Source organism: Gavia stellata, chromosome 18, assembly GCF_030936135.1.
Source record: "Gavia stellata isolate bGavSte3 chromosome 18, bGavSte3.hap2, whole genome shotgun sequence".
In the NCBI taxonomy this organism is placed as follows: domain Eukaryota; kingdom Metazoa; phylum Chordata; class Aves; order Gaviiformes; family Gaviidae; genus Gavia; species Gavia stellata.
In genome coordinates, this window is record NC_082611.1 from 17,053,889 (window position 1) to 17,342,246 (window position 288,358).

Below are 288,358 nucleotides of genomic sequence, written 5' to 3' on the forward strand. Positions count from 1 at the left end.
TAAAAGAGACAGGCAGCAGCTAATAAGGTCCCAGTAAAAATCAAACCCGATAGATCAATTTTCTGCACAAAGACGGGTTCAGCATTGCTTACAGCCAGGAAACCAAATAAGCTCCATGAGATTCTTCCAGGTTGGAGATCCCTAATTCCATCCCATGGGGAAATAGGGACATCTGGTAGAGCAAATGCAGAAGTAAAGAACACAACTAGCCCATGCCGAGCACTTCACAGCACCATTCTCACATGTTGCGCACTCTTGGAACTCTTGGTTCACCTCAATATGCTAGAAAAATCAGGGGGCACTACTCTTGCTGCAGGAAGAGCACAAGCTGGATGGAAACTGCTTAGTGATACACTGCGTTTAAGGATGAGTAATTTAGTACCTGAGTGGAGAGGACAGGAGCTGGAAGAGCATGGGAGCTGGAAAAGCACAACCGCAGCTTCACCACTACAAACAGCACTGAAGTTCTGATGCAAGATCCATGCAAGCCTTCTCTGCTTGCACAGCATGTTTTGAGGTTGTGCAGAAAGTGATAAAGCAGGCTCTAACTCGCTTCCCATGCCTCCCTTTTACCGTCACATTTGAAACAACTCATCCTTTACACTGCTCATTTACCGAAGAGCCTCTGTTGCATTCCATGTGGAGGCCCTTTCAGACACAAAGTCATCTACAGACTAGCTTTCAAGCGACTTGCCTGTATTCCTATCGGCACTTCAGTTTGTGTTCAACATGATGCCATACATCCCCCTTTTCCACTAGGATCTGTTCTGTTAGCCATGCATAAAATCTTCATACACCAGCACTCTCTGCAGGTCTTCACAAAATAAAAGGGAAAGCTGAGTCTGAGAGGTGAGGACCCGGAGAGGCTGCTGGTGCATTCAATGATGAAGCTTAGACAAAGCATCAGACAAAGCAGCATGATGAAGTATGTGAGATTTGGGTCAAAGCACCCTCCTGATCCTGCTGCTACTGCTCCTTGCTGCATACGGGCTCCTGGGACTACCATCGCCTCTCACCGTGTTTGATGGGTAGAGTGACAAAAGGCAGGTTTGCACCCCAGTAACAGAAATCTTATTTGATCTTTTAGTCACAAATCTCTCATGACAAAAAATTAGCACCTTGAGGGTTGCTGGGATTCCCAGAGGATTCCCAGGACTGGTGAGGTTAAAAGACGTGTCAGACAGTTCATGACCCTCTCAGAGTAAGCATGCTCCATTTCTCACGGCATCAGATTTTACAAACTAGCATCCAGCTTCAGTTCAGGCATTATATCAACAGATGCTATTTTTAGCCAGCGACCACCAGGTGACCAGCCTGCAGGCTAATGTGCTCACCTGCTGCATTCTTAGCATCGGAAAATCACCAAAGGTTTTAATTTCTTCAGTCTGTGCTCATGGAACACCCTGCATTGTGAAGTGGCCACATTGTCTTGCTCCTTTCAAGTGTCCTACAAGGCTCTGTACATCCATGTACAGCAGCTACTAATTTTTCCTGCGTATTTACGTCAATTTTGATGGCAAAGGATCTTACACCTACTTGGAAGACAGGAATGCTGCTCAGCCTCCAAATTGTATAGCTGAACTCCACGTATGTTGTCTACTTCCAGCAGCAAAACCTTACGCATGTTTACCTGTGCCAGCTTAGCTGCCGGCTTACTCTTCTAATCTTTGAGGATGGACAATTGAAGGGTATTTTGTTATTGCACAATCAAGGAATCCCAGCATAAAAGACGCCACCTTTATCTTATCAGGAGTTGGATCAAGACCTGTGGCTTCTAGCTGAGCTACACAGCTACCCTAGAATCACAGAATCATTTAGGTTGGAAAAGACCTTTAAGATCATCAAATCTAACTGTTAACCTAGCACCGCCAAGTCCATCACTAAACCATGTCCCTAAGCACCACATCTACAAGTCTTTTAAATACCTCCAGGGATGGTGACTCCACTTCACAGAATCACTACAGTTGGAAAAGACCTGTAAGATCATCAAGTCCAACCTGGGAAAAAAAAAAAAAACACCACAAAAAAAAAACCCCACCACACAACAACAACAAGCCACAACCCACCCAACACCACACAGCACCATGTCCATCAAGCCACATCCCACAATGCCACATCCACACACTCCTTGAATACCTCCAGGGAGGGTGACTCTACCACCTCCCTGGGCAGCCTATTCCAATGTTTCACCACTCTCTCCGTAAAGACATTTTTCCTAATATCCAGCCTGAACCTCCCCTGGCGCAACTTGAGGCCATTTCCTCTTGTCCTGTCACTCCTCACTTGGGAGAAGAGACCAACACCCACCTCCCCACAACCCCCTTTCAGGCAGTTGTAGAGAGCGATGAGGTCTCCCCTCAGCCTCCTCTTCTCCAGACTGAACAACCCCAGCTCCCTCAGCCGCTCCTCATCAGACTTGTGCTCCAGACCCCTCACCAGCTTCGTCGCCCTTCTCTGGACACACTCCAGCACCTCAAGGTCCTTCTTGTAGGGAGGGGCCCAACACTGAACACAGGATTCGAGGTGCGGCCTCACCAGCGCCGAGTACAGGGGCACAATCACTGCCCTAGTCCTGCTGGCCACACTACTCTTGACACAACGTATCAGAAGGGGTGTACGATGTAGAAGGTGGCTCCTTGTTCTTTTCAACACCCTCTAAACTGTCATGTTAGTTCCTCTTCTGCATCTGAATAAAAATGAAATTTTAGGTGATGTTAATAAAACTTCTAAAATGGTACCCCATCCTGCAGACCCTTTTCATTCCTCTTTCACTGCCAGGCTTCCTTTAGCTTAAAGAGCTGGAGGTTGTCCTGGCCTGCAGAACATCCAGTTACCCAAATCCAGTTCCAGAATCTTAATCTGGCAATTTAAAGATAAGCTAAACAAATATCACGGCTGCCTCAGAGCGCCCACTGAGCAGGAGAAAGAATTCTTGTAAATCAGTTTGCATGGTGTGAATCAGACGCAGAGAGGGAAATGTAGTGTGGCATTTTCTGTTACAAAAGCCTCTTCTGTTGAACAGCCATTGCTCCTTAGAAAGGATTCAAAGGGCTAAACTCCAGTTCAAAGACAAGGCTTACAGGGTTCATAGCTACAGACTCTCCCGTCTTCCCTCCACACGCTCTGCTACTACCTACTGTTGTTTTCACAGCCCTCTCTTCCCACCACTGTCCAGTGCTTGATGTCCTGAAGAACCAAGCAGCATCTGAAGAGAGAAGAACCAACGAATCACCAGCTGGAAGACACAAAGACCAACAAAGTAAGGAGAAGAGAGAAGAGTGGAGCGGTCTGGAAAAAGAAGAGGAGTTTATTTATCATAAATACAGATCAGCTAGACATGCAGTTTATCCCACAGAAGAGGCAAAAACCCTGGAGACTCTCCAAAAAGCCACACGCTGGAAAGCTGTTTCCCAGGTACTTCCCTTTCTCCACAGTGAGACCAGGATGAACTCAATTATCCAGCAGCTCGGTCATCTTTTCTGCCATGGGATTGTACGGACATGTTCCACCAACATTATCTGTGTCTGCTAATGGCAGCAATCTATCTCCATGCCAGCAAACTCCTCCTGCCTGGTCAGAGGTGGAGGTTTCTTAACAAATTAATTAATTCTGTCAGTGCTTGTTTGGAGCACAATGGTGCACAAGGATTCAGTGGGTGGGGGGGTGTATTCACAGACCTAACTGGGAATCTTGCTGCCAACATCTGTTTTGGGAAAGGCCATTTCTAGAAACAGTACAAAATGAGGCTCTCTAGGCTTGTGTCAGAAATTTGGGCATGTTGTTTTAGCGGCAACATCTGGATTCTGTTCCCACTAAGAACATCGCACTTTGAACAGGTTGATGACATACGATCTAATAATTACAACTGGCTCCTCCCTGTGCAGTGAAGGTTGGAAGTCCCCTACATTTTCTCTGGCCCTCTGCCACGTGAACCCCTCGCTGCACAGTGCCTGCAAGCAGATGCTGCAATAGCTGACAGAGTGACTGCACTTGAGGAAAGAGATATCAGCACAGAGTTCATCCTTCAGTCTTCTGGGGCTCAGTTCTTCTCCAGGATTCTGGTGAGGAGTTCATTCAGCCGGCTCACCATTGGTCTGGGATCCTCATTCAGTCCTGCTGCTATCATGGCATTCTCATAAATCTGAAAAAGAGAAGAAAGCATTAAATAAACAGCAAGACCGAGCTGGATGAGAGGTGGGAAGGAAGCGAATGTCACTCTCCAGGACTTGCATGCTGAGACCAAGCACGTCTTCCAGGCCATCTGGTAGGAAAACACATGGACCACAAGTATCAGAACACCCAGAGTGGAGACCACAGAAGGATGTGATTCTTGCCCACTACAAGGGCTTCACCCTGCTCCCTGCTACAGCTGGTTCTGTGAGGATGGTGCCGCTTCTGGAGAAGACCTGGCTCTCACCTGATCAATCAACAGCTGGGCCAGATCAGGCTGACTGTCCTTCAGCTCGTTAAGCTTCTTAATCAGAGCATGCCTGTAAGAGTGAGGGAGATCAACACTGAGGCTTGGTATTTTTGGACACAATGAGAAATTTATTTCCAGAATGAGCAGCTAAGGCAAGGTGGGACAGAAAAGGTTCTATCTAAAGGCCGAAACAGCTCCAACTTCCTCAGTTCTGCTCTGGGGACTTCTCTCTCCCCTCCCATCCTGACCCTATAACCCCCATGCTCCTCAGAGGGCTGGACATAGTGTGTGCGGGTGGATCATGTCGACTGTGCCATGCAGCCTCGCAGATTAAAGCACTGTAGCACACGCTGCGCTTAATGGGGAGGGCTCTGCTAATTGGGAGCTTTACATCATCTCCTCTCTGCCTCCACCCCATAAAGACGGCAGTGCCCCCGGCCAAGCACTGCCATTTCTCCCCCTTACCCAGTGTTGATCTCCAGGGTGGGCTGTAGGAGCTGGGCACGCTCCTCTTGGGTCTTGGCCAGCTGCTGCATGCGAAGAAAGTGGCGGGCAGCCCCCATCTCGAGCACAGTGATCATGGCGGGGTGGGTGTCCAACCGTGTAGTCACCTGTGGCAAAACCAGCAATCAATGCTGAGATGGAAAACCCACATGGGTTAGAGGTGGGGGACACTCAAGGACTCAGGGTCTCCTCAGCACAGATCCACACCAAACCCCTGCACAATTCATCCTGACCCCACAGGAGCTGCCTAAACCAGCAGGAAAGCTGGGAGCTCAAATGGCCCCACTGGTCCACAGGCAAGACAGCCACCAGCCTGTTCTTCTGAAAACCTGAGCATGAACCAGTAAAATGTGCTTTGCTCATTACACATTAAGATGTGGTTCTTCCGCTGCCATGCTCACCATCCAAATGACAAATGCCAGCATTCATACCATTTACAGAAAGGAGGCACAGAGAAGCACAATTTCTCTCAGGGTCCAAAGAAAAATCTGTGGCAGCAGATCCCCAGTCAACCACCATCTTTTTTCCCTAGATCATTACCTCCACAGATCTCTTGTACTCAGTTACCCGGTCACAGAATACCCACCTTAACACCAGTGACTCGAGAGCCTAAGGCATTTCTCATCCAGGCCATCAGATCTTCAGCCTCTTTCTCTGTCAGACGTTCTGCAGCTGGCAGGGGAAAGAGGGCACATCTGAGCATGCATCTATAGTATGCCAGTGGACAGCTTTACTCCCGAGTTCAGTCCATTTCATACTTCCATTTATCTGTTCTCTTGTGGAAGTGGGAAGGCAGCGCCCCTCAGCACACACCTACGTATATGCCCTGATCCCAGACTGTGCCATATCCAGAGAGGGCAGGCTCATGCCCTCCTAATGTCTGCCTGACTCTGTCAGGGCACCAGATGTATGCATGTTGTTAAAACTCAAATCATGGAAACTCCATATATGACATTTAGTCTGTTTAAATTAGCAAACTGCTTAAACTTTGATCATGTTGGATGAAAGGGATCTGCAAGAACTGCAAGTTGCCTCAGAGCATGAGAATGGCAGAATGGAAAGGAGTGCTCTTGCTCACACGCTCAGGAGCTGCAAGAGTGCTGGAGGAGGTGTACCCTCACTGGCTGGCACAGGGCGGGAGGACTGCAGGCAGCAGGAAGGGCCAGGGGAGCCTCACGATACCTGGGCGGCTCTCCTCAAACTTCTCTTCCTTATAGTGATCAACAACGATATCTGTCTCCACTGAGATCAGCTTCTTCTTGTCAAACTCCCGAAGGTGCAAGAGTGTCAGCTCATCAAATTGCTCATAGCAGAACAGGACCTGTGCCAGAAAAGGGACAATAACACATTGTTTGGGATGTAACAGCATTTCCTCCTTCTTGAGGCAACTCCGCACCAAACAGCAAGAACATCACAAGGGAAACTAGCAGGTTCAACCCCATGGTGACTATCACTCAGGGCCCCAAATGAAAGCAAACCCTTGGATGGCTTTGTTACCATGGGTGGCAGTCTGCAGCTGAACAAGTCCTGCTGCCCCATGGAAAGTGAGAACCAGCACTGACTCCAGCCCTGACAGGGCCATCTGCCCACAGAGGACACCTGTAACACCATTACCAGCCCTACACAGCAGCCCCATGGCTCCCGCTCTGGGGTTCAGCGAAAGCATTAAACAGACGTCAGAACTAGATGTCCACACAAGTACTAACCCGCCTACACAGAGTGTGTGACAGGTCCTTCCTGGCCTCACGCCGCAGCGGCCAGTCTGAGCGGAGAGAGCGCCCGGGCAAAGACACTGCAGTGCCAGGGGTCTATCACAGGCCTCACTGCCCTGCTCAGCTCTGAGATCCAGGTGAGCCCTGACCACGGATGCAGGAGCTCAGGGTGTTCCCCTGGCCATGGTACACTGCTCACCCACCTCCATGTCCTTTTTCTTCATGGCCTCAAAGTACGGGGAGTGCTCGGCCAGGTGCCGGTTGGGTGCACACAGGTAGTAGATGTTTCTGCTCCCTGCCTTCATGCGGGAGGCATAGTCGGTGAGGCTGGTCAGCTGGCCTGCGGGCAGGGCAGATGATTCGTAACGTAGCAACTTTGCTATGTCCTCCTGGAAGAAATGGGCTCCTGTGAGCTGAGGGCAGGTGACTATAGCTCTACCTGACCACTCCCAGCTGCAAGAATTCCCTCCGTAGCATGCAGGCCTGTTTGCAGACCTGCAAAAAGGCTCAGGGGATTTTGAGTCCCTCCTTTCCTGGTCCAGATATTAAGGAGGCAAAAGAGTGACCTAGACAGGATGTAGACCAAGCTCTCCTGGAAATGGGAATCCAGGCAGAGGACAACAGTGCGGGGAAAGCCCTACTTCATTGCCTGTGTAGTTCATACTGCATCAGTGAGGGCCAACAACACAGCGTGGGTACAGTGACTCTGCAGCGTCAGAGCCAGGAACACAAGTTATGGGCGTGTAAGGTTCACAGAGAAGTAACAGCCGCCCTCATCCCAGGTAACCGTAGGAGCAAATACTCTTTCCCATCAGCTGCAGTGCTTCAGGACTCCTGGTACCTTGACATCCTGCTCTGCTATCGTGACAATCCCCTCTCTCATGAATACCCCGTAGTCCTCAAAGAATTTGGCATATTTCTCAGGGTCCTTCTTGCTCTGGTCAATGAAGAACTTGATCAACCTCTTCTGCAAAACATCTCGGAGCTTCCTGCAGCAGGAACAAGCCTTTTTAAAGATAGCTGCTAGACCAAGACAAGAGATTTTAGGTGAACATCCCTCTCCCTGTTCAGTGTTTTAGTGATGTATTTGCAAGCATGAGGACAAAGAAGAAACTCTAGGTCCACTGTCTTCTTTCCCTCATGGCTCTACATCTGTTCTTTCTATCTCAGTCAAGAGCAGCTCTTGAGCTAGAGATAGCTAGGGCTGTGCTACAAACGTACTGCTAAAGCTCAAATCTTCAGTAAATCATGACTCAGTGATGCCGCAGTACATGCCCTGTGCGCAGTTGGTTATCTGCCTCACTCCCACAGCTACCCTTAAACATGGGAAGGAAGCAGCTGTAAAAAGGTTATACTTGGAGGAACCCTTTCCGAAAGCCTGAAAATCCACTGTGAAGTGACAGGGTTAATTTGGTGACTATAGTGAGGCATTTTACCAGCTGTAGGATACAAAATTAGCCATCAAACCTAACAAGGTAACAGCAGCAATGCTAAGGAGTAAGAGCATACTCTTATCCTTCCCTCCAGTTCCAACAATGGCAGGTGTTTGAGAAGGGACTTGAAGGACAAAAAGTAAGGAAAACCCAAAGCCAGATCTAAGAGGTTCTCGGAGAAGACTGGCCTGCTGGCCATTAGCTTCACTGGGCCTCAGTACCAAACAAAAAACCTGCTGGCTGCCACTCAGATTTTGACAAATTTGTGCATGAGCACAGCAGAGCTTTGAAGGAAGTCTGGAGCCAAGAGGCACAAGGTGCTGTTTGAAGATCTACACATAAATAATGGTGACACTAAAGTAGGGCCCAGCTTCCTAGTATTGACAGCTGACTTACTGTTTGGTTGTTTTCCAAACCACTTGGTGGTGCAGACCAGACACTTCCAAATAGCAAATCCACTGTCACTGCTGTGGACCAGAGATACTGAAAGGCATCCTTAGGGCACAACGGGCACGTGGCCCAAGCAGGCGGCAGCAGATTGTATGACACAGGACACTGCTCCCACATCTCGAGTTGTGACCAGCATGGCTGAGAAACAACCCACTTTATAGACTACAGAAATTCTCAAGGATGGTAATGCTGCAGCTTACATGCCAGGTCCCTCCAAGCCCCTCTAACTATCCCACAATGTCCCCTCCTCAACCAGCAAGAAGCCGGAAGAGCCTCAGCAGTCCACAGGACCTACCTCTTGCTTACCTGATAAGGGCACTCTCCTGCAGCAGCTCCCTGCTGAGGTTCAGGGGTATATCCTCACTGTCCACAACACCTGGAACACAAAGCAACCCTTGAATAGCGAGACAAACACAAATGCCAGGCTCAGGAAGGCAGTCCCTCGCCTCACGCCCTGTGGAAGCCACGGTCCACAGCCCGCTGTTCCTGGTCCCAGCACACACCTCTAAGAAAACGCAGCCATTTAGGCAGGATGTCTGCAGCTTTGGTCTGGATAAGAATTTTGCGGCTGTAGAGGGCAACGCTGGAGCCCAGTTCCCTGCTGATATCGAACATGGATGGTTTCTGCAGGAACAAGAGAGAGAAGGGTAACACCAGCACTGTGCAGGGTGCCCAGCTGCACACTATGCTGCAGTATCTCTGTGGCTGCACCAGCTGACCAGGTCACACTGCGGTCTTCACTACTACCAGTGCTGAACCCAATGGGAGCTGAGATCTTGCCTGTCTTCCCCATGGACCTACCTGAGCCATCTCCCTGCTCCTGTCATGGCTCCATACCCCCACCATTATCCTGTGGCACCCAGCCCACTGCAGAGATGCCACACTGGATATTTCTCCTTGCTGTTCCGCAGCCTTAGCTGCCTCCTTTCCCTAAGGAGGAAACCTATTCTCTCCTCTTCAGAGCAACTGGGCAGATGTCCCGCTGTTCCCCAGACAGAATGGCACGTACTTGCTCAGGCACGTAGAAGATGCTGCGGATGTTGAGGGGAGCATCGGTCTTGTAGTGCAGGACGTAGCGGGGCTTGTCGTAAGCCTGCGCTATGAACCGGTAGAACTCCTCGTGCTGCCACTCGCCAATGTCCTTGGGGTCCAGCATCCAGAGAGCCTGTGGAGGAGCAGGGAGATGAGTTCCCATCAGCTCTCAATACCTGCGGCCTTGCAGTGCAGGGCTCTTCTTTCAGAGTTACACTTTCCCTCCAGGGCACCAGGGCAAGGAAATTCAATTTTTTGAAGAGACAGACTCCTCTGCACAGCCCGAGGGCAGCGGGACATATTATGGTTCAGGCACGTTATCACAGACTAACAAATTACTGCCCCTCAGCTGATCTCGGGTCACCTCCCATAGAGGTGCTCTTGCCCTGCACCATATATAAGGCAGCTTTGTTTAGCCCAAAACAAAAGGGATTTGGCTAACCTGCATTGCCTCACACTTGCTACTGGCCAAGAGCATCTTGGACAGTTACCACAGCTCAGCTCACTGGCAGGAGCAGTCAAGTCTCTCAAGGCCTGACCAACAAGCAAAAGAAAAGTGAAAGTTTAAGTGGGTCTGTTGCAACCGGCCTGCCTCCCTGATGGAGGTCACTATCCCACCAGAAGGTCAGCTGAGTGCTTGTGAAGCAACTCCTGGATTGCCTGTTTTCTGCTGATTTATTTTGGAGCAGTTCAGGAGATGCTTTGTGAACCACTTGACCATCCCTGCTGCAGGGTCAGAAAGTGCTTCAGCAGTACTGTTTCACACATCAACACGTGAGTTAAAGTCATGAGCTCCAGACCAGGTCCTGGTTGTGGCCACAATTTCCACCTGATGCTACTCTAAACCCACCAACGCTTTCTGGAGCATTCAGCCCCTGCTCACACCACATTTAAGTTTTCAGTACCTCAGCAAAAGACTAGCAACTAGTAAAGACGTGGGAGGTTCTGCCCATTCAACAAGCATGGGGACTCAACTAACAATCTCATGTGTCCAGCTGGGTGAAACCCACTACACTCACCGCCACTCTTTTCTACTCGAGCCCTAATGAGTGACAGGAGTGATCACTGGGGGCAATACAAACATCCAGCCCACCCTCCACCTACCAGTCCAAGGGATTCAGGGCTCTGGCAGCCCCCCCATGCTGCCACACTCCTTAAAGCCTCTTCTGCCTCAAAGCCTTGTTCCACAAGTGGCTTCATAACACTTCCAGCACAGACAAGTGTCCTGGAGGGTTTGCAGGATCGCAGGTAGGATTATGGACTCAACTGGGTACTAAGGTGCTTCACAGCAGCTGTTGTTAGGTGCTTTCCTAGAGGCTTACTTATAGCTACAGTGCTTTCCAGAGGGTTACTTATAGCTACAGTTATCACAATTAGACCGGAAAAGCCTCTAACTCCTCATTGTCAGCTACACGGCAAGCAGTCAAGAGCTTATCTAGGAAAATCCACACCAGGGAATGAACTATGGCTCTGTTTACAGTGAACTGATGTTGATGTGGGGAAAAACGCCAAAACAAGATCCTGGATAAAGAAAAGGCCTGAAATGGGAGCATAATAAGAATAAAGCTGTTGCTGTATCCCAAGGGAAAACAGACTTTCTGATAAGCAGATAAAAGTACATGACTCTATTAAGGGCATTTCACCCCTTGTCTAGTACTACTTTTCTCTAGGGAGTCTGTTCTATTGATTGTCAGGTAGAAAGAGCAAACAGCTGTCCAAATCTATTTCTGGTTTTGTAATTTAAGGGAAACAGCTAGAAAGCCTTTGGAACAGAAACACTATTATGCAGCAATCCAAATAAATATCAGGGACTAATAACACCAATTATAGAACCTTAGATAAATTAACAGGATAAAATATTTAAGTACAGCCTTGAAAGTCTGTGCATTCAGTGCCACCTTCCAGGAAACAAAAAAACCACACACACACTCTCTACCTGCTCTCTTAGGTAAGGAAGCTTTAACGAAACAGAAGAGGAGATGCTGGAGGAAAATGATTCATAGATTTTTGTTTTAAAGATAATTAATTTCACCTAGGTGATTCCTACAATTGGACCTAGAACTTCTGATTAAAATGGATCTGGCTGCAATATAATTTTAAGTGGTCAGAAAACATCAGCATCAAGCAGTGCTGAGCTAGGAGCTGTGAAGAAAACCAGGCTGTGTGCTGAGCCACTAAGAAAACCAACCATTCACTGGCACTGGCTACCCCATGCTGAAGCACAGAAAGAACTGCAGCAAGAGGTGTCAGAGCACCAGCAATGTGAGCAATCCCTACATCACTAACATGTCACCTGGCTTAAACAGTTAGAGTAAGTATTTTAAAGCATTGAAATAATAATTCTGATTAAGGGAATATCCAGAAGATAACTATAAATAAAAACTGCTTTGCTAATCTGCAAGAATTCTCTCCAACAAATGCATACAAGCAGTTCTAGGCATGACTTCTGCTGGATTGTCTCCTTTTGTTCTAATTAACTGACCACCACAGGGTCCGTGATATCCTGGACAATCCTCCCCTGATTTCCAGGGACAGCAGCAGCTTTATGCTGTTTCCTGTCTCCAGCGGAGGATTACAACGGTTCATCTCCGCGAGTGACCTGTCTGTGGCCCTCCTGCTCACCTGCAATGTGTTAATCCTTCTCCCATTGAGGTACAGTGGGAAGCTGATGAAGTTGCTGTATTTTGTCACCACCTCTGGAATGGAAAGAAGACATAGAAGAGTCACATTTGTGAGAACAACATGGGGTAAGAATTTCCTCAGTAACAGCTGGTGAAAGGTGTTGCAGGAGAGGAAAACCGCTGTAAATTCACCTCCCACTCAAGGGGCAGCGACAGACTTCACACAGTCCCTCAGCAGGTAACAGTATTTCCCTCCTCCACTCACCCTTGACTCGGTCTTCATTTGCAAACTCCTTGCAGTCTTCTTTGAGGTGGATAATAATCTTAGTCCCGGTTCTGACACCAGATGCTTCTGCAATCTCAAACATTCCTGAACTAGGATTAGAAACAGACCCCGTGTCAGCTTGTGCCTCAGTCACACCCATGATGGGACATAAAAATGTTTTATTAAACTAAGAGCACACACACCACTTTGGTGCCAAGAAGAAAAGGCAAAAAATCTTGAATGCCTGAATGCTCTCTGTGCCTCTGAGAAGCCCCACCAAAACATGTGGCTGTCTTCCCTACAGAGACTCCAGACCCAGGACACACTGCTCTGCAAAGACATCAGCAGCCTCTACTGAAAAGGAAAAACTTCAAACAAACTCCAGGTTGTGTGGGCCCAGCCTGCAACTCCTCTCCCACACTTCTTACAGCGGCCGTAACACCCAGGCTCCTGCCTTCTCCCTTGACAACTCTGACTTGTTTGTGGGCCCTCCTTCATATCTCCGCTGGAGTATGCAATAACTGGTTACAATGAAAAGCAGCCGCGCTCATTGTGGAAGCCCATTCCTTCCCTACTGCTAAGTGAATGCTGTATGGGGATCAAACGCTGGCGAGAGCACTGACCCAGGGGAGAGACAGCAGCAGCGATGACAGACAAGCAAGCCTTCAAAGCGTACGGCAACACAGACTGCGGTATGCAGCAGCTTGCCTGCAGCCCAAGACAGTCTGATGTCTCAGTGACAAGATTTTCTTTTTCAAGAATTTAAATAACTTAGTAAATGCTTTATTCGTAGGAGATTTTAAGGGAATGCAGAGCTCTTCACCGCCAGGAGCTCCAATTTCAACATGGTCCAGCAGTCCACAGCTTTGCCATCACAGATGTTTGCAACTTCAAGCAAAAAGCAAAGGATGAGCACACAGATCCATCCCACAGAAGACACGTGCCTACAGAGCCACAGCACTGCATGAACCCTGTCTACTGTGGGTGCCCTCAAGCAAAAATCCAGGGGACAACTAGTTCAAAGAGATTAAATTTGTCTCTCCAGTCTGGGGTGCTGGTAAGATGATTGCCTGCCAGCAGGGAAGGAACACGAGAGGCAGGTACTCTCTTTGTCCACAAAGCAAATTTGTCCCTGTGGTTTTCACCCTGGCACATTTGGGCACGCTTTGTTGCCATGTATAATCTCAGCAGGATCTAAATCAGTAAACCTGGTCATGAAAGACGATACAAGCCCTGTCTTGCTTTGCACAGCTTTCAGTCCATGCCTGGTCTGGACACAGCCCCGCCTCGTTTCCATCCCATTCCGCAGCCTTACCCATCTGAAGACCAGTGGTAGCCTGGGCTCCCCGGCTCTGCAGACTGTGAGAACACCTCCACTTTATCGGCCACCATGAAAGCTGAGTAGAAACCTACTCCAAACTGGCCGATGATTTTACTACTGGCTTCAGCTTGGCTCTGCAGAGCATCTAGAAAAGCCTGGAGGAACAAAGGAGATATAAACCAGTGCGCAGTGGCTTCAGGTAGCACTGGGAGGCTTCGACCCATCTGCCAGCTGGGCTCCTCCGAGCACTGATGCAGCCCTACGCCAGGTACCCTATCCCATACCTCTGTGTCAGCGCTTTGAGGAGGGTGCCCGAGGAAAAGGGTTTCTCCCACAGGGAGGGACTGCACCTCTGGAAAAGGGGAGCATTGCTTAGGGCAACGCGCACTGCCGCTAGCAGTAAAGGAAAACAAGCGAGGGCTCAGTCAATCAGGAGCACGAAACCTTAAAATGGTGACCCCAGAGATGAAAAAAAAATAATCAGGTACATTTATATAACAACTTGCCACCATGAGGACACAGCTGCTGCCCTCCCGGATGCAGGGTGAATGCCGAGTAAGCATGTGCCCCTCTGTAACGATGGCCTGGGGAGGAAGGCATTTGCTTTTGGGAGTGAGGGCAGCCAGGTGCAGCAGCATTACACACAGGGCCCATTAGCGCTTCTTGGGCACCAAGAGCCTCCCATGACACACAGCAGAGACCATCAAGAGCTAGAAGACTCCACAGGTAGGTTTCACCTTCCAAGAGGGGTGTAATTTCACAGCTGGGCTGGGGGCCAGGGGACGAAACGGAATGAGAAATTACTGGGAGAACAAAAGTGGCTGTAATTGGAGAAGACTTTTCTAAGGGGGGGGGAAAAAGGGGTGCCTCATCCCAAGTTACCTTTGAGCCTGATCGAGCAATGGTACCGAGGTTAGAAACCAGCTCCTCCTGGGTCATCCCAATACCTGTGTCCTGAAAAGAAACAGCAGTTGTAGCTGAAACATCAGCAGAGAAGCATTGCTTTAGCAACCAGCACCCGAGCAACTTCTGCTTCTGACTCCCACTCTCTCCCAGCCAGCTGAGCAGTGAGTCCAACAGCAGACATCCTGCTGTGGCTCCACCTGCACGCGGTCAGGACAGCAGACTCAAAAGGCGCACAGCTCCAAGGGGCAGCCACAGCTGCCTCGTGGCTATAAACCACCAGAAAGTTTGGAGACTCAAGCCTTTTATTGAGAGAAAACAAAACCATGCCAAATCAGGCTGGTTTCTACACCCTTCTAGAAACACACAGGATGACAGCGTTGCAAAAAGATCTCAATCCAGCCACAGCCCCACCGTGCCTGGTGCCGTGCATGTACAGAGATGGTTTTCATTCCTAAGCAAGTCCAAAGAGAAGCTGAGGAGCAGCAAGAAGCAGCTTATTTCCAATCCACAGATGGGGAACCAATGCCCTCATGCCAGGAATCAGTGGCAGAGCAGTGAATCCCTTAACTCTCAGGTAACCACATTCACTGATCTCCATCTCCTCTGTCTTTTCTCTCCTCCTCTCCCTATCACATTATGCTCCACAAGACTTGAGTATGACGCTGTCAGTGTCCGGGTCCCTGACAGCTGGGTATTGCAGTGCCTGTGAGAACAGGCTAACCCCAGCTGAAAGTACAGCGCACCAGCCACACCTCACGGTGCTCTGACCAGGCTTCGAAGGCACATGGCTTGTTGCCTTCCCCAGTTTAATCCAGATTTGCACTCCTGCATGCAGATAAACAACTCCCGGCTGCTAGCGCACACCTCTGAGGCAGCAGACCCTGCAGCAGCACCATCCAGAAAAGGCTGCAGCAAGCCTCAGGCTAGGCTGCAACTTTATTTGTTGCCACAACACATTTGCACGAGCCCAAGGCAACATGGATAACGGCAAACCCCAGCTAGAAATGGCCACCCTCTTACACAGGACCCCAACAAAAATCTTTCCCCCTGTGTAGTCCAATGTATTTTCAGTCTTGCTCCACACGCATCTTCCACAGAAGCAAAGCGCAGGTTAATGCCCTCCAGGATGCCACTTCTGAAAACCAAGCGCTATTCCCCCTCCCAAATCCCAGCAGCTTCTCTACCTGACAGAAACGTCCCAGGAAGCCACTCTTACAGGTTCTCTGAGCCACCCTGTAAGGCAGCAGCAGTGTGAAAATCAGCCAAGTGAAAGGTGATTCAAGTTCACGTGAGGAGTCCAGCTCTACTCGAGTACCTGTGAGCACAGTTATCACAGCTGACAGCACCCTGCACATCCAGAAGCGGGCTGACACACTCCCAGTATTGTTAATGCAGTGGTGGGATTTGGCATGCAGGAGTCAGCAAAACGAGCCAGAACGGAACTGGCTGCTGCTAGACGGCTTGGAGGTGAGATGCCAGAGTGAATTCCAGTACAGCACGCTTCTACCACCCATGTGGGGCATTTAGTGGGCTTATTTACTAGCAAAGTAAGTTAATGTCAGTACATATTTTTTAATCTAGTGTTTAACTCCACTGAAGGATCGAACTGTGGTCAACTTGTGAAGTTGCTGAGTGAGGTGCCATGTGGGTAAAGACATTTTTCTGCATCCCCACAAGTCACGGCACAGCAACACCTTCCCCTTGATTAAATATGGTAAGGCCAGTCAGTCATCTTGGCTGAGAAGAGGGATGATGCCCGCTAAGATCTCAACAGTGGGAGATGAAAAGCCAGGAAAAACAAACAGGGTATGGCAAAATCTCAGGAATCTGACATGGTCCCTTCCCCCAGGGAAGAAAAAGCCAGAAAGAAAAGTTTTCAGCATCTGGTTCAGGTTTTGTTCATGCCAGACCCTGAACAGAACTCTTAACTCCTCTGATCCACTCCTATTTATAGCACAGCATGTCATTCCCAAATTCCAGTATGTTAAAAAAAAAAAAAAAAATTATCCCTACCCCGTGAATTTATTTGGCTATTGAATTCCGAACTCCCTGCCAAACTTATTGCAAAATGCTTAATGACAATTCCTGGAGACTAGTTTGATGAGGGTGAATCGCAACGAACAAAGAAAGCATGGCTCAAAACGGTCTGCTCCCCCGACAGCGCCGAGCCACTAATGGGGAAAGCGGAAAGCCTCCTTTTAGGTGGCCAGCCGAAGATCCTGGCAAAGCAGACATTTCCTACTGCAGGAAAACACCTGGGCGGATTACGATGAAAACGCCATCAAGATTCAAACCGCTCTTGCAGCGTACGCCTTTCCTGCGGCTGGCCTTCGCGCTGCGCTTCTCGGCTCCCTTCACCAGATGGTGCTGCTCTGGGGAACGGGGAATAAAGCGGCAGCGGCGAGACGGGAGCTCAGCTTCTGCAGAGCAGGCCCTCTTCAGCGATGGGAAGCCAATGAATCTGCCCATGAACAGCCTGTTTCGGGCTGGGCCAGCCGACACAAGCGCTGGCAGCAGTAGGTCCATGAAATCCAAGGAAGGAGCTGGCGGGACTTCCACTGCCCTTCTCCCAGCACTCCGTACTGCAAAGGCTGCTGCTTGGCTTCTAGGAGTCTTTGCCAGGAACCACCGTGTCATCTCACAACCCTCTGCAGACAATTCCTACCCGCCATAGGACAGCCTAAATGCAAGGACTGCCGTTGCTCCACCATCAACATTACAACTTTTCTTCCCCTGCAGACAGTTTCAAGCCCTCCCTTCAGTCTGCAAGAAAAGTTTTATCAGGCTGAAAACAGCCACAGCCAAGTTATTCATAAAAGCACGAAGCAAATTGTACGTGGGGCTTCACAAATCACAAGGCGTGAGGGTATGCTCAGAGTTCAAAGTGCCAAATGCTACTCCACATCTCGGAGAAACCAACCACTGTATACCACGCAACAGAGTTCAGTGCGCTGACACTTCATTAGGTGAAGGTTAATTACAGAAACCCTTCTGTTACTCAGCAGAACAACAATCTACTCACCTGGCTGAATTTCCCTTCTGGGACTTCTTAGGATGCAGAGTAAACAGCCTCCCCCTGAACCATCCCCTCTACAGCCCTGTCCCTCTGCAAGACAACACAACAGACTACAGACCTTTACCCCATCTTCTGAGGGACTATGAAGAGCACTATGGCCACACTTGTTGAACTACACTTCTAAACTAAGTAACATTTCCCCTGAAGAGACAGCAGCTGAACATTGATTTTAGCACCTTTTGTGTGTGTGGAGACCTCCCAGATACAAAGCCTGCTGCTGAACTTTGTGCTTTCTCTGCACTTTGTTCTAACCTTCGTGGTGCGGGTGCTGGACGTTTGCAAACAGAGACTGTTCTGTGTAATGATCTGCGTAACTGCTGGGCACGTGGTACCTCAGGGTTCCCACCATGAAATCCTCGGTGTTTGCTCCGCAGCCCTGAGGACCTCCGTCTTCTTTGACAGAGGAGTAAATGAACACCTTCAGCCCCACTGTTTCATCAAGTCAGTCAGTCCGCAGCTCTTGTATTCATATCATACTTTCTGGTAAAGCAGAAACAAACTGCACATAATTAAAGCAACAAATCTAGTTCAAAAACCCAAATTGCTTAGTTTAGCTGGTAAACAAGAACCTAGGTAATGTAACATCCTTGCTCATTACCTGAGTCCAATTTAAGGTATTGCAGAGCCTCGTTACACCAACCAATCCATTAACTAACCATTAATTGCTGCCTTTCCACGACTGCATCTGAAAGAATGCTTGCAGTTAGAGGTACATGTCTGAGCTACTGTGCCTTTCATTTCGCTTTGTTGCGGAACGAACACTTGAAACACTTCAGTGCAAGATCTCAACGGGGCATTGGAAGAACACTGACTACTTTACAAAATAAGGACATGCTGCTTTCACCAACTGATAAGGTAATAAAATCCCAAAATGTCCAATTAGCAAGTGTCCCCCCTGTTATTTAAATACCTTTAAGAGACTTAAAATTAGCAAGACCAGGACAGCAGCCGCACTGGACCAGTGTTCTGGTTTAGAACCAATACAGCATCTGCAGCAGCCATGAATGGAAGAAAAGTCACAAAAAAAACGATGCATACAGATACAAGGTAATCTTGGCCGAGAACATGGAAGCCATCCAAAGCAGAGAGCCTGAGGTTTCCTTTCCTTTCCAATACCCTGTGTTAACATTATTTTCAACAATGCCCGAGCATTGCTACAGGCTCAGCCTCCACCCATCCAGGTCTAAATACCCGCTGTTCAGAAAACTACTTCCTTTTATCCACTTTGAATTTCCCATTTTTAAATGTGACATGCTCCTATTCTGGCATGAAGAGGGAGAAAAGAAAAGATTCTGCACTTCTTTCCCTAGGCCGCCCGTTATTTGAGTTGCGTTTGTATTTCTGGTTCCCTGGCTTATTTGTTAAAGATGATGCAACAACTGGAAGCTCTAACCCACCCCTGCAATCAGTGGCACGTTTCTGTAAGTTTAATCCCACCTAAGGCTTGTCCATCCAAGTACAGACAGCTTTACGCCTCCATCTCTACCTGCATTACTGTCCATCTCCTGTTCCCCTGCTTCCTCAAGCCCAAGGCAGACGGATGCTGCAATGCTGCACACAGCTACGGACGTAACCCTCTCTCTGCTGCAGCCTGGTAGCACAGGGTGGCTGCCAGGACACGACCCAGCGTGGAGGGGGACCGGCTCCCCACCTGCACCGAGCTTTGTTGGACATGTGGGTGCACCTGCATTGAACTGCTAAAGCCCAGACATCTCACTTCTAATTCGGAGCCTCAGGACAGCCCAGTCCTTGTTGCAGACTGTTTATAACTCATAAGTCAGGAGAGATCTGCTCAGCGATACAGGGAGCTGTTGCAGGGAGGGGTGGTGTTTGCAGTCATTTTAACTCCTCCCAAACACAGCAAACTTGTTTTTTTTGTGGCTTCACAGACGCTGATTTTGGATGACTGCAACAGTGAGAAGAAAGCCCAGCAAAAAGAGCAAAAAGAACTGAGCAGCCCAAGCTCTGGCAGTGATTATGCTGCTTACCCGTGTTAAAACAGCAGTCACACTCCTGCAGCCAGCAGCAGCAGCTATTAGCTCTGTAAACATTTCAAACAATTTCCTCTAAACTGCTAGCACCCTCCTAGCCCTAAATTAAGCATCAGCAATGAACACGGCTCCAGTCCCCAAGCTCCCACAAACACAGGGTTACCGCCAGACACAGACTGACTACATCACAGCCAAGCGCCTGTCACCAGCCGGCCGCGGGGAGCCTCGTGCAGGTGTCGAAGGAGAGCTCTGCGATCACAGGGCTTCGGGGTCTGTAAGGGGTTCTCCGTTCCCACCTCAAAGGGTCCAAAAACATGTCTGCAAAGCCTTAGCATGCAGAACTGCAGAGCTCTGCAGATCCGTCCTCATTGAAAACACACCCCTAACATTTTCAAGTAGATTTTCTTAAGAGATCTGACCTTGCAGGCTGTGGCTGCTACCAGATGGAGCTGTCCTAGAAACAGAACGAGGCAGTTTTCAAAGAGATGGAGGAAACCGTGGAATTTGCTAAAACATCAGGACTTTGGTGAAGGAACTGAGGTGGCGTAATCTGGTGGACTAGACAATGATCATTTCCCTTTTAGCAGATATACCACTTGGCAATGCTTAGGTAGGATATCCCTGAAGGAGGACATAGTATTAAAATTCTGAGTCTTGTTATGCTTATGACTGAAATTCAGTGCTGGGAGAGAAGTAAGCAGAACTGCAGTCACTTAACAGAGACGAACATAGTCCTTTACTGGAGCTAGATAATCCCCCCAAGGAACATGCCTGTAATGGAGGCCATCACACGTTACAGACCTGCCTTTTTTCAACTGGTGAGACACAAAGAGATGCTACAGGGCTTGGAAGGGGAGGGGAGAGATCCAGCAGATCCAGGGGCCAAGAGCAGCATGAAGATCTGAGGACAAGGACCTAGGGGTCAGAGTGAGACAACGGGACCTTTCTAGAAGAAACCAGGGTGACCATTGCTACATATCACACGAGAGACCTGCTGCTTCTGTTTTGGTGGGTCCTAGTGAGTACAGAAAACAAAATAGCGACTAAGGGGCAGGTCCGTCTCTGCCTCAATCCTTGCAGGCAAGTTCTTTTGCACTTTTGCGTTCCTGAAAAGTAGGGAAATGTTCTGAATGAGGCTTGTTCAAAGTCATCGTTATATGCAGTATGTTTCTTCAAGAGGTTATAAATAAACCCTTCGCTGGAGGCAAGGAGCTTTAGGCACTACTGAGAAGGCAAACCTATTAGAAGAGATTGGAGTAGCGCTGCTCTCTCTCCTTCTCAGAGCGCAGTATTGCTGCAGTTAAAAGCCTCCTAGTTAAGACTCATTTAGTCGCATTAGAGATGCACAGGCAGCCAGGTAGGGGGTTATAAAAAGACAAATCCCCAACACATCTAATTGGGTATGACATCAAAAGCACCCTATCCGCAAGATGGGCAAACAGGTCTCTTAACCAAACTGCCAAAGAAGGGGACAGCTTCCACAGTGACAGGGCATGAGCTGTAAGAACGTCTTGATGGAGTCAGAGGCTACGTGTCCACTATGATCTCAAAAGGGAAAGATGAGAGGAAGACAGGAATGACACCCTACTTGGGGCTAAATAAGAGCTCAGTAAAGAATTGGTGTTACACAGCAGTCAGAAAAATGCAATAGTCAGGTGTGATAGGAATAGCAAAGCTTCTGCATTACAGTTTGAGAATCTTTGGGTTGATGATTGTGTTGCCCACTGACATTCACTAACTTCCCCATGGCAACCACAGCTGCTTGTTCTGCAGAGAAACAGAAGTATGAAATAACTGAGCAGCCTCCAACAGCAAGTGCTTTTGTCCCATGTGAAAAATATCAGACTGTATGCTTTGTGCCACATCTCCCCTGGACCTGCGATGCTCAGCCTTCACTCACACACTGCTGTCTGCCTCATTCTCCGCTCTCCTGAGAAGAGTCCACAGCTACGCTCTCACGGTGGACACTGGTCCCCGAGGAAAGTTACCAGTTTGCCTTCTTTACGTTAAGAACTTTGCCAAGGGAACACCAAAACTCAGCCTCAGCCTTCCACCCTGGACATCAGCCACGAACAAGAGCAATCGAAGTAGAGAGAGAAGGACCAGCTCCACCTTCCCTCACCACACTGAGGCCCACAGGTAAGCAAGCTTACACTGATCACCCACCTCCTGCTAAGCATTTTGTCACCAGTAAGGAACAATCAAAAGAAGGGCTGCAGAAAGGAGGACCGGCAAGTGCTGTGGTACTGCCACAATTTATAGTCCCACCTGTACGTTAGGGCAGAGCCTTAGCATCAGCTGGACTTGGCCTGTCCTGCTGCAGGAGGAGATAGAGACAACCAGCGATGGGAGGTTCTCCTCACTACCCCAGCATCTCCCAGCAACTGAGGTGAGAAGGAAGGTCTGTCAGCTACCATGTAACACCTCTGACTTAAGGAGGTGACAGAATTCCTTCCCAAAGGTCAGGATGAAACCAGATTCCCAACTTTTCCACCAGTGAGAAATGCACACACAACCTGAGAAGTGCACCAGACAAGGTACTGAGAGAAAAGCTACTGGTAGGGAAGGAAGGAGCAGTGAATTTTCCTGTGGGGGCAAGTGAGGAGCAGAAAAATCGGTGGTTTCTCATCAAATCCTGAGGTTACAGCCTCATGAACTGGAGTTCAGCTGAAGACAAGACACTTCTTCAGGGAAGCTTGGGAATCCACAGGACTGTGCTGCCACTCAGCTTCCACTGATCCTTCAGAGGACAAAAGCTAGTGATGAGAGCAGCAGGAAATAACGCTCTCCTGTTACCAAAGGGAGGTACCTGGATTGTGATGGTTCCCTTTCCACTGTCCGTCTGCAGATGGATCTCCATCTCAGGCAAGGCCTTCCCTTCCGTCATCAGCCGATGACGCAGTTTCTCCAGCGCATCGCTGCCGTTGGAGATCAGCTCCCGGATAAATACCTGGGGACGAGACACAACCTGACACTGCAGCCTGGCCTCACCCACTGCACGGGATTCCCAGAGACCTGGGAACTCATTGCCTACTCACAGACTAATTCCCAGCTCACTAGAAAAAGAACTGCGTTTCCCCATTACCTGCCAGGAGAACAGTTTGTCTGAACTCAGTATTAAAGTGCAGAGGCTCTGAGGCTCGCAGAGTCACCTGGCCATACTTACAAATTGTTTCAAAAACACATTTTCAAGGTGTCTTAAGAAAACATCATTCAAGAAAGCACCCCCTGTGAACAACACAGGACTTGCTGGGAAACTGAGCAGGCATTCTCCCAGCAAAACCATTTTGGATGTACCCCTTGACAGAGATAGGGCTTTGCCCACAGAAAATCTACCAGCAAGTAGTGGGTACCTTACCTCCTTTTCCGAGTACAAGGAACGGGCAACAATGTCCAGCAGTTTCTTCGTTTCAGCCTGAAACTCATGTTTAGAGGCTGCACCTAGAATAAAATCGCAAACACACCTTTAAGGCACTTCACCAGGGTCCTCTTGGGAGGCAAGGCAGAATTGCACGTGCTTCAGCTTCCCGAGAGTGAAAACCTGAAGCAGGATGGGATACAAGTAGCTGTGGACTCCAACAAGATGACAACAAAGGTGTTGCTTACATCCCCCTATGAGGCAGCACACTTTGCCACTTGGCCTCTGCACCTCAACTCCTTGCACACAAACCTCAAGGCAGTCAAAGCCTGCAGTACCGGCATATCGACCACCACGTCTGGGCTGCAGAGCTATCACTCAACGAGAAGTGAAAGGGGGTTCCCCCTGCTCCTGATGCATGGCTCCATGCAATCCCCAACCTCTCTTCAAGTGCCTCCTGTGGTTTATAGCCTGCGTTCCATAATCTTCCTTGACTCGATTTTCAAGGGAACCATCTGCACGTGCCCTGCTCCAAGAGCTTCTACAGCCAGGCAGCATTTCTCATGCCCAAACAGTACTTGGAGCCTTAAGCAGAAAAATGCAGATACTCAAAATGTCTCTGTGGAGCAGGCAAGAAAGTGCATACGTACAGCTACCTATGCAGGTAGGTAGCTGTGCCCAGAAAGAGAATTTTCCTCAGAAAGAATAACACTACAAAACACCTCAGCTGAAAGACCACCCTTGGCCTTTTAAAAATAGCATTTCTCTTGCTAGAGGCATTAGAGAACCCTGAAGCAACATGGGGGAAGCCACGGGTCACACATCACCTCTGCCATGCCTTGCCGGCGAGGACCTACGTTCCCCAGTAACAGGGGCGAAGCCGAGGCGTGGACAGCAGCAGGAGCAGTGCATCAACCCTGCTGGGGGCTTCACAGCCTGGCAGTCTTGAAAGTACCTGCCAGAAAAGCCACGGGAGCATGGAGTTAAGATGCTATTTCTGTGCTTGAATAACTCACGTGACTTTGCTTTAAAGCACCTCTCCCTGGAGATGTGCAAAGCAATTCATTCTAACTAAAAGGTTGACAGCACTCATTAGACCTCCATGATCTACAGCAATGACCTGGGCAGGCACAGCTTGCTTCTGGGATAAAAAGTCTCTTTTTAGGCAAATTCTAGTGCCTGCAGAGTCTCTACACGTATGCATGACCATCAATTGCCTGGCTAAGCCCACAGATGATCCCGCAATCTTGATGGCCTCATTTCTCAGTAAAGGCCATTCCGATTTACACGTTCCAGTTTTGGGGAGGTGATGGTGCAATACAGATTCAAAGCGCTGTCTCCCAGCTAGGATGTGATGACCAATACCTGCACCTCCTCCAGAGGCAGAAACACTACTGCAGAGGGCTCACCCTCATAGTCAGGGCACAGCTGCACCCAGACATTGTCCTGGGTCTGCCTGCACCCCACGAGCGCTCCCAGAAGACACCTATGTTTGTGCCCACCTTTCACATTCTCTGTGTTGCTGATGATGGTGTGCAGGGGCTCTTCTTCCTTGTTCTCCGCTGTCTGTGTGCTGTACATCCGGACAGCAGAAATGTTGGTGGCAGGAACGTTGTACCGGAGGCTCCAACAACGGAGTATTTGTCTTTGGAGACATGCTGCTCCTTTTGCTAGAAGACACAATTCAAGGTATTTCAGTATAAATCACAGTATCAGCAGCAACAGGAGCACTCTTTAAAGGTCCCATTTAAGCAATCCCATGGGGAATTACACTGTCCAAGCGAGACGGAAGTTCCCTTGCAATCGACCAGCCGTCATTTCCCTCCGGCACTGCCTTCACTGCATAAGAAGGGCAAGTTGCTACTTTAGACTGTCTTTTCTGAATTAAAATTTCTAGCCAGAAGGTGACAATTAGTAGCTTTCACGACAAATGAACTGGTGAGGAAGAGGCAGTCCTCAGCTTTCATTGCTGTTACCTGGCCAAGCCAAAGACAACAGGGAACGCTTCAACTCTCACATTACTGCCACTGAAAACGTAAAACCCCGGTGCAAGCAAGGCAGCCTGTACCTCCGGGAGATGCCTCTGCCGTACACGCAGCTTCTCTGGATGCTGTATTAACAGTTACCATCAGGCAGGCCTCTAAGCACCAAAATCTATTTCCTCCTGCTCACTTTCATCCCGCCAACGGTAACCAGCTCCTTTACAACAAGTTCAGTCCCATATCCAAGAACAACTCCAGCCAGCCCTGTTTGGCCCCTATCAGCCAGCTGAGCAGTTACTTTACAGCAATCAACATTTGGCCCTTGACTGTCCGAGCACAGTTAACAGAGCACAGGGACTACATCCTCCAACAAAGCCAGCTCTGGGATAAGCAGCACATGCAGCAATAAAGCCATTAGTCAACAAAGCGATCAACGGGGAAAAGGAGAGACAAGTCAGGAAACAGCACGAGCCCTGTTAAGGACTGGGATTCCCAGTTCTCTTCATTCCATTGTGCCCAGGTAAACCGAACAGTCTTCTCTCCGCTGGGGGATGAAACAAAGCCAAACCCGGCCGCAAAAAGATCATTTACAGCAGTTCAGAGCTCTGTCCAAAGCCAGTTACTTGGTGTGATTTCTGAACTGTAGCGAGAATGGCCTGTGCCAGAGTAAGAGCCCAGAGGGTGTGGGTATGGTTGGACTCGATGATCTTAAAGGTCCTTTCTAACCTAAATGATTCTATGATCCGAACAAGCAGCTGCGCTGGGGGCAGGCAATGACTTGGCCTTCCCCAACACTACAACGAACATAAACAGACGGGGCTGTTTTGGGAGGCAGAGGAGTGACCAGGATGGCCTGGGCAGAGCGGGGAGAATCTGGGTAAGCAACAGAAGTGGTTAGAAGCAGTGACAAGCCCAGGCTTTTCTTACAACTCACTCTGTGTTTGCAAGCTGTTTCATCAAGCGAGGAAAGGAGACAAAACCTACACCCCAGGCTTGCAAGAGGCACATTTTCAAGGTGTCCTTTCTTTAGATGAATGGGTACAAAACCACCCAAAGACTGAGCTGAGAACCACTGGCATGGTGAGAGTCCCTGCAGTGCACCTGTGACCTCCCTGGAAACAGCTTCTCTGGCTGTCTACAGCCCTCCAGTCCCGCTGACATGCTGGGAGAGCTCAGCTCCCTCCTGAACCTTCCTCCACCTTGTCACAGCCCTTGAGCAAAGTTGGCATGCCAGCCCTTTCACCAACATCCCTCGTCATCCTCCAGCTCATCTTGGGAGGTCTCGGGCTCCCTTCACACGTGCTCTACAAACCTTCTGCCCACCTTAGCAGGTACTACAGCCACTATGGTCATCGAGATCAGGTTTTGCTGCTCCAGACCATGAGGCTGGGCTCTCACTTGTTCCAGATCAGGCGAACATGAACCCTTGAGCCTTAGCAGTGCTTCTGGGTCCTGGGAGCTGCTCAAGGAGGCTGTCAGTCCTCATTCTTCCTCCTCCTCCTCCTCACAGAAAGCTTTGAATCAAGATGCACTTCTCCAGCCAGAAGCTTGAATTACTCCCCACTCATTCTGCCCTTAAAGAAAAGAGCCTGCAAATAGTTCTTAATGCATCTGAGCACCTCCTACACACATTACTGCTCGCTCTCTGCATCACAAACAGTTCTGCTGCATTATCATAGGACACGTTCTTTATCTTTGATTCAGCTGCCTTTGTTGGGCTCATCTGAGAGAGCAACAAGGAAAACAGCCTGGGTGAATGAAATGGAAAGCAGCGGAGAACTCACCGTGTGGCTGCCCAGCCCGTCGAGCTTCAGAGAGGAAGAGCCTGAATCACCCCAGGGTTTATATATTTTACTTATGTATTTACACAGGGTTTACATATTTTACGCTCATTTTATGCTAGATGGTGTAGGATACTCTGAAAAATCCGCACTTGCACATATGCTCACGTACACATTTCCCAACCAGCAGAAATAAAAGAGGGAATGTTGTTCCCTTCCTCACTCCAGGATCTGAAAGAGAAGCAGACCAGCAGCAGCTCCGTGCTAACCTCAAGGCCACTTCTATCATCAGCCCATAAACACTAGCTGACTCCGGAAACTACAACTATTTCTAATATTTTGATGTATTCCTGTTTTTTTGTTTCCCTACCTCTAAAGCACAATGATAAATCACCACCCATCAATTCAGAAGTTATTTTTGGATTTGTGTAATGTTCGGTCTTATCATCCTTAATTAACAGCCGTCCTGTGCCAGGTAGAGACAAGGCTCATTAAATGCAAGCCACAGCATCTTCAGCCCATTTGCTCTTGCAGAGCCCCTTGCCCGGCCGGCTGGGTAAAGGCTCCAGGCAATTCTGGGTATAAAACCACAACTATCGGCACGCAAAAGCTATTGAGGAAGTATTCGCTGAGTTAACAGGGTAAAGTGGCGCTCAGAATGAGCCCGAGAAACAAATTCCTAAGACCAAGGGACAAGAAAGGAATGGCTCTTGCCCCGGTTGAGTGCTGTGATGTGCTGGGGCAAATCAGGTCTTTTTATATCGAGTTGTTCACCGTAAAAGGTGGCAGATACCCACATTACTCTCCAACTTCCAGTCTTCTGTGAATCCTATGTGACCCTGTACGTATGACCGCAGGGCGGCCTTGCTCACGGGGAACACGCCACAGAAAAGAGAAGGACCCTCAGTCTCAGGGGCACCTGAGTGATTCCTGAACCCAACCAACCCCCCGAGGAAACACAGCCTCTTTTGGGAAAAGGACTGCAGTGAACATTTAGCCAAGCCAAACGTCAGTTAGAAATTTAGGGTGGGAAATCGAGCGCAAAGCTGTACGTGGCTCAAAACAAAGAGGAGAATTTAGGTCAGCAGAAATTACCATAATAGCTTGATTGCTGTGCAGTCGCAAGCCTGAGGATGCTCTCGCAAAGCAAAGCACTAGCTGTAAGACGCTTCCAGCTCAGATCTCATTAGAAGAAAGGGCTCTCCAGCTGGGCACCAAATCCTGTACAAATCTAAGAGTCCCTTACTGATCCGCTCACACCAACGCATCTCCTGGAATCAAACTCCGCGCCGGCTTTAGCCTTCAGCATTGTAAGAGCCAAGAAAAAGCACTGCCAACTTTGCATGGCCAAAGGGAAGAGACGGCTGTCCCCGCAGCCAGCGATCTCCACCTGCACCCAAAGGACACCACCTCCTGCGTCTCCCTCTTCATTTCCACCCCACACAGCTTCTGCTCACTATTTTTTCCCCTGAAGGACCTGAATGACAGGTTAAGGAATAAAATTCTGGCTCTGCTGGAGTATGTTTAACCCAAGGGAGGCACATGGCTTCTTTCTCAGACACAGATGCTAACAAGCCACTGAGGATTTCCTTGGTAGAGGAACTGAATTGCCCAGAAACACCGAAGTGGCACTCGATGGCACAATAAATCTAACAGTATGACCCTGATAGCGACCCTATTTGTCACACGATTTCCTCTGTCACATTTTCTCTTCATAACCCACAGGGAAACCACAGACCGCACTTGACAACCTACCAATCTGTCGATTAGGAGCCAGACGACAGATAAGGAAATACTGAGCATAGCACGGGCTGCTCACAGAAGACATGCAGGAAGCTTCTCCCCATGCCTCGGTTAATGAGAACTCACAAGCATGTTTCCAGACCTGCGCGCTACGGCCTCGGTACGACAGCACATCCCGCAATTGAGACCTCTGAGTTTGGGTTTTCTCAGCCCTCAATCTTGCCAGGTCTCTAAGGTGAAATCTTGAGTGCACCCCTGGGAAACACAAACCCTTCGGGCTCACCTGCCAGGTCAGCCGGTACTGAAAGGGCCAGGGGACAGGAACGCGCCTTCTCCTGCTCCCTCCCCAGCACCCCGCTGACCCGAACGTGCTCCACACCCTGTAATAGCCAGCCGATGAACCTGGACATGCTATATACCCTATATGAGCCAGGAAGTGAACCTAAACATGCTGTATGCCCTATATGAGCCAGGCAATGAACCTGGACATGCCATATGCCCTATATGAGCCAGCAGATGAACATGGACATACCCTATATGAACCAGGAAGTGAACCTAAACATGCTACATGACCTGAACATGCTATGTGCCCTATATGAGCCAGCAGATGAACCTGGATGTGCTATATACCCTATAAGGGCCAGGAAGTGAACCTAAACGTGCCATATGCCCTATATGAGCCAGCAGATGAACCTGGACATGCTATATGCTCTATATGAGCCAGGAAGTGAACCTGGACATGCTATATGCCCTATATGAGTTAGCAGATGAACCTGGACATGCCATATGCCCCATATGAGCCAGGAAGTGAACCTGAACATGCTGTATGCCCTATATGGGCCAGCAGATGAACCTGAAAATGCTACACACCCTATATGAGCCAGGAAGGGAACCTAAACATGACATATGCCCTATATGAACCAGCAGATGAACCTGGACATGCTATACACCCTATATGAGCCAGGAAGGGAACCTAAACATGACATATGCCCTATATGAGCCAGGAAGTGAACCTGAACATGACATATGCCCTACAGGAGCCATCAGATGAACCTGGACATGCTATATGCTCTATATGAGCCAGGAAGTGAACCTGGACATGCTGTATACCCTATATGGCCCAGGCGATGAACCTGGCCATGCTATACACCCTATACGAGCCAGGAAGGGAACCTGAACATGCCGTATGCCCTATACGGACCAGCAGGTGAACCTGAGCGCGCCCTACGCCCCATGTGAGCCGGTACGAACCCGCCTCCCGACGGGAGGGCTGGGCGGTTACAGCTGGGGTTCCGCGGGAGAGCAGCCGCTGCGGGAGCGGCTCCCCGGGCTGACGGGAGCCCCGCGGCAGCTCGCCGCCCACCCTTCGCCGCTGAAGAGCAGAACGTGGCTGGAACCGGCCGGGAGTGAACTCAGGCTGCCGCCGGCCCCGGGGGGGGGGGTGGGCCCGACAGACGCGACAGGCGCACGGGGGCGAGAGCAGCCCCGGGGAGGCGAAGGGAGCGCGGCAGGCCCGGGCCCGGGCCGAGCCAAGGGGGGCCCGCCGCCCCCTCAGGCCGCCGGCCCCAGGGCCACCCCCCACACACCCACCCGCCGGGCCCCGCCAGGGCTCCGCGCAGGCTCCCAGCCGCCCGGTGGCGGCGGCGCGGCGGGGCCGCCCCAGCTCACCTGCGGGCGCCCGCGGCCCGGCCCCGGGGCGCAGCAGAGCCGCGAGGCACCGCCCCCGCCGCGCCGCCGCCGCCGCCGCCGCCATGCCGCGCGCCCCCGCCTCACGCCGCGCCGCTCTTCCGCCGGCGCCGGGAGATGGCGTCACGGGGCGGGGACGGGGGCGCGCGCGCCTCCCCCGCCTGCCGCCGCCACGTGACGCGCACGCACGCACGTCACGGTGTCGCAGCGCGGGGCCGCGCTGCCCGCGCCCGCGGCCCGACAGCAGCGCCCGTGGGCCCCGTCCTGACGCCGCGGGGTGCAGCCCCGGCTCCTCAGGGCACGGCGCGCACCACCGCTCCGCCTCGTCCTCCCCGTGAGGTCCCTTTTCCTCCCCTCCCCGTTTCTGGCCCTGCGGACGCCGCCGGTCACAGCCACCATTTGGTGGCAGCTCATCAGCTGCCGCAGAAGGCCCCAGGCGGGTTCCCCGCTGCAGAGGGCCCTGGACAGGCGGGATCGATGGGCTGAGGCCAACCGGATGAAGTTCAACAAGGCCAAGTGCCGGGTTCTACACTTTGGCCACAACAACCCCATGCAGCACTACAGGCTTGGGGATGAGTGGCTGGAAAGCTGCCCCGCAGAAAAGGACCTGGGGGTGTTGGTCGACAGCCGGCTGAATATGAGCCAGCAGTGTGCCCAGGTGGCCAAGAAGGCCAACGGCATCCTGGCCTGTGTCAGAAATAGTGTGGCCAGCAGGAGCAGGGAGGTGATCGTGCTCCTGTACTCGGCGCTGCTGAGGCCGCACCTCGAATACTGTGTTCAGTTTTGGGCCCCTCACTCCAAGAAGGACATTGAGGTGCTGGAGCGTGTCCAGAGAAGGGCGACGAAGCTGGTGAGGGGTCTGGAACACAAGTCTGATGAGGAGTGGCTGAGGGAGCTGGGGTTGTTCAGTCTGGAGAAGAGGAGGCTGAGGGGAGACCTCATCGCTCTCTCCAACTGCCTGAAAGGGGGTTGTGGTGAGGTGGGTGTTGGTCTCTTCTCCCAAGTGACAAGCGACAGGACAAGAGGAAATGGCCTCAAGTTGCGCCAGGGGAGGTTCAGGCTGGATATTAGGAAAAATTTCTTTCCTGAGAGAGTAGTGAAACATTGGAATAGACTGCCCAGGGGGGTGGTAGAGTCACCTTCCCTGGAGGTATTCAAGGAGCGTGTGGATGTGGCATTGTGGGATGTGGCTTGATGGACATGGTGCTGTGTGGTGTTGGGTGGGTTGGTTTTTGGTGTGTTGTGGTGGGTTTTTTTGTTTTTTTTGTTATTTTTTTTTTTTTAAGGTTGGACTTGATGATCTTACAGGTCTTTTCCAACCTTAGTGATTCTGTGATTCTGTGACAGGGACGCTCTGCCCGAGCTCCTCCAGGAAAGCCGCCTCCCTCGGCACTGGCCGGCAGCTCTGCCGCGCCAGGTCCCTCCTTGCTCGGCTCAGCTCCAGTTGTCCCACTTTAGCATCGGCAAAACAGATCCTGGCCCGTGCCAGCGGCCCTTTCGGGGCTCTCCTGCATCTTGCGACAGAGGTTGTAACTGTGGACGCCAAGTCCAGGACAGCACTTCCAAACCTCTCCTGTTGTGATGGTTAAAATCCCTTCCAAGTTTCTTCTACCCTGAGGACTTACTAGCAATGGTCACAAAACCACCGCCTCTCCCTGTACAGACAGCCGTAAGGGTACCTCACAGTTCCCGACCCAGGGTTTGCTGCAGGGAGCCCGTTTCACACAACAGGTTGTGACAGGAGCCGGCAGAGCTCGCCACACCGCGTCTTTCCCAGCTTCCCCACGGAGAAGGGGCTGAGGGCCGGGGAAAGGCTGCACCGGGCTGGGAGCGGCTCTCAGGAAGCCCCTCTGTGCCACACCTTGGCCAGGCCCCCCTGCTCGACGTTGGGCAAATGGCTTAATACCTCATTTTCCCGTTCCTCTGAAATTCCTCATCTCCCGGGGCTGCTGTGAGCGTAGATCATCGAGACCTAAAGGGCTGAGGTATTGGAGAAAGGCTTTGGACGGGGTGGGGGTGAGAGAGAGGAAATAAACCGCTCCACTGAGAGCCGAATTTGGAACGTGCGTGAGAGCGGAGCCTGGCCTCAATGAACACCACAGCTAAAAATAAAAGATCGAGCAGGTCTCATTTCAGTGAGCGCTAACCACTTCCAGACAGAGGAGATGAGAGCCTTCAGGAGGGAACCGTGACCACCTAACAGAGACGGCTTTGTAATTCCCAGGCTCGGGGGTGCTCGCTGGAAAAGCTACCCGTGCAATTCACTTGTGCTTGCAACTTCTCCTTGGGACTATGCCGATCCCCATGTCATTTTGGAGGTTTCCATCTAAGAAACACTTGCAGGCAGCAGGGTTTGTGCGGCGTTGGATGTTATGGATTAGGTGCAACAAACCCAGCGTAAGCCTTTGCATCACTCCGGCACCCTTCCGCTGGGCTGCATTCCCACCTGGAATCAACCCCAGCCCCTCCTCGAGAGTCCCTGTGCTGCAGCCAAACCCAGAACGACTCCTGAGCCCGTTTCAAACACTTCCCTCCTGCTGCTGTGTTCATTGCTACCTCCAGCTGACCCCGCAGCACTCCTGAGCCTTGCTCTGCCGCAACACTGCACCAGAGCTCTTGTACCTGCCGTGAAACACCCGCGTCCTCCTCCTACCTCACCTTGTGCCGCGTCACCCTCCTGCCTTGGGTCCGCTTTGACCATTTAGCTATGAAGTGTGTTCCCACAGGGAACGCTTGGGGACTGCAGGGGATCTAGCACAGATCCTCCCCTCTGCTCAGGCTCATTTCGATTACCCGGCAGTTGGCACCGACTGTCTTCAATCGCTGTCCCGGCAGCACACTGCGGGTGGCACAGATCACCCTGTTCCCCATTTTAAGTTCCTGGCCGTGGAGGGGAAGCGCAGGGAAGGACAGATGGCCCCCGCACAGCAACCTGCGTGTGCTGCCGTGCTCCCCTGGCTACCAGCTCCATACCAGCGGCTGCTAGATCTTCACTGCACTGAGAAAACCATGGGCTGGTATTTGCTTTGGAAGAAGCACCCGGTGCACACCCAGATCACCTTGTAAGCCATTAACTGCCTTCACTTACTGCTGTACGCTGCCACTGACTCGAAGGAACGTTACGCTGCTACAGCTGCGGACACGTACCACTTCTGGCTTCATACGGAGTGACTGACGGGGTTGCTGTCCCCAGCGGGCTTACTTTTAGTTAAGTGCTGTTCCCACGGCAGGAGGGCTCCTCTTCCTCAGCCCACTGCTGCGGTCAGACCCTCACCCCTTCGCTCTAAAGCATCCAGGTGGAAGACGAGAGCAGGGAGTGCTTACACAGGAGCTGTGGGCAGATCTCTGGCCTGGTGGGACAGCGATGAGCAACCGAGGTGAACCTCAGCTGGTGTGCCTGCAGCGAGAAGAAACGCGCTCACAGCCTGCTGTGGAAGCAGCGTTGTGAAGTCAGGATAGCCAGCGGCAGAGAGCAATGGACAGCCAAAGGAAAGAAGAGCAGAGAACCAAGTTGTTGCAGCTCAACGTTCGGATTTAAGCACCTTCTTGCCCTCCAGAATTCATTAAGAGGGAAGGGCTTAGCCACCCCCTCCGGCGATAAAGATCCTGCACCAACCTCCAGGGCGTTCTTGCCTTACGAATTCTCGTGTTTTTAGGATGCTGTTCCTTATTGCCAGTACCTCCCCTGTCAAAACGCAGGCAAAGACCTGAAAAAGCAGATGCCCATCCAGTCTTCAGCTACGCTGAATTTCCTATCAACGAAGGAGACTGGTGTGAAGCTCCCCGACTGCAGGGGCTGCATGCCAAGCCCAGCCCCTCCTCATGTTTTACTTCACCTTTGCACTTCCCTTCTCTCCCTGGTAAAATACCTGCTCTTATCTAAAACAATTGCTCCATCACGATGGGATTATCAGATCTAAATCTATCCCTTGCTCTGTGCTCTCAACATACTTCAGGTTGTACTTAAAAACATTCCGGTATTTGCTTCCCATCAGGTTTGGGTTTTTTCCCCACTCTTCCCCAGGAGTGGGAACCCAAGCGAGCTGCAGCCCGAGAGCCACTGCGCCTCTGTGCTCCAAACAGGACTCGGCTTATCCAAATCCGCAAGCAGTGCTGCCGTTTTTAAAATGGATGCTACTTAGAGGTATTAGCAAGATTGAGTGCAGTTATCTGAACCTTGGGTGTCAGGCTTCGCTGATCCTAGCGGGCACCAGCCAAGTGGAACCATCCTTCAATCCAAGCAGTTTTACCAGCTTTTATTAGAAACACCAGCACATTTTCAAGTTTCCTCTTTTTGATCACAAATATAGTATTTTTCCTCTTTTTAAGTACACAGCATGAGACACAGCATCAGGGCTTTCCATCTTTTTTTTCTTTTTTTTACAGCAATTTCTTTTGGACAAGCTTTGGGTTAGTGTTCACTGACCTCACCCCAGCCCCAAATTTTGACATCTTGAATTGCTGAAGACAATTGCGTGGGCAGATGAATCCAATGGTGGTGAAAAAGGTACAATAGTTAAAAGTTTGCAAGAGAAGTTTAAGCAGAGACCCCTCTACAGTTGAAAAGAATGAAGCGGCGCCGCAGCGCACTACTATTTTCACAGCACAGGGATAAAAGTTGAGATAAATCGTTTGCTCTTCTCCCCCCGTCCTCCCCCAACACCGTTCCAACAAAAATGTTAAGGCTGGAGGAAGCGCTAACTTAACGTGAAAAGCCAAGTGTGCCCTGTGCTCCCCGCTGGAGCGGCAGCCGCTGCCGGGTGGGATGCCTTGCTCCGTGTGCTGCGAATCCCATGCCAGTCGCACGTAATCGAGAAGCCTCGAGGTCTGAATGATGGCAGTTTAGGCTAGTCGTGGTTTTAGCTCACACCTACGCTGGGAGAGTTTCCCTGGACTTTCTAGCTCCAAGAAAGTAATTCACTGGGGGGAGGAGGGGCAAGTATCCCAGGAACATGAGGGCATGGTGACAGGATATTAAAGGGAACATGTACATGATTTGTTATTTTTTATTCCACAGAAAACCCTCAAATCTAGACTCAGAGTTAACAGCAGAAAAATAGTGTTAAAGTCAATAGGTTCATATTTTACTGTAGACTAAATAAATTAGCCTAGAATTAACTCAATACTCTCTATTTTCCTTTCATTGGTGATCCTTCTCTAAATTAATGCAGTTTTTGAAAAGCAACGGCTATTAATAATTTATTCCAGTTAACCCTTATGGATGAACACCTGCAAATATTCCATGTATGGGAACCATTCCCCTCTCCTCGCCCTCCCCGAAAAGGAAACAATCACTAAAGGGTGTTGTAAAACAGACATGCTACCTACAATACTCCACGTATCGTGTCACTCCTATCGATGCCTCTGGCTGCTCTGTGTAATGAGTGAATATTCATAGCCATGTCTTACAAAGAACATGATCCAAAAATATATAAATAAATAAAAACCTTAAACATTCTTACATGGATTTTAAAGAACAGAATACATGTTAAAAACTTCAGTAATTTATATCAATTTTAAGCAATACTTTATATACAATGGAAAAAAGACATGCATAGTCCAAATACAATGTTGAAAACAGCATTTTCATAACAAAAAACCCAAACACTAAGTGTTAATACCATGTACATGAATTCAAGAAGGACCACCCTTTTTGTCTGTTGCACACAGTTTATTTAACAATATGATATTATAAGTAAGAAATGAGTTTGTTTTTTTTCTTTACCATTCTATACAGTGATTGAATCTTCTTGGATTTTTCTTATTTATAGTAATTATAGCGCTTGCATGATTTACACTAGAATTGCTTTTCCTCATTTCAAGTTTCACACAGAAGAAAGAAAGAAAAGAATGCTTCTTCTCTATTCAAATCAGCACGGTCTAAGAGTGATCATCCCTATTTTCATCTAAAACCAGTTTTATCAGAGAAACAAAGCAACAATTTCTACATCTGCAAGACAAGGATTTTGGCATTGGCCAATGTGTGTTTTTGTGTGCAAGAGTCAATTCCTATCTTTCCAGGGGTAATACTTGAAACACCTGCAGAGTTCACTATAGAAAAAAAAAAAATCTTCCTGCAACGTGTCAAAGTTACCGGGATACATTATAATGTTGTATTATTTCAGGAAACAGTTTCTGAATATTATTTTTTTCTTCTTTTAAACGCAAATGTTTAAAGTCTTGAAAATACAAATAAAAAATATGAATATAATGAACTTGTTTTCCCCATTAAAAAAAAGGTATGAGTCAACAGCAACAAAAAAATAAAAACCAAAAAAACCCACAAAAGAGACCAGATATTTTAACCGCCTGGCTTTAACAAAAAAATATATTCTTTGTATTGTTTTTTTTTTTTTTTTTAAACAGCAATTCATTCTTCCATGTGTAGGAAGCAGCAGTTCCATCTAGGATTCAAAACAACCCAGATGTCTGAATTTTCAGTACAAAACGTCCAAGAACACGAAAGGAAAAAAAAAAAGTGATGCTCCCATAATGCTACAAACCCTCCACAAATTTTTCTAATGTGTCCCCGGTGGTGTCACCGACCAGAGACAATTCGTTAGACAACGCACTCCTGTTCGGGGTGTTTAGTTGTGGAAGCATTGCACTCTGTTCTGGGTTGCCCAAGTGTCCCTGATCCATGGAGCTAGCCATAGTAACTGCGAGTCCTGGGTGGGGGGAACCAGTCTGGGGAGAGACGTGGTGAGGTGACGGTTGGGGCTGTATCCGGGGTGACGGGCTGGAATGTGGTGGCTGGGACTGGGGACGGGGAGACTGAACGGGTGCTGGGGACCGCACCTGGTTGCTGAGGGAGGTGGCGATCTGCTGGCCAGGGAGATGAGACGCCTGCGGTTGTCCTGAGAGCATGTGCTGCTGTGGGCTCATGGGGTTAGGCTGGCCGGGGGACCCTATCTGCTGTTTCATCTGCTGCTGTTGCAGGATCCGCTGCTGCAGTGCTTGCTGGATGTTGGGAGTGCCGTCTGCGCCCATGCCGGGCTGGCCCATCTGGTTCAGCTGTCCCATCTGAGCCATCTGTCCCATGGACCCCCCCTGTATCGATATGTGCTGCTGCATCCGCTGCTGCTGCATGGCTTGAGGGTAACCTCCTGGTCCTTGAGGCTGCTGGAACTGGTTGTGTCCTGCCATCCCTCCTGCCATGCCAGCCCCTCCTTGCTGCTGCTGCTGTTGCTGCTGCTGCTGCAGTAGCTGCCGCCTCAGTATTTCTCTGTACTGCGGACTCATGTTTGCCATGCTAGGGTTGTGGCCGGGGTTCATAATGTTTATCGCTTGTCCCTGGGGATTCATAGCTCCTATCCCTTGCTGCTGGGGAGGAACGCTCGGTCTCTGCACTCCTGCTTGCATCGCGTTCATGTTCTGCAATCCTGCTTGAGCGTGCATGCCTGGCTGTTGCATGCCCGTCTGCGGCTGCTGCATCCCAGGCTGGGGTTGTATGCCCGCTTGCGGCTGCATCCCAGGCTGGTTAGCCACGTATTTGGCTGTTCTTTGCTTTATAAAAGCTGCCATAAGCTGAGGGTTGGATTTAAGGATATTAAGAACCTGCTGTTGCTGCTGCGGAGAACTTGGTGATTTCAAGGTCCTCAGTAAGTCCTGAAGTGCATTCGGGGGGATGCTCCGCGGCGGCTGCTGCACGCCCGGCATCCTTGGCCCAGCCACTGCTTGTGGCGTCGCCATTGGCATAACCGGTCTTGCCATTCCTGGCTGCATTGGTTGCTGCTGCGGCATGGGAGGTGACTGCCACTGTCCAGGCTGCATGTTGGACATCACTGGACCGCTGACAGGGTTGGGCCGGGGTACATTCATGCTGACTTGCTGCATCTGGTTCACTGAACCCACCGTCGGGTTTACTAGTCCTGGGCGACCAGGAGGCAAACCATTGTTAATGTTGTTGACCCTGTAGAGCTGCTGCTGCTGCTGGGCAGCTTCTCTCTCAATCTGCCGAGCCGCTTCCACTGCGGCCGGCGGAGGCTGAGCCGGAGGTGGAGGTGCGGAAACCGGGTTTGCGGGTTTTCCTGTTGAAACAGTAGTAGGGGGCTGAGTTCTCGACACACTGGGAAAGCCAGCCGGTGACATACTTACAGGGGAAGGCTGGGGCTGGGGAGGAGGCTGTGGTGTTTGCGGTGTACTTGGCTGCTGTGTAGGGGTACCAGGCGTTGCTGAGGTAGGAGAAGGCAAACTTTGCTGAGGCACGTTTCGGGTGTTCATGGTAGCCATCCTTCTGCGCATGAGCTGAGCCTGCTGCAGGCGATGCTGGATCTGCTGCTGTCGAAGCTTGTGTTTGATATTGAGACAGAATGGCACAGGGCATTTGTTCTCTTGGCAGTGTTTGGCATGGTAGCAGCAAAGAGCTATGAGCTGTTTGCACACCGGACAGCCACCGTTGGTCTTGCGCTTGCAGCCCTTGGTGTGCTGGACAACCCGTTTCATCTTCTGGCAGGATGGCAATGAGCAGTTTGCATTGCGGCACTGACAGGCATGGACAAGGGACTGAATGCAGCGCTGGATGCTCAGTCGTCGCGACTCCTGGGGACTCTTTGACTGCTGCTCTCCTTGGCTGTTGCTCTCATCATCCAGACCCAGGCCCCACTTAACCATCTTGTGGTCATGGCTCTTAGTGTTGTAGCAGTTAATGCAGAGGTCATAGTCCTGGAAGCAAAGAAAACCCAGAGTTCAGTTGCCTACAGAGCACTAACTAAACCAGCAGAAGAACAGAACAGTAAGAGCGGTGCTAGGTGAGCAACACGAGCCTGGTGTGGAAGCACACTTTGGGTTTCAGTGGGTACAAAACACACAGCAGAACAAAAGCAGGACAACAGCTGTGTGCTGTGAACAACTGCCCGTTTTCAATTTACGCCTGGTCCACCGAGGTCGAGAAGCGGCTGCATAGCCTATGGAGTCACCACGACAGTGGGAGTGGACCTTTGGGGCAGGGAGAGCCGGGCAGCTGAGGGCAGAATCCATGTCAGCTTCCTCAGCAAAGCGAGCCTGCAATCCCAGGTCTTGGCTATGGTGGGTAACAATGCCAACAGGGGCTGTAATTTTATCTTCATTTTATTACACGTAAAAGTCTTGCAGGATTTTTTTTTGTTTGTTTTTCCCTTTTGATGATAGGAACCGTTTACTTTTCTGTGATGTCTACCGGGGTACCTACCTACACAAGGAGGGCCAAAACCTTCAACTAGTAAGACAAACCTACTGTCATTAGCTAAAAAATAGGCTTTGGCTCTCCATTTAGCTATTTTTAGTGCAATTGCTGACTAATAATTACTACCCTGAAATATGTATTATTTAAATCTCCAAAACGACCCTCAAATGAAGTGCAAGTTTCATGCTAAGACAGACGCTGATCTGAAAACCTGCTCAAACACCTGCATTTTCACTGCCCTGTCCTTTTTTTTTTACTGGAGGAAGGCCACTCCTTTACACAGAAGTACCCAGAAGAAACCTAAAGACCATACCTCCTTCCACCGCTTAATTCCCCTAGTGTGTACAATCCATTTCCTGCAGTCTTGCCTCAAGAAACCCTGTTCAATGCTTTCCTCAGAGGGATTAATTAAGACTCTTCCACCACAAATCTGACAATAACTTGCAGTGTAAAAACTAGACTGCACTTACTAAGTATTTTTTTTTGTTTGGCTACAGCCAGAGGTCATCCCAAGCCCTGTAGAGGCTACCTTCTCCTCAAGTCCACCAGTGTAACTCCACAAATAATTGCTCTCTAAGATAGTTCAGTGGAAGCGATCTATGCTGTAAAAGGACTAGTTATTAAAAGCATTGAGCCAGGTTAGGAAGCAATTATTTGGGCTGATCTGAAGGGCAGGCAACCTCTAATGCTGGGCCCAAGGGACAAGGCTGAAGAGCTGTGGCAGCCTCCTCACCCGGCTTTGCGGCAGCCTGGACACACACCTGGCTGGACTCCTTGCAACACGAAGTACCACGTACAAAGCGGAAGGAAAGCTACCTTGCTGGAAGGTACGCTAACTTCTCTCATGGACATCCATTTAATGTGGATGTGCTAGTGCCCTGCAGATTCGGACCAGTCTGACGCAGTCACACCCTACCAGCCACTCTTAAAGTTCTTTAAAATTAAGTTAAAAACTTGTCTATGCAGAGGAGCCATAATGGAAGAAATGACGCAGCAGTAGCCATTCCAGAGTACCGGCGTTTTCCATGTCGAGAAACTAAAGACACTTATTCTAGAAGAAGAGGTACCCCACTGTAGTAGTCACCTTCCCTTAAGGCTTATCAGCCCTTTTATCAGGATAGACCTCATTTGGAGGAACTTTGGGCAATACCAAAAAACCCCAAAAAATAAAAAACAAGCTTGGCTGTAGGGCAAAAGAGAGAAGTCTCTGGTGATATACACCTACCTCACAGACAGTGCAATGCCACCTTGTTTCCACATGATGCTTGCACTCATTGCACGTATAGACAAAGCGATCCTGCCCTTGAGTATGTAGTTCTACCAGCATGCAGAGTGTGGACCACTTGGATCGGCGTAGTGAGGAGAACTCCCAGTGCTTATCTCTGGCTAAGGTGAGGAAGGCGTCTCGCCCATCCATCAAATCACAGCTAAGTAATGGATCAGGGTCCACGATGGGAGGCAGAGTGTTAATTACAGGCCCAGCATGTAAATGAATCACAAAAAAGACCTGCAGATAAATGGGGGGGAAAAAAAATATCGAAAAAAATCAATGAGGTTAGATAATCTTGCAGGAAAAAGCTCATGTTCTGTTGCAGTAATGGTGTGCTACAAGTGTTATCTAATTAAGTTAGTTTAGGCTAATCTCTTCCAATATGTTGTTAACACAACAGAAAGAAGTTCAGCGCCATCACAAGCTTTGCTCCTCCTGATTTCTCAGTTCTGACTATCATCATGCCTGGATTTACAGGAATAAAATCTTCTCTTTACACAGTGTATTTTGACAGTACCTCTTTATGCTTCTCCATAGTGGCGTACAGCTTCTGAGACAGATCATTGGACACATTTGGCATGCTGGGTTTCTTCTTGTTAGCTCGGCTGATGCTGCTCTTATTCTTGTTGGTTTTTTTGTTGTTCTTTTTCTTGGCGTTTTTGCTGTCGCCCTGGCTTCCCTGCAACAAATGCACAGGAAAGATGTTACACTTTATAGAGCTCTCTCCCATTCACTGTAGCTGAAAGTCAAACACCTCTGCTGTCAATAACAGAACTTTGTTCCAATGCCTGCAAATCAGCCATACTGTGTTAAATATATCCTATCTTCAAGGAAAAATCAAAAGCCAAACTGGTAGGCAAACAAATTCAAACGCTGTTTAAAAATAGGTTTTTAAAGTATGCATATACATTAAGTAATTCACATCTTACACTTATTTTTTTCCTTCTCAAACACTGTACTTCAGCTTCCACTGCTTGCTTTACAAGTTCTTATAGATATTTGTAACTCATTTCACCATCGAATAAAATGGACTTCAAAAAATTCCAGAAGTGCGGTATTTTGCTTTGTTGTGCATTTGGGGTTTCACATACTTGCTTGAGCTCTGATTTAATGTTTGTTTGTTTTTATTGAACAAATTTAGGGCTAGTACACAGATAAGAACACGCAGGATTTGAAACTAAGAAAATACGTTATTCTCCATCCTGAAGACTTACTGCTGCATATGCATCTCCAAAAAAAAGAAATCCCCAAAACCTTCACTTGTGTCCAAGTTACAACAACATAGACCACAGTGACCGTATACTGAATACTAGCTGTAAGTAAAGAGAGTAAAAAATAGCAGATGATGCTATTTAGATGACCTGTGGAAACAGAAATAACTTTTAGACTTCTCATGTCCTAGAAAAATAAAACCCCAAGCCCTCAGCAGGGAGCACGCCACTCAGTAAAAATCCCCTCTCTAACTGCTAGAATGTTGGTTAACATAATATTAAAAATAAGCTACTGAAGTACTCATATATATATATATATATATACACACACACATACACTAGCAAGGAAATTTCATGAACACTATGTACAAGCAAGCACAGGATTTATCCGCAAACATATTTATTCAAAGACAACAAAAATATTCCAACTGAAGAAAGCAATTCTATATACAGACTGTTGCCGTCGTCCCATTCCATTAATGAGGCTTAGATAGAAATTCCCTGTCCAATCTTGGTTTTTCTGTAACTAATTTTATTGACTTTTTGACCAAACCTGTTTGGAAATTAAAATGACACTATTTTATGGGAAACCAGACAGAGGTCTAAGTGATTTGAAGGTATTCAGAAATGAGCTATTGTATGTTCCCATCTGGACTTCTTTCCCCCAAATTTTCTACCCCCCTGATGGAATTAGGGCATGTCCTCCTTTGCCTATGTATTCTAGAGCATCAACAGAGATTTAAAAATTTAAACACCAAAAGGTAGAATAAATTGAAACGTCATGACAGTACAATTCTAAGTTTTCTTTCTACTCTACCTTTAACAAGTTTATTTTTGGTCAACTGTACAAAGCTATTCCACAACGTTTCAAGAAGTTGTAAGATTGTTTTTATACGACTTCATTTTGATAGTACTTAACATATTCAGCCAGGTTTGCCAGAGATGCCAACGGCACGGTTACTCACTGAGCCTTGTCCCTTCAGAACCTTTTTCAAGAACTTCTGAGTATTCACCACTACTTTAGACTCTCTTTAACTGATACCCACAGCACATGTTGACTTTTAAGAAGCTCTCTCTCCACATATATAAAGCTTAGGACTAAGAATTTAAGAAGAGACAGACACACTCTGTACCACCTCAATTCAAGGCAAATTGCAAAGATTCATCAAGTGCTTCTACACGTGGAGATCCCCATTGCTGCGCATAGCTGCTTCTATAAAGTAACCCAAGTTTAGGTGACTGCACTGGAGAAGTTCTCATGCTTTTAATTTCACTCTTTCTTCTGAGCCAAGTGGCAAAGACCACCCTGTTACGTTTTTTGTTGCATTCTTGGATCACACCTTCAGCAACCTGGATGCAGATTTTGTTCCCCCACTACCCCAAGCAACATCAGCAGCATGAAGTGGGAACACAGGGATGTTAACAGCCAAGGCTGCATCTTCTCACTTCAGGCAGACAACTTGTATGAGTTTCACAGTTAGCTGTTCCGGGCTTTTTAAAACACCTTTTTTCCCCTCTTACATGTAGAGGTTTACACTGGCGTTTTCACTGGAAGGGCATGCTGTGGTTTACTGAAGTGATACTGTTAGCAAAAGAGGACTGCAACTTAAATTCCAAGTCTTGCCTTTCAGTGACTTTTATACTGCTATGTTTGTTGAAATATTACAATATTAAAAGTCACATTCAGAAGGAACAGGGTGAAAACTATTAACTTTATGGTTCCATAAAAAACATAGCAACAAACTATATTAGCTTTGAAGGAGCTGCTAAGGTTTAATAGAAGGAACTTTCTGACATGGTGAAATTGATGGATTAAGGTCTATCACTCCACAGCAATCACACGTAATACATCCTGTATGCAAATTGTCACGGCATCTAAGCTGAATGCAGTCCCTCCCCAGTTAAAAGTTTTTGGTTCCACCTCAATCTGCTAGACTTCACATTTTCCTACTCTTATTTATTTTCAAAACACCTTGCTGCAAATCACAAGTAAAAGGGACAGTATGAAAGTGCTAAGACGGTTTGGATACAGATACAATCAAGACAGAAATAAAAATGAATAATGAAATTCTGACCAGGACCCTGAGAAAGTTTGTTTTGTGGCTTTTTTTTTTTTAAACATACGAGAGAATGCTGGTGAAGGAACACCACCATCAGGATCAACGTTTCACACCAATGCAAAGCTTGCAATAAATACTTTTAAATGTCATCCCCCTACTGCTGCAAACGACTACAAGTACCTTTGCTTAAATAACAGCAAAATTTAATTCAGCTTTGAAAAATACAGCCTCTTTCAAAATACAAATACTGAAGGTGATTTGCAAAGGTGTGAACCAGAAGCTCAGCCAAATGACTGCAAGGAAATGTAGCAGTCATGGTGCAATCCAAAAGTAGCTTAACACATTTCTCTGAGAACAGAGATGCTGAACTGACATAACTGACTTCTGATTCTGTTAAAAAAAAAAAAACACCAAAAAACACAAGCCATCAGTATATTTGTTATCCAAGAAGAAAACCAGAAATGCAGATAAAGGGAACCCTGATTTAACATCTGATGTGAATGACCTTCTTTTCTAGTTTACTATTAAAGCGTTAATTGTCACCTTTGTGAGCCAGAAGCAAGTATAGCGTATGAAGTCAACTCACCTCTGTTGTTTCACTAGCTGCAGTACTTTCTTCCTTTTTCCTTTCCTCCTCCTCCTGCTCCAACTCCTTAATGCTTTCTTCCAGCACGTTGGGCCAGAAATCACCTTCAAAGTAAGGCAGCTCCTTGGCACTTGTCAGCCTGTCCTCAGTTGCTTGTTTGAAGATGTCCTGTTAAGCGTATCACACAATACCGAGAATAAATAAATGAAGACCACTTAAGATAGCGAGGAGAACCAGAGACATGATCCAGTCCTTCACCAAACAGCTGTGCCTCACTTTCTGCCCATGGCCCACTCCTGGCAGGCCTCCTTTTCTGGGTGCAGCTCAAAGAACTGGCCTGGCAATATTGGTAACAGCCCACTCCCTGTTTCATCTTGGAAAGACAGCTGCCGAGGCTCTCCTGAACCTCCATCATGCAATTGGTTCACGCTCCTGCCATGATGGGAGAGACTAAGATACTCCTGGAAAACGTAACAAACCCCTCCCTGGTAACTACGCCCATTAAAAATGAAGCCTACACCACTTAGCTTTTCCTACACTGCTCCTGGACAAGAGCAGGAACTGTTCTAACGACAGCAAGTGCTCATCCAGCCCTTTCCCTTACAAATTTGAAAGCGCATAAGCACTTCAATGCATGTGTCTGGGCTGTGATTCGTATGTGCAGTAAGCCTGATAACTCCAGGAAGAATTGCTGAAGGCACCGGCCAGCTATTACACACAGGAATATTAAAGTCTGGTTGCGGTAGAGGGACTGTGTACGGTCTGTGTCCTTCGCCAACCGCTGGCTCTGTGGACCACCCGGCCAGAAAGACCGGGGACCACTGAGAGGAAAAGGTATTCTGAAAAGGAATAGGTACTCTATACAGTTGTTCCAGAGGTGTTTTAAGTGCACTGCGTTTAACAAGCACACGCAAGACTAGCCAATTTTCCTCTTCAGATTAATTTCAAGATCACCTTATTAGGAGAGACACAGATTTTCTAGCTCTTTGCTATGCCGGATCAGATGACAAGGCTTGCTATACGCTCTTCTATTCTACATTTAGTAACTGTCACTTGCAATCAAAACATCAATTTATTCCAGCACTGTCACTACCGTTAAGAAATTCTTGTAAATTCTAGCATGTAAGGAGTGGCAAATGCTACCTTTGCCATCTTTAACTTAGTTCCTTGGGTACATGTGTGATATTCTCCAATTATGAAAATCATCCTTCTTCTCTTCAAGTGAAGAAGCTGTTTTATAAGCAGGGTTTTTTTTATTTCACACTAGTGGGGTCCACTATTCCACCTGATCCTCCAGAATCACCAGAAGCAAACAACTTCTATAAACCTTAACAAGCTGCATACTTCCTTGCCTAGAAGACTGCAGTGAAATACAAGTAAGCGAAGGCAGGCTCTTGCACTTTTCTTAATGCAGAAACCAAACCTACGGAATTTTCAGTCTGAAAGGCAGAACCTCCAGACAATCTAAGTAAATGAAGACACTAGCTGAGAATAAACACCCTTGTACAACACTACCCCAGTTTCATGCGTTATGAAACAGTATTAGCTACCTTCAAATGAAAAGACCATAAAAACTAATTCAGGAAGTAAACAGTAGCAAACCTTGTAGTCATGAATGATTCTCTCAGCAAATGCCTTATCCAGCATCTTCTTATACCATTCTTGCAAACGTTTGGGTTTCGGTATTTTCTGATCAGGCGGATGGCAATGAAAAATATAGTCATCTCCTTCACTTGGGGGACAGGCCCAGATGTGTCCTGTCACGTACCTGTGTTTCACACACAAGAAAAAACAACCTTAACCATTTTGACTACCATCTTAAAATTAACTCAGACAAACTGAGATATAAATTCAGATCTCTGCCTTTTTTTTTTCCCTTCTTTCCTTTTTTTCTTTGTAGCAAAGATGCTGAGGCAATAACCTCTGTTTATACAAGGTACGAGAAAAGGTCTGGGATACAACAATGAAGCTTAAACATCAAGCGAACCTCTGATAAAGAATGGTATGCTGTCAGTTTAAGAATCCTAACAACAGAAAACCCACCTTAGTGATAAAATCCAAATTTCTCTCTCCACTGCAGAAGAGGCATGTGTTCCACGTATCTCAGAGCAGGCAGAAGGAAAGAGAGACTATCCCAAGCGAAAAGCTACTTGGCATGTTGGACAAAAATAATGCTAAGAAAAAAAGATTTTTCTTTACAAAGATCTCACTTACCCAAGTTTCTTCACGTACTCCAAATATCCAATGAGGATTTCATGATAAACGGCAGTTCGGAGACAACGGGGGCGGAAGAAATGAATACTATCTAGATATGATATGTACACACGCCTATAGTAATGAGAGAATAACAACAGAAAATCATGTATGGCTGAATGTCTGTTTTGTCTACTGAGAACTGGCTTTTACGCTAGATACATATACAGGCATACTGAACAAAGAAAAATTAATGATGACATTATTTTCATGCATATTTAAGCATCTTAACATGGTATAAACAGTTCTCAAAAGCAAAAGATGAGTACCATGTTTTTAGACAGCAAGAATATACATTGAGAGGCAAAACTAAATAAAGAATACAAAAAGCTGTAATGTTTTTGTTTTGATACTTGTTTTCCCCTTCAAAGTCATCTGCAGTCATACAGTAGGAGTTATTTGTGCCACAGAATTGAAACGTATCTCCCAGCCTTCTGTATTTGAGAGTAATTGTCCAGTGAATGTAGCAAGATGTTCTCTGTGCATGCACCACCGGTATAGAAATGAAAGAGTACCTTGTATTTGGAGGGGGGCAATCCGAGCCATACTCCTGTACATGCATGCCGAAGAAGCACACATCTACTCCGTCTATCTCCTCAAATGCAAACAGAGCTTTGGTACGGTAAGGAAAAGATTCTGACATCTCACCAGAATCCACAAATCTGAAGGAAAAGGTGGTAGGAAGGAACAGAAAAAAAACAAAACCAAAAAACAAAACAACAAAAAGCCAATTATTAAACCAGTGTTTTACCAGAACGAGGAAATTCTTTTTAACCTTATATTTAACTCATTAGAAACACTTCTGCAGAAGTTAAATAGGGTCAAGTTCAGAGCTGTATTAAAACAGGGAGTCCTGTCAATGCAAGGTCTGTTACTATAAAACTCATGGAAAGACAGTTTCCATATAGTTAACATACGACTGAACAGGCAAGCATTGAGTACAAGAGCATCCTCGGAAACCGCAAGCCTTTAAATACGTTGCAGAGTAGAAAACCTGATGCATTACGATGAATTGCTGTCACATAAGCACTGTCTTTATGAATTAAAACCAAAATACTTTGCAGAATAAACCTTTTAAGCTTTTAATTTATGATGAAGCAAATTAAAAATAACTTTTAAAAGCTAAAGTGTTTACAAAAACACATCAAAATGAAGCAACAGCAAGGAACAGAATCTCAGGAACTGTTCCAAACTAAACTATGAATTCTGTAACGCTAACCAAAATGTGGTCAGACTCAAGATGTAGTAATACAAAGTCACAGTATTGTAACAAAACCCAGGACGTTCCCCACTACCCGCCCCCCCAAACAGTCAAAATACAACTGTCACCTCCTCCGAGTTCATTTACTGCATACTGCTTTTTCATAATCTTACTCATGCCTAAGTTTCAAAAATGTGCAAAGGGATTAAGGTGCAAATTGGCACAGTTTTGCAACATTTATGCAGGGAAATACCAAAATTTAATAAATAAATAAATAAATCAAGATTGCATTTCTTGTAATTAATAGAACTAACCTGGATTTCATTCCTGGTTTAACTTCTACTGTCTTATCTGAACTTGCTACTACTCTGACAAAGACCTCTCCAGCTTCAGGATGATTCTGTCGCCGCAAAAATTTATTTACTCTATCTTCCAAATGGTTTCCTAAACGCGTAGTCTGTAGCCCTAGAAATGAAGGGGGAGAACATGACAACAGAAGTGTTAATGCTGGAGAAATCACTGTTAAGTTACCATGCTCATAAGGTCTTTCAGCTTGCTTCTCTGCATAGAAGTTGGCTTTTTTTCCCCTTTGTTCTACCTCCGTATGAAATGTTTTTATTTATGCAGCCAAAATTAAAAAAGCAAAACCATCCGTTTTTACCCAAGCCTTAAGTGTTCATACCCTAACATGGAAGCTAAAACCACTATAGTGGGAAAATTACTTAGTAAGTGAACTAACAAAGGCGGCTTTACGTAGCATTTTTAAGTTTCCAGTCTTATTTTATGAACACTGCAAATGTTTTCTCCTAACAAAAACACTATCTGGCCCTTTGACAGAGATTACATCACTTTATGGATTTGGCTCAATGCCACACCTTTTCAAGCAAAGCAAAGCAAATCAACAGAAATGAAAAGCTTTTTGACTTCAATGGAGATTTCATTGCATTTTCTTTTCTTTTCAAGAGAGCTTTTAGATTGAACAGTTACAGTAATCTGCACATAAAGCTTAAATAGTTCTTGCACAGCGATAAAGGTCTTGAAGTTCGAGTCTACATATTGCCCAGATCCCCCCCCCCCTTCACATTTACAATTAGCTTTTGTGGGGATAGCTGTTTTTCTGTTATTACAGGATGTGATGGTTTTCAAATAAATCCACAACAAATTACAGAAATTAAGATGAAGATTTTGGTTTAAATTAAGAAAACAGAAGTAGCACGCTGTTTGGACTTGAAGATTTATGACTATTTCTCTTATCCTACTGTACTTATTTTACCAACTTGTATTTCTACTTCATTTTTATGGTCATTTTGCTATCTCTTCCAAAGTGATGGTGCAATATCCAGATGTTTGTTTTACTAAAATGCATTTAATTTTCAGCTCTCCATTGCTTCATTTTTCAGTTGTTATTTGGCTACTGACACAAGGCTGTTGGTTCTTCTTCCCGACTAGTGAGACCGCATACAGAATGCTGCGGCAAAATATCTATGCTAAAAGTTATTTTAGGCTCCAATACTGGGGAAAAAAGCCACGAATACTCAAAGGAAGATCTCACTTTCTAAGGGATTTATATACTTAAAATTTTATTTTACAATCAGTTTATAGAAATTGCCAAATGCAGCAATCTTGTTTTATATCTTTTAGTCTGTCCCCTTGTCCAGTGAGATTCTGCGGTTATAACCAGCACAACACACAGTCTAAGTATCATTTACCTGGGAGCCAATAATTAAATTTAAATGCAGGTTTAAGTAAAAATACACTACGACCTTTACCAATTTCAATACACTGGCCTTTCCCAGTGTTTCCCAGCCCAATACAATATATTAGGTTTTCTATATATAGTAGAAGGGTTGATTTTAAAGGAAATTCAAAGAATTTTAAAGAAAATTCACAACTATTTTCTGAAGAAATTAGTTTTGTTGATTCCTCTGAAGACAAACAGAAAAACAAGGAACATTTCAGCTAATGAGTTCGTACATTTTTAGAAAGCCATTTTAGTCAACTCTACTGTCTTCTTGTCTTTTCATTTTATCATCTTTCCAATGCTAAGCAACCAAAGGGTATCTGCTTCCTTCCTTATGCTGCAATGCATTAAGACTTGAAAAACAAATCAAAATACCAGATAAGAAGATAAAAGAAATAGGCAGCATTAAGATTACATCCACCGTAAGGAAAGGATCTGAAAGCCACATACTTTGATATATTAGGACGTGCAAATTCTTCTAGAAAGAAACTGGATTTTGGTTCTTGGACACAGCTAACATACGTACTTCCAATAAAAGCTCTGGTCTCAATGAAAACTGCAGTGCAAACTTGGAAAAAAGGCATCCAAACCGGTAACAACATAGAAGGCTTTCAGGCCACTTGAGTACAGAAGCTTTGTTGCAGCAGCAATGGCCAGACGTTTGTTACTGGATAAATAACTGGACAGGTAGGAAGAACGTCAGATTCTGGCTTACTGTGACTTTTTGTCAGGAAACTACTTTGGGCGACTTGTCTGTCAGGTTATCTTTTGTCTTTGAATGTCTCTGCATTAGCTACTGGTTAAGTAATATTTGTTGATTTTCTTAGTAAGAAAAATACTTCGGAAGTTAGGAATTTCACAGCATAATCCAGCTGTACACTGATTTATAGGTTATATTTGGCATGCTATCAGTCAGCTTTATACAACTTACTTGTGATGTGGTTAAGATAACCAATTTTACTTAATATACATTAGGAATATGAATGTTACCATAACAGCTGAGCAATAGCTTGCAGCTGAGGGACGTGCTATCTTGATTGTTAGCAGTTGTGCCAGCATGAGTGAGCACAGAAATACTAACGGAAATTCAGTAAGTAAAGGTTTTTACGGGGAGAGAGAGGGAGAGGAGAGGAAACATGTTAACATTTCAAACTTTCATCGCTCATGTTTATTTTTAGGTCAGTAGTAAGACCAAGGTTTTGACGACAAGAGCAGGCTTTCCTTCCCTGTTCTTGTGTTTCCACTAGAGCACTGTTAAAGAAAACTGATCTCAAGAGCTGCCCCCACCAGTCGATTACAGCTGCCAGCAGGGCTCAAATCATCATGGGAAAAAGGAAACAAGATAGCCAAACCGCAGGGAAAGGAGAAGGAAAAGGAAATAAATGGAAAGGAAAAAACCACCATTATTTCCCAGTCCAGATCCCCAAACAGAATGATTACCTTCAACTAAATGCTGGTTACTCAAACTTCAAGCAACATCACAGAACAACTGGAGACATCCAAGGAATCGCATACTTATTTAAGCTAATTTGCACCAGTATATGCTGTAAAGTCAGCATATAATAGAAGAGACATTGATTTAAAATGGTTATCTGAAACTACATTTTTATTTCATAATTTTATTAATGTTCTCCTACAATCTTAATCTGTCTTTAATGAGACTAATTTTAATCTTTTTAACAATACTATCTTGCATTTATCGGGTTACTCCAGAGACTGTTTCGATTACGGTAATCTAGTATGTCGCATACAGCGTTATCATCTCATCTCTTATTATGCAATCAACTGCACACAAAGTTCTCAAGAAGTTATATTTAATGCAAAACCACTCCTGTATTACAATTTGGAAGATTCGGGCTTGCAAAGTCACAGTATGACAAGTAATGCCCAGAACTTCCAAGGACCAAAGAAGAACAAGGGAGGAACCAAGTGTACCTGCAAGTTCTAGTTGTTCAAGTGTCTGAATCACCCTCTCGGTTTCTACACTCACTTTATTTTTCTGCTCTGTGCCACTGACACTCCGTTTCCAATGCTAGCCCCTACTCTTCCCCCTCCTTCCCCAAAAAGTGTATGAATAAAGTTATCAAATTATGTTCTCTGATGTTAAACGCACGCAAAGAACGCCTGTGTAAGGATTACTAAGGAGGCTGAGACAACTTGACCTGGCAGCTTTTGGCACTCTTCAGTGCACACTTCAACAAGATCATGACAATGGTTACTTCAAGAAAATCTAGACGTGTAGTACTTATTCCAGCGGACAGTTTTTATACCACAGTCCACTCTAGAATCAAGAAAAGCTCTTCAAATACATTAGTACTTGGTACCACCACAGGACACCTGAAATGCCGCAAAACTTGTTACTACATGTTATTTAAAGAGCACAGAGGTGACAGTAATTTACTATAGTTTCAATGCTACATGGAAACATGTCTAAAAATAGCCAGTAAAGTGCATGGAGCCTTATGTTTCTCCTGTTCTGTTCCCCACTCCCCCTTTTTTTTCTCGTAATCGTAGAAAAATAAGGACATAGATGCCAAATATCTCAAGCAGCATTAAGACTGACTGCAAACACATAAAGAGCAGGTCTTTAAAATGTTGATTAAAATTCTGACAGCTACTAAAGCCTTGGGCTACATGACTCCCCATTTTACAAATGTTCCCGTACTGTCTATCATGACAACAGGAAGTCTCAATCAAAAAGCTATTAGGGGTGACAGGGAGAAGATGAAAGTTGAAGATAAAAATAGAAATATCAAACTCACTTTTAGCACTGAATTTGTTTTCTTTGCGTGTTCTACCAGTTTTCTTCAGACAATTATCACAGACAAACCTGTCGAGAAAAAAAAATTGCCAAAGACTTAGCATAAACCCATTATTGGCTAGCTTAAGTGCAATGTTTGAACCCATAATTTAAATGTCAAGAGTACAATATATTTTTCTCTGGATTTGAACAGCTTAAAGCCTTTATGAGCTGGTTTAACTCTGCCAAGCAGTTACACCTGCATTTGTGTTCTGTAGTATACAAACTTCTCTCCAACCAACTTCTATTATTTAGTATTAGAAAGAAACCACAGAAATCTGCATATACGAACAAGTTGGTTTCAGGCACATTTTCATCTAAATATACTGAAATGAGACCCCGAATACCAAAAAATGTATTTTATTTAGAAACACTTTGTCGTTTTGTACTCAGTTCTTAAAAGGCAGCGACTGCATATTAAAGAGCAAAGTCTTAACTATATAAACTACATTGGTCTTATTATACAAGAGGTAAAAACCCAACAAACATCTTACCCTGAAGGCCAAATAATATCATAATGTAATACACAAATTTGGTGCATCTTCCGACCACACTCTTTGCAGTCAACAAACCTGAGAAGAAAAAAGAGCAGCCAATCACTTTTGTTGTTAGGCAAACAATTTTCCAGAATTCAGCAAGAAAGAAGGACTTTCCAACCCTCTGCTAAGAACTGAATCAACTTCAGCAGGCCCAATTTATGTGTCAGTTTAAAAAAATACTCATTAGAATAGCTTCAGATCTATCAGTCTCATTTGCAAATAATATATATATAAAAAAATTGTAAAATGTACTAGCTTAAAAATGTGAAACGGGCTGTCACACACAACTTCTTCTGGATCTTTTCTGTCCTTTTCTAAGCAGAGTTCCGAATTTTCCCAGTTTCACGGAATTCAGCTCAACAATACCTCCACAAATTTAATTTTCAATTGTTGCAACAACCACAAGCTGACTAAATGGTTGCTCAACTTACTGTAAACATAAAAGCTAGTCATTTGTGAATCACTGTGCCAAGAAAACATGTATTAGCTTGTCTTCGTCTGCATGGGTCTGCTGTAGTCCTCTTTCCTTTTTTTTTTTTTTTTGTCAAAATAGTATGTCAAAATTCTTTTTTCGGATGGGAAAATTGTTAGAGGTTTTCCCAGTCAAGACTCCAACATTGGTTACGAAGCCAAATGCATTGGGGTCCATCTCAGCAGTCTACCTTTAAAGGTCTGGGGGAGGAGCTCTATTTAGTACTTGCAAAGATGAGAAAAGAAATCAAAATGTGTTGCGTATCAAACTGCCAGAGAACAAAGCAGTCGTAAGAGAAAAATCTCTTTTCAGCTAGTTAAGGACATCAGGAAAAGCAGCCCAGTGCTCCTGAAGTAATGTTCAACTTGGCTTTTACTAACTTCCCGAGGATAATAAACTCAAGGGAGGAGGATGGCTCTTTCAGTGGCCTAAGCATTCAGGTGAAGGGAAAAACGTGTTTTAGAAGTCCAGCTAAACCAGAAAAGGAAAATGCAGAGCTCCCCCATAGGTACTCAGGGCTTGGTGTGAAAGGCTCTGTACGACGGAGGGCCACTTGCAGCCAGTTGTGCAGTGCCTTGCAGAACACACCTTAGGAATTACCCAAATAAACAGAACTAGACACTGCCGTTAAAAGAGCCTCACATTTTCCTCTTGGATATCAATGGTAGATATCAAGTTTGTGTGTTGTACTATGAACTCTAGAGAAAGATTCTGCAGCCTGTTTGGGCAGAGATGGGGGGAAAAGGAAGACTTCCTTATTCGCTGCCTGATTTCTGAAGTGCTGGCTAAAAGACAAGTGAAAGTGCTGAGATTGTCTTAAGAAAAACAACAGCCTGGTACTTACGGCTCTGGATCTAGTGTATCATTTTTCTTCTTTTCGAACTGATCCTTAGAGATGGTTCTAGAGACAAAGAGTTAATATGAAAACTCAGCAGTACCTTTATATCAGAGGCTGAGACAATATCATGCTTTTCTGAATTGCAGCAAACGAGCAAACCTCAAGTCTGAAGAAAGCATATCGGTATTTATTTTCTATTCAGAGAATGCAATTCAGTTCATTTTAAGAGACAGAAAAGATTTCCCCATTTCACTTTCTGTGTAAATTAAAAGCAAAGTAAGAGATAGCCAACTATACACGTAAGTTCAAAATCATAAAGAACAAGGGAAGCTACTGTCAGTAAAGCAGCCACCTTCCAAAACAGCTTATATTCCTCAAATCTTAGAGCATCTTATTTTCTGGCCAGGTTAAAGACAAGCCATTGGCTTCATAAACAAAAGCTGTGCTTCAAAAGGTGAGACATCAGGATTAGCTTTAATTTGAAAAGATAACGGCTGAGTGACATTTATTGACACAGCTTCCATTCCTCCCCCCCGCCCCATTATCTAGTGTCTGCCACCCCCTGCAACCAGTCTACGGGCAGCTCTTGAGTAGCGCAACCGGACACAAGTGACATTGTTGGGCAGACTAGTAGACCCAACACAGTAACAACTGCTAATCTTCTGTTACTGTAAAAATCTCCTATCAGGAAGAAAGCAGGCATTTCCCCACGAACATCACCACCGGCCACAGGGTTTTACTATCAAATCAGGACTACACGTCATCCCTCCTATTGAGAAAGTTGGCATGCAGAAGAAAGGAAGCGACTTACGTTTGAGGCTGGGAAGGGTCATCACCCAGGGTGACATTCTCCCCCTGGATTTCAGTGAAACACTTCTCACAGAAGTGATACCTGTCAGCAAGAAGGCCATATTTGGGTGAACTGGTCCAGCACAACACACAGCCACCCAAGCACGGAGCCACCAACCAGAGCAGGGCAGATCACCACGACGAAAGGGGGGGCGTTGTTGGTTGATTGATGGGTCAGTGTGGACAATGAGGAGGAACAGAGGGGAGGGGAGGGCAGGGTTAGAGAACAGGGGAGGGAACAAACAGCACAGACGTAAGAGGTAAGACGCAAACACCAAGACAACACAGAGCAGAAAGCCAAGGCAAAGCACAGATTAGCATTCGGTCTCATTTTAGACATTACTAACAAGTCGTCGGGCGTCAAATTCAAAATTTGGGGAGGATTAATGAAGTAGCTACCAAGCGCTACGTTTGTATAGACTTCAAATTTAAGAATTTGGATTTGATTTGCATTACTTCGGAAAAAACGCTCTTTGATTCCAGGCTTGCGACTGATCGAGTTTCCTTTGGGTAAAAGAACAGCCTGTCAAAAAGCTTTAAGAACACATTTATTACAGATTGAAGTAATTAGAAAATATGCTGAAAGCACTTACTGATTGTCAGTTAAAAACTGTAAAAGCAGAAACACTTGGTATTGAAAAAAAATTTATAGAAATATTAAATTCAAAAGTTATTTGACTATAAGATTAAATGTGACCAATTGCTCCGCTAACATTATTTAATATAAATGAAACCAAATCCATACTCTAGACAAACATTTAACAGAAATGCAATTATGGGTCAGAGTTTCCAGCCATTTCTCTACATACGTACAATATATGTATATATGTGAACAACATTAAATATTGTACATACATACAATATATTTATTAGGTACATTAAAGACATGGAATTAAGTTTTACAAATTGTGTATGAGGCTAGGTACAATTTTTGGTCACCAGACCAAGAGCCAATCCAAGTTATACTCAGCAAAAGCAATACTGCAGTATAACAAACCACGCTGAGTAAATTGGAATACAACTCTACGAAAATACAATCTGCATTTGAAAAAAAAAAAAAAAATAAAAATCTAAGTTACACAGATTTTGGGGGTTTTTTTTGGTGGGGTTTTTTGTTTGTTTGTTTCAGATGAACTGGAACCAAAGTTGTCAGGGTCATCAAAAAAAAAAAACAAGAGGCTAAATGTTTGGAAAGGATATGAATTCACACATGAACAAAGGTAACAAAGAGAGGCCACAGCTGTAAAATGCAGGAAGGCCACAAAGGATCATCAAAATAAAAGGAGCTTTATGGAGGATCAAGAGTGAGAGAGTATAAGCAGCAATGGCAGCACAGTAAAACGCAGTTTTAGTACTCAAACACTAGAACTGTAAGAATGGTAAGTATAAAAGGCATCAAACGAGACTCAATGTCACAATGAACCAACAACTTAAGGGATGGAGATTAATAAATACGGCAGCTTGCCCCTTCAAACACATACTCATACACTTAAACTACTGTAATCCAGGTGACAGATCTCCAAGGCTGTGCCTTCCTGGAGACAACAAAAGCCGTTTACAGGCACTTATTGAAACGTATGGATCAGAATTTCCTCCTGCGACAGACACTGGCCGTCACGTCACCACTACACGTTTTCTAAACGCTTGTGGAACACAGCGCAAGCAAGCGGGAGCGGGTCCTTCAGCAGCGCCCGATGAATCGGGGAAAGACAGTCTGCAGAGCAATCCGCGTCCTCCCCAGGCTGGAGCCAGGTCCGTGTTACCACAGCATAATTCACAAGAGCCTGAAAACTTCTGCAGACTCTGCCAGCTGGCTCAGGCTTCAAGAGCTGCTCTGCTAGCCAAGAACCACTTAAATGCAGCAGCACACTGAATACTCTCTCTACTGCGGGACTGACACAAAAAGGAAAAAGGTGTATTTTATTCTAGCTAATATAGTCCATACTGACGTATCTACATAATCATCTTACCAGTAGGGCAGCTGCAACTTTGATAGCAACCACGTGAGCTGAAATGCCACGCTCCCTGCCCAGAGGGCTGCTTGCCAGCCTACCACGAGTTAAACTGCAAGGGACTTCTCTTCTCCTGGGGCAGCTCAACTAGGATTAAACACATCACCCTCCCAAGGAAAACCAAGGCTTTGGGAGCTGATAATGCAACAGAACAAGGCCAGGGGAAAAAAAAAAGTATTCCACTAATTTGTAATCATGGGGAATGATAAATATATTATGGTTATTACAGAGCAGTATTACAAGAGAATTTCAGGAGTGGATACGGACACTGCACATCTCATTTACATTGACTTCACTTGCCTCTCACCCCATACCCCTAAATTGATACAGTATTGTCTAATAATTTAAAAAAAACATAACAGGTTCAGAATTTTGTATCCTTTTACGCATCGTCCGTGTCCTTTTTTTCCTATAATGTGCTTCTTCAAACTTTCCTTCAATTAAAAAACCCCACTAATTATTTCCCTTACTAACACGGTTGCTCATTTTAAGAGTCAGATTGGGAAGGACTGAAACACAGGAGGACCCAAACACAGCAGTGCATAGTCAGAAAAAAAATCCATCGTCAAGGTTCCTATTAATACTTTGCTACACTTAAACAATCCCAGAAAAGGTTAATTCTGATCCATTTTCAGAATAATTTATGGGCTTTCAAAGCACTCATGGAACTGATCAACGAGGCTGCCTTCGATATCAGATTTAAGTTACACCGCAGAAATCTAACGAGCTCCACCAGCACAGGTATTTCACCCTCTGCTCACGCTGCAGCTGCGGGAAGCCCAGTCTCACAGGGATGAGCCCTTCGGCTCGGCAGCGTGTTAAGCACGTGCTCCAGCGATCCGTAGATCCAAAGGGGAGCACAGGATTTCACATGCTGCAGAACCGAAGCTTAACATGAGCAAGAGATAAGCCTTAATCCATGATATTAAAATGAGGAAATAAAAATTGAAATACAGTGAAAATGAATCACCTAAAGATCATGAACGTTTGTCCATAAAATAACCAAGGCGAAACAATAGCTATAACTTATTATGAATATGGACCCTCAGAAACAGAGACTTGCTTGTAATTCACTGACTTTTGCATGTCACTACAAATATTCAACAAAACCCATAGAAAGCAATCAATATTCTAGTTATAACAGTCATAGAAAATCCAAAGAATGTACTTATTGCAACACATCAAAAATGAAAAGCTTTTCAAATGCAGACTGTTCAGGTGACTGACTCCCATTTATCAAAGAGTAACATTATGGTTCAATACCAAAGTCCAGAAAATGTTCAATCTCTGCATTAACAGGTGAATTTCCAACTGTAATTAAGTGCATTCAAAGGAAATTCTAAATTAGTAACTGGATGCTAGTACTGATACGAAATACCAATCAGTTTCCCCAAGTGGATATTCACACATGACGTTTATTTTCTGAACACTTACTTTAACCTAAATTTCTGCCTTATTACAGAAGCCAAACAGTTCCATACCAAATAATTAATTTTTAATCACTGAACTGTAGCGCCAGAGTTCATTTTTTCAGTGGTGCCTAAATATTCGTAGTTGTAACTCAGTTATGCGATATGCTGGACTTCAAGTACATCCAATTTTGTCTGTTCCGTAAATGGAAAAAGTCCAGAACATTTGACCAATTAAAGGTCTGCTGGAATTTCACTAGTTTGCTACTCAGTTAAGAAAAAGCTAAGATTTGAAGATCACTGTCACAGGAAACAGTTAATTTTAGAGCAATACAGCTGATGAATAAGGGCTTTCTATGATCTGACAGTCCAAATGCACACTTAAAAATATGGTGATTGATCTTTAGAAATATTTTGTTAAAAAACCCAACCCAAAAAAAACCATTAATCGCTCAGTTTAGTTGGCCTGAAATAGCAAACCTCACCCTCCACCCCCCCCAACTCAAACCCAACCCAAATCCCCAAACCCCAACGCTTTCTCAAGACTTCTGGAAGAACAGAAATCTACACCTACTTCTGTTCTGCTACTGGCCTACTGACACTTACACAAATTACCTCCCTTTTATTACTACCCTTTTAGACTAAGCTCAATGTAAACAGACTGTCGTGTTTATAACAGGTAGGAAATTAAAATACTGCACCACCGAGTCCAGAGGAACCCACTGTCCCATCACCCCTGTACTTCTTGCTAGCAGCCAACATTGCCTTCCACCGAGTAATCCAAATGATTTAATACTAACTTAAATAGGAAAGGTATAACTGAAAGAAAACTGATCCCTTCTTCAATTACTTTTGAAGTTGCTATTCTCGTCAAATACAGTACTACCTGGATGCACAATATGAAAATTATTTTAAATTCTACCACACAGAGTTGGTATTTAAGAGTTATTTTTTCTCCGCTTCCAGTACTGAAGTACTGCCTCTTTAAATGCATTTTAATCGCTTTAATTCTCTTCAGACTAACTTTTTTTGGCGTTCACAGCGGCTGTATAAAACCTTTTATGAGATCTCGTGAATTTGCATTCCTCCACGTCAATGCTATCTGCCTCACAAAGGCCACTTAAGACCCAACGTACAATGTCAGACGACGTGTTTTCATTTCCCACACTGTGCTGCTTCAGCTAGGTGGTACACAACAGTCTTGCATCATCTTACAGCATGTTTGGTGATGTAGGGATCGCCCTAAGAGAGACTAAATGCAAGCACCGACTGTCTGAATTAGTTCTGTAACTTCAGTTAGACAACAGCCCGCTGTGCACTTCAAAGTTGGCAAGACTTATAGACTGCCAAGACTCTGGAAAGCAATTCATGAAACTTTGTTTTAAACAAGGAAAAGCAAGTTTGTGTCTTAGCCCATTTACGTTTTGCATTTTTTGAGGGGGGGGAAAACATCTAAGAAACCAAAACCAAAGCCAAGTTCTAAGTTTGCTTTGTTATTATAGCACTGTTGATTTAAGCATTAAATGGGAAATTAATATTATAATCTAACAACTGTTTAATAAACATACAAACACCAAACCCTAATATTAAAAAAATACTAGAAACTATTGCTTTCATAGCTTCTCATGGAGTCTCTGGGTAGTTTTCAATGCTAATTCAAAGCTAATTTGAATAGAACTAAGTACTAACTAGGAAGAGAGAACGTAAGTCTTGCAATCAGTCGCTGTACCCTTTACTTTGCAAATTCTGACACTAATTTGAAAACAAACCTGCCTATTTTTTACAGTTCTCCCAGAATAAGGTAACATGATTTCTCAGTGCCTTTTTGCAGTTCTGCCCTTGTCCATCCAGCAAGCCCTGCTACTCATTTTGTGGAAAACATGGACAACTTCACTTCCACTTGAGTTGGACTTGGTCATGGTTGGACTTGATGATCTTACAGGTCTTTTCCAACCTTAGTGATTCTGTGAGTGGTGCAGCCTGGCTAATAGCAAGCACTTAAATACAGTGTGTATCAAGCTGCAGTACAGGAAACTAAAGGGTCACCTGGAAAAGGACAGCATGCAAAGATATAAAAGTAACTTTTTCCTGACTTAGCTGACAAAGGAAAGAAAAAGTTAATAATCCTCCTCCATATGTGCAGAGAACTTAAAGGCTCTCACTTCCTGACTAAGGAAAAAGAACCAAAGTCAAGGACTTACCTATTCTGGTAACTGTAGTAGGCAGCATCGCGAGGAATAGTACACAGCTGCTTGCCGTAGCAGCACAAGGTCTGTGGAGAAAACTCATACTGCAAAACAACGGTGAGAAAAGAAGCTTTAAAATGTAATCTTGTGTTAATCAAGTATCTATTAGGCAAACCTGACGCTTATGGATATCATAACACATTGTTACGTTTATCACCCTTTTCTAAGCTATTGTAAACATGTTAGCACAGCTCTCAATTAATTACTATTATTAACTATATAAGCTAAATAGCTGACCCTCTCTAACCACCTGCTTTATTGCAACCAACGTGGGAAAACAAGCAAAGCATTTTAATATTGCTTGTGGCCAAAAAAGGTATTCTCTGAGGGAGAAAAATACAACAATAATAATAGAATAGCAGCAAGAAGGATGCTATCTACCTTGTTTAGCTCTTGGCACGCTTACAATAAAGCCAAACTTTTACCAACCCTTTCATTCAAGATTTCAATTTTTTAGAAAGAGTATACAAAGCGTATGTTTTATCTGATTAATCAAGCTAAGCTCTTTGGAAGAATACAACTCTACTCCTGGAATACATACCTTGCGCCCACAACAGTAGCCAAGTGATTGCATAACAGGATCAATTTCTTGTTCAAACACCTCCGCGAGTTTAGTGCAAAACTTATAGACCCTGGAAGTCTTGCGATTGTAAAGCCAGGCATTGTTAAACATTAGCCAAACATCGTCCACATATTGCCAGGGTTCTTGGTACTGCCCAGTATCCAATTTACGTTTAATGGTTGAAAGATCCATAGGATTCTTCACAATGTCGAAGTAGTCCTTCAAACACAAACATAAACCTCTTTATTTTTAAGATGTCAACTGTTCACACTATGTTGTACAGAAAAGATGAAATGTTGACATGAGCAAAGACAAAAAACAAAGACATTTTCTAATTTTTTAATGCCAACTCACCGGAATCCCTAAAAGCTGGGGATCCACAGGCTGTCTAAAAGGTAGAGACTCTGGGTCCTGCCGGTACAAAGCTTCAAGGGTAGGCATGAGAGCCTGGCGCAGCTCCTCAGGTTTGAAAACTGTTAATGAAAGTCAGAAAGGTTAGAAAATTTCCTTCCAGGTTTCCTAACCTCTTGACCCCCCCTGGAAAAAAATTAATAAAGAGCTATGCTAACATAAAAATCTTAAGAGGGATTTCCTGACCTGCATAGCTGATCAGAGGCAAAACTTGCAATCAAGAGGCTACTGCACAGCCTTTATGTTTACTCAAATCACACTAGGTAATATTCCCACAATAAGGAGATAGGAACAGCTGTAGCCCGTAACGATACATATTCTAGAGTCTAAAAAAAAAATAAAAAGAACTTACCCAGAACCAAATTAACTCAATTGCTTCAACATGGATGAACCTTAGCTCTTCAGAGAAGAGACTAAGCATATTTTCCTCTCCCTCCCTTTTAACCTTGTTTGCTATTTCCAAGCCAAGATTCTTCTTGCAAAAACCACCGTAGTGGACAGGGCTGAAGAGCCAGCTCTACAGGGGGTAACCAGATGTCTTGATAGCTGGCACAGGAATTTTCTGGCCATAGTATACAAACAGTCCTGGTCTGATGGACTGTTAATTGATTTTGAAAGTGTTAATACTTCCAGATTTATATGCATCATTACAACCACTTGGCAACAGTGGCATGGCAACAGCCATGTTTCTTTCAATAGTGGATGACAAGGACAAGAAAGGCAAAGCATTTTCTGAAAAATAATGATAACTTGGAGAGCTCTTTGAGCATCTCGGCAGTGTAATTACATTTATTTCCTTAGGAACAGAGTCTTTAAATAGGGAAGAATGCCTATTATTCAGAAAAAAGACAACTAAGGAAAGCTGGATGGCATCTAATATTTATCTACCTGGCTGAAATGAGAACGATACCAATAAAAGGAAGCAATTAGGAGTTCTGTTGAAAGCACTTAAATCAACAGGGCTACAGCGACCCCTTTGAGGCTGATCATTGCTTTTGTCACTCAAATGGTACTTTGGTAAGATATAAATTGCTTTTTGGGACTTCTAGTTAAAAATCTATGATTTTTAAAAAGTCCCTTTTTTTTTCCCCTTTTTCATTTAGGTGATATTTCTGAGAGGAAGTCTTTTTGTCTCAACTACACTCACCGAGATTACACACAAAAATAAAGCAAGACAAGAAATTAAGTTAAAACTACTCAAAAAAAATTTATGAAGCATTAAGTTCTCAATTTTTTTAGCCATTTGTAGCTGCTGCACCTCCTGGAAATTGTTAGTCAGGGTGAAAATTGTAAGACTGTTTGAGTGCACTGCCTCTAACTGGAGAGAGGATTGCTACTCATGTACACAACAGGCAAGATACCACCCAAGTCACCTAAATCATGGCAAACGACTAAGCCAGCTGCCAGAAGGGCTTCTGCAAGGGCTTGCCTCCCAGATACATCGGATCTCATGATGCTACTACTGAACTCAGACTCGCCAGATTAAAAACGAGATGAGCCAAGGAGGCCGACGTTTGGTGTTACAACAATGAACGAAACGCCATCATTTCAGCTGCTGCCACAATCTCAGTCCCAATAAACTGGCAATTCTCTTCCATATTTATTGATACCATATATGCAGGCACTTCCCTATGAAAGGAAGCCTACCATATACTCTCAAAGTTTTATAAACAACTACTAAATTACATTACGGACTTCTCGAGAACAGAAGGAAATATTAAATTCCATTCATCAGAAAAAGTATTCTCTATTGCTTCTGGAAGCATCTTGCTCTGGCTCAGGCAGCTCATAACCTGGTAATCTGAATTATTTCATTTAATGAAATTTAAAGGTCAAAAAGCACCTTTTAATAATCTATTCTGGCCACCTGCTTAACATTGCTTTTAGAATTTTCCCTGTACCGATCCCTACAACAACATACCCCTAAGCTAGAATATCTTTCAAAATAAATCCAATCTTAATTTCAACCCAAACTACAGAGATTCAGCTCAACTTTTGCCAAGTTCCTTAAAGCCTTATTATCTTTGCTGATAAAGTTTACAACCTACTTTCATTTTGCAGTTTGAAAAAATAAAAATCCAGCTATTATTCTGATTTATGACTTCACCTAAAAATGTAAGAAAAGTTGCCTGAATCTTTAGCAGGAAAAAAGCTGCTCTGCCTCTAAGGAATATGACTAATAACAGGACATTTGATCACAGAATCTCCCTACACACAGATTTTACAAGGAAGTTTCTGTTCTCCCCTCTCCCCCTTTTCCGCAATTAAATGCTCTCGGTTCTTCTCCAGTAGCTAGAAGATCTTTGCAAGGAGCTGGCATTCAGTTACCCCATTTTGTCTTGGATGCGTGGGTGGTAATAAGAAAATGGGATCTTTGCCTGAATCATGATGACGTATTATCTGCCAGAGTAGAGTATAATGCTACTTTTTTTACCTTTTTAAATTTTTATTTCTTTCAAACAGAGGCAATCCTGCTTATGATTACTAAGGAGAAAATTCATAAAGGAAGATGAAGACATCTTCAAAATAAAAAGGACAATACACCTGAATATCCCCCCCAAACCAAGCCCTTGCACGTTTTGCATTATTATGTCTTATAAAGAAAGGAAGAAACCAGTAAAACTAATCTTGAAGGTCAAACTAAGGCAGCCATCTACAACAAGAAGAGGAGACAGGAGCTACACAAATTAGCATTACACTGTTTCTTTTGAGACTACTGCAAGGGAAGAGGCAAGGAACCAAAAACCTTCCTTTCCTGCTTACATTAGATTTGCAGAAAAAAAGCAGAACAAAACCAAATCCTGACTTTGGAAGGGTTTGGTTGCCCCCATTTATGAAGTCAAAACCTTGGTGAGGAAGAAAAGCTTGCTGAAGGGCTGTCTGCAATTCTCCAAAAAAGCTAAACTACAAAAACTCAGGTGCGAGTTGAGCAGAGCAGAATATCAGCAGCATTATCTTGGTCTGTTCTCAAGCCCACACAGTATTTCCCACCACTTAAGTCAGGTTACAGTCTAGTTATACGAGGTAAGCACAGACCGATGAGGTTCAGTACACCTGGATGGGTGGTACAAACACAGGAGATTCCAACTCCACAACATAAGCCACTTATACCCAGGAAACCACTTCTTTAGGGTCCAGATGAATCTTTTCATTAAGGTATCGGGCTACAACTTGCTAAGTTATCTTACAGCATACACTTCGCGACACTTCCAGCTGTGAGCCTTCCCTTTAGCAGCAGCAGCACGTGTCTGCTACGTCCCCGGTTACTGTGGGGTGCACCTCAGGAATCTGGCCGTGTGGGAATGAAGAAGAGTTTCCAATACTTTTGTAACCCATGAAAAACTCCAGATGAGTCTCAAATAGTTTTAAAATATCACATAACCTGTAAGCACACTTCATAGTATTTGCTCTTGAATATCTCTTGGTTTATTTAGCGTTTTGATACAAACGCTCTATTAAAAGTTGGACAAATTACTTGGTGAGAAAATGTCACCGTTTAAAATGGTATAGCCTGTTGTACCTGCCCACTATGCACATGTATTATACTATGTTTATATATACTATATTATACGGTTACCTAGTGACAACATTTCTAAGATAAAATCGTGTTACTAAATGAGGTACTGGAAATAGGTAGTAACCCAGACTGAATTAGCAAAACGATAGTGCAGCTCTTCCACGGGCTAATTCTGCAAGAACCTTCCTCGTTCAACCACTCACCTCAATTTACTTGTGAGCACACTAACAAGCAGCAACGATTCTTTCCACTGGGAATATAACTGGTTTATAAATGCTAATAAGCTTTCCACTCCCTATGTTACATTTTGTTCGAAATAGGCTCTGCCAGTTAGTTCTGCAGCGCACTCTCGTCTGGCTGGCTCACTGCTACAAACTGAAAATACAATCTACAGGAAAATGTGTTTCATACCTTTTTATTATAAAAAGATTATGTTTAGTAATTAAATGCAACCCAAGGCATATAGAAGAGATCAAGCTGCACAAACTTTAAAACTTTATGATTTCTTGATCACATTCTGGAAAGCATGCACCCGTAATATTCTCCTAATGTAGTTACATGCAGTTCCCTTTGCAAGGGAAGAAGAAAAAAAAAATAATGAAATAGATCATCACTTTCCCTTTTTTGACATTTGCAGCATGTTGAAAGCTTACCGTTGGCCAAAACCTAAAAACTAACCACAGAAAATGTCATCTCAAAAAACAGGATGCTAAGAGACAGAGGTCTCTAAACAGCTAAGGTTCTTGAGCCCAGAAACTTATCTTGCAGGCTCCCACAAAGCCTGCACTACAAATGGAGTAATTTCGTCTTGCCTGCTTTCTTTAAGAATCTTATTCATTTTTTTCTTACTAACCCAAGGCATGCAATCATGTAAGTAAGTCCATTCAAGATCTGTAATGTCATCAAGTTTCCTTTTGGAAAAAATATACAGATAACATCACACCTAAACCTATGCTAACACTGTAGATTAATTTAAGAGACTACTGACCTAACTATTTCTGAGGAGAGAGCTTTCAAATGAACACTACAGTGAAAACTACACAGGACTTCAAAGTTTAAGGGTATTGCAGCAGACCAGTCCTGGAGGAACACAGATTCAGAAGAGTTCAAGCACCTGATTGTCAGAGAAGTGAAGGCTAAAACTCAGTATGAAGGCGGTGTGTGCAGTCTCTAACGGAAAAGCAAAGCAATGGTTACTGAGAGCACTCTATCTACACTAAGCTCCCTTGAAAGAGCACTGGCCAAGATGTACAGGGAGAGATTTATACATGTATAATTTCTCCAGCAAAAAAGGCCTTACTGCCTTGGTCCTTCTGAGCAGAAACTGGAAGCTATAAGAAGACTGCTGGGATCAAGACCACAGTGACATGCTTTTCTCACCTGTGATTCATACAACATTAAAGGAATGCTACTTTCAAAAATAAATTACACAAAGTACGGATCTCCTACAGCTCCATGTGCTGGAATACGTGTGCAAAAGAGACCTCCCAGCAGGAACAGAGACTGTGGAAAACAAATACTAGTAAAATAAAGTACACAAGAAAAACTCAGTTTTCATACACATACTTTTTTTGCGGGGCTGAGATGGTGATGTGGATTGTGAAGTGGTTCCATTAGTGCCGCTCTCCTCTTCCTCTTTAGCATCTACTTTTATTTCAGGCTTCTTTTCTTCTATTTCCATTGGCTCCTGTTTCAGTTCTGTTCCATCTGTTTCTTCTTTTGTTTGTGAAGATCCTTGTAAATCCTCCTCCACCTTAAGAAAGGATGCAACGAGATGTACTATTACCCCTATGACCCAAACCTGAGTTATCAAAATATTAGTTTGAGATTGTCAAAGCACTCTCCATCCATGGCTTTCCTCAGGACAGTTACTTTCCAGTAACTACCCTCCTCTCACCCCTTAGCTCACGAATTCAGACACATCATTAAGTGCTTTTATATCTATCACTGCTTTCAGTTAAGCTGTATAGAATCTCATTTACCTCAGTCTTAGCTTCCACTTGTGTCTCACTAGTCTCTGGCTCAGTTTCTTCAGTTTTAACTTCTGATTTGCTTTCTAGCATTGGTGCATCTGGTCCTAGTTGCTGGGAATTCGTATCAGCACTAGCAACTGAGGCAGGGGTGGGGACCCTGTTATCAATACTAGCTGCTGCCTGGGATAGCTGTTGTAAAAACAGTACAAAAGAAAGACACTGCATATATAGAAATATTTTCCTTTACTAAAAATGAACAGCACAAAAGAGACATGAGATGATATTCTAAAACAGTGCAGAACATGGATACAGGAGCTCACTGTAGCCAAGTTTCGATATAACACATTTAACTCTGCTTTACAGAGGAGAAGCCAAGGAAGAACTCTGCCCCAAAGAGGCTGCTTTTACAGAGAAAACACCTGCCCAGTAAAACGCTGTACATTCCTTGACATGTGCATTCATCCTGACTAAAAAGAAAAAAAAAACTTATGCAAATCTCATGATCAAAAGACCAATTCTGATTAAGGCCAAATATAGTATTAGGCCTGTTATGCCTCATCTTTCTGCACACTGCTGCCATTTTTACTTTGAGCAGTTCAAAGTCATTCAATACACCCCCCTCCTTCAAACAATACTGAGAACATCTGAACGCACAGAGTTTTACACATCTCTATAATGAACCCTTTGGTCTAAAGTAGGAGCTACTATTGACAACTATGGGCTCTATACATTCACGACATGGTGCTATACATAAGGAGAACTCTTGTGGAATGTCACTACGCAAGAAAAATGCAACTAGCTGGTACTTACTGGAGTGCCAGGTGGCTGTGCCTGCACAGATGTTGGCTGTTGCTGAGATGGCTGCGGGGTCGGCACAGACTGGGGTTGAACTGGAGTCTGAGGTTGCGGTGTGACTTGAGCCTGTGCCGCAGTCTGCCCCGTAGGCGTGCTTTGCGTCTGTGTCGCGTTTGGAACAGAACCCGGTGTCGGTGTTGGTGTTTGTCCTGAAGATGAGACCGGTGTCGATGGCTGAGTGGGTGCTGCTGGCTGAGGAGGAGTCATTCCGGTTGGTGTTTGGTGCTGAATAGGTGGCATCCCAGCAGCAGTGGACACAGGAGGTGTAGTCTGATGGAGAGGTGGCTGGGTCACTGGTGGACATGGTAACTGCCCACTCTGCGGTCCTAGCATGTTCATGGAGTTGGGAAGAGCAGCACTGGGAACCTGCCCCTGCTAGAGAGAGAGAGATTGTCTTACAGAAATGTGACTCCCAAAACTCTGGGAATCACACTGGTCCTTTAAACCACAGCACTGAAGTCGTCTTTAACAGAATACTGGAAGTCTAAACATGAGATCAGCTATACAGCTATAAACAAATTCTGCTATTGCTAATGACTATGCTCTGATTTCTCTAATCGTTTTCATCAGCTCTTAGTCAAAGCTGTTGCTCCTAGACCTAGATGTGCCATGCACGTCTTCTCACATTAATTCTACTGGCAGAGAGAGGGAATCCTCACGATCTCCAAGTAACACAGAAACCCACAGGCAGACGATCTCTACATCATGCCATTAGCTGGGCAAAGGTCAGACTTTGCATACAAAACAGTTTTGAGCAAATACACATTTTAGGCCAGGACTCTAGAGCAGCCTTGCTTTAGAAGACAGGTCAACACATTTAATGCCTGCCCCATTGTACAGTGCAAGACTTAAGAGGGTGTTTTTTGTTGGTTTTTTTTTTTTTTTTTTTAAATTCGAATTAGACTACTCCAGATACTTAAGAAAATTGTGGATTTGTTTTTCAGAGCACCAACGATAAAGTATTCCGGATGTGCAAAGACTATTAACTATACATTTTACTAAAGACTGTATCACATAACTAGTGATAAAAAAGAATACTCTATCCTCAGATGTACCTCTTACTCTTAGAAATCTAAATCAATTAAAAGTTTCCTGCAGATGAGGTTTCAAATTTAAAACATGCTCTTATATTGCCTGTACATAGTCAGTTTTATTGAACTAAGTGCATTAGGAAAAAAACTGTTCACCACAAAGGTGGTCAAACAACTGAGCCAGGGACAAGAAATTGTAGATGCTCTGTCCTGAACATATTCCAAACTTGAATCAATGGAGCCCTTCGTAACCTGATCTAAGTTATCTCGCATTTGAGGATGGAGCTGGACTAGGGAACTCAGAGTCCAAGTAATTTAGGTTAGTTGAGACCTCTGGAGTTAAACAACAAGCCTCTCCCTGTGGAAAAGCATATACTTTGCAATCATAGGCACAGCTGCTACTTCACTGACCACTACTGTAACAGAAAAATGTTACAGAGAAAACCAATTTTTCCTTCAGAAGTAGAGACTTTGAAACAAACTTTAAAAGATCTTCCCCAACCACTTTATTGTACTTCTTCATTTAAAGTTAGCTACTAAGGTCCACACAAAGACAAAAGCGTATACTCATAAATGTCCCATAAAATAACTGCTGATATTCCCCCTAAAAATCTCATCAGCATGCGTTTTTTAGAATTTAAATGAGGAATTACAGGGCGTTGCGCCCCAGTTAGCACATGTAGATTATAGGCTATGTAAGATTTTATATATATATAAGATTATAGACTATATAAGAGCTTATGAAGACAGCAGATGTAACCCTGGATCCCCCCAAAGTCACCAGGCATGACTACAATAAACAATGGATATATAAATAACTAAACATACATAAATAAATTAAATTAGAACAAAAAATTAAGAGTAAATAACTCAAGCATTAGAAAATACATCTCACCTGTGCCACCCCGGCCTGGGCTGTTGATTGACCCATGCCCACATTGTTCACATTCATCGCCCCACTGGATGCTGGAAACTGATTCTGGGGCAGGAATTGGTTCTGGGTAGGAGCCTGACCCATCATGTTATTGGAATGAGCTCCCATCATGTTCTGTGGCTGAGGCATTCGGGAAGGAGACATTGCCATCTAAAAATTAACACCCAAATTAAAGATATTACCATTTAGTATTATGTAGCAAGACAAAGGAAAATACCCTCAATGTTATCAATCAAAAGACAGGACAAAAACATAAAAGGAAAACTGGCTTCAGTAAGCTAAATGGAAGTGGGCATATGCATGTAACTTTAGCACTGATTCCACAGTATTTATGAGGAAGTTATTTTTAAACAGGTAATATTCAAAAGTCTACTAAGAGTGTTAAAACTCTGTTTTGTTCTCTGAGCTAACAGAGATAATCCAGTGAAACTGAAAATATTTTTGTTTTTCTAAAGAATAAAAACATGTTTTCAAGGAGGAATAAAGAAGGTATATATACTGCAAAGACACAGTTTCTGAAAGAACTATGCTCTTCCACAGACTGTTGGAGATTATTACATCTCTGGCATCTACCTCTCTAAAGATTTTTTTGTTGTTGTTTAAAAAAACCCACATAAATATTGAAAACAAACACCTCAGTAAAAGCCTGACAGACTCCGTACGTTTCCACGAAATCATCCTGCAATTTACAGTACTACTCTATGACATTGGCCTTTTCAGAACAGCGTTAACACTGTTAAATGTAATCAACCAATTTTGAGAAGAACGTGGTAACAAGAAGTACGAACCGCAGGAACAGCGCCCATGTTGTTCATTTGTACAGGATGGTTCATTGGAGAAGCTGCACGGGGTCCCATGGGTGCTTGTGGCATCTGTACATTCCCTATGGACATGGGGTTAAACTGATTCATTCCTGCAAATGCACCCCCAAAACAACTCATTAGAAACAAGTCATCATGATGTATGTATACTCTACTATAAAATTCACTTTTATTATGACTAAAGTTTAACTGCCCTCCACGTCATCTTTTTCCTTTAACTTCATTCCAATTACTTGGCTTAAGAGACAAATCGGGATGTAAGAAATATTTAGAAGAATACCAGTTAGGGTGAAATGTAACTTTTGGTGTCTAAAAAAAAATTGTAAAAGATGAATAGTGTCAATGCTCTGTAAAGACAGGATGCTATTTGTAAGTAATACCTTGAGATAGTTTCTTAAAATAAGGTATTTGCCTTGAAACAGCAATGTCTTATTCAGGCCTCACTGAAATATTTGAAGTAAATATGATAAAAATACATATTGTATATATGAAAGCAACTCCTAGACTCAAATCAGGACAAAAGCTAACAATATGCTTAAAAAGCTGTTGTGCTTTTCATACAAAATATTTAATTCTTCCAAAACACCCAAACTTTTCTAACAGGAATAAATTTGTAAATAAATGATTATGGAGCTATATTGCTATCAACTTTTTCTCCTATTGAAATGAATTTTAAAAGGATGTAACTTCAAGGACATTTCAACACAAGTTTCAATTTACTACTAACATTCAATCAAGAAATAAAATAATTGGGGACACTTTTTTGGAGGAAGCTGAAGCACCTAAGTCACGGGTTTGCATTTTCCAGAAAAAAACCCCGACACCCATGAGCCCACAGCAGCCTAAATCAGCAATGGCAAGCCATCAGTGCTATGAACAAGCTACAAGGCTTTTTTAGATGCACTTTGCATCAGAAACCAAGAGAGGATATCAGTAGTTATACAGATTCTAGGATTAATGTGTTAAGTTTCCAACTACAGGTGTATTTTTGGCTAATTAACTGATGAAAACATGCCAACATCCGCCTCCCACTGTTAACAGTGTTTTAAATGAGATTATCCACAGTATTCTTGCTTGCGCTCTTCCCATTTTTGAAAGGACTGAATTACTTCCCAATCGCTAGCAAAGTATTGAGCACATATTGCCAGTTCTTAGTACAAGACTGCACTGAGATTATTGTTGCTCTGTGGCAGGAACTAAGAATGATGCTGAAAAAAGAGAGACCTGGTAGCTCCCCTCACCCCAAAACTAAAACAGAAGATCAGCTTTTCCCCCTAACGATTCCTTTGAACCCACAAATTGCGATTAGGAAGGAAAACATAGATACCTTGAGAAACCTGCATACGACTTATAGGCACGGTTGGCATGGACATAGGCCCATCTGCAACACAACAGAAGAACGGTCAGCAAAACCCAATTTAAAATACGAACTCGAGATTAGCGTGAGAGCCCAAGGACACGAACTGTGCAGAGCTACAGCTGAAACGCAGAAGTATCTCCTGCAGGAGTACTTACTGGGCGGCCTCACGGGCTGTGCCTGGCCCATGGCAGCAGCCACCTGGGGGATACCAGGGGGCTGAGGTCCTGGGGTCTGTAAGGCTGGCTGATTCCCCAACATCCCTTGTTTATGTAGACGAGACCTCCGTTTCTCTTCTAGCTCCTTCTGTATCTTATAGATTTTCTCTGCTAATAAATGATAGTATTCATCCTAAAAGGAAAAAAACCACCAATAGTACTCAGCGTCAAGCATAAGAAAGCAGCAGCAGACCTCGTGTAGTGCACCAGAATACCGTCACCTAGTTTTTCTGGGGTTTGTTTTTGAAAAAGAAATATTTCTTTTTGGAATTCTGTTACATTGAGACAGTCTCATCACTGCTTTAATGCAGAAAAGGAAAAACAAAGCTTCCAGGAAACACATAGGAGACTTGGCTTTATGGCTATCCTTCATATCTACTCTGAGTAGATTAGTAGACAAAGGAGAAGACTGTTGGTTCTCTGTTGCTTCAACAAAAAACAAGAAGCTGTGATTTAGTTTAAGTGTTAATGATTTTTAAACGTTATTTTCGCACTAAACATTTCCACTAATCCACAGACAAAAGAAAAAGATGTTCCCAGAAACACAGTTATGCTGAATAAACTTCAGGGGACAGATGTTAAGGACAGATAATTTTTTACATAAGGAAAGGAACTGCTCTTTTCCTAAAGAGTCTGATTCCCGACAGTCATTGCAGGGAATAAACAAAAACAGACAAAACCCCAAAGGAATGGAAGAAATCAGTGAAAAATAGTCCACAGGCACAGACAACTAAACACTACATCTGTACAAGATGAAAAATCCATTTTACTCAATCTACATTGACAACAGATCAAATAAGACAGTCACAGTGCACAGCAAGGTAGACAATTTTGCTTGTCAGCGAATGCTGGACACGCATCTGCCAAGTGCATGAGATTTTGCACATGTTAAAGGCAAAAACACCCTCGCAAACCCTCAAGACTACATTTCTTTTGTGGGGTCACCTATGCTCTTAAAACCCAGCGTTACACGGAGCAAAGGTTGAGTGATGCTTGTCCCACAGTCATTTTGCCTTCATCCAATTTTCATGGAAACTAGAATTTGTTATGACAGTAGTATTGAGTTCATGTCAGAAAACTAGTATGAGATAGGTATTCCTCACCAGCCTTGTTAAGAAAGTCCCGTGTTGCAATACAAAGCTTTGTTTTTAGGTCACTTCCCTCCTCCAAATGTCTCAAAAATCCATCAGTGCAGACACTTTCTGCTGTCCAATTTAAAAGCACTACAGCTCTCCTCAAGACACGTTACCTATAACTTCCTACTTGTAAATTTAATATTGTGCTACTTTCACACCGCAAAGGTTCCTGAAAAAGCACATGTTCACAAGGAGCACATACTACTAAAACAATGTCAAACTGCATACAAGGATGCCTCATACTAATCTGTTTTTCAATGTCGAAGTAGAACGGCTGCTCCTCAAAAAGAAGGATGCAATTCCACACGGCATTATTAATACATTCTAAACTACTCCCTTCTTGATGTTTGCTGCTTGGAGCCAAATATGTTAGATGAATTCCCATAAAAGAGACTTCTGGCAATGAGGCTCTGACAGCTGTTTTAAGGGGTGAAGAGAAGGTATTTCTGGGTATTTGTCTGGCATAGAGGTCAGAAGACATTTGATTTTGTAACCAGAGGTCTACTACGCTCATCCCTACTGGGAAGGTATTTAGATGCCTGTGTATGTCTATGAAATCCTCATTCTCTCTGAAGTTGCTCCCTAAAGCTGCCAGAGTGATCTAGGGTGACCACACACAGGTTTTCCTTGCTAAACAACCTCTTGGTAGCCACAAGGAGAATATAATATTGTCACTGACCAACACTGACACAGCAGCAGCAGCATTGCAAGTATGGTCACTGCCTATCTACCTCTAGGAAATAAAACTTGCATTTCATCTTCGGCTCTTCTGGGAGATGGTCTGAGAGGGGCAGACTAAGTGTTACTGTCCTACTGGATCATTATCACCTGAAATGCCACTAACTACTCTCTTTAGAGACTCTTACCTTATTTAAGAAAGGACCTCAAGATTCTGATCAGGTAAGATCTCACTAGCAATTATTACTGGCGCTACTAACGTTGTTCTTTACCGATGAAAACTTCCAGGGAGTGGTTCCTTTAGGGTAGAATTACCACAGTGTCATAATGAAATAGTATTCTCAGCACCTCAATCAACAGGGGTTTGCTCCCTCTCAGTACCAGAGATTTGAACTGACACCTCTTTGCAGACAGAGCAAAAATTATGAATGAAAACAGGAACGCTTGTCTTGTTCCCCATGCACAAGGACAAATGCAGGCAAACTGACTTCTTATGGTGACATGTGAAACAGCTATGTGTCTTAGCCAAATCACTCTTGGTGCTGCCGAGTAGAGGAGAAGTAATTCCGATACCGCGTGTAAAAGGTAAGCAGTGTAACAGGACCGAGTCCTAGAGAAAACCTCCAACGGGAAGAGGCATTAAGAAAGTTTTAAAACTACTATTTACACAGACTTCCAGAAAGGAGAAAGTCAGCAAGGGAAACATCAAGAACTGCAAGCTGTGCTCCAGTCTTCACGCACGTCAATCATACTTTCAGGAGGAATGCAAATAGGGCTGGGACGATGTTGTCTAGTTTTCATGGAGCTGAGGGAGGTGAATTAGCTTGGAGTGACATTAATCAGACAGCTTGGGACTATACAAACACTGTCATAGACAGAAAGCACGACTTTCCTCATCAAGAGAACAGTGAAATGATTCTCTGTGGTTTTCATTATGCTTATAAGATTTGTGATACTACTGTTCTTGAACATATACTGAATATCTGGACTGAAGCAACATACCCTACTGTTAGCAGATTCATACATATCTCCTTCCACTTTTCTGGCATAAGCCACCAAGTTCTCCATGCGGCGATCCTTCAGCGCTGCCGGATCAGGAGTGGGGAAGATGGCTTGGACACTACAAAAAAGGAGAAAGAATAAAAGAAAAATTCTTCAGAGAAGAAAAATACAATTCAATACAGCTTTATAATATTCAACCTGGACATTCCTTCATACATCAGAGATGTAAAAGCATATCAAAATTGTTTTTTTAAAAAAAATAATCTATATTGCACTACACAAGATTAAAGCAAATTCAGTGACCAAAAAAAATGTGAGTTTTGACGTCTAGACTCTAAATACTTGTTTACTACAGCAGTGTGAATTTACTAGCAATATTTCATGCCCATTCCTTAACGAGCACGAAGAATGAACTGAAGAGGAAGGTTAAAGGTAACAGCTCATCCTCACTGGCCCAGTGTCAGAGAACCACTACTGGTAACCTCCTCCTCAACAACTTTTCAGCTTAATAGAAGAACTACAGTATTGGAATTCTTTAAAAACATTCAGGAAAAATAGGCGGTCTTGGTGAATACTTACAGTTTATGCACTAAATGATTGCGCAGGTCCTGAGTGACATGTTCATGCCATGCTTTCCTTACCCCGGTACTAGAAGGAGGTGCAGCTGTTGGCATTGAGCTGAGGTTTCCAACATTGCCAGAATTTGTGCCATCATTCATTAGTGGGCTAAAATAAAAAGAAAAGGGACTGTTACAGTACAGAATACAGAGTTTTGTTGTATGTTTGATGCCTGAAGTAGTTTTTAAGTAATTCCTTTCATCACTTCTAGCCACTGCATCAAACATTCTCTAAGTGAAATTCTGATATCAGCAAACTGCAACACCTACAGCAGCAAAGCTTAGCAGTCTGCAAGACGTGGTATGAACAATAAAGAATCACAACTTAAAAATATGAAATATTCTTCCTTTGGGAATTCATTTAAAACTAGTAAATATTCTGGGGCTGTCTGGGGTGACAAAGTGGTAGATATAGAATTGAAACAGGAAAGAGCAGCGTAGCTATAGATGTGACAGATCATTTCCATGCCAATACAATTAGTTTTTCAAGAATGCTCTTTATTTACTTTCATAAGCATGTAAATAAATGTTTAATTGAGCAAGAATGAAAATGCATGCATTACTTATTTGTCCCAAGGGATGTTGGAAGAGCAGTTTCAGAAATTAGACTAGCTTGCTGGTCTGTTGTTATTCCTCCTGCGGGAAGGTTCATCTGGTTGGCTCCTTTGAGACAAAATTAAACATCATTGGTACCCATTTCACAATTTTGACAGTAACATGGCAAAACTACGCTTTACTGACCCAACTGGGAAACGAGAGAAACAGTGTATCAGATAAGTACTTTTATGACAGTATCTGCAATGGTGCATATATGTAGCTACTTATGGAAACAAAAGTTACTTTCAGTCTGAGCATTTTTTTTCTACAAACACCAGTCTATTAAAATTTAAAAGTCATCAACTCTGAAGACTAGTTCAATAACCTAAAAAGAAGATAATACTACAATTAAGTTCCAGGAAGAAATTAGCATTTGAGACAGAACTGTCTGCCAGAACAGGTGAAATACTTGTTAAACAAACCAAAATCCTTCAGCAACTCTGTCTAATCACTTTAGACAGCAATAAGCTGTATTTTAAAAGCAACTAAAACCAGTGCTATTTGGCAGAAGCAATATATTCAAAGCTTTCTAATATTCAAATGTGAATGAATGGTAGTGTTTATAAATAGTACAATTTTAAGTCATCAGTCAACACAAACAGAAAGTCACTACTCTGATCAAGTGAAATACTAGACTACCCTAAAAATTCAACAGTTCAGTTTATTTTAACACCTTAGCTTCTCAGCATTTTTTTCCACCTACCCAGCGCATTAATGGTCCTCATTTGCTGGTGAGCCTGAGGCTGGGCCGGCTGTTGGCCTTGTACCTGGGGCTGCAACTGTGTTTGAGGCTGGTTGCCATATGGCAGTCCAAGAGCAGCGTAGGCTCGTTGCATGGAGCTGGGGTCAATCGGATTAGGATTACTTAGTGATGGAGTGTTCTGCTGGCCTGTGCCAACAGAACCGATGGAATTTTGGATTCCACCAGCTGGGGACCCTAAAAGGGCTATAAAAAAGAAAGGATAAGAGAAAATTGAACGTCAGTGAGGACAAACAATAAACCAAATCATGCCAAGAATCCACAGAACATGCATATAGTTATATGGTATATATTTTTCTGCCAAAGGACAGAACGACACCCAAGATGCCAAGTAGGGAAACTCAGCCTTTGATTCTACAGGACAGAAACCACCCTAGCAATTAATACATGCAGTCTAAAGAGAAGTGCTGTAAATTTCAGGCAGATAAGCCCGAAATATTACTGGAATATACATAAAGTATAGGCTCCAATATAAGGCTAAATAGGATTTTCATGCTTGGGACAGTAGACTAAGAGAGGGGAAAAAAAATTAATTCCTCTACTTCCCTCTTTCCCATCAATCCCATTTTAGGTCAAAATATTTGGCTCCAGAACAGAGATCCTGAGTTCAGCAGAAATACTGTGTCCTTGGACACAAAGGTAATACTGAAGATCTGTTGGCAGAAATTTTCATTCCGAGCAGTCACTAGATGAATCCTCTGAAGGCCAAATTACCCTAAAACCCAAGTTATTCAGAGATATGAAAAGCCCTGATGGGTTTCAGATTGTACTGACAAAATCTAAAATAATTTGAAGAGTCAGAAAGGGGATGAGCCTGCCACAGGTTTTAGTAAATGATTTAGATAATAATATTTAGGTATTCATTAACCTGTATGACCACCACAACCAACCAACCTCTCACACCACAGAGATGTATGGAAGAGTCATCTCCATTGTAGACAGGAAATGGAAACAACAGGGAAAAGTAGTTTTTACTAAAGCCAGAAGGGAATACAAATCTGCTTTCCAGTCCTCATTTTAGCTGCCATTCTAAGTAATAACATGTTCCATTGTGAATGACACATGGAGTATATCCTTCACTATGGAGACACTGCATTTTGTTAACCAAGACTCTTGTGGAAGTAATACATACTTCACATTTTCCCCCTCAAGTAATTAAATAAGTAATGCGCATTAGAAATTTGTGAGCTAAACTTAGCAACAATAATAGCTTTTAATACAGGCAACAATAGCCATTTTATTGAAATATTAGGAGTGGCTCGTGGTTAGGGGGGAAAAAAAAAAAAAAAATCGGGGAAAACAAGCCGCCTGAGACATTAACAGCATTATCTAGGTTTTCTTAAATCCTTACCCACTATGGAAACTGAGAGAATCACTGAAAAAGATACACGCACTTTCAGCTTCCGTCCAAGAGAACGCACACGCATTACAGAGTCCAGACTTTTCTCTCTCCAGATGAGAATTCAATTTGATCTCATTTGCCAAAGAACTACAAATAAATATAGTCAGAGATCCCCCTCTGCAGAATAAGCAGCCCCCCATAAAACATCCTTTTTTTCCCCAAGGACAAACCACAGTATTTTCAACACTGGGTTTACCATGGAAATTAGGCTTACGTATGCTTACTCTCTGTGGACACATTTTGAACTCACTGATCATTTCCAAGCAAGTTTAGAAAGAAAGACAGAAGCTGACTGAGATCTTATCAGTTTCATTAAAAAAAAACAACAAACATATTAAAGAGCAACTGTATGAATTTCTTGTTGGACTTGCACATAGCACTCGAATCACACAATCTAAGAGAAAGATGCCTTTACATTAGCGCAAGCCAAGAAATAGGAAGTCTCTAGAAAGATTAAAGAGCACAAAACTTGTGGCACCCTGGAATTCAAAAGGCTTCGGAGGCTGTTGTGACAGCAAAGGATAGATTCAGGAGCTAATAAAAATTCCAGGTTTTAGAGAAAGAGGATGATACTCCTCCAGAAAAGTTGTAACAAAACACCCCCATACGCTTTCAGCGTTGGCTGTAAGTCAGAGGCACATCTCCGGAGATGGTAGAATGACCACAGGTGATGCTGAAGGCTGGGAACAGGAAAAAGGCTTCTAGCCATCCTGCTGAGGATAGCCAAGCGTTTCACCATTCTTCGTGCTCCTCTGGGGAAAAAAGCTGGCACTGGTCTGAGGATTGCAAGCTTGGCTTGAAGCTCACACTGAAGCTAAGGCAGAGCTTGGAGAAGTCAACCACCTCTTGCCCACGGTTTTGGGCTGAGCTTTAGCAGTAGTAGCAGTTACTATGAAGCACAAGTTCAACCCTTGTGTTAGAGCAGCTTAGGAGCCACAATCCAGCCAATTCTAAAGAAGTCTACTTCAGCGAGATCAGATTTCCAGATCTCTATTTCTGCCCCAGACCAAAGACTACTTATAAAAACTCAGTCTGGGTATTTGTCAGAGTTGACAGTCTGAATGTCACTTTAAAAGTGACAACACGGAGAGTAAGTCTATCCTAAACAGACACCCCCTCCACTGTTTCTTCATAGAACTACTAACATTATGATAAGGGGACAAGGTCTGAAGACCACCATTTTGACTTGCACTTTGAGAAGACTAATGATCTCCAAGGAGTTCCACATGTGTGCACGTACCTATTCAAGCAGGCAAAACTCGCTAAAGCTGGTAAACGGCCAAATGTTGCTTCAACACTCCAAACTGAAGTATTATTACTAGGGGACAGACTACATTCTTACAGCCAGCAGTACTCTTACAACGTGGAAATGAGCGGCTCTGACTATTTGGTCTCAGCTTTCCTGGATTTTAGAACTCAATTAATAGCATACTGTATTGAGTATTTTCACAACATCAGGAATCTGATTTTGAAGGGGGGGTTTTTGTGTCTGTTTGTTCATTGGGTTTATACGAATGCACGACATCTCAATCCGTCAAACAAGAAGATGGAGGAAGAGAGTAATAAATTTCCACACTGGACAGATCAAGTGCAACGCAGTCCCTTCTGTGGCAGATACCATAGGAAATCAAGTCAAATTAAATAAATACAGCACTGAAACAAACGGGAGTTATCACACGAGGCCACTGCTATATGAAGCAACGTCTACTGTGATTTTTTTTTTATTAACTTCATTCATGTTTTAGACATTGATGAGCTCATGACAGAAGCTGCAAGTGTAAAGAGAACTCTCCACAGGACTGTTCACATTCTAAACACTTTAAAGACAATTGAGCTCCATATGTCCCACTGTTACAAAGTCACATGTGTTTATACATCTTAAGAGTGAAAGTTCAAACAAGCAGAAGTTAAGCTGCCCCAGAACTTCCTGAACTGTCCTGATTAGGCCTTCTTGGGCATATGCATTAGGATGTAATCTAAATGATCAAACACTATCTTGTCTACAGGATTCCTCTTTCAGTGTACAAAGTAGGTAATGCTGCCTTAATGAAACTGCATTCATGTCTTCACGAGGGGAACCCCTCTGCCCCTCCAGTTGATTAGAATTTATTTTAAACACAGACTCCTAATGCTATTTTAAATATGAATGCCCAGCACTTCTCTAACCTGACCACCCCAGTGAAAGCAACATGTTAATCCATTTTTGAGAAGCCTGATTTCAATTTTTCATTTTGCTTCCAAATTCTGGAATTAAGACTCATTCAGCAGTGTTCAAATGCTCTGTCCTGCAGCTCCTCGCTCTGCTCATTACATCCGTTCTAGCTCAAAAGCAGCTGGAGCAAAAATTCTGCTGGTAACCTTGACTCACCTCAGCACAAGTCTGTCCTGCACCCAGAATTAGGCAGGTATACAAAAGGTAAGTGTACACAATCGTTTAATTAAGGGCTGTATCATGAATCAAATCATGGGCTAAGTAAAGATTTTATGAGCAACTTAAAGGTATGAAGTGCCAGTATTAAACCTCACCACCAATGCCATTTTAATTTTTATTTAAGTTAAGCATTAAACTAAAAGCCTTCACAGTATAGCATTGTATTAGTCAATGAATGGAACTTCTGAATCTGTGGGCTAAACATCTATCATGTGGCTCAGTGGAATAACTGATAGCTGGTGGCTCACCATTATGTCTGATTTCCAGCACTTGAAAAAATAAGAGACATTTTGTTTGTAGATTTTACAGACAGTTACTGCCAGTAAGACTTGAGCAAACTGGATTTCATTTCCAGTTTTCACAGGAAACAAGCTCTAGTGAAGAAGCTGCTGCCTACTCTTTCTGAACCTACCTCCCCGCGCACCAATGCACTCCTTCCTTCTCTACAAAGGGCTGGTTCCCGAATGTTCTACATTCACGTCTTCTGTTATTTTCTGCCCATGCTCAATAACCTATTCCCTCAACCAGCTAGCTCCTAGTCCCTATTTCCATCTCCCTCATCAGATTGCCCCACCCTTCATCCCCAAGTCCACACACTCCAGAACTTCTGGCCCAGCCTTCTTTAAAAATCACATTTTTAGATGAAGATTAGTTGTCTCAACTTTACTCTTTCTCAATCCAGCTTTTTCCTCACTACTTTGTCTTTAAAATTTTCCTACAAGGAAAAATACAGGGGAGACTAGCTCCATGTTCACAACTCCACCTTCCAGTCTCACTCAACCGAACAGGGATCCCAAAGGTTTTCTAGTGTCCCCCAATCATGAAATGAAGCACATCAAGCATTGCACAGGGATGGCCCAGGTCATAATAAATGGTGAGCACAGCACACTTATCACCAACTGTAGAGCTGCAAGGGGAAGCACACCCAGTAGTTGTTTGGTGGCACAAAACACACCTGCCCAGGTCAGGAACAGAAGAATTAAGAAGCTCAAGCATGTGTGCGACACGATGAATCTTCAGAAAAAATAATTGTTACAATAGAGCTATAAAGCTAGGAAATATATCAACAGGTGTTTTGCAAACATAGAGTTTCTAACTCAAATTGTGGTGGGCTCAGCAGTAAGCAAGAAGTACTCCTTAACAAAAACAACCCTCCAACCCCAAAACATTTTTAGCAAATTTCAAGTCATTAGTTCAAAACATAGGAGTCACTGGCCTATTCAAAAGAAAAGCTTAATATTTTAGCATGTGCAAGGTAACTTTTTTTTTTTTGCAGTTTTCCCCTACCCTCCCAGAGGTATACATGGTCTACAAAATAAGAGCCATGTGGAACAGAAAGAATGTCAAACTTTTCCCAACATGTCCTATTAACAAGTCATGTTACTATCAATAATTACAATAAAAGACAGTTCAAGATTACTTAAAAAAAAAAGCAGCTATACAAATGAAACCTGTCACAGACAGGTGTTCCTTGCAAAGAATCTAAACACTAAAACATGGATTAAGAGACCTGTAAAGAAACAGCTCGATGGTAATGACCTAAAACCCAGGACTTCTTCCAGCACGCAGAGGGAATCCCCCAAGGAGTAGAAATAGATAGCGACAAAGACCACATGAACCATTGCACATGGGAAGGGTGGAAGCAAGCCACCATAATGCAGTATTTCAGAAGTGCTGAACCGCAGAACTTTCTAAAAGATCGACACACTTTGAAGGAGCCACTTGAAAGCCCAGCACAGATACAACAGGACTCGAAATAGCAATGATAAAATAGGCAGGAGCACAGAAAGGAAGATTATAGGACTCAAAGTCTTTAATGACTGTTGCATGGTCATTCATCCTGTAAGGACGACAGCCTGACAAAAGTAACGAGGGTCACTATATTTCTCACATCTTTTTCCCTTTCTAAATGTTCTCATCATATTCTGCCATACACAGATACCTTCCTCCCCCCAGTTTAGTAGATGCTATACTTATTTACTTTTAAGGGAGCCAACATTTTCTTCACATTTTAAACTAACCTAGCTTAGGTTAGTTTTCACCTGATCATAGAATCATTTATGTTGGAAAAGACATTTAAGATCATCAAGTCCAACCGTAAACCTAACCCTGCCAAGTCCATCACTAAACCATGTCCCGAAGCGCTTCATCCACACGTAAAGACACAGTGTTTTCAAATGCACATACTACTGTAAATCATTTCACAAACGTTTCTGAATGCCTAAAAAGGGGTACCCTTTATGATTTATCTAAACAAGTATTTTTAGTGTTCATCTTTTACCTTCAAACAAACCACGAGGTGTCACGTGTATGACTTGGAGACATAATTCAGAACAAAGAACCTTGCACCTCAGCATACCTAAGCTGCAAATTTTCATGGCTACTACCACTGGATTATTAATTGAATAGAAGAAGGAGATTTCGTATTTATTTCCCTCGCATGCAACGAGAGAGCCGAACTCTACACTTATCCATTATAATTCCGTTGCATTCAAGCAACATCCTGTTTGATCCCGTAACAAAATTATTTTTAAGGACTGTTTTTGTTCAAGTGCCTTCTCTTTTGCTAAGTTGTATGAAAATCGTAAAAACAAATACTGCACAATCTACTTTTCTACAGCAGCTTGTATTGAAAAAACCAATTCTGTTGTGCTAGATGTTGTTAGCACTTTGATAACAACTGTGTAATAAGGATGTTATGCACAAATGGACCATGTCATATTAAAAAGCAAAGCTTTCAACACATTTTTGAAAACCAAACATAACTAATCACTTGCAACAAATTACTACTTTTAACACACAAGACACATCTTGTTTACCAAGGAGAAGTTTGGCAAAAGAAAAACAAAATCCTTACCTCCAAGTAGCTCTATATTTATAATTTTTTCAGTTTTGGAGGGAGAAAAACACCCTCCTGAAACTATAATGAGAGCAGCCTCAATGGATAATTTGGACAGTCTTACCAGCTACTGTCCACTCTGCCTTAATCTCACCTAACCTAGGAGCTCTTCTCTATCCTCCAAGGTTTACTAGTGTTCCTCACTGAAGTCTCATCCTAAATGGAAATTAGCGGAACACATCCAACACAATTCAAATGTACAAGCTTTGCAAGTTCTCCAGCTATTTTCCACTTCTTAACCCTTATTTAAATGTACTTAGGCATGACGCTACTTAGACTTCTAGAATTGCTGCATCTATCCTGTAAAATGTTCTACCTTGGCATCTTTTCAGAGGATTTGATGAGAAGCAAACCTACCAAGATAAGTTCAGTGTTTTCTGTTTCAGAGCAAGAGGGAAGAAATGCACTAGTAATTGGCTGCCCCCAAGCAATAGTAACAGCTAAGCTATTATAAAAAACCAGACATGGGCAAACCCCCTATGATTTGCAGAACTTCAGCTAGTCTATATCAGCATTAAATACTCTCAATGATTAAGACACCCAGGCGAGATCTTTTTGTGCACAAGAATTCTTTCTTTCTTCTTTAAACAAAGATTTTTTATTACTCAATCACTAGCATGTTGATTTAAGTTGTTTCTAGCAGCAAGAAAAATAATGAAGTAGCTTGTATTTTCCCCCAAACCCTACCTACATCCAAAACTGCATTATAACTGGAAACTATTGACCTGCCTCACAATAAAACACCAGCTCGAAGTTGCCACACTCTTTAAAAAAACAGATGTGCGGTTGATCTGAGATTTCCCCTTTTCAATTATTGTGTATTTAAGTAATAAATTGCATTCAAAGATGAGAAAGGAGAATTCACTAGTATATTAATCCTTATACAAGATTATTAAACAGCTATTAAGTTTGTTGGGATGCTGTCAAAGTTTATTCCTACACCGCACATTTGATCAACTTTATTTTAACAGTATCATTCCATTGTGACAGCAGTAAAACAACTACTTACGTTGTTGATTTCTTTTGTCACTGGCGTTTTTCAAAGGAAGGCACACAGGACAGTCGTGCCGAGTACAATTCTTCCAGTGGGAGATGATTTGTCTCGAAGATGCACAATGAGCGACTGTAACAAAGAAAAGCGATTATTAAGGTCACTTCTTGGTTAACTGGTTTTGAATTAACTCATCTCATTTTTTAGAGCAACTCTATTCTTTCTCCTTTACAAGCAATACTGTACATATAACTAAACACAGCTAAAGGCAACTAAAATTTTTTGGGACCCAGCAATACTGCCACAACAAATGAAGGAAACTAGTACTAAAATCTAAGACAAAGACATGGTGGATATTAGACCCTCTTTATACAACAGAGGAGATGAAAAAGACGCTTACAAGGCTACACTGGTACTACCCTGCTTCTAAAGGGCAAATATCGCATTCTGTTTTCTAAACTGTCAACTGCAAAAAGATCAGAAATAGAAACTTAGCAAAGGTAATGAAATAGGGAGCAGCTGTTTAATTACAGAACCAGTTTTGGCAGTCATTTGTGCCAGGTACAGGGATCTTCCTGACAAGAAGAGAAACACTGCTGACAAATACACAAGAAACCTTACACAGCTCATTTGCAAGAGTAGCTTCAGCACCGTGCTCTCACCTTGACAGGCCTTCCCAGCTTGACAGTGTGTCATGTGGTTGAGAACGTTTTTCATGGTTCGGCAGTGCGGGAGAGCACAGGCCCGCACCTCTCCGTTTGCTTGCTCACGCCTCTGACATTTGTGAGCGTGAAGCAGCAAAACCAACTGCTGCTGGATCAGTTTGCGCTTCTCCGGATCTGCTGTTGGTCCAGTTGCCATTGCCTGCGTCGGTACGATCCCCACTTGTTGTACTTGGGTTTGCATCTGGGACTGAGAGAACAGGTAGTTTAGCATCGTGTTTGCAAGTCTCAATTCTGATCTTAATCTTGTATAATAATTTGAGTATCACAAGACTGTTTGCCAAGCATTCTGCTATGACTGGCTACAAGGATTATTATTGCCAGTCTCTGTAGCATTCTCAAACATTTCTATTCTAACCTTGGAACAGCAAAAATGTATCGAGAGGTTCCTCTTAAGGCATTTGCAAACAATAGTTTAAGTAACAAGCCATCAAAAATCTTCTGTTTCTTAGACAGATTGTAATTCCAACAGGAATGAGCTCTTACCACACTTGGAGATGGAATTCAAGTCTGTTTAGTATTATGTTTTCATATTATAGGTTTTATACACTTCAGTCCTAGTTTCTTGCCCCCAACAGACAGGAGTCCAATGGGAGAAGACAGTCAAAATTATATGACTGTGTCTATCTATTACAGTAAAAGGCAGAACTGATTTTCCAAGCCTAAATTAGCCTTTCTTCTCACAACTGAGTGCTGATATTCCTTTCATAGAGAAAATTTCCAAGGTAAGATGTACACAGTTTTCTTCCAGAAAGGGCCACCTAAATCTGGATTGCATTTTGTCTACTGAAGTGAACTAGAGTTAACTACAGGATGATGCTAGGCTCTATCAGCTTGTAAAAATCTGGTATTTTATTTCCAGCATCCATTCTTTATGGACACACTTCTGTACCAATGCCCGAGCCCTGCCTGACAGAGCCTGCATACCCACAGAGATCTTCAGTCTAAGACATGGCTCATAACAGTTGCGGAAGAGACAAATAGCTTCCTGAACATGTCATTTCTTCAGCCCAGATTTAGAAGCTTTTCAACTACCTTCTTGGACCTTTGAAGGACAACGAATATAGAAACCTGATTTTCAAAATTAAACACATCCACAGCCTGTAACAACTAGCAGGAGCAGATATAGGACTGCAAAAGTGCTTTAATCCCGGTGATTCACAGCCTGACTTAATCTCACGGACAAATATGAAACTGTCCCAAGAATCACTTTGATTATGCACTTTAAATATAGGTTACCACAGAAAAGCTCACCAACTTCCAAGCTACCTAAGGAAAATCAGCCATTAAACCCACTTATAAATAGCATATAGGAAGAACAGGATTATACTGGGGAGGTAACAGAGGAAATAGTTCAGTGCTGTCTACAGAGCTACTGACCAAAGCCTGCTTATTACATTTAAGGAACATCACCCGTAAATGACAGAATACACCATTTGCAGCCCACTCTACTTTTGATCTTTGAGAAGGACTCCCCAGAAAATTCCATAGCCTACAAAACAGAGCACGTAACAGCAACAAACCTCATTTTCTTAGGTTAACAAAAGGTTCCCTGGCACAAGTTAACACTACTCCAGCAGCAAGCTTTGTCGCACATCAGGTTTTAAAGAGCTAGCTTTTCTTCTGGAGAACGAAGCACACAAGATCAAGAAGAAAGCGCAATGTCTGGTATTTGATGGAGGAGGTGGGGACTCTGCCACTGGTAATGATTATATAGTAAATCTTTAACAAAGAGGAATTGCTGCATCCATTTGTCTTGAGCTTGCAAGAAAAAGAGCAATAAAAGGAAAGAGGGTGAGGGAAACCCATCTGCTTATGCTCTCAGTGCATGCAGCTGAAAGCAAGTCTTCCACTTCTTCTGTGAACAAACCACAAGAGCAGACAGGTTTTGCTGAAACAATTCTTGGGTCACAAATAGGAAACAATTAGTTCAGCCAATCTGCAGAAAAATACAGAGACCATGCCAAAGAAAATCTTGTTGGAAGCGATGTTTTCATCCCAGTCAAAGAATTGTTTCCCAAGCCAAAGCTCTCCTTTTGTTACTACCCTACCAGTTAACAGACATGACTACAGCTGTATCAGCACAGATGCCCTGACCCAAAAGGACTTCTGGAAGACTGAGTAACAAAAAAGAAGAATTGTGGCATATCAGTAATTAGAAGAACAAGCCATCTCGGTCCAGATGAGAGTGTCTGCAGGTAGGCACAAAAAAAAGAACTCAGAATATTGCCTAAGCTCTATCCAGTTATGTTGGTCACTATTTCAACCTTGTAAAGTCCTAAACATGCAAGTATAATGAATGCTCTCTCTACCACCTCACTTTCAAGACTGTTGACTGTATGAGGAAGTTGATCGCTTCCCTGTTACTTTGTCTTTTAAGAACAGTGGTCTACAGTATCAGTTCAAAACCGGAGATACGCTAGTGCACTGCAGTCACGCCAAAAGGTGCATAAATCCTCCATCAACCACAGAAATCCTTCCACTCCAAAACGAGCCGGAAGCTTCACGTTGCTTCACCTGAATGACTAACAGTTTTCTTGATGAAGCAGGAAATTCAGACGCTTCTGCTCCCACAATTAAAATAAATGCTTCAACGGTCAGATACAGGAGGAAAAAAAAAAAAAAAAAGATAGTTTTGCTTCCCTTGCTCCCTTGCTGAGCTCCACCATAAACAGAACAAGCAAATCAGGGTTGAAAGTCTGCTACAACCTCTGACAGAGATGGTAGCTTCATTAACCAGCTTTCTGAAAACAGAGTAATACAACATTTCTATAGTGTAAAGCAGCTATTAATACCATTTAAAATTATGGAAGCTATATATTCATACAGGAAGACAGTTCTGCCCTGTCCCTATTCTGAGGAGCAAAAACTTCCTGTGCTTCTAGGCAGCACATATGCACAAGTATCTCATCTTCATGGACTTGGATGGACACAAAGTTCCCTGGCGGTTTTACTTTACTGAGATGACCAGTAATCCTCTGTTTTGACATGTTTATATTCAAAGGCGCTCAACATTGTCTGTCAAGATCAAACACTATGTACCCTTTCTTATAAAAGTAGGCACCAATTTCAGTAGCACTGGTAATCTTTCAATAGGTAAACAACCTGATACAGAACTCAAGCGTCAGCCTAGCTTCCATACAGCATTAGATTTTAAAAATACATTTCCTCTTCCATAATTTCTTTTTACTTCCATATTCTTTCCTTTTCCCTGAGAACAGAATGCCACTTTCTGGAATCACTGTATTAAGACAAATCCTGCATTTAAAAAAATGCCTTTTAGTTCTCTAAGACACATTTGTAATCAACCATGGACCTTAGTGAGATAATTAAGAATCCACTGCCACAAAGGATTACTATTTTGATACCGTTGTTTGTTTTATAGACCTTCTCTTCCAAAAAGTAACATTCTCTCAACTCCATCTGCTGGTCATAAGGATAACTGTGAAACCAAGCTGGTGTCTGGAAGCCAAACTTCACACATTGTACTCCTAACCCATGCAGAAATACTAGATTTACTGGTATGTCCACAAAGAAACCATCCATCACCACCCTTGGAATATGCAGCACTGCAGACACCGCGAAGCTTCAGCAAGTTTGATGGAACAGTCTAACAGGGTTCCCCCCACTGACAGCACATCCCAGCATCTGGGTACTCCGAAAACAAGAGGCTCCTGGCTCCCGTACAGGCTGCACACTGTGCGGAGTGCCAAAGTGCAGAGCATGGCTCACTTCCACAGTCCAGAGATTTTACATGATCTCACCGCAGCAGAGCACTGCCAATCCTGCATCAAACAATTTAAGTGATGCTGAATCTCAATACTGTGTCACCAAAACTTCCAGCAATGTCAGAAGCAACATCTTTCTTTTGGAAAGAAGTCATTCACTCAGGATTTCAAGCTGCCCATTCTGTAAGGAAAACTGATCGTATTCTGTAACAGTCACACAAAGTAAAAGCTAATATGTTGTTTTCCTAACTGTGGATCCAAACAAAACAAACAAATAAAAAAAATCAATCCATCTGGCTGGCACTGAAAATTAATACCTTAATGCTGACCTTTTAATAATTTTAGTACCCTAAGGTTTGTTACTTTTTTTCTAATTAAAGAGATGAAACCAAATGTGCTTCTCAGGGTCTAGTGTAAGGTCATGCTTGGAACAAGGGCTGGAAGATGCAATGAACTAATGCTTCTGAGAACGACTTCGTTTGGGAGGCGAGGGGGGAAGAGAGAGCATGTCATTCTTAGGAGAGTGGCAGCCTGAATTTGGATTAAAAACAATCCACTGCTGCAGCAGAGGTTTATCCTGGCTGCCAGCAGGAAAACTCCTGGTTAGCGTTTGGGACAGGGGTGCCACACATAATGATGCTTATAATAATGTGGGCTAAGAAACATACTCATCTTTTGCTTTACTTTTACACTGGTTACATAAGTGGTTACAGAGAAAGGCAAAGACTGAAAGGCATATTTAAAAAACGTCTTGCTTTTCAGGACCAAGGGGTCTTAAGACAACAGCTGCACCTTTTTATTTCCTCTTCTCTTATTTAGATATTCTTAGTGGTAACCAAGGTGTTTAACGTCATGCCGGGAATCTGGTTTCCTGCCTCAGACATGCCACATATAACCAATGTTTTCATTCACATGGGTTTGTCTCTCACATGGAATAGTACTTTTGGGGCCCTTTAAGATAAGGATAGTATAGAGGGCTGGTTTAGCAAGATATGTGGTTCCAATCATCTCACAAAAAACCCTGGAGGTCCTTTTAAAAAGATGTAGTTGGTCTTTCGATTGTTGTAGCAGATGGAGTCTGAATTCATCCTCCACAGCTCCATTGCCGGCCTCTTCTCCCAAGTGACGAGTGACAGAACAAGAGGAAACGGCCTCAAGTTGCGCCAGGGGAGGTTCAGACTGGATATTAGGAAAAATTTCTTTACTGAGAGAGTGGTGAGACACTGGAATAAACTGCCCAGGGAAGTGGTGGAGTCACCATCCCTGGAGGTGTTCAAGGAACGTGTGGAAGAGGCACTGTGGGACATGGTTTAATGGGCATGGTGGGGTTTGTTGGTTGATGGTTGGACTTGATGATCTTACAGGTCTTTTCCAACCTTAGTGATTCTGTGATTCTATGTGATTTTTGATAGACAGTAACATAACTCTATACCCTTTTCCACTTCACTCCTGCCTCCTTCAGGAAACAGGCTAGACCGTGTCTCCAGCAGACCACGCACAAGGCCAAATACATTAAATCAAACCGCCATCTCTAGGGTCCTAAAGCATCACGGGACATAGAAAATGGTGAAGGTATTGCAGCAAGAAAGCATGGCGTAATAGTTCAAACACTGCAACTCTGCTCTGGGGAGCTGCTTCTGTCACAAGCAACTTCTCACAAGTGCCATTTGGGTGATATTTTAGTTGCCCAATGCGAGAGACAGATGGAAGCACACATCTAACCAATGTGAATGTTATTTTACCCTTAGATCATGTCTTAATCTATGAAATAAGGAAGACTTTAGCAAGCCAGAGCCTACAAACCTCAAGTTCAGAGTCAGCAGATTCTTCCAGTCTTAGTCTCTTTGTGCCTCTCAGTCTCATGTCTAAAACTGGGGCAACACATCATCATCTCAGAGAGGCACTGTGAAAATTAACTCATCTCAAGTATATGCCTGCTCCAGTGATGACTGCCACAGAAAAGACCGTTTGGAAAAGACTGGCTGAGTGAAATATATTACTGCATCCAGTCAACACGGCCCACAGCTACACACTGAGCAGCAAAACCAGAACAAAATGTTGACTACATGCTCTTTCAGAGGGCACCGTTCATATTGTAAGCTGAATAAAGCAAAGTCCCCGTGGAAGGAATAGCATATGGCCATGTATGTAGTATTATCAAATAATTACACTGCCTTACCCACTGCTGCCAAGTAAAGGTTAAAATTTAACAAGTCTGACATTTCCTTTTAAATTCTTGGCTTTGCAATAAAAATGTTTAGATGGAAACTTCAGTTTTTAAAGATGCAAGTTCCACCCCCATCAGGAGCACAACCCAACTCTAACCACCACATGATCCATAAGCAGGGTTGAGATATTTTGGCTCGACAGTACAGATATCTATCGGCTGAAATGGCTATTACTCTACGTATTGGCTTGAGGGGGAAAAAAAAAGATATATTGGACATATGAAGCTTTTGATGCCTGAGAAACAAAAGAAAGGTGGTTTTGATTATCCTCTCAGAACACAACTGGTATTTTTGACATTTTAAAGAAACTGCAATTGATAGTACTGGGAAGTAAGTTTCTCCTACCTTCCTCTGTCTCTTGGACAAGATGGGAGAAAGGAAACGAAGTTTTTTCTTTTACTTCCTCCCCCACCACTAGACAAGCCTGAATGGCAAATGCCTTTTTTTATTCCACCTGAATATCTGCCATTACATCTTATACCAATAAGCGAGTACATTAAGATTTAGGCTTCCCAAAACCTCACATTTAAATGAGCACAAAATTAGGCTACAGAATCAACCAGTCCCTGAGACAAATACAGCACTTTGGGCCAATTTGCAGGTTATCTGCAGAATCAGGGCAATAACTCATTTGCTTTACACCTGATCCAAACTTAAAGTATTTTAAAAACAGAATTAGAATAGTCATGCAGCAAATTGTCTTTCACAAATATTCTGCATGAGTGCAAGTGGTACTCTGAACGTGATCTTAATCCTAGTCACCAGCTTCTTTCCATAATCTTAAGTAGTAAATGACAGATGATATTAAACAAAGATTTCACAGTTAACTAAAGGAAAATTAGGAAGTGGTCCTCTAAAATGAGGAGAAAAGAGGAAGTTTGTTACATCCTGTTCCCTCTCATATATAGCCTTATTAATGATAGGCAGGTAGCAAACTCACTGATGGAAGGACAAGCATTGCTCGTGCCAAAAAATAGCTTGGTTTTCTAGTTAAATTAAAAAATAAGCAATTTGCATCTTATGGAAGGTTTTACAAGTTTCTATAGTAACTGCTATCATGTATAAGAATATAAAAGGCAACAAGCTGGAGTTTCCATAGAAACGACACAAGCAGTTTGATTAATACAAAGACATACTGAGACAAATGGGAATATTTAATTTCACTTTATAAAGAAAACTCTAGTAAACAGAATACTACAAACTTGGGCAAGGTATCCTAATAAGAACTATTCTCATAAGCTTGTGAGCTGCAAGCCATGCACAATATAAACTGAGAAGCATGCGGTGTGTTTACCATATTAGATTCAAAGGATATGAAAGATACTATTTATTTTCAGGAAGCTGATGATGTATCCAACACATTCTAACTGATGTAGGAATTTAAACCTACAAACATCACTTACAGAGGAGACATTTTCATCTGGTTTGGAACTAAATGTACCAGACAAAACGAAAAGATGTAATGCAATTCTTGTAACAAAACACTGTGATGGCTTAGAAAGTTAAATTACTGCATGAAAATGTACACAAACTTTCTACACGCGCTGCAGAGTGGTAGTGAGGAACCATGGGGCAACTCTGATGTTTAAATGACTGTGGAGAAGTCATCCAGCCACGTTGCAGAAGCCGTATCACCCAAGAATTTAGAATGCACTATCAAGACATAATGAATAAGGGAAACAGGCAGGTACAACTCACCATATTTGGCACACTGGTGACGGGAGTACTCTTGATGTCGGCAGGAAAGGGAGACAAACTGTTCGCCATGCCTGGCTTGTTTGGTAACTGAGGATTCACTCCTGTAGCTCCCATCTGCTGCCCTCCAGTTTGACTGAAAGGCTGCCCAAAGGGACTAGTGTTACCTGTCATTCCCATCTGGAAAAGAATGAATGAAATTATTATAATTTCCTTGATTCCAAAGGGACATTAAAAAAAAGAAAACATATGTCAAATATCCATCTTTGCATTCACAGACACCAAACTCCAGTTTAAGTTGCTCAATATTAAATTCTCAATTTCACAACTTTAATCAAATTTAAATTACATTTTAAAAAAATATTTTACAAATTTACACAGCTGTGTGTGTCTGAAGTCTTGCAATTCAACTTACAAAATCATTGTGCGAATGCAAAGGAGTAAACAAGATTATCCTTCCCAATCTGCACTGACAGAAATTACTTTTTCCAACACTACAAAAACTTTTGAAAACCAAACAAACCTCAAATCCTGTAATACTTTGTGCAATCTGTGCACAAAGCATGACTCTGTACATAGACTAGATGGGAAGGGAGGGGAATATGTAGAGGCATCTAGCAAATGCTTATCTACTTATGTTTTGGTACTTGAGGAAAAACGTCTGAACAAAAGGACATCTATCTACAGCTGACACCCTTGACAAATTACACCCCCAAAACTCCTTAAGAATAGCAAGCAGAAATACAACTCCTCCCGAATGAGTAAAGAGAACACTGTCCATCCAAAGAGCCATTTTGCCTGAAGAACAGTCTCCCAAGAAAAGTGGTGAAATCTCTATTACTTGAGCCAGTTAACATTACACTGGACAAAAGGTCTTGAAAAGACATTTTTGCAGGAATTTGCTTCTTTCAAAGAGCATAACTAAGACTAGGACCCTCCTTCCCCTCTCCAAATAAAGAGGAAATAGAAGTCGACAGACCATGTTTGTGCTCCCCCCCTGCCCCACAGTGGGAGGATTTCTAGACGACTTTATCACCTGTCGGAACATCTTAAATACAAAACCAACCACTGAGCAAGTCTTTATTTGTAATACTAAATCCTATTTTCCCCTTCCTTTGACCTCTCCAGCCCTTCCTTACACAACACACTGGTTGCCCATGGTCCTGGTCTTTTCACTTCCCCTACCAACAGGGATTCAGGAGGACTATTCCCGTGGCTGGAAGAGGGACCGTGCACATCAGCTTATCAGTGTAACAGCCTCGTAATAAGGAATTGCTCAGTGGTTGCTTTTTCATGCTTACAGGAATCGGACTGAACAACCAGTTGATGAAGCACTAGTTAAGAGCAGTAAATTATGTTGGGGCAGAGTCCAATAAACACAATTTGACTGTGCCTTGTCCTCTTTGTCAGTGTACTTTGTACGCTTGGGTTTTAGACAGCTGGCCCAGCTGCAGTCGAAGTAGCTTTACGTTAGGAAATATTCCCTCAGCCCTCATCCTGCGGAGTGACTGTTGCCAGATTCAGGCCTTTTTCCACTGTACAAAATGTTATCTCTTTACAGAATAATCTGACCCACTATATGCACGTTAAAAAAAAAAAAAAGCTTGGCAATGTGAGAGGTTGACATGGATGTGCTGTGTTCCAGAGTAAAGTTGAATAATTCAAATAGCATATAAGACCAAAAAACCCCAATTGCTTAACAGCATCAAAAGCTTAGTAATGAAGATGACTTTTAAAGAAAAGTGGTATTGGTTACCATCACATTGCACAAATATAAAGAGTTTTATTTTCTGTAGTTCTGTGTTTGTTTTGTAGGACTGTATGTCCAAAGAAATTAGTTTTTTTAATTATCATTTATTACAACATGGATTTTGGCAACTTTTCTCTGAAGAATTAATAGCAAAGTATTTAATGAACTTACCCACTCATCTTAACCCACTATTTCAGACAAGGTAGGTATGTGAAAGGATCACCTGATATCTACAGCTATTCATTAACACTACGATGGTCTATCAGATTAACAGTGAAGAAAATTCCTGAAACTAAAAGTGAGATTCTGAGAAAGTAGTTTATGACCGACTATTTAAACCTTTCAGAGGCCAGAAATAGGAACATTAGCCGTTTGGCTGTTACTCAGTTTCCCCTTGTGTCTAAATCCCCAACTACAAACTTCACTTGTCTGCAGAATGACTTGGCCCTTCTAGTCTTTGAACTGGCTTGCAGGTTTGGTGAAGTTTTTTTTTTTAAATTGAATAATACAGTGACTATTCTGGCAACCACCGCTATGCTACAGCTTCCTACGAGCCCCACAGCCACCACCACCACTGAGAAAGCACAGTGGTGAGTGTGAATTGGGAGAGAGAAATGCTGCGTACGCATGAACCTATTTCCACTACTTCCATGGCCCGACTTGGGCTGCACCAGCCTGGAGGAGACAGCACAAGAAAAGTCCTTCTCAGACCTGGCAGCTTAAGGCTGGAGCACACTCAGCCACCGAGATGGAAAAGACTCAGTGCAGACAACGAAGCCGCCTAACATGGGTGTGCTGAGCTTGCTCAGCGTCATGTTATAAGCCTCTGGCAGAATCTTAAAACACAGCTGAATTTTCAAAAAGCAGATGAGAGATTTTCTTTAGGCAGTGAGAATGCTAAGCCAATTTTACACCAATTTAAGTTATTGCTCCAAAAGAAAGAGAGAGGTGTTCTTCATCTCATTTCATTATCAGAAAAGATAAACTTCTTTTAATGAAAGGAAAAAAATATTTAAAAATAGGTTTTTAGGAAAAATATTACAAATATTTTGGTCTCAAAATGAAATTTTCTGTTCTTTGTCTTTAAAGTTTGTTAAAACTCTAAACCACTAGAACATCCCAAAAGCACTGAGGAAATGCAATCCTAACAGGTACCTCATGGTTGGTTTATCATATTTTAGTATTTCCTTTTCAATAGATCTTGTTATTAAACATATCATAACTCAGTGTAACAACAACGCAACCTTTCAAGTCTTCCAAACTGAGTACTTAATATGATGAGGATAATTTTTCCTTTTCTAGGTGGTCATTAAGTAATAGATACTTGACTGAAATTTTAAGAAATGCCTGGCCATTCTTTGAAATCAAGCTGGAAGCAGAGTAGCTTCCATTTGAAACCTTGTATTTTTTTAAACCTGCTCTCTGCCACATGGTATTTCAATGTCTACAGCTGTGATTCAATAAGTGAAAGGTACCTAAGGCTAAAGAGTCACACCAGTCTACAACTTAAAAAAAGCAGATAGTTTGATAACATCGTAAAACATTAGACATGCCCTTCAACCTACACTTCAGTTTTGCAAATTACTGCCACTGAAACAAACTGCCGAAGACTTTGCTTGAAGTCCATCTTTTAAAAAAAATGAGTTAAAAAATCTGAAAAGGTGGAAAGACCTATCTTTCTTATGTGGCAATCCCTCAAGTAAATATGGAGACAAAAATCAGGAGGGACCATACACAAGACGAGCTTATTAAAGCTCATAGGTGTTCTTAGTTTCAGGTTTTTTAAGCTCAGTTTTGCCCCAGAGGAATTAATCTTATTAACAGGACTGCAATTTCCAGCGACTAGGAGAGGTGAACAACACAATGCAAGAACTGCTCTAATGAACTCTTATCTATTTACAACAGTTTTCAACCAAGGCTGGGATCGACGAGGACTTTTAGCGGCAGAACAACCTGCTGCCAAACAGCATTAAGATCAACAGCGTTTCAGAGCTGTTACCGGTAACCTGAGGAGCAGATCAGCATTTATTCCAGCAGCAACCACCTCCAGCAAACGCAGTCAGGTAGGGACTCCAGCAAAGCAAACCACCACCAGCCAGCTCCTCACCGGCAGGAAGGCAACAAAGAGGAGGTGGACGAAAAGGAAGGATCAGGCAGATGCCCTGCATATCAAACACCGAAAGACGTCCGAGTGCCTAAGGCATTAACTGGCATTTCCTAGTTAATTATCTGAACACTAAGATCAAGTGACCTTCTGTAAAACTTTATCTAAACCACTGCTAATTGAAATCTCAAAAAACTGGCAAATATAATCAGATGATTGAGCCTATACATAGTAAAGATTTCACACTGCTTATTCATTCTGCAAACTGAAACCAGCAGCTCCGAAGCAAACGAGTCAGAAGGCTCAAATGCTGCGGCTCCTGCCTCTGCCCCCAGGTTTTTTCCTATGTGAAATGAGGGGGCAGGTAGGGCAAGGCAGATACTCAAAAGACCTTTGTTTTTATATTTCTGAAACAGAACTCTGATCCCAAATTAGGTAGTTCAGGGGATTACTAGGTAATTACAAGTCATCAAAGAAGATAAACCAGCAAGAACATGGGAGTTAGCAACCTGGTAAGAATGGTTGTTTTCATGCGGGACTCTGAGCCATCAAAGACTTGTATTTTCCTTAAAGTTTGTTATATTTACTTTCCTGAAAGGAACAAAAGCAAAAAGCAATCCAGAGCGAGTTGTTTCTTTTTCCACCTGCAATGAATGGGCACAGATGTGTATCACAGGGCTACTCAAGCTTCACCATATCAGCATGGTAGCCTGGGCATTTCCACTACAACAAAAGCAGAAAGCTGCTCTCTGAAAACCTAGGTCATGCTGCAGTTCACTCCCATTTTGTTCTAAGCTTAAGGATGTTGCCTTCTCTTTCTCTCTATCAGTTCATTCAACTGCCAGGTCATCTCCTTTCTCTACCTGATGCAACCACCATTTTCTGCAGGCTGTGCTCTCTGCACTCCATCCCAGGGTGGCTCCTTCCTTCCACCTCATCCTCTGTCAACTCACGTTTTATACTCCTATTCCTGTGTTACAATTTTGTGCAATTCTTGCTTCTTGCCCAGTTCTTTGTGGTCACAACTGCAATGACTTCTGATGGACTAACGCAGACCTTGTCACAAGCAAGGTGTTTTGTACGTAGCTGTTCCATCAGTTGCAATGGGGGAGATGCAGGGGTGCTATAAACCACCCCAGCACAGAACCGCAAGTCAAGGCTCAAAGTGCCTGAAGTAGTAACGTGATTAATGCAGGACACCAGCTTAAACGCATTATTTCTACTCTAAAACAGTTCTTCTCAGAAATATGATAATGCTACTCTCTTTTAATGGAAAAGATGCATTTAATTTAATAATTCTATCCCAGAAAGACAAGCAGATTCTATTCCCCTTTTTTATCACTATGGCAACTCTCTAAGATACCGGAATCTATTACTGAGCGTGGATAGGAAGTAGGGTATTTCACTCTACTCTCACAAGCCAAGGAATGTACAAACTTCCAAGCTGAAAAAAGAAAAACTTAAAACCTTTGTTTAGCTGACTTGGACTATACAAGACATCTCGCACAGCGATGTTCTGAGCAGCAGGTGTGGGAGGTATTTCTCTTTGTTTTGCTTTTTAGTTACTTTCAGAGCAGAACAGCAATTCAATTTCCTCTAGTTCCTGGACTTTCATAGGTATTATAGATCAAGTCTGTGACCAAATCTATATACCTCCTCTGATGGTGCAACTCAGAGTTGATCTGACAGAAACAAGAAATTCACCAATCTAATTTAAAAGATACCTTAGGACCAGACTGGATCTTCATACTATGCCATTTCTTCTGTTTTTAAAGCTTACTCGTTTCCTCCCTTCTTTATCACTGCTGACGTACTGCAGTACTTCTTCCCCTGGCCCAGCAACAAGGAGCTACTCCCGCTTTGTACATGAAGTGCCTAGGCCATAAATAAATGCTGTCCTTTCCTCCTGCTCTAAGTTTTTATTAACTGTCCCTTCACCTCTACCACTACAGCCAGTTCTCTCATTCGAGCAGAGTTACTTCATTACTACATATTCCTCTGAGGCTCCCAGGACACGCAACCGATACAACATGCTGCAAAAACCATTCACTGTTACAAGGACGTAATTTCCTATACACAATCCTTTTTTTAGCTTCCCCTGCAATATGCTGTCATAAACCACAGAACTGTATACAGCTCTGCTCCTTGCTACCCATTTTCCTTCGGGGAAACTCTGTTCTCCTCTGTTGCCCCAGCCCACCTTTCACTCCAGGGTTTCCAAACTTAATAAAGGGTCTGGCAGGACAGACTGAGTTCACTATCGGTTCTCCTGCAAGAGAGAAAGCATCCTCATTTGCAGGCACATGCCAAAGAGCAGCACCTACCCCTGACAACACTCCCAGTTTTGTATCTTGCATCACTGCTGCCTACATGAAGTTAATGCTATGAATTCTGTTTTTAAATCAGTTGGTCCAGACAGATTAGTCCAGAAAAAAACCCAAACTTATCTCTAAGTCAAATGTTGATTTTCATTAAGTTTTGAAACACTGACATTTCTGTACAAAAATGGAAGAAGGTTATTCTGGTTAAGTATTTAAAAACAAAACAATACCACTAGATGTGGACTAGCCTGACAGCAGAAAAAAAAATACTGAAAGGTTGACATAAGAATCAAAGAATTCAAAGCAACATGGGTTCAGTGGAAAACAAACCTGGCTGAAGTAATCTGGTTATGATTCAATCCTGTAAACTAAAAATAGTTATCATTAATATTCAATTCAGTACCTACCAGATTTTTAACAGAAAACAGTCCTAGAAAGAAAGGTAGCAAGCTAGACAAGCTTGGCCGGACTTTGAAAGCCGTGAATCTGCAAAGTGCTTGAACAACAAATCTGAGCTCTCGATATGACAACAGGAGGTATGAAAAGACTGGCTAAGTGTAAAGGGACATCTTTACGCGTTTGGCTTGATGTGAATGCTACTGTAATGACGACAATCATGCTGTATTAGTTCTTCATGAATGATACGTAAAAATTACAGGATTCAGAGAGGCCTCAAGAACTATTCAAAGGACTAAAAGGCACAGCTACAACAGACAGTCTAATTGCAATCTAATAGCCTAATTTATTTAGCTTAAATAGTAAGCTTATTAATTTGCTGATCTTATTAAGGCAAAGGCTGAAGTGATCCTAAAATACCAGTTTTGGGAATAGAAAGGTGATAGCACAAATATTTTCTATTTAGCAAAGACGTATCAACAGGTAAGAGCTGAAGCTCTATAGCTTCAAGCAAAAATCAGAAAAAAATGTAAGTGACCAAATACCACTGAAATTCTCAAGGTTATATTAATATTTTATCTACATAGTGTGTGCTCTTACTCATCAACAGGAATTAATTCACAAAAGCCATAAGGCTTGTAATCAGAGGTATCATGTCTGACTTTGTACCCCTGTCATTTTTATATGCTTAATTCTTTATATTGTCAAAAGACAACACAGAAAGGTGAGAAGAAAAAAGTTATCTCAGGAAGCAAAAACGTCTAAGACCTTGGCCAAGCTGCCAAGCCTGTTAACCAAACCCAGAGACAAGTATCAAAGTCCAGGAAAGCAGAAGTGCAGAACAGAAACCAAAAACTGCATCAAACTACTGTATCCAACTCTGCACTGCAGAACCATATTAGACTGAGCATGGCTAAGTGCAACTTCAGACGATTGCTCTTCTAACACCGTGAGATCAGAGACAGGGTGGACTGCAAGACAGAATTTCATTCACTCACTCAATCCAGCAGCAATTAAGTCGCCTCCTTCAGACTGCCAGTGATTGTAGGATCACAAAACCAGTTATTTTGCTAGCTAGGTATCCTAAGGAAACTGGGCTTAAGCAATAGTGCTGTGACAATCAGTGTCCCATCTCCTCCCCCTTCCTCAAATTGATTTTTCTCTAATCACTTTGGAAACCACTGGTCAATTTGACCCATTTTTGTTAAAGGTCTTGCAGATAATTAAGTTCCTAAGACTGCTGAGTAGAGAGATGGACAGGTAGATTATGACGCTCAGATTAACATCTCCACCAAGAAAAGGCACAAAGACCTCTGCCATTACCCACTGCGTTTAGCAGCAGACAGTGGATCCAGGGCTCTCAATGAGCCACCATTATTGCCAGGTTTGTCCTGTCAGCACCTCAGAAAGATTATCTGAGGACACGGGAGGGAGCTGAAAGCACGACAGAAATGGTTTAGAAGACCCCTGGGAAGGGGTGCTGTGAAGAACTACAGCCTCTACAGTGGCAGTGTGAGGATACACAGCCAATCTGCTGGTTATGCTACTCCCAGATCTCTTTTGGCAATAGAAAAATAGGAAGGTCAGAGCCTTTTTTCCTACCAAACCCTTCCCGTACCTCTAAATCTGACCAAATAGTTATAGGAGAAAGACACAAAGGCAGCCTTTTAGTGAGCCACCACTATCCTTATATTATTTTGGACTTAGTCTATGGTACAAAAGCTAAAAATCAATTTAACTGTAAGCCTCAGATTAATAATTTAAATTATTTCAGTGAACATAATGTACATGTCATAATTAAGGAAGGAGAGAAAGCAGAGGCATCCTAGATATTATCTGTTTTGATAAAAGGCCAGATCTTCACAAACTAACAGTAGTGTTGAAGAGTTGCATACGTGAGAGCTTGCCTGTTCAACAGGATAAATTGCTCTAGTAAGACATATTTGTCACTCACTAGTGCTTTCTTCTAAATCCCTTGTACTTGCAAGGAAGGACGTTCCCCCTCCTTTCTCCTGTTGTATCACTGAAACAACCCAGTGTGAAATAACATGCTAAATGCTGAGGAGACAATAACTAGTTCCACCTTTCAAAAGCTACCTATAAACTACGATTCAGTTTTCTGAATGCCTGAGCTGTAACTTTAGGGTTATTCCATAATCAATACCCTTAGGTTGACAGCCAAACTGTGCATAAATAATCCAACCCTTCTAGAGCCACCGCTACTCAGCGTCTCACATGCTTCATCCAAAATCCCCTATTACATCACCGATCTGTTAGGGACCCTTTTCTTCTCTTTTTTTTTTTTTTTTTAAAAACAGCAAGTTGTCATGAAATGGAAATTCTGCAGTTCCCACTACAACCCATAGATCCAAGAAGTATCCTTTGGGTTTGGCACAAACAGAATGACTGGGTATACAGAAATGGTATACTGCTCCTGCCTCCAAACTACCACTGTGGTAAGTTGCTACAGGACAGGGAGGACTCAGAACTATTTCTGTACTTGCTGCCACCAAGCCATGCAATCCTATGCACCCTTTACTTTCCTCTTTTATGGGCCTCACCAAAAAGTCACTTAATACTCCATTATTGGACTAAGCCTTCAAATCCCTTGTCATCAAATTACTACACCTACTTCAAATCTGGGCTTTCAACATGCAATTTGGTTAAAAAGCTTAGCATTTTGTCCCCCTTCTCTCTTCCCATCCATTGAAATGTTTTTGCTACCAAGAAGTGCGTCACATTGCTTGGCTTAAATAATTCTAAACTTTCTTCCTTTCAACCTTTCTTATCTTTCTCTCAAGATAAGGAAATCAAGCAGTCAGGTGTCTCAGATGTTCAGAAGTTATCAATTAAAGTATACAAAGTACTGTGAATGCAAGAGTAGATCTGCTCTAAGTAAGGGAGGAACATCAGAAATTCAGACTGATAGACAATTCAGCTGCTTTTAATACTGTTAGTAAGCAACAGTGGAAGAGGACAGAACTGCTTTCAGAAGGCTTATTTCTGCTTTCCAGAGTGGTAACTCAACGAGAGAGAGAGACCTATGCTTTGCCATCTGCACAGCTTCACCGGTTCCCAGATGAGTGTAACACACACAAGTTCCAGAGCTGCTATGATCTGGCATCGACCACCTGGAGTTAATCCCTCCTCAGCCCCTGTGTGCTACTGCCACGGCTCTGATCAGCCGCTTTGCTCGCACGCTCAGTACAAAAGAGCAGCTCTCCAGCCAGGCACACGCCGAGGACTTCGCACTTTGGACCCTTATCTCCCTCCGGTATGGAACACAAATCTCTAACACGAAGCAAGGTCCACCTAACCGCTTAAGGCTCTCAGAAGCGTAAAAGATAGGTCCATCAGGAATTTATATTCACTTGTGAAGTGGAAAAGACAGGCTTTCTTTACTATGTTGGCATCATCTTGTATCTGTTTACTGACAAAAAAAAAGTCTCAACTAATTACTATTTAATCCTATAGTAACATGTTCCAAAAGAAAGTCACCATGGTGCTTGAAATGTATATGCCAGAGGGACAGATGGAGAAGCAAGGAAAAGATTAATCATTTTATGGCAGAAAGCCAGTGGCGTTACCAAAAAAAAGTGAATTCAGTTTCCGTGCAAGAATGGTGGCAATCCTATTATCTCAGCTGAGGTGAGAGCTCCTCACCTAAACCAATCTGCAGATTTGGCAGTTTGACAAAAATAGTCATTTAATAATATTCCCTTTTAAAGTCAGTGAATAACAAGAATGCCTTAAAAAAAGGGAACATTTCAAGAATCAGTTTTGAGACTTAAATCATGATCTGGCTAGCAGTGTTCAGAGGAACCCTATCTTGTGCTGAAAGTCTCTGCTCTCCTACCTCTTTAAGCTAACTACTATCACAAAAGTCTACCGCAACAGATCCATGGGGTGTTTAGAGTGTCTTGCTCTTCAGTAGTAAACTCAAAGGAAAATACTCAAATGCCCAGGAATAATTGTGATTTACTTCATCCTTTATTACAGGATGAAAGATTTGGTAAAGCTAGAGATAAAATTTTAAAAATCCCATTAAGAACAACCCAGGTGTTTTATTACCACTTGTAATAAGATTTGAAATTCTCTTCCAAGCATTTCACAGAGGTCAAAGACAAATTTAAGTATTCCAAGGCAACAAGATCACTTAAAAAAAGATGTACAAGTGTTTCCACATAATTACTGAAATACAAAAGACAATTTCGTGGGAAAACAATCTTTACAAATGACTAGATATATAGAGAACAAAGTCCTTTAATACATTTAATTAGCAATTAACCTTTTCCAGGAAAAAAAAGAAAATAAAGTAATCATATGCTCGTAGTGTATATACGCCTAAAGAAAGAAATGTCTCCAAAATTCTGCACAAGCCTGAGTGCTGACACAACACAATATACTATAGGAAGAATCAAAGTAATTCCTGCACTGAGCATCACTGTTGTACTTACGAATCAAAAATAAAGCTTAGAAGGCTTACTTTGTAACGAGTGTAACCCCTGCAAATAAAAACTTCAAAGCTCTAATGGATAAATCAGCCACAATTGATCAATGTATTCCAATTGCTTCAAGAGCTTTTATGAGTGCCAAGCAGAAAAAGTGGCTTTCTTCAGATAAACAAGAACTATTCTTACTGTGTAGGAACAGAAAGTTAACTAGAACTGCAAAATTAACTACAGATATTTCAAAGGTTTGTTTCATCAAGAAAATCTAGTTTGGACACAAACAGTAATTCAAAATCCTCTTTTTAAGTGTTGTTGAAAGACTGAAATACAGTTAAGATACACCTCTACAGACACTTGATTACATATTCACAGGCCAAAATCTTTAGGAGTTACTTCCAGAAGCAGCATCAGCATGTACTAAAACACATTTATAGTCACATCAAAACAGAACTTTGTAACACAGGATCTCAACTCAAATATCCCTGTCCCCCCTGAATTCCTATACTTCATCATCATCAAGTTAAATGCAGGTTTCTAAACCAACAGCAAATCTCAAAGTCCATGCTGCTTCCTTTATATTCCGTATCGTAGGTATTAGCCTTTTGAAATGTACCCAACAGGCCACAAAAGAATTTACAGATGTGCCCACCGGCACCTCAGCAGTTCTGGAGTTCCTATAGTTGGCTGGAGACAGCCAAGTAAGTGGAGAGCACGTCATGCTCCAAAAATTTAGTATTATAAGGAATAAACTGTTTTGGTAAGAAAAATAGTAGCACTATTTAAGAGAGTCATTCCCATTTATCTCCCAGAAGCTGGCCGAAGATTCATTATCAGGCAGTCTGTGGGATACAATATTCTGCAGAGGTGGGGAAAAGGCAAGAGTAGCTCTACAGAGTTAACAGCAACAGGAAAGGCGTCTCAAAAATAGAACGAAAAGAGGTATTCTGTTTCCTTTCTTTACAGACATGAATCCTAAGGAAAAGTGGACACACTGAAGGGAGAGATTGTGCTTCTAAAAGAAGTAATTATTCTATTTCAATCCAGAAAGTGAAACTGGGGGGGGGGGGGGGGGGGATCAAATAGATAAGAAACAAAATTTACACTACAGGTTACTTTAAATACATTAAAAGAAAAAAGTCAATACAGCTTACTCAAAACAACCACTTAGCACAAATATCACAGCCTGACATTAACAGTAACTAAGGAGAAACACAACTATAAATAATTTACACTGTTGAAATAATATTTAAATATATTTGGTTCTTAAAGTTATTTATTTTGAAACATCACACTGACTTCAAGAGCTACCCTGAAATCTTCAGTCTTCCTGTAGAAACATGCTCTCACTGAAGATTTAACAATTCACGTGAAGCTATCAAGAGACTTCCCAACGGGTTTTTAAACAAGGGAAGATCTGATGGTTGTCTTTAAATGCATGCTTAAAACTGACCAGCGTGTACAAACTAGGCCTGTACACACACACTTCTCTCTGAAAGCGGCTTGCACACACTACTATCCAGAAGCTTATTTTAACCCAAGATGCCCAATATCAGACTAAGGAAGCAAACACAGCTCATTCCAAGATTGAAATCCCATCTTCGACTCGTGGTGTTCCAACATTTTTCCGCTTCCAGGGTACAAAGATCCTCCCATCGTAAAGGTAGTTATTTAATTTAGTCAACTTGCCAAAAGTTTCAAAGGGCACCCGGTCTTTGTTTGTTTTTAAAAATCCCCTTAAAAAAAAAGAATACCATACAGACAGGGCAGCATTATGCTGCAGTCACTGTGAAAACACAAAATCTTTCCACCCCAAAACAGCAGCATCTCCCAGACACTGCTAAATAATCTACTTGCTACTCTCTTCTAAAAGTCTGTTTCATAGACAGGTCCTTTTGGCAAGGATGTTCCTGTATTTAACGTGCTATATTTTCACTGTGATCTATTCTAAAACAAAGGCACTACTAAATCCTGTTATGGCACAGTATGCTTCTTATTTGCCAAACCTAAAGCAGATTCGTACATACACGCACTGAAGAATACAACTACCACTTTGGGGCTTGAGCATCTTCAGAACATTGAAGTACTAACATTTCCAGATGCTGCTTAGAGGTAGTTGTTGTAGCATCAGGAGTTCAAAAATCATCTGAAGTCCTCATTCATCTAAATCTCAATTCTACAAAGTACTTCTGACCTTAAAACTAAAGCCATTGCTTGGATTATATACAAACAGTTAAAACACAAATAATTAGCTTAGTATGCCACTTCCCAGTCACAGCAATTTCTGGAGTAAATGCTCTTTACTGTGGTGGCAAGACGAGGAGGGTGGGGAGGAGAAATGAGCATGTGCCATTCACAGCCTATGGACAAAGTTGCAGCAGTCAAACTGTCTATCGATGCCACACACAAATGGACTTAGGCTTCCAAACAAAACCCAACAGGTATTTCCTCCAAACATTTGCAAGAAGAAAGGAAAATGCTATTATATTTTGCCATTCCTTACACTCAGTCCCTGCAAAGTAAACTAGCAATTTTGTCAATAAGAATGCGGGATTTATTTTTTTTTTTGAGATGTTGGGGGAAAGTGTGTATTGAAACATCTTCTCTAGTTTAAAAGTTAATCTTTATTTAAAGGAGAAAAATGGCCTACCCACTATGAAGTAGACTTGGGCATGCCTTGTGTAGCCTCTTGTATTGAAATTTCAACCTCCTGGCTATGTGAGGGGATTTCAAAATTCCAAAATGCAACTTTCAAGCAATGTTATGTTTTTTCTGATGGTAGAAGCTGTCCCTTTTGTGCTTCAAAGCGTTTTCACTTCTGGAAGCCACAGAGGGAGAATCACCTCCCCTCAACTGCTTCTCCACTCCTGATCTGTTTCTTAGGTAGGCTGGCACAGTGTATCATGCTATATGTAATTTTCCAAGTTTCCTGCATTGCCTTTTTTCTAAGAAAACAAACCACCTGCATTTAAGTTTTCAGACCATTATACCAGCTGCTTTGACACATTTCTGTATGTACTTCCAATTACAGGATTCACGATATAATCACAGCTCATTGTCAAGTACAAATATTAAGTTTATCTTTTAAGTAAGGAGAAGTTTTGAGACCTGCTAAGAGGACTTGTCATCAGAAATGCTCTTGTGCAATAGTATCTACACGCCCGATCGGACTCTATTAGGAAAACTACTATGACAAAGACACTTCCTTCTGACTGAAGTAATGACGCATTTCGTAACTTCTACACACCAACATTTAAGATGGCAGGGTTTCCTCCCTCTCAACATCTGAGTAATCTTTTACCTGTGTATTAAAAAAGCTAAACTATGAACAGCAGCATGAAGATATGTGAAAACAGTCTAAAAACTAGAAAGAAATAATTTTAGTCACATCTGTTAGTAAGGACTTGAAAATTTATTTTGTCATTTTAGTAAACCTTCTGAAACAACACTGGAGAACTTGCTTTTAACCTGTGGCTTCCAAAAGAACTGGTGGATCCATTAAGTTCACTTCCAAAACCCTCCTTCAGATACACTACTTAGAAATAAACCCCATTACAACAACAAAAGTTGAAGAATGACAAGACGGTAACCAATACGATTTAGAGTTAGTGACAAAATCCTTAATGTTTGTGTTGTGTTACCACAGTAGAAGATAACGGCACAATTCTCCTCTGAAAAGATACCATAACCATTTCATTTTTGTCAGCAGGGTGATAAGCCAATGCAAGTTAACCGAGACAGGCTTTTTCACTCCCCGAGTTGGAAGCAGAAGGAGGGGAAACCAAGTTGTGGTTTACCCCCACGAAGGCTGACTGCCTCTTACAGCATTTAACTTGCAGCACTACAGCCAAACTGAACCTAGGGACTTGCTTAAGCATAAGCACAGAAGCCAAGCGGCTATCGCTTCAGAGATCTTTAATGACACTGCACAACTGCAAATGGTATTTAACTCATGTACTAGAAATAGGAAACAACTCAATTTCAGGTGCCAGGAGTAATAGCTGTGGTAAGCAAGCTTTTTAAGTCGCCAAATCTCTTCAGTGTATCAGTGTAAACTCATTTGTGGAGTACCAGTTTGCATGGTCATGCTTCAAAACAAAACTGCTTTACAGATATTTTAGTTTTACTACGAGTCAGTGAGTTTTGCTGTTATGTGTTTCTATATATTTATATCCTTCTTCTGTTTGTATTATTATAAAAGCACGTATGTCTCTTCTCAGTAAAAACGCTGTTTTGGTGATAGTTATTCAACAGAGAACCAAGCAACTATGATCAAGTCTGTAACATTATGAAGAGTCCCCCGAAACTGGGAAGCAGTATTATTTGGAATACAACTTGGACTGGCTACTTGTGTTTGCCAGAGGCAAACTGCTAGGAGACGGTCAGCTTGGCAGCCTCGTATGGACAACTTTGAGGACGAGAAGCAAATTAACTGCAAGTCATGTTAAAACAATTCAGGCAGAGTCAGACAGATTGAGAGTCACCAGAGAAACAAACGGCACCAGCAGTTTGCTAAAACACACAGAACTGCAAAGGAATGAGAACATCTTCAGCTGACTTAATTCACAATCAGCAAGCGTATCTAAATCTGGTACTTAGCAATATCAACCGGGTAATCTGTTTAAATAAATAGTTTGCTTCATTTTTTCCTCACCACAGATTTTCCTTAGCACAGATTCCTCAAAATACTGAGTCAAGCCACATATACAACTGAAGTCTAGTATCAGAATTCTTGCTCTTTAGCATAGTTTATTCTCTTATTAAATTTACTCAAGATTAATATCCAACACCAAAACACGACTCAGTGAACAACCACAGGGAGCAAAACTGTGAATGCGCTTGTCAAAAGCACAGGTATTATATACACACCCAGCCTACAAACAACAAATAACAGAATTCAGTTCTTCTATAGCTCAACAATAAAAAAAAAAAAAGTGAGACAACTGGTTATTCTCTTGGTAGACATAAAAGATGGTTTTACTGTTTTCTGAAGTTCACTTCTGGTAAGAGTTGTTCCTCCTCCTCCTCCTCTTTAATCTAGAACTTCTACTGCAACATGCACTGCCATGTGGCTACTTTGACTAAAACAAAGTTGAAAACCTGCGCTATTCAAATTAATTAGGCCAATACAGTTAAGAGAAAAGATTGCTCTAAATTCATATGCAGAAATCCAGCATATTAGGTCTATTTTTGCACACAGTCGGTGGTATTTTGAACCTGTAAGAATTTGGTGCCAATCCTACTGCTGGTACCAACTTCCAGTTAAATACATAAATGCACAAGTAAGGAAAACTGATCACTTGTACACAGCACTTTGAACTCTGTATCTAAACTCATTACTACCAGATCATCTCCTGAAATACTACATTGGAAGATCTGCCAGCCAGACCAGCTTTTCTATCAGTTTCCCCCTGCCAGGCAGGTTCTAGCTTATATCAACACAAATATTTTCCTTTAGAGTTTTCAAAATATGTAGAATAAAGAGATTACTTAAAATCTACAGTCTTGAAAAGGCACCAATAATGCTGTAATCCTCATGAAAATAAACAACCGTTTTCTCCTGATCTCTTTATAGATTCAGACTGAGATCTGATCAAACAATTACATCCTTTTATTTAGCATACAGAGCCCAGTAACATGTTTGATTAAACTGCACCTTTCAGGAAGAAAACTAAGCTAGAGGTAGGTTTACTAGTCCTATAGAGAAAAACACTTTGAAAGGAACCCCAGCAAGCTGTGGTTTGACTGCAGCTGAAGAGCAATTGGCTTCCACAGATCTTCAGCCACACACAACTCCGGAATTTTTTCCTAAGTTTCTGCTGCTGGGTACCAGAATATCCTTATTTGAGCGATACAGCTCTGAAGTTACTGAAGAAAAGGTAATTCCTTTCACAGGACTGTATGGGAAGGCATTACCCCTTGGAAACACATGAAAAAGGAAACACTCGAGAGTCCTACTCGCCTCAGTGGGACTTTACTACTTCTTAAGGGAAAGAGCAAAAGCACCAATTAGGTGAATCACTGCCCGAAACTCTTAACAGAGTGCAAAAAGGAAGTTTGAGAACCATACAAAATGAAGGGGAACTTCCCAAAATTTTCTCCTGATTTTCCACAAGCTTTGATAGCAGTATTAGGATGAGGGGAATGCATCTCAGCAAGAGACTATACAAACATCTCATCTACAGAAACACAACTTCAAGCTCTTGCCAGCCACTATACTATATGAACTATATGAAGGCTTCATCTCCCTCATTTGAAAAAGGATGAACTCTCACAGCAACAGGAAAGTATTAAACACAGAGCACGCTTGCAATGAAGTGCTCATTTCTATGGAAGCAACAGACCATCTGCTTAGCTTTGCTACTGCTTAATGTGTTCGACACCCAACAATCTTAAAAAACAACACAAATTTAAAAAGATTTTCTAAATGGCTTGAACAAGTTTTCTGGACTTAATGGACTTCACAAAAAAATATAGTACAACACAAAAGGACAATTCTGTTACTACTGGAAATGATGGTAACAAGATGATCTGTTCCTCTGCCCCTGCCAAGTGATAATTGTTCAAAGAAGAATCCTTCTGCTCTTTTAAGCAGGTTTCTTAAAGAACTTCAACCCAGTCAAACAAAATCCATCTTTGTAGTGTTGTCCAAGAAAAGAGGGCCATAATGCCACAGTTACAAACCAAATTGTTACAGGAAAGGAGTCTGGTAGTGAACAGAGCAGAGATATACACAGTGGCATAGAAGAGAGGTTTCCTCATAGGTTTCCAGAGTATTTTGGACAAGTCAAAAAAATCACAAAGCAGGCACTCTAAATAAATCTGAATATGCAAACTGCACAGCCATGGCCAATGAAGAATTCAAATCCTTGCTATACTAAGTTGTTGTATCTTTAATTCACAAAACCTTCTCAGGGACTGCTCTACCCCCTATTTCCAAAAATACTCTAGGCTATCAAGAACATGCTATATACTCCCAAGAAAATACAACTATGACTTTAACAGCTGTTGTTTAACTTGTATCAACAGCTTGCTTCTTCCAGAGGATCATATGAAATCTATTAAATCCTTTGCTCATGTCTCTATAGATTGAGGAAGTATTTTGCTTTAATCTCTCCCTGCCAATGGAAAAACATGTGTCTTGATGTCAGCACCTTATGGCCCTTCGACATTGAGAATCAGTTATTTTTCATGCCCCTTTTAATTGGTTAGGGGTAAGGTTTATCCGCCACCTTTGGCTTATGCAAGCACATGCATCACGAGCTTGAGTTACCGTGCCCGTTTCTGGCGTATTTTTCATTCGTTCAAGAGCTGCCTTAAAGTGGCAAGTCCAGCTCAAAATTAAAAATATTGGCTTATGATGCTCCAGATGAAATGAATCCCAGTTATTTCAGAAAGCAGGTGAAGGAACACATTCCGGGTATTTTTTTCCTTCTTTTTCTCTTTCTAGGAAGGATGCTTATAAAAACATAGCACAAGAAAGAAAAACAGAAAAAGCAATGGACTTTCCTTGATTAGTCATTTACTAAAAAAAGGATTAGAACAAACCATCAAGGAAGCAAGGTCTTGCCCAATAAAACTGGTCCCACATCATAAAGGGTCACGAGTGCTACGCACTGGATATAAACACACCGAATTGAGAAAAATGGGCTTCCGAGCCATACTTGAATGAGGTTAATCAGTGATGCACATCACCTATTTTAAACATAATGACAAAATCTTGGGTTTAGAAGTTCTTTTACATTATTTTCTGCATTTGTATTTCACACCTCTTTCTTTCCCTTAGGATATACTGCTACAGTCACCACCTAGAGAATTTGCTTCCAGCCTTGGCACAGTTCTTCAGCAGAGATTTCAGTTTCAGAAGAACAAACTCACTGAAATGTTTTTTTACTTTTCTTAAAAGCTTTCATCACAACTGGAGCATCAATAAGAGAAAAAGCTAACACACAATCACGGTTGATAATCCTGTTAGGACAATAAACTGGGGGATGGGAAGAGACTGGAAGAGGATGACAATCCTCAAATGCCTATTAAGGAAAATGGCAAAAATAGAATCCTGTTTGTCAGAAGAAAATTCAGGGAGTAAGTCATTTATTCCAAAACAGGAACACAAAATATTTGTGTAAAACATAGAGCTCACTTGTTCTCTTACTAAGAGAAAATTAAGATGTAAATGAAGTAAAACTTTTTTGTTTTTAAAGAAAAAAAATCAAATCACAGTGCTTTTAAGCTTCATCTTGTTCAACATGAGATGGAGCCCTGGAAAACACTAAATTTTCTATTTTTTCAAGTTGGCCAAGTTTTAAAAATTTTTTTCTCTTAAGTGTTAGCACCTTCACAAACGCACCATTTTATGCCTTATGGTCTACCATTAAATAGCCCTACCTTTTCAGTTTCTCCAAACAACTTTGTGTCTAAGGACTTCCAAAAGCACTAATTTTGCTCTAATCTTTCAGAAATACATCACCAGTGCTGAGCACAGCGCTGCAGACAAGGACCACCTAATGATTTGCGTAACAGGGACACTTCCACTATTCTTCAGCAACATATTCCTTGCCCAAATTAACTTTTACTTCACTTCTTGAACATATGCTAACTGAGAAAGTCCAGGTTGCCTTCCCGGGCTGGTGAATCCCATTTGCAGCTGGCATCAGGCTAAGACTGAAGTCCTTGAAAAAAAGGAATTTGTCTGAGTGCTGGACTATTCCTTACCAGTGGTGGGTTTGTTTAAAATAAACCAAGACATCACAGAACCTCCCCCACCAGGTTCATACATACTCTGTCAGATGAAGGCCTTAGGCAAGTCCCTTTGCTTTGGGGTAATTCTACTTGAGTTAGTTCACATCGAAAATTAATAGTTTCATCACATAACTGTGTAGTGGGCAGGAAAAATCTATTCCTAAGAACTTAGATATACGTAAGTTTATAGAAGTAAGCTGGATAATTGGAATTTTTCACTCTTCCCACAAATTTCCAAGAAAAATAAATGAAAGATAAGCTGATTTTCTTTCTGTGCAGACCAATCCGCTCCACACAGCAAATTTAGCCAATTCAGAAGCTGAAGACAACTATATCCATGCTATGTATGACCTTCGCTCAGACCACAAGCATCTCTTCCTTAAGCAAAGGGATCCCCTTCACTGCAGAAAGAATCCTTTCCATGTTCTTTTATTTAAAAAATTAAAATTAACTATACAGTACTGCACAATTATGTCACCATTTCTTCAGAAAACATGACATAAAAGTGTATGTCAGGCAATGCATTTTTTCCACAATTCCTAACACATCAATGAATTAATATTTACGTGTTAATAAACTACAACAAAAATGACTAGTGATGTACAAATAGATAAAATATCAGAGATAAAAAAATTGTCTTTTTCTACATATCAGAACATGGTGGGTTTGCCATCAAAATTTCAGGAAGGAACTGTACCAAAGCAACGCAGACAAGAGATGAGGCACACTGCTACCCAGCTGAAAGACAGCAGGAGCAGCAATCAAAACAGTTCTCTAAGCTCACACCTGGAAAATGAAGAACTAAAAAGCAATGACTATATCAGGCAGGGAGCAGAGCAGTGCCCCAAGACAGAGGCAGATACTTCCAGGTGCATATATTCCCTGCCCCGATCTGCAATGGGCACCGAATTAGACTTCTTCCCCAGACACTGCCCTTCCCTGTCACAGAGTTTGTATTAGCTTGGTAATCTATGTGAAATTTGATGTTTTCAGATCAGTTCCTCTATATTTGAAAAACATTCACTGCACAACTGTTGACAGTGGTCCCTGACAAGAGGGCCAATTGCTACACCTCTCCCTTCAATCTACAAATATTTCTCTAACAGTTTTCACATTGCTTTAGAAGATGTTGTTGTCTGGCAGCTAAATTGAGATCCTGCACAGAAGTAATCATCTGCTTCCTCTTTGCAGGATTATGCTACTCTGTTCTAATTCACCCTGCTACAATACTATCAAACCTTTAACTTCAAGGATGTGTTTGTCAACAAGTGCTTTCATTTCTGATTACATGAGAAATACTGTTTCAATTATCTTGCTTTCATGGTATCACTGGTGACTGAAACAGGTAACTACAGACTCGATAAAGCGCATTCTTTCATTCTGTTCCAGAAAAGAATCTACTACATTTTCTGAACACCTGTACGGAGAAAAAACAAGTGCAGTAACTAGAATACATTAAATTATATGTACATACTTTAGTCATTGCTCCTGTCTGTGCTGTGTTCAGTCCGGTGTGACCAGCCATCTGTGGAGATACTTGGGTTAAAGTCTCTGCCAGCACACTGCCTGCATTCCCCTGCATGGCAGGGGCAGAATATTGCATTCCTGCTCCCCTTCCTCTTCCAGCTGCCCCAAGAGATCCATTCATTACCTGCCCTTGTCCTTGCTGAGGCTGATTCATTAAACTGTGACCAGAATTACTGTTGAGAAGGCTCTGGTGTGTCTGACTGAAATTAGTATTCATACATATCCCAGGTCCAGTCTGTGATGTTGCAGGGCTGCTCGTCACCATCCCCACTTGTTTTTGTGCTTGAGAGTTCAGAGTTTGTGATGCAGGTGTGGTAGGTCCAGAGGTGCTGGCTGCTTGCTTTGCCAGGCCTGAAGCAGAAGAGTCTCCCTGGTTTAAAGGGCTCTTACCCATAGCACCCAGATTACCGATATTAGCACTGTTCGGCTGCCCTTGAACTTGACTACCAACTCCCTGCTGGACAGGGCTATTTGAGTTCACATTTCCAATTCCTGGGTTTAAGGAAGAGCCGCTGCCTCCCCTTAGAAGTTCGGAAAGTTGTTTGTGTTTGGAAGCTGCATCTGGAACAAGGTTCCCACTGCTGTTTAAAAGGCCCAACTCGCCATTGGGGATCAGCTCATCAGGAAGATCATTTTCCAAGTCAAACAAAGATCCAAAATCTACAAGTTAAAACAGAAACACAGGTGAGAAAAACATGACAAACAAGTGACTGAAATATTCATCTACACTGCTTTGTACTAGTCGTAAACAATGACATGCATTAAGGTACATCTTTACCCCAGACTCAATATTGCCAGAAAGCGAGCGAGGGTCCCCGTGACATGAACTCCAGAGTCTTTCAGAAAGCACAGCCACTGACACACACTGTGCACATACAACCACACAGGGCAGAGCACTGGCCAGAAGTAGGTCTTCTTCACAAGACTTTTGACAAAATATTGTACCAAGCTTAAGAAACTAAGGTGGCATGAATACAGCGATCTAACCTGACTCCTAGATTTCTCTTGTTTTGGCTAAAAGAAGGCAGCAGAAACATCAAGGGTTTTTTTTTTTTTTTTCCTATTGATTTACTCTCCGAAGACAGCGATTACATCACCTTCTCCAACCTCCTACATAATCCCAGGCCACTGCATTTCACTCAGTGATCCTACCTCAACTTTCTAATTTATGTTTGCCTATGGCCAAAGAACATCTTCCAGCCAGGCTTCAAAGCTTGATCAAAAGACAACAACTACTCCTTTGGCAGTTTGATCCCAGTCTCACATATAAGCGTGCCCAATATCAGTTTCTAGTCATTGATTTGTTTCATGATCCACTACCTCAGAAGATCCCAAAAGGCATTCAGCATTTTCTCCTCGTAATGCCTCTTGAACCAAGTCACTTCTCGATCCCTGAACAGCTCAAGTAATTCAAATTGCTCTCTAAGTGCCCAGCCCTCATTTATCATGCCCAATATTGACAGAGGTAATCCACACACTCTCCAGATGAGCAAAATAAATCAATCAAATCTTCATTAAGCCACTTGAAGGAACTGCTCTGCCTGGCTATAACATCCAAATGCTATAAAAAGCAGTGGGGTTTTTTGTTTTGTTTCTTAAAAAGGAGCAGCTGAGGTTCACGAAAATGTTTTATTGCACATCATAAGCGATGTCTGTGTAACAATGTTATTTTGGTATGTAGCTAAAAACAGAAAGTTACTTGACTGTATATAGGTACTTCCATGTGAAAATAAAAGTTGTATTTGAAGATATAAGAACAAGTGCATACAGCAATATTAATAAACATGTAAGCAGACTAGCCTCAATTCATCAGAGCAGCTGTTCCAACATGCAGCACATCTCAAAAGTTTTCCAGTCCAGATGTGATCTAAAACAACTGGTTTTTACTATAACATAACAGAAATGTGTGAAAACTTTATTTTGCCCCCCCGCCCACCAGCCCTGAAAAACCCTAGTCTCTCACAGTGAGCAACAGACAAACCAATTTTTTTCCAGGTTAGAGCACACAAAAGTTCTTTTCTAAAGAAAGGCATCCCAAAAGCATCATTACTTTAAAGTTTAATTCATTCTTCAGCCACAAAAAGTTGGTACAAGACTCAGGTTGCAAAAGTGGCATAGCATCATGAAGCAAGCGACAGCCTAGACCACACTGACTGCATTGAAAAGAAACAACAAAAAACAAACACTTAACCTGTATCACAACAGCTATTACCAACACATTTCAGTACATTTCAATACAATGCATTTTGTCAGCATTTGAATTTTCAATTCAACCTAACAGAAGAAAAATTAATAAAAATTTTTAGATCTGTTGCAACAACCAGTGAATTATATAAACAGTCGGAGTAAACATGCACAAAATGTTAAATTCTGCCTGTTTTGAGGCACTCACAGCAGCACGTCCTTTAGGGGCCCACATTTTGCCATCATTACCTACTGAAGTCAGTAAGCTCTGAAAAATTCTTCCAGGCTTGCAGGACGTTGGCTGCAGCAAAAGACACCACAGCTCAGGAACAGCCCTCCTATTCCCTTCCAGGCAGGGAAGTAACAAACTAACGTTTTCATTAGCTACGTTCATTAAAGTATTTTTAATTTCTCTCTTACTTGCTGCCTTTCCCTTCAGTTGTTTAGATCACCTTTTCAGCTTGTCTTCTACAGGAATTCCTGGTGCACCTTCAACTACATTCCTTTTGGCGATGGCTTCATCTCTCCTCCTCTTTCCCACATAACCACTTGACACTCACTACGCTGCAATTTGTGTCTCTTCCTACGTATCTTGGTTCTACCTTCCTTCTTCCAAGGTGTCACTATTTTTAACCTTCCATCCATCTCTAACCCCACTCCGATGAAAACCCCATCGCCAGTTTTCGGCGCCAAGCCCCGTTTGGCCAGAAGCGAGTCCCCGGTGCCCCGGTCCCCGCAGCGCAGCCCCTCTCCCCGGGTGCCGGCAGGCTCTGCCGCAGACGGCGGCAGCGGCGGCGGCTGCAGCCTGGAGCGCAACCAAAGCAGTCTGCCTGCGCGTCACGAAGGGTGGTGACGCAGGGTCCATGGCTGAAGCTTCGCCTTTGTTAAACTGCTCTCGTCACCCCGGCTCGCTGGGAAGTTCAAGGTTTACAGCGCTTGTTCAGACAACTTTTGTAAATCCCACGAATGGTTTTTTCCCAAGTTTCCGCACTCAAATTCTTAGTATTTCATGAACAAAAGATACGTATTTGCGTGTGCGCGTGCGCATATGCAGGGCAAGGGGCAGAGGAGAAGTGACAAGACGTGGAAGGGGAAGATGCTGCTGTGGCTTCAAAAAAGAAGAGTAGTTTTCTCCAGTTGTATTTCAAAATGGGATGTTGGAGTATAAGTGCTCCAATTTTTTTTGTTTGGCTGGCTGGACTCTTAACAGTCTTGCCAGAGCCAAGGACTGCAAATGTTTTTGCAGTTTACGAAAAGAGTGAAGAAAGCGTTTGGGAATACTGCCTCTTAAAATCTGAAATAATCTACTACTCTTAAGCTCCTGTAAGAAGGTTATACGTTAAGGTTAGGCATGGAAAGTTTACAGCTCTGCCAGCAGGAAAATAAGAAGCAGGTAAACAGCACAGCAGCCCTGTAAAAATTCACTGAGTATTCAAACGTTCAGGCAGTGATTAATCTTCCTGCTTTTATATTTTAAATCAGTCGCGTACGTTAATGACATCAACACAAGGCACATTTTACAACAGTTATAAAATACAACAGAAAGCAAAAGTCTACTTGAGCATGTCTGCAACAAATCCCTAAAGATAAGAGATTGCCTTGGCAGTTATACAAATAATAAATATATGCATACACATATAAAAATCTGCCATAAGAAGAATGTGGCCCATTTCTACGGGTAGCAAAATGAAAAGTAACCTCAGCTCCCTCATCCTCATGAGAAGAACATAACTGATCCCATTCTCAATGCTTCAACTATTTCTCAAAGTCATCGGCAGCTACCAAGAGTCCAAAAAAATTTTAAAAAATAATAAAAAACCCCCAAGAGATGCCTTTGCCTTTACATACAGTTATCTGAAGCAATGCTCAAAAAGTACCTACACTGAGGAGTCCCACTCCAATTACTGAGCTCAAACCTGCTGCTCACCTAGCATGCAACAGAACAGAAAAAAGGGTCTTTATTTTAGAAGAGTATCGATAGATTCCCTTAACTAATAAGGTACATATGTCCAATTTCAGTGCTCAGGAAGCAATAGAGCTGACTACTCCCACTTCATAGCGTCTCGTCTCTCACACGGCACTTCCGATTCTAAACCTCACACCTTTCATTATCTCTGTTACATAAAACCAAACGGCCTCTTAACAGAAGAGAGCCAAAACCAAGAGATAACATGTTTTTCAGGAGGTTCGGAGAAGCACTAGGCAACTACAACACCCCCACTCTTTCCAAAGGGCTCCTTTTCCAATTTGAGAATTTTGCGTTCTTTGAGCAGCTATTTTCACACATAGAAGATAACCACACTTGAGACACACTCTCTCCTAATTTCAGTTTTATGAGCTTAAATGTCACAGTTTTCTGCCTTCCTGGACAACTCTTTCAGCAACCAGAATAAGAAAAGATGTTCTGTTTCCTTCCAAGCCTTCTCAGAAGGAAAAAAACGTGCTCCGTTCTCAGGCAGAACATTTTCATCTGTATGACTACTTGCAACTGTTATCAGGAGATTCTTAATATACATATTCAATCAATTAACTTGTTTCAACCTCACCATTTTTTTCCCTTTAGCTTAGCCCGAAGAGGTGACAAACATTCTAAGGTATTTCTTTACGTGATTTATTATCTCAAACATATCGCACAGCAAGCAAGTGAAGAACTACCAAATTCAGTTTCATTTTTTAACAGCCTAATCTCCACTTGAAACATGATTGGGAGTTTTCCTCTCCCAAACTTTTGACTGCCCATCCACGGAGCAGTCACTGAAGTCACACTGCAGTCCCAGTACACAAGCAGTATTTTCACCGTGCCTTTCTTTCATGCCAACATAGCTGTTACATTTCAGTGAGCCCAATTTTGTTTTGTAAGGCTTCTTTCAATCATGCCAGACCCCAGCAGACAAAGCCTCAACAGTTCAGAGCTCCAGCCATCCCCTAAAATTCAATGTCAGGTAACTCAACTCAATAGCCATACTGTTCGGTGCAGTCAGTAATTACCACATCCATTCCAACCTCCTTTCAAGGTTTGAGGATTCTATAATTTATTGTTTCATAAAAGACAATTAGCACATTTAATGTTTTAGAGCAATTAAACAATGCGTTCATAGAAAAATTAAAGTTTCCAGTAAGGAAACTTTACATTAGCATCTTAACCAAACAAGACGTGCAGAAAGACTGCAAACTGACATGCATCCGACCTTGACTTTCAGAAGAGCATCACTTTTTCAGAACATGATGTTTAACAACCAGGTTGAAAAAGACAGCGATGAGGGACCTGGCTGGGCCAAGGAGACCCGAAAGGCTGGGTGGAGGAGGGTGAGGAGGAAACGAGAGATCCAATAGCAGGCATCTGGATGAGCCCCCACAAATTATGCCTTGCATAATAGATTTGGATACTTAACTAAATTTCTTTCTGCCTGATCTTTTGAACTACTTGCATGTGGGATGAGAAAGAAATACAGTCCGGTTTGCTCACTCCTAAGTCAGTGGACTGGTCAAAACTCAAATACATCGATACACAGGAACAAGCCTCGCCTAGGCATTCTAGGTACTTGCCTGTAGGAAACTCATTAGAATAATAATCACAGTGCTCTCTTGCTTACAGACTCACAGTCACTCAGGTTGGAAGGGACATCAGGAGGTCTGTAGCCCAGCCCCTCAGCCTCTTCTCAAAGGACAAGTGCTCCAGCCGCCTGACCTCCTTGGTGGCCCTTCACTAAATTCACTCCAGCTCCTCTGTGATCTTCCCAGTGATGGAAGGGAGGCTGACCCGTCTGTAGTTGCCTGTATTATCCTTTTAGCCTTTCTTGAAAACGGGTATAACACCTGCCTTCTCTTGCTTTCTTGTGGCTGGGATTTTAGGGATAGGGAGATTGAGGAGGCATTCGTTTTACTACGCTTCTTTGCAACTTGTCTTCTGGCAAAACAAGTTTCTCCATAAGATGAATACCATTCAGGGTATAGACATGCAACTAAGCAGCGACACAGTTCCTAAAATCAATTGAACTAGATCCCTTTTGTACATCCCAATAACCAAAAGGGACACTATCAGCTTTGAATCTAGTTAATCTCAAGTTAAAGTAGCTTCAAGCTCCTAAAATCTCCCCCAATCCATTTTTGCAAGACGTCAGCAACTAAGTGACTTTTCAGAACTGAAGCTCATTACACAGAGCAAACAAATCAAGAAGCTAATGAAAAAGAATCAGTTCTCTTCTAACCTCTACTGCAATACTACCAGTAGTATTGATTCAGTTTTAAAAATGCTCCTGACACCAGCCCAAACACCAAACGTACAAGTCAGGATGGGGAAAATGCGCTTATCTATATCCCCTACACCACAACTGAAGTGTGTGATAACAACTACCTGATACAGGAAAGACCAACTGTTCTGCCCCTGGCTTCTCTCTCACCTCCCTGAAAAGAGAACGGTATAAACTGAAATCCTTCCTTGATTGCACTGAGTTTAGTTCCTAGCCTCTCTTTCCACTTGTGCGTTGTGTATCACAATGTCACAACCTCAAGTTTCTCTCTATTGTACTTAACCAAACAGTCTCCGCCATCTCTCTTTTGCTGTGCTCGTAACGAAAATACAATCTGTGTTGAAGATACAGAAAAACCTAAGACACTAGGCTTCTTTCAGGAATAATCCCTGTTTTCAGATCTACTTCTACTACCCTTCCATTTAAAAAAAAATTAAAAAAAAAAAATCACAGATTACTTGAATGTTCCCCTATTAAAAACAAATTAGTATACAAGGTCACATTAAATGCACCTGGTACCAAAGTTAATATACAGAAACAAATATGAAAAATGCATTCAGATAAGAATCTAGTCTCTCATCTCTTCCCAGATGCCAGAGGGGAATAAAACCAAAATAAGCCCCAAAACATGTGGCAAAAGCAGCCTAATGAGAGTGCCCACTCTGGTCTGTTCTTGGAAGCATCGGATGGCAAATGATGGATTGACGTTGCTTTCCTCTGGTCCTACAGAGCCTCTCCATAACCATTTTCTCTCTTGTTTCCTAAGGTGTCTTCGCTGTTTTGATGCTATTGCTATGTCTGCTCTTGCGAGTAACTTTAAATCCTACCCAGTAGCACCAACAACACAGACATGACTATTGTCACACTGCATGTGGCGATCAGGCTACACACACTTACTGACCAAAAGGCTTCAGTTATTTTCTTTGCCCTAAGAGCAGGAATCTGGACAGAAGGAAGAGGAGGCAAGCAATCTGCCTTTAGACTGAGAGACCACCGCACTGGTAACATCAGCTTCTCATTCACAAGATCATCCTGATGCAGATTAAATATTTTAGGGTTCTTGGAGCACGTTAACAGAAGCGAGATCTCCTTCCCATCCTGTTACAAACACACGTATCTTCTCTGTTGCCCTATTTTAACAACTGACAAAACATTTAAGTTCGGGATGACCCTTTAAAGAGGAATCATCTGAGAATCCAGTAATTAATAGCGGGCACTTGCTTAAAGTAGCATGAAATGCACAGTCTGTACCAAAACGGAATGTCTGCATGTGAATGCCCTCAGTTAGCTCACACAACTGACAGATCCACTGCTCCACGTTAAGGTTGTGCCACCCTCACTGCACATCTGGAAAAAAAAATATCAGCAGATAACGTACAAAGACATGAATTATCTTGACAAACTAACTTTTAACCGCGATGTTCTCTGGCCATAGACTTCTTATTAAATATATAGGTCAACACAGGGTGTTCCATCCTCCCCGCAATGACTGACAGCATCGGTGGCGAGAACTCCACACTCAGTATTGCCTTTAGCTCAGGCTGCTTCAAACACTGCCTTCAGCTACACTAGTCCTTCTCTGAAAGCTCCCACCGTTACGCACCTTCTGTAACAGAAGCACAAAACAGGCCTATTCTGCGAAGACTAAAATAGCAATGATTAATATGTACTTGAAGTAATATTATGAAACAGGCAAAAAAAAAACATTACACAAGATTACTAGGAAACAAACAAGTTTTCTGTCTCCTTTGTGATGTATAATAGCTGCAAAACGCGTGTTTACGGTCTCGTCCTTTTAATGCCACTTTTTGCTCCCTATTTCTGATACCAAATTGTAAGCCAAGGGTCATTTGCTTGGCAACTCAGATTCAGCTGTGCAAGAACATACAACACAAAATAAACCAAACGTGCATAAGGAAGCAACAGCAGACATGCGATTAAAACTAATGATTTTTATATATTTCACTCTAAAAAAGCTTCCAACCGTAACTGACTGAATACAGAAAAACCAATGCCCTCACAAATCTATTTTACTTTAAAGCATTAATTTCAGTGAGATGAGGCTGTTCTGAATCATTCTCATTAATACTTTCCTTAAAGGAGTTTACGAACCTTAGGAAAAAACTTCACAGCTACTACAAAACAGATTTACATGCGGTACTTACTGGATTCAAGTCTCTTGGTAATTTCCACGTTTCTTTGCTCCATTAGATGAAACTACACAGGAGATGACACAGAAGCTATGTCATCAACAACACCCACTAAAACAGCTATCAAAGTACCGGCAGCGGTAAGGTTGGGCAGAGCGAGAAAGAAGCTCGTGCTCTTCAGGTGCGACACACACGGACAGGGGTTGGGATCTAATATTCCATTTTCCTTCTCACTCTGCAACAGAAAGTAGCTAGCTCTGCTGCTCGCCTCAGACGTCCAACAGCAGCAATGAATAACGTCTACCTGTGAGACTGGAAGGCACGTCACCTAGAAAGAGCAAGTCATTTTGACAATGCTGTCTTCCTGAGGAAGTTCCCCCAGCATTAAAGATGACCCTCAGAGAAGGAGGAGATTATTTTACAGTCTTATATGTGTATAAATAAAAATATACACACACACAAAGTTATTGCAAATCAAAGATACTGTATTTATCCAATGTTCCAAATAAGATCCTTATTTCTCAATGGTGGTGAATAAGAGAAGAGGAAAGGCAAGATGAAGTGAAGCTTTTGAAGAGTTTATGTTAAGAGATTTAGATTCTGAGTTATGATTGCGAATTACCAGCGATAATAGAAGTTTCGGTTTCCTTTTGATTCACACTATGGTTCTGCATAATGCTTGATAGTATTTGTCAAGACATCTCTATTAAAGAGTTTTCCAAATAAAAGATTTAGGTTCTCTCTGTATCTTAGACATCTGAGAAGACAGATGGGAAACATAACATATGTTAAAAGGAAGATTTACAAAGCAAAAATTCTTGAAAGTGTAAACCAAATTAGGATGCAAGTGTCAGATTTCTAAGCTATCCCACATCCTTTTTCGTTGTGTAAGAACAAACCCCAGAATTTTTCAAATCCTGTTTTTCAACTACCCTCTCCACCCCGATTTTATATTAACCTGCAGTATTTTGCTAATAGAGTGAGATTTTTGTTCAGGTTCTTCTATACTAGCAGGTAACAACAGAGAGCAAAATCTCTAATAAAAATAAACACCAAGAATAGGTGGATTTTTTTAATGTGAAGTTGCAGATATAATAGCGAAACACAGCATGTTGCTGTAGAAATAATTAATGGCACTGGACTATCACGCCAAGAAACGTTCAGCCAGAATAGAAAGTGAATAATCTGCAAGAGAAAACTGGGAATCATTTCATAAGCTATCAAGAGATCTCTGGGGCACAACAAAGACTGACCCCTCGAGCACAGCCTTTATTCCTGCCTGCTGTTAGCAGGGCTTCTCCAGGAGCAGGAGCAGACAGCATTTACCACGTTAATTTTAAGTCATGATAGCGGGGGAGGAATCAATTTGATAAACTCCCAAGTACATATACAATTATCACTCAAAGTACGAATTTCGAAAAAGGAAGGGGCACAATTGTAGGACTGCGGACCGTCGCATAAAATCAGGCTGGCAGGATCATCTGCTCAACTTTTCACCTCATACAGATGTTAGTGCCAAACTCCTCGGAAAGATCTATAAAAAACCCAAACAATGAGAAAGTATACAACAAGCTGCTATCAGCAGTGCTTCATGAATTGCTAAGGATTAGCTCTGCTAGTCTCTCAATAAATGAGCCAATTTCTAATCTTACAAATCTCCTGTCCCAGATTACAACTGCAGGCATAAAGTTATGCAGGTCAGTCACTTAAGGTGCAAAAAAAAAAAAAAAAAAAAAAAAAAAAAAAATTCAGCTTTTATCAAACTTAACACAGCCCAAAGTAAACATTTTTGCTCGGCATCACCATCTCCCATCCACCACCCCCATCATTCCACGTATATGGCAAGTCTTAAGGAACAATATAGCTATGAAATATCACGCTGCATTTTTTCCCATCCCAGCTAGTTACGGTGCAAGTACTACAAAACAAAGGACGTTCCTGTGAAGTAATTACAACTACACTCACTCCCTCACCTACGTCTTTCCAGAAGAAGCATTTATTCCCCCAATTTTCTGCTTATAAATCCAAGTCTGTTCGCTTAATGGAATTACCCTTTTTCTTATTCCAGGGAGAGATGGAGAAGGCATGTGTATAAAAGCGATTCTTGCAGTCACAGCGCACAAACGACACGAAAGTTTTGCACACGTCATGAAACAAGAGCAGACCAATGAAACAGGCTTCCATGAAACTTTTCAACTACGCAGGAACGAACCCTTCTAAAATGTACAAACTAATGCTTTCACGCGCACAAACAAAATCTGGTTTTAGATCACCGAGATGTCGGTCCATCTGAAGTCTCAGGTAAGCATGGGAACATCAGCTTAGAAAGCCTCGCTGCCTCTCCTTAAGCTACTTTGTTTTAAAGGTAGCCCACCTTTTTTAAAACTAAAAACTAAATCTACTGAAAGACACCTATCTGGTTTTTGGCAGGAGACTGAGATCAAATCAGGCTGTGTATCAACACAAACTCCCTTCTGCGAAGTTCTGTAGCTCACTGGGAGTTAGCAGAGATCTGCTTATCTCAGCACGTACAAAGGAACGTGCGACAAGGCCAGTCTTTCCCCAATTTTAAAATACAGGCGCTGCGATGCTAACACACTGGGCCGTAAAGAGAACGTGAATTACCAGAGATCTCAGCCTCCAGCTTTTGCAGCAGCAGCCATACTGCTTAATCTGTTTATGATCTGAAGTTGCGGACGGGGAAAAAAAGAACGACCGAACCACACGCACGAGAAAATATGAGGTGAAAATCCAGCTCTGATGGACTTTTGAAGCCACTCATCTTGCCTCCTTTCCAACTTCACCTACTTCAGGCATTCGTTAACTCATAGCGCAGTTAAGGACACCCTCTGCTTTGCCCCAAACTATGATTTGTAATTTCTGGAACTAGCATAGCACAGCAGAAGGCTGCAGGGTACGTAACAAATGCAGGTAGAGGCATTAGTTGCAACGCCACACAGACCACCACCAAGCTACCTGCAGAACCACAGCCGAGGGGCACCTGAAGAACGCCAGCCGTGCTGCTGCTCCATTCCAGCACGCTTTTCACAATCTGCGCGCAGAGTTCAGACCACGACCAACTCGGGAACGCTGCCAGTTCACTGTATATTCTGCCGAAGGACCAATGCCAGCAACGTACAAAGTAATCACGACACTCAATGTTAAAATAACATGCTGCCATAACCAAAGTTACTATAATTCTACTTTTTGCAAGAGTCCCTTGTTTATTCCGCAGCACGCTAGATGAGAGTGCCGCCTAACAGTTAGAGGAGAGACAAATGCTTAAGTAAGAAAAATACCATGTATCTAATAAAGCGCTAATTGGACAAAAGGACTGCTCCTACCTGGTTAGACAAGGAAAAGTCTTTCCCACAGACGTTTTACCGTAGGAGTCAGCTTGTTCAATACTGCGCAGCAATGGCAAGTTAAGCGAACAGCGACGAGTCTTAACCTTCCTTATTGATAGAAAGAGCAATCGGGCAACTGCAAAATGGGACTGTCGTAAAACTTAATGATGGGCACAGTACACATTTGCGTTATCCCTTCACCTCTACTCCCTTCTCTGAGACCACGCATTTGATTTAGGTGCTTAAGATTAACAGGAAAGGTCGTGTTTTCAGAACATAAGTAGCCCAATTTCAATTGCACAAACTTTGCTCCAGTAAGCTGAGGAGCTATTTTTGTCAGAAAGATAAAAGGCAGCTAAAATTTACCCTGACAAAAGGAGTTGCTTAACATCACCGCATCAAAGCATGAAGTGAACTATAAACAAGGATGAGCAGTTGCTTTCTGCCGAACGTTCAGGCCTGCCATCAGACCCTTCGCCGTCGCACCGCTACGCTCAGCTACAAGCATTTGCAGGCTCAGAGCCTGACTGTTCAGCCACAGAACTGCACAACCGGGCCTAACGCAACGTCTTTGAAAGCACGTCCCACTCGCACAAGCTGCCGCATCAAACAGCGCGGGTTTATGACTGCAATTACAACTCAGTTATCCAATACGCAACTTACTGCTCGTTCAGGGCGCAAGCCTCAAACCCACCTACCCAAGCACCTCTGGTCACAGAGGCAACTTTCCAGGTTGCAACGTAACTTTTTCATTTAAGCTGCTGTGCAAGGGAGCAGCCTGTTTTAGGTTCAGGAGCAGGTATGTGATAGCAAGCGCTTCTCAAACTATTTGTATTGCCTGCTACAACGCATAGAAATGTTCAGCAATCTTTCAACAAGCAGCATTAGCTGCTGGCAACAAACCTGAAGAGTTTTTCTTTTTGGAAAAAACGCTCCTAAGTGCACAAACACTACCTGCACTCTCAAGCAGAGCGGTATTTTTGCCTGAAGAACACCAGGATGACGACAGCACGCTATGGACACACTCCTACTCGCTCAAAATACAACCTGGGGTTTGCTGTCCCTGCTGACCAAAGGTCCCCTCAGCCGTGCAAAACTTTATGCAGATGCTGGAGTTTACATATCTAGCCCTGCACAGAGCTCACCGAGACACATTACAACTTGCTGAACAGGACGTAATTACGACTGAAGCATTCCAGAACAGACCAAGTGAACTTCAAAAAAGGAAGGGGGGGGGGAAAAGTACACCGCTTCACACATTTTTCACTGGCTACCAGTAGAGTCTAACACGTCTAGCTGGAGAATTAAAGAAAAAGCGTGCTTTTCCCGAGTTACTGAGGCGCATTTCGTAGCAACTTGCGTATCAGCCTTCTGTATGATATTCTGCGGCTTCCACGAAAGGGATTAACGTAGTTCAATCGCAAGACCTCACCTAGATATTCTCCGCCAATTCTTACTCTCAATACGGTTTCTTTTTGGCATGTTTCATTTATTTGTAGGCTGAGAAGAAAAAGATTCCATAAAAAAAGCCCCAAAAGACTGAGGTATCTATAAGTTATTGCCAAATGCAGATTAAGCAAACTGACAAAACCCACAGAATTTATCAGCTCGATTATAGTAATAATTTTTTTCGTCTCTAAAAACACAGCAGGCATAGCACGCTTAACTTATCACTGTCCCTTCAAGAAGATTCATTAATCTCTGAAAACAGAAATGCAAGTCCGACACACTTCTCGTCCCTATAAAACCACCGTTTCAGTGATTAAAACAGTTGGAACATTGAAAGACGTCAGTACACGCACACATGCTCTTATGCACACACGTGCGTATTTACAACGGGCACGCGCTTGCTGGAAATGAAAAATTTTGATGCATTTTGTTACCTACAAACCCATTACAATTGGGGGAAAAAAAAAAAAAAGCACGTCCAAGACACTACGCGACATATAGACAAGTCGCAGCGACCGCCAGCCTGCTGGGCATTTCATCACGCAAGCAACCCCACAACTTAAAGTATTACCTGCAAATGATTCGGGTTTTTTAAGGAAAATTGCTCGGAACAGATTGAGCCGAGCGCCTTAAACCAGCGTCACAGGTGGGAGGTTTAAAAAAAAGCGAAATATTAGTAGGGTATTAGGGAGTTTTTGATTCCGTGGTGTGTCGCACACAGGGGCACAGTGGAAGAAGCTGCCTGCATAGGGCTTTTAGCTGTGGGCGATACATGGGTTTTAAGAAGCAGCGACAGAAACCCCGGCCGCCCTCTCCAGAAGCAGGGGGGTCGGCCTTTCTGCTGGCGGGGTTCTCCTCCTTCCCTACCGCACCCCGCTCACCTGGGCACCCCCAGCATCCAAGCCGAGGCGGATCCCTCCATCCCTTCACCATTACAACGAAGCGGCGGTCGATGATGGAGGAAAAGGGAAATTCAACTCAAAAGGCCTTACCCGTCTCTCCTAACCGCTATTTATAGCCGGGACGGTACTTGGCGTACGGGTCCCGCCCGGTAACTTCGACTGGAGGAGGCCCAACCGCTCCGGGAGCGATCCTTCCCCCCTTTCCCGGCACCTCGCCAGGCCGGTTCCCACCCCCGCCGGGAACCGAGGCAGGGCGGGCGGTTCCCCCCCCCCCTCCCGCCCCGCTCCCTCCGGCGGGCGGTTGGGCCCGGCGATCGCCGGGCCCAACCGCCCGCCGGAGGGAGCGGGGCGGGAGGGGGGGGGGGGGAACCGCCGGTGAGGCCCGCCCGCCCCCGCAGGCCTTACCTGTGCTATCGCTGGCGGAGAAGCCCGGCGAGTTGAGCTTGGCTCGCTTGGGGTTGGGCGGCCCGTCGAGTAAGTTCTCCGCCATGGTAGCCGGCTGGGCCGTCCGAGGAGAGGCCGCCGAGCCGGTAATCGCTGGCGAGGGGGGGGCAGGCAGCCTGAGGGGGGGCGCCGCTCGCTCTCCCCGTTCCTCCGAAGGGGAGCCCACCGCCGAGCAACAGCGCCGCTCAGTGCCCGACCGGCGGCGGCCCCCGTTCCCCCATACCCGGGCCGGGCCGCCGCCGCCGCAGCAGGCCGCAGGGGAGGAGGGTTCGGGGCGGGGTGGGGAAGAGCCCAGCGCCCCCTCCCTGCCGGCCTCGCTCCTCCCGGCCTCTTCCCCCCGCCCGGCCGCCGCCGCCGCCGCGGAGGTGCCCGGATGGCGGCTCAGTCAGTCACTCGGGGAGCATAGCGCCCCCCCCACGCTCCCCTCCGCCGCGCCCCGTCCCCTCCCCTCCGCGCCGGGGGGTTCGCCCCGGCCCCGCGGCGGCCCCCGCCCGCCGCCCCCGCCCGCGGCCGAACCGCGGCCGAGGTAGGGGAGGGGGGAGGGGGGGGAAAAGAGGAGGGAGGGGGGGAAAAAAAATTAAAAAAAACACAGAAAAACGGAAAAATCCCGAAAACACCCAAAAAACGCCCCAAAACAATGAGCGCGGCGCGGCGGCGGCCGCGGCTCCCGGTCCCGGCGGCGGCGCTCGGCTGGCTCCGGCCGGCTCTGCCCCGCTGGCCCGAGCCCCTCTGCCCGTCGGCGGCGCTCCGCGCGGCTGCCCGTGTCCCGGCGGGCGGCCCCGCTGCCCCGGCCCGGCCCGGCCCGGCCCCGCTCCGCTCGCGCCGCGCTCCGGCTCCGCGACAAGATGGCGGCTGTTGATTCCTCAATTAAAAAAAAAAGTTTTTTTTTCTCTTCTCTTTTCCAGAGACCATGGGGGCGGGGCCGGGGCGGGGCCTGCGCCTTGCGTCACGGCGCACGGGGCACGCCCCCCGCCCCCGCCGACGCCGGAAAGGCGCGAGCGCCGCCGGAAAGAGACTAGATCGTCCTCAGTTGCTCCGCGGAGGGGTTGGGGGGCGGTGGCGGCGGGCGGCCCGCGTCCGCCGCGTCCCCCCGCGCGCCCGCTCCTCAGGGGCCCCTTCGGCGCCCCTACAGCTCCCCGTTCGCAGCGGGTCCCCCGCGGTTGCCCCCAGCCGCTCCGCTCAGTCTCCCCTCCTGTCAGGGCTCCCTCCTCAGCACCCCCGCGGCTGCCCCCTCACGGTGTCCCCTCACGGTGTCCCCGCAGTCCCGTCACAGTCACCCCCACAGTGCCTCCCCTCAGCCACCCACAGTCTCCCCTCCCAGCGCCACCGCGGATATCCCCTCTCAACACCCCCCCCTTCACAGCGTCCCCTCACAGTCGCTCCCCACATTATCCTCCCCTCGGTCCCCCACAGTTTCCCCTCTCAGCCTCCCCTCAGTCCCCTCACCTTCACCGCCCCCAAGTCTCACCTCTCAGTCCCGCTGCAAATGTCCCCTCTCAACGTCCCCCTTCACAGCGTCCCCTCACAGTCGCTCCCCACATTATCCTCCCCTCGGTCCCCCACAGTTTCCCCTCTCAGTCCCCTCACATTCACCCCCCCCAAGTCTCGCCTCTCAGTCCCGTTGCAAATGTCCCCTCTCAATGTCCCCCCTCACAGCGTCCCCTCACAGTCGCTCCCCACATTATCCTCCCCTCGGTCCCCCACAGTTTCCCCTCTCAGCCTCCCCTCAGTCCCCTCACCTTCACCCCCCCCAAGTCTCGCCTCTCAGTCCCGCTGCAAATGTCCCCTCTCAACGTCCCCCCTCAGTGTCCCCTCCCGAGTTCCCCCCTCAGTTCCCCCCGGTTCCCCCGGGCCCTCAGAGCTGAGGCGCAGCAGGACCCCTCGCCCCTGACGCAGTCCGGGGGGGGCCATGCCAACCCATGCCCTCCCTCTCCTGCGAGCGCCGAGCTCAGGGGGTGACATGCAGCCCACAGGGCCTCGGGGCGACGCTGAGGCCATGGGGCGCTCGTGTCCCCTCAGAACCTGCCTGCCCAGGCTTATCCCTCAACGCTCCCCTTTGCCCACCCTTCTCCCCTGCCTCCTCCGGCCTTCCTGCTAAAACCTACGCAGCAGCCCCTGCGCCCTCCTCATGGCTGCCGCTGCCTGCACCCACACGCACCCTGCGAGGGGTTGCTGTGGCCTGGCTGACGGGCTTCTCCCCCTGCTTTCTGCAAACCCCCGGGCTCTGCTTTCCCCTGCTCCTCGACCCTCACGGGCGGCCGCGCCGGCCGCTGCGGTGGGGCTTTGCCCCACCGCGGCGGCCGGCGCGGCCGCCCGTGAGGGCACATCTCCAACCTGAGCTGATCCGAGCTGACCAGGGCCGAACCCAGCCTTGCTTTACAAACGCTGTCTAGACAGACTTCCCCAGCCCGAAACTGGAGCTCGTATACTTCCGTGGATTTCCATACTGGTTCCCAACCTGAGAAGCAGGTCGTATAAGCCCCGGTGATGTGACGTGCCAATGTGGCAGCAGAATTCCTCGTACCCAAACTGGTTGCTTGGGGCTGTTTTCGTCGCCTACACGTCGGTATGTCCCCGAGGAGCAGCCACAACCGGAGGACAGGCTGGAGAAGGGCATTGAGACACTCCTGAGGATGCGTTGATGAAGTCCATAAGCCACGATGGATTAATCAGTAACATTTTATTGGTTTAAAGGAGATCTATGGTGACACCTTCTTTTCCAAAGAGCAAGTCTGTCTTTTGTTTACTGCAAAACTCGAATTCATTACATTTACGTCTACATTTACATGCATTTCATTACATTTACTTGCAAATTCTGTATTTATTTACATAGTGCCTGTCCTTGCTGAGGTCTGACTGTAATCATGCTGGAGGTCTCTTACAGGCCTCTGCTTCTATCACTATATTACTCATTAGTTACACAAGTAAGTGCTCTCTAGTTATGCCTGCCTTAATTTCCTTCAAAAGCAGCAAGTTCCCGTCTGTTTTAGGATGGCTCAGCGTGGGGCAGGATTTGGTGTCTCACAGCAGCTCCAGACATGAAAGCAACAGCTTCTGTCCAGCAGTGTTTTATCGTAACATAAGGCATTTGCCCCAGTTCAGGTTGAGGGAAAATGTTTTGCTGTTGGAGGTGGGGGGTGGAAATCAAGTCAGATTATCTGTCAGGCACAACCGAGGACAGCAGTGCCCTTTGCTATCTGCTGCTTCAACTTTTTAACAAGTTTGGTCGGTGCATTTTGAACTGCAGCTTGGATAACTTTTTGCGCTCGCCTTGCCCATTACATTGCTTGTGGTCTTGGAAACGAAGGATTTGCTGGAGCAACTGATGCCAGGAGACCCCCATAGCATTTTATGACCCCCTTCTCTGCTGCTGCAATAACTCTGCAGCTCTGGCATGAAGTCAGGATGGAGATTGATCACCGGGGACGGAACCTGAGCGGTCCCACAGCTACCGCCTAGCTCCAGGAAGACCTTCATGCTGTCTGGTGCCAGGCAATGCACTGATGTTACACCAGTACTGCAGCTCTGACCATACAGCCACCGAGCAAGAGGCCCTGACACCACCACCACCCTCCTAACAGGAGCTGGTGTGCCAGTGTGCCTGCTGGGGCAACAATACGTGCTCGATTTTGGGAACGGGGAGCGGATAGAAGGAATCATGGAGGCTGTGATTCCTCGCCCGTTAGCTGGGAGAGCTCCTCTATCTTCACAGCAGGTGCCAGACTTGCCACATCGGTGAAATCAGAGGGGGGCTTCGAGCCCTGGGGACAGAGTGGGAGAGGAAGGAGGTACTCTGGAGGGAGGGAATCCTATACCCCTATACCCCGGGCAGCAGGGGAGGGGGAGGATCCTATTGCTGCTGTGTCCTGCAGCTTCTCTGTGGCACAATGTCCCCTTAGGATGTCCCCAGTTGCCCCCTGCCATGGGATTAGAACAGCATTTGGTTGATGGCAGGAGGGAGAGGAAGACCTCGACTGTTATCCACTGCCCCTGGAAACAGGGCTATGACTAAAAACCCCACAGGCTTAATAGTGCTGTAGTGCTCGGGGTACTATAGCCCTTTGGTATCGGTATTGCAAGAGTCAGATGGCCTCAGCCGCTGGTAGTGCCAAACACAGAACGAGCTCAAACGGAGTAGAAGGATTTCATGAGAAAAAAGGAAACTGTTTGAAAGACGCTGTATAGCAAGCAAACGAGCCCTACTACTGCAAACTTGCACCCAGGATTCCCAGCCTGGACCCCAGTGCACGGCTCCCTGCTCCCCCAGCTGACAGTTAAGCCCTCGCATGGATTCCTGAGGACTTCATCTGCGATGCTCAGGAGGCACGGCAAAGCAGGTGCTTAATGGATAACTCCTTTATTCAGGGACTAGTTCCAAGAGAAATTGCATAATAAAATCTGCACTGCTGCAGCCCATTTCCAGACGTCCTGTCTCCAAAACTAAGCTGCTTAAAGATACAGTTCCCGAGATCCTACCTTCCTTCCCCAACCAAAACATGGAAGTATAATTTCTATAGCTTGTGACCTCAAAACCTGACAGCCAAACAATTAACAATATTTGAATAACTTCTGAGGAGCTCTGCACTGTAACTTGGAGTCACCGTGGCATCATCAGAGCAGTTCTCATTGGGAATAAGAGTGTCCGTTTTTTCTGGTAACGTTATGTCCCAGCAGCTAGTTGCCTTACCATCCCTGCGTGCTGCCAAGTGAAGCTGTCCCAGGCAAAAAGACAAGCCCAGCGCCTGTTACCTCCTCTCCTCACAGCTGCTGAAGAAGGTGCTGCCTATTCTTCCTCCAAGCGTGTCTGGTTACACACACCCGGGACTCAGGGGATTGTGAAGCAACTTTACGTGAAATAACTGTTGTTTCTGGCTTCTGATTTTCATTGTGCGTGTGAATTCTTGTTGTATTCAGGAAGTGGTGGTAAGCCCTGGGAACACAATCATAGTCCTGTTTTGTGTTTCGCTATCTATCAGTGCGCTTCTGCAAACCCTTAGCTCCTCGGGCTACGGAGCCTAACTAACATCCCAAGTGGTCTCCTTGCGTCATTTTATGCAAAACAAAGTATCTGCAGGTGGCTAGCCATGTTTTGTAGGTGCCATCCTGTCATTTAATGCTGTTAAGCACTGGTCAGACCTGATTCTCCTTTCCTTTTCAGTACGTATTCATTATTTTAAAGCCATTTTCTACCTACTTGTTGAATAAAGTCTAGTGGGGACTGGATGCAAACATGGACATTACTGTGAACTACTCAAAATCCTGCCCATCATCTGTTGAGACCATCCTTTCTACTAGCATAACTCTGATGTAGAGGAATCATTCATTTAACAAGTATGGCTATCTCACAGAAGTGAGAATAACAGTTCAGGAAAAACACATAGTCTTCTGTCATCAACAAAATCCAATCTGTCACTCCAAGTGGTCCTTTTTTCTTATGACCCAAATGTGAAGCCCTTTTGCTGGAGTTGGCCTGTAATTTTGCCATGCCTGACAAACTGTTATGAAAAAATCTGTATACATCTGTCTTTACACTCTCATCCTGGGTTGTTGCTCTAGAAATCATAGTTTGCACTTTGTCTGAGAGACAACGGTCCATTTGCTTTACTTTTTAAGAGCCAAACTGCTATGAAAAATGTCTGTCTTTGGGCTCTGCTACACTGCAGTTTTGTCCATCTGACACCAGCTCTCACCCAACCTCACAGTCAGTTTGAAAATCGTATTTCTATCCATAAAATAGTAATCTGGGTAATCTGGGCAAGTTTCACGTCTGCCAGCTCCCTTTTAGCAGTTGCAATCAGTGGTTTATGGGTGGTTTCAGCCAACACAGGCCAAAATGAAGACATGAAACTTTTTTTCCCCTGCAGATTACAGTGAAAGATCCCTTCCTTGAATGCCCGGAAACGCAGGGTGCCCATAGGTACACTCTGGCCATGCGAGATGGGAAGATTTCAGCGTTTTCCACCTCCCTGCTCTCTGCCTTGTCCCTCTGCCAAAGGCTTGGCCTCCCCCATTACACAGTCAGTAGGAGGGAGCGTTTGCAAGCTCTTCAGGTGCTGCAGGTCACAGCTTGGCATTAGCTTAATCCCAAATGAATGGCAGGCCAAGTTAACGTGCTGAGCTGTGAGCTCCGGCAGCGAGCACCGTTCACGCGCCTGTCTGCTAAGTTCACCACGGAATCCACCTCTTGCCTGAACCTGCATCTCAGAGAAAGAGCTCATCCTTCCCATCGGAGCCTCCATCCATTCTATCTTCTGTTCACTCCAGGCATCTCGGAGCAGTGACATGTTAGCATCTTTGAACCTCTGCCCCGAGGTGGGGCATTGGGCAACTCCCTGCCCCTTGAAAGGTGCCTTCAGATTCCTCTTCACCCAATTCTGTCCTCTGCTCTTTCCATAAGGGCATTGCAGAGAGGAGATCAAGGGCTCAGCACGTTTTACCACACTAAGCATTGCTCCTTTCGATCAAATGCGATCCAAGCATTTATTAACCCACTTGGATAGACTGCATATTTCTTTTGTGGAAGTAAATTCATTACTATAAATCTCATAGTTCAGCTGTTTTTCTCTCTCTGCATATAGCTTGCTTTTTTTATTGGTAGCAGTGCTCACAGCCATGCACTGACTTCCACATAAGCATCTAAGATGACATTTGGAAATGCCCTCCCTGCATTCTGGCTGACAGTCCTTATTTTTTGCTGCAGCAAAACCTAATGTTCCCATGAAAACTCCGCCTGAGCTTGTAGTCTCACCATCGCCCTGTTAGTCACCCGTCTGCAAAAGCCTTCTGAGCTTCTGCAAAGCCATGGGGACACTGATTGCTCTACCATTGTCCTGGCTGGTGGAGGTAGCCACAACAGTACGGCTCTGCTGTTGCTCCTGCTCCGTTGAGCCATGCCTGTCCCTCTGCCTCAGTCCTCTTCTTTAAAGGAACTCTTGGTGTCAACCACAGCTTTAGTGCAAGACCTTTGGTTAGCTCTGGGAGCTTCATTCCTGGAATATTCTCCCTACCTTGTCAAGGGTTAATCCTGGCTTGTCCACCAACCCCTAACCTTTTTGCTTTGGCCTCAACTCCTCACACCTGTTAAAAAACTTTGTTTCTTGTCAGAGACTCTGTTGAACTCCCAGAGTCACCCAGAGAGCAACCCCAAGCTCTTCTGTAGTGTCAGCCTCTCTCCGTCACCTGGGTTAAAAGCCAACTCTGTGAAATGTTTTGGTTGTAGGTGGCAGACAGGTCCATCACCTTCTGCGTTAGGCTCCAAGAGTTAACTCTGCCCAAGTTCTCGGAGAATGGTAAAGCCTCAGAGACGGCTGCTCTGTCCTTGCTCAGGCACCGTCACGTGCCATCATGCATCTGACAGGCCCGCTCGGGGCAGAGACCAGCTCCAAAGGCGAATGCACAACAGCCCTGTTCTGCAGACCCCGACCGCTGTCCCAAAGCTGAGCTCTTTGGAAGGGAAATGGTCAGCTCCTCCACAGGACTTCCCTGCCCTACACTTGAGCACCTAGTCATCACCCAGTCTGCGTACTCTGCTCAGCCCTCTCCTTTCCCCTGAGGCACCTAAATTTTGCGTTTGCTGGCACTTCCAGCGACGGAAATACCTGGTGACTACGGTTCTGTGGCTGGACACGTGCAAACCCCTCTAGCTTATGGCACGTGAGACCTCTGTAGCACTCAAGGCCCAGCAGCTTTGCAGGTGGCCATCACTCCATCCCACTGGCCTGGGGGTCTGCCCACAATCACCCTTCTTGGGGACCCCCCCCAGCCTGCATCTCCCACAGCACACCCCGAAGAGGAATGGAGGTCCTCGCCCCCCTCAAGCCTTCGAGCAAGGCTGCAGACTGTGCTCTCCTCCAGCGGAGGGAAGGGCCCCCAGCGACGACCAGGAAGCCCTTCTGGGCTGGTTCTCTGGAAAACTGTCCTGCTGAACCAGTTCCAATTTGTATAAAATTCTTCAATATTCATCAGGGCAGGGAGCCCACTGAGCTGGGTTGACAAGGTGAATACATTAACCGCCTGTTTGTTCCTCCAGCCTCGCTCTTCCTCTACCACAAGGGTTCTTTCCTTATTTTAGACAAAAAAAGAGCAACTTCCACAGGAGAGAGGAGCTGAGAGGTCAATGCTGTCTGGTTCAAAGTGGGACTTGTTACGGCCCAGCCCCACGTTGCTTGAAGAGCACTCCACCAAGCCATGCCGTGGGTATCTGGTCCCCATCACCACGCTGGTCAAGCAGCTACCAAGAAAGATCTAGCTCCAGGCCTGGCCTTGGGGTGGGTGGGAGGACATGGTGGTCCATGAGGACCTGCTTAGGAGCTGAGGTTCAGGAGACCGGGGGCCAAACCAGGCAGGCTGTGGCGTAGGGCTGGACATCAGGAGAGCGTTACAGTGGCAGATGTCAAGCAGAGGAGACCCGTCCCTCTGGTCTGGAGTTAGGAACTGCATTTTCTAGGAGAAATGAGACTGAATGCTGGTCATCTTCTCAGCATTTCTGGAGGACTGGTACAGTTGGATGATGATGGCTTTTTCCCCCCCCTCTTTTGAGCAAATAACACGTTTCTGGATAACTGCACTTTTCTGCAGGTGGATAACTCTTGCATGTTCAGGTATTCAGTGAGTATTCAGAAAACCCCTGAGGTTTCAGCTTTTGAAATTTGGAAAGCACTGAAACCTTCTGATCTATTAATTGATAAAGAAAACATTTAATTTCCATGCTGCATGAGCAGAGCTTTAAAAACAGCTTTTAGCTCCCAAACTGGGAAAATAAAAGGAGTAAGAAAGGACAAAGTGACCAAAATAATATCATTTCACCAACCTTCCCCTCACTGTATTTTTCGCATCAGTTTGATTGCAACCAAATTTGTTATTTTTTCTTGTTATGGCAACAACCAGTTCACAGGCTCCACTATTTCTCTAGCCCTGTGGTTCTCTCCGAGAGCTCCCTGGGTAAGGTCTGGCTCTCACGCATCCCACTCGGATGTGTCGCGCTTCCCTCCTGTCGACTTGCATCCGCTGCCTGAATCACATGTGGCATCTCCTGGGTGCTCAGCGTAGAGTGTGGTAGAGCTAAACCCAAACCCTTTCTGTTGATTCGGTCCGGCGTTTCTCTCAAACACAGCACGAGGGCTTCAGCTCTAAAACCTTTTTCAGAAGAAATCGCCTTTCGCCATGCGTTTGCACAGTGCCTAAATAATGGGCTCAAGCAAATATAGAAATAATTGTCATGACGGCTTCTAGCTCAGGCTAAGGTGATCAGAGCAGGGTAGCAAAGTGGACTGTTGTGGTGGTGATAGTCGGCACAGGAAAAACTGGGATAATTTCCACTGGAAAACCGGTGTGAGAGCAACTCTGATGAGGTGCTCTGCTCTGTTGCTTTCAAGGTTATCAAAAAAATGATCACCCTCTCAGCTGTGATGTCCCATTCTGTGACATTAATGGCAGGAAAATTTAAAGCTGAAGGAATCTCTGTAATTTGCCTGGGGAAATTAGTTTCAAAAAGGATCAGAAAGTTAAATACTGTTGCTAGACTTAAAATGAAGGTGAATAATTTTATAGCCAAAATAATATTTTTCTATGATAAATTATGTAGAAGGCAAGCGTAATAAAATGTCATGCTCCAGGGTATAAAACAATCCCTGTAAAGGTCAGGAAGCACTTTTAACGTACATGCACATCACCGCACATTAGTCCAGATGCATTTTAATTTGTTTGGATTTTGTGTCCTTGATTGGACACGACACTCTTCTCGCCTGAAGTTCCTCAAGGCCAAACACCTTGTCGGCTGGACCGAGAGAGAAACCTTCCCCAGCTCTCTCAGATTATTGCTCCCTTCCTTTAAACATGAGGCTGGATTATTTTTCTTACGCGTATTACTGCTGTCCCACTCTTGCAAGACTTGACACACTGTAAGGTCGTGGTGGCACCTTGCCCTCTGATTTGTGACTCTGCGATTTTGCTGTTACAACACCGTCTCTAATGATAACAGGATCAACTTTTCAAACTAACCCGTCCATGTTACGCGTGCTGCTTACTTCCCGCAACGCGGAATTCAACAGGTTGGCTGCCGACGTGCACAGCCATGGTCATGCACTCTGCGTTTAGCTCTTGGATAGTCCCAGGTCACTTGTTTGTTTAGTTTCTTAAGCCAACAGCAGATTAGGCGTTAAGAAGAGAAACTCTCTTTTTTCCTGGTTTTCTTCCTACCCCACATCAGCCGTTAAAGCTTATCCCCCGCCTTGTGCTTAGCAGGGTTGTGGAGCCAGATCAGCTCCAAATCGCTCAGCCTGCAGGTCCTGTCATTGTGATCCTGGAGCGGTGCTTGAGAAACTACTGCACCTCGTCTCAGTCCCCCCACTCCACCCTATCTGGTGTATGATCACATCTATTAAATCAGCCTGTAAGCAACCAGTTTGGCCCCTCCGCCAGGTTAACTTCACTCCCTGTGGTCCAAGCCCACATCTCCCTGCTTATCTGAAGGCTTCTCAGCTGCCTTCCAGGTTCTTCTACATAAGAAGGCACCTGGTGCTTGCTTAAAGCAATTTACCAGGCTGGTTTGAATTTGAGAGCTTGAAATACACTTGTGAAATAAAAACAGAGCCAACCTTTTTACAATGGCTTTCAGTGATGCTCGCAGCATCCTGAAATGTTCAGGTGGAATTTGCTCGCGAGCTTTGTAAAATTACCCTCTGGGAGAGAGCAAATAGGGAAGAATTGGCTAGGAAAGCCAATTTACATTGCTGAAGTGTTAAAACAGGACAGAGCTGTTATCTCAAACCCATGCTACAAAAGCAGCCGAGGACCTCATAAAATACAGGATTTTGCATGGGTAGAGGCTCTGCTAGGAAGAGTTTATAACTTAAAACATCACAAAAAGTACCAGAACCAGCACGAGCCCAGTCATTGGAGCAAGTGCAGTCCCGTGTCCCCAACCCACACGCGGGGAAGAGCGAAGTAGTCGGGAAGAAGAGTGACGTGAGACTTCCAGCTCTGGAGGTGACCAGCCCGGACTGACCCCCTGACACAGGCAGTGGCACTTGGGTTGAGCCTTGGCTAACAGCACCGACACCAGTTGCACATTGTGCTCTCAAGCACCTTTTTGCACCCCTGGTCCTGCCTCTTTCTGCGGTTGCGAGGAAGGGGCCGGGGCAGCCAAGGCTGGGTGGCTGGCACCACTAAGGGTGCAAACCCACCACTGGGTTGCTTCAAAGCTTCTAGGAGGCATCCAGCAAAGAGGGAGACCTGGAGAGGGGGTGTGGATTTCACTCACTCACAACATGATGCTTCATTTACCCTCTTGTGGCTCCAGCAGCCAGTGCAAACTTCTCCGTGGTGGAGCCCAGACACCCATTTCTGGGTCTCTTTGAGGGATCTCCCAGGGCTGCTCACTTGGTGGCTTCTCCTTCTGCCAAAGCCAGGAAACACCCCAGCACAGTTTGCAGCAGGTGGGCACTCTGTGGCTCTGGACATGGAGTTCAAATCCCTCCTGCCAGACATCTCGGGCTTTTTGGAGAGTTGCTGGAAAGAAGTCTTATTCTCACCCTTCTTCTTCTTCGGTCTGTAAGTGGTTGCTGTCGTGACACGGCCCTGGTCTCCCCCCAGCCTTCAATCAGAGATGCTCAGCATTATCTCTGCCTCTTTCAGAGCGAAGGCAGCCCCATCTCCATCTTCCCCACCTCTACTTGAGCAAGCAGTGATCCTCGGCACTCCCACTCCAGCGTAAGTTCCCACCACGACACTGGGATATCTTTATAGCTTTGGTTATGAATTTGGATCATTGGCTGGCTGTGCCCAAGCCATCAAAAAAACATCCTCAAACTGTCTGACTTTGTATTTTCCTGAAGTTTAAGTCCAACTGAAAGCATTAGATCATCTTTTCTGTATTTTTGGGTGTCACAGGTCATTGTATTTCACTCGAATACTGAGCCCTGTAACTCGGGTCAGATTAAAACCCTGCAGCCCTTGGGAGCACGGAGCTGCTGTGGGCTGAGATGGGAAGCGACGAGGTGCCAGCGCGGCCCCAGCACTGCCAGGGAGGGTTTTAACGCTCGCAGCACAAGCTTGGCACTCCAGCCCAAAGGAAGGGGGACGATCCAGGCAGCCCGGAGCCCTCTCCCTCCCTGGCTGGCACAGGGAACCGAACTCTCGGACCGGGTGATCTTGCAGCACTGGGGCAAGGCAAGAAATCCTCGCGGCTCCGCCTAGCAGCTCCCTGCTCGCAGGCTGAGCCATTCCTCCCAGAAACTGAATTAAAAATGTGCGGTTGAAAATGAGCTGATTTTGCTTTAAAGGCTGCAAGCCCTGGTGAGTGCACCGTTCCCCTTGCAAATTGTCGCAGTATGCAGTTACTGTCGCTGCGAGAGAGCTGCAGCTTATTTCAAGGTTGAATTTGTCCAGCTTCTCGTCCCCAGGACATTTACATCTCTGGAAATAATCTGGGGACGTCGCAGACTGTTGTAGCGGAGCTGTCGCTTTCCTTGGTCAGATCCCTAGGCAGGAGCTTGGTTTTTAACAGTCCGACGTCACTATATACCCCCTTCTTTATATTCTCTGTTTTATTTAACGTTAGGGAAAACATGTATTTTATTTTCAAGCTTTTCTGTGCAATTGCAAGGACCAGACACTTTTTTCAAATGACGAGAGCTGAGAATCTCATGCCTTTGCGTGACTGCAACCAATGACTTTAAAAAACGCTTTAACTAAATCGCCGCCCAGAATTTATCAAAGACTCGCGAGGCTGATGCACATGAGGGGTGCTGACACCCAGCACAGAACATATGAGCCCTAAAGTACCTAAAATTATCTCGTGTTAGCTTTTGAAAATATGTCTCCACCCTCCATTCAGAATGACAACTTTTGGCAACAACAAGAAAACAGAAATGACAGATGGTAACAAAATCTGGTACACAAACATGACAGTAGGCAATATAATGAACATTTCACCCACTCGTTCATTTATGCTAATCATCGCTTTTGAGCAACCTGAATTGTTATGCCAGACAGCAGCGGATCTGAAGCATGGCATAGCAAATCTCAAAGGGCCACCAACCTGAAACCAGAATAAAACCCCCACCGGGCTACTCGTTATGAATGAAATTAAAGTATCGCTAAACTACAGCCTGCTCTGACGGCCGCTGAAAAATCCCTCCGTTCCTAAGCAGCTCATCGAACTCTCCTCCTGCCCTGAAATTCCTGCCCTGAAAAACACCACGGCCACAAAACAGAGGTAGTCCTGTTTTCCTGCTACCCAAAGCTTCATCAAAACTCAGAAGAACCAGCAAAAAATTTGTGGGCAAAGGTGAGAATTAGCATCCTTGCAGTAAATGTATATTGTGCTAGTAAAATGTAGTTTTTCTAGCAACAAAAAAATTCTTTTACAAATGCTTTCCTCCCCGGCTAAGCTCTCTGGTATGAATTCATTCCCCGCGGGAAAATGTTTACTCTTTCATTCGAAGCCCACTTATCTCATGCTGACTTTCTCAGTGGAAGGTGCTATGTCACCCACAAAACTCCTTTTACTTCCTATAAAAAAGTAAATCAGCCTATTTTTTTTCCCCAACAACCTTATGTAATGAACAGCACCCTTGCTCAATTATTTTGAAGACATGCTTTTAGCCTCTATGCAGAAATCTGTGAGAGTGAAACCATTCCTCCCCCGACATTTCAGCGCTTGCTCCTATGCCCGCTGAGGCAAAGGTCTATCGACGTTCCTGGGGTGGGTAGGACCTAAAAACACCTCAGAGGGCAACAGCAACACCATTTTATTCTCCTGAGGATGTAAAAGAAGTTTTCCCACAAATAAATTGCCAGTGCTTTCAGGAAAAAAAAGAGGCGATCTTGAGCAATTGCCCTCAGAGCTGGCCAAGATGTGTGGCTGTACAAAACCGGGTATATTTGTAATTATAAATGAGGCCAGTCCTCCACGATGAAGATTTCCAGACACTGCCCTTTGTAAGACCCAATTTTCATTTGCTTACAACGCTGTCAAACATTACCTACGATAGATTAAATGCTCTCTTCTGTGGCCAGCATTGCAGTGAAAACTCGCAAGAAAAAAACAAATTTCAGCCAAAACATTTCAGTTGCTTTTGAGGGGGGAAAAAAAAAAAACCCTATATGGTCTTGGTAGGTTTCCAGTCACCACGCCTACAAGTCCTACACTCAGCCCCAGGAGAAGGGGCTGGAGCCTTTGTGTCAGCGATGCATCTCCCATCGTCCTCATGAAGATCCACCCAGATTTGTCTGACCTAGGGAAAACTTAGCTCTTCCTGCCTTCTGCCTTCTTTTCCCTTGTCATCTCCTGCCTCGGACGAAGAGTCCCAGCTTTAGTTGTTCCCTGGGTGGAAGCCACTCCATTTCTTTCATCATCCTTGTTGCCCATCTCCATTTCTAGTCCTTCTATGCAAAGAAATGTATCTATTTTGAGTCAAGGGGATCTCAACAGCATGGAGTGGTCAAAGCACAAGCCCGCCATGGACGGAAGCACGCCAGACCAGGGCTTTCTGTTTTCCTCTCTGCTTCAGTCTCAATCATTCCTAAAAATAATGCCCCAAGCAACTCCCAGCTTCGGCAACGCTGCTGCTGGAGAAACACTGATCAGCAGGGATGGGGTCTGCCAGAGACCCCCGTGCTGCAGTGCCGGCAGCGAGAGCATCTGTGCTCTGCAGGGTGGGTGTGTGTCCTGCACAGCCCACCCTGAGGAACGACGCTGCTCGATTTCAGCAGTCCTGCCCTTGAAAGAAGGCTGTTTTGAGCTCATAATGCTCCTCCTCAGTTGGTTCATGCCTGGGGCTGGCTTCCAGCCCACGCGCCATCTCCATCGATGGCAAGAAGACATTGCTCAATCTGATTTTCCCAGATCTGATCCCGTCTCGGATCAATGCCCTTTTGGAAGCACCTCTCCAAGCATGCTCCAGACAACGTCTCTTTGAGACACTTCGCTTCCTCCCCTCGCACTTGACAAGACCAATCTCCTGCACAGACCGCTGATGTCCATGTAGACCAGGACAGTCACAGACCATCTGATGGCTGTGGACAGTGCTGCAGATTTGGGATGACCCCAGCAGCAGGATAACCTCGGGCTGAAGATGGGGGCTTTGGTGGGGAGCAGGGCTCAGCAGCACTAGGCAGCGGCAACGCATGGTGTGAGGCTCCCCATGGCCGTAGAGTGGCTGTGGCCATCTGGGAGCCCAGCACGTCCTCCAGCCTCTCACCCATCTATTGCAAACCATATCGACACGGGCAAACTGACTGCTGCGTTGAATGTGGGGCCCGTCACTCCATAGGTACAGCTGCTGCCTCAAAAGGTAAGCAAATCCTCTTTTTTGTTTGTTTTTAGGGTTTTTTCTATGGCTTTGCACACACACAAAGGCTTCCCATCCCCTGCGATCCACACTCCCCCCCCTCCTCCGCCCCGTTTCAGAGTTAGGAAGTCAGATGTGATGTTGCTCTGCTTTTCTCCAGGACGCAGTGAACTGGCTGGCAGGTCGTCTGGTGGGAAGGGATCCGGCCCGGGACAGCGTGAGGAGGTGAGAGCTTCTGCCTGTTGTTCGTCATGGAAAAGGGAAGATGTCTGCGTCCTGCTAACAGCACACACTGCTCCGAAACGCAGAACACCAGCTCAGGAGGACGCTGCTCTGACGCCATGGCTGAAGGAGGCTTAACCCCATATCCTCGGCCACCCAGGCACGTTCACAGGGGGTCCCACAGCCTGGGGTCCCTGGGTGCCCTGGTGCTGCCTGGCTGTGGGGCACCCAGCTCTGGAGCGGAGCGCGCGGGGGACGGGATGTGGTGGCAGATCGTCTGGTTGCTTTGCCGCAGCTTCGGAGCCGGGACCCCCGACAGCCTCCAGCTCTGCCGGGGCCTCCCCGTGTCTCCAGGTCGGGTTTTGCCCGCTCGCTGGACACGCTCAAAGTTCACCGTGCTATAAATACCTGGGTGCAGGGCTGCCAGCGTCCTCCTGGCCGGGGGGGCTGCTAAAACCCAACGGGGTTTCATTGCAATTAACCCTTTGGGTGGCTCCCATCTATCCAGTTTGAAAAAGAGGAATCCTCCGATTCAAAATGCTTCTAAAGCCAGAAGAGTGCAGCAAACTCCTTCTGTGGGCTGATTCCTGCTGGGAACGGGGCCAGGAATTGGTACCTGGAGAGGAAGAGCGCAGCGGGGCGGGTGGGACACTGCAGAGGGGGGGTGTTTCGTGGCCAGGCACAGGCACGGCCCCTGTGCAACCCCCCAGCTCAGGCAGGTCCTTGCACTGGGGACCCATGGTGTGGGGCCAGCATCGCTCGTGTCCCCCCATAGAGCAGAGGCTGCCTATGCACCCCACGCTCCCTGCAGAGCGTAGCCTCACGCTGTGCAGCCCCACACCCCATGGACCCCTGGGTCCCATACAGCCTGGCCGTGCTGCACAGCCCCACACCCTGCCCCGTTATGGCCCCACAGAGCATGACCCCACACCCTGCACCAGATAATCCCACAGCCCAAGGCCCCACGCCCTGCACCGTATGGCCCTACACACTATGGCCCCGCACGGCACGGCCTTGTGCTGCCCAGCCTGTCCGTGTCCCCGTCCCCATGCGCAGGTCTCGCTCCCAGCCACAGCCGAGCAGAAGGGCTAAAACATGTCTAACTCCCCAAAGGGCAACAGAAAGGCACTAAATCCAGACAAGCTCTGTCCTCGGCTTGGGGACAACCCTGAAACGCAGAGTCCCCAGTGGTGCCAGGTCACTTGAGGCAGAGCACAGCATGTCCCCTGCAGTGAGGTGCAAAAGAGCCAAACACAGGGTAGACCCCCGCTATCTGCAGCCCTACCACCCTTTCCTGTTGCCAGATGTGTCTTTTTAACCATTTCCCTGCCACACACCTTACTGCACTGGGCTGACGGTCGAGCCGCTCTCTGAGGAAGAGCCTCTTCCTCTTTTTGCTCTGTTCAGACCGCAGGAGATGGACAGCTCGGAGCTAATGGCAGAGGACAAACCCGCACGCAGGCAGCAGCAGAGCAGACACACTCACGGAACCTCGACGGGCTGTGAGCAACCCTGCGGCTCCCGCTGAGGCTGGGCATAGTTCGGTGCATGCATGGCCCAGGGACAAGATGAGCTCAGGACCAAGCAAGGTCCTTGTCCCCAAAGGTCCCGCAGCGCCTAGGGCTGATCCCCAGCTCCAGTGGGGCCGGGGCCCTGGGTGCGGTGCGGAGACCCAGCGGGGCTTGGCCTTACAGCCCCCCACGGGCGGCCTCACGGATTGGGGACAACCCTCTCCTTTCACCCTCTCGCAGCTGCAATGAACCGTTAACCTCAGGCCTGCACAGGTCACAACGTCCAGCTGACCACGACACTGAAACAACCTCATTTCAGCCTCGGAAACGTCACCTTTTGGGTACCTTCAGGCCAAGTGAAGGAGCCTTCATCGCCTGCCTCTCCATCATCTCCCTCTCCTCCCCATCACCACCGCAGCAGTACGCTCGCAGGATGCCGAATGCCTCCCTATTGCTGCCGGATGCTGCAGCCCTGCCTCATGTTTGCTCAACCAGGTTTTTGGGTTACTCAGGTCATCACTCCTGATGCCAACATGGGTCCTGCCCCACCACGACGCTGCACCCCACGCCGCCCGGCCATGCCCAGTCCCCCGCGTTCCCAGCAGCGGCTGCGCTCCCTGCACCGATCCGGGATGTCGCTGCCCCAGAGCTGGGTTTCCCCAAGCCCCACGGCTGCCGTGTGCGGCACCGCCGGACTCTGTGCACTGTGCAGTGCCGGAGCAAATGAGCCGAACGGGTGGCACTAGGGGGAGATAAAGGCCGGGACATGCCGGGCCCTGCGCCTTTGCCAGCCCACCCCTGTCCCCGTGTCCCCAGGGCCACCCTGGCCCGAGCTGCCATCAGGGGCGAAGGGGAGAGCTGCAGGTTTCTGCATGTCGTTGTCCCTTTGCTTTGCAGGGTCTTTTCTTCGGTCTTTGGGAAGCACCTTTAGCGACAAGGGTCCTTTAGGCATTCACACCTTCGTGCAGCAGGTATAAAAGCAAGAAACCACCTTCTGGCACGTGCAGATAGCACAGGGGCACCTGGAAAATGCGCCCAGGAGGAAGGAAAACAGCACACGATGCACAGAACAGGGTCCAGCAGTGAAAGAGGTGTCTGGGGACCCGGCCTGGAAACAGAGAGTGACGCATGCTGCAAGACCTCAGCTGGAAACTCAGCCCGCCGCTGCCCCAGCTCCCCTTTCCCAATGGCCCTGCGGGTGCACTCACATCGGCACAGCGGTGCCAGCCCCCACGGGGTCCCTGTGCCAGCAAACCGGGCTCCTCCGGGGCTAAAAAACATTTCGGGGAGATCTCTGGCTCCAGGCACCACCCCGGTATCGCACCAGCTCCTCTCCTCCCCTGTATGCTCCCCTCTCCGCAGGCTCCCTGCGACCCCTCTCACTGGAGCCAAGAGGATTTCACCAGGCCGAGTTTGGGAGAACTCCTGGGAGCCGAGGAGCCGAACCAGCAGGACCTGTCCCTGTCAGAGCTGTTTGTGCACCGCCGGATCTCACAGGCACCCATGGGTGCAGCCATGGGACCCGTGGTGCGAATCAGCGCCGCACACTGGGGTAAGCACAGTGCGACAGCAGCTCCATGGGGCAGGAGCAGCACGAGTGGGACACTTTTCACTTGTATTTTCTATGGATTAAAAAAAAAAGGTAAAATTCATCCCTTTTTTTCCAGAAGGAGGGATTCAGAGACGGCTGGCACAGCAGTTCCAGGGTTATAACCACAGGGGCTACTGATAAAGGTTTGTACATCGCCCACAATGCCATCAAACCACGGTGCCCTCGGGGTCTGTGCTCACCGGGCACAGCCCTGAGCTCCCCCTGAAACACCGGCAGAGCACCTGCCTCCAAACCCACCGACTGGTCCCAAACCCATGTTTTCTTTCCCCGTTGCCCACAGCCTGGATTTGTGGAGGGTTTGAGCTCGTGGCCTCCCCAGATCCCAGTGTCGGAGGGGAGCTGGATGCAGTGAGGGGGTTTCAGGCTTTGCTGGCAGCTCCTTGTGCAGAGCAAAGCCCGTCCTCGGGTCTGTCCTGGCTTTCCACCTCCTTGGCCACGGCTCAGTGAGGGCCCTTTGCCTGCAAACGGGTCCCTGTGCCCACGGTCACGCAGTGGCATTGCTCACCCCGCAGCTGCATCTCTATTTGTGCCGGATGACCGCATGTTCCGGTGCTTCCCCGGGTGCTGAACATCTTTCTGGCTCCAGCATCCCGGTGTGTAGCCCCTAAGTGCGCAGCCTCACCGTCACTTGCTAATGTTTAAAATTTTTTAGAGTTCCAGCTCTAAATTTTTCAATATCCTCACTGTTAAACTTCGTGTCCGGCTGCACCGGAGGAAAACGGGGAGGCTGGGGTGGCTGGTAACTTGATAGCGACATTGGCCTTGGAGCAGGGAGGCTGGATGCAGAGGGAGGAAGGCAAAGGGGTGCCCGGACCGGGGTGTTATCTGAGCCCCTGCGGGAACAAGGTGTCTTTGCCATGATGTCAGCTGGCAAGAGCATGAGAAGGGAAGGAGATCCTCCGTCACCACTTTGCTATGCGTTCCGCTCCCCGGACACATGGACTCACCGCTGCGGTGGCAGGACGCCCGTCCCCAGGGCTGCGTGGCTCCAGGGTTGCTGCATGCTGAGTCCTCGCTCCTTCCCAGGCTTGGAAAAATTCACAGACACGTTGCGCTTCGGCTTCGTTACAAACATACCCCTGACAAGGGGCGATTCGGTGCAAAGCAACATCCCAGTTTTTCCCGGGACAAGAGGCTGGTGAGGTGCACACAGCAGCACCCCGGTGGGTTACCCCCGTGTGCGGAGTCCACTGACGGAGGCAGCTCCGGCATGATGCTGTTGTATAAAAGAGCTAAAGATTTGTACCAAGTCCAGCTCTTGGCTTGTCTTTCCCTGCCGAGACGCTCCCTGCACCCAGTGCCTGACCGCAGCATCTCCAGCTCCACATCCCAATCCCTGCGGCTGCCTCATCCCAGTCTCCGGAGCTGCTCCCTGTCCTCAGCCCCTGTTATGGCCCGTAAACCCTTTGGGGGCTCTGGTGCGAGTCTGATTTGCACTGTCTCTTACCCAGCAGATCTACAGATTTGCAAGGCAACCTGGAAGTAAAGGCTTATTTTTAATGCTATTTTTGAATAAAATTAAAGCAGCACAAAAGCATTCCCTGCGATTCTGCTCGTGGCAGCCAGCGCTGCGACTGCAGTGCAGCTTCCCCACTGCGAAATGGGACCAAGGAATACACGTTCAGGATCTTGGGCTGCAAACAGCCAGGGTTTGGGGTTTATTTTAATTGTTCTCATGCAGGAGAGGAGCCGGCCGTCGGGGAATTCTCTGGTGCTTCGAGTTCCCAAAACCAGGCTGGAGCATTGACTGGTGAAACAGGCAGCCGGACCTGGAGATTCAGCTCGGAGAAGAGCCCACTGGGCTCTGAAACGCTCTTGTGCCTCTGCCTCCAGCTTTGCTCCGTGCACCGGCAGAAACCCGGGGATTTGCTTGGTGGGGCGCAGCCCTTTGCTGCAGCGAGCTTGTCGGCCTGGCGCTGCCTCGTTGCAGTTACGGATGCGGCTGCTGGAGCCCTGCCATCCCAGCATCTTTGAAACCATGCGAAACGCGCCTTGCTTTCTGCCAGAAACCACGTAAATCATCCAGGCTTTCAAGCTTCAGGCGTCCCCTGCACACCCTGGTCCAGGGGCCAGAGATTGCTGCGAGTAATTGGTGTTCGCACCCATCACCCATGCCAGGCTGGTGTCCAAGTGGGGCACCCATGGGTGCTTTGCTGGACCCTGCAGCTCTCTTGTGATGCCAACAGCCCCTGGGTGTGGGAGAGGAGAGAGCCTGACCTGAGCACCGGCACGAAGCTCTGCAGTGGCCCTGACAGCAAACCCGTCCACTGCGCGTCATCGGGCTTAAAAACCCCCTCACCGAGATGCCCAAGCGTGGGACGGGTCCTTCAGCATGGACCACGGGGCCGGGTCTCTTCTGCGGACTTGCCCAAAGCTTTTCGATAGCGAACTCCCTTGGGCGAAGCTCCCGGCTCCGGCTCTGCCTTCCCAGCCCTGACCTCTGGCCCGTCGAGGAGCTGCTGGCCCGGAGCCTCTTACCAGCGTTTCTCCCCTTTTGACACATCTGAAAAGTTTCCACCCTGGTTTTTTGCTTTTAGCAATTCATTCCTAAGATCGCATCATCCTGCCGCGTGTTTTACCGGTTCGTTTCCAGGCTCCCAGCTTGGATCCGGCCTTTGAAAAATGACATTTCACCTCCAACACGTGCCCCCGGCATTAAAACCCGGTCCCTGCCCAGGCAGAGCCGGGCTCTCCCCAAAGGCTCCTGCTCGCAGCCACCTCGTGCCAAGCCTAACATGGTGGCTTGTCTTAAAGCGTCGAGTACAAAGCATATGCAGGACAGATGGATGTGAGGTTTATAAGATAATTAAGCATGTTAATGAAGTTCATTTGCATCTAGCCCTTAAATTCCCATAAACTCCGCAAAGCTGTGAAATGAGAATTGCTGCTCGATACCACAAAGCAACAAAAATTTAGTTACCAAAAGCAAAACACCGATTAACAAGTGAGAACAAAAGCCGGCTGCGACCTGGCTGAGCGAGGCCCCGGCAGGCCCCCGCTCCCCGGAGCGCTGCGGCAGACCCGCGCCGCACGATGCCACCCACAGGTGCTTCGGTGGCAACGGTAATCGAACACAAATTGCTGAGGGGCTTTGGCTGGACTGAGACATTATAAAACCAGGGAGAGCAGGGGGGAAAATTACTGCTTCAAAGAAAGATTTGGCCCCAGAGATGGAGGAACAGCTTTTAAACGAAAGCCAGTCACCGGTGCGGGGAGCCAGGCTAAGCACCCTCGCTGCCCCGTCCACGGGTGGCACCCAAAGCAGGTCCAGGGCTGGCAACATTGGCCGCGTCCTTTGGTGAAGCCTCAGCGATGGCGCAGCAGAACGAGGTGGGTGGGTGTCCCCTCGAGCAGGGATGGTGCCCAGCTGGGCTGCCAGGGCGCGGGGCTGAGACCCAGAGGGAGCTGGAGCAGCCCCAGGAAATGATGGGAGCAGTTGGAACTTGGGGATCCCCAGGGAACCCCCCAAGGACACCCAGGGAAACTGGCCAGGAGCTGGCAGATCCACTCCTCAACCACCTTCCATGGCACTGGAGCCGGAGGGCACCCCGTCTCCCCGTGCCCTGCCCAGCAGTCACCCGCAGGTTCTCACCTCCCAAAGCTGAAAAATCACCGGGTGCAGTTTCCAGCCACCCACCCATGCGACCCACGGCTCACAGATGGCGAGACGGCTGCGGGTGCTGCGGCAGCACGCCCTGGGGCAAGGCGGACGTTTGCTTCTCTTTATTACCCCCGAGTTGATGGTGGTTCCTCAGAAGCAGTTGACCCCCTGAGCAGCACAGCCGGGCGGCGCACACCAGCCTGGGACCTCACACCACGCTACCGCACCCGAGGGGTAAGTTAATACTCATCTTCCAGACAACCAGGACAATCCTGAAAGAGAAAGAAGGAAGAAGCCAGCGGCTCCTGCAGAGCTCCCCGCTGCCGCAGTGTGACGAAGGTGCGGGATCCCCGGCGGCGCCTGCAGATGGGAGAGATGCAACGGTCTCCAGGTTGGCCTCATCGTCCCCAACCGTCCCGCGTCGCCCCGAGGCTGCCTACGGAGAAACGCAGCCTGCTCTTTTGGGAACTGCTGTGAAACATCCCTGAAACATCTTTGGGCTTTTCTTGTACCCATAGTCCCCACATAAACTAAACAAACCCAGGGTGTACCTTTCAATGCACCCAACGTGGGTGAGCAACACGTTCTTGACCACAAACCGAAGCACAGAAAGAGAAGGAACTTTAACGTGGGGGAAGACAAGGCAGAACTGAAAACAGGAAGACTGGATTTATTTGAAATGCCTTGATAAGATTTATTAAAAAATATCCCTTGGCAGTTGACAATCACCACGATCTACAACAGAAATCCGGCTGGATAACACCGGCGCAGTTTGAAGGCGAACACCCGGGAACACTCGAGCACGGCTCACACACACCTACGGGCATTCAAAACCTGGGTTGGCATCGAGGAACAAACACGGTGCAAGCGCCGGCCGCAGAGCCGATCGCACCACGTGTGCATCAGACGCATGCTCCGATACTTACCTTGTCTTTGGAAATAAAAGCCAACCTATTTAAAATATGCGGAAAAAAAAATAAATCGGCACCCTTGGAGAAACGAGACTCCACCTCCGCGCGATTCCAGGAGGACAAAGCTCTTGGTGGGCTGCAGCCCACAGGGAGAGCCGGGGAAAGGGAAACTCAAACACCCGGCTGGACCGTACAAAAGCTGACGGCCACACAGCCCCCTCATCAGCACGTGCGAAGCGGAGAAGGGTTTGGCACTGCAGGAGGTGATGGCTGCGGGTCTCCGGTCATCCGCGGGCGGAAGAGAGGAGCAGAGCGCCTGGGCACGGATCCAGAGGAAACCTTCAAATCTTGCAGGTCAAAACCTTACTTCGCAAGGGCTCAGGGCTTCCTTAGGGTTTCTTTCCCCCCCCAGTGAAACCACGACGAGATGCTTAAAAGGAGCCCCCACGGGAGCAGGGGGTGCGCGTGAGAGAGCCAGAGCCCCGGGCTTTGCTGCCGAGGCGCCTGCAGCAGTCCAAGACCTTCAGCTCTGTCGGCCGGACGGCTTCGGATTTTGAAAGCTTTAAGGCTCCTCTTCTCGCACTGCTGCTCCCGGTCAGCCATTTCTTTTTCTGGGGACTCTTACTCCAGAATAACAATGCCTCACTCCACTTTCCAAGTGGATTAAGAGACTCTGAATAAGGCCCTGGTATTCCGGAATAAACCATCCACGCTCTCTGCTAAAGAAGAAAATAACTATTTAAAATTCATCCCCAATTTTGGCCAAAGCAAGCTCCCCGCGTGGAAAAGCTCTCTGCTGAGGCCTCCCACCACAGCCAGCGGTGACAATACGACGGCTGCAGAGGTGCTGCTGGCTGGGTTGCCGCACAGCCCCTTCCCAACCCTTCAGAGCAGTAGTAAAACGAGGAAAAAGTAGGAAGGAGTCGTCTTCTCAACTGGCATTGGGAACATGAAGGTCATTTACCGCCAACCAACACATCAAAGTGCAGCGGGTCTGTGTCACAAATTCCTTTTGCATTTAAAATGCCTTCTAAATATGCACCTAATAAAAAATTAACTCGGTGGTTTCATGATTTATCAAAGAAACATTGTAAAAAGCCAGATCCAAAACAAAGGGCTGAAAAAACGTCTGTTCCAAACTATTATTCTTCGAAACAATGTGCAAACGGCACGGGACTGCATTTGAAGTCGTGCTGGAGCAAAAATGAAAAAGCAAACCAATTTTAAGTTGACATAGTGTATTGTGAATTACTTTCTCAGCTTTTCTACATCTAAGATAGCGTGAAATGATCTGCCATACAGTAAAACAGTTTAATATACAATTGATTACAGAGCCGTAGTAACGAGTTGGAGATAATACGCGTTTTATCTATATACATATATAGCTTAATATTTCACAGATACAACTTTTTTCCATTTCAGTTTTCTCAACGAAGCATAGGCAGGGTATTTACAGTGAAGCCGCTGCGAGGAAGCCCCGTCCCCCAGCCAAGCCCCCGGCAGAAGCCGCCAGCTTCCCCCAGCGGTGCGTGTAAACAGACCGGTTCTCTCTCTTTTTGCAAGAAGGGAGGGGAGAAGGTAGCGGGAACACGGGCTTCGCTGGGGTGGGAAGAGAAAGAAAGTAGAGACGTCGTGAAGAAACAATTTCCAGCTAACCTGGAGACTTCAAAATGTTTTAATTTGCCAATTTTCTCAATTAATATTTCGATTCATAATTCAATAGCATTTCACTAATGTTCTCAATTAACGCTTTCTGTACAATCTCCACGTGTGCTTATGCAAGGCCAGGCAGCGCTGACGTCTCGGGTAATACTGTCGAGGCAGCTTTTAAAGAAAGCAGGGGATGGTCGGCAGTCCGCCCCGGCCCCCAGTCCCGCACCGCTGCCCGGCTGAGAGCTACTCGGTAAACCAAAGCCAACCCTGATTTGAGCTTCTCACTTTGAAAATAATTTTTCTCAGGCTGTTTGTAATCGGGTGCCACAGCTCTTTATGTACAGCAACTGCTTGTGTAGGGTTGTGTGTAGGTGCAATACTGTATAAACTGAGGTCGGACAGACCCAAACCCAACCCCGGAACGCACCGCGCAGCCCGGCTGTGGTCAGACAGCAGCGCCTCCGTTTTTAGCGCACGGTTTTAATAACCGGCTGAAATTTGCTCCCATGAAAACGTGAAACGAAACCCAGAGGCTGGGAGGGAAGACGTATTTACAGAGGCATCCGCCAGCCATCGGGCTGACCGTGGACCGGCTCAACCGAGCAGGGCAGTGGGACGCTGCCCCCAGAGCGAACCTCCCCAAACCTCCGCCGCCTCGCCAGCCCGCTGCTGCCCGGGCACTGCTGCCGGACCGACACGGAGGCTCCTCGGCTCCAGCGCTCTGCGGGGTCCGGCTCCAGGGGCACATCCAGCTCCTTCCCGACTCACCCGGCTTTCCAGTCGTCTACATCTCTGCCTTCTCTGTCTCAATGCTGCAGGACCGAAAGAGCCTGGGGGGTGGGAAAGGAGGAATCCAGCCCCTGCCACCAGCAAAGACAGGTTTTTATGCGAAGTTAAAAATACTGTTTCACGTAAAAGAAGGAGCTTTTCCGAGCAATGCAATATATAAAGCCATCACACCAGCCCTGCGGAGCGAGGTGACTTTCCTGAGAGCACAAGGGGAGAGCCTGACTGCCTGTTCCTGGGGAATTCGTTGAGAGTGGCCAGGGTCCTTGTCGCCTTTGGATACTGCCGCTGCCTCCTCGCAAACAGGAGACACCTGCCATCGAGCGGAAAAAATTCCCAAATATTCAGCGCAAACTTGAAACGGTGTTTTGTCTCTCAGCAGATGTTTGGAGTTGTTAAGGCTCTTGGCTTTAAAGAGTTTATTACTTTGGAAGTTTAAAGCTGTACTCGCAGTAGGGTGTAACAAGGCTCTGTCTCAGCATATATATCTCTCTCTCTCTCAGTATGGCCTCTGAAAACTAGAAGTAAGAAATTGAATTGGAGGGAAGGTTACTCTGGCAACTGTGGACTCCTGAACTGCCACATGTTAAGAGAAATGTCTGCACAGTGGCTGAATCCTGGTTCGGGCAGCAAGGTAGAGCAGACCACTGCAATACTGCAAAATCCCTCCTTTGGACAATTTCTCGTGGCAACAGCAAGATGGAGCCAGCTAATACCAGAAATAAATCACAAATGAAACTCTGGTCTCACTCGAATAAAGGCAAAGTTTCAAAGATGCTAAAAAGGCATTTTCCCTCTGGGCATACCCGCAGATCTACCACACGCTGCATTTTCCCCGCCCTGAGCTTCAATCTTTCAACAACGGATCGATACAAACCATCTTTCAATTGCAAACTAATATTTAGCCAATGCATTAAGTTCAAAACAAGTGAAGACATGAGTTTTTCCTCTTTTCTCCCTTGGTCACTTGAGAAATTCGCTTTGTTTTGACTCATCTGCAGGAGGATTTGAGAATTGATGCTCAAATCAGGGGGATGTGCGAGCGGCAGTGCTGGCAGCGGTCACCCACTGGGACGCTCGGCTCTGACATCACTGCGCATCGCTGCTCGTGGCTGGATGACAAATGGGTTAGAGCAGCACCGGTTAGAGCCGTAACTTAAAATTTTAGTAACTGTTCCCAGCCACGACCTTCTCCGCGGTTCTGCAGATTCAGTAAATGCTGCAACTTCTGGAGATTAAAATACGTGTTGTTGCAGTGAGCCAGAAAACAGGGAGAGAACAGAACAAACCACGTAAAGGCTACGACGCAAGAAGCCGACGCAGCAGCCTCGGGGCCTTTCCAGAAGTGTAAAACACGAACGACTACTTCCTCAACACATATTCCTGACTTGGAGACATGCGTGCGGAACAGCTGCTAAAACTGATGTTAAACGGATCGCATCTGGAGCGGCGCGCGTGAAAACGCCAGGCGTCTGCCTCCTGCCCCTCGCCGGCCTTGGGCTGGGCGGCTTGGTTAGGCGAGCAGACGTTTAGCAGCTACAATAAGGGACCAGGGGAAAAAAAAAAAGCTTTAAATATCTTCTAGCCATCTATTTTTTTCCAAAATACTCTTCTTTCTCAAAAGCTAAGGCTGACTCTCGAAGGTAAGTAGCAAATGCTTCTATACATATCGTACAGCCCAGCCGCTTATCGGGGCTGAAGACCGAAGTTTAGCTCGCCTGTTAAAGACTTGAAAAAGGTTTTATACGGAAAACTTGCATTATTTTTTTTCTACCAGAGCTTTACCCAGCATCTATAAAGCACCTCAAAACCCTTCCCCATGGCACCATTCGAACTGAGCCGCTGTTAAAACACAATATATGTCACCTCTATTTTATTTTCTACTTGAACCTCTTCAGAGCCTGATGTTTGGTTTTAAATGAACTCTAATAAGACAAAGACAAAAAGCTCCCAGTGTCTGATTTTCACTGACAAAACTCCTTCTCATCACTCTGGACAAGAGTTCAGAGGGTGGCATTAAAGCAGATTTAAAAAAAATAGGCCCATTTTAAGGCTCCCTGATCCCAGCACAGAAAACATGCATTCCTCAGCCTGCTGGGAAGCCAGGGCTCTGCTTCGCACCCGAGAAACCTTCCCCTACGGCAGCCAAGCAAAGACATCACACCCGGAAATTAAAGATCTGCCTTAAAAAACAACCCGACACCTCACTGCACGTTCACCTTTCTCCTTTTCTCACTGCTTTCAGACCTGGAAGCACACGTTATTGTACAGAGCATCTCCCACACCATGTACGTTCGCACAGCGAGCCAAAATCCATCATTGCGCTGTATCCTACGCTGCTCATGCTGCGTTTCTGCAGACCGCGGTCTTCCACCTCTCCAGCTTCCTTTACATTTTTGGTATATTTTAGCAGAAAAGAGTCTATGGTTTCACAGCCCTTGAATGAAAATCTTCAGACCATCAGACCACTCAAATTAAAACCTGGATAACTACAGCATCTTAAGAAATTAGCGTGTAATGGTTATAATTTCCAACTTTTTTACAGGATTTTGCAGAATCCTGCCGCCACCACCTGCAGAGGAGTCTCAGCAACAGCGAACAGTAATACAGGTTCTTCCCCTTAAACGTTGCTCCCCTAAAAATCAAAACAAGGACTGCTACAGCCTGTATAGAGAACTCGAAAGGAAAAAAAAAATTTGGAATAAATGACTTTCCTGCCCAAAGCCAAGTCTCAGGGTTACCCTGAGACCCCAGCTGGGTTTTCACAGCTGCCTGGGCATCGAGATGGAAGCACAGTGGCACTGGGGGTTCCCTGCACCTCTACCTCGACTGTTTCTCTTTCCACATGAAAATTATTTTGTGTTTACCACCCCTGTGACATCTTCAGCATTTGGGAAAATCACATCAATCAATAAGTACTGCATTTTTAGCAGTTTTGTAATATTTAACTAAAGCAGGACTTAAAGGCACGCGCTGCTTCAGCGAATCCCAACACTGACAGCAAACACTGGATTTTATTTCTTACCCCCTTCTGCTTTTGCACACTTGTAAAACTCAGGGTAATAAAACTTTTTTTCCACTTTTGGTGTGATGAAAACCATATTTTTTTCACAGAATTCTTAAATTTAACTACTGGGCTGTGCCTGCTGCTCTTCTGGATCTTCTGTCAAGCAGCTTAACAACAACACAAGGAGAAAGCTGCAGCTGTGACCAGACAAATGGATCAAGATATCAACTCAAACGTACTCTTCCCTTTTATATGAAGAAATAGAGAGGCAAACAGCAGTGAAAGCAGCATCTGAAGCCATGACCTGGCAGTAGCAGAGTTCAAACGCTGCTGTGCAATGCATAAGACACAGTTTAGCAAAGGTGAGGAGCAGGGAGGCAAGAACCACTCGCACGTCCCATCCACACCGAGCAAACAAGACCACAGCAAGGAAGAAGGGAGAAAACAGACACAGTCGCTAAATTTGGCAGAAAACCCCCGACCAAGCTGCACGGTTAAATAGCTGATTGCATTATAACCAACCTCAGGCGCTCTCAGCCTCTTGTGTCGTTGCAAAATAAAGACATGAAGTTAGTAACTGCTCCCTTGCAACGTTTTTTTGGATGTATTCAGAATTAAAGTTTTAGAAACAGGTTAGAGTTAGCAATTTTACAACGCTAGATACCCTACAAGCTTGACTCTTTGATCAAGAATAAGCTCTTCTGCAGCTAAAAGCTGGTATGGGTACAGTATTTGGTTACTAGCTCCTTTCATTTTTGCTCTAGGTACCTCCTTTCTGTGTTTTAGCCCTGAAGTAAGAGTATCCAAATACTGAATTTTTTTGTAATGCCCTTGGGGACTCCCTCCTCCCCCCCTCATTGTGTCACCTCAAAATCCTCCTGCGCTTTGTATTAGGACACAGCCAGGCAGAGGCACCGTCCCGCCCTGCTCGCAGCACTCACGTTACCTCCAGCAAAGGGGAACAGCCCCAAATCCTGGGAAATAACAGGCAAACCTGTTCTTTTCTCAAAATCATAAATGCCAGAAGTAAATCATGGGAATGCCATTTACTTGTTTTTCAATGAGAAATCTGTCTCACAGAAGTAGCTGTGAGAAAAATAAGCGGTTTTGTGTGTTAGCAGCAGATTAAGATGACGCTGCAGAAAATATTCATCATATTCCTCTAAACTCTAGAGCAGCTCCTGGGAGTGAACTGTGGCAGAAGACAACATGGGGCTAGCAAATATTCAGCAATATTCCCCCCCCAGACAATTTTTAATTATCACCATTAAAACACCCTAAAAATAGGAAGCGCAACAATGCGCCGACTATTCCTGCAGAATACAATTCCAGGTACCCGGCCAACTCCTTAACTTCCACTCCATGTTCGAATTGTGCTGGCACTAACAGAACAAGGACAAAAGATACTTTAATGAAATGAACTTTGATCACGGCCTCCCACAACTGCACACGTGTCACGGCCACAGAGAGGAATGCAGAACCCCACAATGCCATTAAAAACGCCTCCAGAGTAATTTTTGCGAGTATTGGGACATCTTTTCAAAGGCAGAAAGGGAAGGTGTAAAGGTTCAGCTCCCACTGGTTTACAACAGAAAATAGGTATCTCCTTGCTCCTTGTGCCTGGGAAAATCTCACTATCCAAAACTTACATTGAGAGCTTAGTTTCTTGATTTCCTTACTACACTGCATTAAAGACAAGATTTAAAACCTCCGAAAGAAGACCTGCAGTCTCCGTTGTGGAATGCTTGCGGCTGTCCTGATGGCAATAAGCAAACGGGGGGATCACTAGTTACTCAGCTTTTCATGACTCTCTTGCCAGCTTCAGAGTTAAGGCAGAGTAACGTCGCCGGCAGTTCCCAGAGCAGACAACAGCCCTTGATTTCAGAGTCCACTAATACTTCTGTCCTCAGTCATTTTATTTGCTTAGTGCCAACAAAAAAAAGAGGCCCTGGTGGTTTTTTTTGGTATTCTAATGTTACCAGAAAACCAACAGTACTCCTGCAGCACCACACCACGACAGCATGGGAGCGTTATTTACTTTATAGGCTGGAGGATGAGGCTTTTGTATTCTGCAGTGCATTACTTGAACAACGAGAAGGAAGGCGGCTCTGGGGCCAGGGCCCTACTCCGGCACCTTCTCCTTTCAGGTTTAATCACAGGGTGCAAACCTCTCACTGGATGCAGGGCTGTTGCTGGTGGAGGTTTAGTTATTGCGCAGTGTCTCACGCGAGAGAGAAGCCAGCGCGTCTCGACTGAACTCTGCCATTGCAAACAGCTGATCAATGAGAGAGAAATGCTGGGTAGAGTCGTCTATAAAATTGGGAGAAAGAAGTGAAAGGGAGAAAGGTTTGAACGACTTTGAGACACTAATATAACACTAGAAGGCATGTAAACAATTCTGGACACGTTAACTCCTCTATTGTAAAAAAAAGAAATACTGACACACACTTAACTGAAACGAGAACCCTAAAAATGGTTTCAAGAATACATTCTTCGGATAGAAGAGGTATTTGCAGAGTTATACTACCTGAAAGTTGGAAGTGCAACCCACGATGGGGAGGGGGGGCAGAAGGGGATGAGTGTTAATCTACGGAGAAGGAAGGCTGCTGTAAAACTGTGCACTAATATAAACTTTATACTGTTGCTCGTCAGGAATAGCCCCCAAACAGGCTACAGCATCTGTGGCAGAAGGGTACGGGGATGACTATCCCCTATTTTTTTTGTGTGCTGGCAGATTGAGCAACTAAGATTAATTTTAAATAGCTTTCCTATCAAACGCAATCTAGACGAGCATAAACAGCAGCTCTTGTGAGAACAGTGTGCAGAGTCTTGTTTAGCTAACCAAGATCCAGAAATCTCACAGATTTGCATTTGACAAAGGCTTCAAGGGCTCCGTGCTGACCATGGAGGGTAGGTGGATCTCAAATAGCTGAATAGGAACTTCACAACTTATATATTTATTACGCAAACTACGAAAATCACATAGGGAATAAAAAGAAGTATCAATATATTCTGACTCTAGTTCCGATGGAAAGAAAGAATTAAAACCCACACCAATAGGCAGAAAGCACAGCATTGCATTTCACCAGCTCTTCCCTAGCTAACGAACGCTTTTCGGGCATAAAAATTCTTTCATTTTATTTGGTGTCGCATGGAGTTAGCTGAACTGGAACAGCTGAATAATGAATATTTCCAAAGCAGGGCATCAAATGTGAGTGAAGCAGGTGATGGAAGCATGCAGAGGGCAAACTGGTACAGTCTAAGCCCCCCATCCTGCAGTTCCCTCTGTGCAAGCAGGTTCCTGTGCTCCCACAGGTCTCTGGTCCCAAGGACCTGCACAGTCATCTGCAGGACTGGGAAATTATTGTGCTTCTCAGCTCACTAGAAAGGACTCTTTTCCCTATTCCTGCTTTCAGTGGCACGCAGGGAGCATGCTGTTCTATTCCCTGCTGCAAAAGCACAGTGTAGGGGGAAAAATCCTGAAAAATATTGTGCAGCACCATTGATTCAGCACAGAGGGAAGCTGGGATACTCAATTGCGTTCGGTGGCTTCGGAAGTTTCACCAGCTTTGAAACAAATATTGCCTAGGTAACATCCTCACAGTGGTTGGTAGTTCAAAGAGGCTGAAACACCATCTTATTACTCTTATTAAACCAATTAACAATTCATCTCTCCTGATCCCTTCCGCACACGCACACAAAAACCCCCGAACAAAATAAACCCAGGAATAAAATAAATAAATAAATAAAGGCATTCCCAAAACATTTATTTCGCTTTTCTCTCTCTCTCGAAACAGACCAGCTTAGAGATACCAACTTCACCTACCTTCGCAAATTCAGCTAGGGTATGGAGTAACATGAAACTGCTTTAGACTCGTAAGACCTGAATTGTAACACTCTTGTGGTCACTCGTCTGCTTCTGGAAGCCTGTCCTGAGAGCTGGTGAAGTCCGAACCCTTATTCCATTCCCACATATCAGTAACTCATTGGCTATATGGAAAAGAAGTGTATCCAAAGCACACAATGGCACATTAAGGTTGAAGAAAGCATTGGTAAAGGAGAATAAAACTACAGCAGTTGTTCAGCCTACTCTAACTACACGTCGAGCCGCTGCAGAACTCCTCCTCCAGCCCAACACAAAGTCAAATTGTGTCACCCCCTCGCCAAGACATTCTTTTGTGGTACGTTACTGGCACTTTATGTCAGTCTCATATGGTAGATACATGCACATTTGTCTGTGTGTTTACATACAAAAGGTCTGATAACAGTAAAACATTGTTCAGAGAGATATAAAAAACCCAAGGAGTTGCATTAGCCAAAAAAAGTGTTTTGTGAGAAACAACAATAAAAATGATATAACCACAGCTTTTCTTTTCTTTAAAATTAGATAAATGCCCAAAGCTATGATTTCACTTGGGGCCTCTGTACCTTGACAGGGAGTCCAATGGAGTATATCTGAAGGCACTTAATATCCTCTACTCAGCTGTAAGATGGTTGCACAGGGAGCTGGGGAGCTTTGATGTGATTTGGGGCATGGAGGAGAGAGATGGATGAAAACAAGCCCTGAAAAGCTGTGATCCACACAGCACCAGGCGCTGAAATGAAAACAAACGTACAACCCAGGTGTTGAGAAGGTCTCTCTTGGAAAAGAAAACTGCCAATTGCAAATGTCTTTGTGTTTCTATAGACAGAGCACTTCATGCAACTCTGACAGTGCATCATACACTCTTAGAGATATTTAGCTTTGTCAGTTCATCGACCTCCTCAGTTCCCGCTTCCTCACAGTCAGTCTTCTCCGCAGCTTTGCCAAACCTGCACCTCTCCTCTGCTCTCGCCGCGTCTTTCTGGAGCTTCTTGGCAGAAGGAAGGATGTCCTTGGTTTCTGAGTTATCTGTGCCATGTGCTATCTTATCAGAATTCTGTACAGAAGGCACCAGGTTGGCAATCTCATCCGTCGGAGATCGCCCAATGCTGCCATCCACTTGAACCCGAATGTCTGGAGATATAGACAACTGGTGATGTGGCACGATCCCATTGTCCATGCATTTTGGGTAAAGGTAGGTCTTCATCTGACCCTTCCCCTTCACATTGACTGTCCCCCTATAGTCAAAGTCATACCCCATCTTGTTTAGGATGCGGTAGCTCTCCTCACTCACCTGTATACGACACTCGACGCCAGTGGTGTCCATTCTGCTAGCAATGTTCACAGTGTCACCCCAAATGTCATACAACAACTTGGTGGTGCCAATGACCCCAGCAGTGAGGGGGCCGTGGTTAAAGCCAATCCTAAGTTTGAAATTAAACCACAGCATGTTGTTATTGAAGTCATCCACCACTCGCATCATTTCTTTGGCAAATTCAAAAAGGGTCTGCAAATGTCCATGGGGATGGTTGTTGTCCTGACACTGCGAGGTGTTCAGTCCTGAAGCGGCCATGTAGGTTGCCCCAATTGTTTTGATTTTCTCAATGCTGCTGTAATGCGGTTTGCTTAGCAGCTCATCAAAATCCCCAATCAATTCATTCAGGACTCGGTAGCACTCTTTGCCTCCTTCGTAGTTCTCTTCGTAGAACTCGCTGAAGTTCACGATACTTGCAAAGATTACTCCGCCGCTGTCGTGGTTTTTGGAATAGCTCTGGGAAACCTTCAGCTGCTCAGCCACGTGGTACGGAATAATATTCCTCAGCAACCAGTCAGCTTGATCCCTCATGCTCTGAATTTTGGTGCGATGAAGATCAGCCTCCACATCTCCGTGGTAGTGGAGGCGGTAACTGACCTCAAACTCTCGATTCAGAAACCAGACCAGGAGGAGCAGAAGGAAGGAAACCAAAATCACTTCCTGACCGATCAGGTCTGCTGGCCTCTTCGTGTCATTTGGCACCGAACTGTTGCACGGGCTGTTTCTGGAGCTGGAAGCGGAAGAAAGGGAAGAACACAAAAGGTGCATTTAAAAACACAGAGTTAGGGCGCTGCCATTTCTGCTCCGTAGTTAGAAATCCTTTTCTAGAAAAAAGTGTAGGAAGTGTACATTACATACTAAATTATAAAATAGGCTTTGATAAAGTTATCTGCTGTTAAGCATGCTAAAGAATTAATTTCATTCTTAAACTCACTGAGTACTTCCTTAAAGGGATATCATCAGGTTCAGCAAACACAGAAACTGCCCAGCCTTTATGGTAGTCCTGTTTTAAGGACTTCACCAAGGAAACACTTACCATTATATCTAAATATATAACTAAAAGCACTACATGTAAATATGGATATAAAAATGCTTAATAATGCCTCTGTGTGTTTTAGATATATGCGTGCACATGTATACATATCTGTACAGGAGGTATGCGTGTCTAAGTTTTGTGGAATTTATCTTTTTTTGTATTACCTCCAATATTCAGAAACATTTGCTTTATATACTCCTAGTGCTTTTCCCTTGTCTCCTCATCAAAGACCAGTAACCTTCGCAGTGTGCTTTAATGTTACCATATGAAGGATTTGGAAGAAGATAACCCTGTACAAGACACTTCATGGAGAACTGCACATCTCCTGCATGAAAGCAGAGAATATGGAGCTCCGGGTTGACATCTTTTCTACATTATAACCACCGAAGCTTTTTATGGTGGAGACAAAGTTTCTCAACGTGCCAAGATTACAAAAAAAAAAAAAAAAAGAGTCACGTCTCACATAGATTGAGAGTAATATTTCAAATCCTTCTGACAATTCGTCGACTGCCTATGCAGATTATGAAGCACTGATGGAGGATGCTTTCAGTGCCAAACCGCCCTTAACAAGGAGACATCTGCAGTCTACGATCTCAACTTGCTGAAGAGATGCAAAGACACCAATCTAATCTGAGAAGACACCACCTATGCAATCCTAGAAACTAAGTCTAAACCCAGACAGATTGGCATGCAGTGATTTCTGGAGTCACTTAACTGCAATTTATTCTGTAAAATTATGCCAAAGCTTAAGATTTGATATGAGCAGACACATGCTGAAGTTTTTCAAGTTAAGAGATAGTTTGATAAGGGAAAGCATCTCCTCAACCTTTCTCCTAGAAAAACAGAAAGGCAATCCGTTTCTCAGTGTCTGTATTCCTCTTATGAAGGTATGTTAGCAAAAGAGATTAAAACTCAATGCACAACTGTAGCAACAGCTCAAGAAAAGAGGACTGAATTTGTTTATGTGTTTCCAAGTTCAATTTGTTTCTTCATGTCCATGGGGCACATGCTTCCACTTCTGAAATCAAAGCAGACATTTTAGCAATTGACCTATATTACAGACCCAGTTTCTTTTTCTGAATGTTCCTTCTCAAACATTTGATTGACAGAAAAGCATGATGAAGCAAAAACATAGCACAGCTGTGAAACAGATGAATGTGCACAATCTCTGAAAACATTTGTATGTGCTATGGTCTTTGTTTGTACCTATTAGCTTTTATCATAGTAAGCCTATGGGAGAAAAAGTTTCCCGTAAGTAAAATACTTACAACAGAGAGCTTACAGGTTGAATTTCATATTAAAGCTAAGACTGCATATTATGTTGGAAATAACTCCTCTTTTTTTCAACCATAAATATACTTCCCCCAGGAGAAGTGAAGGTATATTCATTTTATTGGTTTGATATTAAAAAAACCACAGGGGAAGAATGAAAGGAGGAGATTACTCCCAGCTCACAGAATAGGTCCCCACAATCAGATTCCTGTAATTGCTGGTGCATTGCTGTACTCCTTCCCTTCCTCAACAGAACCTCTGTTATGAACCTATTCATCTTCTCCCTAGAAGGACAAGTCAGAGACTAAGACAAAGGCTAAGTTATTAATGAGTAGAATGGTAACAATTCTTGAAATACAATCCTTGCTACCTATTTTGTAGGTGGCAGAATATCCCCCCAGTTTGATGGGCTTATAAAACAAAATGAGGGGAGGATAAGTAAGAGAAGAGATCTTAGAGAATAAATAAGGCTGGAGAAGGTGAGGAATGAATCTCGGTTAAGGAGCCCGATTCAGGTTCTTCTCAGAACAGCTCATTATTTTCCGTTATCTTGTGGGAAGAGATCTGCTAGAGGATCTGAGCAATGACACGTTACTCCTTTGAGAGCACGATTTTCATCCAGATAATCAGCTCTAACATCAAACATCCCTGCCACAGGGATTTATTTAAGGCTTTGTATTTACAGGTTATTGTACAAAATACTCCTCAAAGTACTTTAATTCCTCTTAAATGAATTAGGCAAGCGCCACAAATTTTACGTTACAAAAAGCGGCTCGTCTTGAACGGAAAATCTGCCTTTTAAGAAAAGATCTGCCTCCCATTCACCACTGCTGAAGTACCGGCATCTGCGAGCTCTCAATCATCTCCTCAAGTGCTGGCCTGACCTTGTTTCCCACGTGGGCGTACAACCTTAGAGATCTGCGTGTGAAATGAGTGACTCACTTGTAAGCTGACCTGATTTCATTAATAAGGTAATGGGTTAGTATCTCAGAAAAGAAGGTGCAGTATCTTTTCCAGAGCAGGCATTTTTGATCACGATGCGACTGCTAAAAGTGTTAGTACAAAAAGCGACGCCAGCCTGAAGGAGGGAGCAATTACACCTTACTCATTTGGAAATCAAATTTCGGGATGTTGCAGCAACCAGGTTACAGGACCTAGAGGACTATAAATCATCTTACACAGTTAGTTAGCAAAGATGACCTTAAGCTACCCTTTAGAATAAGAAGAAAAAAACCCCCCACACCTGTAACAGAAAGGATCACGCACCCTCACATCTTTTCAAGCTCTACTTTTTATGAGGTGCTGCAGCAGAAAACCAATTTTAAAAATAATTCAAATTGAAATCTTAAGCTGACAATGTTCCTTTAACTCAAACTGGTGAAGTGCTTCCTGGCACAGACGCCTAACTATTAACTTGGCATCTTCATCCAGGCTGTGTGTTGAATATGGAACAAGTGAGAGCTCCAGAGATAGAATCTCCTTTGGCTTGATCACAAATCATAAAGATAATGGCTTTCCACTTATAAAGATTTTTGGAAAGCCATTTTGCTTCTGAGCCAGTAACCGATGTTTGGATTTGGATATCTTGCTATATTTAAAGAGGATGCATGCCTGCTAAATCTTAAAAAAGAATGCAATCGTGGAACAGTGCGGAAAGGGGAAATCAAACAGCTGCTTTCGATGAAGAACATATAGTGGACGCACATAAACCGCCCCCCCACCATCAAGCAATTTCAGTCTTCCACCTCAACTGGCCTATCACTGTTCCTCCTCCAGCAGTCACAAACTGGAAAATGATACACCCTACCTGCTCTGAGATAAGCAATGAATGAAAACGAGAAATATTTCCTGCTTAAAAGACAAAGTTTATGGTCATATCTCTTTTGGGTTGAGGAACTGTCTGTCTGGAAAACAAGGCAAATGCCGTATTTTGATTTATTGAGCATAGCGTGGACAGTCCAGAGATGAACTTTGTGCTAAGACTTCATTACCATTACTAGTATCTCTCTTCCCATGCAACATTAAGAATTATGTCAATTCTTTATCAAGAAAAGGGAATAACCTCATTAAAGGCATGCAAAACAAAGAAGTTTGTGTGGCCCTCTTAGAACACAGGAAAATCTTTTGTGCTGACTGTGGTGAGCAGAGAAGCTTATTTATATGTTTATTTCAGTGAGAAAGGAACAGCAAAAATATTTGTTAGGATAAAGGAGTTTCAACTTTTTATTACTCCACCACCTGGATAAAGGGGAAATTCTGTTTGCACAGAACTCTAGAGCTGTGATATTCAATAATGTACATTAAAAGAGCCCTGAAAAGAGAAGCCAAATTCTGTCACAAATTAATGGTAGAAACAGAATAGGATTAACTCTAACTTCCAACACATAGAAGCATTGTGTCAATTTATAAGTTTGGACAGCTTCAGATCAGTGGAGTCTGGACTGCTAACAGAGCTCACGCTGGACTGACACGGTTCCTGCACTAAAACAGAGCCAGTGACCAACTGAGCCGACAAAACAGCCGCTGCCGCCATGCAGAAAGGGCAGCGCTACGTTGTATTAATACACGCACAACGTACAGGCGTTTTTTCTGCCAACTGAAGGAGTGAGAGTCAAAGTGCAGATCTAGTACATCTCATAATAAAAAGTTTAAAATGAAGTTTAGAAATGTTTAATGAGCCCGATATTTTGGTCACTGCTTATTCAGTATTTAAATCACAAGCTAGGATTTGCAAAGCAGGCAGAGCGCACTCCACGCCTGTTTGCAATAACATCTTCTGCGTGGTTTGGTTTCTTATCCGCTTTTACCTTTATTCGTCCTGAGTTAGAAGCTATATGATATATTTATGGAAGAAAAATATTTGCATGTAAACAATACTTGATAGTTCATTCCAGATTTCTAATAAATGATGTTGTAGAAAGAGTCACTGAACGGAAGAGGGGGTCGTCAATTATTTAAGGCAGAATGAATTATTTATTAGTGATCAGCAGCTGGTCAGGAGCCTGCTAAGCTTTTGTCAGCGCTGGGCAAGACGTCTGTAATTCTGAGCAACACAAAAGGTTCGGCAATTTCACAAACTTGTAATAAACCACTAAGGATCCAAACTCAGGCAATCAATCTGAAAACATTACTTCCAGTGATCACCATGCTTTAATATTCCGTACAGTGCCTTTTCAGCAAACTCCCTTCAGTGTTTTAGTTTACAAAAAAATTAAGCTGCCTCTGTTCTTTTGGCTTTAAGTTTCCATTTTGGATTTAGTGAACTGGAATTCTGTTATGAAAATGAAGTTATCTTTCATGAATCAAAGCCATACAAAAAGGAAAACCCATGTAAAAAAAAAACAACAAACAAAAAACCCCAAACCCCCCAACACTGTAGTAAGTGCTAACTTCTTGGTGAATAAATATCTAACGTGAAAGCACAGTTATCATCTCTCTGTACTTATAAACCACGCGTTTTCTAAACTACCATAGCATTCACGTAGGTGACATTTTTTAAAAAGTAATTTTGTTTTGATACGTACTCCCACTAAAAGCAACATGCTCCTGAATACACGCTTGTTTACATGAATTACTGAGTCACATATTCACAAGGTCATTAGTTCAATCAAGTACAACATCACTCCAGTATCGCTCCCAAATTTGTAATTAACACATACTTTTCTAATACCAAAGACCAATGAAAACACTTTAAAAACGGTATTGCAAAACTTGCAATAAAACCATGAGAAGTTCAACACTGAAATAATTGCAGTGAATCTTTAACGCGTTTATTTATAAGTGGCTGTTAATAACCTAGGGAAAGATTTTTGTTTGTTTGTTTAAAAGTCTGGGGGCTAAAATTTCATTTGCTCTCAATGATACGACTCGCTATTCTGCCTGAGCAAGCTCAGGGTGGCAGACAGCACCCAGACTGTCATCGCCAGCATGTCTCCAGCCCGGTGAAGGCAGCTGGCTTCACAGCCAGCTTTGTCAGCTGAAGCTCCTCTACCTCAGGGAATTCTCACCTGGCCAGCTGTGGACAGCATCCAACTCAGCACGCTTCTGAATGGTGCAAATCCACCAAGGAAATCAAATAAATAGCTCATGATGTACAGATAATGCTTTAAAAACTGCTACTACTAGAAAAACAGATGCTATTTTATATAGCTGCCCCATAGTTCTGTTTCCTAGAAATCAAATTTAAAAAGAAAATAGCACTACACAACTCAATGACTGCAGCATCAGTTCTCTGATCATTTTTGGTCATACCCAAGTCCTCTGTAAAGGAAATTACATACACAAGGAGCTTAAACACAACTCGCTGAACCAATTTGTTGAACTCCCAGGTGCATTACCATGGATGCAAAGTTTTGCTACATATAATTGACTGAAAAACTTTTCTATCCCTAAACATAAAGATGGTAATTGTATATAAAGCTTACCTAAAGTTCTGTGCCAAATCTAGATGAAAAGTTTCCATGGAGCTGAAATAAAAAAGCATTGATATCAGAAGGAAAGTTAAAGCATTCTGCCAGAATTTCAGTTAGCATTTTAAACTTTTCTATTATGTAGATTGTAGGACCAATAATTGCATTGCACGCTTGACAAGCTTCAGACAAACTTTGTTTGAACGTGACTTATCTGCACTTTTTGCTTGGAAGAAGCAACTACAGTCAGACACAGAGATGCAAACACCTCTAAAGGGTAACTGATGATAACGCAGTCAAGATGATGCCTGGAACGAGTAATTGTTAAACAATCCAATCTTACCTTGGAAACATGGAAAAGCAATTTCAGAACTCTAAAACCCAGTTATGCCTTCATCTTATCTGACCACACAATACAAAGATTTTAAAAAAACAAAACCCCCAAAAAAACCCAAACACCAAAACAAAAAAAAAAAAACCCAGATAAATATAGAGCCTATTTTTGAAAATGCCATTACAGAAAATAAGCAAGCAGTTCAAGCAATTTTTATGTTTACTTGCACTACAATTTCTCTACTGCAATCAAGTATTGCAAGTCTCAGAATTAGTTACTTTTGGAAAAAGAAGTAAAGAAATCTGCGGAATGGATTTGCCATTACGCTGCAGATTGCCATCTGCAATTACCACTGTGACAAAAAATATTATCCAGACTAATGATAAGAGGGGAACAAAAAAGTTATTATTAACAAACAGAAGTTATGGGTCTCACTAATTTAAGCTGTATTATTTTTATTCATGATCAATTCTATAAATATTTTTTTCAGATCTGCAGTTGAACAGCTCTATTGCTTTAAATATTTATTTTTAAAAGATGAAATAACAACATATTCCATGATTTCCGTACTTCGCCTATTAATGGTCACCGCTATTCGAACCACAGGCAAAAATATGCTATCAGTAGCAAAATTTCTTAAGATAACGTTTCTTTAGCATTCATACCACCCCTTTAGTAGTCAGCAAAAGCTGATGCTATGAACTGATACAACAGCAAGGTCCCCACCTCTCTGCTTGCGAACAGCCTTTCCCAGTCCCTTAATAAAGTTGAAACACAGGAAAAATCCCAAGTTTTGTGGCTGTCTTTCTGCATGAAGTCTTAATACAGAGCTCATGCACAAGCTGATTTAATAATCACACATATAATTTGTTCTAAAATTTTGTCTTTGAATAAGGAATTAGGAGTTACAATTATGGCACCAAACCTGATTTTCTTCTGCGACAAAATGCCTTTGACACGGATGCGCAGAGGTTCACTCAAGGGAATGTCAGTCACTGTGATACCTTTTTCATGCTTCGGCTTCGCTGCCTGCCTTTGTATGAAGACTTTTGGTACCGCAAATACATTGTATTACCCTATTTTAAAAGGCTCTGCCGTGAACCAGCATCTAGTTATGCCACACTAGCTCCATGCAGACATGCTAGCACGCATGGAGCTGAAAGATCTGCAAGAACCCCTGCTTGGGGGGAATTACGGAAGAGTAGCCAGGGAGTCAAGAAATGGCATCAAGGGTTTGCTCTTCACCAACCCTCCTGAGAAACTAAACCTAGGACTAACTTCCCAGTAAAGCTGGTGGTTGGATAGTGTCACTGTTACAAGGGAAAAAGCCAACGGGTGGAAAGTCAGCTTTCGTACTGGGAGAGGGTCACTTAGTGTGCTGGAGGAGAGACAACGTTAGGTAAGCTGGACAACTAAAACCAAAGGGACAAATCAAAGATGAGAAAGGGGAGACATCCAGAATCTAAACACTACGTCCCTCCACGGAAGCTAGAAAGAACTGTCCTGCACTCCTTGCCTGAGTGCTCTGCAGAAAGACAAGAAAGGGATTTTTCTTTTAGACTAATATGATCTAGAAACCATTTGTCAACTGACTCCAGCTCCAAGTTAATTTTTCCAAGGAAAGACTTTCTTCCTACAACCCTTACAGCCAATTCCAAATTACAGATGTGAACATATGTTAAGGGGTGACTTTTATTCTCCCTGTCTTTTTTTATATAAATTAGATCAAGATTAAAAGACACCATTGAAGATATCTGAAGAGGGGATTAAAAGTTAAATACTCACACAAAACATGCATATGCAAACTCTTTTTGGTTGGTTTGGGGCTTTTTCATGTTTTTCATCACATGATTCAGCAGGCCTCTGAAGAAGGGTCAAAGGAAGGGCTTTTGATAGAACAATCTAGCACAAGAAGTCCTTGCAAAGTCCCCGCTATGGTAAGAATGCCAAAGGCTATGATATTTCTTAAGCCACTGAGAAGTGCATGTTGATTCTAAAATTTTGACAACAGGAGTGGATGGCTGGAAGGACTCCCTTGACTCCCTTGGCAAGAAAATAGAAGGAGAATACTGCAAACAAGTTCTCCTATGGGGAAAATTGCGTATCAGCGGAAACACTGAAAAGCCTTAAGGTTACTGCACAGAAACTGCATTAACGTGATTCCTCTGGATACTGTCTTGCAGCATCCTCTGAAAAGGCAGGAAAGTGAGAAAGGAGACAGGGTATTAGAATCCTATTAAATCTAAGCACCTGCCTTCCATAGCAGAAAACTCCTTGAGGAAGGAGGTGGAAGACAGACACAGGGTTCCTAAGGGCACAAATAAATCCAGAGGAGTGTGGGGGAACAACTGGGCTCTCTGGCACCACCAAATGCCTCAGAAATTTCTTAATAAAACATATTTTCAAACAAATGGTGAAAGGCAATTCTACAGGTCTGATAAGAATAAGTGTGCCCTAGAAACACACCAGTTGAGGACAGAGTGTCATTTCAAAATGGACTACAGGAAAAGGCCCCTGAGATATCATCCTGAAATCCTTGGAAAAAACCCGCAGAACTCTTCCCAAATAAAATTATTAAGTTTGAGATGCTGCAGAAATTCATGGCAGATACTAAAATTCCATGCATTAGACCCTCACTTCACTGGTGGAGAAAACCAAATTTGTTCATCCAAAACACAGTCTTTGAGTGCTAAGGCGTGATGCTCACCTGTCTGGACACAAGGAGATGTAGAGCAGAATGAGAAGCACTGCTCCTACTACGGTTGCCAACAGAGATCTCATCCAGGAGCTAAGCTGGCAGAAGTTACAGTACTGCACAATGGTGATCAGAATCGCGCAACACATAAACATGGTGTACTGCAACAAAGAGAGAGAGCGCGAGTTAGCTTCCTCTTGCTGACTGGAGCCCTTCTGCATATAAATGCCAGCGTAAATTAAAGAACGTGTGATATGAAAGAGAAGGATCTAATTTCGTCTGTATTATATGCACAGTAAGTAATCCCTCGCAGTGTCTGTATCGGGAGACAGCACTTGAAGATGGAGGTCTGCCTTTCAAAGAGCAAGAAAACTTTTAGCACAGGTAGTTTGTCACAATTTTCCCTAGATGGAGTTTTGTATTACTGCATTACACAACCATTATTTCAGTAACTTTCAATACCTTCAGCTTACCTTTGCAAAAAGCTCAGTGTGTCTTCTTATGAAAAAAGAAGAAAAAGAAAAAAAGAATAAAAAAGAAAAAAAATAAAGAAAAAGGTAAACATTCATGGTAACCTCTTCTCAGTTGCCGGGGTTGGACCCTGTCTGTTTTAAACCAAACGTCAAAATTCCACTGCATTGCAACTGCGGAATGCATTCACCCTCAAAAACTTCACCCAACTGCCTACCTTTAAAAACACTTCTCAGAGGACATTATCATACTGGCCAGCAGCAGGTGAATTCAAATAAGGAAAAATCTGTTTTGATAACAAAAGGCAGGTATCAGTCGTTGTCAACTGATGCTCAGTAGCAGCACCACTTGTGCCAATTTGAAAGGACAATTTTAGATTTTCTGTTCAAAATGCCCTATCTCAAAAATCTTTCCCTTTCCACATCCTTACTGGATAAAGAAAAGGAAGGGCAGGATGGATATACTGCCCAGAATATCTTAATTTCCCTGAGATACAATCTTACAGCGGTCAAAACTCTCAAGCTGATGCACAAATTTTGGTTTTATCAAGAATATTCATGACCATCCAAGCTAAATCAGAACTCCACAACTGCATTATGGAGTTCTGTTTTAGCTATATACTGCATTTTACAGTATCAAATGATCATTCTCTCCCTTTCTCTCTCATTTTGAATTCCTTTTACAGCTGAAGTGCAGAGACTGCAGATTAGCAATACTGTAGCATAACAAATAAGCATGTGATTCAGAAATAGACACAGTGTATGGGAAAAAACCTTACATAATTTACCATTTTTAAACCACAAGCACAGTTGTTGTTTTTTTAAATGACTCAAAAATGGATAAAAGGAATTTCAGAAGTGTCCGTAAAAAAAACATAATTTAAACTTACTTTTTTTCCCCCATTTCAGGTCTCCTAAAGTGGCAGAGCACTGGTTCTCACTCCAAGTGATGCCCCAGCATGAAGCCAGACTACAGAGGGTCAGTAAGTGCTATGTTTTACTATGTATGCATGGCTTTGGAAAGTTTTTTTTTTTTCATGGCTGTTTTTGTTAATTTTGATTTTAATTATTTTATATCCAGGGAGGGTATAAAATGCTATGAATAAAAAAAAACTTTGCAAAACCATGTCATAGTAAAATATGACACTTACCTGACCCTCTATAGATTGACTCCATTTCCTAGAGCTCCATGACTGTTGAAACACTGAGCACAAGACGAGTTGGGACATCTCTTGGAGAGTGAGCCAACCACCCCACGACTCTGGAGGACCTGCAAGAGGAAAGAAAGCAAAGTTCATTCTCAGTTGGGTGATGAACATCACCATCTTACTGCTGCTGCCTGAAGCATTTAGACTAACAACCTGATCCGAACAGGTATCGAGAATACACTAATAAAATGGTTTTTCCAACATTATTTTTAAAAGTTTGGAGAGATGACCAAGGATGGTGATGAATGGGATGATACGAAAACCAGATTTGAGAGATTTGAAGGCTTTCAGCTCACTTCAGCGTGAGGAAAACATTCCTACAATTAGTTTACTGGTAGTCACGAGGGAGGAAGACCATCATTAAACTGAAAAAAGAAAAAAAAAATTTACAGCTTAAAAATAGTTAACTAAAATTGACAAAAGGTAAAAGCTGCAAAATGATTTTAAACATGGGATGTGAATATACAAATAAACTCTTCTGTGACTGTGATAACCACGGAATAATATATTTAAAACAGGAAGGACCAAAAAACCTCTGGTCTACACGTTCCCATGGAACAAACACTTCCCGACACCCAGTAATAAACTAATAGGAAGAATGAAGAGGATCTGGTCATTACCTATACCCAGAGCCCTGAAATAGCAAGAGATCTGTGAAACAGAATTCCCTGAAGATCCTGGAAAGGAAGGATCGTACACTGTGCTACCTAAGAGAAGCTTACAGAGAAACAAACTTTCATCTCCGGTTCCAGTCCATTTTATTCACAGTTTTTAAGCATTGATTTTATGCTACAGTTAGCCTTTGAATTAAACTATTCTTCCCCCTCCTCAATATTTAACCCCTTGTTCACCCTTTCTGAATGTTTTTATTAAAGGAGACACCAAATCCCCTGTGGAGCTTTCTGTGGCTGGGCTAAATATGCCGATTTCTTTCCGTTCCTTTTCAGAAGACAGCTATCGCATTCCTTTAACCATTCCCGCAGCCCCTGTGGGGTAATCATGTCTATGTATTGAGAGCTCTCTCCTTTGAGTTTCTCCATCTAACTCCGCAAAGGAAAAACACCCACTGCTAATACCTTCTCGCTGTTGAGATTCACTAACGTGCACGCAAAGTTTTTAAGTATACACAGCATCTGAGACGCCAAACTCTAAATCAAAACCAGAATGAATGCAATGAAAAGCCTGAGATACACTACTTGCATTATCTAGAATAAACACCTGCAGCAGTGTTTGGTCTAAGAAAAAAACAAAGTATGTATGTAGGCAGGCATTTATAGGTATCCCTCTCCTCTTTCGAAGGAGAGTTTTCAAATAAGTAAGTGACTGTATTTACATAACAAACTAGGCATTTCCTCACACACAAAAGCCCTATCCCTCTAAGGGATCTGTATCAAACAGATGTAAAGTGTGAGGGAGGTGAAGGAAGACAGCAGGCAATCAACAAGCTTTGTTAGATCCAAACCGGCAGATTATGAAACAGAGTTCGACAACTTACATGTATATTTGTTTCAAAATCAGAGGTGAAGTGTGAAAAAACTGCAAGAGCTGGGAGAGAAACCAGGATTGCTCCGAAAAAATGTCGAGGCAGCCAGCCAGATATCACCTCCAGGAGACGCTTGGTGCAAGTCATCACCTCCTCCAGAAAGAACGCCATTCTGGAACAAATGAAATCACAGATCGAGGCATTAATTTCAGCGCATCACTTCATATGTCTAATTTACCTGCAATAACGCAACTTCAAATCCTTCACTTAGACTGTTATGAGCAATCACAACACATTACGTGCCATAGCACCTGTTGGTAAGTTCAGGAAATAATCCACCTTTGCTGAAAGATGACTGGTGGTTTGCTCCGGCAAGGGGTGTCAGCAACGGCAGGAGAGCTAGTGGGATGGTGTGCTTTGAGAAAGCAAACTGCATTCCAAATTTCACTTACTTGGAAGGTAAGCATAGGAAAGACTTCTCTCCATTCATAAATATTTAGCCTTAAAGCAGGTGCGGAGGGGGGAAGCTTTTACAAGTTAAAAAAAATTACTTACAATAACACCAGAAACATTAGAAGAGTGGGGCTGTATACCCTGCTAACAGATCAGTCACCCAGGGGCCGTGCAAATCCACGCCGTCTTAACATTAAACTGCAATCGAAACCAGTCCTCCCAGTTCCAACCACCCCGACAGAAGTTCCCGTCTGCAATCAGACTGCGTTCCCTCCCATGAGGGAAGGGGAAGAAGAGCGTGGGCTGAGAGCTGGCACCCTCGGCAGGCAGCAGAGCCTGAGACGTGGTTGCTGTGAGCACCTCGGAGGCCAGCTGGCAGCTGACACGCTCCTCCGCTCGCCCGGTGGTATCTATCTTAGCAACCCAGTTGGCTCCGCACAACATGCGGGGAAGAACGGTTCTTGCCTCAAGCTGCTGATAAAACGGCGGCCCAAACCTGTGAAGTGCCGAAGGAGCCAACTGGAAGAGCTCCGGAAAGCAGCTTAACAGAGATACTTCTTAAATGAGAGCATTTCTAATTGTTAAAATGAATAAGGAAAGGTGAAAGGATGCTGAATGCTCGAGGACGTTGCATAGAAAGCTGTTATTTATCTAGCGAAACAAATCCCTGGGATAACTTGCTTCTTAAAGCACGAAAACATCAGTCACTCCAGAAAAACTGCAACTGCTGTTCAAGTTTCTAATAATTTTTATGAAGGCATAAAAAGGTAACATAGTTCAGTTAGCTTTGTTCAAAGCCATTTCGTTGTGGATGTATGTAATTATCAGAATCGGTCTGGGCAGGTAATTCTGCTGTTCTAACAGTGGACTACAGCAGAGCCCAAACAGCAAATAATTACTATGTTTTTGGACAGACATGCTCACAGGAAAAAAAAAAAAGAGTATAAATACAACATACACTAAATACGAAATTCACAATCTCCAAAGTTACACAAATTATTCCATATTACCTATATCTTTTAAAAGAGAAGAGCTATCCACTGATTTTTTAACGCTGTTGTCTAAAATACAAGGTGTTATGCTGGATAAAAGCCTGATACAAAACGGGATCAATTTAAAGTTCTTTATGTGCATATGACACTTATTCCACACCTTTAAATACGTATTGTTTATGAATGATGTTTTAATTCTCTGGCTAGACTTCTGTGAATTTTGTGAGCTCAAGCATTTTTTTTTTTTTGAAGCTTCAAGAGCTCTTCTCTAATTTAATGTATCAAAATCTGGAACTTCTACTCAAACGCATAGAGAAAGATAAATTTGGGGTAACAGGATGGAAGATGCTGTAATACATCAGGGCCCCACGAGAGGGTGCTCACAGATTTGCTCGTTCCTAGTTTAACGGACTCCCATTTACACCAAAAATTATAGCTATATTCCATCAGAAAAAAGAATTTCCAACAAAGCACAGAAATTTAAAAATTGTATATAAAGCAAAATCAGATTTTAAGAAAAAGCTCTACAGAGTAAGAATTGGGTTTTCTGAAGCGTTACATACTGTCCTAACTCAGTCGCCTCTACCATCAACGACAGAACTATGCCCGTCTTCAGTGGCAGCCGAGTTAGCCCAGTATCGAGTACTTCTGCCACCCAAGTTCATGCCTCTAAAAATAAAGTTCAATTCTCCCAAAGCCTACGAATTCGGATTAGCATTTACATGGCTGAACTGTGAGAAAGGAAACTGAAGCGGGCTCCAAGGCAGAGCACTCCCGGGCTAACCGACATCGCCGGGCTCCCCCGGCAGCCGGGTGCAGAGCCAGGAGAAGCCAGCCCCTCCGAAGGCAGATCAGCGACAGCTCTGCCCACGCTCTGCGTGATCTGCCGGGTCGCTCCCATGTAGGCTGGCACAGAAACCGGCTCTGTGGCACGCAAAGCGCGGCAGATACCCAGCGCAGCTCACGTCTCTCACCCCAACCCACACAACAGGGACTCCATGGTGCAGAAAGCTTGCTTTTTTTTTTTTTTTTTGCCAAGCCTCCATGCCAGGACAAATTCTTGTGGGAACTATAGCAACAAATCCATCAGCGAACCCGATCAGTTAATCCTGCGATGAGGACACTTCTTTATTTAGGCAGCTGCGCGTTTCAAAAAAGCTAGCACAAATTCCAGGACAACGCCACATTTCTCGTGATAACGTTTACCTTCTTGCGTTGATTTTTTTTTTTTCGGTCCGCTATTTATCACAATGCTCTGCACTCTGGAATTAAAACGATTGAAATCTTACCATTCACAAAACAGCGAAAGCCTGGGAATACAACACAACCCTTCCATCGCAGGAAGATGTGCATTAAATCCAGACAGCAATGCGAGCTGCAGACAGATTTAATGGCTACAGGGCAGTATCAGTAAATAATGCAGTGTCAGTGGGTAGCTCAACAGGGTTTAAATGCTAAAGCATCCAAGATGTTTACACAAGCTGGAGTTCAAATTAATAACTTTGACATAAATGATTAATGGGTAATGGGGAATGTTACCATCATTTCTGTATTTACTGGCAGTTTAAAATCAATTCCCATAGTTCAAATCAAAAGCTTTTGGCATAGCAGCAATTTGGTGGGATATTAAATACCAAAGTCACAGATGTTAGAAATAAATAAAGGCAAACAGAATACATTGTTTTCTCTTGCATCAATACTCTGTATCAGTCATGTTGGTAACAGAAGCAGTTCATTAGGCTCTGGTTGCAGAAAACTATTTCTGTTCCTGGTCATTAGGAATTTAAGAAGACCCAACCGGTTGGCCACAGGGTCTCAGCGTGGACAGACCATGGGTGTTACTTCAGCAAGCCCTGGGAAGGTGAAGCACCAGGCAAAGGGCAGTTTAGCTTAGTCAGACAACAACAGTCTCCCATTCTACTGTTTTGATTGTACTTGCTTTCTTTCCTCATTCAGAAATTTTTTTTTGCCCTCTGGAAAGGTCCTTCTGAATTCACGAAGCAATTGTCAAGTGCTCCCACCTCTCACTCTTTTGAACAGGGCTGAAATATCCACTGTTCTGACCTCATCTCTTCACCCAGAAGTCTTCACTGAAGGATGCTATCAAAAGCAACACTTGTTAAAAACAAACTTATTTATAACAAGTTTTGCTCAAGAATTAGATGTCAAAAGTAACTAGTTAACAAAAATCCTGTATTTACAGCTAAAATAGCGGGCAGATGTCTTTTACCTGTATTCCTGCAGAAGCACTCTTAAGAATCCCAACTGAAATCTCACACACTGTTATACACTCCATGACATTCCCCAAGGTATTTTTATAAAATAGCAGAACTTTAGGACCCCTTACACTTCAACTGAACTCATGAAAGTCAAAGTAGTCCCATTTCAAGTGGGCAGAAGGGCATTCTTTGCACTACATTTACAGAACAGGAGAGGACATCTTCGACGTGCTTACAAATGTAGCACCATTTTTTGCGTGCAGCTTTATACAATTAATTTTAGAGTGGCACTTGTGATAACAGTGGGATCCTCATCTACAGATACTCCAATAATTTATTGTCAGACGTGTCAGAGGAATCAAAGCATCCTTCTCCCTTGTAAGCCTTGCTCCATGAGGAATTCTGCTCTTCTAGAACTTAAAAGTTTTAACTCGTTCCTCATTGTACAGGCAGCGATAGCGCTCTCCTCTCCCACTCCCGCCACTGGACTAAAGGTCTTAGCCACAAGAGCTTTAGTGAGTACTTCCTAGGCTGAGTCCTGGATTCAATTAAGAGTTAGATGGATTTAAAGGCAGGGTGTTTCGCATCACGGTACTGAAAATACAATGAGAAACTTAAGCAAGAATTTTCAAGTCTTAAAATAATCCCTTTTCCTGAAATTCTGGGATTGTGCCCAGCATTGTAGTCCAATCTCCTCCCTTAAGATATCTCAGTGGTATTCTGTGATTGTCATTTGGGATGACATTTCTGCACAGGAAGTTCTGCACCATTTCTGTGCACGACGAGTTGTCAGAGTGAGCAGTCCTCACTTTGAAGAGGAAAAAGATGATTTTCTTTCTGCTCAAGGGAACTGTACAGAAGTGTGTGCCTCAGGTTGTGGAGACTGGAACAGCCTAAAAGCGTATTTTATGTATTTACTATAAAGTAAATACATATTATAAATGCAAAACAAAAAAAAAACCCCTCCAACCCAAAACAGATACCTTTTCCTACAAAAGTCCCCCTCAAATACGCCTTTGCCATTATATTTAAAACTGAAAACCTACCAGAAAGCTTCTGAGATTTTTCATCTACAAAGACTGCTCTTTTTTGGTGTATAGTATGAGGCTATTTTCAAGAAAGTACCCTGGACAAAATCGACTGAGATCTGAGATGATCCTGTTCCGTACTTTAAGAGATTTACTAAAGTGTTACCTTAGATGCAATGATCAGAGGTAAGCCAAATACAAATTATACCTCGTTAGTAGAGGAAAGATCGTGAATGTGAGCCCATGGTAGCAAGTTCCTGAAAATCAATTGCTTGTAACTGTGGAGTAAATACAAAGTGATTTGCAGACACTTCCCTCCCACCCGCAACACATCTCTGACTTGCACAACAGGGGCTCCAGTAGCAAGGGATTCCTGGTGACTGGATTCCTACATCCCTACCCCTCAACTGCCAGTTTGACAGAGGGCAGGGAAGGGCAGCAATCACTTATCCCATCCAGCGATTCCTGTTTCCCAAACTAACCAGGAGAATTTGTGGGGTCTTGAGATTCATGGTCATCTTGACTTCAATGAATGCAGCAAGTGCTAGTGACCACCGATCATCTGCATCCATAGTAGCTGTGCAGGAATTGCAATATTCCCTGCATGCCCAAACCTCCTGTGAGTGCCTGTTAGGATAAAGAAAGTCCCACATGCTGTCAGTACAGTGTTTATCAAAAATTTGTTATTACTACGCCAGGTGAGACCATGTGAGTTCTGATCGCTGGCTACAGGTGTTCTCCATAGTGCCAGGTGTTTCTCAAATCAGAATTAAGCACAAAAGAATGATTAATACTAAAAAAATATATACTCCTAAGACTTAGGAGTCATCCTGAAACACTTGCTTTTTAAAATCTCACTGACTTTAAATGAGGCATCCAAGCCAGCTTCGAAAGTAAAATTCGGGCTTTAAGCCAACATAGTCTCATGAAAATATTAGAAATGTCAGTGGCAAAACCCAAACTGTTAAGAAAACATTATAAAGCCACTTAAACTCACCTCGGAAAAGGCCCAGGCTCACTACCAGAGAGCATGGCTCTCAACAACATAGTGCTGCAACAAAGCTAACAATTTTCCTTCTCCTTAAGAAACCGATAAACCATCAACTATAAAGCAGGACTGAAATAAAACTTTATGCACCTACATATAAAAATTTCTGAGATTATAGCAATAATTTTTATAAATGTACAAAATAAGAAAAGGCAAATGCAATGCAGCATCAGAAAAACAAGTGGGAACAATAATGAATTGAAAAATACTAAAATGGAGTAAAAATTCACCTGCAAGGTGAATGAACACAAATTTTCTCCCAACATATCTGGATAGCAGAAACCAGCTCTTCTGCAAAGCCGTGGCTGAGTTGTTCAGAGCTGAACAAATTCAAGGATACAATGCCACGGCCACCAAACCCAGACTGCTGCCTTCCTACTCTCCTGCCTGGTGCAATTAAAGAGCTGCCCGGGCACATTAAACTGACAAAAACCTTCCCCCCGCGCCCCGCCAAGACAGAGTACAGAATCCGTTCTGCAAAGGGGAAAATGCATTTCTGGTGCAAGATAGTGGACAGAGCAACAGTTAATCCAGCTTAGGATGCACTGGAATGACAGTCCTACCAGTTCAACCATCTCCCAAAACAGGTCTTAACACTTTCTGAATTTCTGGATTTTTCTAAAAACTCCAGAACTACAATACTATTCAAATTGCAGCAATCAAATACATCTGCCAAGAAAAACTACCCTTAAAAGCATTTCCACTGTTCATAAATGACCCCTCTCTACTCCTAAATGCCAGCTTTCACGTAAATATGCTTGCATACATTTATACGCACACTGAGTTACAAGCTTGCTTCAGTGACTAACGTACTAATACAGGATTTTTTACCTTGACCCTGAAAAGTCAAGAGTGCAAACTGCAATCTCTTGTTTCTTTTGAAAGAACAGCAGAATTGCTTCTAACTTGTAATTGCAAAAGCATTTTAACTTACACATACCTGACAGATTTGCAGAACTACAAGTGAGGACACACATTGCCACACACCACCCTTATAGCACGCTCTTGTGTCAGAAGGAAGTGCAGTGAAAACGGGGGATGACGAGGGCAGAATAAACTTGCTCTCACAAGTATAGACAACCAACCAACTCACTATTGGGTCTATCATCTGGGTTAATAAGAGGTTACACGTGGTATCTGTACAAATCAGACAACACACCCAGGAGAGCATGAGCTTTACTGAATGCATGTACAACTTCAGTCTTCTGCTGCACTTTAACGTGTCAGGAACTCCGGAGTGCCTGGGGGAAACCCCACATTATGTAGGAATCACAGAGTAACCCCTCACTGACTAGTTAGAAATGCTGGGATAAGGCCCTCAAGTGTCCTAGAAATCCAGAACGTACATCCTCTGGGTGGCTGGGTACAAGTCAGGAATGAGGAGTCACTGTTAAGTATCAGGTATCTGCATCTGCAGCCAAGCCTCACCTCCAAGGGCACAGGAGAGGCTGAGGTGCAGGGGTTGCAGGGACTCATTTAAGAATTCGGGGACTGGGGATTCTTCACTGCCGGCTGCGAAGAGGCAGTGTGGTGGCTGGCACTGCCGAACTCAGTCCTGCGAAGCCACCCTTTCTGCCAGCAGCAGCTGACTGTCACACAGCCCAGGACTCAGGGGAAATGCTGAACTCCAATTATGTGTCAAACAGAGAAAACACAAACTATTTAAATATTAAACCCATGAGACTTGAAATAGAGATCATTAAGGAAATGAATTCTGGACAGATGCAATCTGTCTTTACAATTTTTATTTTTTTTTTTTGAGAAAAGGACTACTCTTTGCATTTCCGATCAATTATTTCAGTTTTAACAGCAGAATGGCATACTTTTATGTAGGAATTTAAAGGCAGGGTTTGTTGTTTGTTTTTTTTTTTAAGGACAGATTGTTTTCTGTTTGAATTCCCTCACTCTGATGGCCCCATAAGGGGAGAAGATACCCAGCTGTGTGTGGCATCCCAAGAAACAATAAGCAGGGGCAGGCATGGCAGATTCTGTTTCCTTAAGTGGCCTGTATCAGAGTCACCCTTCTCTCCCCCAGTTTCTGTAGCTAGACCTCTCTTTGCACAAGATCTGCTGCAAGCCTTCTTGGCTTCACTAACACTGTTCTCCAAATACTACAGACGGTCCAAGCGAGTTCCTGAGATGCTGTCAAACAAAATGTTCCCAAGCCAGCCACCATTTCAGTTCTCGCTGCTATTTCAAGACTTTCTTACGCTTTATTTACCTAATTGAGATGACAAGGGACAGCACCTCTAGCAGGATGGCGATGATGAACACCACGACTGCTGCAGGTGGTGGAGGGGACGCGACCATCCCGTGTTTCAGGAAACACGTGATAGAGAGTATGAGGAAGACTGTGGTGGAGAGGAACACATCCAGGAGCGAGCTGAAGGTAGCACTGGCAAATGTCTTCACTGGAGCATTCCTTATAACCTGTGTGGAATACAGGGATTGAGGGAAGGGATGAAAATGAATAAACGCTATTTTGCTGAATTCAACTGTATCATAAACAGCAGCTCACAAAAACAAATAAAGGAGTACAGAACTTTTTGCCACTTCATTAATCCAACGTAAGTACTGTTTTGAAACAAGAAACAGAAGGGGTAGTTCAATGGCTATCACAGCTCCCTGAAAATAAGTCTGTGTTGAAAAAAAGCACTGGCAGCACAGCCCCTGGGTCCAGGGTGATTTTTACAGAATATTATGATACAGAAATAAACCATATGAAAATTGCCTATTCTATGCAAAGAAGCACAAACCCCATAATTACTAGTACATAAAGCTGTAAGAAGTTTTCTTCAAGAATTTTCATTTAAAATAATAATAGATTTTACAATAAGCCTTTTAGGTCTGATGGTTCTTTAAGAAAACCTTCCGAACACCACTCTACAGAAACAGTTACTTGCCTGAGGCAGAGTTCACATCTCCCTTTCAGACCAGATTAAAAGCAGCAATCGGGACGCTATGTAATCTGAATTGATCAGAGCTCAGGACACCAAGTTCTGCTCTTCCGTAACCCCTTTACCACACATTCCCATCGCATCTTGTCCTGGCCCCAGTGCTTGTGCAGCTGTGTTGTCTGCTGCTTTGGCCAGTCCAGCTGAAAAGTAGATCATGAGCTCCACGTCCTGGCCTACTCAGATGAGCCCAGTCTTTGGAGTGTTTTTATCTGCCCAAGGGACCACAGAAAGCAAGTTCCAAAGAAAAACAAAAAGTGTGTTATCAATATCACCATGAAGTAGCCCAGTTCAAGTACGCTGGTTTAATTTGGGAGTTTCTTTTGCTCTTCAGAACACCATCTGCACTCAGCAATATTGGGAAATGAACTTGTTCCTCATTTGTACCTCTCTGCAAACTAATATATTCAGTTAGCATCATTCAGTGCCAAAATTCCCTTTTAATTTGAACTGTAGCAGAATCCTGTTAGTCTACGCAGAAAGTCACATAAATTGAATTAAGGAAAGCAGCACTGTATCCTGAAGTGACAGTGTTAAGGATGCCCTAATAGTGTTAAGTAGTACCTTAATTTCCAAACAAGAACAGGCTAAGCAAGCTCTTGGGAAGCGGAGCCGCTTACAGAGAATGATCACAAACCGAGCGTGCAGCTGGCACCGTGTAATTAGAGGTGAATTCAGTGGTGTTGGAAGTTACTTTCAGCAACAGTTTACTGCAAGGCAATTAAGAGCCAGCAGTGCTGACAAATCATTTAACTCTCCAAGAGAGGATTTTTTGCTGTTGTTTTGGACCAGTACTATGCTAATATTAAGGCTTTAGCAGGTTTTTGCCCCAATGCTGCAGAATGACTATTACAGAGCGAAGATTCCTGTTTCCAGGGAGGTTTACATAATAATTTTCAAATTAATAGCTTGCCGCTAACAAAATGCACAGACCACATTCCTGCTCCTTCTCTGAATTTCCTACATACCCACATTAATAGGTCAGTCTGTATATGCTTGACTATCACTGCTTTGCTTCTCTTTCCAATCTTTCCATTGGAAAGAACTTGATTTACTATTTTCTGTATAGTTTGTGTAAATTTTGCAGGCTGTATCCCACGAGAAGTTTCTCCCTGTTGTTGCTACATGAGCTTTATTCAGAGAGCTACCACCGGAATACAGTGCTGCAGGATGAGCGTGGAGCTCCTGAACAAAGTGAACAAACTGAACTGCAACACAGCTATGCTTCCCTTTGTTAAAAAAAAAAAAGAGTTAGGTCTCATTTGTAAACATTGGAAAACAAGCAAATAGAGGCTATTGCTAAGGACAATGTGACAACGCTGCCCAGACCAGAAAGCAGCCCATGAAGAGAAAGCAACAAGCAGCAGAAGCAGAAATCCTACCCGCCCTCAGACATAGGACATACTCGGAAGAAGAGAAATCAACACCTACATCCATCACGATGCAATTCTGCCAGATGGATGACCCAAACTAATAGCTCAACGCTACTGGAAGGGAAGGGCCCACTCCCCTTCCTGCTGCCGGACACTTATCTTGCCCTGGCTCTGGCACTTGCCAACCTCTCTGTGAGTTGCTGGTTCAATACAGCAGAAAACAGACCCAGACGGAAAACAAAAAAGCTCCAAACAGAAAAACAAAACATGAATATTTTATGCTAGGCTAGTAAAATGAACTGGCTCACAGCAGGGAAGCCTGATAAGCACGAGAGCCATTAGAAGGAGCAGGGAGGAGTAGGAACAAGGAGGGGAGGGCAGCTGCCCTCTTTTGGCAGCAACTTTTCAGCTACTCGTGGAAATGCAGCCCCAGTTAGTACTGACACCTAATGTCACTATATGTAAACTTAAAACATCTTGCTAGTTCGTATCAACCAGGCAGGAATATCTACTGACATGGAAAGGCTGCAATACTATTAACTCCCAAGAGGATTAAGGACTTTATACACTCAGTGCAGAATCCTGAAGAAGGCACCAAGTTACTCACAATTTACTTGCTGTTCCTTACAATTACACAGTGTTTTTGAACTACCTGTTTCTGAACACAGCACACTTACAGAACTTACGACATTTGAGTTCAGAGCAGGTTTGGGTTCCACAGGGATAACCATGAGGCTGTGACATGAACGAGAATCAAATTCCAAGTTACCATTCTCAAAGTTAGGATATTTGATGATAAGACAAGTAGCACTTGGTCCTTTACTTTCATCTTAGCATGGTTCTCTGGCCTGCCTAAAGCCTTAAAATATTAACCTGAAAATGGAGGAAAGGCAGGTAAGAACTAATTAGTTTATCTTGGTGGATTGTGAAAATGTATTTCCAGCCCAAACATCGGACTAGACTCAGGGCATGGCACAAGACAGGCAAACTGAAAGGAGACTGTTTTCAGAGGCAGCAATACCAAGTAGTAAATCACATCTGACATTTCATGACCCTTGTCATCAACTGCGACGAAATGTGTTAAAAACAACGACAGACAGTTGCTGTGACAGATTACAGAAGGAAACCAATGCCAGGAGAAACACACCTCTTCCTGATAGCTCGTCCTGTAGGCCATCTCCAAATCTTGATCCAAGAAGTTCAGGCTCAGCTTGTTAATAGGCGGTTTGAAGAAATAGTCTTTCATGAGGCTAAAGAGAAAAGACGGTATCAACATCAGTTTATGCAGCTGTCACTCTTTCAGAGCCCCCTGCTCCGTGGTTTCTGTTTCTAGGGAAGCTGGCGCTTGGCTTGGAAGTTCCTGAAGCTTTTCTTCACTCTCTGTCACCGAGGTACCCCCCTTACCCACATCACTCGCTCAAAGGAAATACTTTACCAAAAAAATGACAGAGCAAACTTTTATACTTTCAGGAAAAGACCAACGAGTCCTTCCAGAAATTTAACAGCTATAACTGCAGATGACCACAGATAATTGTAATACAAGCCAGCAAATAGTAAAGGTTAATTGCTGCTACGGAGGCACAACCTGAGGAGACGTGTGGCTGTGGGATATTTGTGTCTTAGGTGGAATTCTATTGTTCAAAGCAAGCCAAGGATGACAAAGGTGACAAATTATTAGAAAAAAAAAAAAAACTTGTCCGTTTTAGAAAACAGCACTTTCTTGTTACTTCAAAGACACTAAAATAACTCAGTAACTCAGCTGGGAACATTCCCTTAACGATCCAAGCTGCAGAGAAATGGAACCTGAGGAGACGGATAGCTTACATTTACTTCTGAAACAGAAGATTTGAAACCACCACAATCATCAACAAAGGCACTGACAAATAATGAAACTAGTTCACTAGGACTAATGAACCAGGAGGCAGCATCTAGCAGAGGGTGTTTATGCACTCCGTCACCTTATCTTCCAGTGTCAGGTGCAGAAAAAAACCCCAAGCAAACCCAAACATAAAAGAGGCCTCAATCATTAAAAAGTTATTTCTATTCCCCACCCTCTGGAGCAAAAATAGACTATTTTTTGAGTTTTACATTAGTTGTAAGAGGTTTATGAAAGAAGTTTTCTAATGACATCTATGGCATTTGATCTGCAAACCTTTTCTTTCTTGAGTAGATGTCAAAGAGCTGAAAGGACTCGACTTACAGAGCACTGAGTGCTTTGTGCCCGATGGTCGCAGAGTGAGGTCACGCCTACTTATGCCATTTATTGCTAGGATAGCCCATCACCCTCTTTTCTGTGCAGTCCTCATCTGAGGCTTCAGAACACACGCTCTGGCTATGAACCTCCTTTCATTATCAAGCAACCAATTCCACTTGTTATTTACAGTGAACTAACTGTTTTGAAAATTGCTGTAGAATCTGCTTTCCCACCTTGAAAATTGTAGCACCGAAGCAACAATTAGAGTGGGCTATTTCCAAGTTGATAACTCTAAGCAGTAACCAGAGATGCACATGAGATCAAATTCTGAGCAGATGAAGAAGCTGAAAGATCCTACAGAGCTATTCTGTGCCTGAATTCTTTTTTTTCAGGGGGATTGGTTTTGGTTTTGTGCTGTTTATTTTTTATGAACACTTGGCAAAGAGTTTTTTTTGGAAGTACATGGCATGTGGGAAGCATTTTTTTTCTTGAGATGCAAGACCAACCAAGCACACATTCCTAGACTGAAGCTCAAGAAGACAAAAGATTTCAACCGTGAATATGGCAGATACTTTATACCCTTTAAACATTCTGGCCTTGGCCAATTTATTAAAAGCATCGGGATACTCTGAAGGAATGACAGGACACATTCACTTGAGTCCCCCTTCTCTCTTTCATTCTTCCTTTTCTTCCCTCCTTCGCTTGTGTTAGACGTTTCTAAGAACATCTTATAATACGAATTTTGCAAGCTTTTTTTTTTTTTTTAAAAAATATTGTTGAATTCACTTTCTTCCCCCAGGAAAGCTCGACAGAGTATGGTGATGTTGTGCTGGAGTTGCGATGGTGTAAGGATGTAGGAAGAACAATCCAGTTTGCCAGTGTAGCACCAAACATGATATAAACGATGAAACCAGGGTGAAGGCAGCATTTCTGGTGTCAGCCAGCTGTACCGCACCAGCTCCATGTCAGTAGTTGTCTGTCTCAAAGAGGAAGATCCCTGTTTAGTTGACTAAACACAGTCAAGTACATAATCTTCTTCCCGGGAGGTGATGTGCCTCCCCAGCACAACTGATTTCTGTTTTCCCTGAATCAAGCAAGACTGGGAAGTGGGAGATGAAAGAAACAAACAAATTTTAGAAGTATTTAAACAGGAAACCGACCCAAGGGGGGGATGAAGGGCTGCACAGAACCTAGCTTCTGGCGGGGGGTGGGGGGGAGCTTCATATTTTCTGGGAGTCTGTAAGTCTAAAGAGATCATGAGTCAGAGTGCTGAAACACTGGAAGAGGCTGCCCAGGGAGGTGGTGGAGTCCCCATCACTGGAGGTGTTCAAAAAACATGTAGACGTGGCACTGTGGGACATGGTTTAGTGGGCATGGTGGGGTTGGGTTGACGGTTGGACTTGATGATCTTAAAGATCTTTTCCAACCTTAATGATTCTGTGATTTTTAAGTACTGTTCTGATTAGCACATGAGTACTTGTTGCTTGTACTTCAAAAGGTTTATAACCTAAGGGACATGTAATTTTTCTTGGAAACAAAATTCTAAAAAGTGAGAACCCTTTGAGGGTATCCCCAATGAAATTAAGTTTAACCATTTTGTACTCTTACACTATAGCTTTCTTTTAAAATACAGAGTAACATGCAGATTACAATGAATAAAGCATGGTATTTTTTATAGTGCTTGTAGTAAAGCCAGACTCAAAGCTCAAACTATACACTGTTTGCCAAATATATATAACCAAGTTGTAAGAAGAGGCAAACTGATAACTTCTGTGAAAAGGATTCTTGTACAATGCAATAACACAAACATGCCACACTAACACTGGCTTCATTATTATTATTTTTAAGACAACTGTGCTGAGGTACCACCTCCAAGGTGAAATCTCAGCATGCAGAGAGACCGACGGCCACTCGTGAAACTCTCAGCCACACACCTAAACTCTAGAAAGAGGCTGGGAAATGAAAAATATCACCAGTGTCCAGCATTTCCTCCAGGCTAGCCCCAGGCAGCTCCCTAATGCAGTGTACAGGCTCCTGAGTCCTCCCGAGGATATGTTTAACTCTTCCCAGCTGTACAGGGAGCCTGCGTGATTAATTTATGCACCTTATCACCATATCTGGGTTAGGTACTTTCTGTTAAGGCAAATTTATATGACCGAACAGAACACCAGCATCGTGCACCACAGTGGAAATCACTGCCCAATGCTAGGGGAAGCTCATGCTTTGCTGGTGCTGGGTTTGCAGTAACATAAAACCAAAACAGCAAAACTCCAGTATTGTTATTGCGAATGGGGTTTCACGTTAAGATGACCAAAGGAAGTCTGGATTCCGCCCCCTCCTTCAGAAAACTCAAATTTCCCATTGAAATATCCTCACGGATACTGAATTTGTCAAGAACAACAATATATTATGTTTTACAGTAGGGGATCAAGAATGTTTTTAAAGTTACTTTTACATATAACTTCACATTGAGAAATGTTAAAAAGGATTAATGTAAACCGGTAGGCTTAAAGCATTTTGCATAGACCTAATTAATCAGAAGATTATTTTTGGAAAGTTATGTTTATGTGAACTGAACTCAGCAGAGAAGTTTCCCTAGCAACAAGAAATGGCCCACTTAATATGGTAATGATGATATTTAATTGAGACCCAAAAAAAAAGCTAGGCTTTGACTGATGTCAAATCACGGTCCTACTTTTTCCTTTTTCCGAATCAAAAAGAATTATCCATTTTGCAAGCGGAGGAGAAAAGCACCAGGAACACAAGAGCTTGAGCTATATATCTTCACCAGACCAACAGCATAAATTAAGCTACTTCTATAACTTAAAATTTGCAGCATGCTAGTTACATTTTAAACAAAAATCCAGTTTGTTCTTGCTGATTTCTGCCAGCACTTGGACTTTCCCAATCCGTCTGTCTTCTAATATTTGAAAACATCAGCTAAACACCTATTCTCAGCCACTCAGGACAGACCCCACATAGAGAGGGGAAAAAAAAAAAAAGGAACCTCAATTTTAACTGCAGTTGGTCACAGGAGAAAGGTAATCTGAAAAAATCTAGAGAAGAGACTGGAGAGGGGCTGGTGTCCCTCCCTCTCACTTCTCCCTGCTTTAGTCGTGTTTTCAGTTAAGACGACAGTGTCCCTGTTCCAAGCAGCCTGGAGTCTACACGAGCATACAGTTTCAAGGATATTTAGATAAAATACCCCTCATCTGAGTGGAAGCAGTGAAGCAAAAATACGAATAGCCATAAATAATAACAAACTCAAGTTATCTGCTTAGTTGCTCCAGTCAAGTCACTGCCAAAATAAGGGAGATATGGTTGTGTGTTTACAAAAATCACACGCTACTGAATTTTGGAGAACATATTTTCCTCTGCCCAAAATAAGTTTTTTTGTTTGAAAGAGAGAGAGAAGCTAACTTTACAAAATGCTGTAGGTAGGGTAGTAGGTCCATGAGAATTCACTCCTATTAATTCTGCTTCTAAGCTCAGTATGATTTCTAGGTATTACTTAGTAACAGAATGTTATCAGATGCTGTTCTTTTGCTATACAAAAATGTGTGTTTTGTGGTTCAGATTTTATGTCACACTTTTATTGCAGAGGAAGGTACCTACTATGTGCATTAAGAGGACTTTTGAATGTAAAGATAAGAGTTCAACTTCATGACAAGTCATTTAAAGAGTACTTTTCCTTTTTGAAGACTCGACTAAAGAGTGACTCTTCACCACAGAAATGATGAAAAACCTGGCTTTACGCATTCCTGAGTAGAATGTTTCTGACATCAAGTTCCTACTGTAGTTTAAACAGATTATAGAGTAAGATCAGAAAACATACGACATGTTATATGTTAACAATAATTATTGACATTAGACAGAAAGCACACAAATAAAGATTAAAGATTGGGACCCCCGCTACTGCCTTCTCTCCTTTACACAATTTTACATTGTAGAGCTCGATTTTCCTTACCTGTCTTCTTTAATCACATCCACAAAGTGAGCATCTGTCTTTTCTCTGATGTTTTTGAACCTCAAAGGAAGGAGAGCTGATTGATCCAGACTCACTCCGCCCCATCTTCCTTTCTCTTGCAACATTTCATAAAGCGAGGTTTGACTATTGCTGAGCTTTTCTTCCTGTGGAGGACTCAGAAGTCCATTTTGAGTCTTTGGACTGTGTCCTCCTGGAGCCTGAATGACAGGAAGCAAAATATACATGGGGAACATTAGCGGTTGAGAAAACAGACAGAAGAGATTATCACAGAGCAAAAGTTGAAACAAGTTCTTCCCTGAACACACTGAGCTTTTACCTGACCACGTCAGAGACCTAACTCCACCTGCCTTGAAATCAGTCACATCTTCTGCAAATGGATGCTTACTTACATGTCATCTTTTTGCTTTTTATGTACCAAGTTTCCAAGCCGCAGAAAACAACGTACCTTTTCACACACACAATGAAGACCAACCACAAGCCCAAATTTCATCCACTCATCTTAACATCAAGATTCTTCTAAAGAGGTTTTTAAATACCTACTTAAACCGCGCTATCTTTCCACAGGTCATGAGACAACTTACTCTGCCAGCCCTTGCTGATCCTTCCACTGACCACTACAGCCCTGCTGCTTTCCCAGACAAGAGCTTCCTCTTTTCTCCTACCTGTGGGAACAACCCTTTTGTATGTCTCATCATCCTGCAAAACAATGTATCCTGCAAATTAAACTACATTTTCTTTGCTGACTAAGATATACTACTTCTTTCTGTTTTTCTTTTGCCTTTGTATTAATTAATACCGCATTTTTAAATTTTGACACCAGCTTGCAACACAGCTTAGGTACACAGTATTATCAATTCTGCTTTCGTTCGAGAACACAAATTACTTTTAACCAAAAATTATGCTATTTTCATGGAACCTGAAGTTCATTCTTTTACATTTTGTTTGACCTAGACCAATATGCACTGAAGCAATTCCAAAATATTAGACAACTATGTATGGTTAGAATGAAAATGAACTGCAGTTGTCAGGATTGTTTTCAAATGCAAACATATATCAAACTTAGCATATTTGAATGTTCATCTCCCCCCTCCGTGTCTTATCATTTAGCACGTATCATTTATCCTCATCCTGAAACCCACTCATGACAGAAGTTTCTTCGTTTCTGCGTGTGCAGCAGTCAGCACAGCAGTGACAAGCTCCTCCAGAAGACTATTCTTGGATGCCACTGCAGTGACCATAAATAAATACCATAAATATCATCACCACCCCAACCATGCACTGAAATATGTTACTCAGATTGTAAAACCTGCTTAGTTAAAGTTAAGAAATATCTGTTTTCTGGCTGCCCGTGCAAAATTAATTCAACCTCCTTGTGTATCTATCCTGTAAAGCAAATGAGGGACATGAATATAGGCAGGTATAACAAAAGGTGCAGACACAACCAGTGAAGATACAAGACTAACGGAGCAGCAGGAGAACGTCACCTTGTTCAGGGAAGAGCCAGAAAGCACTTGGGGCTTGGCTCCCTATCACTGCCAAGACCTCAAGAGCAAAAGTCATAACAAGGTGTGTTGGAATGGTTCCCTGGAGCTACAGGAAAAGCAGGAGGGAGGTGGGCTGTGCTTCCCCTTCCTCCTGCCTGGGAGGGATGCAGGATCCCCACCCTGCCGGCTGCCCCGATGGAGGTGGGAGCCACCAGAGCCACGTGATGAAAGGATTCCCAGTCTACTCCCGGCTACCACTCACAACAGTTGTTTTGGCAGCTTGCAGGTGTTCACAGCCCAGTGACAGCAGCTGATGAAGCAGAATAGGAAATTTAGTAGTTACCTTGGTGTGCTGCCAATGTTTTGCTAAAGAACATAATCAACAGAAGAGAAAGGTGATTTCAGCAACACATATCTCAGCAAAAGCAGACCAAAACCCCTTGGACCGGAGAGGCACTTGCGTATGACAGAAGGGCACTCTCCTGGTAAGCCAGAGGCACAAGAACTTCTCACATAAAAGGTCACCATTTTCTTTTCTAAGGGAAAACATTTAGCAGCTTCAGAGCAAGTCCTGCTGCCACCATAACAGGTTATCTAGCCTACCCAGAGGGAACACAGCTACGGAGCACAAGACGTACTGCAGTGCCAGGGTAACCTCTCTGGTTGTGAGGTGGGGAGTCCTAACAAAGGCAAACTAAAAGAGAACTGTCCAACAAGTTGCTAGAAGTGAAGGGTCTTCATTATTTGTGGGTTTTTTTTTAAATTTATGCTAAAGTTTATATTTGTTCAGAGCACTTCCCAGAACAACTTGAGACCTAAAAAACAAAAAGAAGGTCATAGTTATCACCTTTTTTATTTTTTTCTGGTAAAGAATCTTTCTCCTTTTCCTCACCCCTGCAGCAGATGTCATTACTTGAAAAGTAGTAACCAAAAGAACACAATTTTTGCTATGAGCAGCTCAAATAAAAGATACGGACGCTCGTGCACTGTTTGCTTTCCCTGTCTGTTCTTCAAGCTCATCTGAAAAATGCAGCAAAAATTTCTGCTCTTTCAGAGAAGGTCAGCATGGACTTCTCTTGGCCTTTTCTCTTTAGCTCCTTGGCAAAGGCTCAAATCCCTAAGAAAATTCTTCCCTTCAGTCAGCTCAAGGTTTTCTTGTGCTGTCTCCACTCTGTTAATCTTAACAGGACGGGATTAGAGTGTGAAACTGCTTGTGTGTAAGGACAAAATCCCTATTTATTAAATGTTACTGTGGTTTCTGATGGCAACAGGCTGTACAGGGTTTTTTTGAGCTCTCAGAGGTTTGATGCACCATTTGACAGTTTCCTCTCATCTACAGACAGCGACGCTCCAGAGGCTGTTGGGACCCACGAAGGTGCAAGGACGCGGTTAACATCATTAACATTCCCTAACGACAGGGAATATGAGCGCTGCAGGGCCAGGCATGGGAAGGAAACAGACTCCAGAGATGGGTAGAGGGAGCTTATGGCTCTTCTTCCCAAGAAAGCTGACACTGCAGAGAAGATTTGGAAATCAAATGCCACGGCAACTTTATGCCTGTAGCTGTTCTTTAAGCTTTCAGTTAAACAGGCATCCCAGAGTTACTGGTAGCCATTTAACTGGTCCGCTTTTTGACTTGGCAGTAACTAAACCAAATCAAAGAAGGACATGCGATTTGGTCTCCACAAGCATGTTTCTTCCAGTGAAATTATGGACATTTATTCAGCACTGTACAGACCTCTTCTAAGCAAGGTTAGATGACTTGCTGATTAACACACATGAAGATAATACAGCTGTAGTGGGAAGAAACTTAACAGGTAATTCTGATGAAGACAACATATGACATGAGGCCATTGGTACCTAAGGAAAATCTCAATTTGCAGTCGGTTCCTGGAGATCCGTGGCACGTGGGCAGAGGCAGCCGGGGAAGAAGCATCTCACGCATCCATCTTGGCAGCCTGGGCACATCTCCCACAATGTTTTCTGTCTTAAAGATCTCATGCTGTTCCGAGACCAGTACCCACTGGCCACTCTGCTCTATCTCCCTCAGAGCTGAAGGGATTATTATTTTATATTTTTTCTTAGGCTGTTTCCTAGAAACCCTGGCACAGAACATCGTCTCCTGTGTTACAAACCTTTTCAGTCCAGTCCAGTAAGGCAGCCCCTGCTTCTGAGCTTAGAATTTAAGCATAGGAGAAAACAGGTCAAATATAGGCAGAGAGCAGAGGGACAAAGACAGATTAATGTAGTAGCTCATCAGTAGAATAAATGCTGGCAAGTTTTCCCATTAGCTCTATACGTGAGATGAGTTATAGACAGACGTGAAGAAAAAACCAAGATAGTAATCTCTGAATGTGTTTACAAAATTATTCTCCCCAACAAGGGAAAGCATTAAACTTATCTGAAAATACAACAATCAGGTGATGAGCACTGGTATCCAGTCTGCATTTAGGCGGGAGCTTAATATTCAGGAAGGAGTGTGAGGTGACAGGCAGAGCAGAGAGGCTACGAAGGGCACGAACAAGATGACAAATAGGCACTGCCTGGTATTGTAGAGGAAGTGGGTGGCTTCAGTGAGAATATCTAAGCAACAGGCAAGGAAAGCAATCTTGGCAGCAGCATGCCGAGCATGTAAGACGCTGTATTTGTCAGTCAGAAAAAGGATGTGAACTGTCTTAGATGCTGTGAATCTCAGCCGTGCGTGTGAACAGGAATGACTCTGTCTTAGCTTAGAGCTACGATGCAGAAGACATTGGCAAGACACAGGTGTAACTTCTGGTGAGGTGACACACAGCCAACTGACGTAAGGGATGGAGAGCGTGGTCGTGTTGTTTGTGCCGCCTTCTTCGGGTAGCCTCAACATAATTTAAAGAGTCCAAATTTTAGGTCCTTCTTGGTATCAAACCAGGCCCATAAAATCACTAATAATTTTGAAAATTTGGGGGGGCTCAACTGAATTTTAGAATACAACTGCTCAAAATCAAAACTGGTTTTGCTGCTTAAGACCTTGGATAAAGAAACAGCAATGTAAAAATGAGAAAGCTAACTGAAGCAGAGTAGTAAGGGAAAAGAAGGAATAATATGATAAATAGTTAAATTACCTTCGTACTGTTTTTATGCTCATCCTGACAACCATTTTGGATAGCTCCTTCGTCTATGCTGACATCACAGTGGGGAGCAAGGGTGGTACTACATGAAGGGCAAGGCTGCAATGAGACAAAAAAAATTTAGCCAGGAACATTCTGGTGTCCTCATAGTATTATGCAATTTATAATTTGGTCCACTTGTACACTTGCAGCATGGTTAAAAGATAAACAAAGCTACAGAATGGGAAGCAGGGAGCAAATTTGACTGGAACAGAATGCACCATTTCAAAAATAAATCACAGTTTTTCTGTTTACTGAAGCTAAATCTAATCCAGGAAAGCTTTACTAGTGTAAGTCACAGATATACTATATACTAGCAAAGGACCTCCCCAAGAAGAACAAAATACTCTTTAGTGAGGAAAGCACAATTTTCTTGTTTAAAAACTGCCTGCAGAAGGATCTGAACGGCATTATGAGTGAAGACTTAGCACAAAATGCAGCAAAAAGCACAAAACACCATGATGCATTATGAACAGTACAGGGAAATGGAAAGCAACAAATGTGAAACTAATAAAGGGACATACTTGCTCATATAATGCTCTAAGACAGTAGAGTGGAGCTCAGGCTATCGTACACTGTTGAAGCCAAACACCCAGCAAATGTCACAGGAAACAAGGAAAGTAAAAACATCAGGACTAGTAATAGTTGCAGGTTATGCATTTTGGAAGCAACCTAAAATGTTGCAGTTCAGCTTTTAAAACAACCTAACCCCTTAGAGTTCAAATATGATCTTCTTAAGGGGAATTAACCCCGTATCTGTTATCTTGCCAGTTTTTCATACTTTTCTCCAGTCCTGGCAACATACAGGCAGGATGCCGCATCCAAGGGACCCTGTGTCTGATCCCTGTTGGCAATTCCTCTGCTCTGGAGATGGCCAGGCTTGCTGGAAGTCTACTAATGGCTACAGAGACAGCAGTCACTGGGAACAGCATGCTAAATTAGGCACGCTATACTCAACGGTGGTAGGTGATCCACTGAACATCTTCATAAATTTTCCAACAGGCAACTTGAGCCTTTTGACCGAAGCTCAACACCCCACATCCATTTCATCTGTTTATTCTGGACTCAGGAGGGACTGGTTCAGGCCTCTGTAGTGTATCATTCTCCTGGTCCAAACACACACCAACAACTGCCTTCAGGTTCACGACCTGTTTCGGAGACCAGTGTGTAAGTCTTTTCAGAACAGACTTTTCACCCAAAGCCCCTCTTCCATCTCTGGTGTCACACCTGAAATTGAATCATGTGGCATGTTTAATTTTCAGATTGTTATGGTGTGGCATTTCTCACAGCCCACTCTTCCTGTGACTGCTGATTCACCTAATCACTCAACAATGCCTCTCAAAGGCTTTCATGAAGACTCTGAGCCTTCTTAGCAGCCAGCAGACCATCATATCTGCTGTTCCTCAGGGGCATGGTCTGGGTTGGGGCACTGAAATTACTGAGTTTCCTAATCTTGCATCAGATAAGCAAGTTACATCCAGTTCTGAATCTGTACAGTCTGAACAAATACCAGCACACTTGAAGAAACTACAAAGTTGGTTCTCAAATGGTTTTGTTTAAAAATAATCTAGGACTAAATATCACGAATGCCTTGGCCGCTTTGTGGAAGGCAGTATTAGATGGCTTTAAAAATGAATATGACAATGGGCTAATGAGCCTTCTATGCTCCTAGAGCGTTAGTTAGTAGATTTATCCATGGCAAAAGTCAGTTAATGGTAATAAAAACCAAATACCTCTAATAAAAAATAAAGATAATACTCCCTGTTTGATCTTGCTAATACATCAGCAAGACCACCTCAAACGCTTAGCTCCTGGGGTTAAACCAGAAGACAAAAATCTCAGAAAAGAAGCCCGACCTTTTGAGAAGAGGCAGAATTCCATCTGTGTTCAAGTCAACATCATTAACTTCATTCTCTATTGTAGACATTCACACAAGCTTAGTGCATATGTGACCTCATCACGACGAATAATACATTAATGCACTTTCCGCAAACACCAAGACAAGCAGAAGTACTTTCTGTTTTCATACCAAGAGATGATTAAAACATTTTTACAACAGCTTATGATTCCCTGCCAAGTAAGGGATTTTATAATATATGATAGGGAAAATAAACTATTATAGATGTACTTCTATTTCTATTGCTATTATAGACGTACTTCTACTTTTTAGCCTCTATCTTCACCATTTTAATTATGTGCATGCATTTTATTGATATTCATACTGCAACAAGGTTTTCAATTAAATGAACTACAGATACACTGGAGGAGAGGAGGAAATACAATTCCTGTCATGGATCAATTACTGTTGCAATTCTCCTTCCTGACTTTCCTTAACAGATCTTGTCTGCTAGAACATCTGTTCAAGCCCAAAATGTGAAAGTCATCCTTTGCATCCAATATGGCCACTTATTCCCTTTAAAACAAAAATATTTCAACTTGCCTGTAATTTTGCCCCTCCTACTTAGTTTCTTTTGCAGAGCTGGAGTCATCTCCTCCTACGCTGACACTGTTTACAGCTTTGTATTTAAAACAGTTGGTATATAAGTCATGATTCTTTTGCAAATTATTATCTCCAGACCCTACCAGCAAGCCGCAGGCTTTAAAAAAAAAAAATAAAAACAAAGAAAACCCCCAAAACCCACAACACTATAAAAAAGAAACCCACTCCTTTTCAAAAACTGTGCATGATCTGTGATTAAATTGCACAGTTTTTCTTTGTGGGGATTTTTTAATATACATATATATGTATTTATTTTTTTAACATTGTAAGACCTACTCTAGCATGGCTGGCAAATTAAACATTCCTTAAAAGCTTGACCCAGCCTTCTCGGTCCGCAATCACTCCAATAACAGACTACCCAGCAGAGAGAAGGCTGGTGCACATCTACACTCGAAAGCGTGCTGTGGAGTTTGGAATACCTTTACCCAGCCATGCTGTGAGAAGCCAGTACGCTTTGCGCTGCCATGCTGCAACTACAGTTGCAGAACACGTTTTTAAGTAAGTGCTCAGCATTCACACAATTGCTTCATCACTATGCTATATGTTTTCTGACACGGTTTGTGGCATGCGTTATATGGATGCTTATCAGACCGCAGGGAAAGCTGACTTTGGGGTCATTCAAAATTCTCTGCAGCGTCAGTGTGTTTTGGGCAAGATAGGAACACTATTTTCAAAGAGCTGTGAGGCTGCTTAGGAAATCACTGGCCAGACCTGCAGTGCTCATGGTGATGAAGAAAACCAGGTACCTATAAGCGTAAACTCGATGCAGTAGCTTTAGCACAACGGTAAACAGGGTATCCGAGAAGGCTGAAACTGAGCTGGCACTTCTCCTAGATCCTCTTCTGAAGCAGCTTCTTTTAGCTTCTCCTTCACTTATTCAGAGAGCCACGTTTGCACTTTTGCACTGTGCAGACCATCATTCAGCATTTAAACAGTAATTAACACCCAGCCAAGACAGTCCCAGAGCAGAAAATCGGGGACTAGGCAGTAAACAAAAGATGGTGGGGCAGCAGCATGCCTCCTCATTGCTTACTAGCTGTTTAGGAATAGTGGTGCATCTGCACCTACCCTTCTGCAGAGTAAGTCACCCCATGTTTTAGAAAACACATGCCGTAGCTGAGCCTTAACAACAGCTTTCATTTTGGACTTGAGTCATTTTAACAGCATGTACTGCAAGTTAATACATAACAAATTCAATCAAATCGTAGCTGCAGTCAGGTCAGTCCTGTAGTTCGCTGTAGCTTCATGGTCCTCCAGTTACAGCTTAGTTTGCTGCCTGACATTAACAAGGCATCCTCGCTTTCCCTCAGAACAGCACCCTTAGTTTTACTGCTTTAATCTCTCCTCTCTCCCTTCCGCTCTGTGGACAGGCAGCTCAGTAATACTGCTCCACTTGGTACGTTCTTCTTCCTTCGCTACTTGAAATAAAGGAGTTTCTACCCCTTACTGTCATATCTGTACCTCTGCGTAGCCATGCACTGGGCAGCACAGACAGGCCTATTTGTACAGACACCCACTTGACTGCTCCGGGATGTATTTTCCTACCTTATTTGCTAATACCTTCATTGAAAGACATGAGAGAACTGGAAAGCTGGTGCCTGAGGGATGCCAAATGTATGTTCTTACATGGGAGAAGGAATAGAAAAGTATCATCAGCAACTTGGATGCAGTCAAACCACATACAGTGCATATTTTGGGGAGGAATAAACACGGCTTCTGTAGTTAAACAGTCCTGGCTTGCTCTGTAAGGAGCTCACTTAACTTTGGACCGTATCTTTGGGTCAGCCTTCCAGCTGATCTCGCTTGTGATCCAGTGTTTTTAGTCCAAAACTTAAACCCAGACACAGAGGCAGGGTAAAGGTGCCTGACTGATGCTCTCCTAATCCAGACGACAAACATACAAGCAGCAAAAATGAAGCAGTGTGAAAGTCACACCCCATCAACTCTGTCAGCTAAATCTCAAAACTGTGTTGAAGAGTTCCTCTCAGGACTAAACACACTGAAGTCTAAGGACAGTGACCTTCAGATTGACCACCTGTGGTTCTGACATTTGTGCCCAGCTCGGGCAACCCAGGACGAGGAATTCTTCGCACAAATGAAAATAAAGAATAGACATCTGTTGTTTGGGAAATCTGTTCTGAGCTGGAAGATGGAGAGTAACAGCAAAGCTTTGAAGCAATACACATTGTTTCACAGATTTCCTTGTCAAGAGATGTTGCGAGAGGTGTGAACATAACAAAATGTCGTTGCTTCTCTAAGCTGAATCTGTACAAATCGTTGCCCTCAGTTCTAGATACAGGTTTCTAGAGCAAGCAGATAAAACAATCTCATAGGCTACCAGAGCATTTTCTCCCACCACACAAACAATCCCATTATCTTTTTGTAGGGGGTGTCTGTTATATACTCATATGAAAAGATGATCTGCACGATAGAGGAGTGGCAGAAGCAGGGTGCAGCAAAAGCAGGAAATTGTAGAAGTTACAGTAGCTGCTTAAAGCATATTCTTACTTCCCCCATTAAAATCAAGACCTTCGAAAAAGCAGCACCGATCTCTCAGTTCTGAAATGTATTAAAAAAAATATTTGAAACCACTTTTGAAAAGTGTTCACATTACTTTGGGGATTCCTTGTCAACTGGTGAAGCATTTTACTTTGTAAATTTTTCCATCATTCAAACTACGTTTTATCACTGTATGTATATACACACATATATATACAAAAATATAAAGCTGTGCATAAACAAACCTGTGAGGTTTCCTCATCCACACATCTCTCCCTGGTTTGCACAGTTTGATATCTATGCTGCTTGGGTTTAAAACAGGAACTCACCTTAGGTTTTTCCACATGTTTGAGTGTCTTGGTCAAGTCACCGGTGTTCTCGGCTGTCGATGCTCCCTGCGTCCTGGCTCCATCTCCAGACTCCAAGCCGGGAAGCAACGCTTGTGAACAGCTGCAGTGGGGCTCCTTCACCTTCTGACCAGAGATCAAATAGGTCTTCAAACCTACAGGAAAAAAGAAATGAACTGTCAGAACTACAGAAAGACAAAAATAACACTCCTTTGGACTTCTCAGATATGAAATACAGTAACTATCAAAGCACTATCAAGGCTCGGGAATACAGCACACAGAAAAAGACAGCGGCTGGGAACACCAGGAATACAAAGATGCTCTGTGTAAAGTGGTGGTGATTAGGATTGCCCAACATCTACTGTCCCAGACACAAGAGACTCCTCTAACACACAGCAACAGCCAGGACTGATACGTACTTTCCTTATTCAGTTTTCACTCACATACTTCTGAAAAATAGAGCTAAGACCTATTCGCTTCCAAGTTGTAATTTGAGCTCTCACACTAACTCTTTACTTCTGGAAAGAATGTGCAGCCTGTTCTTCAGTGATATCTGTGTTAATATTCTACTTCTGAAAAATCAGCATGTATTCCTCCACTTGCACTCTCCACTTGTCAGAGAGTTGTCGTGAAGATTGCTTAACGCTGGTAGCACATTGAGAAAGGAAACGGCGTTTAAGTGCTAGAAATCCTGATGGGTTTTCATAGTTAGTGCAGACTTCACATTTTTAAAGAACAAAATCAATCTCTCTCTTTCGCACGTACGCCCACACACGCTCTCTGCAACTGTTGTATGAATTGAAGCACAATTGGAAAGCAGATCCAATACTAAAGGCCAGGCTGGTAAATACCGTGTTGTATCAAGCTGAGCTGTATCAAAAACCTGTGCAAAAAAGAAAAGATCTGAATTTTGTTTAGAATATTGCTTATTTTACTTCCTTGAAATTTTGCGTTATGACGTTCTGGGTTATTTCTAGGCACAAAGACTAAGAAGGAGCTACTAATCACACTGCTTTCTGAATTCAAAGGAGTTAATTTTATTGCCACTGTATGGGAAATTTCCCACTCAGCAAGGAAGGGCACTGACGTGCTCCGAAAAGCGTAGAGGTCATCAGCTGGCAGAACTGGAAAGCGCTCGTTACTTTGTAGTACCAGAGACTGTCCTCCCGTGTGATTCTGCAGCAGACCTCTCGCTCACGGGATGGCTGCTGGGTTTGTATTTGGGTCAGCTGTGCATCACCCCCCCCTCCCTTTTCCTGATACTTGTCACCCAGCTGCAGCCAGGCACATGACTGTCACAGCCATCGACTGCACTCAACTGCCTCCGTCCGTAGGGTGAAAGCTGGAAATAGCTATGTCAAGTCGCAGCCCTTGGCAGAGGGCAGGTTTCTGTTCCTTATGATAAGGTCATTCTCTCATAACCTTCTTTACAGACAGAAAATCATATCCTATAAACCTTTTTTTTGTCTGTAATATGTAACACAGAGAGTACTTTGCCTATAACCTTTCCAATAAAAATAAGTTAGACATACTAATAGCAATTTTGCAGTTTCTCTGTTTATTCCACCAGTAACTTAAGCTCCTGAACACTTCTACAACCAATGCAGAAACCCACATCAGTATCGAACATTTCAACCCCGGGCTGAAAAGCTGCTGGGAAAGCTACAGTGTTCTCACAGCCTCTCCAAGCTCCGGAGCACTCGCTCGCCTATTTGAGATGTTACGCTATAGCCAATCTTTATTTTTATATTGCTTATAGTAGCACTTGGATTTTATTTGGCAGTGTCGCTTAATAAAATCCTGAGCTGCTGCTGGCTTCCAGATGTAGGGCTGTCTCTTTAAAACTTGTATCGATGGGGGTTGTCATTTAAGGAATTCACCACAATCAGCTTACAATTATATGTTTACTGTGGTGAAAGCTGGAGCATTAAGCTTACTCCTCCTATTTTTAAAAGCTACCTTACAGCAACAGGTTTATTTTACCATTCCTATTATTCCTCTATTTTTTTTCTGAACAAACATATTTTCTTTGGTTTTTTTTGTATTTTTGAAAAGGCACTTTTTATGTCTTAGTGTGCTGCGTAGCATAATTATTTCATCACTCTGTTGCATACAGTAAAATGATCTCCAGTTTGAGCTCCACACCGAGGAAAAAGGGAAAAGGCTACGGTACGCCAGTAATTGAAAACGTGTTTGGGAACGCAGAATCCACCCTCGCCCCAACCTGAAACCGCAGCGTGCTGCGGCTCTTCGGACCCGCTCCACCCCTCGTCCCTCCCACCCGTGGCAAACCCACCAGCCTGCAGCCACTATCGCCCCGTTCTGCATCGACAGCCGCTCGCACCCGCTTCGGCCCACAGGCTTTAGCTGCAGGGTTTAAAGTTGGCTAAAATGGCTGGTCGTTGGCACCAAGGGCTATAAAAATCCCTTTATTACCTCCTCGTGCTCCCCAGCCCTGCCACGTCCGCTGAACAAGGAGCATTACTCAAAATGGGTAATTGGAAATTGGAGAAAGAAAAGCCAAGACCCTGCAGAATCACAACAGACCTTTAGTAAGAAGTCAACAGGGCTGCTACAGCGCTGAATGCAAGGTCAGAGTCTCAGGAGAGCAAATAAGGAAAAAAGGTTATTTTTTGAAAGTTTTGGAAAATTAGGAGGTGTAAAAACGCTTCATCTTTACAGAACTTTACTAACGTTGCCTATCTAATACTTTGTTATTAAATCCTTCTTATGATAGGAAAATTGGATTTGCTTTAGTATTCCTTGCAACTCTGTGACACTTCACAAAGCAACTCCTACATTCAGTCTGAAATATTTCAGTATTAAAAAAGGGGTCGTTAATTCAGTAGAACTGTATTGATGTAACTAAAATGTATTATACAAGAACAGTATTCTTCCTCTTTCTACATCTCCAGTGAATTAGTACAATCAACACATTGTCATTTTCCATACAAACGGTGTTGGGAGTGAAAACATTCACACCACGATGCAGCACGTTTAAATCTATTAAAACACAACAATATTAAATGAATAAGCTGACAACGGCGGTGCTGCTATTTTATGTGAAAACCAGCAAACACTGTGCAATTTTTGGTGTGTGTTGCTGCGCAACGCTGTAACTCAAGACACGGCACTGAAGGAAGTGCTATGAGATGCTTATACTGTCATTTATAAAGGCAAAGCTCACCCTTTTTTCCCCTCCTGCCATTCTCAATCTTATGCTCATTCCCTTCCCCCAAATTTATTCAAAATAAATGCTGAAAAATAACACAACCTCAAACTGCCCAATAGCAAACCTGTACTCTGGCAGGCTTTATCCTGCAGCACATTTCTGCTTTTTCCAGAGGTGGCTCTTGGAAGCAAAGAGGGGAACTGGCTACTACAACCCACCCCCAACATACCAATATAATATATCCAGTATTTTCTGTTCTGGGGAAAAATGAGCTACATCATTTATCTTTGAGAAACACAAGCCATTTACTTCACTTGTCTTCAAGTTCTGAAAATCCGTAAGCATTATAAAGAGTAACAGCTCCTGCACGCTGAGCCAAAACACTCATTTCTTGAATTCAACTGTTTTGAATATTGGCATGGCAGTGTTTGTAAAGTATGTTTTTGACAAAATAGCTAACAGGTGAGATCTCCGTAGAACTACAGTGGGTTTATTAGTCCTACTACCGTTGAATTTTAGACGCATTAGGAAATTTCTGTACTTTGCTCCTTTCTTCAGTTAGCTTTTCTTCTTATCAGTGGCATTTCTCCGAACTTATAAAAACAGAAAACCATCCCAAACACTAAATAATACTAGTAACAATTTAAAAAAAATCATACCCATGCACTCACAAATTATTTTCTGTACGCACAAAAATAAACAAGGGTATAAATAAGGCTGTGTATAAACATCCCAGTCTTCAACCTGGCTTCGGTAGCGTGAGAAAACCCAGTCAGTAATGCCAGTGCAGGCAGGGGCTGGCGGGGACCAGGGCTCCCTGCCCAAGCGCTGCCTCCGCGCCTGCACCCGGGTTATACCGAGATGGGTCAGGCTGGAGCGACTCTGCCACCCTCGACTGTAGCTGTGTTTGCAGAGAAAAACTGTCTCAGGTAACTGATGAGAAGTCACTTGCTGGGAAGGAACGGGGAAAGGGAGAGAAAAGATGTTCTCATGCTTCAAGTCCTTAATTAAGTCATTAATTTCCTTTCCTTCAGTTCATTTATCCTTAGGACTTCAGGGCAGAAGTTGCCGTTATGCCAGTCTAATCGGATTTTTACATAAGTAGAGGGCATCCCTCCATGCATCATTTAAAGATGGGATGTCTTCTCCTACAGGAGATCTCAAAAGATGGGGGATTAATATAAATACTGATAAGTAATTCCTTGGTAAGATAAGAGTCAAGTTTCAAATTTTGATGCTTCACCTGTATGGAATTGAAACTTTTTAGCCCTCTATTGATAGAGGCCAGGAAAACTACTTTCTCTCTGGCAAACTGAATGTGTCATACTTCTCACGTCTTTATCTGATGAACTTCAAGTGCTTTTGAAACCCTCTTCAGCACTGATTCTAAGAGACACCAAAAAATGATGCAAGTATTTCAGTCATAGTCTTACTGATTCAATTAATAAAAATATAATCCCACTCTTATTAGATATCCCAGTTCCTCCCTCCATTAATTGCTTCACCTTTTTAGTTGCAGTACAGGGAAACAGCATTTCACTAACAGGTGACCCTCCTTTTCAGAATAACTGCTCCCCAGTATACAGCCCTCTGTTCTGTAAGACTAGTAACATCCCTCGTATTGATGTACTAAAATCCAAACTATATTAATTACGCCCCTTTTACCAAATAGCTTTATATTAACAATTTTCCTTCATTATTTATCTTTCCATCATTTCACTTAGTGTCTACATACTTTAATCATATTTCTTTCCAAATAATTATTAAGTATAAATTTACAAAACTAATTGAGCTCTATTTTCACAACCCTCTACTTTTACAGTACCTTACCTCAAAAAATTAGAATTAGCATGAAAACTTTCATCATGTAAAAACCAGTGACTGTCACTCCCACGTGAGAGCAAGAATTACTTTCCAGCTAGAAAGTAATTTTAATCACCTGCCGCAGTCCGCCGTGATGAAGTGTTAGTTATTATCTTTCAATAATTTAATATCTCATTTTATATAACTCTGGCACAAGTAACTAGTAGTGGTATAGCAAGGTCATTAAAAAAAAAAGCTTTGCAGTTCAGGATTGGCTTTAGCTCCTTTCTTTCTGAACCGATGGGTGGTAACTCACTTTTGGGTTATGCTTCTCTGCAATCAATCAGCTCTTGCTTTCTCTTTTTAGAAATACAATAAAAAGTTTTCTCCATGCCTTTTAAAGGCATCATCTTCAAGCTTTGCCAAAAATCTGGGAATGAAAATACTGGTTTTCAGCCACTGCCACTCCAGGGAAAGGAAATGGAGACTTACAGTTAGGTTTCCGCATATAATAAAACATGTTGCTATACAGTTTCATTAGACTCTGACTTGCTCTGTAAAATAAATTAACTGTAATTTCTGGAATGTAATGTGACAGGCAAATAACGGTAAAAAAAAAGTGACCAGAGATGTATTTACTACTTCTAACTGCAGTTTCTTTTTGGCATCTCTCCGAACTTTTCCAAGTTGGTCGTTTTTTTTTTTCCCCCTTGTCAAAGCTTAAATAATTTTTCAGGTACTAACCGAGCCTAACGTTTATGCAAGAAATACTATAGATCATTCCATCATTCCAGGGGCTTTAGTAGCCTTTGGGTCCAAGTTGTTGCTGAATCTAAAGATGATTTTCAATAGCAAACACTCTTCCTCAATCTTAAAATTCAATAGTTGCCAAATCTGCATTTATGGGGACTGTTCTCTCACTTTATTAGACGCACCCTTGCACAGAGAGTTCATGCAGACCTCTTCCTACCCCCCAGCACAACGCTCTCATCGATTGAACCGGGAACTGGTACTTTACACCACAAGAAAGCTCAGAACCAGCGAAAAAGCTAAGCAGGACCACTGACCCGAGAGCCCGACAGCGCTGCCCAGCAATACCGACGTTCACTGGTAATATTTGCAATTATGCAAAGGATCCGCTGGCCAGGATATATAACTAGAACGTGAAATGCTGCTCAAAGTACATAAACATTAGAAACTGAAGGACGGAAACTTTCACCTTGTATTTACCAGAGAGCAAATCTGAAAACGGATAAATCTGAAATTTAAAATCCTTTTCCTAGATAGAGTCAGTAGCTAACATAATACAGATCAACTGAGGCATCTTCAAAGAGGTACCCAGTAACCAAGCTGAACGCAGTGCCAAAAAATGTGTACCTTTAAATGTAAATAGGGGTCATTACTTACATAGTAATAATTTTTTTTCCCTATTCTGCAACCTTTATTTGACAAAAGATTGCTACACTTAAGAAATAACTTCAGAAAGTTTTCCCCCTTGAAGCTTCTAATAATTTCGTGATTGAACTACCTGTGTACGCGGAAATGAAGAGAGAAGCAAAAGCTCAGAGGAACATCCTTACCTGGGCAACGACACCTGGTAAATACACACTGGATAATCAAAGGGGTTGCGATACCTCTGCAAAACATCTTTTGGTCAATTGAACTGTCACAGTTGTGAGAGCAGAAAAGCCATGTGCTAGTAGTTATTCTACGTCACAACTTGATGAAGTCCCTCTGAGACTGAAGCTCAGCTTTAGGCCTTTGGAAATTTAGGCGTATAAAGGCCTATAGGTACATTTTTAATATCAAGGAAACTGCTGCATTGTAATTAGATCACCGGGAGAGAAAATCGCAGTCAAACATTTCAGCATTGGGGTGGTGGTGGGGGAATAATAAAAAAAAAAATAATAAAAGAAAAAATATATCAATTTCTGCTTGAACCTCTGAAGCAGCCCAGAACTCGTGAGACTGTGCAGCGACGAAGGCCGTGCAAAAAAGGCACTTACAGGACAAGCGCTCGCACCACCCTCCTCCGCAGAGGCATGGGGAGACGATCAAGCATCTGCTTGCTGGTGTTGAACAGGGGAGAGTGCAGAGCTTCCACGCAGAACCTTACAGGTGCCCTCCAAGGCATCATGCCCAGGATGCGGAGTTATTAGCCTGATCTTTAACTGCAAGAGGAGCAGCTTTTCCAGCACGTTTACAAGATGCTCCAAGAGTGGAAACCCTTGCCTAACCCAGCCTGCCAGCTGTGCCCGACGGGCCGTGCCAAACAGAGTTTATCTGATTTCCTGAAGGAACTACCAGCAGTTGTCTTTAAACAACACTAGACACAGCATCTAAAACAGTGCTGTTCTCCCTCACCCCTCGGCAAAGATCAGAGAGAAAGGAAGGAGTACTTCACTTGATATTTTGACTTTAGGGTTAGTCTTTACTCCAGCTGCAAGGCTGCAACAGCTCCCACCCCACACATACCCATGGGGCACTGCTGTTGCTTGGTTCTGGCGACAAACTCACAGTTCCCACATTTTTAATTTTTCTAGACCTTCAGCTTTTTCACCACCTTCCCAGATAAACTAAACAGGATTTTCAGAGAGGAGCAGAACGCTTTTCCATAACCATACAGCAAATGAACATTTACTTTATTCCGTTAGACAACTTCCCCAGCATCACTGATAATCACTTCTCTTTCAGGCACACAATCGCTCTTGCCGTCCTTCTTCCAGGTACTAGGGGCAGGCTCAAAAAAACCCCACACCTCTCCCTCAGCACATGACCTGAGCTCTCGAATCCAGCCGGAGAGGTTTGCGCTGCGAGGTCCGGCAGTCGCAGAATTGCTCCTTGCAGGAGGAGCGGTGTCCTGCATTGCACAGGCCCTTCCTCTTGTCGTCTTCAGGCCTGGAAGCAATCCTGTCCCTGCAGAGCCAAAGCCAGCAGACTTCTTCATACACAATTAAAGAAGACTTCTATGTTAATTCTAATAGCCCCGATATAAAATGCTTGCAAATTTCTACTGCTTCTGTGTGATGTATGGTTTGCATGCAACAGTACACGCCGCAGCGGTTTACTGAACACTTCAATATTTTTAAATAAAATCTAAAAAACCCCACATTATGATACCCATCCTTCTTGAAAAATAATGGTGGAAGTGCCAGGGAAGTCAGACACAATGCATCCTACCAGTCTGGTAAATGGCTATGTATAATGACATTAAAAAAAATTTATGAGGTGGTTTTTTTTTTTTTTAAAAAGCCCTAAAAATGCTCTTAAGAATTGTCCTGCTGTAGTCCTGTATTTCAGCTTTTTATCTCCAGATATTTCAGCAATATAGCTGGAAACCAAAAGCACATCGCTGTCTTTTGTATCAATAGGCATTTTCTGTTGCTCACACTGCAGGACTACGCAAGATGAAGTTGGATGACTTTACAAAAAATAAAAAGTAATTTTCTCCAACCTGCAAAGCTGCATTTCCAGCGAAGCAAGTCCCACCCTCTAGAATCCACTTCCAGCTCAGTGCAAATAAAAGCACGTAACCCAAAACGTCTGGATTCTAACAAACCAGCCTACCTGGAAAAGCACTTTGAATGTATGGAGCAACATTTCCTGTGGCTAAAGTTAGAAAGGGAATTTATGAGCCAACTTGTTATCTTAGGTCTCTGGAAAGCAGAAACAATGATAATAAGAAACAGAACTTTATAGGCTGGAAACACAAAAGAAACTCCAAAAAACAAAACCCCAAACCTATCTTCATAATCTCCAAAGATGATTTGCAAAGAGCCAGAGAACCAAGAGGCATCTTCTGTATTATGGAAAACCACTGTTTTTCTTATGCCTCTTCTGTTTAGCAAAATGCTTATTTTTGATCAGCTAACAGACAACAGTGGGCTTGGAAAATGCTGATCAACAACATATGTGTAATTTTGGTATGCAACATCTGCCAGTTTTAAGTGGGGAGCCCTGTACCCAAACACAAGCTACATTTATAGCTAAACTGCGGAAATAAAGTTGCAAGCTGCTGGTCTATCCTCCTTCAGTCTCCTATCGCCTTCTCACCTGTGTAAAGAAAAAACAAAAAACAAACAAAACCCACAAAAACACCGGGAGAGAAAGGCCTAGGCAAATCCAGCACGGACACGCAGCTCAAACACTAGCTACCACTGTCGGCTCAGGAATATATTTACATACATATTTTTAAACTCTACTGGCAAAATGAAAGATGGGCTGACAAGTGAGACTGATCCCTATCCTGGGGTTCACAGCTGCCCTTATTCACTTGCTGCTCCACCAGCTTTGCCGGTGCCCGTGTACCACAACCACGGCCTGAAAGCAAACAGCAGACGAGCCCATTCCCTGGAATGACCCTCTGGGTTTTGAACTCATTTTATACTCAATACAGCTCACAGCTTGACACCTTAATAGGAAAGAAAAGTAGGTTTGATTCAAAAGGCAAGCCTGGGATTTTGCAGTCTTGCCAGGGGAAATAGCGTGCTCCACAAAAGAAGCTTGAAGTCCAGCAAACTTAGTAACATATTGCAGATAAAAGATTATCTCTGTCCTAAGGATTCCTCACAAAACCTAGGAGATATATGATGTTCCCACATTTAAACCTAAGAGGGCCTAATTCCAGCTCTAGGATATTTGGGATTAACTGGCAAAGATACTGTCTGGCTTTCACTCACACTGCTCAATCCTCCTGTAAACTCTCCTGCAGTCTTGGTCTGTGTAATACCTTTGCAGAAACATGCCATGATGCAATTAGGTGCATGGAAAAACATCTGCTATTACATTATGGGCATTATATTTCCACACTTGTTGACCACCCCTTTGCCCTCTGTGTTGATTTTAACAGCTGGGAAAGAACAAGCACGATGAGAGACAATGAAATTTTTGAACAATAGAGCTGCCAAAACAAGAGTCAACCAAGCACACAGGGGCACGGCTTTTCGGGGGTTCAAACTTCTTCAAAAATTACAGTATTCCTACCACAGAATACCTTTGCTGAAAATATGCCTAAAGAATAATGAATTAGAAATTGAAACTACAATACAGCCCGTTTAGAAATTCAACATTGGCCTCCCTGGCTGGGTTGTGAATGAGGTGCCAGCGCTGAAGAAACTGCAGAGGCAGAGGAGCAGAAGGGATGCTTTGCAGTGGGGATGAAAACTGGGCAATCTCAGCCCCAGCAAAGCCACTCTCCAGCACTGCCCTGCTCAATACTACACCCACGGTAAATTGTGAGCTGTGGTACGGAGACACACAGCCTGCTTTGCATGGCTGCAGTGATGTAAAGCAGATGTAAATACATTTTAGATATAGAACAAGTCTGTTTTGGCATTTCTGTTCTCTAAGAAAAACTGTAAGGTCACAACACTGTAAAGTCTTTTGAAGACATTAAAGAGAGACATTTAATACCGGTTTCTTTTTTAGGGTGCAAATGTGGGTTTGAGGTTTCTCCCTCCTCCCCTTCATAACTGACAAGAAAGTACCTCAAAGTTCAAAAATAGATGGCTAAGGCAATAACCAACCTTAACTTCTGCCTAGCTTTCCATTTTAACAAATGCAGGACTACGTATCAAGACCCAGGAGATCCTCTGTAATGCACTTGCATTACGTGCATCCCTGTACTTACATTAAATTACTGCTCGTGGCCAGGCCACGATAACGGCATGGAAGTCAGCGAGATGATGGAGGAAGCCTTTGTGTAGCTTCCCGTATAGTCTCTTCAATCCAAGCTTTCCGTCACGCATCTGTCAAGGTTTCCCTGGTGAATTTGCACACGTGGGAAGTTCTGACATTCCAGATTGTTCAAAGACTTCAATGATCCTTTGGGGATATGTAGCATATACTTCCAAAACTTCCTTTTATTTTATTATTGAATAAACAAAAAACTGTTTCCAACTTAAAACTATGTTGTACTGTGGGAGGGAAAAAAGCGATCAGAAAACTGCACGGGGGTATCTCCAAGGCAAGGACTTCAAACAAGCTATTTAAACAGCAGCATTATAAAACAGAGATCTATGGAAAGATGAGGATTTTTCAAGAAAAATTCCACTCTCTAGACGGGACAATTATACAAAACCACAAGCATCCCAGAAACACATCTTATGTATTAAATTTTCTTCTGCCCACATACTGGCTGGCATACCTCAGGAACTACGGAGGGCCGTACCAGCCTCTGCTAAACACAGGCAGAATTTAGTAAGTTGAAGAAACAGAGGCTCCAAGTGAAAGTTCTGTCAGCTCTAGGCTCTCGGGAACGGGAATTTATTAATTTTAAACAAAAAAGGTATGGCCAGATCGAAAGTGGTTGGAAGTTTATTAGAAATCCCACCCAAAAAAATTTCACTCGGGACCAGAAGATGCCACCTATCTTTTTGACTGATGTTTTAGAAATGATGAATAGCAAGCATACAGGATGCAAGAAAGGAGTCCAATAAAAAAACAATAGTCTGATGCAACTGGAGCCTGCTCCGGCCCTTGGTAACAGAGCGAGCTATTGTGGCTCTCGGTACGAATATTTTTTTAATAGAATCCAGACAAGAGCACGCACCAATTTAAACAAGACTTTAGAAGTCTATTTTGTTATACTGGTACAATTCTCTTTGTGTTGACAAGACTACAATCAGGCAAATTCTTTCCCTCTTGCATAATGCAGGTAGTCTGGATTTGACATGCTAAATCAGCACTTTATTTAAGCCAGGGCAATCCTACCAGCTAATTATGCCCACGCGCAGAGCCGTGCAACTGCACAGCTCTCTACAGACTTGCAGGGAAGCAAACCTACATCAATTAAGAAGTGCATGCAAACCTCCTATGAGCTGGTGGGTTCTGCACATGGAACTTTTTTTGGTTGGCCATTGTTAAAAATTCACAGTCTGACATTTAAAAGGTAAAAACCAGATGCCATACTGTCACCTGCAGTTTTAAAATATTTTTTTGCCAAGCAACTGATCAAATAACATTGAAAACACACAGCAAGCACGCACATTTTCACTTACATCAAAATGAAAATATATCATCTCAAGCATTTTGTGACCACATAAAAGAAAACTAACTCATGTTTCCAAATATCCATCGCATACTGGTAAGAACGACCCTTCTCATTTAACCTTTCCTCAGTATTGACTATCCACGTGCATTCCTTGTCACCTATTCCTATTACAGAAAGCAGTCACTAAATAAAAGCAATTATTTGAGAAGGTGTGGCAAGGCTTTAGGAAATGCACACAGCCGGTTCTGCTATTTAACTTCACTACAAACTTTGGCCAGCTTTTCTCCACACCTTCTTATTTGCACTGGGGCATCTTTATAAAGATGACCCCTGCACTCTGCAAGTAACCCTAAATACTTGATTGAAAAGAACGAGACAGAAATAATCTCCAGACAATGAGAACGTTTCTGAATTTACCTAAGTACATTCACTGAGGTTACCTTGAATAACACTTCATTAACTTGATTAGCCTAAGTCATACTCAGAGGAAAGATCTGTCCTTAAGGGACCAGATCAAAAGAAATAAATTTGCATATCATAAATAATTCCTGCATTAAAAATAAGAGGACATTGATTGTTTTTTTTAGATTACATCTCTGTATCATTTTTCGAAACAAAAAAAGGATAATTTTCTCACCTGTCATCAGAGCCTACCAGCACAGTTTGAAGAATTAATGTTTGGATCAAGTGTTTGTTAAATACATTTTATTATTGTTAAATCTGCTAATAATGATCCCCCACCCCAAGCTCTGTTGCTCTCCGGTCAGAACCAAAGAGCTACGTAGTGAGCAAGCACAGCTTCTACAGAGCCTGCAAAAGCATTGCTCATCACGCAGCAGACGGACTGGAGCAGAGCCAGGGTATTTCAACAACATGGCAATCCAACAATCCCCTACCAGGACTGCCGGCTGTGGGAATCGTGCGAGCATCAAGATATTTATTCAAATGGACTACAAGAAACCAGATAAATAGAAATGATGTTGCACTACTGAATTCAGTCATTTCACAACTCCCCCACCATTATGCCTTGTGCAATACAAACAGGCAGTTGTAATTCAAGGTAAGTTGTTATGAATAACTTATGCACCACTTGTTTACATGTGGTTGACAGTTTTAAATGGTTACTAATTCAGTACTGAAAAATAAAACTAATGCAAATAAAACTGCTGCAGGAGGCACTTCAGAATAACAATATATAGCAGTAGTATAAACACTGGTAAGGTGGTGAAGGAGAAATCCCTAAGTGCAGCCACCACGTAAGTTTGCATCACTGTACAGCTGTATTGTTAATTTAATTGGCAAACTTCAACCACAGAGTATTTGCAGTGTTTCTAGCACAAAAGAAAGATTGAGAGCCACCGCTGAGGACAGCTACCGACTGTAGTGTCTCCCCCAAGCAGAGAATATCATCTTTTCATACAGTTTATTTCCCCTCAAGTAACATATATAAACAAACAATCCTTCCCCAAAATAAAAAGAATTTGAAAGTCGCAAAACAAAGTTAAAAAGGAAATATTTCCAGAACTATGTTTATTCACACAGTCAAAACGTTTCTGAAATTCCTTCCATTTCCTCTGTGTATAACATTCAGAGAACCTCTAGTCCTGACACGACACATTAACTGTCCCCTTTCTCTTCACATGGCAGCCATAGTTTCGGACTCCAGGTTGGATCCACAGCACAGATCCCGTTTACCCGGGACATGGCACTAAACCCACTGTGGAGACTGACCAGACGTTGCTACACATGGAGCAGACCGTCAAAGACACGACGGCTCCTGTGACGGCTGGTTGCAAGATGGCACCTTGTCACCTCGCGCGAAGAGTGCCGTGCTCTTGGCTAGTTACACCGATGAGAAAGACACAGCCAACCTCTCCACTGGAAGAGCCTTATCCAACAGCTGATTCAACTTGCAGGTGTTTTCAGCCTGTGAACCTTAGACTCTGAATTTATGAGTATTTGTTAGGAGTCCGTGAATGAAAACCAAGGAAAACAAGCCTGCTGAAAGCTGGCTTCGAGTCTCTAAGCGTGCCAGAGAGCACCCAGACTCATAGGAGTCTGCAAACCAGAACGCGTTGAAAACCAAGGGATCTTCTAGGACATCTACTGCCCTCTCCCATCATATCCCTGTCCAATGGAGTATGCTGCATCTCTTGTTACTAGAAGACGACATGACGACACGACAAGTGCGAAGGGTGATGACACCCCCCCACCTACAAGGGCAGGGAACACACTTTCTGTCACATGAGTAGCTGTTGAGGGTCTTCATCGCATCACTCAAAGCTCCCAGCATACAGGAGCCGAACACCTGCCTCAGGGTAGATTAGAGCAAGCAGGTATCTCGCACCAAGACTTAAACCATGCTACCGCTGGTCCTGTGCATTTACTTCAAATGCTGTATCACTATCCAGTTTAGCAACTTGTACTTCACCAAATAATGTAACATGATAGATTAATCATAACTTAGATGAAACATGCCCATAAAATACAGAACATATGTAATGAATTCTTTCATGTATCCAAACAGTAAACTGCCTGATTAAATGAATATTGAGATTTGTCACTTGTTACTCAATGGATTTGATTGATCATGATTAAATCATGTCACTAAATCTACCTAGTGTGAATGACATTAAATAACATACAGTTAAATAAACATTCTCCAAATGCAAGTCTGTTGACATGTTCCTTTGGCTTGTTACTGTGTTTGAAATGAGTTCATCCTCATACTAAGAATAAGTCTTTGCCCAGTGCTGATACTCAAAGCTAGTTTTAAGACTGAAGGAGATACTAACATCACCGTCTGACAAGCAAGTAGAAGTCTTTCAAGTGACATAAAATGAACAGGGGTAAAAAAATCAGCATTTCTGTTTTTCCAAGGTTTGACTATTCCATAAATCATCTATTATTATTATCTGCATTTGGACCAAACCTGGCAGCCTACTTCATACCAAAGCAAGCTCCCAACAACCAGCTCCTCCGTCAGCTCATGTCCCATATTTGATTTCTTCATCCTTTGAAAAAACATTCTCAGACTTCGTGCTAATAACTAGCTGATTACATTTCAAACTTCCCTCAGGCTAAGAGTTATTACTGGGGAGTAAAGGAATGTGACTGGAATGCAAAAACAACCGGGGTGAAAATCAGTGGGCTCTGAGCTGGTATAAATAGATAGCTCACTATGGAAACTCATCTCCTCTCAAAAAACCCAAATCAGAAGACAGTGGCCCACTACCTCCTCTAGTTAATCTACCGGTGAACTGATTCAGGCAGTCTCCTAGTTCTTAGGAAGAGGCATCTCATATCAAAATACAACATAAATAATGTTTCTGTTATGCTTGCATGCTAGACGGCTAACTACCCTGAGTAATCTGTTGATAGAGTGATGTAAGAGACGGTAGTTTCAGGATATGCCAAATACTTCACATTTTGCAGAGAATAGGGAAAAAGTTCTTCTTGTCGAAGCTTTCTTTACGGTTAAATGATACCATGTAACAGGTTTATTGACAGTAAGCTTCTGTTATGAAAACTTACTTTAGTCCATGCAAATCCCTGCATCACCCTCCACCTTGCAGTGCGCGGGCATCTTCAAGCAGAGTACTAAACCAGGAGATCAGCATACACAGCACGTAAGTCTGCTCTCTTTTTCCAGCCTCTCTGCAAAGGGTGTTACAGCCCATAGAAAGAAAGTAGCCCTGAGAGGTACCTATATAAATAGGCCCAGGTATCTCTGGAAATTAGGGGATCAGCCCCCCCAGCTTGACTTTGGGGCTTTGGGCTGGTGTTGTGCTGTACCTGCATAACTTAAATCCCTTCTCATTTAGACATGGAGTTATTAGAAGGCTCTTAAATCACTTTGAAGTAAGGAGTAAAGAACACTGGGAAAAGTAAAAAAAAAAAACAAACCACATTTCAGGTCTCCAGAAGAAGATTCTTGTGAAAACTACGTATTTCATTGCAGCCATACCTACAGAAAAAAGCTTTAAAAAAAAAAAACCCTACAACCCAAAAATCAAGTGAAAGCATAGGGAAAAAAAAGAAATACCTCTTCCCCTACCAAACCCTACAAAAAGGGCTCTTGGCTATGCCTAGCAAAATTGAAAGAAATCCAACAAAGACTATTTCCCCGAGCCCCGTATTTGCTTCTGTGCTGCTGTTGCCGTTTGCTGTCACAACTCTGTTAGAATTGGAAGGGGCACCTCTCCAGTCCGATTTCTTCGTACTGCTACCAAATCACTTGCCCCATGAAGTCTTTCATTATTTATTTGAAGATCCAAGCATTCAAAAACAAAATTCCTCAATGAAGAATCAATTATTTAGTGGGATTACTCTTTCCCTGAGGTTAGGGATCAAGATTTCTGAGAAACATGATGAATCACAGTGGTTTTAGCTTACTCATCTTAAAAAGTGGTGTGGTTTTTCTTTAAACTGATAACAAGCAATTCTTTTTTCAAAAATATCTAAGAAACACTACGAGCTTGTTTGAATGAGAAAGAGAATATGCTTTTTGTTACCCTCACGCTTGTTTATACTATTTTACATAAAGGGAGCATTTTATAACCAACTGCTGACACTTTTTAATATCACCCTGAGATAACCAGTATTCTCTCCTGCTGGTTTAGAAGCAACAGCATATCTAGAGTATAGCAAGGCAGCTGCAAAACTCAGAGATGCATAGGAAGTTTCAAAACAGAAAAACTGACAATGTTAAAATCGCCCTTCAATTTGCAATGCCTTCCTTCAAGGAAACAGAAATGAAACAACCAACATAATGAAATTAAAGACACTGATATCATGAAATGGTTTTAAACAGAGTATACAACTTACAGGTGAGTTCACAGGTTGTTCAGTACCTATATTCCCTGTCACTGACATCAAAACCTCTGTCACACAAGTCCACATCTCAGTTTTCACATCACTTTTGTGTACAGTGAGATCTCTACTCTTCATGGACATGTTGCCCTCCTCCTGGGTGGACTTCTGACTGCACTTCACTCTCCCTGTTGCTCTTGCACACTCTCCTTTCCCAACCAGTAATACAAAATTATAGAGTAATTTTATGTCAAAGTAAAGAGTACCCTCCCAAATGATTAAATCTAAAAAGGTCTGTTAACAAACTTGTTTAATAAAAGTTTACTTATTAAAACCAGTTAAAATTAAACAAATACTTCGTGAAAGTAATTTTTGATATAAAGGAAGACACGTCAGTGCTGTGGTATCATGTAGAAGTGACAGATTTTTCTCCCTTAGAAAGCATCATCATAGGATATCTTAGAAACACCAGGAAAAATCAGAATTCTGAGTATACTACAGTATGTATGAGCATGCAAATATACATTGCTAATAAAGCAGTCTTCCACTAGAGCTTAGAGAATGATCATTTGTTCTGCAGAAAAAAGCAAAAAAAAAAAGTATCAAAAGTTGTACCAAAATGGGCAAGCCAAATTAACTGCATTACGCAGCGAGTAATTTTCAAAGAAGGCTTTACTGGTGTCCCAGCGCAGAGCTGCAGCTCTCTGCCGAACCAAAAAAGACCCAAAGGTTACACACGGGGCCAGCAGTTTTTGTTCCACTTGAGACACTTCTCCAGGCTGGAAACCTCCATTCACATCTCTTAGGAAAATGAGACTTCAAAATGAACAGCATTATCCTCCTGCAGAGCACAAAATTCAACCTAAACCAAACTTTTTGCACTAAACCCGTAAATTCAATGTCTTTTTTTCCAATTCGCTGCCTAGTCCAAGAAAGGACGTTTTAATTTCTCATTGATCCAGGCCACTGGAATTTCATGCAAGAGTTCACTTGGGAAACTGGAACGGGAGCGTATAAACTTACAAATGAGAAAGGAAATACTTTTCTAATAGTTACTGGAGGGCTCCACTGAATCACAGCCATCTACCGAAGGTATTACACAACAGCTGGGTGTCCTGTTTGTAGAATATGAAGAATATACAGAATATGGAAATCATACAGTGTTTCTGAAAAAGAATTTCTCTCATGAGGCGTATACTTTTTTTAAAAAAAAAAAAAAATTATGAAGCTGCCACAATCTTAAGGAGCAAGCTCTGGTTTTAAAAGGAGGTGTGCATTTCATCTTTTGTGTCAAAAGCATAAACGTTGTTTACTTTAGAGAAAAACTGATTATTTTAAGTCTGCTCTCCCATTAGCACCAAAGCACAAGCAAAGCATTTGTCTTTTCAGCTGGAGAGGCACGGTGCACACAGCCAAGGTGGCTGCACTTTCTCTCCCAGGCAAACCAGCAAGCACAGCAGCCTGGAGGTTAAAAAAAAAATATTAAAAAAAATTGTAGCTGTGCTCAGCTAAGCCTGAATCTGATCTTTTGGTGTGAAGTCTGTGTTGCTTTTAGATTGCCGCTTTATCTACCGGAGGGTACAGCAAGTTCAGGAAAAGATTTGCCAACTTAAATAGGGAACTGTTGTGAGGACTATCACAACAGCTATGCTTTGTTCAAGATAACAAGGTGATCTCAGGAGTTCAACTGAGGAGCCCATAACAACATCAGAAATCAAATAAGATCTCATGGAAACACCTAGTATTTCAGGAAGACACAGCATAGCTAGCGCTCTCAAAAGCAAATAAATAACAACACTGGGTACTGAAGTAAGGCTAACTGGGTACTGAAGTAAAGCAACTGAAGTTGCCCGATGTGCTAAAAACGCTGGGCAAAGATGCTGGTCCCAGAAGAGAGGAGCATGCAATACAGAACCTGCCCTGAGAAACCAACCCTTCTAAAATGCTTCCGTTTATACGCTCTTTTCTGGGAAAAGAAACTTAGAGGACATCATCATCTTCTAGTTCAAAACAAAGAATCCACTGACCTCCCCAAAGGCTCTTCATCGTCTTTATTATCTGTGACAGAACACGTAACGAGAGCAGCACCCCTGGACCGTGCCCCCAGATCAACTCCTCAGGCTCCCGCAGCTCTCCAAGCGCCTGCAGCACTGCTGCTCCAGCTCGGACCCTCTTGACGGCCAGTATCTCCTCGGGCACCCCATGGATGGGTGCAGCTGAGGAACACAGATTCATGCTGTGCTTGCAGCAGTGCCTCCAGAGGAACCCCTCTGCTGCACTCTTCTGAAAATGAAAACAGAAGATGCTCCTATCCCTCCCTCTACTTCTGTTTGTAACCAGATGGATCTGCACATCTCTGTATCTGCACATTTTTATCCCCTCTGTTTCTCTCATTCTAATGAGAAGAGAATGAGTCAATCTTGTAATTACATCTTGGAATATTTTTCCTGAAAAAGGGGGATAAAACCATGGATTTGTGTTAAACTGAGCACAGAGTGGAACTTCCGAGTCTTATGCTGCACTCAAGAGACAACACAAGGCAGGTCCCATGAGAGAGGAGTCAGAATCAGGCTCTATGCCTGGCAGTCCAGCGGGAATTTCTGGCCAGCTTCTTCCCCAGGAGCCAGAGCTGAACCACCAACAGGTTAGATGTCGGGACATGCTTCACATCCAAGAGTGGCAATGGCCTCCGAGGATCACTTATCCAGTTGTACGTTGCCTTCTCTAGATCCTTTCTGCAGACTCCTCTGCTGCCAGCAGTACTACAAAGCAAGCTCCTTGATGGTCAGAAATTAAACATGTTAGACTGGTTCCAGCAAACAGGCGTGAAAGTTCCCTGATTTACTGCATAGGCTCAACCCACCCTTCCACTGCAGAGAAGAGACACCGACTGCATCAAGTGCAAGAGGTTTTGCGATGAAGTTCTCCAGCCACATTCTGGAATCTCTCGTATGCGAGGAACCAGGTTTCACCAAAACTTACAGTAAGAAAAAGCCCAAGTCCTTGCAAAACAACTAAAATCCTCCATACAATTTTCAGGAAGGGGGCAGGAGACTGATTTTTTTTTTTTCCTCTCAGCCTCTTCTACTATGCTTGCCCCCATACAGATGAGTCGCAGTGGTTATGGAGGAAGGAGTCCTCTCTGCTCATAACTGTCTCAACTTGAAAGCAAGGTCTGGCACTTCCCCCTCCCCATTCTGCTGTGCTTTAGAAATGGTCTGTTGTCTTGAAGCTGAAGAGGTAAAATACTGGAGATCTCTCAGATGGAGTTACTTGTCATCTAGTGCTGGTACACAGGCTTGGTCTGCCTCGTCTCTACAAAGAGCAGGAGCTCCTCAATTTGCAGATCTCATTTTGAGTAAGAAAACAACTCTATGTTACCATTGACTTCATGGCCAATACCAAAGTGGGGGGGACGGGACACAATGACATGCTGGGAGCAGTCAATAGACAGGTAGACCAGGCTGCTATTCAGTCAGACCTCAGCAATGAAAGCATACCAGTGAGCTCTTGAGACGGCACCTGGAGAACCACGTCTAGTTTTGGGCTCCCCCAACCAGAGAGACACCTGGCACAGCAGAGTGATGCCAGGGAGGGCCACCACAATGATTAGAGGGCTGAAACACACCATGTGTGAGGACAGACCTGGGTTTCGGCAGTTTTGAGAGGAGACTGCAACTACCTAATGGGAGGATAGGGAGAAGACAGAGCCAGGCTCTTCTCAGAGGTTCACTACGACGGGACAAGATACGATGAGGACAAGTTACAGCTGGGGAGATTCCTAACAACGAGCTCTAACTAACCCTATTTTGAGCACGAGTTTGGACAAGACACCTTCAGAGGTCCCTGAACAACCGATGGTATCCTGTGAAGCCAAATGGCTGCCACATAGATAACTATTGGAAAAGCTTTGTTTGTCTCAAAGATCTGCTCTGTGCCCGTTTAGTTTAGATTGTCATTGATCCAGCAGAAGAATACATAGTGAGGAGGAAGCTTTCCAAGTTTTCATCATATTTGATTTAAAAATTCCTCTTCGTGCCCTAACCTTCACAAAGAAAGGTCATACTAGATTAATTTTATCAATTCAGGTAAAGATGAATTCATCATGAATTTTCTTAGATTGACAAAAACCGTGGGCAAGCACCACTCAGTAACCACCACCACCACTCAGAACAGCAGCCCTATAAACATACCTGCATCTTATACAAAACTCTGGATGTTGCAATAAACATTATAAGCCTCTATGTTATTAAGAAATATGTATCTTTTTCAGTTGAGATTTCAATGTTTCCTTCAACATTTTTATTGTTATTTCTTCAGAAACAACACTGTTCAACATCAAGTATATTAGAAATTCCCACTTTGTTCTCTGACTGAGAAATTTCCACCATAACGCTCACAGGGCCTTGGAAAATGCTGACCACGTCTATTGAAATTGTATTTACACACTGAAAGCTTCATGAAACACCTTCAGTGAGACGCCTATATGGGGCAAGACCTTCTAAATCACTCCTGATATGCAGTGATAAAACAAGTTTCAAGTCCTGTCCTTGAAAGAAGAAAGACTCAAGAGATGAACTGGTTCACCTGACTCAAAGCATGAAGGCTACATCTGAAAAGTACCAATTTCAAATGCTCAGGTAGTTATTTTTATCACTCCTGCTCCTTTAAATTTAAAGCAGGACAGCACTACTGATATTGTTAGGTGCTAATGGTGCGGAAATGCAATGGGAATCAATAGTTTTTTCAGGAAGAGACAGTGCAGAAAGGAGATGAGCAGTTTCAAGTCTCCTTCACCTCTGCCAGCAGCAGCTTCAACCACATCCTGGAAACTCAAACCCCAAATTATCTCCAACACCTTACTTCTGCCAAATGCACTAATTTTTCTCTCATCTAACAAGTCCCCAGCTCTCACATTCTCAACGGCTCTTCCAATATGAGCTAACATGATGAATAAAAAGTATGTGGCATATTGAATTAAAAAATCTGGGAACCGCTCTAACAGCTCTAAATATGCCGTACAGATTTTATTACTCTTATGCACAGGGAGGCAGAGCGTACTTGCAGCAGCCGCCTACTTTCCATTTCAAAAGAACATGAAGCTCTTATCAAGCACCACACTACACATTTCCAGGTTGAAGGAGAGTCCAGACCACACAATTTAATGAAACGTGATTCAGATTCTCACCCTTCGTACGTACCTCCATAAACTTCCCACTAAGGCCATACATCACAGCAATATTCTTTTAGTAAACAATTTAGTTCCTGTATTTAAATTGGTTTCCTTTAGAAACTTGCAAAATTCTTGTGCATTGGGGGGAAAAAAGGTTAAAAAAACGAGGGAAAGAAAAAACTGCAAACACTGAAGTCATGTAAAGCCTTCATGGTAAAATAATTTTGAATTCAAATTTAATTGGAATATAGCAGCCTAGGAAATTATGGTTCTAAACCACAAACAAGCGAGGGAATGTTTAGTAACCCCAAGCAAAAATCCCCTGGCCTCTCTAGCAGCACAGTTCAAGCTTGAGGCTTTACATCTATTTATAGACCTCGGGCACATATCACTACAATAGCTGATTGTGCTTTGCAGCTGTTTTGTATATCTAGAAGGGCAGGAAAGAACAGACTGCACTTTGATCTTTCCCTTTTTTGGAGTATTAAAACAACAACAAAAAAATGCCATTAGAAAGGACTCGGTATTTTTGAATCACAAGGGTACATGTTCCAAAAGCCACAGCTTACACTAAACATGCAGGACTTAGAGCTAACATGTTCAATTGTTTACCATTATTATAAATACGGGCTGCAGAAAATATTTATTCTAGAAGCATGCAAACTATTTCACCTATCATGAAAACATATGCCAAATCTAATTACAGGAGTCTTTACTCCCCAAAGCATCTGTTGTTAAGTGACACACACATAAAATTAAGATTCAGCCTGAATGCAACTGCATCATAAATTAGCACTTAGCATTTCTCGGGCAATAAAAGAAATTAAGCTTTTGCTCAAGGTACCATTGTGGGATAAGAATTAACTACATACAACCTGTAAAACCTGTTGGTATTAAAGCTTTATAAATTACACAAATGTACTGGAGCTAACACTACTCGCTACTAAGGGCAGAAACATATATATTATTCACGCACGTCCAATCAGTGATACCTACCTTACCAAGCGTGCTGGCTCTTTCTGAGCCATGAGGTTAAGGAGGGATCTGTTGGCCACTCTTACATTCTTACTATGTGTATCACTCTAGCATTCAAACAGCTGGACGCTGGTCAGTACTATGGTGAGAAAAATCTAGGTTTTTTAGTAATAGAAAGGAAATAAGCATAAAGCAAGCACCTTCGCAGACCTGACTGTACCATATCTAGCCCCCCGAAGAACATTTCTAGTCAATTAGTGAGAGGATTTATAAATTGCAATAAAATGTAAAATGGGATATAAATGTACAGCTTACAATTACTATCTAAATGAGTTTGGATAGCTCGTTCCCAAACAGCCACATAGACTGAAGTACATTAATATGTTCAAAACATAACAAATGAGCAGTCTGTAGGAGTGAGTAAAAAAACCAAAACAACAAGCACCAGTAGAGAAAAACAGAAGGTAAAAAGAGCTTGTGGTGAGCCCCACAGTACCACCAGACCTTATCGACTGCGCAGTGCGCCTGGGCATCTTCCTGCTGCACAGCAACCTTACTCTTCCACGCTTCAAATGTTGATTCAGGTATGTCAGAGAGAGCAAATAAACAAATTACTGAATTAGTGAGATGGAAAAGTAGCAGTAGGCTGCAAGAAATGCAGCAGGTCAAATGGAGGAGAGAACAAATGTGTAAGAGGAAAGTTGGCAAGATCAGACTTCCATTAAGTGCTAAACAGCCTCAGAGTTACCTCTATTGCATGATCAGCACAGCACATTTGATGATTATGACCAAAGCTTTTAGACTTAAAATATATAAGATAGGACGTTAGATAGTACTTTTTAAAATCTCATTTTAAGAGAAAATATTTATGTACATTCATATCCTGAATACAGATTCATTTCTGCCCTGGCTTATATCTCTCTGTTGCATCTATCTTGTTTATTTAAAGCAGAGTTCACAGGGATAGAGATTTTTTGGTTTTAGAGCACTTAAGAGAATGTTCTTGATTTTCATTAGCATTATTATATAATTAGATATTGATTAGAAACTAATATATAAAATAACTTACTAAATATTTATTAGGGTAATAATAAAAATGCTACTACATCACCCTGATCACAGGTATGGAGGGTCGAACAAGTATTTATTGCTAAATATATAGCCATGTTTCACTGTACTTATTTTAGTAACTACTGAAAAAAACCCGGAGACTTTTCTTTCCTGGCCACAAAAGCTTTTACGAATCATTTATTTTTCAATGAATAAAAATTACTGATATAATTCAGTCAATGAGTAACACAACTATGAACATAACTTAGGGACACATTTGTGTTGTTCCCAGTTGCCTTTCCTAATGCTGTGACAACCAGATGACTGAGTTTAAATGGAAGCAGTTGCCCTTAATCCTCTGTCTCCTTTTGCTGGACCCACCTACTGGCATGAAAACACCCTTGCCACGAATATTATAATCCCATCACGAGGACAGCCAGGTAGAAACAGAAGTTGTCTGACCGCTGCCCCTGGGCTGCTATGCAAAACTAATCGGGTATTGGGCTACTCTGACCAGCGACCAAAAATTCGACTCTGCCGTGAAGACTGCAGGCAGTTCAGGAGGAGAACAAAGGGATGGATATCAGTTACCGCCAAAAGAAGTTGCTACTGAAGAAAGTAACGCAATATGGTGCTTCACCGGCAGCGAGCTCATGGTCCTGGAAAGGCGTCTCCAAACCACAACTTCAAAATATGACTCCGTATGAGCAGGCAGTATTAAAGATAGAATAAAAAGAGAAAGCATGAGCCGACAAAGATAGCGGCATCGTCTATGGAGACCACAATAATTAGAATTTATAACTGTGCACACCACTGGCAATTTTATTAATCCGGTCTGAGCAAACTACATTTCAGAAAGGTAAGAAAACACTCTGAAAAGGCTCCAGTGTATTCCCATTCTGCAGTGCAATCCAAGACTGAATTTTTGCATTTTAAACTCTGTATTTTAAGAGCTGGAAAAAGCTGAAATTTAGAAAGATCTCTCACACTATTCCCTTTTACAAAACTTTTAGTAAAAACATGTTTTACATACAAAATATAAACTTTCCAAAGTGCATTTAGCTAAAACTATCAATTGAATTCCGGATGAGTGTGACCTGTTATCATAGTAACTCTTTTCAACAGAGGGATGCCTCCCTATAATATTATTTCTAAAGTAAAACACATTAAACATTAAGTTCAAATGTCAGCTTGGCTCAGGCTGAGCTAAACTTCAGCTGTAAGTAGCGTACAGCTGTTGTGCAATGTCAAAGCATGCTAAAACCTTCCATCTCACTGGTTTCGTGCCTGTGTGGAAGCCAGCCAGTCCTGATGACACAGATACAGGATACAGTAAAGCTTGTATAATTACTGTTAAACACAAGAACTGTGCTAAAAACAACACTTAATCTTCATTAAATCCACAAGAACAGGAAATCCAGAGGAGAATCCCTCAACCGAGGCCACAGGACAAGGTACTTCAAGACACAAGGTACGATAAATACCCTAATTCTTGCAACACAAGTGCTAAAGATCAAGTTCCAAGGAGCGGGAGCAAAACCAAACTCTGCTTGCCTGGTGAGATGCTCGAGATGAGAAAAGTTAATTAACAGTATGCGTAAGGGGCAACGCAAGCGTTCCCCCAGAGAAGCTTCCCCAGGGAGTGCTGCACACGCCAGCAGCCAGGCAGAAGCCTGGGACTTTGAGCTGACCCAACACTGGCATTTGATGAAGCCAGCTCCCAGTGCCTTACCATCTTCCTCATTTTTGGATTAGGCAGACAGCTCCCAGTCCAGCCTGGACTGGGAATGATAAACTTCATTGCCCATTAATTTGTGTTTGCTGACAAGTGGATCAGACCTTCTCAGGAGACGAGTGACAAACGCTAAGGGATCTGAGGCACCACAGTTGTCAAAGACGTACTTGTGACCAATTTTAGATATACTTTCCAAAATATAAATGCAACTGTTAAAAAACACTATCATTGTAACAAGCAATGGTGCATACTAACAGACCTCAAGAAATATTTTTACAATTGAAACATTACACACAGTAATCGCTATTTATACTTCAATATGTCAGCCTTAAATATTTACTTTTCCACTCACTTAGTTTACATTATATGGCAACAGAATACTTTCTTGCATCACTTAAAAAGCCTACAGAAATTTACAATCCTCTGAGCAATAAGGGAAAAGTGTTATAAAATAATTCAAATTAAATGATGAGGAAAAAAAATCTTTGCTACCTTTTATTCAAAATTGAATTTGCTTCAAAGTTGCATGATTTTTGCAAATAATGAGTTTGTTTGTTACATTCCTCCTGATAAAACAAGGGACTTTTTTATAAAAAAGCAAACCGTTTTGAACTTTAAACCTCTATCCAGGCTTTACATCGCTACATGGTGACCATTCATCAGTCTGCAGCATTATGTTATTCCCCTGCCCTACGGGTTCTGAGAAGCCAACGATTCTAGTTAAGAGTAAGTAAATGTTTATACTTTTATTCTGCACATCACCAGGCTGTATCAGCAGAGTTACTGGACATTTTTCCCAGAAAGCGAATGGGCTGGGCAGCTGTATTTTGACAAGAAATGTTGTTTCCTTTTATGGCCCACAGAGTCTGCGGCTGTGGTCTGTGCGGGGGGAAGGCGGTGAGCACCCTCTGCTTCATCCTAAGGCACTGCTGCCCCTGGGCAAGCTGTTCTTCCCATCGTCATCCTGATTCTTCCCTTCCCAGTACTCACTTATTTTCGAGTGCGAAAGAGATGCTCCAGATAGGATATTGTATTATTTACTTTCTGTTTTGCTCTGTTGTAAATCCCATAAATCCAGAGTTAAAACAAACTACTCTGATTGAGAAAGGTTTATGGGCGCTTCCGAGCCCACCGGAGATGGGCTCCTTTCCTGCAGAGGAACCAAGGAGGGGCTCGGCTCCTCTGCCACTTACTCTGCCATTCGTGTCTTTAAATTTTCACGTTATTAAAACCAGCTAAACCGGGTTTGGAGGAATGAACGGCCTGGAGATTCACTGCCAATTCATCAACATCAAGATCGCGTAACGTTCCAGATCACGGCCCACATGAAATTAACAGGGTGACTTTCCAGTCAAGTTTTTGGCAGTTTCTTCAGGATTCCTGTCCTGATGGGCGCATTAACATCAACAGCAAGGAAGAAAAAAGAGACCGGAGGAAGTGGGAAACCCCTATAGCGGATCTGCTGCAGACCGATGAGGAATGCCTGTCCATCAGCAGATCTGCTGCGCAAGTTTCCAACCATCCTACCCCAGCTACTTACTCCCATTACTTCATTTACTCCCTTTGTTTCAGCTTTTCACTCCTTCAGTTGTACCAAACACTGAATCAACCCTTTTTTGTGGCTTCAGTCTCAGAGTGGAAACCTGGAAGGAAGGCCTGGAAGGAAGGGAAGGGGCATAGGGAAAAGTAAGAAGCTGGAGGTGGGGAAGGAAAACATTTCTAAGATTTTATTAAAGAAGGTAAAACAAATTTTCCAAATGGCAATTGGGAAGCCAATTCGATTCAACAATCCTAATCTACATGGAGGGGGGAAGAAAAAAAACCCCACACAGCCACGGGAACGCTGTCTGCATCACATTACAAGTAGCAAAGCCTCATTACCTTCCCTACTTAAAAACCCCTCTCTCGCTTCTGCCCCTTTCCTAAAACAAAGGAAAAGCCGCAATTTTCTATAGAGGCAAACTCCAAGCAGTACTTAACAGCAAATACTGCACTAGCAGAGAAGAACCAGCCTCTTAAAATGTATGCATTCTCTCTTGTGTTTCCTTAATTTAATTTGAATAAAAGTTACACTAATGAGAGGAGAGGGGGAGAGCTGGCTAAGGAGGGGATTAAAAAAACAGTGCCAGCGAGCAGCAGCAAGTGAGAAATACAGCCTGAGGAGCATTAACGCCAAGCCTGGATGACAATTTGTAGGGATGTAGCTTTGCTGGTTAGTTATTTGCACAAGCTTACGGACTTGGGAAAACTGCAGAACACCGAAGGGAAACACCTAACCTCCTGTAATGGAAAATCCTGTGGAGAAACGCATTGTGGCCACCGCCAGCGTCAGCCTGGTGGGCATTCTCTTGTCCTTCAGCAAACAACGTCCAGCTCCAGCAGTCCTGAAAAAACTTCATTTGGCAACTGGATGGAGAAATTAAAAACCTGTCTCCTCTCCGTCAAAAGACAGGATTTAGTTTATTGGACTAAATCTCAGGTCTTTCCCAATTGCATCAATCCTACCTGAGTGGGAGACTGGAGAAACAGGCCACCAGTTCTCCCTGGTGCTTCCTGGGAATGCGCTGTACCAAGTAAGGACAGACTTCAGTTTGCTCGACCCAGCTTGCTTTCTAATAAAATAGCCCCAGTGAGGCAAGTGAAATATATTTATACTTTGATTTTTTCCCCAATCTGAGCTTAAAACTTGATTTCCGCAACCTGTAGATAGATAGATCCAAGTGAGTTCAGGACACAGATCCCACTGGGATTTCAAATTGCAAACTAAATGCAAGGTATAGCCTGGATAAGTTCATGACTTGTGAAAGTTCAATGTTGTAGAAAGTGTTTAAGTTGAAAGGAGGTTACAACAGGAAATTTCAATAATTAGATCTGTCACTGTTACATCAGACTTGAACAAAACAAACTAAAAGACTCAAGTTTCAAACTCAAAGAGAGAAAAAATTATGGAGGAAACTGGATACAAACGTACACTGGCAGCCTTTCCCTATTAAATGTGGCCCTGTGCAATTTAACAAGAAAATTAGAGAGATAAAATTAATAAAGAAATCTTTAGGTAAGAGCCCTGGTATAAATTGATTAATATAAACAATACAATCCCCTAAAACTTTCTGAGACTCTTAAAAATACAGTACTTCAAGGCAACAATTTTTCTGATTATGAAAATAAACAGAATTGATGTAAAAAACCAAACACCACAAAAAAACTGCAATCAAAACACCATATAAAACCAAGGGGGGGGGGTGGTGGTGTGCGGGGTGGACAGTCTCAAGTTTTAGGTACCTAAAAACAGCCCTTGAAGTGATCCTCTCCTAAGGATATTTTGATCTTAGTCACATGTTTTTGCTAAGGTATTTTTATTTAGTCTCCCTGCAGATAATTGCAAGGAGAGAACTGCTAACATGATATTAAGTTAATTACTTGATGTCTCCCCTCACAGCTGATAGAGGCATTAAGTCTGAATTATTACCAATAAAGTCACTAGGCTCACCGACCTCAGAGAATGTTCTCTCACACACTTGTATTGTTTCTATCACTTGCCAACTTTGTCTCAATCAAAAAATTAAGTTTATTTTCTTAATCTTTGATATGAGTACTTTTGATACTTGCTTGCTTATCAATAAGCAAGCCTATACAATTGTACTAGTAGATAAGAAAAAAATAAGAAGAGAAAATACTTGAGAATGTTTCACGATACACATGTGCTCTTGTTTACACAAAGCTGAAGAGGAAATGGAGCTTTTACTATTCATGGCTCATACTTTCACCCAAATCACCTATTTTTTCACTTTCATCTTACTGTTTGCAATATAAATTTGGAAAATATACAGAAGGAACAGCTCACACAACAACCTTTCCAAATAGTTACGTCTGGTTTGGTTTTGCAAGTTTAGACAGCATGAGTGACATTTCCAGTTAAACAGACCTGGAAATGTTACGGCAAGGCTCGCAGACCAGAGCGGAATAAATTCCAACAACAAATACATTTGTAATCACAAAAACTTATCATACAAGTGTACCCACAACAAAAACACCTTCAAACCAGGGATCACCGGTGTTGCAAATTGAGGCCTGGCCAACTGAAGTGGAATTGGATTTGGCTGGCCAAGGCAAACACAGATAAGCACAGAAAGAGAAGACATAACAGGCAGATTTGCTAACGCACAGGCAACACCGACCTGGACTGTCACATCTACCTGCCAGGGACACAGGCTGCGGCTGCAGCACAGGCACCACTTCACTGCCAGCTAGGATGTAAACAGTCATCCAGCTTTTTATATGGCTGCAGCATCCAAAGGCTTTCACATTAAAAGCAAAACAAACCCCCAAAACATTAGTTTGCAATATTTTTTTTTTTCAGAACTAACAGCTCTGAAACTACACATGCGAGCATATAAAGATAAAAATTAACACCACTGCATGTTGCATTTCTACCTATAGGAAAAACTCCGGTAATGAGAAGCAGAGACGAATTAAGTGTTAAAAAAAGAAAAGCAAAAAAGGAACACTAACTCTATAAAGCACCTTGCTCTGTTCAGCAGCTGTCACTGCGAGGTAGGGCAAGTGTACAATTACCTGTTCAACATCACACTTTCATTGCAGAAACAGGTACCACAATACCAACACACATCTGGGTCACCATCTTGCAACCTGTGTGGGCAAACCTGCATCCGTGAGCACCCCTGGGCTCCTCTGGGAACACACTATTGGGCTGGGCTACCAAGACTGCCGGGCACTAAACTTGCGGAGAAAAGAAAGGCATAGCTTTAGCATTACATTATTACTCCATATAGCTTTTGATGACAGCAAAGATCATCTCTATCCACTTCAAGAGGAGCAGTTCTCTTTTATTCTGTGTCCTGGACAAGTGAGAGTTCACAACACACAAAACCCCCAAAACAACAATCTCCCCCCCTCAGTAAATCAGCAACAGATCTATGCCAAATTATTCAAAAAGAGGATTAAAATTCTTTTAATGCCACCTTGCTGAGATACTGCATCTTTATTTACAGTGGCATGGCTAAGCTGTTACATCAGCAATCAATCACTATTCACAGCTTTCTGATCCTTTCTAGAAGGCAGTAAGTTATCCTCACAGGAGTAATAAATAAGGCTTGGAAGACTGCTGACCAGTCCAGGCACTCACCTGCCCCAAGGCCAGACATCCAAACCAGTCCCTACAGATAGTTTCTTAACTTCTCCTGAAGCTGCTGTTGTTCCCCAACACACCTAGTGCTTTTGCAATTTCAGTGCAGGGCTTTGTGCTCTGGCTCCTTTCCTCTCCACAGGCAGCCTTCCCCATGTCGGAAGACCACGGCTATCTCACCCATCCAGCTTTTTACTCCAGACTAAACCAACTGCAATCCCTTTGCTCTTTTCTAGACATCTGACTATCTCAGTCGGTCTCTTATGGACTCTCTCCATTTGGTTCACATCTTTTTTGTGTCTTCTGTTACTGGAACAAAATTTATGAGGTTTAAGGACTAAACAAGAAACACTCCACAAAAAGCTATTCAGGTTAGTTTTCTACAGATTTCAACTTCTTATAATCTCTTCCCTCGCACTGTCACTCAACATCCCTTTGATTTCCACTTCGCCACTGCCTCCCAGTTTTTTCTAAATACCATTACAAAATTCCTCTCTCATTCACTTCTCAGAAGATACAATCTAATGGGTAATTAAAAACACAAAAGAAAATTTAGGAATAACTATTTTACCTTAACAGTTTCCATCCCATTAAAATATTTTGCTGCTATAATGCCTGCAGGGCTTATCTGCAGTGGCAAGAGAACGAAGAAAATAAATACTGAAAATCTATCTAAATAAGCCACAATATTTTGAGAAAAGCTACCATGGTGCTATGGGACCTTGGAAACTTGCAGCAAAATACATGAGATATTGCTCAGAAGTAAGTTTTGCTCTTCAGTTCTATGGCTACAAACCAAAATAATACCAGTATCTGTAAAACCTACCTTTCCTATTTCACATCAGCAAATTGCATTGGAAACGCTATTACAACTCCCGCCACAAAGTCCACCACTACCTCCAGTTGTTTATGCTTTTGAATTATTAGCAAACAAACATTAAAGAACATTAAAGTAAATAAAAAGGGGGAAATAAACTACAGCATTAACATATGATCAGTTGTAAATAAAAGTAGAGAGTCATTTTTAATAGGGGGGGAACCACTAAGTTTGTTTATAAAGGAGTCTGGTTCTCTTCCAAGTTTCACGTTCCAGCCTGAAAATAACTTCTTAAAACAGCTGTCAGGTTTTTTGGGGGGGAGGGAGAATGATCTACCAGCAAATATGATCTTTCTTTAGAACTGCACAAGTTACCACGGGTAGTAGCTTGTGCTTCACTGAGAAAATTCAACTCCTATGCGGCCCCCAAAATCTGAAGTCAAGAATGTAAAAGAGCATGCAAAAAGAAAAACTAACCTGCACGGAGAGATCCCAGCATCTGAGCTCACGAAACAGAGAAGCACCATCATCCCCATGCTCAGAAGACCCTGGGAACTAATCATCTCCCACTGGACCAAAAATCAGCTATTCATCTTCCTTTCAACTTCAGGTTCTTTCAAAACATTTTTTCTTCCCCCAACTAACTTCTTAGTTAAGTAGATTTTTTTTAAAAATTTAAAATTAAAAACTGCAATATATTTAAAATAATGTAATTAAAGCTCCAAATGCCATAATAGTGTATTTTAGAGGCAAGCACTCAAGGAACTCAACAGCCTACTGACTGTGCTGTGAACATGCACATTAGCGCCTACCTTTCAGCTTTTCATGTATTATTACACACTTGGTCTCTCTGCTGTCTTGGCTGATAAAATTGCCACTAAAAATATGTAATTTTTTTTGTACAATGTATGCCAACAGTTCAAAAACTCCAGTTTCTCCACGCATGGCGACACATTCACATCAGAAGAAACAGTCATGCTAAGTAGTATCTGTATTTGAAATAGCCAAATATTAGCTGGATACATTTACTGAATCAATCAGTAGTTCTACACATGGACAAGTAGAAGCTCTCCATGTTTTAAAGGTCTTGGAATTTACTTTGGGGAGAGCTTATTAAAAAAGAAGAACAGAAATCATCTTGGATATACTGTTGCTGCTGCAGTATGCTCTTTCCATCTCCAACATCCAAAAAACCTAAATTCTGTTTCAGGAAACAGCATGAATCGCCCCAAATGCTAGGCAGCATCAAAAAACTTTAGACCATTAAAGAATCACTTCCTTCCTCCCACATAAATGTCACTTAAAACTCCTTTCTCTTCTAGAACAACTGGTAACATTGCAGTAAGAAATGTAAATCATTATCTGTTTTGTATTAAAGAAAAGAAAAAACCTACTGAAAAATACAGTTCATGACAACTTCTCCTCTCTAAGTCTGGAGGCGCAAAGCTCTGCTCCAACCAGGAGTGCAAGAACTGAAAACCAAACAAAAAGATGCAGAGCAGCAACTGGGAAAACATCGCTAATGAGTACCTGCCACCCAAGCACAGGAGAGCAAAACAAGCACCGGACGGCACGATGAGAACTGACTGAGGAGATGAAGTGGACATTCTTCCTTGCAAATACTGCACCTAACCATATCAGTGAAGGTATTTCAAATGCTGCTGTGCTGAACCTGCAATTCTTCATCCTGTTTTTGAAACAACGGTGCCTGATATCTCCATGTTCCCCTCTCTCTTCTCATTCTAATGTCCAGACACAGATTTACCTTTTTAAGACCTTGAATTATTTTACAAATTATTTATACTGCCATACTAAAAAGGGGAAGTACAATTCTCCCCTATACTCCCCCTTACTTGAACATGGGGAGAAAAATGTTACAGGGAGAGAAAAATGCTATAGGTGGAAAATGTGGGACCGTGACGGGGTATGAGAAAATATTCCCATCTCAGCAGAAAAAGAGTATTTGCAGGCAAACGGTGTCCAAGACAGAATTATCAAGCAATACACCCTGTGTCCCATGGAACAATACTACGAATTTTAACTACTCACTATTTAGTCTATTTAACTGCTACAGTAGCAAGCACCTGGCCTTCTGGACAAACCTCAAATACAGCATTTTGGGAATCAATGTCAAAGCATTAGCGCAGCTTCTTATCAGTAAATGAGCTCATTACCCAACCTCAGCACATACCAGCACCTCGTGTCGCTCATTCTACCACAAACACATTTTAGAAGTGAACACATGTATGCCTGCCGGGGATTTAAACCTGGTTTTAGGAGTCACATCGTAGAATGTGCACTAGAAACCTCAGTTGCAGCAAGCCAACGCTTCATCGTCACATTGTCAGGATGTGTCTGGTAAGCTTCACAGAAAAAAAGCCCTTACATTAGCAATAGTTAAACCTCACAGAACAGGAAACTGAAGTAAACTATTCCAGAAGCTTTATTAGAGCAAGCACGAACACCACCAAACACAAACACCAAGACACCTGACAACAGCTATAGTTGGAATTTGATTAGGGGTGACTTACCTCCTCTGGCACATTATTGAATGGGCATGTCAGAAAAATAATACATTCAGCCAGTCAAACGTCTAGACAACAGTTTTTCAGGAATGGGCTACACAGCCACAGATGAGGTGTTTATTCATTAAGAAACTAAAGACAGGGACACGAGACAAAATTTTCAAACAAAGCACATGGCTCACTCTTACCACAGTATCCGTGTACAAGTAACATACATTTAATCCACACTAGTTATTCAAATACCCAGCAATCTTTCCAGTTGGTGTACTGTGCCTATATGGTAGATTTTTATCCCAACAAGGGAGAGGAAAGAGTAAATACTAGAGAGTAAAATTTCATCCCCCATTTGTTATGGTTCAACTACGTATTAGTATAAGAATATCCAAATGTATATAAATCAAGACATTTATTTTAAGCTTTCTTGAAAGGCATTTGGAAGGGAGTTTTCTTCAATTTACGAGACACGGCAAAGTCACAGCACAAAAAAGCTAACTACGCTCAAAAAATGAAAACTGCTTCTTGATGCTACAAGGCTCTAGCAGAGCCATTACCAACTCAAGTGTAGGGATGGGATCCTTGCTGGTTTTGCTCGATTAGGGCCCAACACAGAATTCAAGCCGCCACCCCTTCCTTCCTTGCTTCCATAATGCACACCCCCTCTGCCGCGTGGAGTGGGACAGCACATCTGGAATAAGTTATCGGCGTTACCGGCTCACTGCGTTCCGCCTTCGCTGTGCGAGAGTGCACCTCGCTGGGGCTCAGCGCCACCGGCTCCTCATCAACTGAGAAGCCCAGGCAGCAGCACAGACTTCTTAATTAATTCAATACCACTTCTTGTCTGAGAAGTGCCTCATTCTATAAATAAAAACCAAAGGATGAACCCCTTCAATGACCATCTAATATCGACTACACTTCACAGGCTCATTTTCCATAAGACTGTCTTCCAGTAGTCATTGCAGCAGTTGCAATTTTACATATGCACTGAAAGGGCAATAAAAACTCTTATAAATACTCCCAGCCATCCTTCTCATCCCGAAGTCTGTGTTTATAGCTTTAACTCTTGTACTTTGTGCTCATTTTATACTGAATCACCTAAATATAGCAGCAAGGACTTTTAGAATGCCATTTTGCTTTACTTGTATTTGTGAAAGTCATTTGCTACATTTAAAGTGGTCTTACTTAGATAAACTACAGACATAGTATATATTAACTACAGTTCCCGAATTGAGTATTATGTATTTCCCCCACACAGACTGTTATATTACCATAATGTCCCGAAGATCACATTTCACACACAATCAAGTTATTTCCACAAATTGATAATTCTGCTACTAAAAACAACTGGCTCTTCTTTGAAATGAAACAATTATAACCGTAAACTTTACCAAAGAGTGCCATTTGAATCAGGAGGATTTAGTGTTTAAAAAGCTGCACCAAACATTCGTGGGGCATGGTCCAACTCCTGCGCTTACTAAGCAGTGCAAGAATTAACAAATCCTTTACTCCAAATGGGTTAGACAAATAACGCACTGTCAGCACAATCTAACACCGCAAAGCCTTCTCCATTACAGCAACAGCAGAACAACTCACACAAATTTATGACTGTATTGGCTGCACACTAGTCTATGGCTGATACTAGGCTCATACAAGTCAAATAATAATCTAAGCCCCAAAATACATATGTAATGCAGTTTATCTAAGTCTTTATCAAATACTACTTCAGTGAAGCACTGCTAAGTGCTGAGGCCTAGTAGGCAAATATCCTAACTTGGAAAAAAATCTTGATCTAAATTTTAAGACAATTTCCAACTTCGTCACCTCCTGAAATCTTGGAAAGAATTAAATGCTTAACAGATGTACTACATTTTAAATATAGCCACATCACGGACGCGTTTTTTTGTAACACTTAGGAAACAGTGTGCCTGATCAAAAATGTCTTCCGTATGGTCTGATTCACTTTCAGGACCCGATCAAGGGCACAAAATCATTACCAACTCCTGAACAGCAAACAGCCATCAGGAAACTGTCTCTGCCTCCAAGCAGGGGTAAGCAACAAAGCACCACGGTGCTCCCAGTGCCCCATAAGAGCTCAGAAAACAGCTCCTTCCTCTCAATAGCCCACACGTTTAAGAAAAATGTCATCCTTTATCTCCTTTTTTTCCACGCCCTACATCACACAGAGCAAGAGGTAGCAGGCTTAGTTACCATGAGCATGCAGATCGTATTCAAACACACCTCCACTATCGCAGCAACCACCTTCCTTTTCCAGAGCTGGTCTCCGGCAAGCAGCGCTGCTGAGCTGGGCAGATCCCATGCCGTGCTGAAGCAATCACGGCTAAAGACAAGCGCGCTTTGAAAACCTCTTTTAGATGCAGCTCTCACTTTCTGTTATCAATGGGTAAGTTATATGATGCTCCCTATTAAATATAGATATCTAAGCAAAACTTCTATCAAAAAATGCCACGCATTTGATGAACATCTAGTCATTCGTGCTGCAAGAATTAAACACTTTTCAAGTTGATTAAATATGATTCAAGAATCTGATTATTCAGAAATAACGGACTGCAAAGACAATTCGGAATACTTTGACATAAGCAACATCCTAAGGATGCACATACTTATGAAATGCTATATATACACACATATATATGTATGTATCTATAAAAGCAAATAAAAAGCAAATAACAGCTTTATGTAATTAAGGTTTTTGGACTTATTTGTGGAAAATTATGGTCAAATACCAAATGACAGTATCTGACACAGGTAAGAACACGTGACTCCAGTGAAGACTAGCAGACCTTTTGTTTACCTCCGTATCCACAGCAAATTCCAGCAGCAGCAGTCTTTCATAACCTAAGACGTATATGTTATTTTAACATCCTCAGCAGAAAAATTCAGTTACTGATCATTATGGATTCCAGAACCTGGGGTGAGGCGTGGGGTGTGTGTGTTTCTCTTAAATGGTTTATTAGGATTATGAAACAACTTATAATAAATTTTCTCATCCTCACATGGTATTTTTAAGAATGCTCTCTGCTTCTAGTTGATGCCACATTGCCAAGCAGCAAGTAAAACATTAAATATTATTCCTATTGTCTCATTAGTAACTTATATGTACATACAAGATAGATTGTCTTTTATAACTTGTATCTTAGTAGCAAGGTCAGTCCCAAATTGGGAGTCAGACAGAGCAAAACAAGTAAAATCCTTTTGCTTTCCTACATATTGTTATCAAATCAGAACCAAGTTTTAAAAACTGGAAATAGATGGGAAAGGTTCCAAAAGCCTTGGATCAAAGTCTGATTATCTGCTGGGGTAATTTCACTGTAAGTATGTGCGACACCGCAGTCTCCAGCTTTCTTCTGGAAGCCTGTGGCCGTTTCTTCCCTTAGTGCATTCCAAACACAGACCTCCTAGAAATGCAGACAGCTCTTACTAAGCGTCACGCTGTCTAAACAAAGGAAATTTGGAGCTAATGTTGTACCTGGTCTCTTTGCAAATAATGCCCTTACAGGAACATTTCCTCATTACATCCTGTCTTTAACACCGGTCCTGTCAGGCCCTGAGCATTTCCAAAAGATTTATCTGTTGTACTTTCGTCCAAGTTGGTCAGAGGTTAAAGACACTTAGTACCTTACGGGACGGACTTCACATGTCCATTAAACAAGAGTTAAAGAATGCAAGAATTTGATTCCAAGAACTACTGGGAACAGCTACGCAAAAGCTTCCCAGGGAGGTCTTTTGAAAATAGCATACCTAACGTAACACCCTGTAAAGAAAAAAAAAATAAATTAACTTCTATTCCGTCTATTAGGCATATGCATTTAAGTCAAGCATCAAAGCTGCATTTAAAAAATAACAGGATTCCATTTCTGACTCAAATATCATTGTTTATCTAATGAATGTAAAGAATTAAGCATCCAGTATCAGAAGCAGAAGTTTTCCTATGTTTCCTGTAGGCTGAATCAATATTTAATAGTATGTTTGATTTCAATTACAGACTTTTTTTGCTTATTGTGCAGTTAAGCACAGTCAACCAAACCACCACCATTTTGGCTCTTAAAACATATGAATAGCTGTTAATATTGTTGTTATTGATTATTGATTAGCTTTGCTTTCCACTTTTTCCTCCTCCTTCTCTTTTCAGGAGGAAAAAAAGGAATTTTTCTACTCAGGCCTATAAACTAACAAGACTGGAAAGAAACTAAGTCTTTATAGACAGCTGGATTGGGATGCTTTCCGGCTCTCTTTCTGCGTGGCCCCTCTCCTCCCCTTGCAATGGGAGGAACTCTGGTTTAAGGAGTCACACGACCAGCAGGAACCTTCCAGCCCACGATGACATCCATATGAGCGAATTTGAGTTAACTTCAGCCGAAGGGAGAAAAAAATAAAGGGGGGGGGGCGGCAAAAGGAAAGGAAATCACTCTTTGATTAGTAGATATTCAAGATGTTACACATATAGCAAAAGATATTTTCCTTTGTTTGCATGTTTCTGCATATGTTAGGCAGCAGACAGAAGGAAAGGTCCATTAGCAAGCTAGTGGACGTTATTCCACTAGTTGCTCTGCACTCTTCCAATTTTGGAGATTTTATAAGTAACGCTATTTTATGACAATAATGTGATTTTTAAATTTATCAAGTCAAGTTGAAGACAACAGCTTTAGAAGTGCCACAAGAGGAACAGTAAGTGCTATCAGTGAAATAAAGACTTGCAATATAATAATTGTTATTTATATGGTTTGCTAAGAATTCCCACATTAAGTTACTGTAGCAAATACAAACCCAAAAAGTTTTCAGGCAACTGTAAGGGGCGTTTTGAGTCCACGGGATGCTAGCTGAAGAAATATATCTAGAACGTTTTGTTCCTTCACAAAGTAACTTCAGAACCATGAAAAATATCTATCCCTAAAGCCATATATCTAGTAGGCCTACTGCTCTAGGTTAAAATATCTGGGGAAGGAAAAATGGAAGAGAATCTTCATTTGATTAAAACAATTTGGCTTGGAAGGGCAGTACCCATATCTGGTACAGTCCAATACTTACAAATGCCTAGCAAGATAAGCCTAACCAGCCAAATCTGTCTATTGCCTAAGACAGTACCAGTGCCCCAACGTGATGTTTGGGTGAAGAAAAAGCTGTAGTGCTGTGGTACAATCTCCAGTCACAGAATCACTACAGTTGGAAAAGACCTGTAAGATCATCAAGTCCAACCATCAACCAATCCCACCACGCCCATTAAACCATGGCCCACAATGCCACATCCTACACTTCTCTTCCAATTGCCACTTTATATTTTCACAAATTATTACTTGGGAGCAAGCAGCTACACTTTCAAAACCTGCAGGGCTTTGCTTTAAGACGATTTCCAACAATTTCCTACAAACCTATGAAACAGCTATCACAATAATGCAAACTTATATAACAGAACCTGTTAAAATGTGTTAATGGCACTCTATTGACTAGCTGGCTTCTTTGCAATAGCAACTCCCACTGAAAGTTAAAAATTTAAAGGCTACGAAATTTTTTTTCCTTTCTTTTCAAAGGACAGAAATGAGATTGAAAATCATCTAAAAATAGCAGAGAATTTTCAAGTGTCAGCTGTAACAGAAAGAGGAATGGCTGTCTCCTTACAGAGCCAGGATGGATAGAGCGAGCTTGTGATTCAGGATCAAGAGAGAAAGCTTACACACAAACTGTAGATGGTAGAAAATAATTTCAATTTACTAATTTTAGTAATAGTCCAGGGCAATCTACAGCAACTTGAAATCCAATTAAAATGTACTTCATTTCTGAAGTGGTGAATGTAAATTCTTATATACCTTGCCTGCCAGAAGGAAAAGTGAAGTACATATTGTGAAATAACTGCAAAAAGAGTTTTAAACAACCCATTCAAATCATGCATCCTCCTCATGACAGAAGATGAATCTAAATTATGCGTCTTTGACTTTGTTTTGTCTTTTCCATCAATCTTTTTCCCCTAAAAGCCACAGTGTCAAGGCTGTTATTTAAAGAAGAAATTCTCTTGCATTTAAATAGTCCCTCACCTAGCTCTGAAGATTTACTGACGTAAACGGGAAGAAGGAAGAAGACAGCTCAGATTTGTTATTTGTAGGGTACCTGTTTACATTGCAGCACCTATATTTTGGGTAGCCAAAGAGAGAAACATAAATGAAAGACCCTGCAGATGGTGGTCACCAAATGCAGCAGAAGCCATGGTGTCCCTCCAGTATCACAGGACCTCGGATTTCAGTGCTCATCTTTCCCATCTTCGAGAATAAAGCTCCACTCCTGCCATGCTCACTTCAACTCTCGTAGGATGTAAATGTCTTAAGGTCTATTGAAACCATTACTTCACTCTACAGTGCTTATAGAGGGCCTAAACAGGCAGACCTGCAACACTTTAGAACCAGACTGTCAGTACTGCCTTGACTTATTGGTTAATTAGTGTCAGGACACACAATAAATCGAAACTGAAGACCACGCTGTTAAACAAAGTACATGGTTAGAGTCGGTCTCCATCCCGTACAAAGCAGAGAATCTGACACAGATAATAACTGTGTGTATAAATTATTGTTTACTGTGTGCAGCCAAATTAGCCCTCAAGTACGTTATCAAAACTCAAAGCCTCAAAAGCCGACATCCAAGTTTCCCTTAAATAATAAAATGAGCTTAAGTGTGAATATTTTTTAATTGAGGTATTTTTCTACTTGGTCTTGCACACATAAAAACCAGGAGCAACTCAACACATCTTCCTCAAAATTTGGAGAAACTGTGACCTTCCTGCAGAGGTCACAAAACCTACTTGGCAGTAAAGCCGATCCGTACTAACGCACAAATACATAGGTCTACTTTCAGAAAAAGTTATATCATTGCATCATGTAAAATATTCGGAAAGCTCAATAATCACCAGGTTTTCATATGAAGTTCTTTGTTTACAGAAACAAAGAAAAAGTTCTTTGTTTATATGAAACACATCTTCACCAAGTGAAGACTTGACAAGAACCAGGCTGAGCAACTATATTCACTATTTACCTCCTTTTCTTTTTGCTATTACATGGTAAAATTACAGATCACGTCAAAATGTTAAGTCAATGTAGAATTTACTTCTTCCTGGCAATATGCCTTCATGCAAATCACCTCTAATTATAATTCTTTATCTGTCACTGAATACTTCTCATTTTTTAAATACAGGAGTGCAGTCAACCCGTGTATGATATTTTATTTTCAGTCTCACACTTGAGAATAAGATCATGAACCACTACCTCAATAACAACAGTTAATAGGTCAGATTATGTAAAATAGATAAACTGACTAGTCACTAAAATTTTCTCTCTCAGTCAGCACTCAGAATTTTGTTTTGTGGGAAAGTGGAAATACATACACATGCTTACTTCATTACCACTTTAAAAAAACACTGACATTTGTTCTATCAATTGTTGCCTGACCATCAGATTAGTATCAGAACACATGAAACCCAGAATTACAATGTCTGTCACAAACGAGTTCAATAAATATAAAAAGCCAGTACCTAAAGATTTACATTTATTGAACATGATGACACCAGAGGTTGAACGGGAAGACCTGCACAGCAGCTGGCAAGACACAAGACAAGCACCCTAACCTCCTGCACCCACCCCAAAAACACTCACTAGTTAGAGACTAAAGCTGCTCTTAGCCAAGCCACAGAGCAAAGCCAAATCTGTGCAGAGCACTCTGCAGAGCTGCCTGCTGGCACAAGCATAAGCCTTCTAGATTTACACTACGCCCAGCAGTCTGGGCTTAAAAAGCTAAGGACAACTTTATTCTTATCTTTCCTCTACCTATGAACTTCCAGAAGCACATGACAACTACGGGTCCTCTGGGCGCAGGTCTGGGAAAAGACAGAACGACAGAGCAGGCAGGGAAGACTTCACTGCCGTCAGGGTGTAACCATGATCTCCCCCTGATGGGCTGCAGAGGGGAGGAAGGGAAGGAAAATTGAAGGACTTATCTCTTCATAACCTTATCCGAGACTTCTGTCTTTCAGGAACACCCACACCGTGTTCCCTGTAACCCAAACCTGAAGAAGCAGCAGAGTATCAAGTCACCAGGCAGAGCTGTATCCCATGGGCTGCCAAGGGAAAAGCATCCCATGGGTCGCAGGTTGCCACCATGTGAAGAGCTAGGCTATTTATGGAGAAATAATAGCCTTAAATTGCATTAAAAGGTTTCAGTATCGAGAAAAATGGTGACTTTTAGAACTGATTTGCTTTATGAAAAAAAATGTTTAAAAGTAAAGCAGATATTAAAAGAAACATGGAGAACAATACAGTAAGCTGCAGATCTTTGATATGCTTTATCAGGAACGGCCACCAGTTGCCACAGATGAACTGGTGGATTTTCAGGCAGTAAGTGCTGTGAAAGCTGACCTTCCCTCTGAAGCCATCAACGACTCGCTTTGGTTAGCCGGGTGACAGAGCACACAAGATCCACTTACTTTTTTTTCCCCATGATGAAGCAAATGACAAAACCAGAGAGGAAAAGCGTGTCTGTATCTTCAAGGGCTTCTAACAGAAATTCAGGGATAACGCCATTCCTTGAGGCAAACTGAACACGGAGGTGTTTTGCTGCAGAAAGCTCGGGACTTATTTTAACGGGAACGTCAATAACAATTACTCTTATTAGAGTATCAGCATACAAACAAATGCCCCAAATGAAATCATGGTTCCACTGTGCTATGCTCTATAAACACAGAGAAAGCATTCTTGCCCCAACATGCTCACGTATTTTGAGCACTCAAAAAAAGATGCCGATGACCCTGGTATTTCTGGAAGAGTTGCTGGCTGTCTGGCAAATAGCAATATTGTGACCTCCTAAGTAACAAGAAAGAGAAATGCAAACAACCAAGAAGAACAGAGCAAAACAAAAATATTTCCATAAGCAGAACTTTTTATATCCCAAGAAGAGATCTCTGACTCCAGAGTTCAGAAGGGACACATTAATGTGTATTATGTGACTCTCGGTCTCTCATAGTCTTCAATAAATTTATTTGCTAGGAAGCTCAGCAAGAAAACAGAAGTGAGCTGTCTCAAATTCTATGGCAAAATTATTATGAAAGATGTAATTGAACTGATGTCTAGGGTTTATCTATGGACCTCAAAAAAAATCACTGCAACATTGCTCTCCTGAGCTCCCCTCACATCCAAGGGGATCAGGTGCTGTGAAAACAGATGGCCTAAGCAGTCTTAAAACAAACAGCAGTCAGAAACAGGCAAAAACATTCTAAGGCCATCAATGGCTCGCTCTCTTTGCTGGTTTGTTTTAGCCACCATCTACTTAATTCAGAAGTCAGAAATGGGAGGGAACATACCAGGGCCCCACTTCTTGCAATAAGGAGCCAAGGGAGCAAAGAAGGAAGAAAAGATATTTTCATCCCAAGATTTCAATGAACCACAAAACAGCACAGGGAAAGAGAAATTTAGTTTTGCCTCTTCTATTCCCAAAAAACAAGGACAGCAGCACTAGGACAACTCAGGGTCCATCTGCATTAGTATCTCAAATGGAACGGGGGAGCATGGTTTTGAAGCAGTTTGCCCAACTCACTCCTATGTACCCTGCTTTGATGCACACTGTAGAGTTGTACCTGGATTCCTTCTGGGTGCACCGAGCTGAAAGACATGCTCCAGCAGCACGCTTGATGTGCTCCAACCACAGAGGTACTTCTGTTCAAAGACCCAGTCCAGAGCTAGTCATAGGTAGAAGTCCTGGGATGTGCGTAACGTGGACACCGAATCCTCGGCACCTCCCATTTTGCTCTATAAAGAGTTTACTTGATCATGTTGACTTAGCTTCAGAAAGATAGCTACGACTACTGCAGCAGCTCAGACAATTAAGAGATAATATACTAGACACACAACATAAAAAATAGGATATCATTAAGATACCAAAGGTTGAAAGGAAGCCGAGAAGTGAAGTACTGGTAGGGAAACAAAGCTTATGTCTGTTATCTCCGCAGCACTTTCGTACTTGAAAAGAGTACGACGTATGACATCATTAAACAACCACAACAAACTTCCTCTTACTACTATCAACGAATTCTCAGGGAAAATAGCAAAGCAAAGCTTCCTAACGGCACCTCCGTTCACAAAACTGAGCAGGTGCTTGGCAAAGGACAATTAATTAAGAAGCGAAATCTCAGTTTACTCTATTAAATCTCAGAGCTGCTTCTTAACAAAACCCTCCCCTGCAGCAGGTTCTCGACGCCAGCCTGAGGCACTGCTGTTAGATTGCTTTTATCGTTGCCTTTTGTTTTTTTTCCCCCTGATGCCATTTAGCCATCAGCCAAGTAATCTGACTGTGGAACAAAGTACTGAGGAAAGAGGAAAAAATGGGCAACTCTGCAGCACCCACTGCATGCCCCTGAGGGTCTGGGCATGGGAGGGAAAGGGACTACGTGTGCCATGGACCTGTGGATAAAGGTGATCATGGCACAGGTCTGCTTCATTTAGTAGTACACACAGACTCTGATTTCTGTAACTATTTAAGACACGGATAAGAAATGGAAGCTAATTACAGTTCCACAACAAAATACAGAAGGGAAAGGGGAAAAAAAACCCAACTCAACCCACATTTCTCGCGAAAGTAATTCTTACCACATGCTCCAGTTGCTTTCATAGCGAGGTTTCAGGGTAAGAAGAGACCATTAAAACGTCAGTCCACAAAGCACACTTCATCTTATCTAGATTGCATTTCAGTTTGTTCACCTGTAGTGCCCTGGCTAAAGCAGGACCTGTGAAAGGCATTCAAAGCTGCAAAATCCATACCACTGCACTGAGGAGACACAGCAGCCTATGCTCTCTCGCAATAACGTAACCAAGGACGGAACAGAAGTCTGAGAAAGATCATGAAAATACCACTCCTGGCATGGGGGTATAATTGCTCTACACAGTGCTCTTGTGAGCTCCTAGAAAATATAAACAAATAAATAAAAATATTTAAGAGCAGTACCATCAGTCTCCACAAGTAAGTTCACGTCACTTTGTGATTAGTGATATCAAGTACAGTCACAAATTTAGCAAAAATACTTCATTTGTTGCTACAACACAGCCTTCACGCTGCATCTGGCTGTAAAGGTAGATGGAAGAAGGAAATTAGGAACTTAAAATATCGCAGGGTTGTTTCTCTACAACCTATTAAATTTATTGTCACCAAAACAGCAAGATTCAGCTTAGCATAACGGAGAGTTTACGCCTGATCCTTTTTTTGTTGAAAGCACACTTCCACTGAAATACATCAGTGTCAACAGTTTTCAAAGAAATTAACTGAATTTGTATTTTTAGAAGCTAAACAGAAAGCCGAAGCCCAGGGACACACATCTGCCTCAGTTCTATGGCTTCCAGCCACCAATGTCACTGTCAATATTTTTCCTCCCCGTAAGCCTCTCATTTCAGCCCTGTTGCCATATGCATGCGGACAGCTAGCTCACCAAAAATAAGTATTTGTGTCACATCAAAATAAGCACCTGCCACAGGCGAGCAGCCTGCCGTTACCGCTTCCACCACTGTTTTGCAATACTCTCCCCCCGTCCTTACTCACTGACCTTTCTACAACCATCCTGGCCTCGTTTCGTGTTTGTTGCAACGAATATCTCCTTCCCCCATCACAACATTGTCCTATGACTCCTTCAGTTTCTTCCACTCCGTTTTCAACACTTTCTTTATAAAAACGGGTACATTTATAAACAGAATGAATAAACTCACATAGCAAAAAAGGGGTTTGCAACATATTCCATTCTCATTTTGATTTGTCTGCTCCCCACCTTGGGCTACAAGCACTGCAGATAACCATACCTCCGTGAGACAAAGGCACAGCACTGGAGACACAGCTTTGACTAAAGACACAATTAAACCCTCAGCACGCGCCATCCTCCTGCAAGCGCTTCTAAGAGCTGCTAGAAAGCAGTCAAGGGTTTCATTTCAAAATGAATACTCTGTAGAAAAATGAAAATCAGACCCTTAGCCAAGCCATAAGGGGAACCGAAGGATCCCTCATTTTCTTTTCCGAAAGACAAATTTGCAGTTTCATCCCCAAATCCTTAGAGCTGCAGAAACGAGAGCCTCTGCCAGCTCACTCAACCACCTGAGCAACTTTTTCCAGCATAACTTCGAACTGTAACAACTTGCTATATCAAACTGCCAAATCTACAGCGCTCATTTCTTTCTGTGAATCCAGCTGTCATTTTTCCCAAATGCCTTCGCAGTCCCAACTCTCCCAATGCCAAAAAAAACTTTTCACAGATATACATAATTTTGCAAAACACATATGCTCTATGTATGGCACATGAAGTCAATTAACAAGTTTACTTACTGAATTAAAGGATGACACACAACAGTAAAACAAAAACCTCTTGCAGACAGCAAACGCATTAACCTTCTCCTCCCTACGATGCGATACTCTCACAGGGAGCGCTAAGGAGTTTTGAAGTCTAAGTACATTTTGAGTACCCCAGAAGATCTTTCGCACTTATCTCCGTGGCATCTTTTATTCCGTAACGCCCATGATGTTTCTGATCACCAGCATGCCGAGTTAAATGTAAAACATGTTCAATTTGCAAGTCAACAAGCACAAAACATGCACTAGGGAAAATATATTCCCTCGTAAAAGGAAAAAAAAAAAAAAAAAAAGACTGAGCACAAAATAAAAGCACATACCTTTTAACTGGTCGGCTACCACGCTCTGACCAACTCGCTCAATCACCTTTCCATCCTCCATCTCATAACGATCATCCAAATATTTTGCAGTAGCTTCCGAAATATGGACTTTTCCAGCCACCCCGAGCTGCTCCATCAGATTGGCCAAATTGACATCATTGGACCACACATCGAACTTGAATCTCCTCATTCCCAAAATGCCACACAGGACTGTCCCAGTATGAACACCAACTCTCATGTTCACCATTTCTTTTTTCTCTTGGCAAAACTGCTCAATGGCTTTAATCATACCTAAGCCCATCTCGATGCAGCAGTAAGCGTGATCTGCCCGGGGCTCCGGGCAGCCAGCTACGCAGTAGTAACAGTCTCCCAAAGTGCTTATCTTCTCGCATTTAGTGTCCTCGCACAGGCGGTCGAAACGTCCGAAAAGGTCGTTCAGGAGGCCCACCAGAGCGTGGGCAGATTTATTGGCACTCATTTTCGTGAAGCCAACAATATCTGCGAACAAAATGCTCACTTGCTCTATCTGCTGCATTTTAAAAGGACGGAATATTATGGGGGTTTTCTGTATGGAGGGCTTCTTCTTCCTGTTTTTGGGGCTTGAGGTGGAATGACGTTTGATGGAGTTTTCACTTTCATCATCCCCCTGCTTCATTAAGTCATCGGCTATTATTCTTGGCATAACAGAATGAATCATCCTCTCTTTCAGGGCTTTTTCCACTTCCAAGTCTTTGCCATGCATGATGGATTGCCCCACTTTCAGGAATGTGCTTCTCGATCTGACTTCGGACATGATAAATAAATGAATACCGATGGCGTGGATGCAGATGTGCAGGAAGGCTTTACTCAACAGCTCCCAGTAAACCGCACCAGCTCCGAGAGGTGTGAAACAGTTCTCATCGCGGAAGTGATAACCAAAGGTCTCGAAGAGGACCGAGTACGACAGTCCCAGAAACAAGCTTAAATACAAGGGTAAGTGCATCACCGTGTAAAGCAACAAGAGCACTTCAATACACATAGAAAAACTGCCTACTTGAGAAAGACAAGTGTCTGTGGGATCTGCCGGGGCAGTCTGATTGGACATGTCACCACTTCCTGAGATAGGTTTCAGAGCCTGGAACTGCGGAGCGAGAGTCAAAGCAAAAACCAGGAGGGTGAGTATCAGCGAAGTCCATACGTAATGGCGGGCGTAAGTCTTAGTGAACGTGAACACAAAAAACGCTACACATACCAAGAGGAAGCACAGAGCCGGCACCATGAAAACAATCTGTTTCTCTCTCATGTGTATGCCGAAGTAGATGCCCCAGAGAAGGCAGGCCACGCCGATGTAGAAGAGGGCATAGCGAAACCTGCGCTGGGTCTGCGGGAAGCACCTCTCCATGCAAGCCTCCTCCAGGTTGTTGGAGTCGAACTTGGGGTTCCACCACTTGGAAGAAGCCCTCTCGAAGAGCTGTGGCAGCTTCTTCTGCCGGCGGAGGCCGGGGCCGCTGCCGCCACCTCCGCCGGCTCGGCGGGTGCCCCCCGACTCCCCCGAGCTGCAGCTGGAGGAGATGCTGTACTTGCAGTGCTTGGAAGAGGAGCAGCCCTGGTGCTGCTTGGGGTTGATTTTCACCGTCACGCTGTTGCTGTCCCCGCTGGAGTCGCAGCTCACCTCGGTGCTGTGGTGATGCAGCAGCTGCTGGTGCGGTGGGGAAGCCATGTTGTCAATTCCTCCCGAAGAGCCCGCTCAGGAGTTGGGTCTCTCGGGCTGGGAAAGGCACGGGGCTCCTCGCAGAGTCGCCTCTAGTCTCCTCCCGCCGCCACCGCCGCCTGCGCGGAGGGGCGGCCGGGCAGCGCCGCGGCGTTCCGCCGCTCGCCGGGCTCGGCACACAGGGCGCTGGGGCGCGGGCAGCCCCACATATTCCCCTCGCCTCGCACGCCTCCGCCGGCCGGGCAGGGCCGGGGCTGCCGCCCGCCGCTGGCCCCGCTCCCGCAGCCCTGCCGAGGCGCGGGGCGGGCGGCCGCTCGCTCAGTCCCGCGGGGGGGACGCCGGGCCCCCGCCGGGAGGGGACCGCTCCTCCATGTCGGCTGCAGCTGGCCGCGGCTTCCTCCCCGCGCCCGCCGGGCAGCGCTCCCCTCACGGCCGCCGCCAAGGGGCCGGCTCCCGCCGCGCCGCCCCGCCGCCTGCCTGCCTCCCCGCCCGCCCGCTCGCCCAGCCGGGACAGCACCGGCGGCCGCCCCCCGCCGGCCTGCGCGGCCCTCCCCGCCGCTCCCCGCCAACGGGGCCTTGGGCCCTCAGCCGCCCCGCGCTTTCCTGGCGCCGCGGGCAGCGCCCGGGCGAGAGAGCGAGTGCCCCTGCGGCGCCCCTCAGCCCCCGGCGCGGGGCTCGCCCGCCTCCTCCGCCTCCTCCTCGCCTGCCGCGGGGCCCGGCGGGGCTGGTCCCGTCACCCCTCCCGGCGGGGTGGTGCCGCGCCGCCGCGGGGAGCTCCCTGCCCTGGCGGGGGCCGGCCCGCCCGCCTGCGCGCCGCCGTCTGAGGGGAGGGGAGCGGCGGGGGCGCGCTCAGGCGCGGGCGGCCACCGCCGCCACCATCTTCCTCGCGGGCGGGGGGGGGGGGGGGGGGTGTCGGGGCTGCGGGCGCGCGCCCCCGCCGGCCAATGGGGCGCGGCGCCGCGGCGGGAGCGCGCACACCCCCCCCCGCCTCCCCGCTGGTGCTCTCGCCGGCCTGAGGGGCGCGGGGCGGCAGCCGGTCCCCGGGCGCACACACCGCCCCCGCCCGGCCCGCAGGGGGGGCTTATCCCTCCGCCAGCCAGCGACGGCCCCTCGGCGGGGCGGCGAGGGCTGACGGGGACGGGACGGCGCGGGGTGACCGGCGGCTGGGCCGGGCGGGGCCCTCAGGGCGTCCCCCCTCCCCTGGCTGCGCGGCCCGGCCTCTCGCCGCGGGGGCCGCGCTCCCCACAGGCGGCGGGTCGCTCCCGGCGGGTCCCACCGCCGCCGTCAGGGCCCTGTTTGTTCACGGGGGGGGGCCGGGGAAACGCCGCCGTTGGCGGGGCTGACATTCGCCATGCGCAAACAACAGGCACTTCAGCAAACAGTTCGACCTTTCCGCATCCCCGCAGCCTGCTGGAAACTCGCTGGGTTATTTTCCTCCTCTCCTCCTTCTTGGCGTGTTTATGACTGACGCTATCTCGCCCGCACCGCTCCCTCAGTTTTATTATCTCTTCCTCCCAGATGGCCCCGATCTTTCCCTCCTTCGCGGGCTTTCCCTCTGCGCCTGCTTCAGCTTCTTCCCCTCCTCTTCCCAGCTCTCCATCCCTCACCCTTGCTCACAGGTGACGTTCCCGGCTCTCCATCCCTCACCCTTGCTCACAGGTGACGTTCCTGGCTCTCCATCCCTCACCCTTGCTCACAGGTGACGTTCACGGCTCTCCATCCCTCACCCTTGCTCACAGGTGACGTTCACGGCTCTCCATCCCTCACCCTTGCTCACAGGTGACGTTCCCGGCTCTCCATCCCTCACCCTTGCTCACAGGTGACGTTCCAGCTCTCCATCCCTCACCCTTGCTCACAGGTGACGTTCCCAGCTCTCCATCCCTCACCCTTGCTCACAGGTGACACTCCCGCCAGCTTCTCCTCATCCCGCTCCCTCTCAGCCCCTCAGCTCCTGCTCTGGTGCTTGGCCGGTTTCTGCCTGCAGCAGCCCAGGCCCTGCTGTGGCTCCTGCTTCCTTGAATCCTATTTACTGTTTTCCAGGTGAGCCTTTCCCAGCTGGCTGCCCGCAAAGCGCTCGTCTGCAGCCGTCCTTTCTCCAGCCGCGTGTCCGGCCCAGCAGCGAGTCCCTTCTCCTCTGAAGACGACACCGTTTGGTAAAATGTACCTTTTTTTTTTTTTAATAGAAAATATGAGGCCACACAGTTACTGGAACCGAAACCTGTATTTTTTTTTTTCCCATTTCCTTTGTAAAGATATTACTTAGTGTGCAGTAACCATGCTGTAAAGCGTGTTTTTGTTATTATTATTTTGAAGACATTTGTATTGCCTGACGTACTCAAATACCAAAATAATCTATAATAAAGAAGTCCAATCAATGGCGATAATTGTTTTGGTTTTGCTATGACATAGCCGTCTCTCGAATTCCAACTAATGGCTCGGCTGATCAATATTTTATAGCGAGTGGTGCTTACCGTGCCACTCCTACATAAACGTTGTTGGGAAGAAAGAAATCCCTTAGCTGACAGAGCAGAAAGGAAGGATGGCCTCCCGGGCTTGGCTATTAATTGATACTAAGACTTCTTTGCAACCTTTTCAGTGATTCATCTAAATGTGCTTAAAGTTACATTTTTACTTCATAAAGGATGATGAATTTCTTTAATCTGGAGGATTAAATAACTGCGACAACTTCCAAGGGTTCAAAGATACTGTAGAAGTTTGGTGGGAAAAGGAACCAAGTTTTTTACCTCAATGGCACAGAATTTAAGGTAAAACTGCCTGTGTTTTTTAACTTTGTTATGTAAACCTGTAAGATTTATGTGGTTGCAGCGACTGGGTGATTTGAACTTTGAGATATAAGAGGTACTGAAATTCCAGCATAATTTTTTTTAGCCTTGCTTCATGATATTATTGGCTTATTATTATCGCTTATGACATCCTTACTCAGCTGCCAGTCTGAGTCTCTGCATTTCCTTAACACCCCTCCAAAAAGGGTAGAAACTACAAAGAGCTAACGTGTGGGGGGGAAACAGGAAATAATTTAAGCCCGTATTATTTCTAAGTAAATCAGGATGTCGTTGAAAAGAACAGCAGGGTACATTTTCCTCCCGTTGAAGATGGGAGTTTTCCCTAACAACAAAGTCATGATTTTATTCAGCTCCTTTGGTCCAAGGTGACTAAGAGTGCCTAGGTGCTGAGTAAGTAAAATGCTGTTTGCTAGAGTGTAGTAAAAGATGAGGCCCCTCAAATTGGTATTTATTACTGAAACTTGCTTGGGTAGGCTTTAATTCAATTTGCATCTAAAATGAAGATGCAGGATCGTACCTTCATTCAAAATAAAACCGTTAGGCAGCGGTTTGTGTATGTATAGCAGTAAGTGCAGGAAGGAGGTGGTTCAGGTGTGTGTAAGGTTGCAGAGGGAGAGTTCACGTGCACGAGTGTGCTCACGCAGTCAGAGGAGAGGGACCGTTCATATGTGTTTTCCCTGTGTGCACGCAGGAAGAGACTGATGCTTCAGGCGTGGAGGTACATGTGTGCAGGAGGCAGAGGAGAAGCAGAAGCGAAGCTTAGACTGAGAAGCAAGAGAAGGGTGTCTTGTTTCCCCTGTGCTCAATAATGCAGGACTTTGTATGCTCTTAGAATAAAGAGAATCGCATCAAAGATACTGGCTACATCACAAGTTTTAACTGAGTGACCCACATGATCCCATATTTTGCCTGGCTACTAGTCAGAGGCTGCTTTTGATCTCCGCTAATGATGTAGTCTCCTCTATCCCAGCTTTCCATAGTGGTTTGAAGGACAGCGAAATGGACTGAAAAAGACATCTGACTTGTCAAAACCCTCCTTTGGTGAGCTTCAGACCATGATTTCGAGGTTGTTCTGAATCCTTCCTCCCCCAAGGAAGCTCCCACTACGTTTGTTACTTGTAGACTCCCATCCTGCTCCTCCTTTTGATCTTTGGGTGAAACAGCCACCCCACATTCACCAGCCCAGCCATCTCCTAGGTTCCTCTGTCAGTGCCAAGCTCTGTGGAAAGATATTCTGTGTATGCAGTAGGGAGAACACGTAGCGTGTATTCACTTTTGTTAGCTCCGTACTGGCTGGGAAAAACCAAGTGCTGCCTCCCGAAAGACTGGATTTTTTTATATTGGGTATTATGTCACGGACACTGTTCTTTCACTTTGCTTTTATCGTGAAGATTTTTCTCCGTTGAATTCAAGAAGCGGATTAAATACATGTAAGCAGTAATCAAGAAATGCCAGTGATGCCTGTATTTATTTCAAGTGTGACTAAAATTTGTCTTAGAGGGCAAGAAATGGTTTGAAGTGGTATCTGTTATTTCCCCCCACACGCACACGCCTTCTGATTTGTTTTTATCCAGGAGGAGTTTAATCCCACAGAATATAATACAGTCAGCCTGTCCCTCTAAGGCAGCGTCAGTGTGGGTAATGTTTGTGGCATCCTTTAAGGAAGATGCTTCCTCTGGGTCACTTTCTTAGCAACCGCCGTTAGCACGTCTTGGAAGAGCTGGGAGCTACCACACAGCATTGATTTTGAGTCCCGGGTTCATTTCAGTGTCTGGTAGCTCTGGGTTGTGCTGTTTTCCTGCAGAGAGCTCTGACTGCCCTTCCAAAGTACTCTGTGACTGGTTTCCTTTCTCAGAGACTGAGTTAGAGGAAATACTTTACGGTGCAATAGCTGGGCAAATGTGTATCCTACTTGCACATTTCTTTTAACTTCATGCCACTAAATACACATATTTAGTCTATAGAATTGAATTTACTTCCCTTCTCAGAGGCACAGCTTTGTCAGCTCTAATGATGAGCTTTTGTTTGACATTCATAATATTGTACTTCACTGCTTATCGGATGGAGCTGTGCGAAACTATTTAGGGGGGTTCTGAAATGTGGCAACCCACATGATGCTTTTTTAGGCTTCACAAACCGCCTTCATGAGGCAGAAGAATATGACATGCAAACTGCTGGCTAGAACAAGAGCGGATATTAATGCCAGCGTAGTTGGTGTAGTTGGGGAGGAGGAATGCTATTTAGAAGTTTGTGGCTTTTATTGTATGCTGTCGAAGGAAAACTTACAGCCTGAAAGAAAAGGCATTATGGATGCCATGGGTGGAGACTGTTTATCCTGCCTGGCTCTGGAAACAGCATAAATATTGGAGGAAAATGAGTTAAAACCTGTTCTGTCCATCCGCAGACAGAAAGGCTCAAGGGGGACAGCCCAGGTGCCCCATTCCCTACTTTCTTACCTTAACAAATAGCAGGATCTCACTTTCTGACAAACTTCTGCGTCTGCATCCTTGCTGACGTGTGCAGCATTCATTATGAGCTTTGTTTTGAATCCTAGTAATCTCTAGGTGAAAGAACTCATGTTACAGATAAAAAAATAATAATTTCCTGACTTCTGCTCATAGACTAACAGGTAAACATTAGGAAATATTTTGGAGGATTGTTTCTCCTCCATGCTTTTTAAATTCAGAAAAGTATCACCATGCTTATTTCACTTTTCCATCAAAGAATAGCACAAGGATTACCTTTGACATCTTTTCCATATGAAGCCACGGAAGCTGAGTAGGTGGTGTGTTCTCACTTCCTCGGGGCAGCCAGGTTGGTTTTGTGTTCTGTATTTTCATCCTTCTGAAATTGCAGTTCAAGTTACTCATATTACTGACACGATTTCATGTCCCAGATGAGACGCACTGATAAAATAAGCCAGTAAGCAGTAGAAGATCTTTTTATGTGACTTGGACCTCAAGAGGGAGGATAAAACCTGGCCTAGCTGGGTGAGAATCACCGGCTCCCATAGGACCAGGATTTTACTTGCAGGCTTTATGGTTGTCTCATTCGAGTGTCCTATGCTGAAAGCAACACAGACTCTACCACTGATGTGGCAAAATGTCTGCCACCAGGAGGTGGCTTCACTCAAATATACATTTCTGTAAGACGAAGACAAACTTAACATTTATTGCTCATTCCATTCATAACCAGAAGTCCTCCTGGCTTGCCAAGCTGCTGAATCAGCTTGGGTACCTCACCCTTGAGTCAGCAAAGCCAGAAATAGAAACTTGCTCTGTTTCTGAAGGGAGGAAGTACCACTGTTGGCTGCAAATACAGCCACATCTAACGTGCTTTTATAACTGTGAACACTCGGTGGAGGAACTTGCATGATGCTCTGCTTCTTTTAAAAAAAAAAAAAAAGAAAAAAAAAGGCGTTTTCTTACTGGAAATAGGAGTGTTAAGGTTGCTATGAATGGGACTCTGGGTTTGGAAGCACCGGAGAAAGACTTAGACAAGCGAGAGTCACTGATGTCCCCTAGATTAGCCCAGCCTCAAGCTCCCACTCCATCCACTTGCAGCTTCTCGGGACCTTCAGATTAGGGAGACAAGGGACAGGCTACAACCAGGCTAAAGCAAAGTCTTAAGCCGTTAAGAAATGACGGCAAGAAGACGTGTAGAAGCGATAAAACACTGACTGGAGATCTGCTACAGCAGTGCTCATCCAGGATTCCCAAAGTAGAGTTGAGTCACTCTCACTGCTGTGCTGTAACTCTATAGCACAGCATAAAATAGCCGAAAACAATGAAAATGACCAACAGTTGCAGTCAAATAGAGGGAAGTGACACTGTAAAGTCATCAGCAGGACTTCCGTGAGTAGGTGGAAGGCAGTGAAAAGGTGTATAAAAATAGTCCCTGTGCGATATAAATTAGGGAGAAGTTTCTGTGGCTCAAGTCAGGCCAAGAAGTAGAAAAACAATCATAGTGTTAATTCACCCGTTCTCCCCTTCTCAAGTTGCTCAGCTTTTCAACTTGCAGGTGTAGCAGCAGTAATTTTTAGCATCCGACAAAAGGACACCCGTTAAAAATAAAGTTTCAGGAGGCTGTCAAGCACACTCATGTGTGCCACCTTCCTGTGAATGCTCCTGGTTTTCCCTTCGTGCATGCTTGCAGGCCGGTCTCACGCTCTTCCTACTCCAAGCAAGTGACTGCCGCTGGCACTTCTGTTAAAAGTCTTCTGAACTGGCTTTACCTTCTATTTTAACAGGCAAACAAAAAAACTGTAACCCCTTCCAAACCCTCAGCAGATGAGATATGCAACCATTACTGGGCTGAGGGAAAAAAAACCCTTTGACTGAGGGAAGTCCTGATGTATTTTACTTTCTCTCGAAACTTTTCCTACATCTTCCTTGGATGCCCACATGTGGTTTTCCTGGGCTGCGACGCGACCTGCTCCCCTCTAGCCATGTAGATCTTGTATACGCTCCTTTACCTGTGTAACATCACAACTTACATGATCTTGCGAAATAAGGTTTATGAAGCCCACACTAGAGAGAAACAGAAAATAAAACCTTTCTGTTCTCACAGCTCGCTTCTTTAGACAACCTGTCTCCATAGCACAGTTTTCTGTGGGGACACCCTTACGGATAGAGGAGCTCCCTTTCACGGGAGCAGCAAAAGGACCCTCAGAACTAAACTATTCTGAACTAGTCTAAACTATTCATATAACCTTGCAGGCAAGTTTCCTCCGAGAGTGACACTTGATACGGGATTTTCCTGCAGTACTACGGAGGAAACGACAGAGATTTGAAAAAATTGTCATTTCTGCAATGGATATGAATGTTGCAACACCCAATTTTACCATTTTCTGATTTTTGCAACAGTGCAGTTGCAAATTGCAACACATTTTATATTTAGCGTTTTGGATTATTCAACCGAAAAGAGGTGGGGATGAGAATTTACAGGCACAATTGCAGGCTTAGGCAATCATCTTGTGCACATGCCGCAGGTTTGGAAGAAAGACCTGCTGCAAATCCACAGAAAATCCTGGCGACGGGATTATAAGTGCCACAAGGAATTACACAACGTAAAACTTAGTAAAGCATTAGCTATGCGTGCACCAAGCCCGTTTTAAATGTGGGTTTCTGGGGAGAAGAGAATTGCTGTGGCATTTTGGTGACTTGATCCCTTGTCTCGGTTGATCTGCGATAGAAAGGTGACCCCCAGTGCTGCTGAGCTGGCGGCGGATATGGTGAGAGACCTTGCTGTCTGCGCCGAGCGTTCCCAGCTGCATCCCTGAGGAGATTCACTTTTTTTTCCCTGGTTCAGCCTGTCCCAGTGTATTTTAACTACAGATCCGTTATTCTGCGCTGTGGGTGCCAGAGTCATTTAAAGAAATAACCCAACTCAGTAATACTGGATTTCTGGTGATTTTCCTTTTTTTCCCAGTAAGTGTAGAAGAGAGCATTCTCCTCAGCTGTACCTGAGATTTCACCTGCGTGGCTGCTGTCTAGGAATATAGATGACCCCCGCTACTCCAACCGGAGCAGATATATCTGAGCAATTTAGCAATGATGTGACAAGTGTGAAGTGGAAGGCATTGAGAAAGTATTGTATCAATTTTTAGTTTGTCTTTAAGATGGTTTCTACCCACTTGTGTTCTATAAGCTTGGAAGGAGTACACTTCTGTCTTTAAACACAGGAACCAGTCATTGCTCCAATTTATTGCTGTGGTGGTAGGATTAAGCCTTTGGTGAAACAAGAAGAAATGATACAGGGCAATTTGACACAGCTACGTTAGTGTGGTGACCGAAATTGGGGTGCCCAACGCAGTGCTAGGTGATAACTCTTGCATTTGTATTGATTAAAAACTGATTTCATTCTAAACCGAATGCTGCTGTGCTTCGCACTTGATGACTTAAGGGTTTTATTTACACTGCACAAAGACAAGACTGCAGTAAAAGATTATTGTTGGGGCTTCAGAATCAAGTACTTAAAAATTATGAAAAGATGACGTTAATTTTAGCATTTTGACACTCAGGTAGTATCTGTGGAGTGCTTGATGCTCTCTGAGTATTCAGGACTTTCGCTGGGCTATAGACGGACGGTGGGTGCAAAAAGAGCAGCGAACACCTTCCAAACAATCCTGTTTAAATCCATTCACCCTCACCTGAGGGTGAATGCGTGTTTCTGCCACGCGCCCAGCTCTGTTTCCAGGGAACAAGATGGGAAGAAAATGTTGCTGAAAACACTAATGCATAACACTTTGGTAGAGATGGTTATCGCATCTCCTCGTCATTTTTACCTACGTTGCTGCCCTGACAACTGCAGTGTATTATGGAAATAAAACGTCAAGTCACTCAGGTCTGGGTTCTGCTGTCTGTGGACTAGAAAAATACATTAAATACCTTTTGCTAGAGGTAAGAGAAACGGCATGCTTCTGCAACGATGGGGAAATATCAGTCTGGGGTGCGGAAAACAGCAAATATTTGTTAAAAAGGGGAGCTGGGAGGCAAAACAAAGTGACATATAGGACACAGTGAAAGACCGTGGAGGGAGAAATGATACAATCCAGCAATTATTGGCTAGATGCAGTCAGGATTTAGGAATGGGGCTCTAATCCTTTTATAAACCGGGAATCTCCTGGGACTGGGTAATGGGAGTACCAACAGTAACACCTGATAAGCAAAAATTAAATTACCCTCGTGCTTCACGGCACGCGCTAAACTCTTAATGGCACAGTCAGGAAAAAACCACGACCCATCACAGGCTTTTCGGTAATTTCCCACCAAAGGTTTCCTCCAGGCTGCCGTTTTTGGAGGTTCTGCACGATTTGTACCTGTGAGAGCTGCTCAGAGGCTGTTTCAGTAGATTTAGGCAGATGAGTTATTTACCAAAGGATATCTCTAAGAGGTAATTTGGTGCAGATCGAGTTGGCTGCTGTGCTGCTTACTATGTGTGACCCCATCTTGTCACCGCATGCCTGAAACTGTCCCACATACTGTCTGTTAATTTGGGAAATTATTTCCTAGAACACTTAGAAAACAAACCAAGGAGCTGAAATTGCCTCTCGATATTTCTTCAGTCCAAACAAACAAAGAAACAAGCAGATTGTGTGTCTTCTGTGTGTAGTCAAAACATCTCAGTTATTAATATTAAACTCCTGGGTGCCTGGAGAACCTGCTCCTGAATAAACTCCAAAGCTGAAGCATGGCTGAAAATAGTAAAACTTATTCCACCATCTTCAGCTGATGTTTCTGCAAGGTAAGAAGAACAACCTCCCCTCTCCCCTGTCACGACGGGGCTCGCCATGCGGCAGCAGAGACGTGCCGTCAAACTGGCGTGCGGCAAAGGTGCAGTGCTGAGTGCCGGCTGGTGTCCTCGCACCTCCCTCGAGGGCTCTGCCTCCCGCAACCGGGCTGCCCGGCCCTCTGCAAAGGGCATTACACGCTCCTGCGAATCCCTGCGGTGGTTTTGGGAGGCAAAGACACGTGGCCATAGAGAGAGAAAAGGCTCCGGTCGTAAACTGGGAAAGTGGGGGCTGAGAAGCAGATTTATTGTGCTAAGTGGCTTTTTCCTGTCTGCTCATTTCTCCTCGTCTACCACCCTCATTTCAGTTCCCTCCTCAGCTTTGGCTCCGTGGAAGAGCAGGGAAAATACTCTATTCCCCTTCCATAGTCGTAACACATCTTTATTAAATCCTATTCTATTATAACCCGAATAATGATTGCCATGTTTCATTTTTTATCTGGGCCATTTAAGCTCTTAATGAAGAATTTGCCCTTAATCTGGATCTCTTGCTTCTTTTTCTTGTCGCGCTCGGTTCAAACTCAAGGCACATGCCATACTCCTTCAGAGACAGTTTTTCTTGAATCGAGGTGTGTCGATTTTTAACCAGCTTTTTCATCCTGCCCTGTCTTACCTTCACAGCTGGGCTGCTTAGACGAGGAGTTCATCGCTTTGCTACAGCCTCAAACTTCCTCTTAGAAGCCAGAAACGCGGCAGGGCTCTTGGGGAGATTTTCATCTTCCCGACCTCAGCCAGACTGCAAACCAGCCCGCAACCCACCTTCCTCCCCTAAAGGAGCAGCGTGCTTCACTAACCACGGAAACTTCAGCAACACCCACTCGCTGCCCGGATTTTTCTCCCAGCCAGGCAAGGCACGGCGGCGATGAGTTAGCACCGTCCACGGGTGGATGTCTCTTTGAGAGAGCAGAGCTTAAGCCTGGAGCTCACCGCATCTGCACCGCTCAGCATCCTGGAGGAGGATGAACACATAGAGTTTTGGGGCTGAGGTCTTATTTAAATTATCTATTACGCTGAAAAATGAACACCCCGTTTATAGGAATAAAGGATGCTCCCAGTGCCTACAGATGCTGCCTTATTCAGCAAAAGCAGCCAAGTCTACCGGACTGTGGTGTTGGAGGACTTTTATGTACAGCAAATAATAACTGTCTCTAATTAGCTTTATTTACACAATAGATGTCAATGTTGAACTCTCTAAATTAGAAGGGCAGGATTTCCTTAGTGGGAAATGTGATTTTTGAAGCCTAACAACTCAAAACCAGCGGGAAGGTGTTTGCTCAGACTGCCTGGGGAGAGAAATCACCTTTGGCTCAACAAAACAGGAAGAACTTCAAGCCCACGGTCAAAAGTTTTTCAAGAAACTAATGAAAATGGAGGATTATAGTTTAAACTGTTTTGCAATCGCTGGCCTCAGTCCTGCAGACACTTTTTACACGTGCTTAATTTTATAGACAGGGCTGGTTTTGCTGACCGGCATGGGATGATTTACACCTGTAAATGTAAGTACTCGCCTGAGTGTTTACAGAGTGGAGTTTAAACTATAGCATTTGTTACCAAAAAAATGGCATTATGTCAAGATCTACATAATTTGCTTATTGAGATTCTTTATGTTAGGGAAAAAAAAAAGCTGATAAATTTAGGAATTAAGATTCCTGAGGCAGCCTCAGATCTGCTCTCCCGTGTGAATAGGATCTTTTGTTGTGCCGGGCCACAGCATTGGGCCGTTAAACTTATTTAGCAGCTATTGAAGAATACCCCCACCCTTATATAGTTTGAATCTACTGCTCATGGGAAGATACTGTCTGCGTTTCTTTCCGCTCTCTAATGTATATCAAAGCTAAAAAAAAGTATGTTTGGCCGCTAGCTGAGACTGAAAGGTTTCCCCTCATCGATGGGAAGCAGCTAATAAAAAAAAAAATAAATCTATTTCTTTATTATTTATTTATTTATTATTTTATTTTATATCATGGGAGTATATTCTACCTGCCATGAAGTGACTTGTTGAAACCCCAGAAACAGGAATAAATCGCTTCTGCAAACTGTAGTTCTGCCGTTTATCGGCTTGTTTCTGTGCAGAAGCCAAACTGCCATTAAGATGACTCACATTTTGGCATTTTGTGTTTATGTACAAGATGACGATGTTTGCAAGCAATGGGGAAAAAAATAGTTATTCAACAGTGCTGCGGTCCCGGCAAAATCTTTCCCTTCTCTGCTGCGTCTTCCAGCGACCCTCCCCTGCCGTGGCGGCAGAGCCCGGGGACGTGGCTGGAGCTCGGGTCCGGCGCGGGGACTGTTGCCGTGGCTCTTTGCTGTCTGTCACTGAGTGAAGTGAGGGCATTCCCGCAATCCCCTGCATTTCGTCCCAGACCCATTGCTCGGCCATCACCACCTGCCGTGTCACCAGCCGGCTGGGCTCTGGGTGCCCGAGTCCCAGATCTACCCGAATTTAGGCACGCCTGATGCCCCCCATCCCTCCCCATACCTCCTGACCCTCCAACTTACCCTGTGCGATTCTGCCAGCATCCTTCGCAACCCTGAAAAGCCAACTTCAGCTCTCAGGACACTTTCCACATGATCTTTATCACACTAGGTCCAAAATACTCAACATAGTATTCCTGGAGCTGGTATCATACTTGCTGCAGGGTTTATTTTCCCTTGCTGCCCCTTTTTATCTCCAACTCCCTCACCCTATGTCTTATCTTCGGGTTTTTTTGCTTTTCCCCAGGCAATATTAGGGGTTTAGGGACCTGCTATGGAAGGGATGGGGACACTGGCCATGCTGTTACTAACCTGCCATGCCATGACATACCTGGCTCTGTGTTGCTGCTGCTCCCACCCATCTCTCCTGGCATTGCCTAGATTTTAACCGTGGCTTCTGGCCATGTCACAGTCCCGTCGGTCACTGGGGAGAGGCAGAGGAGTGTCCCCCTTCAGCCCCTGCCTTGGTGTCCTCTGGCAAGGGCTGACCCATCGCCACCAGCCCCGCATCCCACCCCGTGGCATCCTGCCTCGTCCTTCGGTGGGGGAGAAACGCAGCCAGAATAAACCAGGCGGACAATGCCGTGGGAAAAGCCTGTCCCGGGATGCAATAACCCCCTGCGCTGTCCTGCTTTTTCCCGTGATCGTGCTTGTCGGCACGACTCCGCTGCAGACATCGGGGCTGCACCGGGCCCTGCGGGATCGACAGCCGGGCTGGCTCTTTGGGAGTGTTTGGCTGAGGTCAGTCACCATTGACTTAAGCAGGAGCAGGTCTCAACTGCTGAAAATCCCATCCAGATCCTCTGCAAGGTGGAAGCAAGTTGTTAAACCCTTTATACCGGGGCAGGAGCAAGCCTTTATCAAGCAGAAAGCACAAGGTGTTCGGTTTTCTGCCGACGGAGGGCAGGAGGGCTCTGCAGGCACCCCCAGAGTTTCTAAATGCTTCTTCACAGTTTCTAAAACTCTTCAGTTTTCTGCTTGAATGCAGCAAAAGGACTTGTTGAAGCAGGATGAAATGTTTCATCTGGGGGTGCTGGCAAGCCTGGCGTGCCACGGTGCTGCCTATTCCCAGCGTCCCCACGGGACTCGGGTTCCGGTGGCACCTCCCGGCTGTGCTGTGCTCCTCCGGCTGATGGAGATGCCATGTCATGCCAGGGGAGACGGGGCCGAGCTGGAGGGACCACCTGGCTTCACAGTGCCAGCGGGGAGCCGGCACCTCCCCTGCATTTCCCCAGGCTCCCAGCATCTCTCATCACGGTGCGAGCAGGTACCGAGAGCACCCGGTGCCTGGCAGCCTGGTGGGTTGAGGAACCCCTCTGTTCTCCGCTAACGATTTCCTGGGGCGCGCCGTGCTTGTGTACCCGGCTTTGCTGACAAGTTCCCTCCCTTGCAGAACTTCATCATTTAGCTCGCACTGGGTACAGCTTGTACCCTGCCCTGACACCGGCTGCGAAGGAGCGAAGGAGTGACGAGAGCATCAGCGGCGGGCACCAACTAGGTGAGCAAGTACCTGGAGCACAGCCCTGGCTTTGGCCGGGGCCGGGGCTGCAGCTGCAGCTGACACGCAGTTTCCAGCGGTTGCAATGGGTCAGAGGCAGCTGGGGCTCCTTTCCTCCCCGCTCGAGCCCCCACCATCGGGAGCTGCGGGCAGGATTAGGGAGAAAAAGCAACATACGGGTCATGGGAAGAGGGAAAACAGAAGCAGCTCGGCCACCGAAGAGGAAACAGTGGGGCACAGATGTCCGTGGAAAGCTGAAGCCACTTACAGAGGATATGTTTACTCGTATTTCCTTCCACTACAGCTTAATTGCAATGATTTTTAATGACAGGTAGGACAGGAGCTGGGCTTCTGCCTAAACGCTTCTCCATCCTGCATAAAAGCACTGAATTTAATATTAACGATTAATCACAGCTACCAGGAAGCACCCGGCAGCGTTCCTCATCCCTGGGAGCGCTCGGTTCCCATGCTCAGCTCTACTAATTCCCATCTCCAGGCAAAGGGCACTGGAGAGTCGCCAGGAAGCAAGGGGCTTCCCTGTCCTGCTGAATTTAGATCCAGAGTTTAAGTTGTAGCAGCACCGGCACCCCCTTTCCCATCCCCTCTGACAGCCTTTGCTGTGAATACAGGGTGGTTTCGGACGCCCCGTGCCCTCCCGTGGATAGCAAACAGCCGCTCGCCGTCACCCACCCGTGTTTTGTTTTCTCTCCCTGTGTCCCGAAAGGCAGCTGGGATAATTCCAGGTCACAGCAGCCTGGCTGAGCTAGGTCAGATCTCAGGTTTGCCAGGACGTTGCTGTATTTTTCCAGCCGTTGCTACCGCGTCTCCCTCTCTCATTAGAAACACTAATTTCTCTTTGCATATTCTGCATACATATATTAGTATTTCGGAACAGCTCATTTTTGCATCCTGTAATTAAATGACCACTAATGAACACGTTAGAAAAGGAGCAGTCAAATGAGATAACGCGTGCAGGAGTGCTGGGCATATACATAATAACTGTCTGGGAATTCACTATAACGTAGCCCCGAACTGCCTCCATTGCTGCACAGGCTCTTGGCCGGGAGAAAGCAGTGTGTGAGCACCCTGCGATCCCTCTGGTTTCTCCTCTGCTTCAAGGGACCCCCCCCGGCGGTCCTGGCCCACCACCCACCTCCCTCTTACCTCTTTCATTTCTAGCATCCAAGCAAGCTTCTTGGTTGAACCACCCATCACCAGCCCTCCATCCCCCCCATTTTGCAGAGGTTACATTTGCTGGACACACCATGGGGTGAAAATAACCTTCTCAGGGTTCCGGGTTGCCCTGGCTCCTCTGCCTCTTGCCCTGAACATCACCCAGGCGTGCTAAAGCACACGGTGACCTGTTGGGGCCAATATCCAGGCTTTTCCCATCTCTCTCAAGCAGTCGATCCTTTGGGGCATCACTGGTCCCCAGCCCGAGGCTCTTCCCAAGGCAGGCATCCCCAGCGGAGGGCTTGGTCCCCATCCTTCACCCCGTCTCCACCGGGAAAGGCCGATGTCACGTGCAAACCCCAATTCTGGGTCTGAACCCCTTTGCAGCCTACAAATGGGCGATCCTCATCCCATGGGTATCGACTGAGGGAAGCATCCCCAAAGCACCTGGAAGCTCTTCAGGAGACGGCTTTACTTGCCCTTGTGATTCAGCGTCCCACACATGCGTGTCTTGGGCAAAATATATTGATTTGGGGGCTCTCTGCAGATGTAGTGCTCTGACTTGAGAAGGAGGGTGTTCAGCCGACGTGACCCGAAGCCGCACGCTGCACATCAACACTTTAACTTTGAAACTCTTCCGACGCCGAGCAGTGCAGTGGCGATGAAGTCTGAGCACAGCCCTTGCCGCGGCACCCCAGGGAGGTGACGGCCTGAAGGCTGGGGATGGTGCCAGCCAGGGTGTCCTCTGGGCTCCAGAAAGCTCGAAGGTCCCAAAAGGGAAGGACTTGCATGGAAAGGGGGTTTTGTCTGCTTCGGGGTCCGTAAATGGTGGCTTGAGCTGGTCGGGCAGGTTGCCGCCAGCGTGGTGGGTGCAGCGGGGAGGGCAGCAGTGTGGTGGGCAACTGGGCTGGGAGATTTTGGGGGCCACCTGGGAAACGAGCAAGCAGCTTGGTAAACATGCCATGTCCACAGGGTTCTTGCAATTGCAGCACGGGACATTTTGGAGGCAAGTGGGTTTGGTGGGGTTTTGGCCCCAGCATCAGGTAGGCAGGGGACATCTGGGGACAGGCTGGACGGGGATGGTGGCACAGGGAGAGCTGCACTGTGCTGCAGGTGGAGCACTGGGGCTGCCCCCCCCAAACTCCTGGCAGACCTTTCCAAAGCTTTTAGGTCCTTTTCTGATGAAAGGTTCAATGAATCCCCACCTTCCCCACACGGTCAAAGGCAGATACTCTGCCACGGGGTGGTTCCGGCTGGAGAGGTACGGAGTTTGGCTCATTACCGCAAGAAGCTCTGGCCTCAAGCTGACAGCAAGAAAAACCAACCTGCCCAGGCCTCCCCTCCTCGTCTCTCTCTGCAACGTGCCATGTGATGCCTATAAAAACCCAGAAATCAAATTGACATCATTGCAAGCAACCCGCTTGGATATGGGGTGTTTTCATCCCCGACGTGCTGAGATGCCGCTGAGGGGTTGAGGTTGTGGAGGGCAACCAAAGGGGACCGTAAACCCCTCGGCTTGCGTTTGAATATCGGCAATGCCACCGCCGGGCTTTGGGAGACCTTTGGGAAAGCTGCTCGAGGCTCCCCTCGGCGGGAGCACCCGGGCGCAGGCGGGATCCAGCTGCTGCCGAGCTCTTGGCAGCAGTGGCGGCTCTTCCCCAGTGATGTCTCTAAGATAAATGTTTGTCCTTTCTGTCCAAGAGATACGGCAGAGCCGCTGCCAGCACCACGTCTCAGTGGAATCGTTTTTCGTTCTGCCAGGAGCGTTACCGGCTCATGATTCACATCCCTAAAGCAGCTTTGGAAGGAAAATGTGCTTCTCGCCAGTCAGACCTTCACTCATGTCGAGATGCCACAGTTTTTCCAGACTTTCCAAAGGAAGCTATGGCCGAGTGAGACATTCCTTCTCCTCTTCCAGCTTTCTTGGAATAACGACTTCTGATTAGCAAGCGAGGCAGATAGTTGGAAAGACAGACAGACAGACAGGCCAGGCAGTAGGGTTATAACAAGTAGCTTGCATGAGCCCCAGCCTCCGGTGGGATGGTGCCTCCATCCGCCTCTCGCTGGGTGGCTGGCGAGAGCCCGTGGTGTTCACCGTGGTCCCCGACCCCCTGCCCTCCTCCATGGTCCCTGACCCCTGCCTTCTGCCATGGTCCCCAATCCCCTTCCCTCCACCGGGGACCCGGAGCCGGGTGGTACACAGGCTCTGGTTTGCAGCACGGCTCCTGCCCGGCTGTGGGTGCCTTTGCCACCGGGGAGAGGTCAGAGGCGGCATCCAGCATCCGCAGGGCTCAGCGAGGCCATGGCCAGGGCAGGCAAGATGCGAACGTGATGCTGGAGGGGGAGAAGCGGCTGCCGCGCAGAGCATCCCTGCGGGCGGCCAGTCCACCCTGCCGCCGAGGCGGGCGAGCCGTGCGTGGTGCTGCCGGTGAGGCTGAGTCACGGGGCGGCCTGCCTGCCACGGCGCGCGTGGGCCCACAGCCGTGACTCAGCCCCGCGGCTGCCAGCGCTCGCCGCCAGCCCCGTGGCTCCTGCTTCTCCCGGGAGCTTCGTGCTGGAGCCCCCGCGCGTGAATCAGAGCCAGCTTTGTGCCGGGCCCCGGGGGACCGCGGTCCCCGGGCGGAGGGAGGGTTGGCTTTTCTCTCCCAGCACTCGGCATGGCGGGGCCTCTGCGAGAAGAGGAGGGGGACCGCACACAAAGGGGGTTTAAAGGGCATCTCCTGGTGCAGGTGGGAGCAAGGATCTGTCCCATCAGGGAGGATCGTGCTGCCCTGAAGCGCAAAGCAAAGGAGCTGGGGTTCGCTTCGCCGGTTTGTGCCTACGGTCCGGGAAACCAGGTTGGAAAAAGCAACCAAATGGCTCAGGCGTGGCCGGCACGTCCCATGAAAAGGACGGGTACGAGGCTGGGGTGTGGGGAAGGAGACGGGAGCTCCTGCCTTGCTCCCTGCAGTCGCACCCCCCCCGGCCACCCCAGCCCCGGCACTCGCATCGCACCGGCAGGAGAAACAAAACAAGCATCTCCAGGGAGTCTGTTTGGAAAATACCGGGTTTTATTAGACAGGCTGATGTTCACGCTGACAGTTTTATCCCAATGCACACGATCAGGGGCATCTGTGTGGGCCTGTGTCCCAGCTCCCTCCCTCCTGCGATGCTCTCAGACGAGATGCTCACACCCCCGGTGCTGTGGCTGCAGGGGCTTGGGGTTTCTTGCCAAAATGAAAAGGTCTCCCTGCTCCCCATTTCCACCACCAGATTCCCAGCGCTCTCCTAAGAAAGCTCGGAGAGAGCTGGGCTGGGGACTGCAGTCCTCTTGGGACTGACAGCCACTTGGATCCACAGGAGAGAAAGCATCTCGGTGTCGGCATCTCCCCGAGCCAGCACGGAGCCGAGTCAGGCTGCGTCACAGGGAGCAGAAACCAGCCCCAGCTTCGGACCGCTGCTGCCGTCGCTTTGGAAAGACAACCCTAACGTACGATATTGGGGGGAAAAAAGGTTTTGGCCGTCACAGAGGAGCCCCATCCGGGACATGGGCACCGGGGCTCTGCACGGGGCGTGCGGATGCTGAAGAGAAGAGAAAGGGAAGAGAGGAGGCAATGAGTGCTGGAGAATAAAGCAAAAGAAAAGGGAAACAGAGAAGGGATGGGAAGAATGGTGGGAGCGGCCTGAGAGCAGAGCGACAGTGCCTTCAGGTTCAAGGCCGTAAGGAGAGTCAGAGCTCCTTCCTGGGGTAGGGAGGCCTTTCCCTGGGTACCCCAGAGCCCACGGCCTTTGCGGGGACAGGGCAGCAAGGAAAGAGATGGCGCGATACAGCGCTTGCAAATAGAAACGTTTGATGGCCTTTGCTTGCCGTGACAGTGACACGCAGTGTGACGGCAGGAACAGTGACAATATTAGAGCATTTCTGTCGGTGTTTCTATTCCATTAGCTCTTAAGAAAACCATGCAGACTAGCCCGGCGGAGGAGAGTGAGAGGCGAGGAGGAGTGGGTGAGGCAGAGAGGGATGCCGATGAGCGACGGGATCACGTACAAGAAGGAACAGCAGTGGAGCAGGGCAGCACCTCTGGGGCAGGTTTGGGACCTTGCGGTGCTGACTCACGAGCACATCACTTCTCTCCGGGCTGTTCTGGCTGCTACTTTCTCTGGCACTCTGCTTGCCTTCCCTTGTACCATCAGTCCCCTCTGCGCTGTGGGCAAAATCCCTCTGCATGAGCCATGCCCCTTCCCATGCTTGGACATAGATTTGGGTCTCGTCTTCATTAGTTCAAAGCTAGAGTCCTACCTCAAAGCAGAGGCAAAGAGCATGGGAGTCCCTGGGGCGGCGTCCCCCCAAAATCACCTAGACACGAGGGGACCTCTTCGTTGCCATGCCTGGCCTCCGTGCCAGGGGACGTGGAGCTCCCACGGACCTTCTGTCTTAGCCCACGTCCTGTTGGGCACGTGGGGATGAGGGGTGCTGCCCTTCACACCCTTCCCATCACAACAGAGCCTTCCATTCCCAACTTTCTCTTTCCCTGTTTCATTCCTTTTCCCTTTTCCTTGCCTCACCCGGCACCTCCATGTCTTCTTGTTCCTGTCAAAGGTAAGTCCCTCTGCTCCAGAGGTTTCCTGGAGAGCAACGCTAGCTGTGGTCGTTTGGCAGGAGGAAGGAAAAAGGATGTTCAGCATGGTCGTTGGTGGGCTCCAAGGCACCCGTCTCCATCCAGGGCAACATCTACCTCTTGGTTGGTTTGTGCTCTGCTCGGCAGCCAGCCGTGCTGGCCGTGAGGGCCAAGTGATGAGGCCACCCCTAATCCCATGGCTTTCACTGGCAGGTTTCAAGGTCAGCTGTCTGCAGGAAACCTCACGCTGCTCGGCTTCTTCTGAAGCAATACTCCTTCTCCTCCCAGGACTGAGCGCTGATGCACAGAGGTGAGCCAAAAAAATTGTGGCTAAAATGGGGGCAGTTTGGTGAACAAGCCAGAGAAACCTGCCTGGGTTGTCCTAGGGGGAACAGATCAGCAGCTGGGCAAAAACGATGTGGCTGGTGATCCCCCGTTCCTGCCTCCCTCCACAGAGCACAAACTATGGGGGTCTGACTCTGAGAAAACAGCAACACAGACTTGAACAAGGTGAAGCTGTCAAACCCTTTACCCTCGGAGCCCTGCTGATCCTCAGGCTTGACTTGCCAGCGTGGGTTTTTGAGGTCGACGGCACACGCAGGCACCAAGCGCCCGTCCCTGTGCTGGCCCAGGGGGAGGAAAACCTGCTCACGGCTCCTTGCGGGACTGTGTGATTTGGGGTGCTGGCCCTCCTCCTCCAGCCCAGCTCAGCCAGTGCTGGCAGCTCCTTTCCAGTCTGCTTCTTCCTCTGACGTGGACTTGCAAATCCCACCACGGGTACCTGTCTGGAGCTACAAATGCCCCTGCAAAAGCCCCTTCTTAAGGCGAACACCCAGGTGAAGGCTGCAGAAGTTCAACTCAGCTGTTATGCAAAAGGAGAACTCACTGGGCGACCTGGAAGTCTCAGAAAGAAAACCAAGATCAATATTTGCAGAGACTTGTAGGATGTTTGTGCCTGAAAACAACAGCTGGGACCTGGCCTCTCTTTCCCTGCCCAGCACTTTGCCCCCGGGGCTCCCTGTGATGCGCCGGGTTAGTGTGTCACCGCTCTTCCCTGTGCTCTCACGCCGTGCCCTCGTTCTCGCTCCCTGCCGGCTTCGGGGATGCAGAGGTTGAAATTCCTGTTCACGCACTCTTGGCACCAGTGAAAAAGCAGCTACAGTTCTAGCTCACCGTGCACTGCTCATACTTACAGCTTAAACATTGCCTTCTACTCGAAAGAACAAAGATAAAATGTCAGGAATTCACAGTTTTTATTCTCTTTCTTATGCCCACCCGTCTTCCCCTGCCATCGATGTCAATGACTCAAAGTCCTCATCGTACAGTAGCCTTTGCCAGTGTGGCACTCGAAGGGTTAACAAACCATGGCTTCTTGGACAGATAAGACATAAGCTCATTCACCGGTAGGAACACGTGGACGGTTATATTACAGAACACCTTAGGGCTTCCTGTAGCGATTCTTTGGGGTTTCACCACAGCCAGTGATGTCGCAGGAGAGAACGTTGGGCTTCTTCCCCAAGCCGATGCTTCCCAAGAGATCGGGAAGCTCGCGAGTGATGGCCTTCTCGATCTTCTCTAGGAAACACCCTCCCATGTAGGAACACTGCTGAGACAGCAGCTTAAAACTGGTGATGGGGTTGATGCCAAAGAAGTCCTTGTAAGCCTCACGGTTGGGGAGGTCAAATTTGCTGACATTGGTCTTTGCCAGGATGGACTTAAAGATAAAGAACTTGTCAGGATCTTCCACAATGTCCCTGAACACCAGTTCTCCATCGCTAAAGAAGGTCATTTTGTCCTTGTAGGTCTGTAGATAGCGATCGACCAGAAGGGCGTGGATGCGTACCCGGATGGCGTGCTGGCGTATGAAGGCGATCTTATTTTCCATCCTGTTCTCAATCACCTGGTTGAGATCCTCCAGGAGCGATATCTCTTCTTTGAGGAACAGGTCTTTGTGGGTATCCGGATGGTACTCGTGGGGCCAGAAGGAGCTAACGTATACCCTGGGTGGCTCTGTGACATTGATGAGAGGAGCCAGGCTCCAGAATAAGGCACCGTAGACTCTCATGAGCTCCTGGGTAGCCAGGCTGTCAGCTTTGTTCAAGATGATTCGGATCTGAGACTCGCGGCCCTTCAGCTGGCGAAACAGCATCTCCAGCTCCAAGCCCACGTCCAGCTTTGTAGGGTCAAAGACAACGAAGATGAGATCAGCTCTGTCAATGAACCACTGGCACACGTCGTTGAATGGGTAACCTTGAGGAGAGGAAAGAGAGAAATCCAGCAGAAATGGCCAGCACAGGATGAGTCCCTTCAGGTCAAGGGATAGATAAACCTTGAGCCTGCTGTGTCTCACGCCCTGTCTGGGTTGGACAGGGTGTGAGACACAGCAGGGTGTGAGACACAGCAGGCTTCCCATGCGGCCCAGAACCTGTTTCTCATGTGCTGAAAACACTTGAGAGTTTCTTGGCATGAAAACCCATCCCTGTGTGTCTGGGCCTGCATGTCTCCCCCAACCTCACCTCCAAACCTTCTTTCTGTCTGCTGCTGGCCACAGATTCCCACTGCTCCTGTGAGCAGATATCGACTACATCATTGCTTTCCCCAGTGGGCACCAAGTGGGTCGAGAAGCCCTGCTGATCTGTCCTGGCATCCCAGGTGCTGTGGGGATGCCCTCTCTGCGCCCTGCTGTAGCACCAACCGTTGGCAAAGCCTGACTCCAAGGACAACAAACGGGGCATTAAATGCTGACCCAAGGCAGACAACCAACAGCCCGAGGAGTCCCCAGGAAACACCTCGCCAAAACGCCTGACTGTCGCACCTCCAAACAGCAGAAACGGCTGCTCTAGCTGATGGCAGTCAGGTATGTTCCCCAGGCCCCAGCTGCCGCTGCCATAGCCATGGGCAGGCGAAGGTCACCATCCCCTCCAATGCAAGACCCCTTTTGTAGCCAAGGGCTCTTCGCCGTTGTGCTTCAGCCGTCTTTATCATCCCACATCATTATGACATGTTTTCTGGAGTCCCTTAGATGAACCCAGTAAACCCCTACCTCGTTCTTGCTGCTTGCGGTTTTCAATGATGCCTGGCGTGTCCACGAAGGTGACTCGCTCCAGCAGTTTGTGGGGCACCTCGATCCCTATCAGCTTCTCCAAGAAGTTCTGCCCAAACTTCTCCAGGGGCGAGAAGGAGCGGGCGCTATCAGCAGCCATCACGATGCCCTCGATGGTCTTCAGCTTGGGGCCGTGCATGATGACAGTGAATTCGGAGGTGGTGGGTTCTGCCCCTGCCCAGCAACGAGAGGAGCAGCAGAGCTGTGAAATCCATGCCAGGCAATGGACATGACAGGGCTGGCCTGGGACTAGCCGGGGAGCTCAGGAGCATCACTCTCTTGCCAAGAGGTGCTGGGGGAAGGCAAGCAGCGGGGCCATGAAATTCTTGCCAAACCTCTTGAGAAAATGCTAGCAGGGTTGTTTTCAGCGGGGACTGGTTGTTCTGGAACTGCACAAGGCGCCCTGGAGAACCACCTTCTGGGAGCCCTTCTTACCCCGGCGCAGAGCTGGCCACGGACATCTGCCCTCAGCTGTGAGGTGACATCCGTGGGAGCAGGGAGGGGACAAGGGGAATGGCTTTTCTCCTGGGAGGGTGAATTAATTGGCTCCACGTGAGGAGGGAAGAGGAGAAGACAAGGGCGAGTTGCCCTTGCGACGTGACCGCTGCTCTCAGGGTCAGGGTCAGAGGTGGTGAGCCTTGTGCTGCGGGGTGGGGATGCTGCAGGGTGAGATGCCCTCCTCCTCCTCCCCGGGGAGGGTGGACAGGCCCTGGGCCATGGTGGGGAACCTCTCCCTCCCCGTGGCACTTCAGCCAGGTGGCATGGACCCCGATGGCATCCTCCCTGCCGTAACGGGGAGGGAGGATCAAAGAGAAGCGGCCAGGAATTGCTGACCGTGCGGATGCAGAAATGCAGGTGCCAGCACACCCTCGGCAGAGCAGGGAGGGAGTGGTGAGTGTGGTACCTGTGTAGAGCTGGTAGGGAGTGTCGTCCAGCCCGAGGAGGTAGTTTATCATGGAGGATTTGCCAACACTCCACGGTCCCAGGAATAGCACCATTGGCTTGGAAGTGATCTCCCCATCTGCGGAGAGGGGAAATAACAAGAGGAAGTAAAGAAACAATAGCCGTCGCCGCTGCGCGATTAACTCCCGGCTGTAACGAGCATCCCATCTGAGCGGCGTGGTGATGCTGCCGGGGAAACAGCCACCCTTTTGAGGCCGCCAGCCATTCGCGAGCCAAGGCATCGCCCAGCGACGGGCCCCGGTGTCTGCAGGAGCGGGACGTCACCACGCTCTGCGGGAGACCCCACCTCGCTGCAGCAAGAGCGAACCTGGTCTGACCTTCTCTGAGGTTTGGTCTTTCTTAGACTACGGGAGGACTTGAAGGTCTTTTAAACCTCGTCTCAGTTCAGTTCTGGTTTAGCCAAAGTGAGTTTGGGGCTGGCTGCGGGGGGAGTGTTGTTTGAAGGCAGCCGCCGCAAAGCACGGGACATGCGAAGGAGGTGGCCATGCTGCAACCAGGCGAATGCCTCGTGCGAAGGGAGCTGGCGTGGTTTAAGGAGCAACACTATGGCGCGGTGCTTGGTAAGCGCGGTGCGAGCCTTGGGCCAGCTGCCTGCATTGCATTTCCACCGTACCCTCCCAGGGATCTGCCCCCAGGTCGTGGCTCCCAGCCCTCCGGTCGAGCAGAGGGTCCCTGCCTACGTGTGGGCTGGGTGCGAGGCTCCAGCGCAGCGCGGGGAGGGCAGGCTGGGCAAACGGCCCCGCTTTGGGCTTGGGGAAAGGCAGGAGGAGAATGAACTACAGTCCCCATCCTGCACTCTTCAAGTCCCGCAGTTTGCTAAGGGGCTCAAGGAGGCTGGTGATGGGCCCGTAAGGACCTGCCCTGATGCCACGCAATCGGTCTGGGAGCTCAGAGATCCCTGGACACACGGAGCCACTGCCCCAGCAGCAATCCCTGCTCAAGCAGGACTCGTGCAATCAGCCTGTGCCCACAGTGCTCGTGCCCCCGCATCCCCCAGGCCACTGGGCAGGCAGCCGGCAGAGCCAGAGGACCCTGTGGCCCATGCCAGCCCCCAAGCCGTGCCCAGGATGGCCAGGAGCCTGCTAGTTGTCTCGAGTCCGAGTCAGGCCAGAAATGGAAGTAAAAACTGGATGAGTGAGTTCCCGTTGGTGGGAACCTTCCCTGTCCCCGTTCGTGTACCAGCACCGATGTAGCCAGATGAACCCGGGCAGGAAACGGTGCCGGGAGAGCCATGGTGGCAGATGACAGAGAGCAGAGCAAGTTGCAGCCCCCCTGCCACTGCGTCAGCCCAGCACAGCCCCCAGGGTGTCTGCTCCAGGCGGGGATGTGCCCGGCAGTGGGGACTCGCTTCCCCCCATGCCCAGCAGCAGGGGCTCGCTCACTGCCCCCCGTCCCCGTCCCGCGCTCAGGGTGCGAGAGGGTCCCTCCCGCTGCTGCCAGCAGGAGTCCAGCCAGGCAAGGGGCTGGATGCCACCGGAGGAGCTGGGAGCTGCTGTCCCTCAGCCAGAGCTGAGCTCCCGTGGCCCAGAGCAAGGAGATGTCCTTGGGAGACCCACACTGCCCTCGGCACCCTCCCTTTGGCCCCACTCCTAAGGCAGAACTATTCTCCCTGAGGTGGCTGAAAGACCTCGCTGCTCCGTGGCTGCTGCCCGCGCAGGAGCCAGCAGCTTTCCAGCAAGCCGGGGATCCATCTCCAAGGTGGAGCGAGCCGCAAAGCCCATATGACACTGAGCTCCCTCTCCCGAGGGTGCCGGAGGGCACTGCATGGTGGCTCCATACCAAATCCATCCGATCATGGAAGCAGGAGTCGGGCAAAGTGTGCCAGCCTCCTCCTGCCTGTATCTGCCTGTCGCAGGGCCACCATGTCACTGCTGGGGAAGGGAATGGGCTGGGGACATCTCTCCACGGGGCACAACTGTCCCTGCAGCTCAACCCTCCTCCCCAAAGCAGGGCAGGTGCATCTGAACCAGGGGGATGGCCCTGCCCGCTGCCCGCTCCCTGCCTGCGACCCGCAGGGATCCAGCGTTGTCTTCCCACATGGGACAAAAACAAATGTTGAAACCTCGGACTTTCGTTATTAATCATTCCTCTGCCACTCTATCACTGCTGCCCTGTTCGCTTGCCGGCTTTAATTGGGTTTCGGATGATTATTATTATTATTATTATCCCGTGTGATGTTGTGCCAGAGGTTTGAGGCGGGTCCCCGCATGCTCTTTCGTAACACGTTCCTGGCCAGGCGTGGCTGTGTGAACGCAGGCAGCCCGCGCGCCCCGGCTCCGCTTTACGTCCCCACTTCTGCCCCTCTGTGCCGATGCAGGCAGCCCCCCTGCCAGGTCACCGACAGCTTGTTGAGCCCATCTCTACCCCTTGCTTTGGGAACAGGGTGCTGGCACCCCATGGGTTTTGTGGGCAGCGCCAGGCACAGGATCCTCGGAGCTCTCCAGGTAGCACAGCAGCTCGGAGAATGTGAAGCCATGCATGGGTCCTCCTTGCTGCCGCCCAGGGGCTGGGGGAGCAGAGAGCATCTCCCACCTGGGAGCGTGCTGGTCTGGCATCTATCCCTGCTATGTCCCCCCGCTATATCTGTTCAGCACCAATTTGGGTCACCTTGATGCTCCGGCCAGGGGAAAAGGGCCAGTCCTTGCCGGCTGCAGGGCAGGGATGGCGGCAGCTCCATCACGGCGGCTCTCTCCAGCCACCCTGTGGCTGCTCGCTCCCAGCCCAGCCCGCCTCGCTCCCAGCTCAAGCTCATCCCGGCTCAAGCTCATCCCGGCTCACGCCAGGCATGTCCCAGTGGCGTTCGCAGAAGTGGTCGCACACTGGTGCGTTGTCAGGCCCTGCCTGCGAGCAGGGGGATCCTCAAACCTTCCACCCCTTCATCTGTGGTCCTGCTTAAAACACAGCAGCTTAAAACACAGTTTCTGTAAGCTGCCAGGTTTGCCGGGTAAAAAGCATGCTGTGATCCGGCAAAGCACCTGGCAAAGAGGGCCAGGAAGGTCGTATCTCCCTCTGCAAAGCCTGCGTTTGTCTTGAACTGTGCAGCTCAGGGGGTGAGAGCAATTTAGATGCCCAAAAAGGGGTTTTTGTCCTAGAGCAGTGGCTTTCCGGGAGGTTTTTCCATGTTGCTTGCAACACCAGGCTGCCCTTGGGTGGGAGCGCTGCTGCTCTGAGGCTGGGATTAACCCTGGGCCGGGTCTTCTCCCTCCTTGTTCCCAAGTCCAGTAGAAGTGGCTGGTGTCGGCTCACCACCGGTTGTGCAACTCCGTCCCGAGGATGCTATGCAAAGCGGAGGACTCAGCAAAACCTCCTTCCTCTCCTTATTCTGACTGAGCCACGGGCACAAAGGTCTTGCTCTGTCCTCAAACCACCCGGGAAGGCTGAAACACCTGGGGAGACTCTCCCAGCATCGCCCATGCTGCCACCCCATCCCTGTACCCCAAACATCGCCGGCCACTCTGCCTACAGCATGGATGCACTGCCCGGCAACTCCCGGAGGGCTGGCCAGCTTGCTGATGAAAGCCACGAGTATCCGCACGGCACGTGTGCCCGCAGACGGAGGGACAAGCCGCACGTGGCTGCAGACCGCCTGCGCCTGCCTCCACGTCGTGCTCCCCGTGCGCGTTCGCCCACACAGGCAGCGCGCGCGCACGCGTGTGTGCGCCTGCAGCTAGAGATGCAGATAAGACAGCTATCGAAATATGCTATATATATCTACAACCCTCTCTGCTGCCGGCACGCTGGCACGACAGGGAGCCAGAGGCCCTCCAGGCGCTGGCAGGGCTCTGCTGAGTCCAGGGTCGGGGGGTGGAGGAGCCCGTTTTGGCAGAATCCGGCAGCAGGGACCATGGGGTAGGACACAAGGGCCAGAAGATGGGATCTCCCTGCCTCATATCGCAGGAGGGACATTGCCCCCGTGGCCCAGCACTGGACCCAGAGAAAGGGCTGGGTGATGGCTGGCGCTTCTTGGCCCATCTCCCATCTCCTGCTTCTCCGGGGGGGACCTGGCAGCGCACCCCGAGCAGGATAGGCAGGGAGAGGAGCCAGCTCTGGCTCCCAAGGGGGCTGAGGCCGCCGCGCAGGGGCCAGCCTGTGTTACTGGGACAGCTGCTGCGGGCTCATCGGCTTAAACTGCAGCCGGGGGGGATCAAGGGTGGACATTCGGGAAAGTTTCTGCACGTAGGAGGGTGAAGGGTGGGAAGAGCTCCCCTCTGTAGGGTGGGCTATCTGCTGGGCTCCTCCGGTTCATGCCGTGGGTGGGAGATCGACCCCCAGGTCCACCACAAGCACCTTTGAACCGTCGCTAGAGGAATACGCACCTCTTGAGTCTTAACCCAAGAGGGAAATGTGTCAAAGCCTGGGTGAGGTGGGGATGCACAGTCAGGCCTGGGACAGACAAGTGCAGTGACACACGTGCCGAGCTCTGGTAGGGCTGGGGACGCCGGCTCCGGCGGGTGCCATGGGACGCCGATAACTGGGGTCTGCTCGGTGCCTGGGAAGTGTGGCCCTGTTGGGGCAGGTGAATAGGAAAGCCGGAGGCCAGCGAAGAGCTTAGGCAGCGCTGGCAGCATGCAGGTAGCAGGCAGCGATACCAACCTGTGGCGGAGGAGCCCAGGGTGCGTCCGGGGTAAGCTGTTAGCAGGGGACACGGGGAGAGAGAAAAGGTACCGTGAGTCGAAGGAGGGACGCGGCTGCCTGGGTCTGGCCCAGGGCGAGGAGGGAGCTGAAGACTGGCCCTGGCCTTCTCGTGGGCAGGAAAAGCCAGCGACGGCCGCATTCCCAGCAGGAGAGAAGGAGTTACAGTCTGTGAGCAATGAGACCTGCAGCTACCAGGACAAGCACTAAACCCCGGTCTGCCCTGCACGCCGGGGATGTGGCTTGGGGGGCCCCCAGGAGAGCATCTGAGACAGCACCCCAACCCTCCTGCCTCGCTTGGCGGAGTTATTGCCTTCCCCAGCAACATTCACCAAGCAAACGGAGCCCGACAAGCCATGGTTAGGACAGCAACCAACCCCGACAAGTGTCCTGACCACCCCAGTGGTGTGGTTACCCGTATCCAGCCCTGGGGTGGCTGGCGATGGCAACTGGGAGGTCATTTCCTATGCAGGGACACTTGCTAATTGGCACATATACAGTGATTAAGGCCACCAGCATGCACCACAAACTCACAGCAAGCTTCCCATCACCGGACTGGGAGAGTCCCTCACCCCTGAGCTAGGGACAGTCCCTACGGGGTGGCCCTGTGGTGACCAAGCACACAGGCGGACCTGGCCGGAGCGTGCCCGCACCCACGTGGGACGGCAGAGCGGAGGCAAGGGAGGGTGGCAGGCAGGGAAAAGGAGATGGCACCTGCCAGGCTTAAACAGGCTGTCAGCAGAGGGTGTGGGGTGAATTTTCTGGGATGTACCCCAACAATTCGAAGTCTTAGGTTGATGGTGGCACTCGCAGCTCCCCTGGGACGGGTGACACTAATCTACACGGGTGTTTTTGCGAGCTGTGGGGAGCGGAGGGACTCCTTGGATTACACTGGCTGGTGCGCGCGAGCGGAGCTGATGGGAAGGGAGACAGACAAAATGGCGAGCTGCCGTGTAATGGAGGGGCGAAGGTGCTTGCGACGGCACCCCTCTATATTGGCTTACACCTTCAAAGGTCACACATATTCCATGACAGGCCTGTCCTGCCGCTCTCCCAGCTGTCCCGCTCCTCCCGGCCAGCTGAGCCGGCAGCTCTGCGCCCTCCAGCCTCCCCCCTGCCATGGGGGTGGGCGCAGGGGGAGAGGTTGGGGGCATCTCCCAGCTTGCAGGGGCACCACCAACGCGATGAACCCACTCAGGACAGGGCCACCGTGCAGATGAAGCAGCTCAGAAGGCTCCCTCAGCCCCACCACCTCCTCACCTGCCTTGCAAGGTCAAGAGGGCTCCCTGGGCCAACCCTCTAATTAATTTGCAGGTGTCTCTAATTACACTGCTAATGAGGGATTGGGAGAAGCTGGATCTGTGGGTATTAAAGGCAAACTGCTGGGTTTTAGGTTTCCAGGGTGGGGTTGTGTGTGTGCTAGGGTATGGTTGGGGTGTCAGAGATGCTTCATAGGAGTTTGGTGTCAGGAGAAACATTTCTGAGGGGAGCATGGTCGTGGCTTCTCATGGCTGAGCCAAGGGCTGCAGGCAATGCAGCGTCCACGTGCCCTTCCCTTAGGGCCGGGAGGCTGCGACTGTGGATTACCAGCTCTGGGATTGCGCCCCTGGGAGGGTGCTGTGCAGGACACAATGGGGTGTGTGGGGCGCTCGTGCTGGGAGCTGACCTGACTGTCAGCCTGAGGGGTGGTTGTTCCTCATGGTGAAGCGGGACAGACCGTAGGGTGTTGAGATGAGGCTGTGACAGCCAGGAGCTGTTGTCTGTGGTGACCCCTGCCCAGGAGCTGGGTTTGAGAGGGGCCTTGGGTTGGGCAAACACAAAGGTTGGTGGTTGTTTCCTCAGGAGCTGGGAGGGGGGAAGACAGCAGGGGCCTGAGAAACACTTGCTCCCTCCTGAAATGGAGCAGGGAGGTGGCTGCTTGGGCATGGGATGGCTGAAGGGCTGGGTGGGATGTCCTAAGCAAGGAAAGAAGTTGTGCATTGGGAACTGGGGCTGGGGGCTGCATTGTCTGGCAGTGAACAGCAAAGCGAGGGTTAGAGGCTGGGAGCCCACCAGCTGCTCCTGTAACCCCAAATGTTCTCCTCAACAGTGTCCCAGGATGAGCTGACAGTAAATGCCGATGCTTGCACTGCCACCGACACAGACCAAAGCAGCTGGGAGAGGAGATCGGGGTGTTGCTGAATCTGTGAGCTCCAGGATGGAGACAGCTGGGACAGGGCATGGCCAGGCTGTCCTCGCTGCACGGTGCCACTGCTGAAGAGGCCGTGGGGATGCACGCCACGGTGCCGACCCTAAACCTCGTGGTGCTCCTTCCCCACACGTGTGCTGGCTGCGTGAGGGAGGGGACAGGCCAGCACACTGGGTGGGTGACAGCAGCTGTGGGGTGGGGGTCTGCGAGGCACCCCTCCTGTGCTGGCTGCAGCACGGCGTGTGGCTGTGACCCTCCCAGTTACTCTCCCACGTGGCAAGCAGGTCATGGTCCCCAGCTGCTGATAAGCAGGGCAGGCAAAGGCAGGGACACGGAGCTGGCTGGGGGGGACGGTTAGGCATGGCTTGTGTTTCATGAGACCCACAAATGCCCCCTTCAGAACCCAGGTGGGTGATGTCCAGGGTGCTCTGTGTCTTGAGGGGACAGGACCTGGGCTGGTGATGAGGACTCTACAGCCCTGTCCCTGCCCCGTGGGTCCTCCGTGCTCCCCACCGGCTCTAAGCTGGACATGGGCTGGCTGGGTATGGAGATGTTCAAGCCTGCTTACAAAATGGCTGATGCTAATTTAGGAGTTGCGTTTGGGCTGCAGTGGGGGTGTCTGTAAAACAGGGGTTCTGCATTAAGGGAATATGTCTCAGGGGTGTCCCCAAATGAACGTGGGACCCATGCGCTGGTGGAGCAGAGGAGTCCAGCTGCAAAGGGAAGGTCTGTGTGGTGTGGAGGGTGTATGATGTGGGTCCTGCCTCACCAGGAGGGAGGGCATGGCTCCAGGGTGCGGGAGGCCAAAGCCCAGAGGACACTGGGGGAGAGAGGCAGAACTTCAGGACAAGGAAGGACCCTGGCCGGATGCTGATGTGGCATGCAGCCCTGGGACACAGGCAGCAGGGACTTGGGCATCCCCTGCCTGCCCAGCCAAGGCACAGGGCGATCTGGCCCCAGCTCAGGACAGGGCTCGAGTAGGGGCTCACAGGAGAGTTACCCTGGTGACCAGGGACCTCAGGCTTGGGCTTGAGCCATCTGTGCTTGGAAAATGGGTCAGCTTGTGTCATATGGGTCACAAGAGCTTCCTGTAGCTTGTGAGCATCTTGGGGACCAGGGCTGCACTTCCCTTTTCTGGAGGGATGTGTACTGCTGGGGCTCAGCCCGAGCCCATGCCTGTGGCCACAGGGACCTGCTCACCTGATCCAATGTGTCTGTAATTGCCAAGGGGTGGAAGCTCTAACTCCCAGGATGAGTGAAGGCTGCCAAGCTCAAGGGATACCCTGCCCACGTGGCTGTGTCCCGTACTAAGCAGGAAGGATGCCAGCTCCAGCCACCCCAGGAAGCTCATCCCCAGCCTTGAGAGGTCCTAAGCTTCCTTGCCAAGCCTGCTTTGTTGGGCCGTGATCTTGGCTTGGCAGGGGTACGGGGCATTGATGCTGAGCAGGTGGAGGACCCGAAGCAGGCAGGGTTCAATGCTCAGCCTACACAGATGGTCCTGACAGCAGATGGGCTAAGGCAGATGCAGGAATGCCTGCTGCTGGGTTCACTAGGGCATGTCCTCTAAGCCCAGCATGTTCATGGCCTTCTTGGGAAGCTGCAAAGGAAGACAAACTATCCGAGCCTTTCCATGATCTGCTCTCCGGGATGCTATCAGCATCCCAATGACCTGATGGTGCCCGTGGCATTACCTGTGATCTCATGCTGCCTCAGCTCATTATATCTGTAGGACTGTTCCAGGGGCTTGATGGAGGAGTGGTAGATCTTCCTCAGCCGCTGCAGTACTCCTGCAGGGGCAGAAGCATGTGGATGGGTGAAAGGCAAACCCCGCCACCCTGGTTGAGTCCCTCCTAGGTAAGCTGCTGGGCATTCCCTGCAGATCTTGAGGGTGACTCAAGGAACTTGGCTCACAGTTAAAATCTGGGCCAAACTGATCCCAGTCACACATTTTGATGCCCCTCCCCTGCTAACGTTTCCTGCTGGGCACTGTCCCCATCTGCTGCCAGTCTTGTACGTGCCAGCAGCTGATGGAAGGAACATCTCTTGTTAATGCTGCTTAGCACTCAACACCCGTGATCCCAAAAAGCCCTCCACCACGGTGCCAGGGACCCCTGGCACAGCCCCTAAGCTGCTCGCTAGAAGAAAGAAAGAGCTTTTTCCACAGCAGCTTTTATCACTTTCTTTCCAGTCCAGACTGCCCATGGGGTCAGCAGAAGTAAGCTTTATAATAGAAAAACCCAATAAATAACTGGAATAAAAATCCTAACCCTTTATTCCAAGTTGCCTCAGGTTTCTCTGGGCAGGGATGTGGCTGGCTTGGGCTGATCCACCATCTGCATCTTCCAGCCTCTCTACCCTCCTAATTCTTGTATGCCCTTGGGGCACTCTTTAAAATACTTAAAATATGTTAACCCAAGAGCAGCAAAAGGGCTGTTATTGAAGATATGGGCCTACAAGAAGTAAGGTTAAAACCAAAACACTCTAGGGAAGGAAAAAAATCCCATCCATGCTCTTGGTGCAGCAGAATGGTGAGGGGCCTGTCCTGCAGGGATTGCATGGGCTGAAGGAGCAGGGCATACCTCCTCAGCGCCACCCAGGCCCCCTCACCTGAGAAATCATCGGCAGGTTTGTCCTCATTCAGCTTGAGGGTGCTCTCTAAGTGGGACCGGTCGCGCTTGGTCGGCTCACTGGCATCTTCAACCTCTTCTGGAGGAAAAAGACAAGGAGACCTGTTACCGCTGGAGGGGGGAATCCACACAGGAGCTCACACAAGCTACTGCCTGGGAGAGGGCATGGGGCAGCACGCACCCGCCAGGCACCTCGGCAGCCGCCGTTGCCTTTGGCATGCCGCACGGTTTCTCTTTTGCAAAGGCTCCTGGAGGCTTGGCAGCGGCTGCTAGGTCTGTGGCTGCTGGGGGAAGCATCGTGGGCAACTGCTTGGCTCTGAGGAGGGGCCGGCCGCTCGTGGGGAATGCGAAGGACGTGCTTGGAAGGGGCTCCAGGGCTGGGGCGTAGCACGAGCACGCATGGCACCTGCTGCCTGACGGGGCCCCTGCCTGCCCTGGCGCTTCCCCCGGCAGCTGCAGCTCCTTCAGGGCTAAGCCTCGACTGCAAGGCGCACTCTGCTCTGCCTCTGTCTGTCCACTCCCCCCCAAAAAAGTATGCATTGAGCCAGAGATATGAGGATGTGCAAGGCTGGGGCTGGCTCTTGAGAGATCGGCCAGCCTGACCCATCCTGGCTGCCTCGCCTTTGCCAGCGGGACCGTTCCCTCCTGCTTCTCCCACCTCTGCCCCCATATCAGGTTGGAGCCCTCTGCATGGGGCCCTGGCTCGGGGTGGCCCTGGGGACCCCATGGCTCTATCCCAGGCCCTGGGAGCGTGAGACAGCTGCCTACGCCTGCGGTAGGCACCCTGGTGTCCCTGAGACAGGGAGACAGAGGTGTCCTCGCGCGGGAGGTGCTGGCCCACCAAGGGCTCCGTGCAGCTCCGAGTGCTTTTTGATATCGGGAGCTGGGTCGGGCTTTAGCGGGGGTTTGGGGACAGGTCTGGGGACAGTTGTGTGCTGGCTGGCTGGGCTGGGGATGCCTGGGCCAAGCGGGGCACTGCCAAGCCCTGGGACTGTGTTGAGTGTCTACCGAGTGTTGGGCTGAGGAAGACCTTTTGACTTGCCAAGTAAAGCCACAGAGACCAAACTGGGTTTCCCTTTCGGCACAAATGGGAACTTTTTGAGCTGGGACGTTACACATGAAAGCAGAAAAAGACTCAGCTGTGTCCAAAGGTCGCTGCCCAACCCATGGGCCAAAGTCCACAAGCGTTTCTAGGAAATCATGGTGGGGGGTGTCGCTTTCCTTAGCTAGCCTTTCACTGACCGAACGTGGCCAGAACTGGTGCTTCGGCAACTCATCTGTCTGAATTAACTCTTCACACCTTCCCTGTGAGGCAAGGGCTGGTGGACAAAAGATTTATCAGCCCGGGCAGCGTCCTACCCATGCGCCAAGAGAGACAGGGGTCTGCAGGACCCTGAGGGTGCAGGATAAAGAGCCTTTAAGAGGTCTGCGGGTGCTGAAAGGGGCCTGGGTGTTAAAAAATTTAACCATGTCCACAGCCCAGAGGAGAAATCATGGGCTTAAAGTGCAGCAATGGAAATGTCAGCCAGCTTTGGTATTGCTGCGACAAGCGCCTGCATTGCAGGCGTCTGTGGGCTTCTGCCTGTGCCTTCGATGCCCGCAGCCGGCCCAGCCGTGCAGCGGTTAGGGGCAGGCATGGGAAGCACAAGCGTTAAGAGAGGGCCATGCACTAGGCGCAGTTTAATGTGCCAAGCTCAGCTTCGCCAGGGGTTGATAGTAGGTCACTCTCGCCGCTACAGCACACCGACAAGAAAAGACTCCAACCTATCTGGCCATGCCGGGGCTCGGCGGCAGTAGGGTGGGCGCCGTGGCCAGGGGGGCTCTCTGTTTCTGCCAGCGATGGCTTGTCTGCAGGGGGGTCTTCTGCTGCTGGTGGGTCTTCTGCAACTGCTGGCGGGTCTTCTGCTGCCGGCGGGTCTTCCACCACTGCCGACGGGTCTTCTGCTGCCGGCGGGTCTTCTGCTGCTGGTGGGTCTTCCGCCACTGCCGGCGGGTCTCCTGCTGCTGGTGGGTCTCCTGCTGCTGGTGGGTCTTCCACCACTGCCGGCGGGTCTTCTGCTGCTGGTGGGTCTTCTGCTGCTGGGAGGTCTTCCACCGCTGCTGTGGGGCCTTCTGCTGCATCCCTGCAGGGTGGGTGATGGCAGCTGGCAGGGCCATGCCCAGCTTCTCTCTTGCCGACAGCTGCTGTTTTGCCATGGCCATTTTTGCCAGAAGCACCGGCCGCTTCCTTGTCGCTCCCTTCAGCTGCATCTTCCAGCCCTGCTCGCCCAGCACCATCTTCCTCAGACTCTCCCTCCTCCTCGGACTCTCCCTCCTCCTCAGACTCTCCCTCCTCCTTGGACTCTCCCTCACGTCCATCTTCTTCAGACTCCTCCTGCTCGTCATCTTCCTCTGAGCTCTGCTCACCCCCTTCCTCTCCCCCCTTGGGAGCAGACACTGCTCTTGGCTCCTCCATTTTCTCCTCCACAGGCTGCCCTTGGTCCTCAGAGGCTCCTTCCTCAGCACCAGGCTCCTCATCCTCCTGGGCACGGAAGCCAAAGCCATCTTTTGGGCCAGGCTGGCGGTTCCCTTCATGATGTGCTGCCTCAGGGGCGCCCAACATGGCATCCTTCCCTGGGCCCTGCGCCTCGCCGGGCCCCTCCTGGCCCTTCTCCACGGTGGTCTCCTCTGGCTGGCCATCCCCTGGCCCCGGGTCCCCGCTCAGGCCACCCACCGGCTCTTCCTCCCCCTTGCCTCGTTCCTCCTCAGCAGTGCCTGGCACGGAGGCGTTGGCAGGGCCACCATCTTGGTCTTCCTCAGGGCTGCCATCGGCTGCCTTCTCCTCCAGCCTGGGCTCTGCGACCGGCAAGGGACTTTCAGCAGCACCGCCGACATGGTCCGTGCCGGGGGCGTGCAGCTCTAAACGATGAGAACAGCTCAGTCAGTCTTACCCGTGCCGGCACATGGCTACCGGGGCACCCGCCGGTCCCCCGTCAGCGCTGGCAGGGGCCCTGAGGGAGGATTTGTGGCTGTTACCAAGAGGTTTAAACTCTTTCCTAAACCTTCTCTAGTTCCAGCTCAATTTTCTGGCCCTGTCGCAAGAAGCTGGGTGCAAAGAGGTGTTCGTGGGGGGCGCAGAGCCACTGCTAGCAGGGGGGCCCTGTGGCCGCGCTGGCCATGGCTGCCCGGGGCCGTGGCTGCCGCCCGCCACGAAGCGCTGCAGGAAGGCGGCGAAGCGGCCCTAAAAATGGGAGGGAAAGGAATAATGAAAAGCGTAGCTCGAGGGGCTGCGGGCACTTGGCAGGTTAAAAGGGTCCTTCCCCAGCCCTGCCTCGGGAGAGCATCACCAGCACCGGCCATGGCGGGTGGCTGGGCCAGGGGGAGGAGGAGGAAGGGGCGAGGGGGAGGAAGGGGCGAGGGGCTCCCCGGCGCGGGGCCCAGCCTGAGCGCAGGCAGGGCCTGACCCTGGCAGCAGGGCTCGGGAGCTATTTATTGTGAGCATCCCTTCACTAGGAAAGCATTTGCCGTGCTGTGCGGCTGGCGGGGACACAATGAGTTTGTTCTGCGGCCCGGGAGAAGCCATCCGTATTTTCCATAGGCCTCCAACTGCAATTTAACGTTAGTCAACGGGTGCCAAAAATAAAAGATCACCGGCTATACTGTCTCTGTTACAAACAGTTGCTGCTAGTCTAAATAATCCCCTGAAACGTCTAATGCCCGCATACCAGGGAAGCGTTTCAGAGGAAAATAATTCCTTTGTACTCCAGCTGGCAGGCAGATGCCAACCAGGAAAAAACGCCACCTCCACCCAGGCTGTGGGGAGGAGAGCGGGCAGCACCGGGCACGGGCAGCGCTGGGCACAGCCAGCCGGCTGGCAGCCAGCCCTCTCCTCCGGCTCCTGCACCGCGTCCGTGCCGGGGAGCCACAAGGCCACGTGTCCCACAAAGCATTGGCAGAGCCTTGCTGGCCTCGGCAAAACCGCGGTGCTGGGGCTCACCGGGCTTGGCCATGGGGGACCGCGGTGGCCGAGCACGG

At 45.1% G+C, this 288,358-nt stretch overlaps 4 protein-coding genes across 5 annotated transcripts in view; all 4 read right to left on the reverse strand.

Moving 5' to 3' along the window:
• Positions 1-3,287: 3,287 nt before the first annotated feature.
• TRAP1 (TNF receptor associated protein 1) lies at positions 3,288-30,348 on the reverse strand. The gene is made up of 18 exons (XM_059826609.1): positions 30,264-30,348; positions 24,592-24,759; positions 23,090-23,172; positions 22,541-22,681; positions 14,641-14,712; positions 13,753-13,913; positions 12,438-12,547; positions 12,174-12,247; positions 9,529-9,684; positions 9,023-9,143; positions 8,826-8,895; positions 7,478-7,625; positions 6,840-7,025; positions 6,107-6,245; positions 5,511-5,596; positions 4,886-5,031; positions 4,418-4,490; positions 3,288-4,141 (listed from the first exon to the last, which is right to left on the reverse strand). The coding sequence occupies exons 1-18, from the start codon at positions 30,346-30,348 to the stop codon at positions 4,040-4,042; spliced, it is 2,121 nt and encodes a 706-aa protein (XP_059682592.1). The 3' UTR covers positions 3,288-4,039.
• A 5,577-nt stretch (positions 30,349-35,925) lies between these two features.
• CREBBP (CREB binding protein) lies at positions 35,926-129,556 on the reverse strand. Of its 2 annotated transcripts, XM_059826678.1 has the most exons (31): positions 129,472-129,556; positions 114,732-115,444; positions 93,500-93,676; positions 85,786-86,035; positions 85,142-85,255; positions 77,344-77,586; positions 76,607-76,706; positions 76,006-76,152; positions 75,427-75,544; positions 72,551-72,743; positions 72,363-72,416; positions 71,003-71,127; positions 70,176-70,364; positions 68,205-68,621; positions 67,404-67,583; positions 66,988-67,174; positions 61,848-61,966; positions 61,473-61,712; positions 60,887-60,975; positions 55,227-55,307; positions 54,422-54,478; positions 53,061-53,138; positions 52,529-52,596; positions 48,340-48,490; positions 47,340-47,486; positions 46,786-46,899; positions 46,174-46,339; positions 44,572-44,739; positions 41,232-41,393; positions 40,670-40,951; positions 35,926-38,945 (listed from the first exon to the last, which is right to left on the reverse strand). In XM_059826678.1, the coding sequence occupies exons 1-31, from the start codon at positions 129,554-129,556 to the stop codon at positions 36,777-36,779; spliced, it is 7,383 nt and encodes a 2,460-aa protein (XP_059682661.1). In that variant the 3' UTR covers positions 35,926-36,776. The 2 variants fall into 2 exon arrangements, with proteins under 2 accessions (XP_059682661.1, XP_059682662.1); XM_059826679.1 differs by lacking the exon at positions 85,142-85,255.
• Positions 129,557-161,755: 32,199 nt separating this feature from the next.
• On the reverse strand, positions 161,756-251,040 carry ADCY9 (adenylate cyclase 9). The gene is made up of 10 exons (XM_009808682.2): positions 249,304-251,040; positions 202,398-202,570; positions 197,025-197,129; positions 192,419-192,636; positions 187,405-187,507; positions 184,152-184,360; positions 176,203-176,362; positions 173,042-173,190; positions 170,016-170,057; positions 161,756-164,013 (listed from the first exon to the last, which is right to left on the reverse strand). The coding sequence occupies exons 1-10, from the start codon at positions 251,000-251,002 to the stop codon at positions 162,825-162,827; spliced, it is 4,047 nt and encodes a 1,348-aa protein (XP_009806984.2). The 5' UTR covers positions 251,003-251,040; the 3' UTR covers positions 161,756-162,824.
• Positions 251,041-272,065: 21,025 nt separating this feature from the next.
• The window catches only part of SRL (sarcalumenin), a 24,479-nt gene continuing 8,186 nt past the window's right edge, over positions 272,066-288,358 (reverse strand). The window contains exons 2-7 of the mRNA XM_059826323.1: positions 286,109-287,242; positions 284,325-284,423; positions 283,409-283,504; positions 274,839-274,955; positions 273,875-274,108; positions 272,066-273,081 (exon numbers count right to left, since the gene is read on the reverse strand). Of these exons, the coding sequence (XP_059682306.1) occupies positions 272,270-273,081; positions 273,875-274,108; positions 274,839-274,955; positions 283,409-283,504; positions 284,325-284,423; positions 286,109-287,242 (2,492 nt within the window). The 3' untranslated portion in view covers positions 272,066-272,269. The remainder of the gene's footprint in view (positions 273,082-273,874; positions 274,109-274,838; positions 274,956-283,408; positions 283,505-284,324; positions 284,424-286,108; positions 287,243-288,358) is intronic.

What these genes read in the sequence shown, in the direction of transcription:
- TRAP1 (XM_059826609.1), bottom strand. Translation starts at nt 30,348, where the DNA reads ATGGCGGCGGCGGCGGCGGCGGCGCGGCGGGGGCGGTGCCTCGCGGCT. An exon ending in TTGCTCGATCAGGCTCAAAG is followed by an intron (nt 13,914 to 14,640) that starts GTAACTTGGGAT and finishes TTGTTCCTCCAG; the next exon opens with GCTTTTCTAGATGCTCTGCA. An exon ending in TCTTCTACGTGCCTGAGCAA is followed by an intron (nt 9,144 to 9,528) that starts GTACGTGCCATT and finishes TTGTTCCTGCAG; the next exon opens with AAACCATCCATGTTCGATAT.
- CREBBP (XM_059826678.1), bottom strand. Translation starts at nt 129,556, where the DNA reads ATGGCGGAGAACTTACTCGACGGGCCGCCCAACCCCAAGCGAGCCAAG. An exon ending in CACAGCCACCTGGCACTCCA is followed by an intron (nt 67,584 to 68,204) that starts GTAAGTACCAGC and finishes TTTTTACAACAG; the next exon opens with CTATCCCAGGCAGCAGCTAG. An exon ending in AAACAAATTCAGTGCTAAAA is followed by an intron (nt 48,491 to 52,528) that starts GTGAGTTTGATA and finishes CTTCATTTCTAG; the next exon opens with GGCTACAGACTACGCGTTTA.
- ADCY9 (XM_009808682.2), bottom strand. Translation starts at nt 251,002, where the DNA reads ATGGCTTCCCCACCGCACCAGCAGCTGCTGCATCACCACAGCACCGAG. An exon ending in AGCATAAAAACAGTACGAAG is followed by an intron (nt 192,637 to 197,024) that starts GTAATTTAACTA and finishes CCTGTCATTCAG; the next exon opens with GCTCCAGGAGGACACAGTCC. An exon ending in ATTTTGAAACAAATATACAT is followed by an intron (nt 173,191 to 176,202) that starts GTAAGTTGTCGA and finishes TCTTTGTTGCAG; the next exon opens with TACACCATGTTTATGTGTTG.